This window comes from Larus michahellis, chromosome Z (assembly GCF_964199755.1).
Source record: "Larus michahellis chromosome Z, bLarMic1.1, whole genome shotgun sequence".
Classification (NCBI taxonomy): domain Eukaryota; kingdom Metazoa; phylum Chordata; class Aves; order Charadriiformes; family Laridae; genus Larus; species Larus michahellis.
The window spans coordinates 28,842,715-29,086,507 of NC_133930.1; the positions used below are offsets into that span (position 1 = coordinate 28,842,715).

General features: G+C 40.4%; 4 protein-coding genes across 7 annotated transcripts; 2 read left to right on the forward strand and 2 right to left on the reverse strand.

Annotated features, from left to right (window-relative positions):
• The first annotated feature begins 1,503 nt into the window (after positions 1-1,503).
• TMEM252 (transmembrane protein 252) lies at positions 1,504-3,389 on the forward strand. Its single transcript, XM_074568862.1, has 2 exons — positions 1,504-1,927; positions 3,032-3,389. The coding sequence occupies exons 1-2, from the start codon at positions 1,572-1,574 to the stop codon at positions 3,387-3,389; spliced, it is 714 nt and encodes a 237-aa protein (XP_074424963.1). The 5' UTR covers positions 1,504-1,571.
• A 6,622-nt stretch (positions 3,390-10,011) lies between these two features.
• PGM5 (phosphoglucomutase 5) lies at positions 10,012-89,989 on the reverse strand. Its single transcript, XM_074569610.1, has 11 exons — positions 89,610-89,989; positions 80,649-80,811; positions 77,988-78,134; positions 74,967-75,092; positions 71,872-72,062; positions 70,805-70,959; positions 41,315-41,430; positions 32,078-32,213; positions 30,937-31,120; positions 23,230-23,364; positions 10,012-11,617 (listed from the first exon to the last, which is right to left on the reverse strand). Exons 1-11 carry the CDS (start codon positions 89,868-89,870, stop codon positions 11,528-11,530), a joined length of 1,704 nt encoding a protein of 567 aa, XP_074425711.1. The 5' UTR covers positions 89,871-89,989; the 3' UTR covers positions 10,012-11,527.
• A 19,974-nt stretch (positions 89,990-109,963) lies between these two features.
• On the reverse strand, positions 109,964-138,841 carry LOC141736126 (zinc-regulated GTPase metalloprotein activator 1A-like). 4 transcript variants are annotated; one of them, XM_074569855.1, is made up of 16 exons: positions 138,771-138,841; positions 138,519-138,651; positions 137,357-137,443; positions 136,387-136,483; positions 135,175-135,266; positions 131,965-132,024; positions 131,403-131,440; positions 128,063-128,109; positions 127,229-127,315; positions 126,374-126,418; positions 123,351-123,407; positions 121,459-121,510; positions 116,835-116,903; positions 116,670-116,735; positions 114,455-114,584; positions 109,964-113,665 (listed from the first exon to the last, which is right to left on the reverse strand). In XM_074569855.1, exons 2-16 carry the CDS (start codon positions 138,628-138,630, stop codon positions 113,592-113,594), a joined length of 1,113 nt encoding a protein of 370 aa, XP_074425956.1. In that variant the 5' UTR covers positions 138,631-138,651; positions 138,771-138,841; the 3' UTR covers positions 109,964-113,591. The 4 variants fall into 4 exon arrangements, 3 of the variants coding, with proteins under 3 accessions (XP_074425956.1, XP_074425957.1, XP_074425958.1); XM_074569856.1 differs by having other exon boundaries at positions 114,455-114,551; positions 138,519-138,839; XR_012584901.1 differs by having other exon boundaries at positions 113,614-113,665; positions 114,455-114,565; positions 138,519-138,839.
• Positions 138,842-147,435: 8,594 nt separating this feature from the next.
• Positions 147,436-242,978, forward strand: DOCK8 (dedicator of cytokinesis 8). Its single transcript, XM_074570115.1, has 48 exons — positions 147,436-147,634; positions 165,728-165,830; positions 170,047-170,222; positions 173,272-173,343; positions 177,418-177,541; positions 177,766-177,978; positions 178,522-178,607; positions 179,156-179,222; positions 179,458-179,607; positions 180,544-180,624; positions 181,426-181,585; positions 182,195-182,334; positions 182,567-182,660; positions 183,804-183,966; positions 193,247-193,364; positions 195,293-195,363; positions 196,029-196,167; positions 197,618-197,719; positions 198,464-198,559; positions 200,324-200,558; positions 201,502-201,666; positions 204,749-204,924; positions 206,703-206,798; positions 208,125-208,220; positions 209,013-209,162; positions 211,539-211,652; positions 212,677-212,832; positions 215,579-215,718; positions 216,314-216,483; positions 218,101-218,246; positions 218,950-219,132; positions 219,809-219,944; positions 220,543-220,630; positions 223,271-223,367; positions 224,642-224,776; positions 226,644-226,796; positions 227,854-228,012; positions 228,791-228,891; positions 229,320-229,512; positions 233,805-233,948; positions 234,842-234,973; positions 235,756-235,890; positions 236,430-236,519; positions 236,891-237,127; positions 237,758-237,901; positions 238,960-239,066; positions 239,929-240,096; positions 240,721-242,978. The coding sequence occupies exons 1-48, from the start codon at positions 147,582-147,584 to the stop codon at positions 240,782-240,784; spliced, it is 6,318 nt and encodes a 2,105-aa protein (XP_074426216.1). The 5' UTR covers positions 147,436-147,581; the 3' UTR covers positions 240,785-242,978.
• The last annotated feature ends 815 nt before the right edge of the window (positions 242,979-243,793 follow it).

Below are 243,793 nucleotides of genomic sequence, written 5' to 3' on the forward strand. Positions count from 1 at the left end.
GTTGATCAGACATGAAACATCACATGAGATACCATAAAGCTTCTGTGAGATACAATGCGAGATTCTGTGTTGTGGTGCAGCTCAAACAGATACAGACCAGGACGGGGTGAGAGAGGAGACCTGGTACTTTCAGGACTCCTGGCCAGTCAGAAATCAAAACTCTCTCCTCTAAATGAAAGATATGAGGCTCAAGCGTCCTATGGAAAGTGTCTGTGAAGAGATTCCTCCTCCTGATCCGCAGGGAGGGCCTACAGTAGGAAGAGCTAGAGACGTCCTCATCACATCAGACAAGACTCTCTCAGGATTTGCACAAATGATCTACAGCATCTAGACCCAAGCAATATATTAGAAAGGTTTATTGCATTGACTACGGAAGTCCCACGTTTCTCCCACACCACAACAGTGCCACAGTACACAGGAACAAACCCTGTTATAGGCCATGGCAGAAAACTCTCATAATCATTTGTTGTTACTTGTATGTAATCTACATCATTGAATATCACCCAACAATACCTGCAATAAACTCATTATTGCAATAAAGATTTGAGTCTGAGCCTATTTTTTCAATTTGTTCATTGTGTACAAGGGACGTTATACAACAAACCTAGGCAAGGTCTAGTTAATCACTCAATTGTTGAAAATATTAAGAAACATAATTTATAATGTTCCAAACAAGGTAGAATTAACAGACAAGGCAAGATCTGATTGTGGAGTTTGCTACACCCCATCAAAAACTAGTGGGTATACTCTCCAAGACAAAATCCACAGGCTGATTCTAAAGACTATTATTTTTTGTATTGGAGATAGCAATATTTAGGTCTAAAATCTCTTGGTAGCAAGCATGTCTGAATTTCAGATGTCTAAGTATATTTGGAAAACAGAGTATAGATGTTCCTGCCTAGCTTTGAGCAGTGACCCTTTTGAAGATCAGTCAATAAATATTGCTGGAAGAGAGAAGAGAATAGCAGTAAAGGAGTACAGTTGAACCTGCAGACAAAGAACGAGATTTCTTGTATGCCTGTGTGCTTTTTCAACATTATGCAATTTTGATTTCTTTCATTTTATATACTAAATTCATTTATTATATCACATTGCAAGCTACAAATCTATCCTTTTTCAACGGAACATTAAAAGTATCAAGGCAGTTGAATAATGTCATAAAGACAGAAGGAGATAATAATCTAGCAAAAGATGAAAATGCGTGATTAAGAAACAAGGATATTTTCCCTTCAAACTTTTAACAGGGAATTATGAACAGTATTTTTGTTGTTTATTGTCGGATTTTTTTTAAGACAAACAAATACAGGTCTCATTCATAAACTAACAAAGTGTGTAGATCATTGCAAATTGTAACATGCAACGAATGCAGCAGGTCAGTATGCACTCTGGAGATTACAGTGGTGAAGGAATGGTGCAGGAAGTTTCTGTTTCCTTCCTTAAAGTAGGTTTAAGATTACAAATTAATCTCAAAAGAGATTATGAGTATCTCGAAGAGTTAATGAATATCTTAAAACTGCCTGTTTCTCTTAATTGTCCAAAGGCCAGTTGATCCTGAAGCATATAAAATACCAATGCACGAAGAAGAGAAGCATAGCCGAGACGGTCATCAAACAGCAAACAGGAACCAAGCGCTGTGTCTGCTGGGAAAGATGCCAAAATGTGGGTTTACCTTCATTAGTCTTTTTGTGCTGTTACTCGGTTTCTCCATTATTTGTGTGGGAGTCCTTTGCATTTCCACACGCTCCTCCACATGCAGATGTGGAAATAATGAGGTGGTGTTTTATTGCCTGTTAGCTTTGGGGCTCTTTCTCCTCCTGACTGGCATTTCCTGGAGCACTTGGTATGAAGTCTTGAAATACAGGGGGCCCTTCACCACCTTCATTCGAAATCCCAGCCGTAGAGAGCTACGTGTCCGCACCATAGACAGGTATGTGTTGCAGTACTGCTGCTGATGCTGTTTTGGGAGGGAGGGATGCTGTTTTGGGAGGGAGGGATGCTGTTTTGCAAACATACTGTGAGAAGAGAGAAGCTATACAAGGTGTTTGCAAAATAAAAAAAAAATGTTGCCATTTTATTATATTTCTATGGAGCGAATGGCATTTGGAGATTTGATTTGCTAGAGCAAGCAGCAACGTGCAAACAGCAATTTGCACACACAATACATACGGTAAGGTATACTACGGGAAACACAGCAGGTCGCACAGGGTGGTCTAAAGCCATGCACGGAGGGAGCAGGTGCAGCTATGCCAACTTCATGGAGCTCCTGCCGGAGCACCATTAGTTTCAGCTCAAGAGACAATTCCAGATGTGCTGCTGTGGGATACGTGCTCATATTACTTATTAACAATGAGGTAGGCAGGGAGCTTCAGCTCCCTATATGGCCCCTGCTAGAGTTTTCTTGTATAATTGACCCCACTATTTCTGAGCAAAGTCTGATGCTTTGAGAGAGTTTCTTAAACTGACTGGCGCTGGGCCTGACAAAGGTCTTTAACAGGGTCACTGGATACAAATTACTTTTCTCAGACTGTTGTGGAAACCACACCAGAAACACTGACAATGGGTGCTCCAAAAGCACTATGAAAACACCGTTCAGCAAATTTTGGTGAGATAAGCAGAAACATGCAAAATGTATTTTAAAACTGTGGAAAACAACAATAGCTGTAATAATAAATAACTCACTAATTTAACTTCTTCGGACAGAGACCTCTTTCTTCTTCCAAATCAAACTTCTCTCGGGTTGAAATACTCACATGCATGAGTGTTTGCATGCCATGGGTAGGAACTCTCACGAGGAAGGCTTGTCTTTTTTAAATGTTGTGTTTTAATAAAACATTTTGCAGAAAGACATAGATAATGATGACAGCTGTTTTATATTAATATATTCCATTGATCTAAACATATTTACGTTTCAATTTACGGTTTAAGCCTCATCTAAGCTTTGGAAACATAACAGACAAAGCATCTAACCAAGCTCTCTGAGATAAATCACATTTCACCGTGACATGTTTCTTTTTGGTTTGCTTTTTTTCAGGCCTGACTTCTACCCCCCTTCCTATGAAGACAGCACAGATCCTGAAAAACAGACCTTCCCGCTGCCAGTTGCCTCCACACTAAAACAGCAAGAAGTCATCAATATCCCTCCACCCCCATATAGCGAAAGCAGTGCGCAGTTCATCAGTGAAACTAACGAGCAGGAACAGCCACCACCTTACGAATTATCAGTGTGGCAGCTACTGCAGCAGCAAACAGCTGACCAACACTCAAACCCTGGAAGGGAGTCAAATTCCCATCCATCCACACAAGGAAACAGTTACCAACAGGATACAGATTGCCCGACCATCTCAGAAAAAGCAACGCCTGTCAGAGCAGCTGAAACAGGCAGTGGGTAAAATCCTGTGTCCGTGAAGTGGGGAAAACTGGATGATGCCCTGTGTCAGTGACCCCTAACAGTACGTCACTTAGGGTGAAACCGCCCAGGAGAAGCACTGACCATTTGTGTGTTTGAGTGGAGTTGGAGAGGACACACACAAAGATGCTCAGTATTTCAAAGCAGAATGAATCCCCGTTAAGACAGAAATGATCGGACTGTATCTTGTAGAAGTCAACATCACTGGCAACAGGAGTTTCTTATGCTGCAAGGCAAAGGAAGCTTCATGCTGCCATCAGTCTTAAATGTCTTGTGCCTCATAAGAAGTGTCAGCTGGAAGTCCTCACTTCTGGTTTTGTAACATTAGCTGATGGGAAACCTATGAACTCGGCTTTTGTTTGGAATTTGTAAATTATTTGTTGTAACTGGTTATTTTTGTATCGTATGTCTTTCAAGTTAATTGTTTTATTCTGGGGTACTAATAGCTGGTATTTACTATTGAATTAATGAATAAATTTTGTATTTAAAACAAATGCTATGTATTTGCTTATATGACAGAAGGTGTCCATGATTCAGGGTAAGCACACAATACAATACAGGTAATACACTTCCTAGCTGCTAAACAGAAAACCTTGGTTTTGCCCACAGGTCCTCAAAGGGAACTAGCAATTGGAGGAGGAAAAACTTTCTCTGATTCACTCCTCTGTGCCGTCTCTAAAAGCAGTTGCTTCCACTGCAGCTGACTCAAGACTGTGGGAACTCGAGGTCCTGTACCCTGTTACTGACCCAGGTGGCCTCATGGTTAGGGAACAATTACCAGCATGAGGACAGGCTTAGACGCATCCTCTTTCCGTTACATGTTTCCTTCCTTCCCCAAAATCACTGAAGCAAATTTGCATCCAGGCCACTGTCATGCATAATTCCAGATGACAAGAAAAATTTTGTGGATGTTCACTCAGATTTGGACCTGCAAAACTGACTGTAGGTGGAGTTTTGCTTTTTGTTGCAGAACCAGTGATACAGAAAAGTCATCACACTTTCCAGATGCTGACATACCCTAAGTCAACAACTTAGCACTATGGCTGCATATACATTAGAAATGCAAGCCATGGTGGTGATGGTAACAATGGCTACGGCCAGGGAAGTGACAATTGCCTCAGTTTTTTCTTCCAAAGAATTTCATCCTTTATGGGAAGGATTGATAAACCTTCAGCTGATGTAAGGAGAAAGGAAAGCAGGATAAAATGGGGTGAAGAAACTACAGAGAAAGGAAAACCAATTCAAGACAAGCTGAGGAAGAGAAATGTATTATAACAATCACAGGCTAAAAAAGAGTTCCTGAAAAAGGTAGAAGCTGGTAGAAGATGTCATCAGCATACACACACATTTTCAAAGTGATTGAGAAGTCACGCAACACAGAGAGAACAGTAGAAATCAGAGGAACACTGCACATTATTTCCAAAACAGCTGAAGTGAGGATCTCCTACACCAAGCCACCTTGCTATGGTCTTACCTCCTAGCACTACCTTGAAATGCCTTGCTTCTTTACGCCAGCGACACAGATCCTGAAGGCTGTGTGCACTGCGCAAGTATTAGTGCAGGGATCAATCACAGCAGATAAGGCTGATTAACCAGGAGATCTCCTGTGGAAAAATGCTTGTCCTGTGCCAGTTCAACTTTTTTTTTTTTTTCTTTCCTCTGGAAATCTAACTTTTCCACCAGATAACTTTTAAAGCAAGACCACATGAGTGGGAAATGACTGAGACTACAGGTAGCTCTGAGAGCAAGTACTGCAGGAGTACCGCTGAAAGTTGCTCTTGGACCACCTCACTATAGGAAATGACATTCAGATTCTTTCCACATAGTTTATGGACAATCAGGAAGAGCTAATCCTCTCTTCCTTTCCCCCAATCCCAGGGCAGTCTTGCAGTGCCCCTTTTTAGCTCCAGGTTTCTGCAGCTGTGAGGTCTCAATGGATCCAGGAAATGTGAAACCAAAGATAACTGCGTTTTCAACCTGCATCATGGAAGAAAGTATCTGAGACATGAAGGTTACTGAGATGAGGAGAAAACTAAGGTTAATACCTAATATTTTATTTGATACAATACATTTTTCAGTTCATGTTTTCAGTTAATTAACTATTTGGCTATGAGCTTAATGGAAAATGGTGTAGACAATTAGCTTGAAATTTTCAGCAATCTTAAAGCAGCAAAAGGTTTTAAATGGTTTGCTTTTGATCACACTTACCAGCATGAAGTCATCTTTGCCAAGAATAACACCTGTAAGTTTTACATTAAAAGGCATTTTCTTTGGACTGGAGAATACAAACAGGTCAAACTAGGACTTCAGAACAGAACAGGTTCTTCAGAGCATTGGCAACAATTTCCTGACACAGGTAACTGAGGAGCCAACAAGAAGGTGCATGGCTGTCCTGATACAATACCAAAAGAAATGAATGGGCATGTGAAGTCCTTTGCTGCAGTGATCACAAGATGGTGGAGTTCAGGATCTTTAGAGGAGGGAGAAGGGCAAAAAGGGGGATTGAAGTTATCAGAGCAAAGCTTAATCTCTTTAGAAATATGCTTGGAAGAACCCCATGGGTTATGGCCCTGGAGAGAAGATAAGTCCAGGACAGCTGTTTGATGTTCAAGGATCACCTCCTTCAAGCTCAGGAATGGTTCATCCTGACCCACAGAAATCAAACAAAGGCAGCAGGAGCCCTGCATGGATGACCAGGGAGCTCCTGACTAAACTGAGATATGAACAGGAAGTGTACAATAAGTGGAAGCAGGGGCAGGTGACCCAGGAGGAATATAGAGACACTGTCCAATTATGCAGGGATGAGATTAGGAAAGCCAAAGCCCACCTGGAGTTGAATCTGGTGAGGAACATGAAGGGTAACAAGAAAAATTTCTATAGGTACTTTAGATGAAAGAGGACATGGAAAAGGCTGAGGTATTCCATACTTTCTTTGCCTCTATCTTTTCTGGTAAAACCAGCCTTCAGGGAACTCAGCCCTTGAGACATGAGGAAAAGTCTGGAGCAAGGAAGACTTACCCTGGCTGGAGCAGGATGAGCTTAGGGAGCACTTAAACTGGATATACACAAGTCCATGGGATGATTTGGGATGTATGCACAGTGCTGAAGAAGCTGGACCATGCCATTGCAAGGCCACCCTCCATTATCTTTGAAAGATTGTGGTGACTGGGAGAGGTTCCTTCAGACTGGAAGAGAGCAAATGTCACTCCTGTCTTCAAGAGAAGAAGCAGTATCTGGGGAGGTACAGGCTGGTGAGCCTCATCTCAGTCCCTGGGGAAGTGATGGGGCAACTAATTACGGAAACCCTTGTGAAACCCAGAAAGGACAACAAGGTGACTGGGAGTAGTCAGTATGGATTTATGAAGAGGAAACAATGCTTAGCCAACTTGATAATGTTCTACAATGAGATGACTCACTCAGTGGATGAGGTGAGAGCAGTGGATGTTGTTTGCTTTGACTTTAGCAAGGCTTTCGACACCATCTCCCATAACATCCTCATAGACAAGCTGACAAAATATGCTTTAGATAAGTGGACGGTGAGGTGGATTGAAAAGTGGCTAAACAGCTGGGCCCTCAGGGTTGTGATCACTGTCACAAAGTCCAGCTGGAGGCCAGTTACCAGCAGTGTGCCCCAGGGGTCATATTGGAGCCAATGCTCTTAACATTTTCTTTAAACATCTGGATGATGGGGCAGAGCGCACCCTCAGCAGTTTTGCAGATGATGCAACACTGGAAGGAAGAGCTGACACACCAAAGGATTTTGCTGCTATTCAGAGGGACCTGTATGGGCTGGAGAAACGGGCCAACAGGAACCTTGTGAAGTTCAGCAAAGGGAAATGCAAAGTACTGCTCTTGGGGAGGAATAAACAAAGGCATCAATACACACTGGAGCCAGTGGGCTGGAAAGCAGCTCCACAGAGAAGGACCTGGGGATCACATGCTAGACAAAAAGTTGACCACTCGCCAGCAATTCACCTGCACAGCAAATATGCCCAATGGCATCCTGGGCTGCATTAGGAAAAGCATCACCAGCAGCTGGAGGGAAGTGATCCTTCCCTCTGCACAGCACTAATGAGATGTATCTGAAGTGCTGGGACCAGGTCTGGGCTCTCCAGTACAAGAGAGACATGGACATACTGGAGTCCCTCCAGCTAAAGGCCACAAAGATCAAGGTACTGGAGCATTTGTCATATGACGAGAGGTTGAGAGAGCTGGAAGTTTTTAGCCTAGAGAAGAGAAGGCTTGGGAGGGGTCTTATTGATTTCTATAAATACCTGATGGGAGAGAAAAAGATGGAGATGGGCTCTTCTCAGCCATGCCCAGTGACAGGACAATACACAATAGGCACAAGCTGAAATTTCATCTGAACACTCAAGACACTTGGGTTTTTTTTCACTATGGGGACTAGTCAAGCACTTGAACAGTTTGCCCAGAGAAGTTTTGGAGTCTGCACCCTTGGAGATAATCAAAACCCAGATGGACATGGTCCTGGACTACCTCCTCTACCTGACCCTGCTTTGAGCTGAGGGATGGACTAGGTGATTCTAGTCCTCAGGGACTAGGTGGTCCCTTCCAACCTGAAGGATTCTGTGATTCCATGGTTCAGGTGAGTACTGCTGCCTTCCAAATTGTCTCTGAACACAATGTGCTTCTGATCCTGCCACTAACTCTCTTACAGAAGGGGACTTCTCCCAAGGGAAAAGGTAATAACCATTCAGCTGTGCTGACAGGTGAATTCGCTGGTGTTTTGACTTAGCTCAAACCACTTTATGCTGAAGAGCAGATGCTTGAAGCATGTATGGTAAAAAGCCACAATCGTGTTCCCCAACAAGACTACGCCAAACATCTTGTGGCTTCTTGTCACATTGGCACTACTCTTCTCCCGTTTTCAGTAATTCGGTCTCAGCTGTTGTGTTCTTGTAAACTGTTAAAGGAAGTTATGTCAGAGACACCAATTCATACGGCTCCAAATTTGCCTTTATTTCCCTTCAGTGTAGACTATCTCAGATCATGACAGCAGTTACTAAAGTACACTGCCATTAAACAGATAAGATTATAGACAGTTTTCTTTAATATTGAACACCATTAAATCCTTCTTAGACTACGCTCCCTTCCCACCTTTAATTCCTTTTTCTCTTTCCCTCTCTCAAATCCATTGTTGCCCTATTAGCATTCTTTTAGCACATCTCTCTCTTTCCATCTGAATCCAGCAATTTGTCCTCTCCTAATCCTCTCTCCCACCTGCTGCCTCTTCCTCTGTTCCTGGGACCCACTTAAGCCCTCTGCTAATGTACCTTGAAATTGTTCTCTCTCTGGTCTCTGAATTCTTCTTTCTCCTTTTCCTCTGGTGTGCTTGGGAGTATGTCTTTGTATCGCTGGGTACAGAAAAATCTGAGATTTTTGGGAAACAGAATTACTGTCCAAGTAAATGTTAGTGCAATCATAGCTGAACAACACAAGAATCTTGCAATTTCTAGACTTGATAAAACTGCTAATCCAACAATAGCCAAAAAAGGGTCTGTGTCTCTGTCATAGCGCCTAGACGCCGTGATAAGACAAACAGTATTAGTAATAGTTTTCCCTCTACTAGATATATGGCCTGGTTTTCAAAGCCTTGCATCTTTGCATAAGTTCATATATGTTGCTCTTCTCCAAGCATTCATCTCTCATGTTAATAAGTAAAAGACCTCAGGAAATGCAGCACACTTTATGGGATTATGGCTACAGTCCTTCCCCAAATACATCAGATGTAAAGATATACACTGTATTTCAGCCTTATAAAGTTTTATTCATCTTCTCGTAATTAACTGGTGGGAACTACCAGTTGTTACATTTTATCAATATCACCAGTCATCATAAAAAAGGGATGGTGATGACTGCTGTTTGACAGCTATTCAAAACAACACACAAACAGCCCTTTTCTCCATTTCAGTGCAGAGGCAAAACTATTGTTCCTGAAGTGCAGGATGAAGCCAGTACTCGGATTTTAAAATATATCCTTTGATCACAAAAACTGCCTTCACAAAAGCAGACTGCCATCTACATCAGGTAATGCTCTGGTGACTTTCTGACAAAAGCACAAGTATGTTCCTTCACAGTCCTGATTTGTTTCTCATGAGTCTTCCCACCACATCTTGAAAGACACCTGGCTTCAGTACATCTTACTTTTCAAAGTGCAAGTCCCAGAAGCTAGGCAAATGGGAGTGTGTGTAAGAGATTTTAGAAGTTCTTGGACTGCTGTTCAGAACGTTCTTTCATGGAGCCCAGTAATTTGAACTAAGTAAATGTGATAATCCAGAGTATGTCTATGCTTGACTGTGTGTGATCCACTAGTTAGAAGCTTACTATCCTGCACCTTGAGGAGTCTATTAAGAAAAATGAAAAATTAGATAAACAAGGTTTCTGTAAAGATAAATATTCATACAGTCAAAAGTAGATGTCCAAACTGTGTGAGAATGCCATGGTTGCCACAAAAAAAAAGTCTTTATAAATAGAACTAAAACCTTAAAATCTCTTTTGGTTTATGTGAATACTTAATGCTAAGGTAGAATACTATGTGACAACATTACTACCTCATCTGTTTAGAGTCAATTAAGTAGATAATGTAGTTTTATTAAAGGCAGTTTTATTAGGATGCTTGAAAGTGCAGTGTGTCTTGTCAACAATTACATATTAAGACAGAAATACAGCATTACTCTTTATTGTGTACTAAGTGCCATGGCAGTTTTTTGACAGAAGTGTTGAAAGAAACCAAAACAATCTCCTTTGCTGCGGTATTATATAAATTGCACTAAAATTTGACAACCACAATGAACTGAAACACACTGCAAAGAGGCAAGTTGCACAAAGCCACCTTGACACCATACAAGTGACCACACTGTTCCCAAGGAAGCAAAACTTTCAAACAAGTCACATGCATAAAGTGTTTGTGTTCTTCAGAGCACAGTATTGTAGCTAGAACTGCAGTATCATTTCACAAGCAGAAAATCGCTGATGTCCATATCCCCAATATCCTTCTCAGATCTATGCCGGGACATCCTTTTCTCCCTTTGCACTCCCCAGATTTTTATTCCATGATCCACTGTTACAAAGAATCTAACAGAAACTGCATCCAGCTGGTGAACCAGACAAGTATTTCTATTCAATTCATTAGCATTTGTTTTCATTTCCTCTTCACTACACACTTCACTTACCACTTTGTGCTAAGTGGAGCATGAGTATTCATTTTTTAAGTATAACTTAAAAAACTTCCATATTAACACCTTCATGAAAAATTGCTGAACTTGCAATGATTACCTTTCAAACACAGTAAGCACCAATATCACCTGCTGATATGAGGAATATAGCAAAAGACAGCCAGATTCCACACCCGACATACTGCTGGAAGGACACAATCAGCTTCCATAGCACAAATGCCTCCCTTTGGAGGAAAAATCCACAAAGAGTCAAAAAATCAGGAAAATCTAAAGGCACAAGTCACATTGGTATGCTTTAAAAGCAGGGGTAAAAAAAACTATGGGATAACCCCTTCTTTGGGAGCATGTGCAAGTGTGTATACAACACTGCTGCCAGCGTGCATCTGTGAGTGACAGGAGAGACTGGAGAGGAGGAGTGGTGTCAGGTGAGGAAATACACCTTCTGCAAAGCTTAGTATACAGCCCTTATGCCTCAGACATGCTCTGTATATGTCTTCGTAAACCAACTAGGTGACAAGGATCCCAAACAATATTCACCAAGCATGTCTTTGCTTTGCAACTCCTCCCCCTCTCTCCCTAACTGAAATTTCCCCAACCTTTATCACAGCATTCAAAACCAAGCAGTTTTCCTTTCCTGTCACGTTGCTGACAACACTTGAAGGTTAAGGACTCTTTCTTTGGTTATACTGTTATCTGAAATTAAGATATTGCAGGTAAAACAAAGAATTCAATACACTATTGTATTTGGAGATCAATGCAAATGAATATGCTCGATATTATATTGAATTTTTCTTCCCACCCTACCTCTATCCCCAAGAAAACTTTTAAAATCATACAAGGCACAAATGGCTAACGTGTTTCAGCAAGGTCTTGTCTCTTCCTTGCTGTTTCTCTTTTGGCCCTGATTTAACAGTCTTCCGTGGCTTCAGGTGATGACAGTGGGTCCCTTCCGCCCTGTCCTCTCATGAATCTGAGATATTTTCAGTGCGATTGCTATAAGAGGACTCAGCACAGCCTGAAGAGGAAGAAATACACTGAATTACACAAAGCAGAAATATCAACAGACATCTTATATTTATAAATCCCCCCCTTTAACTGTAGTATAATATAATAGTAAATAATTTAATAATAAACACTGACACAGTTAACAGCGTCTATACTGTCATACCTGACACAATGAAGTGTCATGCTGAGCATATGTTTCGTGTAATCTTACACTGAGTATGCCTAAACTATGCAGAAAAAAGATACCAGTAAATACACTACACTGACAATATCTCTACGTAACAGGAGTTGTGGAGCTCTTGTGAAATCTGCTGTACAAAACAGCCTAGATATCACAAAAGTAGAATTATTTCTATTCCGATGACTGGAAGCCATGTAGATGAGATTTTCTTCCCATGCACACTTAATCTGTGAGGCTTAGGGTCAGAAGTACTGTAACAATAACCTGTTTAACAGAAATCACAAAAGTGTGTTTTTTAGTAATACCACCTGCAAGTGTATTAAATAGGAAAAATTCCAACAGAAGCAGCATGAACTCTCAAGTTTTAGGCTACAGACCTTATTAAATGCCCATATATATGAAACTGCCCAGATGGGTGAGTGCAGATAACAACTATGATAGTACCATACGAAAATCAAGAATTATAATTTTTCAAATGGCAAGTGAATCTTCTCTCAGTTAAATGATATGCAAAGACAAACTGGCAAAAATGAGTTTTGTGTGAAAACCTTCTTTTCAGAGAATATTTGATTACCAAACTAGTAAGGTAATTTTCTGACCCTCAGAGATTTCACCCTACCACCTCTTTCAAATAAACTACATTCTGGCTTTAAACCTATGAGGTTTAAAAATCAAATAATATCAAACAAAACTGCTTTAAAAGTACACATAACTTTTTAATAACCTTAACATAATCAAGACTTCGAATCTGTTTCAGCCACCTAATAGTTTCTGACAGTACGAGGTGTTTGCTTTATTTATAGAAATTATAGACAGTTAAATCAAGAGTGAGGAGACAAACTAATGGAACAAGCAGAGTCACAGAGTAACACCATGAATGCCACTGATGTCAAATGAGTTTATGATCAAATTTAATTACGCACAAGTGTGAGCAGTCTGACATGTTATTGTTCAAAAAGCTCCATATTTGTAGATATCTATCTACTGAATAATCACTGAAGCAGAATACAAGTCCCTTAAAGTCAAACATGCTTAGAGGAGATTAATATGCGGAGCACAAATTCACATCTGTGGGCAAATGCTGCAAAAGTAAATACTGAAATGTGCTAATTTATAAGGTCTGGACCATATCATTCCTTCCTTTCAGCAACATGGATTAAGGAGAACTGAAAGAAGACCAAAGCATCCGAATTCCCTCTGGCACTCCCCCAGAGAAACCTCTTCCTTATTTAATCTAAAAATCTAAAAAGCACAGGAAAATTAGAGTTGCCAAAAGCAACCCTACTGACCAGCTTTACTTGACCCTGCTTTCTTAAGCAACAAATGCACTCTGAAGAAAAAAAAAACAGAAACAAAAAAGCTCTACACAATGCTATGAACAAAACACAAAATCAAATGGGTTTATGTGACATCCATTTACATAAACGATTTAGCTGCTGCTCTTTTGCCAAGTCATTCCAATTACTACTTAATATTCTCCTTGTTAAAATCACGCTTCTCAACAGAGAAAGTCCTATTTGAGTTCTGTCCTTTCTCACTTCAATTTTAGTACACTTTCTTCGTCCTGCAGATGTGAAAAACCCAAAAGTGGATTCTTTTTGGAACAGCAAGAGCAGAGCAGAATAACAAGAAACTAGAGTAAGGAACTAGAGCCCTTTAAAAACTCCTTTATCTCTGCAATGAATGGTTTACATTTCAGTCGCAAAAGATAAATCCTAGCCAGTAATCATTTATAGTTAGTATGACTCTAGAAAAACTTCTATATCTTACAAAGATCTTGATTTAAAAATATTTTTCAAATGGTTCTTTCTACTTAAGAAATTGTAAAACTTTACTATTGACATGTCAACTCAAAATGGCAACTGCAATGACTGTACATGAACAACGAATTTATCTCTTGGAAACTGTTTGGGAGATATGGCATGTTATTTGTTAAATAAAAATTAAGAACTGGAAACTCATAGAACTGACTTAAATCCCAATTTTGCTTTAGTAATAACAGATAGAGGTTATACCTCTAAAAAAATAACTTGTAGCAATGATTATTCATAGCAGGAAATACATCAAACAAGTAGGTATCTAACATAAGGCAAATAAAGATCAAAAGCCCTTTGCTTGGCAGTAATCTGTACCAGAACTGTCAGAGCTGTATGACTCCTGTTTGTCTCATGTAGCATTTTTTCCATCTGTGACCTTGCAGGAAAACTCCATGCAACTCCCTTTCGTCCAGCCAAGTTCTCAGGTAATATTTGCCCCATGATGCATCTGTTTATCAAAGGCTCAGGCAGGGCCAAAATGTACCTGCCTGCAGGTTAAAAGCTCAGCATGTGTCTGGAGTTTGGCTTTAGAAAATATTTTTCTCAGAATAGATGGACAAACGCCATCTGTATGTCAAGAAACACCTTGTGAAAACCTATTACGTGTCGCACTTACACTAAAACTTGCCAACTTTCATGAAAAATTCATGCAGTTCTGATGTAAAATCACCTGTCCAGACTTCACCTGGAAAGCCTGTGAATCTTTTCTCTTCCGCCTCTCCTCTAGCCTGCACTGAATTTTAATCTTGTTAGCAAAACCAAATGTAGGTGAGTTTTACACAGTCTAGGCATGGACATTTTCCATAGGTCTCAAGTTCATTTTCCCCAGTCCAAGCTAAGTGTCAAGACCAAGATGCCCCATCAGTCTCACCAGTGAAAAGAATTCTCCAGAATTTATCTGGGACAAATAAAGCAAAGAAAAACCCTCAGAGAATCCTCAAAGAGAATCCAAAGAAAAACCAAAGAGAATCCTCAAATAGGATCTAAACATTTTAGTGAACACCAAGTAACTAGAACTCTCTTTGACAGTTCTGCATTTTGCATCCAGCATCATGTCCACCAGTGTTATTTTGGGCTCTCTCAGCTTTACATACACCCAAGTGAATGAACAGGGTGGAACACTAGGAACACAGGGTCAATTATTTGCATATATATCAGTATTTGTAAAACATTAGACAGTAAACCGTTTGCACCCGATTCTGGGATCACAGGGAGAGGTAATGTAAGGCCACACAAATTAGCCAGTCATTAGAAGAATGTCCTACTGGGGACAATGATCCAGCATCAATCGGCTAAACCTCGTATGACTGTTAGATAGGCATTTAGGCACCTGAAGTACTAATAATCAAAATGACACTTCAGACAGTAATTATTTCAGAACAAACATTCAGACCTTGCTAGATTTCTAAGCAGAGCTGGCATAGTACATGTTCCAGAAGAATACACTTCCCTAGAACAATTGTTAATTCCTCAAAATTAAAGAGTGATAAACAAGTTGGTTAGTACTGCATGAAGTCGTCAAAGAAGGGCTATAGTTTAATTTTAGGAGCTCTGTAAACATAGAAGATGTGCCAAGTATATTCCAACTCTGCATCTTCCCTCTCTAAAAACTGCTGTCAAACGCCAAATTCTACCTCTTCAGCTGCTTGTCTACCGAATTTAGTATCAGTTAAAGTAGTTTTCCCGTTCATAAAGGTAGCCTTGAGAAAAACATGCTTGCATAATGCTTTAAAGTCACCAAAAGGTGTAACTTCTACGTGGCGTTATTATTATTATTGTACAAATCATAGGTTTCAGGCATGTGCATCTTTTTCCTCTCCTGACACTTAAATTCATTCTCAGTCCTTCTCTTTTTATCATTTAAATATTACACAGAAGGTTGCTCAGAGATGTCAGGGTAACTGAAACAGCTGGAAGTCCTGGAACAAGGACATAGCGGAATTGAGAAATAACTCCTTCCTTTCATACCTCTTCCTGCTCCCATGTCATTTTCCCTCTTTCATAAGGCTGCTTAGAGCTGCTGTTAGCCCTTTGTAACCTGGGCAACAGAATCACTACCACATGAACTAAGGGAAATAAAAAGAAAGGCAGAAGAGAGGGGCAAATTCCCCGGAACATGTTTTGATGGCCTTACCTGTTAGAAGGAGCTTTTCCTTTGGCTGTAAAGTACTTTAAAAGCCAAGCCAATACACTTACAAAGCAATGCTAAAGTGATGGAAGAGACACAAAGAATGGAATGAAACAACCACAAAGTGAGCTCAGCACTGAGATCACACAGTCTGGCACCACAGCTGTATCTCCTGCAGGGCTTCTGCCATAAGGGCTCAACACAGAGCTCAGCTCAGCCTGCCTGCGTGCGTCTTGCATTCCAAACAACAGAAGTCTTTGGAAAGGTTTATGCTACAGCCACCTATCCTAGAAGATCTAAGCAATGTGGATAACCTGGTTCATCATGGAGCAAGCTGGACTGGCGCTGTAACATCCACAGCACTGGTGGTGTTCACTTTATTGCCATGAAGCAGTATGCTTGCTCCAGGAAAAAGGAAACTGACCTCTCTAGTCTTGCGTATGGTCTGCCTGCTAAGTCAAATAAAATTACAATAAAGGTCAGGAGGCCAGCTGTTCTGCCCCTAGCAATAGAGAAGGGCAGGCATGAGGGGTGAAAAAGACAGGAGGAAAATGTAAGCTGAGTGGTGCATGGCAACATCTATGTTTGCAACACATTAGTTCTTTTCTAGTACATCCAAAGAGCTTTGAGGGAAGATTAGGTTTAATGAACTCATTTTCTTGATTCCTGAAATATTTTATAATTACTGGCACATGAAGTATTTTTCCTATGTAACAGGAAAACAGACTTTCCTTTCCAGTTCCAGATGATTTAAAATTTCTTCACTGTATGGCTTTGGGCAGAATCAGAAGCTAAATTACCTGAATAGCACACACATGCTGTTACCTAAGAATGTGATCAAACAGATGGAAATCTCCATATCCCATCTCCCCTCAAAGAAAATGTTATGAATTTTAATAGTAAAGGCAAAACTTTATATGATTTCTCTGGACCATACTGTATGTTTTAATAGCCAACTAGAGTCATGCTAAAAGACGCAATGCTTCAAAAATAAATGAAGAGGCAATAATTCTCTAGCAAATTGCATTTGTGCTCAGGGTTGTGTCTTGGCAGAACAATATAGAAATCTTTCATTTTATCCCTATTAAGTGATATCAGACACAAAGACTTCTTGGTACTGATTTCAGTTCCCTGCTCTTGGACAAACTCACACCATAAAAAAATCACTTAAACATAATCACTATATATATATATTTATACAATAATATATAATCACAATCCTTTCATAAACTGACACAGGTCCACCTGAAAAGGTTTGTTTTTTCCTCTGTTACTTGCCATTCAACATTTCTTTCAGAAATTCAGTCTTTGATGATCCCAATGATTTTAATTTTTTTTAATTGACGTGCCTTTTTGGACAAAACCACAAAGAAACAACTCCTGCCCCAAAATCTTTGCTTGGCTGCTTCTAATTTAATGATTCTGTAGCTATCTAGCATGTAGTTCACTACTCTTTGGCAAAAGTGGTGGTTTGTGATTCACTGCATCCCACTTAAAGAGTACCTGATACAGACTACACAGGTCTATTACAACACCTATTTATTGCTGCTGCAATTCACATAATGAATAATGACATACTGTAAACAGCCTATATTCAGAACGATCCAGATTATTCAATTCTCAGGGCACTTATCCTGCAACAGCAGCACAACCATGTTACTGAAGAACACACTGGATTTACAAATAAAACAATTCAAAACCACTCTGGATAATGAGTCATTTCTTCCTTGGTATACAAAACTTCCTGTTTGAATCTTGTCCAATTTGATAATATATCTAGGTGACTACACAAAGGACAAGAAGATATTAATCATGTGTCGGGATCTGCAATCAACAAGTAACAAGCTGATCTATTAAATGAGGCTACAAATGAGCCTAGAGGTCAATAAACTCTTATTTTAGTACTTCATGACCATTGAACATATCTCTATATTTTCTATCTGTGTTAAAATTAGCACAGCTAATAACTCTATTAACTTTAGGAAAAGATACGTGCCAATGCATAAAGGTCCAAGACTTCAAATAGAAGTCTGTCAATGCTACTTGGATGCCTATTTGACTAGTAGAAACCAAAGAAATTGTCTCTTTAAGGAAATCTTCCAAGTTATCTGGGTAAGTATCTTTCTCGGGAATGCACAGTGATGAGGGTCATCACTAGTGACAAGGAGCACCAACAAAGTGGTCTTCCATTCTAAGGGCAACATTCCAGTTTTAGAAAAGTGTTGGGTATTGTTTTCAAGACTTTGTTTTAGCCTCTTTGGAACTAGATTGCATCACCACTATAAATTACATAATTTTAAAATGCTTACATTGTATTTTTTTAAATATACTTTGCACAGAGCATGATGGTCGTTTTTCTTTATTGCTCCAGATTTTCACTCCTGTTGATACCAGCTTATAGGAAGAACTAAACTACTTACAGAAAAAAAGTAGCCATTCCTTATCTCCCAGGTGATCATTAAGCTGTTTCTGTCAATTTCCTTCAACGAATTGTTCAACAGACAGAAGGCACTGCTATTGACATCCATCCATGACCTCAGACTTCTAATTACTGGCATATTTTACTACTTTCTCTTGGAATACTTATGTTGTTGATCACATAGTTGTCCATGCTTATTTTATTCTAGGTGGAAAGTATTACTAATTAATTGTACAAAAGACACTACTAAAATAAGATTTGGGTGACGCTTACATTCATTAATAGCTACTATTTGCCCTGCATACAAACTGGAATAAAAAGTCATTACAAACCTTAATTCGGTCTGGTTACCGGAATGCTCTTATGGAAGCTCTAATGTCTCTGAAGGAAAATACACACTTAAAAGCAATAAGGCCTGCAAATCAGCTCTTCCCGTAAGACTCATGAAGAGTTACACAGAAGTGAAGCACAACAAGGTATGAGATGGGCTCCACTTGAGCATCACTCACTTGAGTGGCTCCCCGGGGCCAAAATTAGAAGGCACAGCTTTGAGCAGCCCCAATACTGCTTCAAAGTTTGTCAGGCTTTCTGTTGGGTATCAAACCAAAGTAGGGCCTAAGCTATCACTCTCACGGTAGTTGAACCTGGATGATATTGAGCATTGTTACAGACCTGTGTCCAAATTTTATTCTGGACAAGTGTTCATCATAGAACAGCCTAGGTTCAAAGGGACCTTGAAAGATCATCTGGTCCAGTCTTTTGTGGAGAAGTACAGCACCTCTAATGTGAATGATTAATTCTGCCCACCTCAAGTGACCAGTTATTTTAAAAGAAATGTACATTTGTCTTTACAATATGCCTCAGTTAACGCTTACCTCAGAAAGTGCCATAATGTCATACTGGTGTTTCAAGACAATATGCATGTCTCAAAGAGAACACAAGCAAACCTGAAAACTGCTGAAAAGTTGGCTGATTAATTTTGGAAAAGGCTTTGTCTGAAAGGAAAGAGGGGAAAAAAAGGATGCTGATATGAGGCAAACTCAAGCTATTTACCATAATGATTCCACAAAATGGCACTGTAACTTCCAATATAAGTGAGTTCTCTATCAAGACAGCGAGATTTATTTCTCATGAAAAAGAGCCAAAAAGATGTCTCGAGGTACTTTTGCCCTTTGTTTCAGGTATTGACTGGAATTCTCACCAGGCAAAAACATGGAGCAATGCAAAGCATTCATCTTTCATTCGACTATGTAAAAAATGAACATACTGGAAGGAGGTGGTCCAACAATGCAGAAGCAACCAAGTATTTACTTAAGCAACCAATCATCAAATAATATTGTCTTGGTCTATGATATAAAAAGTATGGAAGAGAGTTTTTCCTGATCAGATATTCTAGGCAGAGTGCAATGATACAGAAGCTACATATAGTCACCTACCCAACTACAGAGATCAACTACATTTAAAGAAAAATAAGCATTAATCCCAAATGCTACTATTTCCTTAAATACTATATATTAGGTATATACTTTACACACTTCCTTTACGTCAGTGCTCTTTGAATAACTGTTCACGTATGTTGGCTATGCCCTTATTACTGAAAGTAAATAGGCAACAAAGTACTTAAAACTTCAAGTCTGTCACAGTTTTCCTAGAGGTAAACATGTCAGTATGAATCTCAAAGCAAACTAAACAATAAAGGAAACACAACATCAGGAAAACTCTGCAGCCCCTCCCTAGCAAGGCTATTTTCTGAAAAAGGGATTTACTATTCTCTCTCTTCCACATATTCCACTGAAGATTATCAAATGTTCTCCTGAGAATTTTTTAGTTATTTTTGTACTAAAATGAGGGTCTCCTGAAATCAAATTTATGTCCTCCCTTGAAATCCACCAGCTGCCTGCAGGACACAATCTATGACCTTGCAGTTCCTAATGCCCTCATGTTGCTGGCAACGTATCCAGCCAGGGCAAGGAAAGAGGAGCAGTGGGAACTGTGCAATACCGTCCAATGAGAAACCAGAGAAAGAATTTATTGCGTTAATCAACATGAAACTGCAGTTTGTCCCAGATTTTGTGCACATGGCAAGAGATGAGGAGGTTGTTTACAGTACTATGTAATTCCTGAGACAGTCTGGATGTTAAAATGTCTGTCTGCATTGCACGAACGCAGGAAAGTCCCTGCTACAAGTTTCAAGGCAATAACATTTCTACCCCTGGGATTATCTGTTCACTAGTAAATATCCTTGATAAACAGCCAAGATTGTTACAGTCTGTAACAATTAGACAGGCTTTGGTACGTGTATAGGAAAAAAACTTTCCAGCCTTTTTTCTGTCCCTAAGAATAACAGATCCTTTTGGCGTCTAGAATAAACGACCAGACTCTGAAAGCCCTGAGGGCACAGCCCGGAAGCCTACTGGCCCGGCCCAGTGTCCCCTAAGGACTTCCCCCTGCACCCTGTCCATGGGCTCACATGGCCCATTTCAGCCTGACCCAGGGGTGTTAGTCCCTGCCTGAGCTGTGCTGTAGGAGCGCTTGTCTTCAGACTCATCTCTGGCTCTGCTGCCTGGGTCACCTCAGATCTGTGCTATAGGTAGCTTCGCACCCTGAAGGACCCCTTGGACGTACATTATAGCTTCTCTCCAGTTCTAACACAGCCGCACTGTTGCCTTGTCTCCAGCCCTCTCTCTGGTCCCATCTCCTGCTGCTCCAAATGGTCTCTGAACCTGACCCATCACTTGCCTTAGGTGGGATGGTCAATGGAGCTTGCTACCAGAGCCTTGCTCTGCCTGCTCCACTTTGCACGCTGTGGGAATGTCCCCTGGACAATGAGGGCACTGCCTGTGCTGTAGCTGCTCTGGGTGCCTGGCTCCCATCACCTTCTGCAGCAGCCCCATTCTTGCTGCTCCCTGGACACGGTCTGTGTTGCTGATGAGGTCACCAGATCTTGTAGTGGAGTTGCACCTCTCTCAAGCAAATCCATGCAGAACAGAGATGAAATGTAACAGCTGGTCAGCACATTCCTCATTTTCTGAGGATAACCTCTTCTCTCTCAATCTAGTCTCTTCACAAGTGGAAAATTCACTGAGAATTTGCTATTTGCCACTCATTTAAAAAAACATGTGTTAAATACTGGGCATTGATTACTTTAGGAGACACACAAGCCTAAACTCTGCCAGCACGTCACTTATCTTGTATTGCATACCTTGTAACAAGTAAAGTAGAATAATTCATTGACGCAAAAAGGATTCCATTTTAAAACGGATGCCCTCATTTGTAATAGTCAAAAGTTTACCTAGATGAATGCTGCAAGTATATGCTCTACTGTTTTCTAGTATTTTTGTTGGGATTCGTTTGACGGGAAACATGTTCAGATCATACTTTTTGTGTCACATCCCATAAGGGTACTGTAAGTCCACTGCAAACCTCTAAAATGAACTCTTAGTCTGTCTCCTCCCATGACTTATTTTAATTTCATCTATGCCTTGCCTACATAGCACAAAGAGCCATATTTAAAATTGGTCAGCTTAGTTGCAACTGATAAACAATTTGTGCTGGAACAAAATTTGACATAGCTGTCGTGCATTGACCTTGGCTGGCAGCCAGGTGCCCACCAAGCTGCTCTGTCACTCCCCCTACATTCTTCACTGACCTTGATGTCTCCATAGTTGCTTCTCCCACATATTCTCACTCCTACTTCCCTGCTGCTGTGTTTTTTACCCTTCTGTTATCACAGAGGGGCTACCAACATCGCTGATTGGCTCAGCTTTGGCCAGTGGTGGGTCCACCTAGGAGCCAACTGGAACTGGCTCTGTTCCACATAGGGGCAGCTTCTGGTGTCTTTTCACAGAAGCCATCCCTGCAGCACCCCTTCTACCCAAACCTTGCCACATAAACCCAACACAAGAGCAAGTGCAAATGGGTTTATAGCAATGTTCTTCCTTGTTCAAAATATATTTATGACCCTGCTAGGTGGTTAAACCTGGCTGCACAGAAAAACAATAAAATTTCTAAAAAATGGTCCTTTACTCTGTTGGAAGCTTAACATTATACATATTCCACCCAAGGAGTTACTGAGGATGCAAACTGTTACTTTGAGAAAAATCAAATAAAATTAATAGATCATATCTTCAGGAATGGAATCTGCAACATTTCCGGAAAAACTTATGACTGATAGACAATTGTTTAATAGCACAAGAAGAAACTTGCTAAGTTTATGGTGGGAATCTGTTGAAAAAACAATGTCAAACATTTACCTAGGGTTCAAATGCACTTGACAGCATTTATGTTTCAGGAAATTTGGATTTGCATTCCAGTTATGAATATACAACTCCATGGGACTTCAAACTACAGTGTTTTGATTTACTACAAACCAAATGCTTATCCTCTCTTCCATGAAACATCCTCAGTCCTTTCTTGTTGTATATCACAGCATGAAGGTGTTTTACTGGGAAAAAACCTGAGAGTTCAAAATGTGATTTATATTATGAATTGTTTTAGGCATGTGCTGGACTATACCACAACTTGCTCTCAACCTTCACTCTTCTTAGGGAAGAGTCTGGTTATGATATAATTAATTCTTAGACAGCTGCAAGTTTTTCCCTTACAAGGAATCCCTGCATTATTTAGACTCTGGCATCTGTATTTCCTAACTGTACTCTCATCGCGAGGAATCCCTGGGATGCCATTAACTAAGTGTTCCTCAGATAACCCGCTTTTTTTCAATATTGTTCTATAGCTCAGACCCCTACAGACACCTTACAAACACCTACAGAAAAATGAGTGAAAATAAACTAGCATGGCTTCTCTTAACAAACTAGAAGTCATTGCCCACCATTTATCAACAGGCATCTGAGCCCTTGACATTCCTGTTGTGTTAGACATTGCATAAACATATATTAAACTGCTGGTCCTGCCTCAAAATGTGTACAATCACATGATTAGGAAAATCATCCACAAACACCGTAAAAAGGGGTCAAAGTGCTGAGCGTTCCTTCTGATTAAAAATGAAAACCTGTAGCCATGGTTTTTACAGAGGAAGCAAATCACTTATCGATGTTTTACAACGGTTTTGCATTACCTGTGGTTCTTTATTGTGTTGGCTAGGATCCTTTTCATAACTCTCTGCATAGATTCGGAGAGTAGCTCTTACATGGCTAGAAGCACTCATTCTAAAGATGAGCCTGGATGCATCTGAAAAAATAATCCGCAGCCCCTATGGGAAAAGAAGGAGCAACATGTATGTAAGGTGGTAGTACATTTACAAATCACAGTTCACTGCTTTAAAATAAAAAGTGAAAGTAAGACTCATTTGGATGCAATTCCTTTTTTCCTGTAACTTTGGACAAGTCTTTTATTACTCTTTTTTTCCTCTCTAAAGACTAGAAATTACCATGTGTATTCCCTCCCACTCCTCCTAACAAGGACTCTCTTACTGCTGTTTTTATTTTCTTTAGCGGATTTGTTCTTGTGTGTGGCAGAGCACAAAATCAATGGGCTGAGAAATAGTTATAAGATCAGCAAGGATCAGTGGCCTAAGAAATAGCTACAGGAACAAAAAACAGTTGTCAGTAGTTAATACAAAAGACAGGATCAGTTGCTACTCCTCATAGATCATGCATCAATATCTGATTACAAGGATTTCAACAACAGTCTGTAGTACAACTTAGAATCATAGAATCATAGAATGTTTAGATTTGGAAGGAATTAGATTATCTAGTTCCAACCTTAAAGATTATCTAATTCCAATCCCCCTGCCATGGGCAGGGACACCTCCCACTAGACCAGGCTGCTCAAAGCCCCATCCAGCCTGGCCTTGAACACTTCCAGGGGTGGGACATCTACAACTTCCCTGGAAAACCTGTTCCAGTGTTTCACCACCCTCACAGTAAAGAATTTCTTCTAATATCTAATAAAAATCTACCCTCTTTCAGTTTAAAACCATTACTCCTTCCCCTATCCCTTCAGTCCCTGATAAAAAGTCCCTCACCGTCTTTCCTGTAGGCCCCCTTCAGATACCGGAAGGCCGCTATAAGGTCCCCCTGGAGCCTTCTCTTCTCCAGGCTGAACAACCCCAGCTCTCTCAGCCTGTCTTCATAGGAGAGATGCTCCAGCCCTCTGAGCATCTTCGTGGCCCTCCTCTAGACTTGCTCCAAAAAGTCCATGTCCTTCTTGTGCTGAGAACTCCAGGGCTGGATGCAGTATTCCAGGTGGGGTCTCACCAGAGCCGAGTAGAGGGGCAGAATCACCTCCCTCGACCTGCTGGCCAAGCTGCTTGTGATGCAGCCCAGGATATGGTTGGCCTTCCGGGCTGCAAGCGCACATTGCTGGCTCATGCTAAGCTTCTCATCAACCAAGACCCCCAAGTCCTTCTCCTCAGGGCTGCTCTCAATTCATTCTCCGACCAGCCTGTATTTGTGCTTGGGACTGCCTCAACCCATGTGCTGGACCTTGCACTTGGCCTTGATGAACTTCATGAGGTTCACACAGGCCCACCTCTCAAGCCTGTCCAGGTACCTCTGGTGGCATTCCTTCCCTTCAGCATGTCAACTGTACCACACAGCTTGATCGGCAAACTATCTGAGGGTGCACTCAATCCCACTGTCCATATCACTGACAAAGATGTTAAACAGCACTGGTCCCAGTACTGACCCCTAAGGAACACCACGCGTCACTGGTTGACACTTGGACATCAAGCTGTTGACTGCAACTCTTTCAGTGTGGCCATCCAGCCAATTCCTTATCCATCCATCAAATCCATGTCTCCCCAATTTAGAGACAAGGATATTGTGTGGGACAATATAGACAAGTCCAGATAGATGACATCAGTTAATCTTCCCTTATCCACCAACACTGTAACATCACTGTAAAAGGCCATCAATTTGTAAGGCATGATTTGCCCTTAGAGAAGCCATGCTGGCTGTCACCAACCACCTTCTTATTTTCCATGTGCCTTAACTTTCCATTTCCCTTAACTTGGGAAACTTAACTTAAGGTGTTAACTAATTTCAAGTGAATTTGCTCTTTGCTCCCATCTTCCCCTCTTTTTTCTTTCCTCGTCCCCCCTTTCATAGTGTATATATGAACACATTCTTCTACTGACCACAGACTTGGATCCACATTCGACAGCCTTTCTGTACAGGAAGGACATTAAGGCCAAAGGACTAAATTGCACAGTTAAATAGTTGTAGTGCTTCAATACTTTACCAATTCTGCACTAACACGCAGTCTAGTTCCATTTTTGTAAATGCTACCCTTAGGCTAAGTGCCACCTTTACTATGCCACTGAACTTTATTTCCCCTTTTAGTCCTGCTGTTGGCAAATGCCTAGTGCACAAACTGAGAACCTTGCTACTTTTGTTTAAGGGGCAGTAAACCATTAAAAATGAGAGAATTAAGAGAGAAGCATTTTATTCTTCCAGTTTTATCAGCAGCTTGAGAAGACACTGATGTTAGCAAAACAGCGCTTCCATATTCTAAACTATAATTAGAAGCCTTTGTTAACTTGTGTATATGCCAAAACATCTTTGGCACCATGTAAAGCAGTGTTTGGTTGACAATCACAGAATTGTAGAATGGTTTGGGTTGGACCTTTTAAGGTCTAGTCCAACCCCCCTGCAATAAGCAAGGGCATCTTCCACTAGATGAGGTTGCTCAGAGCCCTGACAAACCTGACCTTGAATGTTTCCAGGGATGGGGCATCTACTACCTCTCTGGGCAACCTGGTCCAGTGTTTCGTCACCCTCATTATAAAATAGTTCTTCCTTATATCTAGTCTGAATCTACCCTCCTTTAGTTTAAAATCTTGTCCTATCACCACAGGCCCTACTAAAAAAAGTCTCTCTCCATCTTTCTTATAAGCCCCCTTTAAGTACTGAAAGGCTGCAATAAGGTCTCCCCGGAGCTTTCTTTTCTCCAGGCTGAACAACTCCAATTCTCAGCTTGTCTTCACAGGAGAGGTGCTCCAGCCCTCTGATCATTTTTGTGGCCTTCCTCTGGACCCGCTCCAACAGGTCCATGTCTCTCCTGTGTAATGTCCATAAATACTAGAAAATACACAACAGGAAAATATCCCACGTGGATAAAGGGTTGGATTAGATGGCCTAAGAAATATTTTCCCATCTCTAACTTTGGTGATACTATGAAACTTTTTTCAGCTGCTAGTATGGTATTATGTATTAGTTATAACATGTATTGGCAACATAAATTTATCAAGTAGTCTCAATATGTATAGCATAAGTGACAAACAGAAATAGTTACACTCAGAAGACTGAGCTTTAGAGCTTGTTTTTCTAATGTTTGCTATTAAGCCAACTTTGTAATGAGATTATTCAGTTGATGCTGATGTGAGTTTTGCCGTTGATTTCAATGGAATCAAGATTTCATCTTGGATGCCTAGAATTACAGACAGTTTGTTACCATCTGATTCTGTAAGCAAGGGGTTGTCTCTTGCTGATTGCTCATTAGACTTAACTTTTATGACAGTGAAAAGAAAGAAGACAAATTGAAGAGTTTTGCAGTTCTCGGTATAGCATGTTTTGAATGGTTGTCAACCAGCAGCTCAAAGTATGGAATATTAATGTCAATCAACTTTAAGAGAAGAGGAAGGGAGTCTAACATATCTGCACAAAATGGAACTGTGAACATCACAGCATGTGATTGTCTTCCTCTCCAAAGACTAAACTGGGATTTTACATGCTCCTGCCAGGCTGAGCAACTCCCACCATGATACGACTAGCAAGACCACTTGAATACTCTTCACATACTACATGTTTATCTGGCAATAGTAACAATAACACTTTGTTACCAGGCTTTAGCACATCTGAAGTCTCACCGTGCATTAAATTATGGTCTTCAGAATAAAAAGGATTTATAAACACTCCCCATAACTCTTCCTGTAATTTCTTGATGCAACAAGACTCCACCAAACTACAGCACCTGTAGCCAGTTTGATGCTTCAGTTAATGGCACTTGGAATGTTTATGCAATGTATATAGACACACGACCGCTATTCAGACAGTTCACAGTACTATTCCTGAGCTTATTATTTTCTTCATTTTGCATTTCTCAGGGACACATGACTGCCAGTATTGATTTTTACAAATGTGATTATAGCTAATGTTTGTACGTAGGACTAGGATTCCTGCTGTACAGCTGAAAATAGTCTGTAAAAGGGAATTACAGAGACACAGTGGCTATACTCCTTCAAAACAATAATCCTAAATGCCAGGGAGAAATCATATGCTATGGCCTTCAGAGCTGGATTGTCAAAGTCAACTTTTAAAGTCACAATATTTGCACCTGAAGATCTAGTTTAATTCATTTTTCAGAGAGCCCAGCAGCAAAAAATCTGACGTTTGACTGTCCCTTAGAAACAGTGATTTAAGCAGTAGCAAAGAATTTAACTCGTGAAGGGCACAGAAATTAATGACAGCTGTTAAATTTTTATATTCCTCACTGTTTTCTGGAAATTACGCCTAAAAGCTGTGAGTTACAAACATTTGTTAAAGACAAAAAACCCAGCCAAAAACACTGTTACCAAAAAATTATGAAAAAGTATTGCCTGGAGAATACCCTGCAACTCTGCATCTTTTGTACAGACAAAACCAAACAGGTTTTCCCCACTTCTTACAAAATACACAGTCTAACATATAAAAGTTTTCCTTTTTGACATTTTTGAGCTTTTGTGGTCATCAAGGTCAAAGCAAGCTGGTGAAATTGCAAGCAGCCTACATACTGTTTGTCGTGATGGCATTTTTTCACCTGACACAAGCTCTGTTAATTTAAGCCACCTATTTGCTATTTATTATATAGAGGGTGTCAGCTCCATGAAACACAAAATCTTATATGCCGTACTTATAGATCGACACAAAAGGTAAAAAAAGAAGAGTAGCACACTGAAAAGCCCACAGAACAGAGTAACTTCCAGTTTTAATAAAACAGGACACAGTATTTGTCACAAGAATAATGTTTTCTTATGGGAACAGATTTCTTTCTTTTTTTTCTTGGAGGAAGCACATGAAAAGTACAGCTCCCACACTGAACATCTGCAGATATTTATTTTAGGCAAATTGGGCCTGCTAATGGACATTAATGAGCTGCGTGGAAACTCTGAAACAAAATTATGTTCCATGGTTAACCCACTGACTTTGAAGCTGATGTGATGGAGATGGAGCTTCACAGGGATTTCCTTCTTGTACATTACAATCCAGTTAAACAGCTTGCTGATGTATTAGTACCTACGCAGCACTCAGAAAACTAAATCTATTACATACTGGTTTCCAGTGGTTTGGGTTTTTTTTTCAGTTACCAATTTCATAATTAAATAAATAATTAATTGTCATAGTAAGTTAGCACAAACAAGACTAAGCAGCAAACTTAGAGCAAAATCTCTTATGTTTTCAAAAAACATTATTAAAGTATAAGAGTAAGGACTAACACCAGTAGAAAATCCAGCCTACCAGCAACATACTGGACACAGCAAAATATACATAAATTAGGAGCACATAAAATGGCTATATTTTTACTTCAAAATACTGAGATTATCAAAATTTTTATTTGCTCCTTTATGGACCTTTGAGTGTCCCCTTGGTATAGCAGGCCACACTCACTACTCTTGACAGGAAATACCTTATTGCTGATACACGATTGAAATATCACTCTGAACAGAGAAGAATTTTTGCCTTATCTCTGGACAGTTATCTGAAATAACTTTTTTCAAGCTTTTCCAATGCCTGTTTCCTGATTCTTGCTCAAACTGAAATGCAAAAAACCCAAAGACCACATGCAGAGCCCTCTGCATCCCACATCTAACAAAGGAGCCAGAAAACATCAATGAACTTTTCATAACAAAGCTCCAGAGTTTTATTCTGTGAACCCCAGAACATAAGAGACCTTAATTAATGAGCTCAAAGTTAACCATTATAATGGGCAACTTGTACTTCTCATTCTTCCAATTCAAATTTCACACAAAAATGCAACTGATCCCATTTCTGGCTTGCAGGATCTTCAGGAGCAGCACTGTAACGTGCTCATGTGTGCAAAGGCTAGCACAACAGGACTTTAAAAATGAAAACAGTCTTCGAAAACAACAGAATGCTTCATTTAATTTCATGTCTTATTATTGCTCTGTGATAAACAATATTCATGGGTTGCAACAGTTAGAACGAATTAGAAGCCACGGTCAGGGCATATTGTTTGCTGCTTGCTTGTTGTTGCTGCGTTTGTTTTCTGAACCTGGTGCTTATTAACATTGATTCATTATCATGCAGCCAGCTTCTCATTTATGAGACATACACTGAATATAAATCTCTCTCCCCTACCTACTGGGGAACAAAACTCTGAACAGGTTCCTGAAAACATAGCTGGAAAATCTGCATGAAGCTCATGACAGTCAGAAAGAGACATCTGCATTTACATGAAGAGCAAGCTACCTGAGGAAAATGGCAGAAGTGAACTGATGTTTCATTTGCATGGATCAATGTCCTCTCTTATTTTATTGTGCATGGAAAAACCCAACAAGGCTGCAGACATGCAGAGCTGGGAATGTGTGTCCTTGCCGAAAGACAAACTGGTTGAACTGAACTCTCAACAAATACATGCTTCTGCCTTTGAAAATACATGCTTTCTGGTTTTACGGCCTCACTTTCATAGCTCATCTGAAAATAGGCCAAGTCATGTTTCTCTGTTTGTGTTACATGGTGATATTATACTCCAATTTAGGATGAGGGCTTTGCATGAAAATTAAGGGAAAGAACAGAACACTGAAAATTCACAAGGTGCTTTTTAGAAGTACAAGGGCCACAAGTCTGCCATGCCTGTAATTTTCCAGTGGACTTGGATACGACAACATCCTCATATCTTGTTTCAGCAGTAATATGCACAAAGAGAGCAGCTCAGTGGCAGGTGGGCTGCTTATATTATCTGGATGCAATGATGAATGGAAACTATAAAGACTCTGAGAAGAATGGCATGACAATAGTTTTAATGGATTGTAATATCATTTGCTAGGGTCTGGTCAGGTCAAGTAATTTACGAACCAGAGAAACTTGGACAGTAAGAATAAACAGCATAAAATCAGAACACATTTTAATATGAGTCATAGGGCATATTCAAGATGTTTGAATATGCATTTACACCTGGCAAAAGTACATGGTTAGTTTTGAGCACATCATGAATTTCAAAACACTGAAGGCCCAGTTTGAACTGCAGTTCTTGATAGCTAAGGAACCTCATTATGGACACAGCCCAGAAGGAACACAGAACAGGTCATTTGGGCTAGAGAAGCCAAATGTGCCCACATATGGTACAATCCACTAAAGTCTTCTGCAGGCTATTGGCTACAACAGATAATGTGCCTTAATTATGCAAACCCTGTGGGTCACCAAGATCAAGAACATTTTCACTTTTTTTGTAATGTACAGCAAGTGGACATTTCAGATGGAGACTAGAAAAAGGAACGTCTGTCTTTCCACATGACACTTTGCATTGCTCAGGAAAGGGAACCCTCCCTATACGTGCATTGCTGTCAACAGGGATTCCATCCCCTCCTACATTCTCTGTGACACTACTGCCTCCGGTTATGCATAGCAAGTGCAAGCTAAACCAGAGGCGGATTATCTTATCCAGTCCGAGCTAATCTTAAGTAGGAAATGCGGTATCTATCAGAGCAAAGAAAACACCATCCTATAAATAAATGGAGAGGCTTGCCAGCTGAATGTTAGAAACAACACTGTTAGAGACAATATGACAGTTGCAAAACTTTGCTACTCCATCACCACAACCATACCTGTCTTTTGGTCACAGTGCCATCCACAGGATCTATGTACTCAAAACTGTCTGTTCTTTCCACACTGTAGATATTGTTACCCACAGCAAACTGCTGATGGCTGAATGATTTGTCAGTGATCAAAGCTTCCAGGTCTCTCATTATGAAATATGCTGTTCTGGGTTCCAGTGCTTCATAATCAAACCTTGCACACATGAAAAAAAAAAAAATAGAACCAAGAAGTAAGTCCCCCACAGCTGAGAAAAGAGTTCTGCTTTCATAGAACTCCATGTACCCACAATTAGCAATTTACTACTTACTTCAAAAATCAGAGGTGGACCTCTGAAGTACTGATTGCAAATTAAACCAGGGCACACATGCAAGACCTGCGGAATTGTGTGTGTGCACCACGGTTGTACACTGGCCACCTCACTCTCAGTCAACAGAAATAATTTAGAAAATTCATGGTTTCTAAAGTAGCATAGAAAACTTCATCAATACAGAGATAGCTTTCCACAGTTGAGGACACAATCAGTACAGTGCCCAACAGCCAAGTGAAACAGAAAACTTTGCTACAAGTTTTGAGGAACAGCTTTGTGCAAAAGATCTTACATGTATGTGAACTCCTCTGGATTAAGTCTATTCTAATAGAAACAGAGACAGAAGGTAAGATGTAAATGACAATTAGAATTCACCCTTTGAGACCTTAATAAAAATGAGCAAATGTTCAGATCTTTGGAGGAGTTCTCCTGAATTAGAAGTAGGCATAGTTCCAGTTCTCACTAAAAGCAGAAGTTCTCTTCTCAACAGGAAGCACATACAGAAACAAATGCAGGAGTAAATCTTGCTGCGATTTTGATTTTGCTATGCCTACAGATTCCACAAGTAAATAGTTCAAATCTTTCTGCCATTCGACATCAATTACTCATATACCATAAGTGACATATACACAACGCTCCTTCAGTAAGTAACTTCCACTGCCACTTACTCATCAGAAAAAAACCTGTCTACAGAACAGTGGAAATCTGTGGCAAATTATCATTCTGTGGACACAGTAAATGCACACCTATATGCAGCTGAGCACAACTAAACAAGCCATGGTTGTAGCAGGATTGTCGTATCAACTGCATAACTTCCTGTGTGGTTTTCTAATTTTTCTCACCTGCAGTAGTAGTGCCGGCCAAATTTTGCCCAGTGATCCCTGACAATCTCCTCCACGCTTTGCTTTCGAGCTGCTAGGATTGAAAGCCAAACTAGCACAGCCCACAGTCCATCTTTCTCTCGAAGGTGATCAGACCCTAGAGAGACAAATGTAAAACACATTATTTGGTATCACCGCAACTCAGAAAACAAGGTAAAGAGGCTGGGAAAATGTCTCATTTAACTTTGTGTGTCACACAGCAGGAATCAACAGTACTAACCTCCACAACTCTGATATCTTCCAGACGGACAACCAGAGCTAATGTTTAAAATGTGATTTATTTATATATGACAAAGTCCGTACTCCTAGGTTAAATAAAAATATGTACAAGTACTTGAATAGAAATGGTAGTAGCAGGAAAACATTTTTAGTCATGTTCCTGCTCACTGACATAGAGGGTGTTTTCACACCTCTGGTACTGTTTCCCAGAACTGGGCTAGATAGGCAAACCCCTGGCCATGAACCAGAATTTTCTGAGTTAACGTTAGTCTAGTTCAACAGCATCACCTTATCTCTGCAGATGTTCATCCGTCAAGCTGCAGAGAAAGAATTTTCCCATTCCATGAAAAAATGAAGATTTCCAGAATGTTAATGACCTCCCATCAGGACAAAAAACAAGAGCCTGAAAATGTTTCTGGAAAAAAAACCCCAAACCCAAGAATAGCACTTTATCCCCTTTCTATATTTTTTCATACCTCTCAGTGGTAAAGACGTTTGGATGTTCAGATCTAAATCCCTTCCGAGGTTTGTATTTATGAAGAGAGAAATTGATCCAACAATGGAGATCAAGAACAATTTTGGAATACCCCACAGGACTTTGCACATACTCTCAGATATGGAAGGCACAAGTTCAAGTCTATTATCTGAATTCAAAAGCGCACAGATTTGATCTTGCAGTTCCCAAGTCCAAAGCCAAAATGCCAACTTGGAGTAACAGACTGCTCTGCAATAGACACCTAATGTATCTTAACCATAATGTATCTTAACCAGAAAAATTTCTATGAAGTTAAGCTCTGCCTGTTAAAACTGGAATGTATCAATCAGCAAAAAGTTTCAATAAAATCAGTATTCTCTAACAGAAGACTGTTTCACGGGAAGGTTCTTGGTCAGCAAGTGCCCTCTCCTTTTGGATAATTTAGAAGAAGCTTTTGTGGCAATATGTATCTAACCCAGATTACCAATAAATCACAAGGAAGCATGCACGAGAATTAACACAATTTAAGTTCCAAGACACCTAACACTCAGTAGATGCTGATGATGACTACGTAAGGTAACAAACTCAAAAAAATTGAAGATAAATCAAATATATCACCATTGCTCTGGCTTAATAGTACTAGATTTGGTTGAAGTTTGTTAGCTGCAACCTTATCATTTTCTGTCTAGTCGCACATTACTGAAACTCCGAGTACAAAACAAGTGCAGTAATTCACAGGTTTTCTTTCCTCCATGAATTACGTACCGATCAGGGAAGCAACCAGTAGAACTGTGTGCTTAGAAGGTACTTAGCAAAATCTTCCAGAGAGGAATCTAACTACAAAGTCTTACGTTGAAAATCTGTTTTTTGAAATACTCTCCTTCATCAAACAAAAATCCTGTGTCAGTGAGACTGCTTCGCAGTGCTGTGGTTTTACATAACAGCCTGCAAGGTCTACACAGCCATCTGTCAAATGGCTGTGGTTTGCTACTGGCAGAAGATATGGTTCCCACAACATAAATTGATGCACTGAAGCTGTTAATCCTGTGAAAAACTGTCAACAGAAAATTAAAGACATATAAGGAAAACGGCAAGATGTGCAGAGAGCCACAGTGATTCCTAGAGTTCAGTCTTGACATCCATCTTCCAGTCACTCCTGCTGCCTTGGACTTGTAGTCCCTCTTCTTGGGAGAGGGTAATGGTCACAGTAGCAGTTGCTCCTCATACGTATCCTCTAAGAGCCCATGGTCCTGGTCCTGCCACAGCTCCACCTGACACTTACACTTCTTGTGTTATGTTCAACCCTGTGGGTGGAGACCTCCAACAACCTGAATCTAACATTAAGCAAGTTAGATACCACAAAGTTAACTAAATGCAAATTACTATTTCAGCACAATATCTAAGTTGTATAGGAATGATGACTGAAGACTTGCGGAGAGGAAGAAGACTTACATGAAGATTAGGTTTGTGTCTTAAGTTAGCTAATGAGGAAAACAAGGACATAAAATACTATAGACAGATTTAAGAGCTGAGAGAAAGTAATGTTCCTTTGCATTTGCAAAGGAGCTGTCATAATAGTAAGAATACCTACTTTCTGACACTTTTTATCTGCCTTGATCTGTGATCTGCAAACTCTCTGCAACAAGGGCAGTCTCCCACTACAGCGCTCAGAGCTATGGGCTGGTCCTCCAGGAGCTGCTGTAGAAGGAGCAGCAGCTCACTCTGCTCCCCTCTCCAGAGTCCCCACTGCTGCCAAAGCATGGAGCACAGACTAATCAGAAAAAGAAAGGCCGGGGTTATTTATGAGATCCCGGACAGAGCTTCAGATAAGAACGGAAAACAAACCACAGGAAGTCAGCCCTTAGGACAACCAGGTCCTCACCTCTTCTACTCCCCTGTCGTGATAACAGGCTAGATCAGCTGAAGGATGTTTTCCACAGAAACACCAGCAATAAGACCTATGAATAATAAAGTTAGCTTTGCTCACAAAAGGCATGGTCACAATCACTGCCATTGTAGCCAAGAGTCTGTTCCCAGATAACAGTGCCGGTGCAGGTTTCTGCCACCACCACCGAATGAGAGACCTAGAACAGAACTGTCACTTCCCACTAGTGTCCATCGTTCGTTCCCCTGGCAGCAGCAGCAAGAGTTGACAGGTCACCCAAGGGGCTGGGGGATCCCTGGGGACCAGGAGCAGTGGGGGATCCCTGGTGTCCGTCAGGGCCGGGCCTGGCAGCCAGGGCCTGTCCCAGCCCCAGCCCCGAGCAGGCGGATGGGGGAGCACCAGGGCGGCCCCAGACCCCGGCCTCGGGCACCTCCCTGGGGACGGGGCCAGGATGTGGGCCTGTGGGCATGGCTGTGGGGAGCTGGAGACCAGCCCTGCTGCGGCATCCCCCGGGGGGTGACATGGGGTCCTGGGCCCATGGGCAGGGTGGTGGAGCCCCAGGGGGTGGGCAGGACCCTGGTAAACAGCAAGCTCACCCCACCATGGCTGTTCCTTCCCTTCTTAACCTGTCTGCCCCTCCTTTCAGCCATAGCACTGAAAAATTCAATTTCACCTGAAAAGCCACCCCTGCTGCTGATATTACCCGCAACTTAAACTGCTTAAGTGTCTCAACAGACACCAGCAAGAAGTGGAGGCATGGTATGGAGCTAAACACCTCAGCAATCTGTTCCAATGCAAACAATCGTTTATTCTCCTGTTGTGTAACACTCTGCAGACTGCAATCCATCAACTCGTACGGTGAAAGGCACAGCATTCATTCAGCAAAATGGCCTATACATCATGACAACTGTGCAATGGTCTGAACTGAACACCAAAGAAGAGATGTGTTTTGATTTAACAAACACTTCAAGTGTGTTTCATTGAACTAAAATGGTCCAGTGAAACATGGACAGAAGAATTTTTGGAAAGGTCTCTGTTGTGCTCTGAGCCCTGTTCTGGCATGACTTAGCTCATAAATCTCTATGAAGAGGGATGAGTGTATACACGTATCATTCTTCTGATCCATTTAGCAGCTTTGGCATGTGTTGTGTCCTTCTGTGTCCTTCAGGATGACAATACAGATTGTTGCTTCTCTGGAAAGAGAAAGCATTGGAAGAAATAACCCAGAGGAAAAACCCTGGATGGAAAAGCTGGAAAAAACCCAGCTGTTCCAGAATTGAAAATCACTGATTAAAAATGCTAGCCTGATGTGAGTACAATAATCCTGTGTGCCCACTAAGTGTCTCAGCTTGCTATTCTTAATAGGAGGAAAACTGACAACTGGGATTTCTCAGAACACATTTGTTCCAGCTCTTTTATTTCACCAGCATATCCACCAACTGGGTTACTATATGCATATATGTTGTTTTCTTTATTGCAAATTAAAACCCATTACCAAAACTCTGTTAGTCAACTCTGTTTTTCACCTACTGTACCTTTGCTGGTGGCTTTGCTCTCTCTCACTTACTGCTACTGCCCAGCTCACTTGCTAGAAACTCTAGGGAGGGAGCTCGTTCTGCTGCCTCTGTTCAGCTAACAGCATTCTTGTTTTCTTTACAGACGCAGTATCTGCTGCTATGAATCTGCAGAGGCAGAACTGCCCTATGCAAAGGGATCCAGTAAAAGGTGCCTCACAACTAATGTATTGTTGCAATTGCAATACTAACAGTCCTACTGGCTTGCTGGGAGCTCTCAGCAATCTTAGGGTACTTCTCAGTAATACTTTTAATTCCAAGGAATTTAATTCCAAGGAAATATCCAAGGCATTAATGAATTCCAGCACCTCTTTAAGGAGCTGAAGCAGAAAGAGGCAACAGAACAGTGGAGTCAACAACTATTTTTCTGATTATCCCATCATATTTAATTTGCCATCGGTAAGGGAAATTATAACAACGGCAACTACTTCGACAGCTTATTTTTAAGTTAATTTGTCAAATATTTCTCCATATAACAGTAGCAAAAGTTATTTTTTACTACTGCAACAGTCAATTGTTGTGGCCTGACTCAGAGTAAACAATCTGGGATAAACTCTCAGAGCATGTTCCCATTCATAAAGAAGTACTCAGCTTATACAGGCTTAAATTGAAGTAAAGTCTTGAGTGCCAGTAGCCTGAGAAACAAAGTAAAATCATGTAAAAATGTTCATATTATGATTTTTCTTATGATAATGTAAATCTGTTGGGCATGCATGCTGCCTTTTACATATCTAATTTATTCTGTATCTGAGAAGATTTCCAGTTCCAAGACAGTGAGCCCTGAGGGTCATATGCATGAACGAAATGTAATTGCTTTTCCCTAAATTAGTTAACTCTATCGACCGTATTGAATCCTGTAAATGTGATTTTAAAACAAAAATCTGACTTCAGAGACTATACAAAATCACAGTACATCATTCTGTTTGCACACACGTTGAGTCTTATAAATTTATCACCCAGCAGTCTGAAACTTGACAATATTTTAGGCAAATGGAGATTTAGGGTCAGTCTGATCTGTTCCTTTATTCAAGTTAATGAGATTATTTTAGATTTGTGTTACTGTAACAGATACCACCAAACAGCTCTTCTAAGGCTTTCATTAATCTCAGCAGCACATCTTTAAAGTCTCCACTAGTTCTTTTTCCACATAATCTTGCAGGAGAAGGTGGTTGGTGTTAATGGCATCTGGAAATGTGGAGATGAACCATGCAAATTTATGAAAGCTGTAGCAATTACTGAAGTGGCTTAAACTGCAGAAAGATAAATCAGCCACACAGCTCTCCTAATCCTGATTAATAGTTTGCTGATGAAATTTAGAAACTAGTTGCTGCTGCTGACGCCCTTCTCTGAACTGTGTCCTGGGCATTAGTCATAGAACTAGAAAGCTACTAACCTCATCTGACAAGCTCCCCACACTGCTACAAAAATGGAAGAAGTTTTTAAAGCATTGGTTGAGCTCCAAGATCAGCTGCCAGAAAACAAGTCTGGGAAACACAGCCCTATGGGATGTTTTCAAAATCTTTTGTCCTTTTATAGCAGAAAATTTGCTTTTATTTACTTGCCAGAGCAAAATCCCTTATGTTATAAAACCAAGGCTCTGTATTATTTGGAAATTAGAGCTGGGCTGGATTACCTGGGTGCACAAGCAATGGGTCTCCAGTGCTGTTCGGTTAGTTTGATGATAGAATGTAGATAGATGTCTTATTCTATTGATGATAGAATGTAGATGATGATAGAATGTACCTTTTTTTTACAGAAAATCCCTTTCTCTTGCACAGAACAGCAAGTTTCCCACTCTTATCAGCTATACGGTAGATTTCTTTAAATATTCCACGCTGAAAGCTAAAGAAGTGCCAAGTTTAAGTGCCCTAAATAGATATGATGGAGGGGAAAGCTGTAAAATTGATTCAAATGCCCAATACTGGCAGAAATTTGTGAGGGTCATGCAGTTTAGAAAATTACTAAAAGATTCGCAATAAGGTAAATATTTATTGCTAAAAACAGCTTGCATCGCTAAAGTATTGGTCACCTACAGACCAGCCTGCGTTTTACAAATAAACCTCCTGGCATATGAGATATTTTCAGACAGCTGCATTGAACTGAAAGATGATAAGGAAACTGAGGTAGGGAGAAAAGCAAACTTTAGGTATCACAGTCGTTGCATAATTGTCCTGCAGGCACTGTCACAATTAATTTACACAGCAGCTACACATGCACTGAGGAATTTAAACCCAGTGCTCAAGTTGTCTAGATGCCCATGTGACTGAATCTTGAGGGTTCAGACTAGTCTTTAGATGGCATTGGCTTAAATGGGAGGTCAGGAGGCTTTCTGCACTGAAGTGCTGCAGGTAGTACAACGCTCATCTGACCAGAACATACAAGGATGCACAGATTAAATACAGCTGTAGAGCAGCTCTCCACGCTGGCCAGCAATATGTCGTTCAAACACCCTCAGAATTCACAAGAGACAGAATTTATCAGGAATCTGCAGAATTAATGGTAGGATAAGAGAACCAGATTCAGACAGGAACACAAAGAATGCTAGGAACACGGAGACTGGTCTGAAGTCAGGAGACGGGAGCTGCAAAATCGGGAGAGAGGCTATAGTACAAAATGCAATTGCTCTAGGGCCCTACAGAAGGATGTAAATGAAGGATAAAAGTCAAGCGCAAAACCAGAAAGAAGTCACAGGAATTATCTTGCCTACCTCGAAGAACAGACAAACTCCAGAGGCCCTTCCTTGACCTCTAAGAGACACCTGTCCCTCTTTTCCAACTTCAACAACCATCTGATACTCAGGGTAATAAAGTTAGGCCAATGCCCTCAGCGTTTCAGTAGATCAAGCCCTGAAATCACTTCTCTTGATTCCTATATAACTGCTCTGCAGGGCCAAAGTCCAGCAATGCTTGGGACAGCCTGCTTAGCAAGACCTGAACGTGCCTTTTCAATGTGCCAGAGAAATCTGATGTTTGGCATTTTTTTATAACTGCAACATAAAATTTTAATGACAAGTCTCCTGACAGGAGACAAGGCTTCTACTAAGCAACCAAAGATTCTTCCCTTCTCCCTGGGAAAGAAAGTATTTGCAGGAGTCATACTCAACATCACCAGATGACGATGGTCTAGGAACCTTACTTCCCAAGCAGAAACAGGCCCTGATGCAGTGCTTTGTCATGGCATATGGCACAGAGAGGCCAACCCTTCTTTCTCTACATACCTCTGCAGATAAAAGTGCATGCAGTAGCAGATGCTGTGCTCCATGGGCTAAGGTACCCAGATGTACCTAAGCCTATGGGAACTCACCATCAAACTCCTACAAACTCCTTCCAGTCAAACCCCGCACTTCCCCTTCTTCAGCCTGATGATGAAGGCAGGAGTTTTTTTCCAAATAATCTGGGTGCTAATGGGGTCATACTGATGTCTAAAGACGCACCCAAGTTTCATGGAAATATCTGGTTTTGGATGAGCAGGAGGAACTTCAATATTTAGATGAGAAGGGTACAGAACTGGCCTGGTGAAAAAGCATCAAAAAGCAGTGAGAGTTGAAAACTGTCCGGTCCAGATTTCTCATGGGCAAATGGAGACGCAGTCTATCAACACACCACAACAAATGGCAGTACATTCTGATAGGTACAAGACTTTCCTTCCCCTATCTCCAAGTTAGAACTCACTCAATAAGCTTGCAAAACAGCCTTTGAAAATATCTATTCAAAAGATGTATCCAAGGCAATACAAATCTGTGCCAGTCACAGCAATTAAGCCAAGACATTCAGGTTGCTAATCATGGGACATTGGTTCCCACTCACAATAGAAAGAAAATGAACATTCATTATTAATTTAAATTCTCTTTTTACAGATAGACACCCAAAGAAATCTAACACATTTTTGGTTCTTCCATCATAGTCCATTCAGATACTTACAGAAAGGTTAATGACAGGCTAACACATAAAGTGGCACGTCTGTGGCTTAAAGGTATCCTCATTTCTAAAAAAACAGCATTCTGCTCTAATTGACCTCAACCAACAAACTTAATACTAGACTTAACTCAAAGCAAAAAGAAATTTGTAACCAGGTTTCACTGCATGATAAATTATTTTCCATGGAAAGCTGTGGCCAATTAATTATATGCCAAAATAAAGAACTCCGCGGAACTCACATCAAAATACAGATAAAATTATTAGCCAGGCAAATGGTTAAGTCATTCTGATATGTGTGTATTCAAAAACACTTGTAACATAACCCTACTAATAAATAGAAAGAAGAAATAATTTCTCAGGCAGAATTCAGGAAAGAAAAAAAAGAAGCACTGTGAAATTTATTCAGTTTTTCTCCTAAACAAAAAACATGTTTGTGCAGATTTACAGACTACATATTTTAATTGTTCGCTGTAATGTTTCCTGTCAGTACTGAATTCATGAGGGCTCAAATTTGTCTTTCATTCTGCATTCTATTGTTTGACTGGTTCTTGGGACAGATAAGGGAGAAATACTTAGGGAAAACACAGATGCTGACATGTAACTGAATTTCGTCTAATGATGATTTTATATGACTTTTGAGCAATTGTGATGTTCTCAAAAGAGATGCGTGCAACAGGTTTGATTAGACACACCATTAGACAAACCAATCCTCATACTTTGCACACTGAACCGCACACATTAGGAAAAAAATGACGTGGTTTCTCCAAACAGGCAAAATCCCCCCAAATGCTGCTGCAGCCTGTGGAAAGACTATTACAGTGGAACCAGTGACACCTTCCTGCAACATGTTCAAATCAGAAGAGAGTGCTGGGCACCTCCAAAAGCTGTCTGGGCAATGATAAGATTGCCTCTGGTTTCTGAATGTCCATCTTTCACAATTTTCATACCTCAAGTAACTAGACTCCAGAGTTGCAAGAAGACCCTCAAGATGTGAACAACTGTCAGTTCTCTGTTCCAGCTCAAGATAGAGATAATTCGCTGATTCTTTTGGATTTGACTTGAGTCATCCAGGAAAATTAAAAGTTGTCATTAAAAGTCTGTGGAAATTCTTGATTAAGTGTTACTTACCAGTGCCAAAGCTTTCCTCTCCACAAAGCGAGCAACGTCCAGAGTCCATGAGATTGGAAAAATATCTCCAACCTGTTGGTGTCTCATACACAGGAACCTTCATTACTTTCGCCACTCTGGAAAAGACACAATAAAACATCATACAATTAAGACAGTGCTTTTTTTACATATGGCCTGAGATCAGTTGAGGAACATTCTAGGTCTTGCTACGTCTCCTGACAGCTGGGCTGTAAGTAAAAAAAGGAAAAAAAAAAACAAACCAGAAAAAAAGAGAACAGATCAACAGCAGCATTCAAAACCAATCCTTGTTTCAGAACCTGACTTCAACCAGAACCCAGGTATACTCATAGAGTAAGTGTAGTATTTTGGAAAACGTAGGACCTCAGGTCAATAGGCTTTACCAGTACCTTTGCTGAGCAAGAAACAGTTATACCTAGAGATACACAGCTTTGTTATGCTAATATTTTAATGCAAGTTAAAGCATCATGTTGAAGTACCTTCCTTTACAAAACACAAGTGGCCAACACTGACATGCTTGAAAGACACTTTTACTTCTGTTCATGTGTTCAAAGCCAAGACAATACAGGAATGTTTCCACGATGCAGCATCTCCTCTAAAAACAGCTTTCCCAGTCTCAACCTGAGTCTGAACTTACTTTCCCTGTGTCCTCTGACACACCTAAATGAAACACTCCCACTAGCTGGCTGAACTGACAGTATTTTCAAGAGCCAACATAAACCACCATATAAGCTGGATGCGCTTTCTCCTCCCCAGGTTGTTAACCGGTAATTATTCCTGTTATAAACTATAATGAAAAAATCCTTTCTTGAACTAAGAAAGGAAAAATAAAAAACAAACCACCAAATCCTCTAAGGAACTCACTACCAAGCTGGGATTTATGTAGAATTAATATTACCATTCTTCTTGTTTCTAATTATATTTGCTCATTTCCATTGTGTGCCTAGGATTTTCAGAGCCAACTGCTTTTTAATACGAAAAATAAAACTTGAGATACAGTCAAGCAATCTGACTGACTAATTAGAAAGGACCTTACGATCTCCCTAGGATTGCTGCAGCAATCACACCTAACAAACATTTCCTTAATTCCACCCCCACAGAAGGATACTCGATGTGAGATGATTTATGTAATTTTAACTGCAGTCAAGCCCAGGCAAAGCAGATCAATCAAGGCGCTTCATACAATCCACGTAGAATTTATGTCAAGGTGAAAGCAGTCACCTCTCTGATCAACAGAGACACCTGTTTTCAGACAGTCCATCACTCTGTCTGAAAGTAGGCATGTAAAGTAGATGAGATGAACTGTCCAAATATGCAAATACTGACCCTTTCAAAAGCTGGTACATACATGTACCTAAATTACAGGTACTGAAATCTTTACATTGTTAATTACCACTGGTATTAAGTCTCCAAATCCACTTTTTTTATCCATTGTTATCTAAGCCTCCCTCTATTGAGCCTAGTTGTTCATTTTTGTACTAATATTCTACACCTAAAAAGACTGATTTTTAAATGAGATAAGGGTAAGAATTGCTGATACTTCTTTGAAAAGAGCTAAAGTGGGACGTGGAGAAAAAAATATGATCAAAATGTTTAATACTAAACTCCATTTTCATGTCTCCAGTTTAGAGGTAAAGGCAAGCGTATACCTCCTTGTGTTTATACAGCACTAGCTAAATTATTGGCCCTTAGAAATGCTGCTGCATAAGGGAGATTATACAGTGCTGAGCTGAACAGGTTTCTGGCTGGCTCTGCAAAAAATCAAGAACATAAAAGGATTTAATCCCTGCGTGACAGTAACTGCAGGCTGGGACCAGGACCGTACTGCCAAAAAGTAGAAAACAATCAACCAGAAAACAATGGCTAACAGGCTGGAAGAGCAAAACCAATTCTCTTGAGGTAGCCTAACAATACAGCAGGAATATCTCTGCTTGCAGAAATGTTCCCATATCCTGGTACTGTTTTTGGAGAAGGAAATCCTTTCCCTTTCACTTTTCTGTATTCCTCTAGCCTGCGGACAAACAGCCTTGATTGGACCTATCTTGACCAGCACCACAGGCTTCCAGGGGCCGTACTGGTTTTCAAAGATTTCTATGCACTAGGCTAGCACTGAAAATACAGATGTTGATTCTGTTGTTTAAGACTTTAAACTAAGCCTTTCAAACAAACAAACATAATATACATATAAACATATACACGCACAAAGTTTATAGTGAAATATGACAAGATTGTTCCTTGCAATATTTTTTTGTTCTTGACTCTTAAGACTTCAACAGAGTAAATAAGTAGAAACACTGAAAATTAAGCATACTCTTGTAATTGCAATTTTACTGAAATAAAGAATCAACACTGGAAGTCTCAACAAATGAAGAATGTGCCCTTACAAAACCTACAGACGCTTAAGGTGAATGATCATCCCAGGAAACATGAGAGGGGTTCCCACAGGAAGTAGCAAATAATTCTAAATGCTGCAGACTCAGAGAAATAATGTGCTGCATCAGATCAGACAAATAACAATGCAAACTACAGGAAAATACCCTTAGAGGAAGGAAACTAATATTCTGTAATTGGGAAATTACTAGGTCTTCAAAGCCAGGGAAAACAGAGATTAAATGCAGGAAGGGGGAGGGATTTTTTATGCTCCCACATCTACATCTTTCTAAACAAGAAATATGACGGGTATGACCTCAGTGCGGAGAAAGTTTTTAAAAAAAAAAAACAACTTTTTTTTTCACTTTACATTCACCCATCTGCTGTCTTGTAGGCCAAATGACAAAATGAGAGCTTTCACTCACTCCTACACCAAGTAGCCACATTTTTAAAAAACGAAGTCCCAGCCGAGACATGAGAGTAGCATCCCTTGTGGACCACAATTTGCAAATTAGTTTCTATGCATCACTGAAGTTTTCCAGCACTACCTAATGCAGCATATGAATTCATGACAAGCTTGAAAGACACTAAGGAAATATTTTATTCTGCTAGGCAAATAAAAGCTTAGGATGAGGGTTTCTAGAACTTGTAATTCTGCAAGAACAATTGCTGGTGAGTCATGGTAAAGGTTTTTGGTTTACCTATTACAAATCACATATCCATTAATTATAATCTATGAGGTTTTAGCAATGTACCTTCACAGGACAGTTCAAACAAGTCTGTATATACACAGCTTTATAAGTTTCTCTTCTTTCTGTACGTTTACACTGAGTCTTTAAATTTGGGAAGTTAGAAATGGAAAGTCAAGTGGTTTTGTTGCCTATATGAGATCTCTTGGTCAAACAGGATACTACTTCTCTCAGAAAGTGAGTTTTGGAACTGGTGCTGCAAAGAGTTTATATCTTGCAGAGGTCTCACTCATCAGAGTAAATTTTATATGTCCTTATACATATGTATAATGCATCATTATCAAGATACTGATGCAGCAGTGCTCTTGTAAGGGCAATACCTCAGTCTCTGAGTTCTCTGGGTGAAGGTGTTAGCTGTCAAAAGGCCCAACTTGATGGATGAAATATACTTCCAGAGCAATTCAAAATAAAAACTGGAAAAAAATACGCCACATGAATAGGTTCATCTTCCTGGTCTATTTGAAGTAAAGGCATTCTATTTATGTCTAACCACACAGTTGATATACCTGTGTTTATATGTTCTATGAGTATAAACTATGTAGAAGGAATACAACAAACCATGGACATTCTGGTTCTTCTCACCTCAGACATCTAATGGGACTGACTTCAAACAGTATTCTTGCTTGCCTTCTTTCAGCGTTAAGTGCTCACTACATCAATGAGATTATACAATAAAGTTTCTTCTGTCTGTGTGTAGCGCTATTTAGCTCTTGCTAGACCAGGAAACAGGGTGTTTACACTTGGACCTAAACTGAAGGGCAGTCGCCTTAGTTATTTTGCCCATATCAGAGCTAAGGGTATTTATGTTCCCAGTATGCTAAAATACTAATTAAGGAGGAAAAAAAATCAGAGTGGACTGTACTTTTTGCAATTACACACATTATTTAAAACTATATTTTGTGAATTTAAAAAAAGCAGGAGCAGCTGTTTTTAAATGGGGAGATAATAAAGTGAGTTAAAATAAGAATATAAAGTACTGGGAGATTATATAGTTAAATTCACCCTTCCACTGTACAACTTCATTCTCATTTTTATTTTGAAGAGCTAGTCTTACACTATCTATACTGACCACCCACTTTTTATTAAAACATAAGGAGAACACATATAATGCAACCATGAGAACCAGTTTGGGTTACTATTTTGCAGTTTGAATTATTGGAAAGTTTAGAATCCAACACAGCACTGTTAAGCCAATTTGTGAGCTCTACAATAAGTCTCAGCAAAGCATGAGCTGTCCAGTTCATAATAAAGGTAATAATGAACTTAATAATAATCTTCATAATGAAGATCAGGATTTTTGAAATTTTCCTGTCAGAAAAAAAAATTAACAGCTAATTCTAAAATTCCTCCTGAAAGCCTTAACAGACTAATGTGGAAAAAATATCTGTTCTGTGCCAGGAAACTGGGCTACGTATTGTACAGCTGCACATCTGAATATCCCAGGTCTTCTTCCTTATACTTCATAGCCATATGCATGTCACCTAACTAGGAGAACAGAGGGTACAGGACTCTTGATAGTCCAAATGATTTTCCTTGAAACTACAGTAAAAATATTATCCTGCTTAAACTATGCAAATAGATAACTTTCCATTGGATAAAAAAAAATATTCTTTTATTTAAAAGGGTTAAAGCAGTATCCTTGTGTTATCCTTCTTTCAGTTTTCCACCCAGTAGAGACAACAGACTATTTCTGACAGATGGGCTAATCAATAAAGCAAAGTGGTCCTTGACGGTATTTCCCAGTCACTGTGGTTTTGCACTAGCAAAACACCACTGACGTCAGCAGAATTACCCTGACTTCCTTTAACCAAAATGAGAGAGAAGTCAGCTCCAACCTATTCTCTACAATGCCGCAAAAAGTCCTGATGAATACACGTCATTCAGATACAACAAATGGCCTGCGTCAAGCTGACTTTCTTGTGCCCAGTGCAACTTCTATAACTTCTGAGAATAGACCAGTCAATCAAACAAAATTATCCTGCCAAAGTTGTGATGCCTGTTCACCACAAAGATAAAGGTCACAACACTGGGGGAAGGGCTTTCTTTGACAGGCCTGAAGAACTGTTGTAAATGACTGTCTAGAGTTTTGCATTGTGGGTGAAATGCTGGCTAGGGTAAACTGCAGCATTGCATTCATTCTGGAGTCTTAACTTGGAGAAAGAAAGAGATATTAATGAAAGAATCACTAAAGAAGCTGCAATTGCATGTCTTTGTCTCTGTTGTCTTCTACCATCTGTAGGTATCAGCTGCAGGTGTAAAAGATGCTCACAGACACTTGGGCGTTTCAAAACACAGGCTGGTGTTTCATGGACGCATTTTTTTTTTCAGTCCTACTCCTCTCTGTGGAGCCAGGGCTGAAGTAGACAAGGTGCTGTAATTTAGAGTGCAACAAGCCTGATTCTGCAGAAGGGTAAGCACTCTTGGGCCCTAACAAACAGGAATTGAAGGCATTTGTGGGACACGTGGGCTACTCTAGGGTAGTCTGTGGTAGCAGCATTTCACAAGAGATCAAACGTCTGTACATGTTTCTTTCAGAGTTACTGGCTATAGAAGAAAAAGGTTTGACACTGGGTCTTCTAAATCTCTACCTAGCCACTGAAGTTAACTGTGTTATCTAATGTCTAGCTGATAAAAGAGTCATTGATTTAAGACCTGAAGCATATTTTATTTTAAAGACAAGACTATGGTTTGACTGAAACTAAGAAAAATGGTTTTTCTTCCCACTTCTGTAGTCTTCCCGCACACAAAGAATTAAAAATATCTCAGGTAAGGATCTGTACCTGATTTATCAAGAAAATAATTTCCCTAGCTCAAAGTAAGTCTTCACACAATCTAACCTTGGCATAAAAATGTGTTTTATTTGATATTTTACTGCCTGAGATGTTTCAAAATTTTTGTAACACTCTGGACACTTCTGTGAACAAAATAACTGACTTATGTTTGCCTACAGCCATTTTGCCATCCCTTTATTAGAAATCCTGCTTTTGCCATTCTCTAACCATATCATACAGTCTTTGCCTTGATGGACTTACTGAAGTGTACTTGCAACCAGACCTGTAATTGCATGGGTTCACTTCTTTGGAGTGTTAAGATGACATCCAGGACTGAACTTCTACCATGCTGCTACAGTTTCTTTTCCCTACAATCACGGGCATTAATTATCTCATTCCCTCTCCGACACTCAAATTTCTTTTGCGAAGAATTTTTTTTAAACTTTATTGAAAATTTAGACACAATATTCACTGCCTTTTTAGTCACCCAGTCCCTGTCCCATTCTCACTGCACGACGTTTCCACTTGTTCTTTCTATGGTCTCTTCTTGTTGGTGCTCTGAAGAGCTCTTTGCTACTTGTTTCTCAACTTCAGAAGTCTAATTCTGCTCACCTTTGGTTGGTTCCCCCTTCATTCTTATTACTTCATAAGATGCAGGAGCCACGAACTAAATGGTTTTAACTTTTTTCTTCAGTCTCATCTGTAAGTCTCTCCTTCTTTTTAACTATGCAGCTCCAACCGCCTGTGAGAAATTCACAGCAGTAGCAATGACAGCACCAGCACTGGCACCGACTATAATGTGAAATGGATGTTCTGCTTCTGGATGTTTTCACTCTGTCTGCACCACCTTCCCTTAAAAGGCTTCAACTGCATATTGTGCAAGGAGCAGAACTAAAACAACAGTCACCCCCCTTATATGGTCAAGTATTACAGTGTTACTCCTTCCCAGTCTTTAATTTATTAAGCAAAAAGCAGTGGAATGCTAAGCCCTTGCACACAACACAGATAACCACGACATTTCGCTAAGATAAGATGTAAACTGCCATGTCTGGCAGAGAGGCTGTCAGGAGCACAAGGCAGAAAGAAAAATGGTTAGTAGACAACAAGTTCCTTTTCTTTTTGCTTTCTAGTATGCTACATCTCACAGAGAAAGATCATAGTAACAGAAATCAATAAACCAAAAACATCTGAAGACACTTTAGCTACAAAGGATCTAAAACCATTTAGCTTTCTTGGTTTTGCTTCCTCTCCACCCCTGCAAAGTTTTAACTCTAAAATGCTTCTGCTGGTGGACTAAAGGTACACTGAGCCAAGGTCTGGTGTTCAGGGGTAGTTTCTATCTTGAAAACTGGTAACTTCAGGTGTATTTTGGGGCTGACAATTATTCTGAGGACGGTTATGGCTTGCTAATAACTGCAGAGGTCATCTCCTTGTTAATTCTATTCAGGACAGTTTGAATTCCCTTTCTGTCAATGGAGCCTCCTGGCACTCATGCAACGTAACTGCAGTGCCAACTAACTGTTCCAGTATTCTCTCCTGCCTCTCAGTCTCACACTGGTGTTTCCCCATGTTTGAAACCTTTCAACAGCAAAAACTTAAAATTATCCCAGCACGAAAGGCAGTGTCCTACAAACACAACCTACCTTGCTCATGCCATGTAACACACAGCAACCATACATACTAGAAACTTATTTGAGCTACACAGAACACAGCACAATCTCTACTATACTCCAAGGGCGTGAACTAATAATGTGTGGAAGGTCAGACCCTTGGCTTTAAATTCCTAAAACAAATAAATTAAAAACTTAGATTCTCCCTTTGGACCCTTCAAGTTCATTGGAGCTTTCCTGTCTCCTGCAGGGGCAGACTTGAAAAGGCTTGCACCATCACAAGGACAGTTAAAACACACAGGACCGGGGAACTCAGGCTCCACAACACACACCCAGTGATGCCCTGAAGGCATTTTCACTCCTTGTTGCCACCCACAGGCTTCGGCGTGAACACACAGCTCAATGCTCCACACCATTCTGTTTTCCTGCACACAGACTCTGTAGTATCTCAGTCAAATGTTACAAGAGCCTTGGGCAACATACCAAAAAGACAGCACTTTTTCAAGTACTTGAGACACTTTAAAAGATAATGGTAAACTAATTTGTGTCCCAATCCCAACAGGCAACTTTCTGATTCAATCCCAGCGGGTAAAAGCAAATTCATGTGCCTAACTTTATAGGCAGCTACAGACCCAGGGGAACAGTGCAGAACTGAAACGCATTTTTAAGTAGGCCAACAGCTGCAGGACAGCTCTGCTTCAAATCTCTGAGAAAGGGCTGCAGAATGCTTCTGCCTCTTCCCTGCTCTTCAGGGAGTAAGTGGTCAAAGTAAAAATAGCCAGCACAGCTCCTTGCTGAGTCTGCCCTTGCCTCCAAACCTAATGTGATAATCCTGTCTACTATTGGCAGGAGGTGTAAGGCTACTTTTTATGGACACCGTACTTTACCCCAGTGTTCCTAATTTGCTGTGGAGTGAACTGCCACTGATGCAGAATTCACTGGTGAACAGGGACAATGAACGCACCTTTAACAAATATACGGAGCAGATGGCACGCAAAGCTGGAATTTTTCACCCCATATTTGCAGGTGGTGCAAGTAGGTTATTTTCGTAGTGATCAAGATATGAAATTACTGCCAATGTTAGAACTATCAATAGCATGCAAGTTAGGTATGTATTATTGCATTGTTGAGATTGTTTCCATCCCCAATTTGTGGGCACTATGAGGCATTGAAGAATCTTTTTCTGAGAAGTTCAATCACATTTAAGAAGTTACGCAGGAGGAGACTTCATTCACAGGTTTAGGTTTTAAGGTCTTGAATACAGCTTTGGCTTATAAATTTCTCTCTGAAGTCTGGAAGATAACACAGAGTCCTAGCAACGAGATTCCATGGGAGAAAAACGTTCTCTGAAGACCTAAGTGCTTAATTCAATTTAAGTGAAGTTTGCACATACGGAAACTAAGAACTTTCCTTCTTTTCAGGGAAATAAAGCACTAAAGAAATCCCGCCATGAAAAACTGTATCAGAAACCTCTCCTTCAGATAGGAACGAGCCTACAACATCTACTTCTGCTCAGCCAGACTATCATGGTATGAACAGTGCTGTCAGCATGAAAGCACTGGAGGTCAGACTACAAAACACGCAATTCTTTGCAGTCTCCAGAAAAAAAAAAAAATTAAATCCTCCCTGCCAGCTTTTAAAAAAGATCTCAGCACTTTGACAGATTTTAGCATAGAGCGGATGTTCAGAAAAGAATCAGAAATGGACACAACCACTAGAACACTTGACTTTACCACAGTAATGAAGCACTGACTCAGTGGTGTTTGCTGTGAGTTGAGCTACTAAGGAGCACTTTCTTGAAATTGCTTTTAACATTGGAATTCTCCTGTAATAAGTACATTAGTAGGCCAAGAGAAATAAAAAAAATTCTTTCTCCCTTTTTTTAAAAGAAAAATTAATTTAATAATAAGACAAACGCTTAATTCCAGAAGCAGTATTTGCACTCTTATTACAGGCAATGGAACCAGGTCCTACATGAATTCACATCTAATTGCTAGAAATTATTCTCACTTACTTTTTACAAGGAATTAGTTGAGTGTAAAATTCTGTTTCCAAACTATTAATAATTTTACCCATTTGAACTCCTCACATGGCCAACACTTCTCTTTTTGTTCTCTCCCATTGAATGATAGGAGTCAGAATGAATCCACTGTGTTTAAAACTAACCCAGACTCTCAACCTGAATGCCTGTAGCTGGACTGAGTTTGCTAAGAGCAAGAGTTTATTCTAAGTACAGTATTTATACTAGTGTCCTTTTCTGCTGTGTGTGAAGGAAAACAGAAACGTGACGGGGTGAGAAGAAACAAGAAAGGAGAACAGGAACAAGTCAGCAGTATTTCTCAGGTGCAGCTCCACAAAATTCATAGTCCAAATTTTTGTGGGAGGAGAGGAGTACAGTGATTTAAGTCCTGCTGGACACTCATAAACTTTAGGCAGCTGTGAAGGTGCAAATGGCAGTAAAACATATGCCATATTGTGCAACTGAGCATGGTCCAGGGATCCCTAACCTCATGGCAAAGAAGCTATCTGTTAAGCAGGTAGCAGTCTGGTCCCATCAGTGTGGCACTGTGCGCCTGTTGGTTGGTCTGCTTCAGAAGACAAGTTTCGTGCTTTGCTAGCACAAACACGCAGGCAGTGGGACTTGAGATAGTATCTCTGCACTGCTCTGTATTGTGCCGTGTAGACATTTCAGCTTATCCAGGCTTCCCTGAAACGTACTGCACTGTGTGAGGTAGGCATGATTCAGGCTTTGCTGGGTTACTGCACTGGATTTTCCTTAGCTGGAACAGTGTCCAGAATGGTCACATGCTTTATACAATTTCAAACTACAGTATTGCCTGTGGACACACAACCCAGTCTTCTGAGTTGTGTTCCTCCAGCCCCTTCCATTCCCATGCCTTCTTACGTCTTTTCAGCCCTGCTCCAGCAGGCCACCCATGCTGAGATTTATGAAGAGAAGCAACCTAGGAGGTTCGTGCTAGGGTATGGTGACTCAGTCACAGCACAACTTCATTTCTCCTTTACAGGACAACAAGTGTTTTATGCAAGGGCTCAGTGCCAAAAAGTAATGAGGGTAATACATAATAAAATGGGGGAAAACATAAAACATTGAAGTCATAGAAAAACTAGTACTTTTGTGCAGAGTTTCTTTTTCTATATTCTACACTCATTTTTTAAATAAACTGTTACAAAAGGCTTTTCCATCCAAATCTCTGGTTCTCATGAGTTCAGAAGTTAACTGTGCTCAAGTATTTTGCTGAACTGGTGCCAAGAGACAAAAGTCAACTAACTTGCTTTATTGTGTATTAAAAGCCCATTATAAAGCAAGACTACGATAAAGTAAGACCTGTTTCCAAGAAATATGCTAACAAATCCAGTACCTTGCAGACAGAAATACTGCTCCTTATGAAGAGAAAAAAAAATTGATGCCAAGGTGGATAGGTCTGTGTAAATAAAGATAAGTTGGACGGTTTATTTTTTTAGAGGGAGGGAAGAAGTAATTTCAATGTGCAAAAATGGATGTGTTCATCCTCTTGCTTCTGATTTCTCCTCATTGTGTACATCTATATGGAAAAACAGGATGCTGCGGACACACCCTGTAAAGAAGCCCAATGATTCTTTCGTATAACTAAAGCTAACTGAGATGTTTTCATTTTCAATTTGTCACAAATTGTAGCTGAGACACCTCCAGAGCTCACGGGAGCAAGGCCAGTCTGTCAGATCCACATGGGGGAAGAAAACCACTTAGAATAAACAGTTAGTGAATGTTAAGAAGTTATTTGTCTTCTCTGAATCTCTGCCCATATGGATCAAGCTCACTCATGGTGACTTTCCTGCAGTCTCCCAAGTCACAGTGTGACGTTTAAAAGATCCTCAAGATAGCTGGTTAAATAAGAAGTGTGTAAAACAGCTCTCCTTAAATTGGGGCATGAGAGCAGGCACAGGAGGAACTCAGCAGACTCCTTGCCCATTTTATCTCAGGTATGGGAATACTCTTAGGTATGCTGAAGTGTTGCCAAGACTCTCACCCATTCATTAGTAAGAAACTTTTAATGTGCTGGATCATCCCTGTGAAGAATTTCCAAAACAACATTGCCAGGCTATCCACAACTCTTCCCAGTGAAACAAAGAATTGACTTGTCTGGTACAAATAACAAAGTGCTCTGAAAACATATGACACATGGAGCTTGATTCATCCTGCATTTGATGGTCGCTGTAAGGACAGAAAAGGAAGGTCGGATGGAATAAAAGAAAGCTGCAGTTAATTATTACGGTAAACTCACCAGGACATTCTACAAACACTTAATTCCAGTGAGTTACAAGAACTTACTGCTGAGCAATACCCACCACAAAGACAATTTTTGCAAAGGACCAAAGTAAGATTTAAACTGGATGAGGAGCATGCAGCTCACAGACTGGTAACAATGTCAGTAAGATCCTAGGATTGGCAAGGGAAGCATGAATCAGGCCTCTTCAGCATCTCTAAATGATGGGAGAAAGAGAAAAACAAACCATGTTTGTACAGAGCTTTGACAAAAAGAAGCTAAGAGAGCTTTAAGTGTACTTTATGGGGAGCTGATTCACTTGAACACGATGAAGTAATCTTGTCAATCTATCAGCTCACAGTAGGCCTCCTGAGAACATACGGACTCATATGATTTTACAACACAATTTCTTGTGTTCCTGAAGAACTATTTAAGCAAGATTCAGGAAACTAGGAGGGGTGTAGAATTAACTCTTGATTCTGGAAGACTCAAGAACCAAGAGCTGGTGTGGACCAGTGCACAAGGGCTGACAACCAATGCTGTCTGGCCCACGAAGGAGCTATCCTTATGATCACATCACGCCCAATCTTCCCTAAGAAATCAATCTTCATACAGGAAGAAAGATACTGAGAAAAACATGACACTGAATGACTGCAGAGGTAAAACAATCCAGCAGACTACCCCAGCAGTGAGTGATCAGCCAGTCAGGAGCAGCTGCTAAAGAACTTAATTCTCCAGTTTACAAATAGATCTATGACTAAGCTAATTTCCTAACACAATGCAGCAGTAAGTGTACGGAGACATTTGCTCTATCTATATTATTCCTCTCCAGAATCACAGAAAGACTCTGCAGGCCAGCCAAACCACCTGTAATGACTGCACATTGACATTAGGTAAGGAGGCTCTCTAGCGTCTTACAGGAGACTCCTAGCATGCTGTGAGCCTACCTGTCAGAGTAACAATAAGAGTTACTGTGGAAAAGAGACAGGGAGTGTCACCTTTATCATGCCACCTGGAAGTCTATCCATAGATAGGGTTCTGTCAGTCTTGGGCAGGGGGGAAGCAAATTTTGCCACAGCATTGTGGTGCTTGGTGGTCGAAAATAGATAAAGTGTGGGGCTGCTCTCTCATTCTTCCTAGATGGAAAGTACACACTAAAAGTTAAAAGGAAATGTGAAAAACTTGAAGAAAATGGAAGCAAGGAGCAAACGACAGTCAGGGCACTGAAAATTCCTTAAACAATATGAATTACAGTGATTATGGATGTCTCTTAACCTAGACTACCTATAATGATTAGTAATGTTTATGACATTTCAATAGAAGGACATAGTGGAGTACCAGGAAGATACTGCTGAACTTTGGTAGTTAGACATGGAAATAAACACCTTCTAGATCACACACAGACAGACCACAGGTTCCCATGATGCTGTAGTCCTACACATACCACACCTGAGATCCACACTACCAAACAAAATAAATAAAACAGAGCAATCCTTAAAGGAAATCTACAGGCTGTGGCTTGGTCCACACTGTAACATTTTGACATGATGTTGTTTTAGTGATAATAAATGCTACTCGGACAGCAAAACCCTAGTGAGTTTCATCAACAACAAAGCCCATACTTCTCAGAAACTCAAATGAGTGATATAACTGATGTAAGTGATGAAAACGTGAAAAATTCTCACTGGTCACCCAGCCAAATCAACTAGGATAAAAAACTATTTATGCATTACAGTCACAAGCTATATATGTAGGAAATTACTCTTCTCTTTAATAAACATACATCCCCCACGTATAATATGCAAGTTCATGAAAATGCCATCACTGCCTTCGATGGCATTTCCAGGAACCCAAACTTATGAGTTTGAAAACTTCTAACAAGAAGTATTAGAGTAACTAATGTTGTTTTCAAGTGTTTCTCTTGGTTACAAATGTATTGGAAAGCTTTGCATGAGATGCAGTCTGTGTAACTCTTTCTTATTATGGGTTTGTTTTCTTCAGTGTGTGGGATGCTAACAGGTGTACTCATCATAATGTTCCACACCAAATGCTGTTCTCATGTTCCTTTAGTCATCAGTTCAAGATTCAAATCCAAAATGCATAACTTCGCACCCTCTTTTGCAAATGTTTCAAGAGTCAACTCCCAAAGGAAGTATAACATTCAGGACAGAGTGCCTGTGACTCCCTGCCTTGTGAAAACTTCATTGTCCCCTTCACACAAGCTCTAATAGAATGACTAGAAACAGCTGTTTACATATACAGTATCTAGATATGCCTGTGCTAAAAGTAAGGCGAAAGGCAAGAGACAAAAGCTGCTTTGCTAAAGACAACTAGCAAACACAAGCGTTTCTATGAGTATACAATGAGGGAGAGATGTGCTTTGGCAGCAACATACCCCAGCAGAATTTTGTCTTTCACATAATAAAACCAGCTGGCACAGTGCTCAGAGTCCCTGTGAGGTGAAATTAGAATCATAGAATCATAGAATATTGCAAGTTGGAAGGAACCCATAGGGATCACTGAGTCCAATTCCCTGCTCCTCGCAGGACTACCTAAACCTAAACCATATGACTCAGAGCGTCGTCCAGACGCCCCTTGAATTCTGTCAGGCTTGGTGCCGTGACCACTTCCCTGGGGAGCCTGTTCCAGTGACAAATTGCACACATATGTACTGTAGATCCACACAGAATCTGTGGTTTGATTGCAGAGTTCGTAGTACTCATGAAGAAAAGTTCAACCATCTGGCAAGCATGTGGCCATGCTCTCCAGATGTACTGCAATAATCCCCAAGGATATTCATGCCCTTCCTGGCTAAGACACAAGAATCAGTTTTCCTTACTATTTCAGCATTCATGTGTCTATAGAGTAAGTTAACTCCTCCTTGACAGTAAATTAAAGGACGAAGGGAATGGATAGCAATCAGGTATGATGATTTCTAGCACTTTCAGTGAACTTTTACATAATAGATATAACTTCTTTCAAGATTACAAGCTTGTTATAGCCTCCGAATTCTGCCATGGCTCAGCAGAAAGATTATGACTTATTCTAGGAAAGATACTGTCCACTTTTTTTATGACTGCAGCTGACTGTATTAGATAGATAGTCTGTGTCTGTCCCATTCCCAACAGCATGGCCTCTGACTCATTAATCTCTACGAGCAAAGGCAAGTTTTTTGGTATATACATCCAGAAAAACAGCTGTCACTAACACACTGCAGTATGCTGTATTAACAGCCTGTCTTGTTACTGCCTTCTTGAGCACGGCAGGTAGGAGGACAATCTTCTTAATGCATGGAAAGAACAGAAACAAACAAAAAGACTCAGGTTGCTTAAAGCAAGACTGTTCCCGGAAAAGCAAATTCACCCACCAATATAAAACACTTAAGCACAAAATGACACAAGTCAATTTCTGTCCCAATTTCTGTCTGGACTTTGTCCCATTAAGGATTTGGCAAAAGCTTAATATTAGTGCAACAATGAAATGTCAGAAGGGTCTGTAATGCGTGCATACTATGGGGAAAAAAAACAAAGCTTGCTTGAAAAAGGAATAATAAACTCTCAAAGCTTCCACACTTCTCCATCCTCAAACAGGGACATTTTCTGTTCTAGCCTCAAGTCCTGCACCGTCACTGCTGCATACAAAACCTGTGCGTTTTCCAGCAATAAAAGTGGTCTATGAAGGCAGGGGGGGAATGTTTTATAAGTTCTCTTACTCTATAGGAAATGTGAGGGAGATTTTATTATACCAGAAAAGAGAATACATGTAATAAATATAGAAAAGGGAGAAGTATTATCCTTGCATCCTTCTGTTGATACTTACTGAGGTGAGCCTCAGTAATGTCATCACCAATGACTGGCAAGACCTGTGGTCTTTTACAGGAAAGGTAATAATCCTATGAACTAAGCACAGGGAAAAGGCTCTCCATTAACTCAGGAGTACACATGGCCCATAATCATTAGCCTTTCTAGGCCTATTACAGTGAGGTCAGATGGTTCAAAAGGCACTATTCCTATGTTCACTGACAAAGACACAAAACAGATGTGAATATAACCACAACATGCGGTACAAAATTCTGTATTGACGGCAATTCAAATTGGGGTTTCCGTACTGTGAATTGTCTGAATAATAGAGAAAAAACAGCTTTAGGTACCTATTAGAAGTTACTGGTAGCTTCCACAGCCTCTTCTTCACCTCGCACGTACTATAACACTACATACATCCTCTCACACAGAATCAGCAGGATAGCTCAGAAAATGATCAGGAAAAAAACACTGCAGGTTTCTCCAGTTGGATAATTCTTTGGTTTAGAAGAAACTAAAAAAGTAACTAGTTTAAGGCAACATCAAGGTTTTCTATACACCACCTTGCTGTTAATCATGGTAACTAAAAGACTACAAGAGTGCAGACAAGCTGAACAGTCTTGGTAGCACGAGGACTTTCCAGCAAAGGTCTCTTCATAGCACCACAGCATTATAAAATAATTCAGATAGGACGTGACCATGGGAGGTCTCTAGTCCAACACCCTGACAAAAGCAGGGTCAGCTATGAGGTAAGACCAGGTTGTTCATGGCTTTATCCAGTTGCACACTGAGCAACTTCCTTGTTTCAAATTATTATCGTTGCCTCTTGTCCTCCCACCATGCATAGCTGTGAGGTGCCTGGCTCTACCTTCTTGACAGCCTCTCTGTAGTTACAGGTGGCTGCTGTTAGGTCCCACCAAAGCCATCCTTCTGCAGGCTAAACAAGCCCAGTCCCCAGCCTCTTCTCATATGGTCTGTGCACCAGCTGCTATCTGTCTTGGTGATCTTATGCTGAACTCACTCCAGTTTATTGATGTCTTTCCTGTACTAGGGATCCCCAAACCAGACACAGTATCTGGAAGTGGTTTCATAAGTGCTGCACAAAGGAGAATAATCACTTCCCTCGCTCTCTGTGCCATGCTCTTACTCATACAGCCCAGGGTGCCGTTGGCCCTCTCTGATTCCAGAGCACACAGCTGGCCCTTGCCCAGCTCACTGCCCACCATGGCCCCGGGTGGTCTCTGCAGAGCTTCTCTTCAGCCCTTCTGTCCCCAGCCTGCATCACTGCAGGGCTCTGCCTTTTTAGGGGCAGGACTTAAAATTTGTCCTTGCTGAATTTCACCAGGTCCCTGTCCATCCATCCCTCCCAGCTATCCAGACTCCCCTGACTGGCAGCTCTGCCTGCCAGCATACCAACAGGTACCCCCCCAATTTGGTGTCACCTGCAAGCTTGGCTAGAGTGCCCTGCATTCCCTCCTCCAGACCACTGATAAAGATGTTAAACAGGACAGATCACAGAACAGACCCTTGCAGTACCAGCTCATTAACCTAACCAGGTCCTTCAGCCTGACCACCAAGCCAGACTTTTGCATATCTACTTGTCCACCCATCCCAATGATAAAGTCCTGAGATGGATACAAGAATATTGTGGGGCACATTGTCAAAAGCCTTACTAAAATAGAAGTAAATTACTTCTGCCGCCTAACCTCATCAACAGATTCAATTGTTTTATCACTCAGGCAATCAGGCTGGTTAGGCATGATTTATTCGAGTAGCTCCCTAATGATGCATTTAGATTCGGATTTCCTTCCTTACACTAGTTCTGCTTTGTCTCTCTTGCAAACTGTTCTGTGGATTTTGGTGAGCGAGAATTCGTAAGCACTCTGTGAGATTGTGATACTTGGCTGGGAAAGAAGAAAACAGTTTCACAACTTTATGATAGCGTTCGTAGAAATAGAGAAAACTTAAAAGGAAGAAGAAACCATAATATGCTATAGAAATAGACTGTTACTACAGAATCACAGAATGGTTGAGGCTGGAAAAATCTTAGGTCTCTTTTGTTTCCCCACAAAAGGGAACAGAAGACAATGTTTCTGCTCCTCCAAAATTAATTTGACAATTCATGTGACTATGACATACAGTAAGATCTGTTCTAACAGGACTCTCAAACTTCTTCAAATAATGCTAAGTACCCTGGCTCTATCACAGTCTTACAGAGATCTTCTTCAAAACACCTAGAATGTAAAGAACAATCTCATGTCTTCTCAATTTGTAAACAAACTAAGTAATTTAGCAGACGATTATACTTTTGTACACATAAGAATTAGAATTTTGTACATTTTGGTTTGAAATTCTGTGCCAGAAAGGTTTTCTTTGAAATCAGCAGGAAGACTTCTCCATGAGGGTCAGCCATGTACAAAAAATCCCTTGATGGGAGAGGTTGCTCCTGGGCTGATACCAGCTGTGCTGTTCAGCACTGCCAAAACATGTTCAGACATGCTAATCCACGTGGGAGCATTTCTAGGTCGAAGCCCAAAATAAGACTGCATAAGCCCTTGAAAGAAAAGGAGCCTTTATTTTAAATGTTCTTTTAGCAGTCACAAAGTCTTCTGTAACCAGCTTGCTGTAAACTTCCTCAGATTGTTTTATGTAAAACACTTTTGGACTTTTTTATCAGGACATTTGTTGGAATTCCTGTTGTTTATTCACAGCTGCATACTTTCTGAGATATAACAGATGCAGCACTAAGAAAACTGTGGACCTTCTGTTACCCAACATCTGTGTATTGCACAGTGCAAGGCCTGCTCAGGACGTTTTGCAAAAAGTTTATTTTTCTCAGGTAGTTTTTCACATGTGGCATATTAAGACTAGAAAAAAGTCTTGTTAGTGAGAACTGCAAATAAACATATTTCTTAATAAGAGTCAATCAAGTTTACAGGATATATTTATGTTCCAAGCACCAAATCTTGCTCTGTCTAATTTTGGTGGACAAACCGACCTCATGTACAGCCAAAGCTTAAGCTGCAAACGGAGCACTGCATAGTTTTCAACTCACCTCTTCCTTTTAAATGAAGAGAGCTTTCAATACACCTTTCTGCCCTCAGTCCTGAAAGCTGCAGATGGCACAAACAATGAACCTGCTCATTTTAGGGTAAGCAGCTCTACCTGTCTACTCCAGGCACTGGCCAGAGTGCAACCAACTATGAAGGAGAGTAAGAGTTGTATGTTGTGTAAGGCTGCTCTGCAGCCTGTCATTCTTAAGATGCATACCTATTCATATCTATTCATTCTCATCTGGAAAGTTCAAAAGTATGCAACGCATTGAGAGAGGTTCATTCTCATCTTTGACTAAGAAAGTATCTGAGAGTCTGGCTGCTGCTGGCCTGTTAAAAGTGTTAAGAATAAACACTTACCCCACATACATACAAAATGTGGCCTGCCATGACCACAGTGGGCAGCACTTTTTCACCAGGGCAGGCTAGGATAATGAAACACTGGATAGCCAAGAATACGATGGGCTTGCAACAGCGAAATACACTACACTGTACTAAAGCATACCAAATCCAGCATCAAAGAAAATACAAAGCAGAGGAAGACATCTCCTTAAAGATATCCTTCAAAATATTTGCAATGACCGGTCACCTCCACTGCTTAAAAAAACATACAGAGATGAAAGCATAACAGCTAGATTACAAGCACATTGTAGAAATAAATCTAAGAGGCACAGCTAATGAAAGGACATCAATGCCTTGTAATGACAGTTGGGTTTTTTCCCTCCAAAAAGCTTTTTAAACATGTCATAACTGTGTAAATAAAACATTTAGCTGCATAACGTATTTGAAAGCTGTTAGAGAAAAACTACTGTTCTTTACTAGACATACAAGTATACAGAGGCCACAAATGCCTATTTTTAATATTGTGATGTAATTTTAAAAATAACAAATCCTGAACAAATTTCCCATCACAGAGCTCAAGAACTTTGTATTATGCTTCAAACACGTTAAATTATATTCATTAAGGTTTTACGCAGTTGTCCTTCTGCAGCATTCCAGAACAGAACTTGTTCTTCTGCTCCACCTAATTTAAAAACTGCTTGTACATGACATGGACTCAGTTTGACAGAGGTGTCCTAAAAAATTCACAGCAAGCCTATTCCAGATAAGAGCAAGTGAGACTGACTTATCCTACTGAAGGAAGATAAAACGAGCGAGGTCACAACTAGCATAACTTGAACAAATCACAGTCAGAGTGAATGCAGTATCAACCCTGTAGAAAGATGTATTTATATCTTGGAGATGTCTTTATGTTGGAAGAATCTCTTACAACTCAACAGTAAAGGACATTCATGTAGAGAAAGAAATACACAGAGCCTATCCCGCTTCTGGCACAAATTTCTTCATTAAAACAGATGATCAACAATACAGAAGAAAGCAGATGGATGAAAAGAAACAATAAGGTACAGATTCACAAGAAAATACAGACGCACACAGAAGAACCCATGCAGTATTTGTAAATTAAGAATACAAGGGAAAAAATCACAAAGGCACAAGTGGAATGTGGTGTGCTGTTCTCCATGGACAGAGTTTCTTTAACCATTACTGCTTGTTAAACACTGACAAAAGGCCCCACCTACTAATTCATGCAAAAACTTTTTTCAGTGTGTTCACAGAGGAAAGACTAAGCTTTACAGGAAGATGCAGCAGAAGCACTTGTATTGGACGATATACCACTCAACAAAAACATACAGCAAGGGTCAAGTGCTTCAAGAGGAATGCAGGTCTTCTTGGGTTTGTATTCCCTTGTTGAGACCTGCGTTTAGACCATTAACTCACAACACCACTGTCCTTGCTGGTAGCAGGCCTTCGGTACCATCTGCAGAGGAACAGTCAGCCCTTCTTTCTTCACCTTCCCATCAGTCTGTATCAATTTTTGTGCATTGCTTGAATTTGACATAGCACAGTATGCACTAGCCCACTATTCAAGCTTCGTTATGCCCTTGTGGTTTCTTTCTATTATAACTGCATTTTATTAAATGGCAAAGAGAAATGATCATTATTTGTTAGCGTAGATAATTTGCTCCTCTAGTGCTTCCAGGTAGGAGTGAGAGACAAAAGCAAATTGACCTAAGCTGAGAATGAAGAGAGGACCTCTTCTTGGGTAATTCCTACCAACCAGCCAATTCCTTGTTTCCTAATTTTCACAATGAGATAGAAACACCTGAAGCGATGTTGCTCCTCTCTAAGCAGTAAGAGAGAGGAACTCATCTGATACTAATGAGTAAGCAGAAATTCAACATTTGCCATAACTGGGCAAACTTCACTAAGTAGCTGGGCAAAATAGTTGCAAGAAGACAGTTAGCTGAATTAATATTTTTCATCCTATCTTTGTGTCATTCATTGCTGCTCATAATGTCTGGGGCTCCTGTCTTAAAGAAACGAGCAAAGCTTCTGGTTGGGCTTCAGACAAAATGGACCCCACTCTAAAACAGCACTGTCAATTTAAGAGTTTCTGGCTGCCATGGTCGGCCTCCCTCCTGCACCCAAGCCAGCCTGTTGACAGCTCCTCACACCTCTACCCTTCACCGCATGAAGACATTTCTTCAAACAAGTCAGAACAGTCACTGTCACTACAGGCCCCCTTAAAACCTTCCTCTAGCTGACCAATGAGTGAATGGACAATCAGCAGACAGAACATCAATGTGTCAAAGCTGCAATAAAAGATGGGCTACCAGCTGTAAAGTAACAGGGTGCTGCCTGGTAAAGTGCTTAGCTTTGCTAAGGGTAAGTACAATCAGAGCACCTACATGTAGAAACAAGGTATTAGATAATGCTAGACACAGCAGAATTCTCTAAACAGCCCTCTTTTCCCGTACCAACTTGACTGCTATCTTCCACACCCATCCAGCTTCATAATTCCTACAGAAACAGTCTTTATTTGGCCTTGTGATTCTCCTATCATAGACCATTAGCTAACATCTCAGTATTTAATTTCCTTTCCTGTTATGCAGGCATCAGATAAATCAGAATACAAGGATATGAAAAATAATAGTTTGTTGAACATTCCTTTGCTTTCCCCACAAGAAAAAGAACACCAACCTAAGGGTACATATTGCCAAAGAATTGAAGTCTGGGGACGTACTGCCACAATCCTGTTGATGTTGGAGCATATTAAAGCAGATGTTTCCTGTCAAGTGTTACACTCTCCCTACAGTGCATACTAGTGTATTCCAGGAGTCACTTCAAGCAAACACATGTAAATGCTAAACATCTTGAGTGAATTCTCTCGTAACCCACCACTCCATTTGTTAATGTTGTATTTCTAAGCAAAATTTAAATCATCTGCATTATTGCTTCCTTCTGTTTAATAATGCACTGTGAAAAACTATTAAACAACACACCATCATAATGCACACAAGTGAACAAAGCATCAGATTTTCTAAATCCTTTCTTTCAAGTACTAAGAATGATTTTTTTTTTATAGCTAAGGAAAAGTTCTAGTACAATGACTTAGGTTAAACTGTGGCCACACAATATGGAGGCACCATAAGAAGAGGTGCCTTTGCTCTCCAGCATAGACTTCAGGAGAGAGGCCCATGACCTCAGAAGACAGTGGCCAAGTGGACAGGAATTGATCCAATTCCCCCACATGACAGTTACTCTTATTACCAAGGTCCAGATGCAGCCCAAAAGAGACAGTTGGGTACACTACAATAAAAAGATTCACTTTGTAGACACAAACCAAATTACACCTTTCAGACAACAGTGGGGCTCTGAGGACCAAAGAAGCGCTGTTCCAGAGACACTGTGATCACAACATCAAATACAATGAAGCAGGAGAGCCAGGAAGATGATCAGAGGGTTAGAGCACCTCTTCTATGAGGACAGGCTGAGAGAGTTGGGGTTGTTCAGCCTGGAGAAGGGAGGACTCCAGGGAGACCTAATAGCGGCCCTTTGGTATCTGAAGGAGGCCTACAAGAAAGCCAGAGAGGGACTTTTTACAAGAGCATGTGGTGATAGGACAAGGGCTAATGGCTTCAAAGGGGAAGAAGGTAGATTTAGATTAGATATTAGGAAGACATTTTTCACTATGAGGGTGGTGAGGCACTGGAACAGGTTGCCCAGAGACGTTGTGGATGCCCCATCCCTGGAGGTGTTCAAGGCAAGGCTGGATGGGGCTTTGAGCAGGTCTAGTGGAAGGTTTCCCTGCCCATGGAACTAGGTTGGAACTAGGTGATCTTTAAGGTCACTTCCAACCCAAACCATTCTGTGATTCTATGCCTAGCAGAATCTATCTTTCTCTCATGAAAAATAATTAAGGCATGCTCATATACAAGATCCTTTTCACCATCATTATCTTTGTTTCCCTACTCTGTTAACCACCATTGGGAAAAGATTCCTAAGCATTTCAATTTTTTATAGAGTAGTGACAGTATTATTAAATCCTAGCTAGATGTGCCTGAAGTTAGTATTTCTTAACTTCTAAAAATATTGAGACCTATCAAGTGGAATACAAGTTTCTTTTCTTTTCCTAGGCACTATTTCTCCTATCACACTCATCTACTATTACAAATGTTGCCATTTCCTTTTCAATCACCTTTTAACACAGTTTCTCAATTTCTAGTGTTAGAAATACAGTAAATAAGGAATATCAGAACTCAACATCACAACATAAATATTTTTAAGTACTCTGTTAAGTGTACTCTCCCTCCCTTGTTAATCAAGTCTTGTTCTCAAGACCACCACAGGGTACAGCTGAGCCCAGCAGCCACGCTGGTGGCCCCTCTGGGAAAACATACTTAAAAACATCAAAAAGCTGCCCAGCAGGGAGGACTGAGGAAGAAATGGCCTTGTAAACACCAAGGTCAGAGAAGAAGGAGGGGGAGGAAGAGCTGCTTCAGGTGCTGGAGCAGAGATTACCCTGCAGCCCATGTACAGGACCCACAGTGGAACAGATGGATACTTCCTGACAGCAACTGCAGCCAGTGGAGAGCCCACACTAAAGCAGATTTTTTCCTGAAGGACTGCAGCCCATGACGACAGCCCACGCTGGAGCAGGGGAACAGTGTGAGGAAGAAGGAGTAGCAAAGAGGAGCTGTTACAGACTAACCCCAACCCCATTCCTCATCCCCCTGCACCACTTAGGGTAGAGGAAGTAGAAGAAGAATTAAGGAGTGAAGTTGAACCTGGGAAAAAAGGGCTGGGGATAAGGTGTTAGTTTCATTTATCCGTTTTCTTTTTCTCACTATCCATATCTATTTTAATCAGCAATAAATTAAATTAATTTTTCTCAAGTCAAGTCTTTTGCCTATGACTGTAATTGGCAAGTGATGTCCCTGCCTTTAGCTCAACCCGTGAGCTCTTTCATCCTATTTTCTCCCCCTATTCTGTTGAGGATGGGGAGTGACAGAGTGGCTCGGTGGGTGTCTGGCAGCCAGACAGACAGCCAACGTCAACGCACCATAAATACTTGGATGCATGTTTTGATGTGCATTTTAGAAGCCTCAAACAAAATCTTTAGCATTGGTATAATCATAGAATCGTAGAATCATAGAATCATTTAGGTTGGAAAAGACCCTTGGGATCATCGAGTCCAACCATCAACCCCACTCTACAAAGTTCTCCCCTACACCATATCCCTTAACACCACATCTAAACGAGTCTTAAACACATCCAGGGATGGTGACTCCACCACCTTCCTGGGCAGCCTATTCCAGTGTCTGACCACTCTTTCTGTGAAGAATTTTTTCCTAATGTCCAGCCTAAACCTCCCCTGCTGCAGCTTGAACCCAGTCCCTCTTGTTCTATCGCTAATTACCTGTGAGAAGAGACCAGCACCAACCTCTCTACAATGTCCTTTCAAGTAGCTGTAGAGAGCGATGAGGTCTCCCCTCAGCCTCCTCTTCCTCAAACTAAACAGTCCCAGCTCCTTCAATCGCCCCTCATAAGATTTATTCTCCAGGCCCTTCACCAGCTTCATTGCCCTCCTCTGCACTCACTCCAGCACCTCGATCTCTCTCTCGTATTGAGGTGCCCAGAACTGGACACAATACTCAAGGTGTGGCCTCACCAGTGCTGAGTACAGGGGGACGATCACCTCCCTCCTTCTGCTGGTCACACTATTTCTAATACAAGCCAGGATGCCATTGGCCCTCTTGGCCACCTGGGCACACTGCTGGCTCATGTTCAGCCGCTTGTCAATTAGAACCCCCAGAATCAGAACTAATCAGAAATAACTAATAACTAATCAGTAACTCTAACTAATAACTAGTCAGAAATAGTTAATAGTAAAAAGCAGCTTTGGAAGGTTATGCAAACTGGATAGATTACAGCTAACATTAGATGACAATCTGTAACATTTCACTCAAAACTTTTTACTCATTTAATTAAAATCACTATTCAGAAGTTATTTAGGATTTTTTTAATGGATTTAATTCCATTTTAACCAATACCCACAAGCTTTCACTGTCACATGTTTCACTCACCTTAACAATTCATACTTTCTACTGTAACTAGCACTATGTAACACAAGAGCCGCCTTCTACAGACAAGAGTGAGGTGAGGGATCAGTGAGAGTCTCAAGCAAGGAAGACTTACCCTAAGTAGAGAAGGAACATATTGGGGAACACTTAAACTAGACAAACAGAAGTCCATGAGATCTCAGGTGCTGAGAGAGCTCGCCAAAGTCTTTGCAAGGCCACTCTTGGTTATCTTCAAAAGGTTCTGGAAATTGAGGGAGCATTCTGCAGGCTGAAAGCAAGCAAATACCATTCCTATCTTCAAGAAGAGCAATAGAAAACATCTAAACAACTACAAACCAGTCAGCCTCACCTTAATCCCTGGTAAGGTGACGAAGCAACTAATCTGGAAATCATTTCCAAAGTCATGGACGACAAGAAGGTCCTCCATGAGTAGAAAGGCATGGAGTTACAAAGAGGAAATCATGCCTGACCAACCGGATTGCCTTCTACAACAAGGTGACTGGCTCACTGAATGAGGGGAGAGCAGTGGGTATTGTCTATATCGACTTTAACAAGGTTTTCAAGTTTCTCTCCCGTAACACCCTCACAGACAAAATGATGAAACATAGAATAGGTAAGTTGACAGTGAGGTGCTTTGAAAACTGGCGGAATTACAAGGCTCGAACGGTTGTGATCAGCAGCACAAAATCCAGCCGGAAGCCAGTCACCAGGATTGACTCCCATAGGTCGATACTATGGCCAATATTGTTTATCATCTTCATTAATGACCTGGACAACAGGGCAGCGCACACCCTCAGCAAGTTTACAGATGATACAACACTGTAAGGAGTGATATACTAGATGGCTGTGCTGCCATTTAGAGGCATTCAGCAGGCTGGAGAAATTGGCAACCAGGAACATCATGGAAGTCAACACAGGGTGATGCCAAGCCCTACACACGAGGAGGAATAATCCCTGTCACCAATACATACTGGGGACCAAACAGCTGGATAGCAGCTCTTCAGAAAAGGATGTGAGGTCCTGGCGGACCATGAGTTGACTGTAAACCAGGAATAAGCTCTTAAGTCAAAGAAGGCCAACAACATCCTGGGTAGCATTAGAAAAGCATAGCTAATGGGTAAAGGGAATTGATCCTTCCTCACTACTCATCATTGATGAGAAAATCTGGCGTCCTGAGTCTAGTTCTGGGCTCCCCAGAAAGATACGGACCTACTGGAGCAGTTCTAGCAAAGGGCCACAAAGATGACTAGGGGATTGGAGCAGTAGGAGAGGCTGAGAGAGATGGGATGCTAAATCTCAAAGAGAGAAGGTTTAGGGGAGGAAATCTTACCAATGTACATAAATACCCATTGGGGGGTGGAGGAAGGAAGGAAGATAGAGACAGACTCTTCTAATGGTGCCCAGTGACAGGACAAGACACAATGGGCATGAACTGAAATTCTGGAGATTTTGTTTCTACTTATGAAAATACTTTTCTCCTCTGAGAGTGAAATACTGGCACAGGTTGCCCAGGAAGACTGTGGAGTCTCCATCCTTGGATATACGCAAAACCCAAGCAGACGTGGCTCTTAGCAACCCACTATAGTTCACCCTGCTTTGAACCAGGGTGAACTAGATGATGTACAAGCATCCTTTCCAGCCTCTGCTGCTCTGTGACTACTTCCTTCTTTTCTGAAAGAATTAATATTTTTAGTACACTTTTTAAATTAACTTTTTAACACTTTCTTTCCAGTGCATGAGCCTGAAGCATGAGATTTATAGGCAGATATACAAAGGGGTTCTGTGACAATTGTCCCTGGGGCAGATAAGACTAGTCCATCAGAAAGGAATAAAAGGGATCAAGAAACAAAAAGGACAATAGATTTAAAGCATACACTTGTAAACAGTAACCTGAAACCTACTGCAGGACTTAAGCAAGCTGTGTTTTCCATTCTTTTCTAAATTTTCTCCTCAGAGCACAAAATATTTTCCTTACTGATTTCACTATACTGCAGGTGAGACATGCTGCAACAAACACTGAGAGGATCCCTAAACAACATGCTGACTAGTATCAGACATCACATTCTGGAAAAGAATGGAATTCCCTTCCTATTGCAGAAGAGCAGATTGAGGTTTTAGAATTTTTATACTAAGCCCTATACTGGTGTGTTAATTTCACACAGTTGTTCTTATTCTTGCTTTTTTCTTTTTCCCTCATTGTACTGGCAATATTCTTGTTCTTCCAAAAGGCTCTTTTTTTTTTTCCTTGCAGGTTGGCTAGTTAGTTCATGGGAATGGAATCATGAATGCCTTACACATATTCTTTTACACCCACTGCCCCACTGTAAGATTTTGCTGACACTAGTGGAACTGTCCCTTACGTTTATAGATACATGAAATTGGAATTCAGTTCAACATGAAACCTATACTGAGAATCAACCTCTCTGTTATCCGCTCCTTCAAGCAATATATTGTATTTCAGGCAATGACATTCTACTATTTTACTGGAAAATTCCTCTTATAGACAACCATCTTTCCTGGAAGTTCAGCAGTTCCTTATAGTGGGCTTCACTGGGAATCCTGGAAGACACGATGGCTGAATAATTTGTGCAGTGAACCTCTAAGGAAGTCATTTATTATACTCCTTTCTATGATCCAATCCATGTAGCTAGCCGTTATACAGGAAAATTGACTTGCTTAAGATGAACTACTGGATGTGATTTCAGGCCTAAGTGGGGCTCCTTAGTGAGTGAGTTCAGCACTGGCACTCAGAAGTTACGCAGGTTACAGAATTTTGGCCACCAAAGCATGAGAATACCTGGGCAAGATTATGGCATTTTTACAGAAAATTAAAATTTGGGTATCTGGGATTGTCATGCATGTAAATGAGTCACAAAACAAAACTGATCAACTTTGAAAACATGTAAAATCTAAAAACATGTAAAATTTACATCTTCCAGAAAACAAAGACAACCACAAAATGAAAGGGAAAAAAAAACAAGTGCAGACAGCATACAGAGAGCAAACTTCGTAATAATAAATATTTGTAAGAATGGCTGGGAAAATATTTACATCCTTGCATCATTATCAATTGCTCAGTTTTATTTAATAATCAGACTTAGCTCCACAGAACTAAATAAGGAAGTAATCACCATCAGACGATCTGTGCCCCAGAAGGTCAAGTAAACATAATTCAAATAGTCCCAGTGTTATTGAAGGGGACTTCAGCACGTTCATACTTTCTGACATATTTACCGAACTTTAAGAAAGAAGACAGACAAACATATTTAAATGTCACTGTTTCTTCAAGTCTTACAGGAATGCAGATATCCAAAACGAACCTCTGTTTTTGTATTTCAATATAATAGCAACTTTCACTTAAACAATGACATTTTTAGATCTCTAAACAGAATAAACAAAATACAGCAAACTCTGATCTAACAGTATTTCCTTAACCTAGACCATCCACCTACAAGTAAGGAGTATTTCCCCAAAGACTCTGTCAATCATTAGAGGAAGCTTCTAGCTCCGAATTTAGTAACTTTTAGAAATTTCATGAATAGAGAAGCACACTAATATCCTTGCTTTTCAAAGAGCAATCAATCTTTTCATACAAGGAACATTTCACTTTAAAATCACTGTTTCCTGATCAGACACATTTAATAGGGGCAGCAGATCATTCCTGTTTTAGCAAAGCTATGCAATCAGATCAACACTGAAACACAGTCGTCTCAGGGAATGCTCTTTCCACACAGAATATATAAGGCAATAACATTTAGCTTAATCCTTTTATGCTGATATTTACAGAACATTTAGTCCTGGCTGAGGCTTGTTCAAAATTCAGCTGCTAACACAGGATGCACATTCAGCAAATCTTTTAAGAGCAGACTGGACTTGTCAGAAATAGCTTAGGTATTCTTTTAACCTGCCTTGGAACTGGGAATGGAGTTCATAACTTCTTGCAGTCCCTTCTGGGACATTTTCTGTCATAATAGATGATATATTTCAGCTGCTTAAAATAAGAGGGGGGTTTTGTTGGGTTTTTTTTAATGCTGGTTTAGTACTGAGTTGATACTTTATCTGTTTTAAACTTCCATGACTTTCCTAAGAAGGGATGCTAGATTAGGCTGTAAACCATGCTAAGAAAAAGAGTGAAGTTATTTTGAAAAGGAATTACCAGACAAGCGTTAGTGCTCTTAAAGAGATTTAACCTATTTATTTCTTTTCCAGGATGACTTAAACTATTTTCATCCAAGTAAAGGTTGGTAAAATTGGTCTAGGTAAGATCCAAATATCATTGACACTAGTTAAAACAATGAAGCACATAAAGATTGTGAAAATTAGAAGCTCTTATCAAACGACTTCACAATTTTGGAACTGCTAAGGAGAACAAAACAAGGAAATAAGTAGTGTAATGGCCAAGGTGATACAAATAAATGTTTAATCTTACTTGTCAAGGGCTGTGCTGGTAGGCATGCTCCTACCAAATCCTCGGACTCCCATCTGACAGAAGTATGGAATGCAAGACAGATTGGCAGCAATTATAGCCAATGAATCTGATGCGTTAACAAAGAAACCATTTTGTCCAAGGATCATGTAGCGGTCCTGGAGAAGACAAGAAATTAAAAAAGGCATTTTAAATCCTATGTTTTGGTAATTTCTTTTATTAGATCCACCACAGATAGGGAAAAAGAAGAACGGGCTTTGGGTTTACTCGCATCCCTCTTCAGGCAAAATAATTTATTGGCATCATCCTGGCAGGCATATAATCTCACTGTCACACCAACCCTCCCTCCAGCCTTGCAAATCAAAGTTCGAGATCAGTCCGTAGTAGCTTCAGTCAGCCTCCTACATGCTACTTCAGCAGGTCTGTTCCTGCCAGGGAATGCTTGTGTAGGAGAATCTTTTTGCCAATGACACACACTATGCAGGGAGTAGGAGGGTGTTTTGTGTTTACTGACATCAGAAAACTGTTCTGTTCTGTTCCTCAGAAGCTTTTAATCTTTCTCCCACCCTGTCAGGGCAGAAAGCTGTTTCTGTAATACTTTGCTGTTTATAATGCTGATAACATGGCATTAAAAACAAATTTTAAACAAACAGAGATTATGATCCAGTGCTTTATTTAGCTAAAAAAATTCCTCAATTTACAATGTTGACCAAAAGGGACTTAACTTAGTTAATACTTACTGTGACAAGTCCATTTCATCTATATATGCTGTCTCTTCCTAACCAGGGAATAAAAGTGTTACACCAGTACAAGATAAAACCAGCCTAATATTTAAAGAATTCTCATTCTGGATCCAAATCCTGCTCAATTTGCAGTCATCTGCAGAGACAAATTACAACATATGTGTCTGATTTATGCGTTGCAAATGCTGTCATCTGTACCTGAAAGTAATATCCTTTATGCTTTGAGGGCTTACTGAAAAGCAAATAAATTATACTTACGTGTCTCATACCTGACCCCAGACAAAATAACAACTATGGTGAAACCTCCAGACAGATCAAAATACTTACTCCGTCAGCATCAAAAGCAGCTCCAAATCCATACTCTCCGCCTCTCATAGCCTCCAGTAAGGCAGTTGCATATGTTAAATTGGGATCAGGAGGCTGTCCGCCAAAATCCTCCAGAGGAATACAGTTTATGGCAGAATTTGCAGGAGCTCCCAATTCATCACACAGGATTCTTCTCACATAAGGTCCCATAACTGCAAAAACAGAAATCTGCCGTGCAATCACAAAAGCGTATGCTTGACATTCAAATTTTTCACAGCACCATGGAGACTTGATACAAAACATATTTTCAGCAATTCTATACATCTGTCCAAGCAAAAAAACCCAAACTATTATTTCACAGAGAAGTATGTGATTGTCCCTCAGTAAACAACCAGTTGGCAATTCAGCATTAAAAAAACAGTTTCTCACTAGTGGAAGTGAAAAGGGTAATCACTGAATGAGGAAAGATACAAGTTTTCTTTACCCACTATTAAGTAAAGAAATTATCACACACATAGGGGGTATTTTTCTCACTAGAATAAAAATAAGATTCTGTTCCATGTGTCCTGGAATGCAAACAACAGTTTAACACATAAGAGCAAGGAAAGTAAACAACAGGGCAATACAAATGGCAAATAAACTTACCTCAACATTCCAATTCATATTAAAATTATAACTGGTTTGTCCACCAAAGAATTTTATCACATTTTGGTTACTACCGTGTAGGTAATAAATAAAAACTTTCTCAAAAACTAACTTCAAAATAACTTCTTTATTTTGTTAAAGGTATGGCCAACTAAGACCCCAGCTCATGCTATTATATATCACAAGGATTATATGCAAAGCTGTTGGGTACCCCAAAACATCACACAGGTTCATTTTGGAGCAGCATCTTATTTCACCTGCGTTCCAGATTAACATCTGGACTTTTTCTTTCTGTCCTGACAGGAACTTCCCATCCTTATTTTAACCACTGAATGAAAGTACGTACTCTTCTATCCTCTAACCAATGAATTTTCATTTTAAACAACTGTAAGGAATATTTTCTAAGTATTAATAGCAAATTTCTATCATTTCAGTCCAGAAATAAAAGGATCCTGAATACATATGCACCTTGAAATGCAGTCAGTATCAAACCGTCCAGAACATTGTTCAACCCCACAATCAAATCTTTTCCTTCCATGGAGAAACTGCAATGCTCGCTGTGTATGAAATCTACACTTGTGCACTGGGGGGCTGAACAGACACTCACAACTGACTGAGCTCTCTGCATCCCCGAGGCAGGTGTGAACACGTCACTCAGAGGTAAAAAATTCATGAGTGATTGCTCGCTCTCTCTTTCTCCTGCCTTACTCCCAAATCTTGCTACCTGTAGCAACTATAACCCAAGATAAAACTATGTGAGAAACTTGCATTCAAGAAAATTTAGATGCTAATTCTGTAAAATATACAGTAAACAATTATTAAAGTTCTTACCAAGAGTAGACTCCTGACAAATTATTCTTTTCTATGCCAATGTTAAACTACCGATGTCTAAAAGCATATTCCACAGTTGCAGAGCTAAAACAATCTTCAGAAGACAGTTTGTCCCCGTACACATGTGGTCCTCTCTAATGTTCTAATATTGTGGCTGGTGACTACTTTTGGCTAATGCATCTCATCAAGAAAGTCTTTTGATCTGATGCCACCAAAAGAAGGACAAATCCCAACTGTCTTTGGTAGATTGCTCCAGTGGTTATTCACCGTTACCCATTTCAATTTTAATTTCTCTGGCCTCAACTTCTCATTGTTGATTCTTTTTGGCATTTTTGGGAATACAAGACTGAGAAATAATTTTTGTCAAAAAAACCATCTTTGTCTGTTGTACAAACAAATATTCTTGTATACACTTACTGTATGTGTACTATGTATTATTGTATGGCTACTTCTCCACCAAGATACAAAGTCATAAAGGCAATTCTCTATCACCTTGTAAACAAAGTAAACAAAATCAGTTCTTTAAACTTTTTGTGACGCATTAGTTTTTCTAACCATGAGCCGGACGACGCATCTTTTTGACCACGTGTAAAATTTTTTCAACGCTTAGTTGTAGATCCGGACTCAACTAGCTCTACACACTAGTTGAGTAACATTCTCCAAGAGGCAGTGCCTCCCTCACTGCTCCCTCCGCATTGTTCAAGGACATCATCTCCTCTTTTGCCACAGCCTGGCAAATCCGGTGTTCACACTTGGCTGTATGCCCACTATGATCTTTTGCCCCAGCCTGTGAACTGGGTGTTCACACTGACTGTATGCCCATTATGATCTTCTGAACAATGACTATTACACTGTACTAGATAAAATGCTTTACAAAAGATTTGTAAGTCTATCCAGCTCCCTATATGAGTCTGGTTTTGTAATCCCGTTGAAGAATGAAACCTGATTTGTTTGATGGAATTTGTTTTCCATAAGATAATGTTGAATGTCATTATCTGTAGAAATCTTTATTTATTTTTTCATGATGTAGTCTAAAATAGATCTCATACTGATCTATGTTTCCCCAAGTAACAGAGCTTAACATTTTTAATATTGGCACAAAACTGGTCCCCTTGCTGTCTTCTGTGTCATTTTCTTTCATCTTTCCCCCAGTACACTGAAATTTTTTAACATTTAAAATTAGTGAGAAAAAGGTCTCCGCCAACTCTTTAAGGACTCTTGGGTGCAATTTATTCAGACTTAACTAATCTTAAACCATTTAGAATTTAGTCTTAGTAGAGACTGCCTTGTAACCTCTTTGGTTACTGCAACATACTTCATCACCCTCTCATGGCAAGATTACCTCATTCTGCATGCTTCCAAATGCAGAAAGAGAACATTTATTGGACACATATGCTTTCACTTCTTTATCAAGAAAGATAGAGCTCTTTGCTTGTTAGCAAGGGACCTAACCCATTGTTAAGATTGCCTTTTTTACTAGTATAATATTCAAATCCTTTCTTATTACCCTTAACCTTACTTAAAAGTCTGACTTTTATATGCTGTACCTTTATTGGGGAACTATTGCAGTGTACCATCTTTACTGGGAAACTATTGCAGTGTACCTGAAATTTATTCCTGATAGCAACTTAAGTTCATACCTCCATTCATGGCATCAATCCTTATTTTAATCTGGTTGGGTCCGGTCAGCAAATTTCTGATCGCATTGAAGTCAAAGATACTTCGAAGGAGATTGAGGTAGATATCCACAGAATCCACAATTTCCACTAGAAAAAATAGGTAGGAAAAAATCACTACAGTTCACACATGGGAAAATAACTCTTTCAGCACACTCCCACCAGCCACACACCTCAACTAAAATCAGAGTGTGCAACCTCTACATAACATGGACTTGTTCTGAAGCCCATAGAGGAAAAGTCAAACACTTCTGCTGATTTCAGCATGGCAAGCTTTAAGCCTTGCAAAGATCAACAGGTTTGCCTGCTAAAGGACTGTAGAGATAACATAAGCTGACAATTCCTATTTCACTGCAAATATTCATGACAGTAAATTATATCGAAGTACTCTTTATTTATCATTCCTGAAATCACTCAACAGCTTTTCAAACTAAGCAGGTTTCTTCTCAAGAGGATGGAAGACATCCATGCCGAGTTGAAGCCACACATTCTATTCTTCTATCTGACAGCAGTATCTAACTGCATCATTCCATCAGGAGAGACATACAGCCTGTTCTTCTTGGTTTGGGCACCTGAAATATCTGTCTCCAGTTTATTGTCAATCTACCACTACACTTTGGCATTTTGTACCTCACTGATTTAGGGAAGTTAGCCTCAGATACATCTGGTTTTTCCTAAGGTCTTGCTAATTTCAATTCTAAATTCATAAACGCAGAGCACTATATTTTTTCTAGTTCTTTTGGATGTAAAACATTAAACTAAAATGAATTAATGAAACTAAGTCTGTCATAATTAAAACGGTTACCAAACAACTGTGAAAAGCCATGCTCCTCAGTCATCGTGGAACATATTACTTTTCCTGATTAAATTAAAAAGCATATGTTACACAAGTGTCTTTTTATCTGGTTAAATGAGTATCTTGAAATATTTTAGTTACAAGTTAAATTATTACTTAGAATATCAGCCAGGTTTCCTCAGACACACTGACCTCACCCTAATGCTCTTCTTTAGGATAACATGAAAATGACACAGACATTTTTTGAGCCTGAGAATAACACTTAGAAAAGATCGTGAAAAGACACTTGAATGAAGAAACCAAAAAAAAAAAAAAAAAGAGATTCTCAAGACTGAAAAACAACTGTAAAACCTATTTGAAAATAAGTTCATTCTATGGTACATGTTGAAAGTCTCATGGATTCCTTAAAATTACATTACTGCCTATCTTCTATGCCCTGCTCCTTAACGATGTTTAAGTAGGCTCTAAGCTTTACACACATGAAACAAATGCCTCAACTTCAGTGGAGCCGCTCGCACATGTTAAGACAATGTGTATGTAGGATTAAAGTCTAAAAATTATTTTAGCTCCTGCCAAACCCAACTGGGTTAACTCTCAGTTCCTCCAACACCTCTGTAGCCTTGATTCACAGCAGTTAGTTGACACAATTGAAAAAGCAGAAGTTTTAAATACATCAGAGAGTATCTTAAAATACTTTTCAAATTATTTTCATTCTTTCTGCACTTTCATTCTGCATTCATACCTGTGTAAACTGTATTTATCATGCACTTGTAAGCGAGTTACATTCATTCAGCAGGGATCCCTGGGAACTCTACTCTCCCAGGATGAAGTGTTCTGGTAAGATGACTGGGAAGTGATTTTTCCTTAGAAAAACATAGAGGCAAATTGCAATTATTTTTAATCTACTTTCATACTACCTGTTGAGGGGAAGGGGTGTCCCATTTTAATTTAGAAAAACAAAATTTGGAGATATTAAAAAGCTGAGAAAGCAAAAAGTAAATCTGTGGCAATCATATGATTCCAGAGTGCCGCTGAAGCTGAATTTTCTTTGCTTTTTTTTTGCCTAAAAAGTGAAACATGTTCTTTGCAATCTCAAAAACTGTCTCAAAAAATAATGTTTTGCTGGAAAATAAACGGGCTTTAATTCTATGACATCAGGAATGAGGAACAGTTCTTGAGGCCATACACAGTTTTACAGTATTTGAAATATTGCCTCGACCCCTTCCACTGCTTTTGACTCCTTCAGGACAAAACGGTTGTATTAGCTTATTTTAAATCAAGTGTAGACATAAAATGTATTCAAGTGCTTAAAATTAAATGCATGTTTAAGCAGTCCCTTTACATTTGGAGTCACTGGATGTGTAGTGTCTTACACATCCCACAACCTTTCAGAAAGTGCAAGCAAAGAATGATTAAACTAAGACTCTCATGAACTCTTTTGTCAATTAGACTTGCACAAGCAAATCATTCCTAGTCCAAAATGTTTGTGTTTGGTGTTTAACTACCTAGGCATATATATTTGTCAAAGATATTTGGCTAAATGATGAGGCCTGGTGCACTTAAAGTCCACAATTCAGCTTCCTTATGTGTAAAACAAACACAACACTTAACCTATATTGCATACTGTTTTGAATCATAGAATCATTTAGGTTGGAAAAGACCCTTAATATCATCAAGTCCAACCGTTAACATAACACTGCCAAGTCCACCACTAAACCATGTCCCTAAGCACCACATCTACACTTCTTTTAAATAAGAACTGGGATGGTGACTCAACCACTTCCCTGAGCAGCCTCTTCCAATGCTTGACAACCCTTTTAGTGAAGATATTTTTCCTAACATTCAATTTAAACCTCCCCTGATGCAACTTGAGGCCCTTTCCTCTTGTCCTGTCGCCTGTTACTTGGGAGAAGAGACCAACCCCCGCCTCGCTACAACCTCCTTTCAGGTAGCTGTAGAGAGCGATAAGGTCTCCCTCCCCTCAGCCTCCTTTTCTCCAGGCTGAACAACCCCAGTTCCCTCAGCCGCTCCTCATAAGCCTTATTCTCCAGACCCTTCACCATCTTCGTTGCCCTTCTTTGGACACAAAAGCTTGTAGTAAGGCATTCTGAAGAATTAAAGTTCTGTTCTGTAGCAATTCTAATATATAGAACCATGGATGTAGCATACTTAAAAGCATACACTGATACCTCGGAAAGGTTTGAATTTGTTCTCCAGATCAAATTCTTGTCTTCCTAGGCGTGACAAATCAACTCTGAGATCGGGACAAATGGCATATTCCTCCAAGGTTTTGCTGATTTGATAGATTTTGTCTGAAACTATATCTGGAGCAGGTCCTAGAAGAAAAAGGAATGTGGTAGGTCATTTCTGTGAAATTAAGGTTCCTCACTTAAAAAGTGAGTGCTACAGCAAACATTTTTCTCAATATACTGGAGTTATTAAGGAACAAACCCAAACAAAGAACTATAGTAAATAAGGTCTTTTCTCTCAGTGTAACACAGGTTTAAAACATTTTTTGAAAAAATGTAACATGGAAATACAGTGCATTACTCACAACATTTTGATTCCCATAGAGTATTTAAATCAATCATTATCCTGGGCAGAGCGGATAAGGCAAACAAAAAACACAACGCCTTCTTCTTTGGGTTTATTGCTCAAAAACTGCCATTTATTACTCTACACAGAATCTCAACATATATATTAAAGGAAAGCCTCCATCAGCAGTTTCTGGTGTTTCATAGGGCTTTCTGCAAACGCACACTTGTGAAGGTGAGAGAGCTTTGTGTTTCACATTATTTCATTAGACACAGTTATCATTTTTAAAAGTCTTACCAGTTTGAGAGTGATGTTCTCTTGCAGTTTTCCTCCAATGACTTAATGAAATGTATCTTTGTTAGAACTCAAAATACCTTAATTTTTTAACAAGTAATTATGACCTGGAACAGCTATGTCATTCAGAAACAGAAATCACATCTCACCTGTGCATTTCTTTTATTGCCAAATCCTGCTCTATTTTTGAACACCAATTAAAAGTTGCAAGCTTGGTGCAAAAATTACCGGATGAGCTATGCCATACGTAGTGCGAGAGTTGAGTCTGAGTTACAACAAAAGTCCTTTCTGGCTATTTGACTCTTCATAGCTTATATTAAAGCCACACTTCCAATCTGAAAAATTACTTCCTCTATTCTCTTTTACGTGCTCTCTCTCCTAATCCAAAGCCTCTGGCTTTTCAGTGTTAACTTCCCATTCCCATAGCAATGCTGCTATATTCGGTGCAGCTTTGCCATGTAAATCAGCGTGCTCCATCTCAGATGCATGGTACCAGATGGTCCAAGGCAATACAATAAGTAACAGCCACTTAACTCTTCATTTGGCTTAGAAAATGACTTCTTACTCATCTAATCCAAACTCATCCAAGGCTTGAGGACAGGTTTCATTAGTTCCAGATCATCCTTGATAGATGGATGTATTGTCTACTGATTATTTGCAGCTAAGGAGATGCCACAGTGTCCCTCTGCGTTCTCTCCCACAGCAACAGAAACAAACCGCTTCTGCCTGATCTGGGTCTGCAAAACAGACTGAGCGAGAATGCAGAGCAACAATAGCCTTCCCTAGCAGCTTGTCGTGGTGCCTAACCATGCTCTTAGTTCAAAAGCCTCGCCTAATACTTAACCCACATTTTCTCAGCTGCAACTTAAACCATCCACTTTTCATTATGTCCCTGCTGATTATCATAAATAATTGAACCTTGTGACCTGTGCTCAAGGACTGTTGCATATTTAAAGCTTTACAGCCTGTTCGAATTTTCTTTAAAAAGGCAAAGCACACCAAAAAGAATGCCCCAACAACTGTTACCCATTTATGAAACAGATTTTAGGTGTACATGGTGTTTTAAAGTTTTATAGAGAGCTAATGCATCTAATGGTTTGGCTTTGGTATGTTTGTGCTGTGACCCTGGCTTTCTCACCGCCTGACCGTACGCAGTCCCTTTAACCTCTCTGGGATTCAAGCCTATTCTGTTTATAAAATCACACTGCTTTAACCATGCACATTTTTCAATTAAACAACGGGCAAGGGGGAAGCATCCCCTTCTGAAGTTCTCCCACCTTCAAAATGAGGGAGGAAACTTTTTAAAAGCACTTTCAGTTTTTTTCAGATGGAAAGCACTCTACATGTGTGACATATGCAAGGTGCCAGCAACTGTCACCATGATGTTTTATGGGTGTACACAGATTTATAACATAAAACATATATAAAATACAACATACCTACACGTGTTAGTTTGTCAGTTTTGGAAAACAAGACATTGCTACACACACAAATTCCACTATTCAACAGTGGAATTGCAGCAGTTAAAATGGTACCACCCTCTCCCTGGATAGGAGCAGTTATTTCCTGGGCAAACATGAGAAGTGCTTTCTTCCATACAAGACAATGAGTTATACTGCTTACAGCACTTCTGAAATTATACGCTTTAAAGTAAATGCCAAGACAAGCGACACAGAAATATGGGCAAAACTGAGCTCCCTCCTAGGCATCTTTATAAAAAGATCAGAACTGTTACAATGATCTGGCAGACTACATAAAATGCTATAAAAATGGGATGGCAAATATCTTGTTTATAGAAATCTTACAGCTACCACAAGGACTTTGGTGAACAGTTAATGCTTATTGTACATAAACATGTAAATAAATGGACTCCTATTACTGAAAAAAAATGCATATGTTCTTCATAGTTTTAACAGAATAAATGAAAAACACAGAGTTGAAGTCTGACAGTTATCCTTGTCAGTATATTTTCATCATACCAAGATGCAATGTTTTAATGTGTTATTAAAAAAAAAACCTACCTCCATTGGAAACCTCAAACTTGACTCCAAACTCTCCTCCAGGTCCCCCAGGACTGTGGCTTGCTGTTAGAATAATTCCACCAGCTGCTTTGATCTTTCGGATGATACATGAAACAGCAGGTGTGGATAAGATACCATTCTGTCCAATAACCAATCTGCCGATCTAAGTGGAAAAGGAAGTTGAAGCACTCTCAGTGGTACTGAACTTTTGAAAATTAATAAATAAACACACACACACATATAGGTATATGGGTATAAGATAGAAATTGTGAGTCCTAGTATGGAACCTATTTTTTTGCAGAGAAATACATGTACACTACTTGGTGGCATGCTAATGTTGTGCAGCAGAGAGCTACCGAGATGATTAGGGGACTGGAGCACCTCTCTTATGAAGAAAGGCTGAAGGATTTGGGTCTCTTCAGTCTGGAAAAAGACAGCTGAGGGGGGATCTTATCAACACTTATAAATACTTCAGGGGTGGGTGTCAGGAGGATGGGGCCAGGCTCTTTTCAGTGGTGCCCAGCGGACAAGAGGTAATGGGCACAAACTTGACCGTAGGAAGTTCCATCTCAACTTGAGGAGGAACTTCTTTACTTTGAGGGTGGCAGAGCACTGGAACAGGCTGCCCAGAGAGGTGGTGGAGTCTCCGTCTCTGGAGACATTCAGAACCCACCTGGATGCGTTCCTGTGCAACCTGCTCTAGGTGACCCTGCTCTGGCAGGGGGTTGGACTAGATGATCTCCAGAGGTCCCTTCCAACTCTATGATTCTATGATTCTAATCTGGAGTGATGACAAAAAAATATTGTAACCTGGCACATTTAACCCCAGTGGCCTGTGTATGGACGGCAAAGCAAGAGCACTGCTGTGGCAGTGATTTACAAAGCTCTCAAGCATAGCACTGGGCTATGATCCTGCTATCAAACTTTCGCAGGTATCCCCATGAACCAGCAAATCCCCTCAAATATCAGTACAGTTTAGGGCTGACTGTGCAGATGCAGTTTGCAAGGCTCGGGCTTTAACTAGCATAAAAGAGAACAGCAAGCAAATTGCCTCCACTGAGCTGCCTTTCAGTGCAATCACAAATACCGCCACATACTAGGACCTGTAATCTCTGCGAGCCACATCTCTTCCACCAAGAGACCCTTGGATGTCCTGCCCTATAGAAAATATTGCTAGTCCTCCAGCCATCAGTGACTCCCTGGCTATTCCTGCTGAAGGGGGTGCGTTTCCCAGGGCACAGCCAAGCAGGCGAAGTTCCCACCATTCTTTAAAGTAAAAAAAGCTTTCAGGTGGTGTTATTAAACACTGACTCAATGTGTTTGGTATTATGCGCAGTTCCACTGCAAGGTTCCAATTTCAAAACCTTGCCTTCATCCCCTACACAGCTACTACAGTTTCAGCTCAACATAAATAATCTAGGAGCCAACCAGAAATGTATTTACAAAGAAATATGAAAGAGTTCCAGTTCCTGGGAAACAGTCAGACACAAAGAAAAGAGGGGAGAAGAGAAGGTTAGTGTCACAGATGAGAACTGAGGCAGCTGCATATAGAGCTTAAAAGGATATTACCAAAGTTTGGGGGTTTTTTTATATACTCACTTTAAAAAAAAAACAAAAACCAACAACAACAAAAAAAACCCAGGACTATCGATTAGTAGTTTGGGAAGGAGAGAGAAGGAGAGAGGTGGCAGGGGGTGGGGGGAGGGAGAGGCAGAACACAGAATCCTTCCTGCTCCCTACCTAAAAAGCAGACAGGGAGTTCAACTTCAGATTTCCTTATCCAGTTTGAGGAAGATTTGGTAGCTCTACTGTCTGTGTGGCAAAGCAACAGCAGAGGAGGTGTCACTACCTGCCTCCTTTCTATAAAAAGCTGTTCCTTCTTATACAGATGACTTTCTTCTGGGTCCAGCGCTTGTGTGAGGCCCTTAACAGTTATTTAGAAGTGAGGTTCCAAATAATTTTAGAAAAGCAAAGGATTAATAGATGATTTATTTAGCCTGTTTGCTACATCCAACATCTGGATTTTTCCTGTTGGTGAACTATTTTAATAAAAAAAGTCAAGATTTCAACACTGAAACTTATCTACTTCTAAAGCACGCACAAGTTACTTAAAAAAGGCTAACCCTCACCCAATGCATTCTATTAACTGAGATTTCTACCTCAAGATCTGATGATAGGATGATTGCTTTTCTACCTGGTTCTCTTTTCACAGTTTTTGCAGGCAATTTTGAAGCCTATGGATTGTTGCTAGAAAACAGGAAAGCTGTAAAAATTATAAGTACAGGTCACGGAAAATCTTCAGTGCTTTGACATGCTCTTGCTTTTATTGGAAAAATGGGGTTTTTTCACTGTCTTTTTTTCTCACAGGTTGAACAATTCTGAAGGAAATGAAAAAAGAAAAAGGTACGAAACAAAAAACTTTGGTTCCTCATTTTCCTACTATAATGAAAATATTTTCCAGGGAAAATAAGTGTCCTTTCCAGGAGAAAAAATAATGCAAATCAGCAGAAGCCACATCTTCTGTTTCAACAGATTATTTTAAAGCAGAGCTTCCACTGACATGGTGAGTTGGTGAAGGTGGAGTGTATACACAGTTAACACATATACCACACAGCTGAAACTCATTTCTGCGCACTCCAGTGGTACGGAACAATTTTATCTCCTACTTAAGACTAGCAATACAGTTTCATTAATTTATGTTTGAATGATTAAGAGCAATACCATCTTCCTGATGCCGATGATAACGTAAATACTTTGATTATTTGTGGAACAAAGCATAACAGTGGACACAGTTTTCCTTTAATAATGGATTAAATGTTATGCTTGTGCACTCTGACAGCATTTACTTGCGAGACTCTGTAACACTTCCCTGACTTTATGTCTCTCCCGCCTTCCCACTCTTGCTTCTCCCTGAAGGTAAAATTAAGCAGTAATTTACCGCACATGTATTTGTAAATCTCTCCATTTATAATAATTTGCAGACCTGAGGAGCAACAGTAAAGGTGTATTTCCTCCACTCCTAGCTCCAAGCCAAGTGAAGCAGCTGATTAAATCTTATTCCACTGATTACAAAATAAAATCAGTCTCTCTCTTACTGATCAGACTTCTTCACATTTATGTAACGTTCTTACCGTCTTTTAAAACTCTTTTAAATCTCCAAATGCAACATTTATATTTTCTGGTTTGAATACTAAACTGGTTCAAAAGTGCTTTCTATACAACCCTACTCGTTACCACAGAAGTGCAATTCCTACATTGTGGAATAAGGGATTATTTTTTTTAAAGCAGAAGCATTTCCAGTTGTTGGGGGTTGACAACTGAAAGACACACATTTACCTCAGAAAATGTGCAGGGTAAAACTGCATCTATCATGAGAGGCACTGAAATCAACAGGAGCTCTATGACAGGCCCTGATACACTTTTAGAACCAAGCTCAAGAAAGAAAATTTTCCATTACCCACATAATTTACTGTTTTATTTAAACCAATGCCATGTAAATAATTTGAAAGAGAAATAGAGGGGTTTTTCAAATTGTTATGAATTTGAGCGTGTCCTTTTATGGCTTCTTTTCAGTCCATGAATCAGCTTCTGGACAACGTGCCATGTCTTGCCAAGACTGTTGTATTAATGCTGTCATTTAATCACTATTGCCAATTGTACCAAAGCATTAGAAAAAACACAGAACATTGGAAATAGACTTCAACAAACTTTTTTCCAGTCTGTACAACAGTCTGCCCATGTATCTTTATTATGGAAAGAAAAGCATGATGAAAATAAATACTGAAAATGTTTGTTTTTAATATTGTCTCTTGCTTTTTTAAACTATGAAGCATGTAGAAAGCTAGGGCAATGACTCAGTCTTCCAAATACAGCTGTCAGAAATGGGTGCCAGCTCTTAAAACAGTATTGTGTGTGGGTAAGCACAAGGAAGACGACAGGAATTACACTTCGCAAAATGCTTGAAAACAACACTGAATCTATCTTGAGGTACTCAAGTATAAATGCATTTGCACTTGCATACAGGCTTATCATGAGCACGTGTTCTCTGTACTTCTAAATCTAAACTAGTGAGGTTTGCCTTCATGCACACTGAAACTGCTTTTTTAAAGTAACTAGAATACTTAGATTATTCAGAATGCACAAATTACCTGGCACTATCTCTTCACCGTACCTTCATTTTTTTTCACATTCAATAGATGTTGCACAAACCAATTTTCCTATTTTTCTGGGTGCCCAGTATTAATATGAACCGGAGTAATCTGCTTTGCCTTCAGCATTTGTGAAAAGGCTACTTATTATTTCTGTACTACTTAGAAATATTATTTATTATACTAATTTCTATACTATAGAAATACACAATATTTCTAAATTAAGTAGTCTAAATTAAGGATATTGAAAGTGAAATTACATTAATGATACACAGATGTTTTATTTGCAGCGACTACTGCAAAGAGCTTCACCTTATGTGAAGGTCTTCAGTGCTTTTACAAAAACTGTGCTGAGGATAGTACACACCTTCTAAGTGTATACACACTACTCATCTTCCTCTGCTTTCTTCATTTCCATGGCAAGAATACACAACCTCATCCTCTCTTGGCCTAGAAGCTGCTCATTTTGTCTCTGAACCAAATACTAAACTGACATTTCATTAATTTTAAGTAATGAACTCTTACATTTACAGACTTCTCAGACTCTGGGCTAAAACAGTAACCAAATAAAGCCCAGGTACCCACTCACAATTAAAGTTCCAGTAATACCCTTCTGAAAATCTTGGACAGTTTTATAGCATGGAAAGATTATCTTTGGAATTCAAAAACTTGCATGGCTACGAGATCACAGGCATGTTATGTCTCTTCTAATACTGCGCCCCTACGCCACGTTCTATTTTGTCACTCTGCTCTTAGCAGCAACAGCAGAAACAAAGACCATGATCCTCAGCAAACTGTTACAGCTGAAAGAGCAGTCACCCTAACAAGTACTTCACGAGAACATTTTTATGCAATATTACCACTTGCAGCTGTGCATTTTCAGACGATTCAGCTGATTACCATGGAGTCAGTTAATGCTTTTTTTTATTATTTTGCCCAGCAATCTCTCACATGCCTCAGTCAATTAAACCTGGAAGAATATGATGCAAGCAGATTACATCCTGGACAGCATGGGGCTGTGCCTTCCTATCTTTTACTACAGTATCTTAAAGATGACCGAGCACCATGTTCAGTGTAGAAGCAAATATATCGATCGTACAGGTCCAGGGAGGGAGGGCAAGATTTGCCTGGAAGACCATGGAAAATAAAAACAAGATGGTATTACAAAGAGGACAACTGGAACACTCCTTGCCATCTCAAACTTCTGCAGCATTACTAGCAATACTCCGGGATCCCTCTAGGATCTTGCTATGACTTTCCATGTTCCGAATATGATCATCAGCTTCTGATCTCCACCAAGACGCACACACAGCAGCTTCTCATTCAAATGTATCCTAAACTTTGCGTGAAAAAATGAGACACCACATCCAGTCGATTGGTCGAGCGGAATATTTGCATTTAATTTGTAGTGGAACTGTGTTATAAACAATAGAGCCTTTTACCTCAGTTCTTCCAGACTTTAAGGTACAAGGACACTACTACTGACGGGACACGGGTGAAAAGGGAAACAAAGCCTCAGATACCCTCCTACCACCCCACTTGGCAAAACTGCTTGTTGCCCCAGCTGCGTGACCCATCAAACGGCCACCCTGGTTCGGAGGAGGCTTTGGAGCCCTCAGCTCTTAACGGAAGGTTCTGGTGGAGCACGTGCTGATGGCGGTTGCCCAGCGTGGAGCAGCCTGTAGGTGTTGCCACCAGTGGAAGCCCAGGCGGGCTGTAGCTGTGGAGTGTGTACCTGCAACCCCCGGCTGGAGGGCAGGAGCCAGAGGGACTGAAGATGAGAAGAAGGCAGGGCAAGCACCGGCAGCTGACCGGGCAGGGGGCCTCATCTCATTCCTTGCACTGGGGCCCATGCCAACTGTGCTAGGCCGTTAACGCAGGGGGAATGCAGGGTGAGTCACCAAATTAGAACAAGGGGAACCTAGCGACTCCAAAGGGCAATACATTTACAGTTGATAATAGAAAATCCCTTTTATTTTTGTACTCGGCAGGCACAATTAACCATAAGACGTGGTATGTGTCTTCCAGGAAGGAGATTCAAGTTCAGTTTATCAGCACTATGTGGCCATCCCTCTCCTGGCACTCAGAGGTGGCTAAAGGTTTTGAATGCAACTTCAAGGCTGCCACACATTTCATCCGATCCTGCCTACACCAGCTCGCTTTTTTCCTTGTGATACGGGCCACATGCCTTCTAATGACATTAACCTCATCCAAAGGCAGAGATCTTTGCCCTCAGGAGTATTCCCTTCCTCTCCCCTTACTTACATAGCGCAGCACTAAACAATGCCTTCACAGAGGTTTGGTATTTTCCCAGCAGATGTATTTTAACAGCCAAAGAATAAAACATACAAACAGTATTCATTGTTTGTGTATGTGTAAATGTGAGGTTTATGCATTTACAGCGTGCTTCAGAGAAACACGGGTGAGGGTGAGCAGGGTGAGGGTGGGCAGAGAGGGGATGGTGAATTAGCACAGGGAAACGGGAAACCTTTTCAGTATACAATCACAGAATAGTTTGGGTCGGAAGGGACGTTTAAAGGTCTAGTCCAACCCCCCCTGCAATAAGCAGGGACATCTTCAACTAGACCAGGTTGCTCAGAGCCCAACCCGGCCTTGAACGTTTCCAGGGATGGGGCATCTAACACCCCTCTGGGCAACCTGCTCCAGTAGTTTCACCACCCTCATCCTAAAAAATTTCTTCCGTATATCTAGTATAAATCTTCCCTCTTTCAGTTTAAAGCCAATACCCCTTGTCCTATTGCAACAGGCCCTGCTAAAAAGTTTGTCCCCATCTTTCCTGTAAGTCCCCTTTAAGTATTAAGGCTGCAATAAGATGACAGTAGCACCCTACCAGCTGGCCTACTGAATTTGTGAGGACTGTATAGTTAGTAAGAGTATCATGCTTGAATTCAGACATTTGTGGGAACTGTAAGCAGAAAAGCTTGGGTTTTGGCTTCAGAAAACACTAGGGAGAAGCTGTGTTTCCAAGAAAACACTAGGGAGAAACTGTGTTTCCAAGAAACTTGCAGTTAACTTAAGAAAGGGGGGGAGGCACTACTACAGCAAGGTGCCAGAAACATGTGAAACCGGAAATCTCCTGAGGTCAAAAAGACCTGATCTTCAGGGGAAAAGGAGCAAAACGAGGAACACGACAGATGCAGCAGGAAGGAGGCAAGCCGACAGGAAAAATTAGTCAGGAAGGAGTCCTGAATACAGCATAACCTGGCTGACAAGACCCTGGTCTTCCAAACCCTAAACTGCTTGCCTTCCTCAGCACCTCGGTCCTTGCGGTCACCTTGTGGCTGTAACCCACTCTGTAGCTCCTAACAGTGTGCAAGGGCAAGCAAGGACCTCAGCCTCGGCGGGGCACCTCTTGCTTTAGCTGTTGCTGTGCTTTATCCCGCCTGAGCAACAGGCGCAATTCCAGCAGTGAGGCTTTCTCCACCGAGCCACGCGGGAGAAGGGGCTATGGAGCAGCACTCCTCCGGGCCCCGTCCTACCTTCCTCGCAGGGCCCACACACCAGCCCGCTCACGATGCTCTGCACCCATCGCTGCAGACGAAACACGACTGCGCTATGCTCGCCAGTGTCCCCACCTTCGCCAGTGTCCCCCACAACAGCCCTCCGTAAGTCCTGGCCCCTACCAAGCCCCTGCATGGACGGCGAGTTTGCAAAAGCGAGCCGGCATGTGACGCAGCCAGTCTCTCTGAAATCTCAGGTTATCACTCAGCATCTGCTTGATAGCATCTGCGCGGTGAGAATATGCAGTAAAAGTAAGTTTTAAATGCTCATTATTTATACCAGGCTGGCCAAACCACACAGCTTGTACACGACAAAAAATCAACAGGGAAAATTTAGACACGTGCAGAGATTTGCTTCAAAGTTGAATGATCTCCCGGGTATAAAACAGGACTGCATTTAAGGAATGGAGCTTTTGAAAACAAAATTAAGAAAAAGTAACTTTACACAAAAAAAAAACCCTATAAAATTATATCACTTATTTTGCTAGATCTGGAGAATCAATTTAGCCATCATAACGAAAGACAGAAGCTTCAACTCTGTCTTGAAGTAGAAACTTCAAGCCTACATTTGCTGGTATTTCTGGCTTTCTGGACATACAGACACACCGACACACGAATGTGCATGCACCTATCAGAAGACAGTTTTTCTTCCCGAGTTCTTTCCTATTTTCCAAACTGCATAAGAAAAGCTGTAACCCCATCTGATCCACAGGTGTTTGCCCCTGTTGTCTACTTGCATTTTGTAATGTGTCTGCAAGCGAACAATGAAGGACTATTTTCTTAAGATGCAGCCAAAATGCTGAGTTCCTCTTGCTTCAATAATACCATTTTCCTTGAATATTTTTACAAGATCCCCAGCAGCGGATGCGCATCTGATACCTTCGTTTCCCACATACTTATTTTTAATTGTGCCACATTTTCTCCCGCAGAGCCAACCGCGTTTCTCAGCTCCCGTTCCCTCCTCGGACTAAAATAAGGTGTGATGCCTCCTGAGCTTATCACGACCACCTCCGCTCCCCACAGACAGATCCAGCCACCCACGCCAAACCCAAGCGCTACAGCCCAAAGGACGTACGACCCGGCACGGGACTCAACCGGCCACCGGCCGTGCAGACCGCCGGGTGCGAAGTTCCCCTCATTTTTATTTGTAGAGCCTTACGGCCCGCCTTATGCCACGAAGAGGTTCTCCCCGGACCCTCCGGGGCGGCTCCGCGCTCCCCGCCCGGGGGTCGCCGCCCGCGGCCGTCGGCGGGAAGGCCGCCCCGAAGGGGAGGGCGAGGGGCCCCGCTTACCCCGTTGGCCGCGGCCATCTGGACGACGATCTCGATGGCCGTCTTGCTGAAGTACCTGCCGTCGCTGCCCACCACCATGGTGCATCCCTGGCGGTCGCGGAGGTCGACGGAGGAGAGGAGGCTCTGCACGAAGTTGGGCAGGTAGTTGCGCTGGCTCTCGAAGAGCGCCGTCGGCCGCCGCAGCCCCCCGCCCCCCGTCGGCCGCTGGTCCTCGTAGGGGGCCGTGGGCACCGTCAGCACCGGGATGGGGGTCCTCTCCATGGCGGCGGCCGCCCGCCCGCCCGCCCGCCTGTGGCTCCGCTGGGGAGCGGCAGCCCCTCACACCGGCTGCCTGGCCCACGGGCGGCGGGGGAGGGGGGGCGGAGGGGCGGGCGCTCCTCTGCCGCGGGGTCGGGCTCCCCGAGGGCCGGCCCCCCGCGGGGCCGGAGGCGGGCTCGCTCGGCCCCCTCGCTGGCCACTCCTCGCCCCGCCCGGCCGGGGCCCGCCGGCGCCTGCCGCCCCGCAAGGGCGCCCCGGGGTTGGGCAGTCCGCTGCCATCAGCATGCGGCGGCCCCGGCCAAAAATAACCCTGGAAAGGGAAGCCGAGGATCGCGGTCTCCTGCCAGGGATGTAACCGGAGGCAGGGGGGAGAGGGCGAGCCGGCGCGGCACACTTGCTCGGGGGGATCACCCTCTGTCAGCGCTGCAGCCCTCCCCACGGACCCCCGCCCGCCGCCTCCCCGCCGGCCAGCTACAGGGGCAGCCCCGGGGCGCCCGGGGGCCGGCGTGGGAAGGGAAGGGGCCGGCGGGCTCGGCCCCTCGGCAGCAGCTCCCGGCTGGAGGCCGGGGCAGCACCCGCAGGGGGCAGCGAGCCGGCCCCGGGCCGGAGGGAGGCCGGGAGGTGGTACCGTCCCGCTTGGCAGGCGAGAAAACCCAAGAACAGGCAACCAAAGAACGAACAAGCCCTACTAAACCTTAAGCGAAGGGCATAGGGGTTTTTTTATTATTGTATTTATTTATTTATTTTACTCTATTGCTCAAAAGCAAGTTTTTTATGTAGTAAGCAAGCTTACAGAGGTGTTTTGGGCTTGTTTGTTTCTTTCACAGCAGGAGATGCATACTACAGGAAGGGTCTGGTCCCTAGGATGATGGATCGTGCTGGTTTCTGTCCAAGCTTGCTCCCTGTGGGGCCAAGCAACCCAACGGAAGGTGTCTTTCCCTTTGAAACCCTGTGAGGTGTTTCATACGGATGTGGTGAGGCTGAGTTCATTGACATACATGTCCATTCTGCTTAAGTTCATTCTGCAGAGGTGGTGGCACTGGCAATTGCGAAGATGTCTGACATTTCCCAGTATAAAGGCTGTGTTTACAGATGCCTATGACTGTCAAACATCAGCTGAACATTTTCCATCCAAATGCTTGTTTCACACTGGGCCCACACGGCAATATTTTGCCGTGCAACTCTGTTGGCTGGAGAGTTGGAAAAAATAGTCATTTAACCTACATGTCATTCTTGTGCTTAAGAAATCCCTGGTGCAGACCTGCGTCTGAGCAGACGAAAATAATTTTGTAATGCATTCTTCAGGTCTCTACGAAGAAGTCTGCTTATAAAGCATCTCCTCAGGAGCATGATGGAGTGTTACGACTCAACAAGACAACGTGGTAGCTGCATGACAGGAGGTGGCCAGGCAAACGGGGGTAAAATGCTATCTCTGCAGACTTTTTAGTTGTTTGTAGCAGATGGAGTATGACGATTTAAGATGCGATTGTCTGCTACTCATCCATCTCTTTGGCAGTGACCGCTGCTTTCACAGTAGAACACTATACATGCTACAGTAGGCAAGGGCCAACAGTTTTGTGTAAATAGACTGGTCCACTGAAGCAGATACAAGAATTCTAGTGCTGTTGAAGGAACGCCTATATACTGGGCCATATACTCTGGCAGAGAGCCAGAACAGGTACAGGGAAGCAGTAATCTCTTCTTCCTCTTTTGTTAGACCTCCTAGTCTGTAGTCCCATTTGTGGCTTCCTGCACTGATTGAGAATTTTAAATAGTGAAAGGAAAAATTCTGCAGTATGGAAATGCCAGTTCTCACATCCCTAATGTAAATGTGCACGGCTATAGATGAGGTCATAATTAAATAATTAACCTTGAATAATTAGGGGCACCGCCAGCAGTGAAGCCATGACATACAGTCTGCATTAGTGAAAGCTGAAATGGAATCAGATAACTGGTATCTACCACACCAAGCATCCATCAAGAAAATAGCCACAAAGGTTGAAAGCATTAGAAACAATGTATGGCAAGTTCCAAATGCAAAATAAAGGAAAGCACATGACCAACATAAGAACCAAGGTAATAGCCTTCAAAATGGAGAACTGGCTGCATTTTTCATATGGATGGGGGAACTGTTTTGCATTTGGAAGAAAAGATCTCATTTCAAATCAGTTTTAAAAACACTGCAAACACTGACATTCTCACAAGAGGGACAATCAGCGACAATTTTCCAGAAGTTTTTGTCTTCACCCATATCATTTACATAAACAGTGCTGAAGAATAAACAAAAAATGTGTTTTGCAGTCTTTTCAAGCCTCACCTTGACAACGGCTCTATCAGGATTGTAATGGGTTGTAAAGAGCACTGTAAATGTTTTAGTTCAAACTCAGGCTCTGCTTGAGATAAGTCCAAGCAAAAGTTTATGTGACCCCTCTTTTACTGTGATTCCTGTACTACTTTGCAAAATCCAGGTTCCCAAAGTCATGCTATTTCATGAGAAGCTCAGGTTTTATTTAAAAAAAAAAATCAGCAGCCTTCACTGTAGCAGTGCAAAGCATGAAAAAGTTATTGTAGAGAGCCTGAACATTCTAGTACAAAAGCTGAAGAAAAGTAGTAATTTTTTACTTTTTAAAATAAATGCTTCCATTTTCAAGCACCTGGGTTAGCATTATGTTGGTACATTTATACCTGGGGATGCACCTCAAATTCTATTTTATACCAACGCAAATCCCACAAGCAGTTCCACTCTCAGCAGATTTCGTTGAAAAGTGGAGGTCTCTGTAAATGGCCAATGTTGCAGTGCATTAAATGATTACTGCTATGTATCTCTAACAAAGGAATAATTAACAATATGGGATGATATTAAAAGCCTGGAATGTCTTTTTGGGAAACAACAGCTAAATATATTCTTAGTATTACCATGGTGTGTTGTGAGTTAGTTTTTACAAGGCTGTTAAGATAAAAAACAACTTAATGGAGTGATGGGATACATGTTTAATTTGTTCCATGTCCAAGTAAAACAACTAGCTTTCTGACTGCCAATTTTGCAAGCTTGGTTTGACATATGCTATCTAGTTCAGGAACATTTTCAACCCTTACTTTGATTCTTAAAGCTTTTTAATACCCAAGCCTTAAGATGTTTACCATAACTCATTTGTTTTGTGCAGTTGACCGAGTCAATGTTAATCACTTTAAGAGCCATAATTTTTGTGTTTGCGCAGCTTTTTTACCAGCATTATACTGGTGCGTTTCTTTGTCCCTTGAGGTCCAATTTTTTCATGCCCTGAGCTGGGCATTGGGCTGTTGTCTGTGCTGACTGGAAAGAAAGAAACCTGTCCTGCCACAACAGAAGCCCTCTGTAGCCACACAATTACTTCTAATTCATCTGACCGGGTGACCAGAAGTGTCACTTCTGCAAGATGGCAGAAACTAATATGGATCTGCTGAAGAGTAGATTATGGAAGCCCAGCCCAGCTCTGATTTGATGCTGATGTACAAGAAATTGCTGTGGACCTGAAGCTTACTTTCTGTTAAGGAAAAATCTTGCAAATGTTGCGGCAGAACTGTACCAGCACCATTAACTAAACAAGCTTTGCTCCTTTGGTTGCACTACTAAATTCGCAACTCAGCGCTAGTATAATGCCCGGGTTTTAGAGGGAAATGTATTTTTACAGTTGTTTTATACAGTATGTGTTTGTGATAGAAATCTGGATACTCAAAATTAGTTCAGCCATTCCCCATGGTGCCCTATGTTGCAGCTCAAATTCTCATTCTAGTACTGAACTGTATTTTCCAATTACTCTTGTAGTGTAGTTATCATATTAATGAAGAATGGCATACAGTAGTGTTATTATAAGATGAAGATTGTTAACCTGAGGTATTGAAAAAAGCATTTTGCAAAAAAGTTCTAAAAATAAAAAGTTGGCTATGAAAACCACTCAAAGAAAATGGCTAATTTCAATTAATATATTGTTTTGCTAATAAAAGCAAAAATAGTTTTAAAGCCCAGTGTTTCCAGTTGAGGTGTGTCCTACTTGTGAATACTTTGTTTTCTTTGACTTGCAATGACTTTGTTTCAAAGTGTAAATTACTTAGTTTAAAAAATTAAAAGAGAAAATAAAATTGAAAATTTTTTTGATATTTTGACTGACTTGGCCTGTCCTGTCTTCCAGTTCACAAATGGAGGCTTTTCTATGTAAGCTTTGCTATACTGTTTAGAAAAGGCAGAGAAAGTATATTTTATACTATTACAGGAAAATTAGTTCCCTTGTAGCAGAGCTTTATTGAGAAGTAGTATTTATGGTCTGGTGGATATCACAGCTCAGTGAGGTTGTTTTCTGGAAATTATACTTAATCACCAGAAAAGGCTATATTTCACTACAGCTGGCAGTCTCTCATTACTGTAAAACAGGGCAATTGTTCTAAGGAACATTTTCACACAAACTAACATGCAAATGGATTTACAAAGCCCAAACAGGACACATTCCCTGAAAACATAATTCTCATAATTGACAACTGATTTACTGCTATATCAGCAACTGTGATGTTGTGTAAATCAGGTCTGACTTACAAAATTGCCTGTTACTATCCATCAAATCAAGAGAAACAAGGAAGGAAGGCAAGGACTAAGGAAGGAAGATCACCGATCATTAACCTAACAGAGAGAGCAACTTTTGTGAAAAGAGCATCCCCCCAAAATGCCCAAAGACTCAGTTGCAGAAAGTTTATTCAGATAGTTTTGTGCACAGCAGAGTAAATCAAGATAAATATCATTTTCAAAATTCTAGCAATATGCCTACTCAATTTAGTGCTTTGGATATCTTAAAATCACTAGCAATTTTTCATTTTCCAGTCTTACCAACAGACCAGTCCCATATCACTCTTTTTTTCAACAGGTAATTCCATAGAAATACCCAGGCAAACGCATGGAATGCTAGGCCACGAGGTGTTACGAAGTGTGTGAACAAAGTGAATGTCACCATGTGATGGTTCTTGACAATGTGGGGACGCAGCAGAACCCGAGCATGAACCCAAGCAACTGTCTTGGTCCCCGCTCTAGTCCTGCCATGGTTAGTTCCGCAGCTCAGTTGTTGGTCTAGCCTCCGCTGCCAGGACTGGAAGGAGCTGGGGAAGCAGCTGACTCTAATTCTTCTATCGACTTAACAGCAGTTCGGAATGCGACTCACCACCATGGGAGAGGAAACAAAATGTAATTCCCGGGAGTTGAAGCCTCTGGTCCTGCAAGGGGTTATGCAATGCTTCTCCTCTGAGTACGTCACCTCAGTAGCGAGAGCACCGTTCTACCTATTTACACAGCTTCCTTAGATCCGTCACCTCTTACACGCTCCTTGTAGACTAAGGGAAATAATAACAGATGTGTTAAAGTCTTACGCCACGTGCTAGGTTTGCTAAATGGCTGTGTAGACCAAAACAGGCACTGCTGTGCAATGGCTTTTGCTCGGTGTCTGAGATTCAGGATATCGTGGATATGCTCCTGCACAAATTACAACTTCTCATTAGGCAGCCTGTCTGGACTGGCATGGGGCAGGGGGGGAGGAGCAAGGGGTGGTATAAATGCTGCATTGATAAAAAGGCTGTAAGTAATATATGATTCAAGTTTTTCCCAGTATTGTTCAGTTACCCTTGTTTAACAGCTGCTAGATTCAATCATTCAAATAAGCTGTAAAATTTGTACAATTCTTTGGACACACGCTAACCACCAATATTAGGAGTTAGGACATCTGCAGAGGGCGTCTTCTGGGAAGAAAGTATGTATTTTTCACTTGAGTTCATGTTGGGGTTTATATACAGATGTGGGATTATTTTTTTTCTGTGGGGGAATTACAATAAATTAATACCAGAAAGTTCAGCATCGAACAATGAACCGTCAAGCACATGCAATGTTTCTTGCTGTCATTTAATTAAGTACAGATTGTGAAGTAACATGACTCAAGGGTGGAAAGAGCTATGATGGGCATGAGGAAGGGAAAAAGGGAAAGGCTGGGGACAGGAAAGAGCTACACCGTCTAACGGTCTCCACTCTCATGGGAGGAGAAGGCAGTTGGAGAGGACACTGCAGTACGATTCCCTTCTGCTACCCTATAAACATACTTCAATGTAGTTAATGCCCAGAACAAATGTAGCAGAGATGCAATCCCAAAAAAACAGACATCTTACATGGATCCCACGTGAGTCCTTCACAAACCCTGGAAATGTATGTAAGCCACCTAAAATACTAAAATTCTTAAATATTAACATTTTTTAATTAACTCATTAAATTGCTGCTCAGGAAGTGACAGATCCTCTGAGTCCAACACAAGCTCAGTGTGGAAATACTGAATATGGAAGGATGCTTCACACCCTTAGTTTCGCTCACTGTCAGGAGACACATACTCTTTTTTTCTAACTGCAAATAAGCAAGGTAATTAATCTTACTTATGTAAAATTAAGTGTGGAGTCACCGCAGTGTTGCTAGACTGTGTGATGGAGATAGATATAGTCTGTTTAAGAAGCTGTTTGCCCTGCCAAGTAAGCACCGTGTCGTCAAGGCCTGATTTAGCAGGAGCTTACTCCATAGGCACCGTGGAAGCCTTGCACTTCCATTTATGGCTGTTTACCAATTATGTCATGAGTTAAGGGTGGAAACTTTTCCCATAGGATCAGCATTCCGGCACATGATACGCAAAGGGCAAAACACGACCTACAAACCATTTGTACTGCCGCAGACCTGCAGACTTCAGGTCTGATTTTCAGAGTTGTGAGAAATAGGTGCTACCGCTGCATCTGGTGAGAGGGACACAAGACCAGCCCCTCCAGGCTGTGATGCTCAGGTGGCACCATGTTCTATAACCATGACCAAATACGCCTCACAAACACTGCCAACTGAATGGCCTCTTCCACACGATCACCTGCTTGTGCACGGCAGGATCCTGGCAGACAAATTAACTGCATGATCTCAAGTCTACTCCTTACAAGCCAGCACGTTCTCTATGCGTGTTTGCCCTTTTCAGTGGTGGAATTACTGAGGAAAATTAAAATCTCAGCTGAGACACAATGGTTTGGTCCTGGGATCTGGGCACTGATAGTACAGAAGTGAAGCATACATTCTCAAATACATCCTGGCAATCTGCCTGCCAGCCCCAGGGATGCCAGGCAGTAAAGGTAATAAGAGAAAATGCAGGGTTTCTTGCCAAACTACCAGATTGGTACATGAAGAAGAGACTGAATTTGTAGTACAGTACAATGCCTATCCATTTTAAAAGCCCGGGATTTTTAACATCAAGTCAAAGCATGTACTAAATTTTAAAATTACAGAGCGGTAAGTGTTCCCCTGACACCCCTTCTGACAACAAACATATCTGAAGGAAGATACACATTTGAAGAAAGAGCTGTTTGGTACAAGCATTCCTTATCTTATATATACTGGCTTCCACAACAATATATCAAGTTAGGAAAAGCAAACCATCGTCGCCCCTGCTCTGAGTCACAGCATCTCTGACAAGGACTCAAGACTGAAACTACTCAGGGATACAACAAAAATGGAAGAAATCAGCATGGAAAAATAGCTCCTTGGAATATGGGGGAAAAAAAAAAAAACTAATGCCAGTTTTCTTTCTGAGTTTTTGGGGAAGTCAACATATATTTGAAGTCCCACAGTTCATCTTTCTGAGTTTTTGGGGAAGTCAACATATATTTGAAGTCCCACAGTTCACCCACCAAGTTCACTTTCCTTTTAGAAAGTACTTTGAGATCTAGGGATTAAAAAGCCCTACTTCAAGGAAAGATCCCAGACAGAATTCCAGCAATTCCTTAATAAGTGTCAATATCATGATTTAGATCACTTTGCATATTTGCTTAAAGGTTTCCTTTGTTTGTTTTTACACCCACTGAAAAAGACATTGTTAACATTACTCTCCACTGTCCGCTGTTTCTGGCCCTGCCGTTTGGGAGAATACTATTAGATAAAGCACTTGGGATTTTTCTCTTTTTTTAAGAGTTCCTCTCTATCACATGTCAAGGATCAAGTAATTTTTCAGCATACATGCTCTAAATTCTAGCTGACAAATTGATTTACCAGGAAACCTATTTTATCTTCTGACTGTAGCTGATGAAAAAAAGAAAAAAATCTTATGGCAATATACTGTGTCTGCTAAACAGCCTCTCCATATTCAAGTGGCTCTGGTTGTTTCTTTGTCCACCAGTGAGGCCAGATAGACATAAAAGCAGTACTTTAAATTGACAAAAATAATCCAGAAAGAACCATTGACTTTAAGATCCAGAAAAAAAAAGTCAGACAAAATGAAAGGTATAGTTTCAAGACACCTCAAGACATCTGCGTCTGAGTCCTGATTTGCGGCTGAGACCTCCGCCCAGCTGCAGGTGCCACCAGCCAAGTGGAAAGTGATCGAGCAGCGCCTCCTTCTGTGGGCACGCCTGGTCTATCTTAGCGCCTGTCCGCAGGAGCAGACTGATTTATTTTTCCCTTTCATAACCTACCATGTCCTCTGTCTCATCTCTGAGAAGTTCGCTCTCGGTTCTCGTGAGCTGCAGGCCAGGAAAGGTTCTTAATTACCAACATCCATTTGGATGTATGTCTTCAGGCACTGGTAATCAGACAAAGTAGCCTTTTGGTTTTGGTGTGTCTTCTGCTCCTGGTCTTGCCTGACCTTTCTCTGGCCTCAGATAAATCCAGGGTAACTTCAGATTTTCCTATTTATGTTCTGTCAAAATGTAAGAAGTGGAACAAAAATTTGATGCACTCTGTAAAATGAGCGTAGCTGTTCTTGGCAGTTGCAATAGAAAGTTAGATAAAATAAAGTATCAACTGCAGGTGTTAAGTAGGGCATTTCCTTAAGATTGCCAGAAACACTGGGTTAATGTATCTATTTATACCCACAGCCTGCATCTGGGTTGAGGTCTTTGGAGTCTGTTGCTGCAGAAAGGAATCTGTCGTGGAACTGGCTTGAACAAGTCTGTCTTCTCTAGACCACAATGCTTTTAGAAAAGTAACATGCCGCTTCATTTCTTTACTCCAGAATTACAAGTTCCTTCTGCCAGGAGGCTCCCCTTGTACAGAAGTGGAGGACTGTTTCTACCTACCACTTTTACCAAGGGTGCTGGTTTGACTTGCTCTTGTTGGCATTTGCCTGTCAGGTTTTACTTGGAATCAGATTGTGTCAATGGTGCTATTGGAGTCTGTCCCTCTGGAGACATTCAAAACCCGCCTGGACACGTTCCTGTGCAACCTGCTCTAGGTGACCCTGCTCTGGCAGGGGGTTGGACTAGATGATCTCCAGAGGTCCCTTCCAACCCCGTCATTCTGTGATTCTGTGATTCCCTTCCAGCCTCTCCCATGGCTACACGACTAACCAGCAAACACCCTACCAAAGTGGCAGTTTCCTGGGGTTTCCAGACCTGTATTTTTAGCTTTTCTCCAGTGTTGCCTTAAAATAAAATAATTCTTCTGGGGGGATCTTGGTCCAAAGTTTACAAGCTTGTCTTTCAGCCTTCCTAAGATCACACTGAAGTGGAAAGGGCTGGAAGCATACTTGAAAACATATGACAATTTACCTTTCTCATTTATAGTACACATGGTTATAACACAGATAGTTAAAAAGACATTCACATAAACTTGGAAGCGGGTCTTTGTGAACCCCACATCACTTAGTGTTATCGCTTAACCAAGTGTGTACTGTGGCGTAGCCTCATTTCTCATCCATCCTACCCTTTCCCAACAGCACTGTGTGCATCCATTCCTGCATGCCAAACCTCGGGCACAACGCAGATTCACATGGTTTTCCTGGTTTTCTGCTGCATTTTTGGACAGTCCTGTCCAGAGTGTGTGCCTTCTGACAGCCATCAGTGTAACTGCCTTTAAGTGATGCAAAGCGGAGGTGCCTTATTTGACAGTGCTTCAAAGAGTACAAATTGATGCAGCTTTACTGATATCTACAGAGCTCAACTGAGCAAGAGGAGCTGTAACTCAGTGCACCGTGCATGGTATATTATAGATGTGAGTGATACCTCCAGATTTCCTGCATCACTGTCCGTCCTGTAGCACCAGGAATACCTGTGGGGGAAAGAAATGAACTATAAAGATAACACTCTCTCCACTGTGTTTGAAGAAGATGATTAAAGTTATCCCGCTTCCTATGGTGGTGGAGGCAGAAAGCTACAGCTTATCTTCTCAGGCACCTTTGACGTCTTCATTAGATCTTGCAATGATGTCAGCGAAGTCCTTCATCAAAAAAATGAGGTCAGAATTCTATTAGTTTTAGAAGAAAGAGAAAAGCATTTGACAGGAAAAAAATCTCCGTATGATTTTAGACCGGACCATCTGTAAAAGGATACAGGCTTTTTATTCTTCATAAATCCTCTCCTTTAGTACCTGGAAAAGAGCATAAAGCCAAAATCAGATATAGAATTTCCTAGGAGAAAAGTAAAACTGAGTTGCTGCAGAACAAACAGTTGCTAAAATAAATGTTACCACTAGATGACAGCAAATACTCGTTTTCTGTGACATTTTCTTTAATGAGATCTGCTCATCTGTTAGAAGGCAAAAATAAGCAAAGAAATCCCGTGTTAAGGGAGGAGCTGGGATAAATCCCCATTTGGAAACAAATTCTACTCTCCCTGGAGATAACAACAGAGTTCTTCATTGAGTAAAATTCACTTACTGGGCTGTAAATTCTTTATTTCAGCTCAAATAGGTTGCTGCTTTATAGTCCTAACTGTGAAGAGATGTCCTGTGAGATATTAGGCTTTTCGATGCTCTTGTTTGCAAAGCAGAACTCCAAAAACTGTCAGTTTTGGTTTTTACTCACCTTTCTTCATTTCCTTCAAGGCAGCTGTTGATCCCACAGGGATGTATGGTTGGACTTGATGATCTCAAAGGTCCTTTCCAACCATGAGGATTCTATGATTCTATGATGTTTTCAGGAACAAGCAGCAGAATTTTTACAAAGAAACAAATAAAAATATTGCAATTAAGAAACTTTGTTTATTCAGGCTGTTATTTGTTAGTTGAAGACATCCCTGCTTCCTGCAGGGGGGTTGGGCTAGATGACCTTTGAAAGTCTCTTCCAACTCAAATAATTCTATAATTCTATGAGTATGTCTGGGTCCTTCTGGAAAATATTATTTTAATGTCATATCAGCACAGCCTTTGATCAGATAACCCCCAATAAATTGATGGCAGCTGTATCAGTGTGAGGAAGGCGTCAGAGTTTCTCAAAAAAAACAAGCGAATGTAAATGGATATTACCTAAGTTCAGATTCTAGAGGAAATGGGACTTTACTTCAGCTAAGAGACCTTTCTTTGTATTAGGGAAGGAACTGCTACTAAAGGTATCCATAGAAGAAAGGCCTTTTAAAGAAAAAAACTGCAGAATAAGGCCTTATTATAAGGTTGGCACAGTTTTGGCAACAGGAAGAGTCATCCACAAAGATGCAACCTTCTCTACTTGCCTTCTGCAAAAAAGAGAGAAGTTGTTCCCAGCAGAGGGAAGCGTAAGGCAATTTATAACCTAGGAAAGTAAAGTTAATTCTTAGGAAAGCAGAGTAAATTAACACAAGCGGATTTGCCTTACACCTGGATTTCTGAAGAATAGTTTTCTAATAAAACTGAAAGTAAAAAATGGGTATTTTTTAAGCTCATATTTACCCTGTCCTCAAAGTCTGACGTCATGTATGAGACTATCCATTCCTCTGCCCTGTAAACTAATCATTTTGACAGCAGCTAAAATAAGGAACTCATGAATTATCGACACTCACATAATTTTAAAAGGTACTGTATAACATATGTGGCTTTTCTGGATAATATTGCAGAGGAAAATACAGAAATGTGTAAGTGAAACAAAGTTTGAAACCTCCAGGACTTCAATCCATAAAACCCAGAAACCCTTCAGAAGCAATGAATGTGGTCAGTTATGGCTTACAAAATTGAGGGCAGACACAGTGGATGTTTCCAGGGATGGAGCAAGGGCAGAAGAAAATGTTGGAGGCAGAAAAGACACCTACCTCTGAGTGCTAGCACAACGCCTACAACGATTTTATGCTGCTCCTGGCTCTAGCTTACTCCCTAAAAAGCAAGAGAGGCAACTGTGCTGCTGAAATTCCTAAACTCTGCTGGCTACTGTCCTTGGCTGGGGCTCGCTGCCCCAGGAAGGGAAGAGCCCTAGGCTGGCAATGGGACAACTGCTCTTTTTACTCAGTGCAAAATCCACACCCTGCACGAGACGTGGATGTTACTGGATGTTAGTAACGCTGGACATTACTGTAACATGTATTGTCCCTCTGGACTGCTGGAGAAAGAGTTTTTGGGGGTATTTAATGATGTAAGTCAAAGACAGTAACTGTGAAAACCATGATTTTACAACTTAGTTTTAGTTCTCTGCTGCTTCTCTTGCACTTGAGCTTCCCAAACTTGTTTACAAAACCATCGTACATGACTAGTAATACAATGACCACAGCAAGCAATTCCTAACTGATGGGTAGCTCACATTAGACTCAGGACTTGAGAAGCATCCTTGGGAAAACTTGTGCACACAGCAGGACAATCTCTTCCCCTGGCAAAGGACTCGGGATGCCAGGAACAGGTCTCGCAAGAAGAGATTCCCTGTCTCAAGCCACACGGCTCCGTTCTGGTCTTCACAGAAAAATATTTGACTGATGCTACTTTGCACAGTAATTGGCACATCTCCCAAATGATAAACACTAATTTGTAATGGACAAGGATTTATCTGACCCCTCACCTAACGGTGAGTGAGGTACAAGGACAGTCTCTTTCCTCCTGTGGAGAAGAAGTAATAACTTGCTTTACTAGAAAAAGCAATGCCACTACCAGATTTAAGGTAGTGAATCTGTCATATGTATGAATCTGTCAGATATTTTTATATTTAGAAAGCCTGAGAGTCCATTTTAAGTAACTACAGAAAATGTGGAAGTACTTTCTTTTCCTTACCCCGTGCCATCCCTTGCATATCCAAGGCTTGCATATGGAAAAGACTCAGACCCTGGGAGACAGCACAAGGTACGGGCAGAACATGCAAACCTGGTGTGGCTTGGATGGAGTGCATGGGCTTTCCACCTGCAGTGGAAAAGTGACAACAGTGGGAGGGACTCTAATCCCATCTCCCAGCGGGGATCCCACCATGGGGAGTCATATGCCAGCTAAACCAGTGGCAAACTCCTGTGAGAAGTCCCATTGAAGTGGATCATGTCAACAGTGGTACAAAATCCTGTTAAAGCTGAGGTAAATCCCACACTACCCCTGAAGGCCTGGACCTGAGGTTGTGGTTAAACAAACAACTTAGGGTTCATCAGGTGACCCTTGTTTCACAACAGAAAAGTCCAGGATGCTGCTGACACCAGAGGCAGTAGGTCAGCCATAACTTGGGTTTGCATTACACCCAAGACCTCCAAGACTTGTGCCCAAGATTTATTATCTTACAGGAGAATGTGGAGATAGCTGGTCACTGTGGGAACATTGGTGATTGGAGCATAGCCCTGAAACCCGTCTCTCCTGTGGGTTCACCTTGCCCGGGGAACAGCTCAGGAACTGAAAATTAACTGCTACCCAACTTCACAGCCACGGTTAGGTTCTGCTCTGCTGCCAGTGCCTGGAAATATGTCTGTGGTAACGAGACATGAGTATATGACAACAGCCTGTGGGCAGAGTACCCACCTTCAATACTGTTTTCTTCAAAGGCAATATAAATTTTGGACCTGGCAGCATTTGCCATTGTAATGTGATGTGGTTTTGACCAAACTACCAAAAGAGCTGTTAGTTAACCTCTCACATGACTGAGAAGGAGGTGTCTTATTTTGCACCATTTAAAGCCTTAGTAGTCGTTGGAGCAATCTTCAATAACACAGAACCATAGAATGAGTTGGGTCGGAAGTGACCGTTAAAGGTCATCTAGTCCAACCCCATAATATGCTATATATATGCTATGTATGCTACGTAAACTCTCTCAAACTAAGTAACAAGGTTACTCAACATCCATCTGAAATTGAAAAATGCTTAGGGAAAAGAGAAATAAAAATGATATACAGTAGTATTACATTCATTCAGTTAGTGATATGGAAACCAGCCTTATTCATTGTCATCAATACGACAAAATGAATACGACAAAAGCTGCCAATGTACTGCAATGGGTGTTATACCTATGTTAATAATCATTGTACTGTTATCCATAGTAAGTTTGTTAACTATTTTTTATCTTAAAACTCCAATAGTACATATGATTGAAATGTTAATTCAAGTTAAAGCACAAACCAAACTCTTGTAAATTGCTGTTTTCCACTACACACATGCTCACTCTCACAGTGCACGGGCAAGATCGACTGGTTATTTACACGACAATTAATGAACGAAGCTCCCAGTGCAAAAATGGTTAACAATGGTTAAATGTTGGTCTGAGCCAAGGGACCAATCAACGGACCAGTGAGCTCCTGCAAAGGCAGAGGCGCCAGGTAAGGACCAGGCAGGGGCTGGGCAGGGGGTCCATCCATGCTCATGAAGCTCAGGGAAGAGTGACCAGCCATGGCTATTGCAGAGGAAGGTGAACTTAGCTCCACATAAAGGACACAGAGTGTGATCTTGCGTCTTGATAAACAACTGGTGAGAGATTACTGGACTTGAACCAACAGTTTGCCTTATTTTTTAAATCTACATCTTCTAAAAAAGTATGTTGTCCAAGTACGTGGAAAGTCTCACCCCCCCAGGAGGTATGTTCCATCTGCAAGCATGCATTAGCTCCGGACTTACCTTAACCTGCCAGGCAATTAGATGAAAGCCAGCTTCCAAGGCTGTACGAGGCACCAATCCTCCAGGGAATGCCACGAGTGTTGTTTGGTGGCTACCCCAGTAAAATCCAAACCAGCCCTGCACTTTGACAAACTCCATAGCGCACATACTCTTTAAAAGATTTACAAGATTTTGAATTTTGCAGTGCTTATCCTGACTTTGCTGCTGTGGATAATGGGGGTTTTAATGATAAAATCAGTCATGGATTTTGTGCCTAAAAAAATTGTCTTGCTGCAACAGAATAGATGACCACAGACACAACACAGAACACTACTGTCAGAGGCTCCATGAATGTACTGACCTTTCTCTTTCAGACTTTTTTTAGTTTATTTATAGTGAAAATATAGGATCAGCACTGTGAATTAATTTTAAAAATTACTGACTTGGTAGGCCAAAAAAACTTGACAGAAAAAAAACAGAAGTCGTAAGTTCTTAGGTCAAAAAACAGAGTTATATGATATTTGATCTGACTTTCCTGCGTGTCAAAGTAAAGCAACTTGTTGCATTTCATCCAGTAGCTCCAGGAATATGAAAACAAGGAATACAAATGATGAAGTATACTCTACAATGATATCCTACTTTGATTTAAGGACCTCAGGTAACTGAGACTCCAGGTTGCTTCAAATAGTTAAATATCTGAAGCTGAAGTTTTCATTTAGTTTTAATTCTGTTCTCAATGTGTGTAGACCCAACTGTAGTCTTCAGCTCTGATTGTGACCTCTGCTGCTAGACTAAGAACACTTTAATCTGTGAAAAGTCTTTCACAGTGGTGATTAAAATAACTGACAAATGGTGCAGACAAAAAAAAAAATAGTAAAAGCATAGCATTAAAAGGGAAAACCAAACTAAATATAGAAAGCACAAGCCTTCAGGTGATTCTGACAGCTAAATGTTATTTCTAGAGCTGTGAGTTCATCTTAGTTCATGGCAGAAAAAACAGAGACCAGCAACCTCCACTTTCTCATGGGGCAAAACGTTCTCATTTCTCCAGTGAATTGAAGAGTTTTCCAAAGCATATTTTAGTACCAACAAACGGAAAGAATTTTAATCGACTTTCACATGTTCCCTTTGATCAGCCAGTTTATTTTTCTGTGCTCTCTTCTGACAAAGAGAGGTTCCAGAAGACAAGCTGGTTTTAAAAAACGGCACCTGCTAACAGTGCCACAGAGAGAATTGTGCAGTTGTAGTGAATTTAGCTATTGTAATGTAGATCACCTCTTCCAGCTAGCATGGCTGAAAATGTTACCTTTCCAGCCATGTATCAGGCCAGTCTGATGTTCAGACGGCCTGACCTCACTGGTCTGACCTGGCAGCGCTGGCTGGATCCCTTCTGCAGGGAAGATGGGCATCTCCAGGAGGGCAGCAGTAACTATTCACACCATGACAGCGTTTTGGGTTTTTTTTTTCCCTAGAAATGACCATGTCAGTGCATCCTAAGAAAACATGCTGAGAGGAAAGGGGGAGGAAGGATCTGCTGGGAGAAAAGGGGGAGTATCATCCGGGAGACCCGCTGGCGCGGGAGTCCAGCCCTTCCACCCGCAGGCTGCGCTGCCCTGCCCTGCTGCCGCTCGCAGGGTTTGGCTGTATGACCAGGCCCCTTCCTTCTCCCTGTTATAGCGTGATAATGGCATTACATTGTTATACATTGAGAGCAGCTAATTGTAGTGTCAGGTTTTTTCAAACTACTTTCTCCATTAGGAAATGTTCAGTGACTGTGATTCTGAGCAATCTATTGTGAACTAAAACGAACCTCTCCACTGGACAAAACATAGAGAACTGTAGTCTTTCCTGTTGCATTCAACTGAAAATGAAATTATAAAAATACCAATATTTTAGTAATTTTAAGAGTGCAAAAATCATTATCAGCTGCTCATTCCTGTTAAAAAGAAGTTTCAAACAAGAACAGTACGGTGAAAGTAATAAAGAAAGCACTTAACAAGATAACTGTGCTTGTAGATGGGATTGAAATCCTGCTAAGAGAGCCATGTGAAACTAGTAGGTATTTCAGACTTCCCGAGGAAAGACAGTAAAATCACTGGGACATTCCACTATGCTTGAAGATTGAAAGCCTTCATCTGTTATTTTAGACTGATATTTATGAGTAAACGTTAAGTGGCAAGTCTTGTACTTATTTCTTAGCAAGCAATACATCTCCTAGTCCGCTTGACGCTTGATCTGTTACAGCTCAGTTCTTTTCCCCGGGTTTCCATGGATGTCCGTGGATGCAGGACTTGGACCGAGCTACACAGGAGCCCTGAGATGCTGCTGGCCCTAACAAGACCTGGACTTCCTCTTCGCTCCATTTGCCCACCACGAGTCCATGGCTGGAAGAACAGAAGGACCATATATGTGTAGGGCACCGGGAAGGGACTGTTCCCGTGTCATCCTGCAGCATGGCACTGCCACTGCCAGTGCCAGGCCATCAGTACTGAGCCTGCAGGGCCTCGGGGCTGCCGTTTGCCTCTCTTGCTCCGGCTGATCTTTTCTTGACCTGCCTGCAGCTTGTTGGTTTTTGGGTTACCTGTGACAGCAGTTTCTCTCGCTGGCCAGGAGTCTGTTGCTAATTTGTTTCACTTTTTCATCCTTCCATGTTACAACTGTATTTTTTTTATAGGCAGCAGTAACAAACCGCCATTCTGTGTAGAACGAGATATTTATGGTTGTAACTTAACGGTGCAGCGCAGAGAAACACATGCCTGATACAATATCAGTGGCCTTGAGAAGTGCAGACAAGGATGTGGTATAGAGGAGTACAGGCGTGGGGTGATAAGAGATGGGGCACAGGCTTAGCGCTGTGACCCCACCGCTGTAAACCACTCACCCGTGGCCAGTTAAAACAATGCAGACGTGGACCTGGATAGAACTTAGTTTAAGGGTAAAAAAAGAGAGTAAGTGAATGGTATCTAGGATTTGTATAAGTATATAGTAAATTGGGATGCAATGTGGAGCTGCAGAGGAAGACGCAGCAGCAATGGATGCTGCTTGGGCCAGCACTGCTGGTAGCAGGGGAGGTGCCCGGGTGGAGGGGCAGATGCCACCGCTCTGCAGGACAGCCAGGCTGATGATGGAGGACCAGGGTGGCTTATGGGGACAGTGGGCAGCTGGGACCCCAACCCAAGCCATACTGTCCCCTTCAGCCACATCTTGCACACGGGGAATGAGACAGGACATTGACAATGACCCACTGCAGTGCGGTGGGAAGGTGGAGAGAGAGGTCGTTGCACCCAAGGATTAGAAAGTAAGATCTAGTGAAAACCTAGCAAATTCAGAACTGCTTGGGTTCTGAATGAGCAATTCCTGAATATTAAATGCGACAGGTGATATAAGCAAACGGCACAATGGTTAGTGCAAGAAGAGAATTTCTGTTGTTTATTTTTGAGTTTAACAAAAACGTGGAAAGTAGAATACAGTGGAGAAAATGCTGTTTTGGGAAGGTGGTTTCTCTACATGTTTGGTGTTCTTGAGGGCACAGAGGTGACCAAGTCATTGCAATTTGCCTCTAAGAAAGAAACTCCTCCGCCTCTGCTAGGGAAGAAAATGTGTGGGTTTTGTTGACGAGATCAATGTCGAGCACGTACCTAGCGCTTAGCATGTTTTGGAGGGGGAAAGTGGAGCGTTGTTATCTCGGGAGTTATTTTGGCTTTGAAGCAGTCCCAGATGTAGATGGCTGCCCCACAGCCATGAGGGCCATCATTTCCTCATGAGAAGGCACAAGCTGCTCCCTGCTGTGCCCCTCTTGGGACCCGTATGGGGAGAAACATTAATGCACATCCTCGACAGACCCCTCCTTGTCCCCCCAGGCATCCCTTGGCCACCCCACCATCCACACCACCGCCGCCCTGGGACAGGGCCGAGCGGTGCCCGCCTGCTCTCTCTGGCCTCCTGCACAACCCTACTTTAACCCAGTTCCCATTCCTTGGGGAAGGCCATCCTTGGTATAACCACCAGTAATACAAACACTGAAAGCATCCAGTGATCAGTTCATTACGGGCAGCTTTTATTGGAGCTCTGTCATTTACCTTTCCTCCTCTTTTCATTTTGGCATGATGCAAAACCAAGCCTTGGCGCCCCAGGTTGGACATATGAGAACAGACCAGAAAAAGTCAGTTAAATAAATATCTGAGAAAAGAAAGCAGCAGTCTTCTTGGAAGAAGAGGATAAAAAGCCAGCCCTTGGTGGTGTTACCAGTGTCATTATGTGCGAACAGAGTAGAGGAGGGCGATGCAGAGGGGGTGTCCTGACAGCCAGCAAGGATGGAGAGATGGATGGATATTCCCACCCTGCCCAGGAGCTGCTTGCTCTCCCTCCCAGGGGCTCCCTGGAAATACGCAGGCAGTTTAGAGAGGCGAGGACAGACAAAGCTGTGCACACTGACTAAAGATCTCCCACACTACCACTGTGTAGCATGAGCATCACAGGGAAAGTCCTACAGAAAAATGAATTAATAGCAAGATGAACTATACAGAAGTTTCCCAGCTGCAGAGGTGCCCCATTAACAGAAAGAAAAAGGAAAAAAAAAAAGCCCCAAAACAAACAAACAAACCAAAACGAAACAAAACCAACAATATATTGTCATTGTGGGAATTTTGGAGCATGTGGTTGGTGAGCAAATATAAAAAAAAAAATCACCCAAAATATGACAGTAAGTGTGTAAGCTGTTCATGGCTTGCTCCCTTATGAGTTGTGGTTGAAACTCTTCTTACTACTCCTCTGCACCTTTTTTCCAAATAAGTAATCAGTTTGTTACCAAAGACAGGCCTCTGCTTCGTTTACCCCCATCTGCTAACTAAAATGTTGTTTGTTTCCTACTGACCTTCTTACTGTGTAAGAAAGTAGTTAGCCACTGAGCTGATGTTAAAAATAGTGATAATGAGGAGACAGCCAGAAGTAGCTCATCACCAAGGACAGGATAAAAAGAAGCAGTTAATCACTTCAAGGTTCTCTGATGCATCAAGTATGTACTCCTATACCAGTTAGGACCGAGCTGTGGGTACTACAAGGAACATCCTTATGTGAGGAAGGGTCTCCTTACCCAAACGACCACTGAGACACTCACGCTTGCACAGAAGTGTTTTGCAGATGCAGCAAAATTTAATACATATGTGCAAAAAGGCTCTCTGGTCATCCTAATGAATATGTAAGCCTCGGTGGAGTTATGTATCAGGTAGGCAGAATTATGAGACTATTTTGTGTATAAATAATGGGTGAATATCCCCGGTAAGGTGTGCTAGATTTGTGGGTTTTTCCCCTAGCACCCGACGTCGAATAAAGCAAGATCTCCTCTCTAAACTACTTTTGGTTTCAAGAGCTTTTATTTCAGGTAACAAGTTGGGCGCTTCAGAGATTAATGTTTCTAAAGATAACAGAGTTCTTCAATTACATGAGGCATTTATAAGATAGAAGGCATTTTGATCACTTTCTCTTGACGAACGGAAGAACAAGCAGCAACAAATACAAATGTATTACCCACAATTTTGCATTTACATGATGTTTGTAACTTAATCTGTAACAGTGATGGCAATCATATGACTAATTTTCATGCAGGACCAAGCATCATTTATGCAACCCAAAACATGTATCAGCGTGAGAATATGTATTAATCTTCAAAGTGAAGAGATGGTATTGCTCGGGGAAGCTGTCACAATGTCACTGGACAATACACCCATCTCCCTGAAATGCCAGGAATGCTCCGCTGGACAGAAAGCAACATTGTAAGTAGATTGTTCTTTCTTTTTACCTTGCTTTAGTTTATGGAAATAGTTAATTTCTGGAAACTTCTTCACGCTATCTAAAACTACTTATGATGTGAGGAATAAAGTTATGTCTGGTAATGTATCCACTAGGAGAGTGAAGAGCACTATCATATTGGACACACGACTTCATATATTAATCAAAGAGACACCAGCTGCTGGCAGTGAAAGATTAACAATGTCTCCTTCCTCAGATCTTTGGAAACAAACTCTAATCTCATTTATTTCAGTAGAAGCAAAAAGAATTTTTTTTAAGACTGCTGATAAAGGAATGGCCTCCCTTTTTTTTTTTCTTTTTTAGTTTGATGCACCTTTTGTCCTAAAGCAAATGTTAGGTATGTGACAAGTGACACACCATAAGTACTGAAAACAAATTTCTACTTATCCAGACACATCAGCAAGCATCCATATAGCACTGCAGCTAAGAGTTCATTCTTCAGAGCATCTGCTGCATGTCCTACAATTATGGTTTGAAACATTTTTAATTCTACCTTATCTTCTTGCATTCACTCATTTTCTTGCATTCACTCATTTCACATTCACCCAGCTGCAGTCAACATACCCCTCTAAAGCTAAAAGCTAAGAACAGTGACTACTGGAGAAGGCACAGGGCAAGAAGTTCAACTCTAAATTGTAAAAGTGATGAGCAGAGAGATAAAAGCTTCCTACCAAGTTTTCAGAACGGCACCCAAACAGTGCCAGAGAACCCCATAACAAATCACCCAGGGCAGTCTAGACAACACAGTGAAAGTGCGCTGCCCCTGGTCCCCCAAATCCTGAACTGACAGGGTCACGGCCTAGGAGATCTGTGAGATCAGGTGCATCTTTCAACACCTTGTCTCTGTGACCGAATGCTGCACTCATAGCTATTATGCTGTAATTCCATGTATATATTCCATGTGGTCTTGAGCCTCTGCTATCTATCTATTTTTAGTTTATACAAGAGGCTTAGCGGTACCTGGGATGGACACATACATTCAAAAATCACAAAACAAGTGGCAAGAGATGGAAGACGGTTTAATAGCAAACACTAAATAGTGACCTGCTTGGTGGATGAGGAAAAGGCTGTGGATGTTGTTTATCTGGACTTTAATAAGGCCTTTGATAGTTTCCCACAGCATCCTCCTGGAGAAACCGGCTGTCCATGGCTTGGAACAGCTGTACTCTTCGCCGGGTTAAAAACTGGCTGGGTGGACAGGCCCAGAGAGTGGTGGTGAATAGAGTTAAACCCAGTTGGCAGCTCATCACAAGTGGACAGGCTGGATCAATGGGCTGAAACCAACAGTGTGAAGTTCAACAAGGCCAAGTGCGGGGTCCTGCACTTGGGTCACAACCCCATGCAGTGCTACAGGCTTGGGGAAGAGTGGCTGGAAAGCTGCCCGGCAGAAAAGCACTTGGGGGTGTTGGTTGACAGGTAGCTGAATATGAGCCAGCAGTGTGCCCAGGTGGCCAAGAAGGCCAATAGTATCCTGGCATGTATCAGAAATAGTGTGGCCAGCAGGACTAGGGAAGTGATGGTCCCTTTGTACTTGGCACTGGTGAGGCCCCACCTCGAGTACTGTGTCCAGTTTTGGGCCCCTCACCACAAAAAAGACATTGAAGTGCCAGAGTGAGTACGGAGAAGGGCAACGAAGCTGGTGAGGGGTCTAGAGCACAAGTCTTATGAGGAGCAACTGAGGGAACTGGGTTTGTTCAGCCTGGAGAAAAGGAGGCTGAGGGGAGACCTTATCGCTCTCTACAACTACCTGAAAGGAGGTTGTAGAGAGATGGGGGCTGGTCTCTTCTCCCAAGTAACAGGTGATAGAACAAGAGGAAACAGCCTCAAGTTGCACCAGGGGAGGTTTAGATTGGATATTAGGAAAAAATTTTACATTGAAAGGGTTACTATGCATTGGAACAGGTTGCCCAGGGAAGTGGTTGAGGCACCATCCCTGAAGGTTATTTAAAAGACGGGTAGATATAGTGTTTAGAGATATGGTTTAGTGATGTTTTTTGTCAGAGTTTGGTTGATGGTTGGACTAGATGGTCTGAAAGGTCCCTTCCAACCTAGGCAATTCTATGATTCTAAATACTTTTTACTGTGATTACATCACTGGCAATAATCACTGTTGCTTCATTTCCAGTAGTAAAAAGAGAGTTGTCTGGAGAAAGCACTAGGCTTCAAACATGTTTACCATATTCCTATTATAATACTTCCTGTGCAGCACAAACAACAGCTTATTCATAGACTCATAGAATGTGTTGGGTTGGAAGGGACCTTTAAAGGTCATCTAGTCCAACCCCCCTGCAGTAAGCAGGGACACCTTCAACTAGATCAGGTTGCTCAGAGCCTCATCAAGCCTGGCCTTGAATGTCTCCAAGCATGGGGCCTCCACCACCTCTCTGGGCAACCTGTTCCAGTGTCTCACCACCCTCACAGTAAAGAATTGCTTCCTAATGTCTAATCTAAACCTACCCTGCTTTAGTTTAAAACCGTTGCCCCTCGTCCTATCGCTACATGCCCTTGCAAACAGCCCCTCCCCAGCTTTCCTGTAGGCCCCCTTCAGGTACTGAAAGGTCGCTATAAGGTCTCCCCAGAGCCTTCTCTTCTCCAGGCTGGACAACCCAAACTCTCTCAGCTTGTCCTCACAGGAAAGGTGTCCCTCCTCTGGACCTCCTCCAACAGGTTCATGTCCTTCTTGTTCTCATGGCTCCAGAGCTGGACACAGTACTCCACGTGGGGTCTCACAAGAGCAGAGTAGAGGGGGAGAATCACCTCTCTGGATCTGCAGGCCACGCTTCTTTTGATGCAGCCCAGGATGCGATTGACCTTCTGGGCTGCAAGTGCACATTGTTGGCTCATCCACCAGTACCCTCAAGTCCTTTTCTGCAGGGCTACTCTCTATCATATCATCTGTCTATCACATCTATTGTCTATCTGCATTTCTGCACAGGTACATGATGTTACTGACTCAACTTAAGCCAAATACAAAATGGTAGAATTCTTTGTATTTTATTCTAGACCGTAAGAGCTAATCTTTAAGCAGTATATCTACTGGGATTCTTAGGAGGACTTCAGGGTTTAACTGTTGTGTAAACTGCTACTATACTGCATGTCATTCAGTCTTTTCTGCCATAAAAAGCTTGCAGCGTTAAGCAGAGACATTTAATCTTTTTTGTAGTTCGATGTCAACTGTCTCCTTGTTTCTCTCTCACAGTGGCTATAAATACTTCTTTGATGATCTCCTTATCCAAGTTCCTGCCTATAAAGAAAAATAAATTAGCTAACTATATTTTACAAAATATTATCTATTACAAAAAATCTATTACAAAAAAAATATATATATATAAAATCTATATTATCTATTACAAAAAATGCATACAAGTAGCAACCTGCCAGTCTTCTCAGCAAATAATATGTTTATTATAGCAATGAGTGAAAACACTAGTATTAAAATTAAGCTGCAGGTAACAAGTTAACTTTATATTTCACAGGCAACAACAGACTTCAATCTGTACGAGTAAGGGAAAGGAGGGAAAATTGGGTTTTTTGGCCATAAAAACACTTTGCAAATCAGAGAGTATCAAGTAGGAAATAGAAATGTACAACTTCAGCATTACAAGCTTATCAGAAACAAAATAGGTTTTACACATTTTAATGGCCATAATCACCTTCCTTACAGTTACTGAATATTTGACCAAACTCTCAAACCATCCCCACCACCACATTTATAATTATGGATTTTTAAAATAACATTAAATATGCCAAAATATTTTTTGACTACTTCGTATTTTACTTTATTTTACTTTACTTTATTTTACTTTAGTTTAGTTTAGTTTTTCACTAAAAGGGATAGTGTAGATTACTCTGGAATGTAAAACCACAGGAGGTCTTGATGGATAAATCTTTGACTGAAGGTTATGCTGAACATAGTCGCTGCTATTATTCTGGCCAGTTTAGGCCGGTTGCTTTTCACTGGACAAGTCACAGGACTGCCTGCTGAAAGATCAGCTTCTTGAAGTCAACGAGAAGATACATAATTTCCTCTTACCTATTAGGACCAGTCTATTTGTTCTCTTTTCATCTTCTTCCCAGGCTACTGCAGTCTCTTCCAGATCATAGAGCTCATGGACACCTTGGACTATGACCTGATGAGATTTGCCTTGAATAGATACCAGTCCCTTATCAGAAAAATAACTGTTAGGATATATAAACAAACCTTTTAAAATTAATATGTAAGAGGGGGGAAAAAAACTTGGAAACTAGGCCAAGCAGGGAAAAATATTTCTGGCAAGTATGCAGTAGTTAGTCAAAATAACCATGTAGTATGATCACTTCTACTCGTAACATACATTTTCACCTCTCCTTATTTTGTTGAAGACTAATCGTTACACTTTATCATACTCTGCCTTCTGTTCCTCATTTTGTCAGTATCTAGCATGTTCGAGCAAAAATAAAATGTCATCAGCTAATATTCCACTCTGAATATATACAGTGTATGACGTGTGAGTCCATGAAAGACTGATTGCCAGCAAAGATGATGTAAAATGAGGAAAAATGTTTGATTTCAGCTTATTCTGATTAAGCTCTCATGCTCAGCATGTTCACTATTCTGAAACAGAATCTTTGAATATTAGAAAACAAACATTTATGAGGTAAAATGACTAGCAACAGAATTAGAAGGGATTACTGTCGGTGTGAGCCCATTAACCCACATACCAAAAGTTGTACTAAAAGAGTTTGCATAATTTAATGTAAAATTTTATAAAATATTTTTAGTGGAACATATTCTGTAGAACATGTCTTATCCTTCTCTAAAGAAAAAAAAAAACTTAAAATATTTCATGAAAAAAGGTCTGCATTCGACACATTAGTTGTAGTTCTATGACTATTACTGCCAAAAGGATTATGACTGCAGGTAAGACATAAATATAAAAGCAATGAAGTTTGGAACCCATTCTATATTTACTTGGGATTCATCTGCTTTGGTGTATTTGTGACTGAGGGTCAGCACACAACTTATCAGAGGCTTCAGACCTCCTAAAGAATTACTTTGATTACAATGCTCAATACTACAAAAATGTACTTGCGCATAGCAGTACTGATTTCAGGCAGCTAGATGGGGAGGGACTCTTTATCAGAGAATGTAATGATAGGATGATATGTAACGGTTTCAAACAGAAAGAGGGTAGATTTAGATTGGGTATTAGGAAGCAATTCTTTACTGTGAGGGTGGTGAGGCACTGGAACAGGTTGCCAAGGGAGACTGTGGATGATCCGTCCCTGGAAGTGTTCAAGGCCAGGCTGGATGGGGCTTTGAGCAGACTGGTCTAGTGGGAGGTGTCCCTGCCCATGGCAGGGGGTTGGAACTAGATAATCTTTAAGGTCCCTTCCAGCCTAAACCATTCTATGATTCTATTTTCTGCTATTTGTGAGGAAGGAGCAGACAAGGACATTCTCATTTTGTTGCTGGAAGAGCAAGAATACAACCTTTCTTCCAAGGAAATTAAAATAGTTATGTCGCTATCCATGATGCACAAGTGTTCTCAGAAAACAAACCAGAGTGTATTTTCTTGTATTTCTTTCAGCCCACCAAATGACAGACTTGATTCTCTTTTTGAGTGATTTACTTGTCTGTTTAGCATAAAGAAAATGAAAATATATACTAAACTGTCACCTATACTCCTCTGAAAACCATGCAACTTAAAAACATACAAAATGCCCAGGAAGATGAATACTTATAGGCTGCATCTTTAAAACTACAGGCTGACAATGCTGTAAGAAGTTGTAAGTTTAGACCACAACTAGTACTGCACCGCTACATTATGCCAAATTAAACTTCTGCGTATTATGCCAACAATTATAATTACAGACAGCAATCTATAGTATGCTATCTGTAGTATCCAATCCCTAGATAAGGAGACATTTATGTGAGATGGATGGTACCTTTCAAAGCAATGGAGGTGAAAAATGAAAATTTGACTATGTCCTGTTTATTAACGCTGACACTGATGTTTGGGACTGTACCTCTTCCCTCTCAATTCAAAACAAGTAGGATCAACGTTTGCTTCTCTGTCAGCTATCTCCTTTTGAGTTGTTCCACCAGTCAGCAAATAAGAAACTGTCTCTACACGGAACAATGACAAATTGCTATTCTCCATTTTGTCTGCTCTGCTACAGTGATAGGTAACTGACAGCACACTGCAGTTTTTTAGACGTAAAAGAGGAAAAGCACAAAGAAAAGAAGTTCGTCATTTATGACTAACCTTCAGTCTTATGACGTCCATGGTGTGCCCAGTGTTATCTTTCACATTCTTCTCCCACAGAAGATTCTGTGAAAAGGAAAAACGTTTTCATAAACAGAATGGCACAGGATGATTGTCTATAAAAAGCCATAATGATTTTTCAGTTGACAGGTATCTACTACTTACCTGAATAAAAAGATTTAAGTTTTCTTCTTTTATATTGCCTGGAACTTCAAACGTTACTGTAATTATACCCTGCAAATGGAAAGACACACTTATTATTACCAAATTGAATAAACATTTCATTACTTTAATTTCAAAGTGTTCTTTATAACTTGGCCTCATAAAAAAGCTATTATATACCCATGTCAAATTTTAAAAAAATATATTCTCCATTTCTATTATCCTGTAATTTGCTATATTATGCTATACTTTTTGGTTCTGTTTGGATGTGCACTTAAGGGTCGTATGCAATGCTTTGAATAGTTTCCCACTGGTCGAATGGCTCCACACTACAAAAACAAGAATAATTTTCTTAATAATACAAACATGCTATAACTATCACAATATTCAGGAAGGCTTCTATTTAACTTCTTTTCTACTTTAGGGATCTATTCAGACTGTTATTACTATAACTGAACATACTGAAGATGAACACAAATTTTAATTGAACAAAAAGCTATGAATTTAAGATTCTGATTGCAATTACAGCTAAGTATGAAACCAATTTTGTATTTAATCTTTAGTTCCAAAAGGAGAATGCAATTGCCTTCTGCTGTTTTCAAGAGTAGCAACTTCAAGATTTCCAGTTCAAAAATAAAAATACAGGCACTGCATGCTTCATGTATTTATCTGAAAATTAGATTTAATCATGGCAACTTTCTGAAGGAAGGTACACTTTTCTAAGTTACTGTGTAAAAATACAAGTTTTTCCTTTTTTGCAGTCCCTGAGGGGACTGCTGCCCATGGATGAACAACACCCAACTGGGGATACCCCAGCGAGGACTGTGACCCAGGACTCATCCACAGAGCTGGATACCTGTATCTCTGGACTGGGGCCCATGGATGACCCATGGAGCAGGGACACTAAGGAACAGAGCAGTGACAAAACCTCTAAGAAGCAACAAGGAGCAGAAAGCTACTACGCAAAACTACAGGCCCTAGTAAAAAAGTCTCTCTGTCCTTCTTATAAACCCCCTTTAAGGATTGAAAGGCTGCAACAAGGTCTCCCTGGAGTCTTCTCTTCTCCGCACCGAACCACCCAAACTCTCTCAGCCTCTCCTGATAAGCAGAGGTGCTTCAGCCCTCTGATCATCTTTGTGGCCCTCCTCTGGACCCGCCTCAATGCACCCATGTCTTTCCTGTACCGGGAGCCCCAGAGCTGGATGCACCACTCCAGGTGGGGTCTCACCAGAGCAGAGTGCATTACTGTAATGACCTGGGGGAATGCAGAGGAGCCTTCGTTCTGGTACTGGGAATCTGTGATTGTATATTCTGGTGTGAGTGGTGCACCCATTACATCTGTGTGGATATGTGCAGACCTGTGAAAGCCCTAGTGGGACAGGAAGATGACTGTGAAGACACAGGATGGTGCCAGCTTCAAGCCCATGCATCCATGGCATGGGGCCTTAAGAGTTCCCTAGGGCTCCATCCAAGAAAATTAGCCCAGGAGTTGCAAAAGGGATACAACTACCACCTGTAAAACACTGGGAGATGTGCTGCTTTGTTGTGGGGGTAAGCCAGAGCTTATGATATGCTTCAAACAGAGTCTCAGAAAGACCACTTAGAATTCACCACCATCAGACTGACAGTCCCTGTTACACTAATGATCTGCTAAAAGATGCACTAGAAAGTGCTCAGAAAGAACAACAAACCCTGAATCAAAACTTAACAGCTGGTACCACTGAACTGGCCAAAGACAAAGCTGTGTGACAAGCCATCCAATCTACTATGGTAACAGCAATCTAGCTTAAAATTAAGGGAGTCGTATCAGGCAGCCCATGTTACAGTACTGCAGAAATGGGAGCAATGCTCCTCCAAGTGAAACCACTCTGCAACCTTTTCCTCGGATTAATTAAAGCAGTGCAGGACACCTACAGCTGCTGCCTCGAGAATTCACTTCTGCAGTGGCTGTGGTGGTGCTGGGAAACTGGAGGAGGGCACTTGCAAAAGTCGGAAACTGGGATTTACTGATGAAGGGATACGCTGGGTTCGATCCTTGTGGTCCCACAAACAAGACCCCTGTGGAGGGACTAGGAAGAAGGGGCAGTCAAGTGTGATCACTTTGACTCCTGCTGTGTTTACAGGCAAGGGGTAAGGGACCCTGAAAAAGCTGAGGCCACAGACCAAACGCTCTGACAGCTGGCACAGCCACTATTGCCCCTTTGGTATCACACAATAACCTGATGGGACATCCTATTGATCAAGGGGTGACCTCGAGTATCATACTGAGGGGAACACACCAGAGGCAGGTGTGAGATCAGCCTCATGGCAAAGCATAACAAAACTGCAGTTTTGAAAGTGTCACAAGGGGATGTAAAATCTCCATGCTCCTACCCTGCTAACTGTGACTTGTAAAGGGGAAAAGAAGTCCTTCAAAGATCTACACCTGGGAACTAAGGAGTAACAAGCTCAGGAGAAAAGTCAGAGTCCAGTTAATAGGATGTCAAGCAAGCTCTTGGAAATCTAAGTCATCTGATGCATCATCTTACTCCCCAACTGGGGCAGTGCCTATGTTATATCAAATGAATATTGGTCACCACATGTTTTAGTTCTGGATGAAACTACAGCTGTCGGACTCAGACACTAATTGGATATCCAATAGTAGTGTTACTCTGTGGTTGTACTGTTTGATTGCTTGAATATTGGCTTGTATACCAAGACATGGTGAGTAAATTAAACAGCCCAGTGTCTTGGCTTGGTGTTCTGAAGGAAGGAACAAGGCCTGAATTTTACAGTAAACAATACTATCCTTACTAATCTATACCAAAGGATGGAGCCTACAATGGAAACATGTAAATTCAAACCCTTATGATACTAACCTCCATCATCTGCTTCTCAGGAGATGGAGGTTAGATACAACAATTTTGAATGTGTATATTCAGTCTAACTCTCAGTGGCAAGGAGTGGAATGTGTACTAGGTGTACATTCACTTTCTGGTGATATAAAGGGTAGATATAACACCTGTATATGTTCATACAGCTCTTTAAGTATGTGTAAGCTTGAAAGGCTTATGTAGCAGGGGTCTGCAGTGCTGAGGGGTATGGGAGGCCATCAACTGCCTTGTGTGTGTCTCACAACCTGTTCCAGCCAGCTCTGAAATCACACAACAGTAAAAAAAAAAAAAAAACATTATCCCATATGTTAGGCAGACAAACACATGGCATCCTGTCAGAGAGACCGATACCTCCAGCCCCTTGGGACTGAAGACTCTTTGGAGGAGGCATGCCATGTCAAAGCAGGTACATACACCCCTGAGAGACTGCAGCTTGTTGTTTACCCACAGGGCAGGGGCACTTCTCAGGTAGAGGGGCCTGCATGAACCACAAGGAAGAAATCCTAAGGAAAAGAGCAGGGATGAGGAACAGAAAAGCATTACACAAACACCCCCCAACTTCCTACGCTATGTGTGGCCTTGCTGGGAGAACATGGACAGACTAAGTATAACCCGTGGAAAAAAACAGGGAAAGTTGGAGGAGAGAGGGAGAGCAAAGGAGAAATGTTCATGCAAGTGTAGTTGTTTTGCATTTATTTTATTCAGTACTCAAATCAGCAATTTTAAGTTTTTATTGCCTGACAATAAATTCAGTAATTCCGACTTAAGACTGTTCTGCTTTTGAGAAGGGTCTAAGCAGAAAAAGATACTGTGATCGTAAGATTTGAAAAACAAAAAACCAAAACACAAACAAACGGAAAAAAAAGAAAAAAGAAAATTAAAAGAGAGCCTTTCTACTAAAACCTGTAGGGATGATGGACCAGTCTCTTTCCTTAAATTCATCTTCAAAATTAGATATGCTGATCACAAAAAAATACTGTATTTGCTCAGATAAAAGCCACACAGGCAGATCTGCTATTTGTAGTTGCATTATGTATTGTATTGCACACAGGGAGAAGATTCTGCCCTGATATAAACACACATTGGACTGAGTACCAGGGAGGGGCCGGGGGTGAGGGCCCCTCATATTTAAAAATAAACATTTTAGAGTTTCTTCTGACATACTAAAAATAACATCAACAGAACTGTTTCTTTTTTTAGCATATGTGTGCTTACAGGATTGATATCTAGTTCATAGGGCAGAATCTACTTCACTGTTAAACTTATTATTTCTTGTGAAAACAATGGAAAGCACTCATAGAATGGAAATCCACACATGCTTAAGTACTCAGTGAAGTTTTACTACAGCTTTAAAGAATGCTAAGTCACGAATATCATCTCCCTGATATCTACATACAGACAACATCTGGACAGAAAACCTACAGGATAAAGACTGGCTACAAATTTAGGACTTGATTCTGCAAATATTAAAGACAGTAGTGCTATTTGTCTGTTTCAGTAACGCTCTCCATGTGAATCAATGGATGTGTCTGTCTGAAGCTGTGGAAGCCTACAAGCTATTTTTCAAAGTAAGATTTACTGTATCTATATGCACATTCCTATATGTATTCAGTGTAACCTTCCAAAGATCTTAAAACAAGTTACTCCCTAAATGAAACCTGGAAAGATAACACGATTAGCATTCAATGCTTGCAATTACCCTGAACAAAACCTTGTTGTTACAAAAAGATTGAAGCAGTAGTTCTGGTAATTACCTTATCTAGATGTGCATGTGTTGTCTTTACATGGTCAAGCTTTTCCTGTAAACTGAAAATTAAGTAAAGTTAAATGTCACATTTGAGTAGGATGGACAAAATGTCGTTACTTCAAAAATTAAATAAACTTCAGTATTGCAGAGCAAAACTAAAATATCAAAGATAAACTATATTCTATATTTGAAAAGCAAGAAGAAAGAAATGTACTAGGAGTATGCAAAAATGTACTTGACAACTTGTTTTGTAACCTAAGATTCAGGGCCTTCCTGTACTACTTTGTACGGCAACATAAAATTTTACTGCAACTTTAGATTACACACCCACATAGAATCATAGAACCATAGGGTTGGAAGGGACCTCTGGAGATCATCTAGGCCAACCCCCCTGCGGGAGCATGGTCACCTTAGAGCAACATCTGTCTTTAATCAAGACACTGCAAGGCTACTTCAAATACTATTTTTGTACCAGAAAACACTCTGTCTTATGCCCAACATTCAGAAAAAAGAATACTGTATCATAAGTCACTATGATGACAGCTCTCTGCTACTTCAGAGAAGACTGGCCATAAAAATCTCTCCTTCTACAGTCTGATGACTGTAAATTTTAAGAAGCCTTTAATGGTGTGGGGAAAAAGTACTGACTGATACTGAAGCAACATTTCACACTCCTACTTTTTTCACTTTCTTTGCTTTGTTGTCTTCTTCTCATACTGCACTCCACAGAAACCAGAACTTTTGATGCGTTTCCTGTCACTTCAGGGCACATATAGGCTACAAGGTTCTACCACTACAGTCACATCGATGGATGTTTTATTCATCTGCTATACCAGCAGAAATCCTTACTGTAGTATACAGCAAAAAACCCCAATTTTATTAGTGTATTCGTGTGCATTTGTGCTCAAATGGTCCAGGATGCAGAAGGGGTTTTCTGCTGCACATTGATAGGACAGAAGCCACTGCTAATATTTTATGTAGGGATTTCTGTATCTATGGACTGGTACCAGGGTAAGCAGTTTCACTGTACACAGCTCAAATAAAATCAAAAGAGAGGGAACTTCATTTAGACAGTCTAAAACCTTCTTGATGCTTTTAGAATTTGTCTTTAAATGCTGGAATTTTAAGGTGTTTCCTCTGTTTTAATACGAAATATTGAAACTTCTAAAAGGAACTATGAGTGAGATAAGAGAGAAGCTTGCATATTCTGCAATTTCTCCCATCTGAAGTGAACAGTATGCATCCAGAAAGAAAAATGAAGCTGATACCGCCCCCAGTTGCATATTCCCTCCTTTTCTTTACAATTGCTCCAGTAGTCCTTGCTCCCTTTGCTTAACAACTTCAGCACACAAAATGAACAGAAAGTCATTCTCCCCTCACCTCCAATTTTACTTTTCCACCCATCTAGCATGCTGAAGCACACATTTGGCATTAAAAAGAAAAAAAAAGGACCACAGTAACCATAATTTGCCGTGGCTTCATTTGACCCCTCATTGTTTCCTGTGAAAATTAAGGAGGGCTCCAGTTCATAATGATGCGAAGGGAGAAAAATTTTTAAATCCTTCAAAAGAACCAGAAAAGAGTGTACAAATCTACTCTACTACTACAATTAAAGCAAAACTTGTATTTTGGGAAAAAAGGCCAACCAACTGTGTACACTCTGTCTCATTTAACTTTACAAAGTCAAAAAGCTTTTGTTGCATACATTTCAAGTGGAAAAAATTCTCAGTCTCAGACTAACACTTATAAAGTAAGAATTTTAAACAAGTCACTAAACTTGAAATTCTAACAGAAAGTCAGATGCAAGTTTGAGCTAGGATTTGAGCGTGCCTATTTTCATGCATGCATTTACAAAATGGACATTATTTCTAATAAAAGATAGTGAAATTATCACCATACCTTATTCCAGATAAACTGTCAAAAGCATGCAGGTCCAAGACATTGGAAAGATCAACTCTAAACAGAGGGAAGAAAGCAAGCTTTGTATTTTTGCTGTATTTAAATATTGTGTATACTTAAATAATTATTTTTAAAGTGATTCACTGAGATTTATGTTTGTTTTCCTGTCTATCATGCTAATGACATTTCAATCTTTAGCCTTATTTTTGGATGTTGGTGGTTGGTCTTTTCTCCTGCAAGGAAACACAGTGTTTATTTACACAGTAATATGGAAGCACAGAAACATAATTTTAAAAATATAGTAAATTACAAGGTATTTGTAAGAAAGATTATAAAATCCCTCATATTGGATGCCAAAGTAATAACTGATTTTCCCTAAATGGGAAAAGAACCGTGAAGTTCTTCCCAGCAATTATTCTGCACCCTTAATATAGACCCTCTCAACACACACACACAAACCCCTGGAATATATATAGCTTACGCTGACACACTGTAAGAAAACAAAACTGAAATAAACTATGAGGCAAGTGCTCCTATGAAGAATTTCAGCTCTAACATCTGAAACAGACAAATGAAAAATGTAATACAGAACAGACAGCACTGATACTTACTTGTAAGAACAACTACCTATAAACTTGCATAAGAAGCTTCTTCAATAAAAGCAGTATAGACTATAGGTTTCACTGCTAATAGCAACTGATAGCTTTCATTAATGGTATGTGGCTAAATACAGGGAATATATGAGAGGCTAAACAACAACAAAAAACCCTCTGGACTGTAGCCAGCATTATTAAACTTTTACATCCAACAGTAGCTTTACAAAGCAGTTTCTAGAGTGAAAGGTTTATAATGTAAAACACAAAAATAATCCTTCTCTAAAGTTCATAACCAGCTCAGTGCCAGTTGTTTGTTCTCAGCAGTGTTCTGAAAAATCACATAGAAACATTCAAGAAAGTGCTATATTGGTCTCTTTTACAGATGGGCTTTTGAGGGACCAAAATCTCCTAATTAAAGATGTGTTCTCAAATAATATGCTAATGAATTAATTTCGTGCTTATTTCACTTTTGGAATGTTTAATCATGGGAGAGACAGTATGTGTCATTCACTAAAGAACATCTACCAGTAACACAAGAGTTGTCATTGAGGACTGAATCTGAGGTCCACTTAATCTAATATCCCAAATTTAATGCTGGCAGTCATAAGACAACAGAGAAGGATACCGATGTGGATACTACACTTCACATATTGAATCTCTTCCTAATGGACATGGACAGATACTGATTTAGGACACAAAGCATGAACATTAATATCCTCTTCAAAATTGTTAGCCATGCTGGATATCATCACAATCTTTACAGAAAACTTTTTTTTTTTCATGTTTCAAAAATCTTGGCACAAATTTCCTAGGGCAGTCAGACCCATGCATATGCAATTTATGAGCAATTTAACTTTATCAATAGTTTGCTTCTTTTCCACCTCCAAAGCATTTCATTGACCATTTCTGTACTCTGCCTTACAACTAAAGAACACGGAGCTCCTGATCTGCTTTCTCGAAACCACTGTTTGTTCTCGGTAAAATTATCATGTTGCCACTTCTTTGATTTCAGCTGGAGCAATCTGTTGCAAATCCTTCTCATATAAGCATTTTCCTAACCCCTGGTCATCCTTCATGATTTTCTTCCCCATTCTCTGGCAAAGGTAAAATTTCCTACTCCTCCTTAGATAAATTCTAGAATTTGAAAAACTAGTATTGTGTTCCCAAAATCTTACTAAACAGGAGGAAAGGGAATTGCAACAATTGTATCTCTGCAACTGCACCCCTTTGCAGTATTTGTTCTTTTGTCTTTCAATTATCCATGTTGCACTCCAAGTACATACATTAGATGAAGAAATATCATACTGCACAGTTGGCATGAAAACTGTAAGTAATACAGAGGTCTCAAAAATATAAGATAGCCAAATTTGGGTATTGTAAAATTAGCTATGAGTAAACATCCAATATTTATCATTAGAATAAAATCCTGACTAAATTTAACCTGGAGTCATTAGAGCATTCTCACTTCCACTTACAGACAGAGAAAAATGCCAGTAACATTATTCTAATACAACTCAATTTGATGAAATACAAGCTTAATATTGAATTACAGAATAGGGCAAATTAACAGCAGGCTAAATTTTGCAGCAGAATCTAGAGTGACTATTTACACATTAAAACCCTTAACATATCAAAAAAGCTGGTGAACATTAAAAGCTTGATTATAAGAATTGCTCACAAAATTATTCACACTTGCTGTTTTGAACACAAGTCCCTAAATGACAATAAATCCATTGAAAAAAGTAAGTTTTTATGTAACAGACACACACACGCTGACTTAAATGCTTTACTGAGGATCACTAGAAGACCAATAAATGAATGATTGTGAAACACCTGTCAGTAACAGAATTTATGATCCCCTCTATAATATTGCTTATTCTTGTTCTAAGCATTCTTCTTCAACAGAATTCGCAAGTTAACAAGAAAGGAATGTGAAGTTGTCAAAGCTACTTAAACATTGCTCCTTGAACTGAGTCAGAATTTCAATGAAAAATAGCAAAAACAACTTCCTTTCACCGCTTTTAAAGCCATTTTGTAATAGCAACTTATTTGCAGCAGCCATCATAAGTGAGAAAAATTTAAGGTGACACAACAAAAACAAAACACTATAGTGCACACGATCAATGTTTAGCTCAGATACAACTTGGCCTCACAAGTTGCTCTTTAGTTACAAGATGTCGTTACCAAGTTATGAGAAAAAAAAAAAATCTGCTACATTTTTGTAATATCCTAAAGGCAGTTAAACTACATCTGTATTAGCATTTTTCAGGAACTTTCCAAATGCTATTGCTCCATAAATGGCAACATGACTGAAATGAAACTTTAATAATTAAAAGCTGTATTCATATTAAACTTAGGAAAAAATGCAGGTAAATCTGTCACAAAAGCAACAGGATCTAGTACCTAGTAACAGTGGCCATTTAATACCTTGATCTTTGTGTCTCTAGAATTTTAACAAGTCCATTTATTGACCTAAAATAAAATAGAAAAATCAGAAGTCAGACAAAAATGCAACTGTAATGTATCACTTGAACAAGTTAACCATGGAAAGCAGCATGAGAATTAGCACCACAACAATAACCCCAACTCTGTTCTGAATTTGTTCAACAAACCAAGAGATATTCCGACAGACTTCGGTTTTGTGACTTTTTGGTATCCTAAGTAAGGGCTGGGTAACTTTACAAGTTCTGACAACAAAATACTACCAGTGAGAATAGCAGCTTTCTATCCAAGACTCTTCATGATACACTCCATTGGGTCTAAGCATTTTTACTTACAGAATTCAAACGACTAATAGAGTTGTAAAGTATTTAAAAACTTTAATGTTTCATTTTGGTTATCATAGTATCGATCAAAAAGGATGGGGCACATCTTTGATCACTAATTTGATTCAGACCATTAGTTCTTTTACACCCATGACAATTAGTTAGGACTTCCTCCATATATCTTTGCATTTGTTAGTGAACTCCTATCTACTAGCACATTTTTTTCTTCCCTAACTCTGAAAAATGGTAACAGCTGCCTACGAACAATTAAGAGAAAGGCCTGTCCTTAGTAGGTATCTATCTTACCTAGAAAGACAAACTGCTAAGATTGTGTAAGCGCCTAAAAGTAGTGAAATGCTTTTAGGAAGGGGTACAGTCTCTTTTCCCTTCTGAGCTAATGATTTGTGTCGATGTAATCGCGATATCTAATTTCTATAACAAGAAGGAAGTAACTATGTTTAATTGAAAATAACCTTTGAGACAGTACAGTGTTACAGTTATGCCAAAAGTTTCACACCTGACAGATGTTCTGACTTCATTCAATTCTTCCCTTGAAACCAAATCTGTTTTATTGATGATTATTAGATCAGCTAATGCAATCTGCCTATGCATTAAGAAAAGAAAAAAAAAGACAACATGAACAAACAAATACTTTTTCTGTGAGGCAGAAACACCACCTCTCCCATAGCATGTTCATCTCTCCCAAAAAAACAGTATGAGCATTGTTAGTACAGAAAGGCAAGCATTAATCAAACCAGAACATCATGGAGTATGACTAAAGTACTACGAGCTTCTCCTTGAGGTGTGCTTTTAGAGAAGTCTACCGAGCTACAAAAGCTTGCTAGTTTTTGTTTTGTTTTAAATGTCATCTAATATGAAGTGCTTGGTGATCTATGAACTTCACAAGCCTCTATTTCTCTTGCATGCAGTCTTCATAAAGTCATACTTGAATTCCCTTTGCTTTATGAAGACTTCAATTGTTACAATAACCCTTAGTCCCTGTGGCTCCACATCTAGCACAAAAATATTGCTCTATCTCCATTTCTACTTTAAGCATCTGATAGATCCTAACGTACAATTCTTTCTTCCCCCAACATAGATGGTTCCCCTTCACTTATGTAAAATCCCATCCCTTTTAAAATATGTATTAGAAGAGTCAGATCTTGGCAAAAAGACGAAGTGGAGCATGAAGTCGCTTTTCTATTTTTTACCTCATTATACCAATCTACCTTGGTTCAAAAGCAAAGGAGGAGATAAAAGCCTTATAAAAGAAAAAGAAGCCATTTCTAATGAACTTCTATACAATGCAGTTCCTAACTGTGATACATAAAATTAATTTATACATCCATACCGACATGCTTCATTGACAAGGCCTTCTGGCTTTTCTTCTGTCAAGTGCTAGACAAAAATTAAAACAACTAGATTAAGCATATTCAAATTAGATTTAAATTCATTTGCAACTAAAGGAAGTCAAAACCAGATCAGGTATGTTCTTCAACACCATATTGCGGAAGATGGCACCTAGAATTTTTCTGTAAAGTGATGGTGAAAAAGTAAATTTATGCATTCAAAATTACAGAAGCTTATAATTTCTGACAACTCTTCTCTTTTAATTAATTTTATAATTAGAATACTAAAGAGTTGTAAAACTGTATTATATTTATTTTAATTTTCAGATTTACGATGAATTAAAAAAAAGTAACCATGACATACAGTAACCATGGAAAAAACATCGGAAAAAATGGAAGTACAGTAGTTTTACAAATGACTGCAATGTCAACTAACCATTAAAGATGTGTTAGGCTTGCCGTACAGGATTTCATGTACATAGCTACATACTCCTTTTCTCTGAAAGATTTGACAAACTGAACTTCTATAGTAAAAATTTGTAACTCTTTCTGGGTTTGTATGAATAAACCACTATTCCTTGGCAAATCAGCCCAACATCAGTGTTTGCAGCCTATTCAAGCTGTAATTGGGCAGAAGAGTCAGTCAGCACCGACAAAGTCAGCAGCTTCTGTTCATGCTGCAGGAGTTTAGTATCATCTGCAGCTTTGCGCTCCACCTGTCTCCCCAAGTGAACGACCTCACAGAAGAATTAGTGAAAGGGAAAAAAACGCCTGCATGCTCAAGAAGCAGTGTGAAGTTTAGCAACATCAAGCCTCACTTAATTTAGGCAGACCAACAGACTATGCTGAAGCAGCAAAAGTTCGGCTACAAATTATTTTCTGCCCACTCTGCCAGAGAGGCAGCAATCTGCAGGATAGAAGCACCACAGACACCTCAAGGCAGTAAAACTTTAAACTGATGTTGTAATATTAGTAAGAGCGCACCACTTACACCTTACATCTCTGGGAAGATGAGAGAGTCCTGTGCATTCCTTCACCAGCTCTAAACAAACCGGGAATATTACTTCTAAATTTGTTTTTAAAGACACAGGAATGACAAATGAAAGTGGAATTCATTGTCATGGGAAATAGATAAATTAAAAAAGCCTACTAAACTATTTTTTCTTCAAGTGGAATTATCAGGCATCTAACATTATTTGACTTGAAAACCAAAAATAGATTATTGCATAATATCAGTCTGTCACCTTAAAAAAAAAATCCTCCTCAAAACTATTTCCTGATTGTGCACAACTTAAGCAGAGCATAACAACAGGATGACTGGGAGGGAACCTCCCCTCTGACCTTTTCTTTGTAATCCTCTGTGTATTGATTCTATTGAATTAAGTGTTGTCAGATTTGTTGCCCTGAAAAGGACAATGTCAGTAGTCCAGATGTCAAGTCCTGAAAGTAGAGAACTGTCACCTGAAGTCGTCCAACTGTTTTCCCTTGATTAAAAAAAAATAAATGAGTATTTCAGATTGCTGGGTGACAAATCCATTAGAGTGATAATCCGTGATATCAATTACCACTTCAGTTTCAATTTGGCTGACTGGTTGCAGGGTACTATTTGTCAGCTTTTCTTGTGACGGGTTGGTTCTCTGAAGCATGACACCCTTAAATTGCTGCCTATTATCTCAATGTCATTACCTGTATTGCTTTCAAAATTCTTTGAATCACAAGCCGCTGGTGAGGTCAAGCTTTGCAACCACAGGAATTGCACAAGTGAGCAAGTCCTTTATAAAAAAGCAAAAGTTGTTTATTTGGCATATAACTGAGAATGTCTGAAGTTTCTAATATTCTGAGTAGGTATCAGTTTTGTACAGGCTTAGTGATTAAATAATGTAAGAGTTCTCAGTGAGCTGTCAGAGATAATAACGCATAGGAAAACTGAATGTTTCAAAATATTTTTGTGTTGTTTCTGACATATTACTGGAAAGTTTAAATATTAAAATTTTTAAACAATAATAATGTGTTGCTGCTGTGTGCAACACAATTATATTTGATTCAAGCCAATAAATCAGCATTGCATGAAGGGAAAGATAAACACAACATTTTTGCAAGTAATACAATGCATCCAAATTAGTATGAGGGCACTCAGATGAAAAGGGGGCTGACTTAAGACATGCTGTGGTTTCTTTGTGATAGTTGAGATGATTTAAAAGTCAGTTTCTGCTTAAAAGGGCAAACCAGCTCTCAGTCCTTTCACCTCCTTCTTCTACCAGCTCCTCTACAAAAGTCCTTGCAAAACACAATGGCTTAACTTGCCAAACTGGCTTGCTATGGGATTAGATTAGTTCCATACTGGTGCAATACCAATTGATGAAAGGACTAGGGTGTCTGTCCCCTTTTGGTAAATCAGTTATCAGATAAGCTCAACTGAAATGAGAACCCCAAATAGTCCAAAAAAATAAAATCTTACAAAGAAGGGATCATTTCCTTGGCTTTTAACCATTATTATTCAGTTCTCTCAGCTTTTTTCAGCCATTATAAAATACAGAGATATTAAAAACACTTCCACAGCACGATGGGATTTTTATACTATGGAGGCATCCTTTCTTATGGTCACTTTTATTTTGAACCCAGAAATCTACACCTAACCAAAGTAGTCACTTCCTAAGTTATTAAGTTGCAAATAATTATTTTTACGACAAGCTCTTACAACAAAAGTTGAACTATTCAACTTAATCACAATTTCTGCTCTTACCCAGCCTAACTGTACTGTATGTCTGTTCTTCCATTACACTTTTTATAGATTACTCTAATACCTGCTCTTTTTGTCTGCTTCCATGTAATGAAGTAATCCTTTAATCTGACCTGGTACCTAGACCTGGTCTCTCATCTCTCCTCGCCACAGTTGCCATTACATTAGGGCTCAAATCAGGAAAGATGCTAACTCGTTACCACGCTGGTATCAGAGGTCTGTTCTTACTCTTCTCAAGTAACATGGATCAATGACACTCTGTAAGACAAACTTCTCCACTGTTTTACAGTAATCAAAATGCTATACATAATACAACCAACATTCCTGAGTGAAGCGACAGAACTAGAAGGAATCAAGTACCCAGCAACCTGACAACTCTCAGTAAACATACTGCTATGTTGGTAAGAATCTGAATTCCTATGAATATCCCTACTTCCTTGTTCCCATTCAAAATATAGTACTAATGTACCACAGCAACTGAAATACATATCCATTTTAAGAATTAAAAAAATTGTAAAAATATAATTCATCCGAATGAACATTATTGCAATGGCTGTTCTAATGTTGCAGTTTTAAACCATGTAACAAATTCAGTAACTTACCTGCAATCCATGCTTTGCATCAACAACAGATACAATACCTAAAAGAGAACATTAAAAAGGAACAGAAATGTGCTGAAAGCAGCTAACAACTTGTAAACTTCCTGTACAATTACTGAAGTAACAGTATCATCACATTTACAACTGCTTATAATACTTTCAGTGCTTCCAGTGTATCTGAACATTAGACTTGTCACCTGATTAGTTTCTTGTTTGTTACTTATATCTGTAGTTTAAAAAAAAAATAATCTACCAAACCAGGTGACAGAAATTCTCAGAAGATGGATGCCTCTCCTTCAAATTGGCAGAAGTATGCTTTTACAGGTTATTGAAACAAATTAGTGGGACTGACTGAGGTATACAGTTATTCTGATTTTAAGTGACCAGGAATTTGCAATTCTCTGGCAGAAACTTCGGAAACTTCCTACTCAACTGAATGTTTCCTTGGCAAGATGGGGTTTTCTTTTTTACAGAAAGTCTTAGTAGTATTTTAAGCCAAAAAAGTAAGTTTTTTTCCTATACTGGAAACATTTCCTACATTGGAAAACAAGCTTACACTTCTTACCATCAAGATAGATGTCACTTCCCAGCTCAGAATCAACCCAGAACATAGAGGCCACAGCTCCTAAGAAACGCGGTACATTTAGTTGCAAAATTGACAGTTTCCAGTAAACCATCAATATTCAAACATTTCTTAGAAAAACTCTTTGTCATGCTGTACTTGAAACTATGCTATTCCACACTCAGAAAGCATCATAGATGTCAAATACCCAACCACACATTTGATCTAACAACAGCTACCAAAGCATTATACTTGTGTGCAAATCAACAGCTATGACTACAAAAAGCTTTAAAAATCTCACAAATCCAGAAACATGTAAGTTGTCTCAATTACCTTTACTCAGTAATAACAACTATCTGTCATTACTATATCCAAGACTCCCTCATTTCTAAAAAAATCTGTACTCCCTCTCTTCACCTTTCAGACACTGTTTCTAGGTCATGGCACACACACAAAAAAAATGGAGAGAAAAAAGGAAAATAGTGAAAGAAAAAAGGAATTGGCACACATGGGAGAAATCAGCTCTATCCTAGGGACCTTCTCTTCTTCCTTGGCTACTATAAACTCCTATGAAGCTTCTTACACCATAAATCAACTGGATGAAGAAAATCAAGAATAACTAGATACAGAAAAGAATGTTTTCCCTGATTATCTCAGGTTGGCACAATAAATCTTCAAGCTTCTGGCTTTACATAATTTTGAGATACATCAAGTTCAGAAAAACCTAACGCAGTTCAATTTGCAAACAGATATTGTACTGGAAAGGAAGTTTACAAGGGCAAGTCATGCCTGATCAATCTGTGAAGGCCATACCTGGCCTTCTGTGAAAAAGTTTTGTATCTGTGAACGAGGGGAGAGCACCACATCTCATTTACATCACCTCCAGCAAATTTTCCAACACTGCCTTTGAAGACATTCTAGTAACCAAACTGGGACATTACCAGTCTGAATGTAAAGACAATTAGGTAAAACTGGTTGGATAGTTAAACTCTAAATTTTGCAGTTAATGGGACACACCCTACCTGAAAGTCAGCAGTAAGAGGGGTACTGCAGGGGTCCATCCTGGGATCTGCCCTGTTTAACATCTCTACCAGGAACCCAGGAGGGGATGCAAGACATACCTGTCAAGTTTGCAGAAAATACCAAATTCGGAAGGAACAGCTGATATACCTAAGGGCAGAGCTATCTTTCAGAGGGACCTGGCCAGGCAGGAAGGAATGGCCAACAAGAACCTGATGAAATTCATCAAGGAAAAAGGCTGAATAATGTGCTTAAGAAAAGAGAGCACCTGGCATTGATACAGGCTAGGGACAGACTGGCTGGGGAGCAGGTCTATGCAGAAGTCCCAGAGGGTCCTGGCAGGACACAAGCCAAGCCAGCAGTGTGCCCTGGGATAAGAGAAAGCCAAAAGCACCCAGGCTGTTGGCACAGAAGCACAGCTGAGGGATGTTATTCTCCTCTATCTAGCACTGTCGAGCCCACACACAGCTAGCACTTCCAGCGTGGGGATTCCTCATAAAGGAAAGATATCAATAAACTGGACTGAGTTTAGGGTAGGGTCACCAAGACAGCTGAAGCTGGAGCACAGATCCTAAAAAAGACGGGCAAGGAAAGTGTTTGGGTTTTTTTTTTCAGCCTGGAAAAAGGAAAGCTTCCAGGAAACCTAATGGCAGCCTCCCTGGTACCTACAGGTGACTGAATACTGGGATGACATTCTATCAAGGGCTTGGAATCTGTGACCTGGTCTCTATGTACTACACCTGGTCTAGGAGTATGCTACTCCTGCTTTCTGCTAAAAAGGCCCTGTAAAACAGATTTGAGCAACTTTAGGATATGCTGTGTATTTATTTTTAAAGAAAAATAATGATAATTATTTATGAAACAAACCGATTTAACATATCAGTGCCACAATATGAAGGACAGGAGGAGCTGACAGCAACATCAGTCCTTGCTTTTTTTCACTTATCAGATCCTTAGTTACTGGCAGGCTGTCTAAGAGTGTGAAGTACATCAGAAAAAAAAATTTATCAGTAACCAAACTCATCCTAACACCTAAAACTCTCCACCTGAAGTGACAAGATGCAGTCCTTCAAACATAACTCTGTATCAACACCAAATACCTGTGTTCACAGTGCTTACTCATGCAAGATATAGCAAGGGCCACAACATCTAATGGTTTTCTGGTATCTATTGATTTTTCTTCCAAAAAGCTTAATAGTTTTCCAATTTGACTTAAATAGAATTTGTGTGTAACAGAGGCCAAATCAATGTCCTTTCTTTTAAAGAAAATTACTTTACCATGACAACTATTTAGCTGTGAGCTGGGAAGTGTCAGTCTCCTAAATGGGAAACAACTGAATTTCTGAAACGAATTTCCTTCACTCCCAATCAACAACACATTTTTAATTTAGATGGTTCTGAGAAAATTGTTTTAGATAGCTATTACTAACACGAGCTCAAGTTTAAACACCTTTTTAAAATAGGTATCACTAAAGAGCATGCAAGGAATTTGAAGATCTATTCTGTATGTAACGGAAGACTGTGTTAGTCTGTTTCACAGCATATTTTATCACTTCACAAAATATAAGACCTATCACAACCAATGTAACAATACATCATATGAGCGGTGGTACTGTAATGGTCTTTGTACAGTCCTCTATCTGTGTTTTTGTTGGTGTTTTCTTGTTCCCTTTGCTGTTCTGTTAAACTGCCTTTGTCTCAACCCAGGAGTTTTGCCTTTTTCTTCCAATCCTTACCCAGGGCAGAGGAAGTTTGAGAGAGTGGCCACATGGTTCTCTGTTGCCATCTGAGGCTAAACCACAACAAGACGCTAGTAATTTATACTTTAGAAGGAGCAACGTAGAACAGCAAAAGCCTACTGAAAACTACTAGTTTCAGTGTGCTTCTCTTCTCCAAGCCTAGTGTATTCTTTTGATAGAAATATATTTTAACTGGATTTCTGTTAAACTTTAGAGTCAATTTAGAGGGAGTTAAAAGAAAAAAACCAAACCAAAAAACACAGCCAAACCCCACTCACAATCCTGTTTCTGGACCTTATCCAATTCAGTTTTAGTCTATATAGCAATCAAAGCATGTGCCCGACAATGCACCACTTCATATTACATTTTGCACAGTGAACTGACTGGTGAGCAAATAAGCACTTCATAAAAACACAATAATTATCATGGTTATGAAAATCATAATGTGAACTACCTGGATCTGCCAAACCAGTTGTTTCTAGCAATATATAGTCAAATTTTCCTCTCCTTTGCATCAGGTTCTCAATAGCCTTCACACCATTGTCCCTGTAAAGAGAAACAATTAAACCTGAGAACAGAGAAAGCAAGCTAAAACAAGTATTAAGTATGTATCTTCTGATGCCAAATGCAGTGTCATCAAAGCAAAGGCCTGAGTCAGGACTTAAAGCCTACAATGAAAATTCAGTCATCAAACTCCTGCTCTAATATTAGGCAAATTGTAGTTTTCTCTTTCATTTTAGTCTGAAAATAGTATTTGCCTACTCCCCATAGGCATAATAAAGATGATTTAAATGAAGATTTGTTTTCAAACACTGAAAACCCTGTAAATTACAGTACGGCTGTGTAAATATGTAACTATTTAGTTGGGCAGCTGAGATTACAAAAAAGAAAAGAGGGGTGTGGAGGAGGTGTTCCACCTCACCTACAGCAAAATTAAAGTGTGTCACTTACTTAAATCTCAGCTGATGAAGTCAGCCTGAAGCAGAAATGTATGGCATTTTATATAAGAAAACAATGTATATAAACCACAGCAGCAATGGCAGTATTCCTCACATCCCAGTAGAACACAACGCAATAGAGTCTTCTGTTTTCCACTTACTATCCCAATTTAAAGCATAGCACCAGTTCTTCCAAATTTTCAGGACAAATAGGCTATTACAAACTTAGCACAAAATATCCAGCGTTCAAATAAACAGGGTAAAAACACGTCAAAGAAACAAACACACTCCTACTTTTAATGGGACCATCAGCTTACAGTTTGGAAGACTGTGTTTCATTATGTCACCAAAAGTATTACCCAACAGACAGAGAAAAACACAAAGTATTTAACGTGGAAATTAGGAAACTTGAGTCCTAGTTCCAGCCTCTCTGAATCTTTAGCTCTCTATAGAAAAGCATGTAATACTAACAGAAGATGGAGAGCCCCCCACCCTACAATATCCCAATGGTGTATAAGTTGATATTTAGATTATTTTTCTGAAAGACACCAAGTCCAGCAAAAGGAAATAAATTTTTTATCTCGCAAATTCCAATTCTTGTTTTATCTGAAAAAATAAGTCCCAATCAATACCACCATCAGTTTTAGGAATCAAATTCAGGATGTCTTCTCCTTTCTTCAATTCCCCCAAAACCCACTGTAAGAAGTTGTACAATAGTCCTTCCTTACTTTACCGAACAGCACAGGCAGCCATTTCTGAGCTCCAGCCATTCTTCATAGAGTTCTCCCCCTTGACTGATTGCCAGAGATTTCTCTAAGGCACTTCCTGGAAATAAAAGTAGTACCACAATTTAAATCTGCAAATTTGCACGACAATGCCTGCAAAAGAGACATGAAAGATAAAAAATGGTATACATTTTTACCCTTGGATTTTATTTTTTTCTTCTGAGACCATGTTTCTGACATGTTCTTTAGAAATTAGTATTCTCCATTTTATGAGAAACTTAACAGTCAAAGTCAAGTTGGTTCTACAAAGATCAAAACACAGAGGATGAAAGTACCGCATAAGCGCCACAAACTTTGCTAAAAGACAGGGAAGTCAGCCTCCACCTCCATATCAAATAAAGGTTCTGTTCCGTACATTTTAATTTAGGCCACACGATCAGAAAAGTAGCATGCATCTTTGTTGATGAAAACAAACAAACTGTAACAAGCTGTAAGCAGCCCTGACTATGGTACGGATATGAAACTATAGCCACAACAGTTAAAAATCCAGAGAAGGACAGCAAAGAGTTCAAAGAATCACAGACACCAAGGACACATCTTCCCATCTTCTTGATCTAGGATAATTTGTGATCTATAAGTGACTGAGGGGAAAGGAAAGAAAATACTATCTACCAACACATTACTGTAATTTCCATTTGCTTGAAACTAAGTAGGACAAACAGGGGTGCAGCACTTCCAACAGGGTGATATATTCATTTACTTGACTCCAAGGGACTGAATTTATGTACAAAACAGATTAATGCATGGCATTATTTGATGAATACCAGCCAAAACACTTTTTGGCCTTCTGAAGACTATGGGGTATGTCAATAATTTCAGTAATGAATTTAAAGCAACAGTGTTCTTGATTTCCATAAATTTCATATACTTGCCACTTTATGGATTAAAAAAATGTTTCTGCAGGTTTACATACCTTCTCCAAACTCATTCAGAATAACTGCTATTCTTTTCTTATGCTGTTCTGTCAGGATGTAATTTAGAAGAGTTGTTTTCCCAGCTCCTAGAACACGGACCATATTTCTTTTAAAATGTTTTTTAAAAAACTTTTCAAATAAAAAGAAAATACTGCACCAAACATATGCACACTTCAGACAAATCTGATCTGTCCTGAGGTATGAGTTTTCATTCTTGTATCCTGCATTCTATTATACCACTGTAAAAATTGATTTGTAGAAATATTTGACACCATGGAATTAGTTTTAAAAGATCTATAGTTTCCCATTCACTAAGTGTCAGTGCTTGGTAAACTCAGAAGTCCCCTACCAGCTGGGCAGTCTTTTCCTAGAAAACTCATTTTTATGTTTCTTTTAACAAAAGGCACACTTATTCTTCTCCCTCCTAATGCTTTTTGTGACCAGCTCTTTTGTCATCAGCAATCACTGCTCTGATATTAACCGCCATTAGAAGAGGCACTGTTAAGCAAGGTGTTCCCGACTTCCGTGATATCACTTTACTAACAGTTTCATTGCATGCACAAGATCACAGCTAGGGGAATTTGGAAAAGCAACCTTCCTTCCCTGCCCTCAGAGGTTTTTGAGAGAGTATGATACAGTACAAAACTACGACTTTTAGAACAGTGTTGACGATCCTGAAGCTCGATCTTTACCGTGCATAACTATACTTGAAGCTCCCAAGAACTGTGCTGGTTTAAGAGAGGGAAACCAGACCTGTCATTGGTAAGATCGCAATTCAGCCTGCATTGAACTGAGGCAAATACGTTACACTATTTTGACATTAAGTGGCCAAAAAAGCGGTTTGTCAAACATGACCAGCACGAACCAGACCCTGAAAACTGGCCGGTAAAATCAGGAACAGGAGCTTGCACAGCTGTCGAAAATCGTTCTGCCACTCGAACTGGACCCGCGCTCAGCGGGAGCCGGAGCAGGACGTGGGGCTGGGAGCAGCGCTGAGGGCTCCGCTCTGCTGCCCGCCCAGCCCCCGGGGGCGGAAGCTGCTGCCAGACCTGCCGGGCCGCTTCCCCGGAGCCCCCGCCGCAGCCTAGCCTCTCACTCGGCGGTCTCCGGACGCCACCAGCCCGCAGGCCTTGCCGGGGAGCGCGGCAGGCCGCTCCTCACCTAGGTAGCCCGTGATGATGGTCACGGGGATCTTCCTGCTGGGGCTGGACTCGCTGTCCTCCGCGCCGCCCGCGTCTATCGGGACGAGGTCGGGGCAGTCCTCGTCCTCCATGAGGGCCGCGGGCCCCTGCGCCTAGGGGGGACGAGGGGAGAGGCGCAGGGCGCTCGATGCGGGGCTGCCGGCCGGGGAGGGCGCGGCGCGCCGCTCTCCCCTCAGCTGCCACCCGCTTCCCCCCTCCCCGCGGCCGCCACCTGCGCTCGCCCCGCACCAGGCGGCCCACGCCGGGGTCCCGCCAGGCGGCTGCGCCTGAGAAGCACAGCAGGCATGCGCCACGGCAGGGCCCGCCCGCCGCCGCCGCGCTCTGTCGCGCAGGCGCAGCAGGAGGGAAGGCGAGGCGCGGCGGGCGTTACGCGTCCGTTAATGGCCGTTGGGTGGGCGGTGTGAGGTGGGTCATGGCGGCGGGGCGCCTCCCGTTGGGCGCGGTTGTGGCGGGCAGGGTCGTCCCGCCCGTTGCTCCTCCTCGGGCCAGTCTCAGGAAGCGAAATGTCGGGTCTGACCGGCAGGGAGCGCTCAAGGCGCCGCGGTCTGCCCGGCAGACCTTCGTGGGCGGTGGATGTGCTGTGTTTTGCTCGTAATCAAATAAAATTAAGCTGCAAATTGAATGTTAGCTTTCTCCATTTCCCATTAGATACCCTGAGGGTGCATATACGTGTGTAAGGTATATTTATGGTTAATTTAACAGTGTTGCAAACTCGTTAGCATGTTGTGGGCCATAGGTTTAGCAAATCGGTAATACATTTTCCGTTATTTCATGACAAAAGGTGTAAATGTAATAGTATTGGGGGAGGCATGGAGAAGAGATTTGGCTGATGCATACCAGTAGACGCATACACCTCAAAACCCAGGTGTGGTTCTCTGCTCTAAACATAACGTCCAGGACACAGGTTTGAGTAGGTTGATACAGTATGTTGGGCTTCATCTTGTATGTTTGTTGGCTTGTGTGGGAGTAAATGTACTTAGTATTTATCTTTGAATCTTCTTACACTTGTGTAGGTTAAAATATCCCTTAACTATCCGGGGTGGTACGATTATAACAAGAATGTAAGAGTCTGGTCTAAAAAAATGATCAAATAGCTTATATAATCCATTCATTCAGCTTGTCCTTGGAGATACAACCATGTTTATTCCAACAGAAATACCTATAGCTACATGATTATCCAGATAATAAGTTCAAAAGCAAATTATTAAAATATTGATTTGTGAGAGAAATGCGGGTGTTTTTTTTTTTCTTTAGTTGCAGTTAAAATCATTAATGGTGTCCTGCACCATAAATCTGCCAGCTCTGTGGAATGTCAGCAGCGGCACAAGCGTGAAACTTTTGAGTTTAACAAGGTGACAGGCTTAGTTATCTTTAGTAAATGAGGGTAGCTGACAAGAATCAGTTGTGGAGTTTGTGTTTCCTTAACTGGGGAAAATCTCACCCTTTCATTACAGGGTATAATTATATAGGTTGTTGATTTGTAGAGTTTTTGGACCAATACATGGTAAATGAATCTTCTCATGTTCTTGTTTCAACCACTTGAGTTAACCCCTTGTATGATGCATCCTATTTTAAATGAAAAACTTGATCAGTTTTTCAAAGCCGTATCTGTTAGAACCCTGACTGATGGTTTACGGTTTTGCTGTCCTGAGACTGCTCAACTTTACATAGTTCTGTTATTAAGGGATTGATTAAGAAAAATTTCAAGATTTTCACTGTGAGAAAGCTGTAGGGTAAAGGAAGGAAAAATAAGAAAGCTATCAACTTAGCATCACAGAGCGTATAAAAGGCTGTAAGTTGTCTTTCAGAAGTTAGACTATTTGTAATACTGAAAATTCATTTACATGTCAGTGAGACATCTGGTATTGGGGAAGAAAAAGGTGATAAAACCAGTGTCCTGGTTCTTTAAGCTGTTCTGCTTTTCACCAGTTCACATGACACTGCTCTTTATTTTTCTCTTGAATAAAATTACCTAAAATAAATACTGTGGTTTCAGGGTTTCCTTTTAGTTCCTTTAAAGTTAATGTTTAAACATTATAATTTTGCTGTAAGTATTAACCGTCTTTGCGTTTCTGCTGAATTATGTAATAAAGCCTACTTTGTAAAGATAGATGCAAAACCTGCATATTTTATTGTGGTGGCAGGTAAAATGAGCATAGCAAACCTAAATCTGGGTGGCGCAGTTGGAGTGTTTTATTCTAAGCTATTTGTAGAACAGACGCACAACATCAGAAAGCAGTAAAGTGTCGATGGGTACCAGGAAGTCGTATTTAATTATTACTTTAGGTGGCTGCAACTGAAATAAGCTAGTCCCTTCCCAAATGTTGAAGAACTCGGTGCAAGCAGAGCCTTTTGCTTCAGGCTGATTTGGATGATGGACAAAAGTGTTTAAGGGTGTTATTCTTAGAGGAGAATTGGGGAAGAAGACTGTAAGAGCCATGAAAATAAGGAAGAGGGTGCACTGAAGAGCATTGCAACTTGCTGATTCCTGACACAGTAGCAAGGGGAGCATGACCTGATTGAAACAGCAGGAAAAGGGAACCACTGGCATTTCCATATTAAGTGGAATGAACAGTCTCAAAGTGCCGTGGCTGCTAGAGAAAGGAGGTTTCTTTAAGGTCCTACTTGTCTGTATAGTACAATGTAGTTCAGCGTCACAGAGGAAGGAGATGCTGCAAAATCATACAATGATGCCCAATTTTTTTGAATTACAGTTAACCCGCAAAACAATGCGGAAACAGAAATTAAGTTCAGTTTTCTGATCAGCTCAGTAGCTGCTGAGCAGGCACATGTATGTCTCAAAATATAAGCTGGTAAACAGAAGCATAACTTTAGTATGATTTGCATACTCCCCTGGGTACATTTACTTCTTTCTTGTCAGTTATCTAACTATTTCTATATTAAACCATCTCTATTCTCTTACCTGTACTTGGATTGACAGCTTCTCCTGACAACTGGACTTTATTTTTCTTTGAAGCATACAGATTATTCACATGTTGCAGAAGAGAAGGAAGATCTTTTAAAAACACCAGCGTTACTTCAGTCAGTGCACCTGCTTTTTAACACTGCTGCTTTTTATGACTTATGTGCTCAATACGCAGTTATGATGTGAAACTTAGTGAAACTGAGAACATTAGAATAAAGGTATGGCTTATAGTCAGCATTTAAATACGGACATACATCATCTAGCAAGTTGCCTAATTGTGTGTAAGAAGATGATGACAGTAAGGAAAAATTTCACCAGTGTTGTCTCTGCTTAAGTTCTGTTTTGCTGTGAAGGTAAGCAAGGAAACGTTTTTCTTCAAGAAACTCTCTGTTGAGGATCCGGACAGTAATATTTGTATTTATGCAGACGAATTTGAACAGACAAATGGAAAAAGAAGATATGCTTTCACGTAGTCTTTTTTTTTTTTTTTACGTCAAGTGTTTTATGAAAAAACAGAAGGCTGCAAAGTGACTAAGTTCCCTTTCTCCTGTTTCACCAACACAGAAATGAAACTTAAGCCTAGGAGTGATTTTTTTTCTTTTTTTTTAAGGAAGGTTCAATATTTCATTGTGTCGTGGTTTGGCCTCAGATGGCAACAAAGAACCACGTGCCGCTCGCTCGGGCCTTCCCAATACAGGAAGAATCGGAAGAAAAAGGCAAAACTCTTTGGTTGAGACAAAGGCAGTTTAACAGAACAGCAAAGGGAACAAGAAAAAACAGCAATAACACGGATAGAGGAATATACGAACACAGTTACGGAACAACCACTCACTGATCAGACCGGGATGCCCCTGCCCACTCCAAGCATTGAATTCCTGCCCCCTCCCCAGCTCAGGGTGGGCAGGGCTCACATGGCATGGAATACCTGTGTCCTGGGGATCCTGCGGAAATTTAACCCTATCCCCACCGGAACCAGGACAATTGCCAATCTAGTTAATACAACAGCAGGAGTAATGGAAAATTCCACTTATTTTCCCGAGATTTAGCCTACTAAATTTCATATAGCATTTTTTGTTTAAAGCAATCTTGAATAAATCGCTTCAATTTTATTGGATACAGCTGAGATCTATGCCAGTGACAGCACTGAACTTGACAGCATGTCAGCTTCCTTTAAGGAGAGAGTGTCTGGTAGCACTGGCTACATTACACTCCTGTAGCCAGTGATGGTGCGGGATGGTGGGATATGAGCAAACATTAACAGGCATTGTGTGTTGCTGGCAGGTACTGCGATCATCACAGTTTTCATGTTGGTGTGACCCTCCAGATGTTCTTATGAAGTAATCAGATAACAGTTATTCATTACTGCAGTTATATACTGCTGGTGTATTTTGCCAAGGATGCAAACTTACGACTGTAAAAGATACTGAGAAAACTCACATGGACTTAACTCAGTTGCTGGTTGAGCATCGAAGGTATATCCTCTACAAATAAGCAGGTGACACTCAAAGCTTCAGCGGGGCTTTGTCATCCGTGACTATCCTGGGCCACAAAGTTGTGTTTAATGATGGGCGTGGTGCTGTAATACTCTATCACACAATAGCGTTCTTCACTGCCAGTGAAGTGACTGATAATTTACTCTTTTAAGAAAAAAGATGTTCGGAAATGTGTGTCTTAACAGAAAAAAAAAATCCCCTGGTAGGTGGCAGATAGACGTGCAGATTATTGTGTCTTCCAGCGTTTCCGCAACCTCAGCTTGCAAACTCCTTCAAAACAATAGGCAGCAGTAGCCATTCTCCCAGAAGCATGTGCCCAAGCTGTGCTGTCCTTACCACCACTCAGCTGCTCTTTGTGGCTGGGCCAGCAGCTCCTCAGCCTGCCCAGGAACAGCAACTGACTGGCCCTGGACCCACCACCTCCAGGTCAGGTTGCAGGAGGAAGACAAAAGCATGGTGAGAACATTTGAAGCCCAAGTGGAATGAGAGGGAAGTGTGGCTTTATGGCTGATTCTAGGGCTGAAGTGATGCAGCAACAATTAGAACCACCATTTGGGATGCATGATGTGGAAGATGGGGATGAGGACATGGGGGATGTAAGCATGCTTTCTACTGTATCATATGCAAGACCCACCAACAGCTGCTGCCATCCAAGCAAGCTAGGTTTGGAAAAACATGGTCTGTTCTGAGTTGCATTGCTTTCTTCAGTTTTGATTTTGTGCTGCCTTCACTGGCACCTGGCTTGATATCATTTTTCTAATCTGCTGACTGGAAAGATCTTGTTCTACTTCTTGTTCTAAAGGCATGATTAGACTTCATGACCTTGAATATAGTAGATCTGTTTGTTGCAAGAATTCAAACCATGGTGTTTAACAATAAGCTGGAGCAGCACTGTTAGGAATACTTAATTAGGTATGATAGTTTAAAAAAGTTGGTTTACCAACATCTCATTTGGTAGTACTCCAATGAGTTAATACCATGTAAACTTTCTTGATACAACTTCTATTTTTTTTCTTATTTTTCTTCCCAAAAAAGGCAATGGGTTGTTGGCATAATAGATGAAAAGGAATATTTGATGAGTTTTGCTCTCGTATGCTGAAGTAGGCTGCTGATAATTCAGTTCATCCAAAAAGATGAAAACTTACAATGATCTAAGTGTTTTGGATGTAACTGATGAACATACGAGCAGTTTTGTAAACCTTACTTTTGTCTGCCTCCTCAGACACTTTTTCCTGCATGTGACAAAATATTTTTGATTAATACTTTTGTCCATGCTTACCAAGAATGTATGTAACTGCAAAATAAATAGTTGTATCATTCATAAATGGGTATATTTCTGCAGATTGTGATGTTACCTGCATTGCTGCTAGCTCAATCTGTGTGGCCAAATTTGGCAATCAAGGAAGGTCCTACTTCATGCCACATGAGCCGTTAAGATGAAGCCTGGACTCTTTTTTTTAATAACTTCAATAAAAAATGAGGTAGTGGCTTCTTATTGAGTAGTTAGCAGTTCTGGAGAGACAGCTAGAAGAAGAAACATCTTCCTCTCTTAAGCAAACAAAACACAACACCCCAAACTCAATTAACCACAGACTTCAGTAAAGGAAGAACATCCAATTACTTCCATGGGACCTCCTTTTCTGTGAACAGAAAAACAGGTGTGAAACCTATCTAATACCACAACTGTTGCCTTACTGTCTCTACAACCAGACAATGTACAGAATGCTTTTTTTTCATTGCTTACTTTTCTCCTCCTTAGCTTAAGTTGCTGGCAACAGAGGCATAGGACTTCCTGGCAACTTTTGAAATTAAACAATGAAAAGGATAGTTATGGTCTTCAAAAGCAATATTTTGAGAAACAGAGAAGACCTGACTTCCTACTGTGGATGAGCAGCTCTTCTAGTGACAGATTATCTATAATGCATGGTTAAGCTACCAGAACGCAATTTCATGTCATAGCAAGGACCTACTGTACTAGTGGAGCATAACATTTTTTCCTCCGATTTCCCTTCAATTATACAGGAGATAGAATGAGTATCTTTGCATAACTGAGTATGCAAAGAGTACTTAAGAAGTATTTCTTGCCCGTCCTAGGTCCTTGCAGTGACCTAACATAGAAAATTGACAAACTGGTGTTTATTTCATGGCATTTTAAGGAGAACATGATTTATGTTAATCTATAATCTGAAATTCTGAAAAGCAAATATGAGAGAAGCTCCTCTGTCCACCAATTTCCTGTGAAAGCAAAGAGAGTAAGTACATCAGAAAGGGTAAGATGTTAAAATAAATATTTCAGCTTGATTTTGTGTGCGTAGCTTTCAAAGGTGCTGAGGCCCTCGACTCCAAGTAGAATAGGTAAGGGATGCATACCATTGGTCTAGAAAAAAAATCAAACACTGGGCGTGTCAGATTAGTCTCTCAAAAATGGATGTGACCATTTAAATTACGTGTGTCTACTAAAATTAAAAAAGGGTTACATTTTTCCTGTTTCTTTCCACAGTTGACACAATGTGATCGCAGCTGCCTGTCAGAAGGCAGGCAGCACACTTTGAGTTTCTTGTAGAGCATTAAAGCATCTATTAAAACCACGGCCAGTTTGTGCAGTGAAGAGGGTTGTGAAGGCGGTGACCATCTTCAAGAGACACCTGCCAGTGCGGACAAGAAGAAAGGTGGTGGGAAGTTGTGCCTTGCCACGTCCAGAATCTCTAGCACTCCAGAGTTTTCTTGTCACCAACACACATGCCGGATCATAGCTACCTATCGGTGATTTGTAACTAAGTGATATTTAAGTCAAAATCACATGTACGTAAATGGCCTTAGCTTTATCATGGTGACGTAAAGAAAGGATGGGTGTGGTGGGTAAGTTCTGTGCAATTACCTGTCTAATTTATTCTTCCCAAAGCAAATGTTTGTTAGTTAATGCCATTATATTAATAATATATTTAAATATTTTCTTTCTGAGGTTTTCAGATTCATCTCTGAGATCTTATTCGGCTGTAGGTCCTTGTAGGTTTGTTCCCCCAAAATATACCCATATGTGTTTCCATTTTCAACACTTTTTATTTACTTCTGTGTTTTGTTAAATCTTTCACCTCTTCAGCCTTCTGCACTTCCCTAACAGCAAATAGACAGTGCTCTTCAAGGACCGTAGGGGTTAACATTCATATTTGAGACCACTCATACTTAGCAGTGCTCTGGAGAATGGTGAATCCTGCAGGTTAAGAGGTAATTGTTAGTAGCACAATTTTAGACCTTCACTGTTTGATAATTTTCCACTCCTTGCCTCAAATCGCACTGTTTTCCTTTAGATACCCTCCAGAATGGAGAGATTTTTGACTGCTGTTCAATGGGTGAATCCTGATGCTGTTGCCACCTAGGCGTGGGTGTAATAACAATAGGACAACCTAAAACTAAATTGCCTCTGCTACCCCAGAATTCACCTGTCGAAACCATGTTTGGCTTCTGTTCCCCCTTTGAAATGAAGTCTGAGTTCTGCTTATCTGCAGAAGCAGTGAAATCTGCACCAAGGCTGAGAGAAAAATATCAGTCAGGAAACACCGCTTTGTAAGACAACCAACCACAAGACGCTTACTAAAAATGGCCTTTTAAAACAGCTGAGCTGTAAGTGCAGGTGAAGAGAACAGCAGCAGGGCCCGCTCTGTGCCAAGCCAAGCTGGTATCTTGTGTTACTGCGTGTGAGTTTAGGGGTAAGAGAAACATATATCCTGGGGGCAAGTGTCCATTGGCAAAATATCACCCCAGGTAAAGAGCTGGCTTCTATTTCTTACACATCACGGTCTCCCCCTGCCCGAAGAGCTCCATCCCTGTGCCAGCGGGCCGAAGGAAGGATCCCAGCTGTCTCCCCTGCCCAGAGGGCGGTGGGCGCCGGTCTGCCCTACCCTCAGCAGCGCTGCCATGCCCTGCTTTGCCCTGTCCTGCCCTGTCCTGCCCTGTCCTGCCCGGCCGTGCCCGGCGGCCGCGCCTGTTCCGCCGGCGGAGGACGGGCTGGACCGGGGGCGGCGCGGGGCCCGTCTGGCGCCCAGCGGTGCCCAGCGGTGCCCGCTGCCTCCTCGCTCACCCCCCCGGGGGTGTCTGACACCCGCACCGCAGTTTCCAAAATAAAAGGGATTTGGGGGGCGGGGGGGATGCGCAAGGATTTCCGCAGCTGTATGCCTTCACGGGGACAAGGTGTCTTCCCTCCTTATTGCGCTTGCCTAAATGCCTGCCTTCCCCGCTGCTTCCCTCCTGATCCCTCCAAAATACTCGCGGGCCGTTCGGGTGTCGCCTGTGTGAAGCGGGGAGGTGTAATTTCTGCCGCCCCCCGAAGTCGCCCGGGTGCGGTGCCACCGCGGCGGGCAGCCCCCCGCAGCCCCCGGGGGGTGCGAAGCCAGCTGTGCACAGGGGCAGATCCCTCCCACTCCGGCCGATTTCGGTTAGGAAGGTGAAATGCGGAAGTTGCCACCCAGAACTGTCAGAGGACCGTCGGGTTTTTAGCCCGCAGCATGCAATTAAGAAAAATAAATAAATGAAATAAAGCCGCCCTTCGTGCGCACAGCCGGCGTCGGTCCTCCTCGGCAGCCGGCACCCGCGGCTGCTCTCCCGCATGGCGACTTTACCCGCCGCAGACAGGAGGGCGTTCGCCCTGAAAATCAACAGGTAAGGGGTTTTCCTCGTACCTCGCAACTATTCCTGACCAGCCTTAGCCTGAGACCCGGCCAAGGCAGGCGACCGGGCTGTGGGAGCGGGGGCGGGACGGCTCCTCCCCGAGAGACCCTCGGGGCGGGGAGCCATCTGCCAGCTCCAGATAGCCCGGCTGGCCCTGCCGCCGCCGCCCGCCGCTGGCTAGCCTTCGGGCCGGCAACCCTCTCCCCTCGCTGGCCAGCCTTCGGGCGGGCACCCCCCCTCCGCTGCCGGGCTGCTCCCGCCGGCGGCAAGCGGTGTCCCTGGGCGCGCCCCGCCGGTCCGCTCCCGACGCCGCGGAGCTGCATCTCCAGGGTGGGCTTCTGCAGCACAGTTTGCTGTGACAAAGTGTAGGCAGACGAAGCCGGCTACGGGTGTGTGTCCTCCGGCTGGGAGGAAACGTCCAGTCTCCCCCCCAGGAGTTTGTTCCCTTTCTGTTCTGTCCCAGCAAGCCCCGAGTCCTTGGAGGGACCGCTCGCTGGCGGCGGGGGCGCAGGGTTCGGGATCCTCCTCCCCACCGCAGCAGCAAAACAACCTGGTGCCTAAATTATCGCCCCTGGGAAATAAAGTTTTTATGTAGGGCACCAATTCTGCAATGACGTACATCTCCGGGATATTTTTTTTTCCTTCTCGCCCTTTCATCTATGAAAAGAAAAAAAAATCCTCCTGATTTAAAATAAGTCTATCTCCCCGCTTCCCTCCCTAAACCAAATAAATTAGACTTCAGCTGTTGGAACACGGAACTCTTCTGACTGAGCTTGCTGCCTGCTAGACTTTGGTGTCTTTTCCCAGGGAAGTGCTGACTCTCAGCTGGTCTGTGCTGTGGTGGCAGTATGAGCCCAAGACACTTATTTTCATATTGTTGGGTAAAAGGAAAACACAGGCCTCCTTTTCAAGACTCTTGTCATCTTAGGCAAAAACTGTGTTTCCAGGGTGTTGATGTAAGTACAAGGTAACTGAGTTTGCTGACACATGAAAGAACAAATAACATAATGGTAATATAAACTGAGGATAGGTCTCTGTGCCAGAGAGAAAAGTATGCAGAGAAACTCCACCTCCTCAGCAATTTGTTGGAAGGCATGGGGCTTGCAGTCGCAGAGGATAAAATTAGCTCCACTGCGATGTGCCTTTCCCATGGCAGAATACGCATCCGTGTACCTTTCCATATCCTTTGGGAATTCATTTTAAATTTATGGTGGAATATTCACAAGAGTGAGACATCATATTGAGAAGCCATCAGAAGAGGAGTTCACTACAGGATCCTGCCTCAATTCCCGATCATGTGGAGACTCGCTTGAATAAAGACTGTAACTGGCTGATATTTAGAGGGTTAGGATTATTTTCTTTCTTCCTATTTTTAGGGTCAGCTTTCAGGCAGCTTTTCCCAGCAGTGGTGATGGTCACTGTTCATCTGTATGACTAAACCCTGGCAAAGTAGTGGAATCATAACAATATATCTGTCTTCATTTCACAAACACTCACAAAAGTTTTGCTAGTCAGAGCTGTTGTGAAATTAAACCATTATAATATTTTTTATTTCTTTTTCTTTTGATTCAATAGTGAAACACTCAGTATTTTTTGTAGCAAATGTTCAAATACGTTATTCGTCATGTTCTGAATATGATTCCATTTTAACAATCTGAATGTTTATTTTGTAAGTAAGAATATTTGCTTTTACACAGTATGGTAGATTACATACATTTGCTAACATCATGTTTCCTGTTCATCAAAAGGTTCAGGTCATTTTTACATGACTCAGTTTGTTCTACTGAAATAGAGTGATATATCTTCACAGAAGTGCTTTCAATGTAGTGTTCTGTGTTTTTTGAAAGGAATTGTCAAAGTAAGAGGAATAATAGGTCAGTCTGTTAGCTTTCTTGCCTGTACACAAAAGGTTAATTTACAGCTATAAAATTTTGTTCCTTTTTCTTCAGAGTTCCTGAGTTTACTTCTTCAAAATGCAACTCAGTGAAAGCTGGACATTGCTGGCAAGGCATCATTTACAGGAGTTACTACATTGCCTGCATAATTATCTCCATTCACTACAAATTTGCATGCAAGCTCGTCTCTTTCTCACTGTCTCCTGCCAGTGACTTGTCTAAGCTATATAGTGGTTTTATGAATACCAGCAGAATTTTAGGCTCTGTACTGATTCCTCTTAATGACAAATCCACCACCTCCCTGGTAGCTATGTAAGGTGTACCCCGGTGTGTTCGGTGAAGCATGATAGATATCTGACCACCTTATGAACTATGCTAAACACCATTCTGTAAAAAATTAGCAATGACGTGATCTAAAATGTTGTGTTGGTGGTCTTGTCATGATTTAAATTTAGTGTCAGTTATCGATCATGAGCACTGGAGCTGCAGATGCTTCATGAGCAGCTGTTACACAACAATCACATTTGTTTAAAACAAGGTTGAACTTTAAAATCAGACCTTCAAATGCCTTCAAACTCGAAAGTGGCGTATGCAACCTGCCCACATAAGCATGTCTTCCTATCATTTTGTTTTTCCTTCCACCCATCTGGTGTCTGTTGCCCCAACCTGTTGCTTCCTGCCTTTTTTAATCCTGCAAAGACTTGCACATATGTTTTTAATGCAAGTATGTGAGTTGTTCTTTCTGTTTTGATGGGATAACTTTTATGTATAATGATGTTCATCTCATACGTAGAGGTGAAGGAGCAAGGCTTTACTGTCCCTCATCTCAGGCAGCATTCCTACTACTTACCTGCATATTACCCAGAGCTAAGTTGCTGAAAACTGAGCAGGACCTCAGAAAACATTCTCCTCAAATAACACTTTATTTTTGTTATGTGAGAAATTAAATTCCTGTCCAACTTCATACGTTCTTTGAAATGAAGCCTAAACTATCACTTAAAAGTAAGTTGTAACTGGCTTTTCAAATGGCCTCCTGTATTGGACAAAGGAATGGGAAGAAACCTCTCATTAATGTGCAAAACTAAGAGACGTTTATGTCACTCTCCTAGAGTGTTAAGTGTCTGTGGTGGTTGGAAGCCAGCATGGGACATGAAAAATCAGATCATTCTTGTTGAGTCGAGCCCTGGATAGTAATTAGAAGGTATCTGGATCACGTGTCGTAAATGTATCTACTTTCCAATCACAGTATTTATACCCAGAAACCAAGAAAGTTGAAAAATAATTTTGTAAACTGATGAGAAAAAACAGCTTATCATTGCTGAAAGTGTGGGCTCTAACATGTACCAGCTGAGCAGTGCACATTCGAGAGACCATAAAAGCTGAATTTTAATCAGTTTGCCTCAGCAGCGTGTTAGGATAAACACAGCATTCATAGAAGAGATTTTCTATTTTTATTACTTTCATTTAGCCAGTGTAGTTTACTATTTTATCTTCCAGGTAGATCTTTCAGTAGTAGTTATTTGGTTTGACTTCAAGTGAAGAAAATGGTGTTTTGGCACCAACGTAGGGCCCTGGCCACCAGTGCTATCCATTCAAAACATTTCAACACATAAATTACAAAACAGAGAACTATCAAGAGCAGCAATACAGCTCTCTAACACATCACTTAACTTCCAGTTATGTGATTCATGCAGTTAAAAACCCTCCCAATAGACATACTCCTCAGCTGCCTCTACAGATAATCAATGTCTGCATTTTACAAGTGTTATAAAACAAAATTTTAGCATTTACTTGTATCATTTCATTTCCTTGTCCCTGAAATTGTCCAGTTGCCAAATAAAATTTTCTTTTCCTGTTCTGGTTTTAAGATATGTACTTAAGGATGAGTTTACACACATAGATTTATATGAAAAAAAAACAACAAACCAAACAGCCCACACTACCAATATTAAAGCAAACTTTTAGCTAAAGATTTGAAATTTTAAAAAGCCTGTGATAAAAGTCAAACTCCTACCTAATTATCAAATTGTACTGTGGATTCTACTTTACGTTAATGATGCCAATACATTTAAATTATTTCTACCTGAAAAGAAAAGGTCGACTTAAATCTTATATGGTACAAAGTCTCAGTTCTGAAGACTCACAAGAGGTTACCCTAAATAGCACAGGCTGTTGCAGAGGGGTCAGGTACAGTGCAAAATGGTTTTCTGCCTGGTGCAGACCAGGCCATTTCCTATGTACTCTGATAGCAGGTTTCTGTTCAGTGCTACCCCTTTATGGGGCTGAGGCCAGCATTTTTTGATTGAATTTCAATAAAACCCGTGTTATTTGGATATGATAAAATGCTAATTACTTAAAAGGATTGTCCACACTCCATTGTATAGGCCAAGCTATTTCTTTCAATTAATTTTTCTTTTTAAACTTCAATAAGCTGCAGGGAGAACCTCAGACCTTTGTACATACAATAGATTTATGCAGTAAGTATAAAGTTCTAGTGCATTTTTAAAAAGATGTGGCAAATTCTCAGTTTTTTACATAAAGTAATACATTATAAACCTTAATAAAGTTACCAGTCTGCTAATAGCAAAGGCATTTTCCATGTGTTTGCTGCATACCTAAAACGTATATTCATACTTTATCAACTTTTAAAAGCTGCTTGTAGATATGTCCTTCTTATCAAGTATGACCGTTGAGCCATAGCCTTATGATATGTAATGTCAGGACAGTGGCATTATCAAAAATTCTGTTTTCGTTTTTACTGAGTCAACATAACTCAAGAAAGGGAGTCACAAAGGGGAGCACACTTGACGAAAGGGTTGAATGCTGCTTTACTCTAATGAATTGCATCCTGGGAATCTTTCTAAGTGAGGGTAACTCAAGCTAATAACCCTTTGCAGACTTATATTCAAGACAGTTTTTTCAAATGATCAAATAATAACCCATTTGAATTAATCTAAAATCTATACCATAAATATATGTGTGCACTGTGACTTTTAAGAGGGGTTAATAAAGTCCAATTTGTAATTGCTATGGCAAAAGACTACCTCTTACATACTACATGTGTGAAATAGTAGTGATTTTATATTTGGTACAGAGAATATTAAACACTAATAATAGATTAAAGATGAAAAAGTAGGATGTATTTAGGTTTCATATGTTATGTGTAACAATATGTTAGTCACAATTTATAGTAAATGGCCAGTTTTCTTAGATTTACATAAAAAAATAAATGAGAAGCTGTTTTTTTAATCCTTCAGAGAAAATTACTTGGAGTTGCAGGCACAGGGAGTATAAAGACCAGGTTTGTATCTTGGAACCATAGAAAGGCTTGGATTGTAAGGGACCTTCAAAAATCACATAGTCCAATCCCCCTCCCATAGGCAGGGACGTCCTTAACTAGACCAGGCTGCTCAAAGCCTCATCCAACCCGACCTTGAACATTTCCAGGGATGGGGCATCCACAACTTCTCTGGGCAAATTGTGCCTGTGTTTTACCACCCTCACAGTACAGAATTTCTTCCTAATATCTAATATAAATCTACCTTCTTTCAGTTTAAAACCATTAGCCTTTGTCCTACTGCTACAGGCCCTACTAAAAAGTCTCTCTCCATCTTTGTTATAATCCCCCATTAAGTATTGAAAGGCCACAGTAAGGTCTCTGTGGAGCCTTCTCTTCTCCAGGCTGAACAGCTCCCACTCTCTCAGCCTTTCCTCGTAGGAAAGGTGCTCCAGCCCTCTGATTATTTTTGTGGCCCTCTTCCAGACCTGCTCTAACAGCTCCATGTCTTTCTTGTACTGGGGGACACAGAGCTGGATACAGTACTCCAGGTGGGGTCTCACCAGAGCGAAGTAGAGGGTCAGAATCACCTCTCTCAGCCTGCTGGCCACGCTTCTTTTGATGCAGCCCCAGAGACGGTTGGCTTTCTGGGCTGCAAGCGCACATTGTCTACTCATGTCCAATTTTTCATCCACCAGTACCCCCAAGTCCTTCTCATCAGGACTGCTCTTAATCCATTCATCCCCCATCTGTACTGATCTTGGGGGTTGCCCTAATCCAGGTGCAAGACTTTGCACTTGGCCTTGTTCAACTTCATGAGGTTCACACAAGTCCATCTCTTAAGCCTGTCAGGGTCCCTCTGGATGGCGTCCCTTCCCTCAAGCGAATCAGCCGTACCACTCAGCTTGATGTTGTCTGCAAACTAGCTGAGGGTTCACTCAATCCTACTACCTGTCATTAATGAAGATATTAAATAGTATTGGTCCCTGTACTTACCCTTGAGGAACACCACTCATTACTCATTTTCATTTAGATATTGGGCTGTTCACTGTAACTCTTCAGATGTGGCCATCCAGACAGTTCCTTATCCAACTATACAGTCCATCCATTAAATCCATGTCTCTCTAATTTAGAGGTAAGAAAGTTGTGGGGGGCCGTACAGAAGTCAAGGTAGATGACATCAGTTGCTTTTCCTTTGTCCACTGATGTAGTCACTTCATTGTAGAAGGCCACTAGATTAGTCAGGTACGATTTGCCCTAGATGAAGCCATGTTGGCTGTCTTTAATCACCTCCCTGTATCCTTATGCTTCAGCATATAACATATAAAGATAAAAGACATGGACACAGAACCCAGGCATGTCTCACCAGCACTGAGCAGAAGGGAAGGATCACCTCCTTCAACCTGCTGCCTACTGCACACCAGGATAACACTAGCCTTCTTTGCCACCAGGGCACATTGCAGGCTCATGTTCCACTTGGTTGAAACCATGGTCTCCTAGAATCTGCATGGTCATGGTCTTCTAGGACCTCCGGGTACTTTTCTGCAAAGCTGCTTTCCAACAAGGGCCCAGCATGTATTGGTGAGTGGGGATGTTCCAGGTGCAGGACTTTGCGCTTCTCCCTGTTGAACTTCATGAGGTTCCTGTCAGCCCATTTTCTCCAGCCTGTCAAGGTCCCTCTGAAGGGCAGCACAGCCTCTTGTGCATCAGCCACTCCTCCCAGTTCTGTGTCATTAGTAATCTTGCTGAGGTCACACTCTGCTCCAAAATCCAGACAATTAAGATGTTAAACAGGATTAGACCCATTATTGGCCCCTGGGGTATACTGCTAGTTAATGGCCTCCAATTACTTCATGCCACTGATCACCACGCTCTGGGCCTGCCTGTTCAGTCTGTTTTCGGTCCACCTCATTGTCTGCTCATCCAGACTGCTGGCTTGTACTTCACCAGTTTAAGACGCAAGTTTCCTTTAAACATAGGAAGAACCTAATCTCTTTCTTCTCAGGAAGAGTCATTCCATCTTCCTGACTCACTGCAAGCTGACTTCTCTTTGCTTTTTATGGCGTCATTGCCTTAGTGTCTTTCTGGATTTGTATTCAGCACAAGGAATAGATTGTACATGGCTCTAAAACAGGTGCAGAGAGGGGAGAGGAGACAGGAAGCTCTACTTGATATGCTACTCATAAAGTCCAGTCCCCACTGCAGCCTCTGCACATAGATGCTTTACCTCCCTCCCACCACTGTTTGGATTCAAGGCAATCTGAGTGAGTAGAAAAGATAAGGAGTTGAGACCAGGGTTTTATTCACGTTGTTACCAGTCATGATTGCTCACTGCATGTGAAGGACTAAAGAGCCATCAAATGCCCCAGATGGCTGTTTCTTTAGGTATAATAACCTCTCTCTCTTTTTTGGGGACATTTTTACAGGTACTCCTCCACAGCAAGGGAGAGATGTAACCTGCAGGAATAACAACCTTCTAGGTCTACCACAGCCAAGAATATTAAAGCAGGCTAGGGATGGATCCTATCTATTGTAAATAGTTCTAAAGATAATAAAGGGAACTTCCTAGTGCCTGTGAGGTTATCTTTTCATCAGCCCTAAAGATAACTCATTTGCCTTTGCTAGGGTGTTTCCAGTGAGCAATCAAATTAGATTAAATCTATACCAGTGCAGTGCTTCTAAACATGTTTTACAACTATGCTTGAGTAAATGACAAATTTGAGTGGTATGCGGTTTGACTGGTCACAATGTACAATTCAAACCAATATCAGCTGGTTTGCACCTCACATTCTGGCGTTGATAATTGTTGCATTTAAGCCCAACTATATCAAAGCCTGTCTGCATCCACACAGCCTGTTGAATTGTACCTGGGAGTAAGCATATGAGCTAGAACATAGCTGGAGGCCATAAGAGAGACAACTGCATGAAAGGAGTAATATTTGCAGTAATATTTGTTATGGACTAGGCTTAGATTGCAAACGGTCATGTTTTATACAAGCACAAAATTAATAGAAAGAAAAGCAAAAAATGCACAAAGTCATGTTTGTGCAAAACTGTGTGTCCGTCCTTAAGATGTTCCTAATTCTGATGGGGAACTGTGGGAACATTGCTTCCTCCTCTAACAGAGGTGGATTGTAAATCATTTACAGGAATAAGTTGAGGAAGAAAGTAGTATTATGTATCAAGATTGTGCCATAGGTTATTAATTCATAGTGCTAATATAAATCCCTGTAAGTATCTGGTCGTTTTTCAAAGATGAGATTATTCAGGATGTTCTTACTAGATTTGACATCCTATTGTCCATCACAAAGACTAAATGCACAGACCTTTCCTCTGGTATGCTGTGCAAAAGATTACAACATTTCCTGCCTGAAATACATCTAACTTTTAGGAAGTAGAAAAGAAAGAGTAAGAAAGTGCCCTCTCACTACTTTTAAGAGGATACAAACGCCTTTGATTAATCACAGTGATTTACTTTTGGTTTGTATTATTTACCCTGAATTTTATTATTACCTTTTCTGGAGTTGTCTGTCTGCTATACCATCAAGGTGGTTGATAGCAAACGCATCCAGTCAAACCTCTCTCTGAAAAATTACAAGTGCAGGAAAGACAGGCTCCAAGTGTACACGACAAGTGTACTCTTTATCACCAAGCAGGCTGCTTTAGAAACGAAGCCTTTAGAGAACAGTTGGACACGTAAGGAGAATACTGTTGTTGTCATTGAGACAGATGTTATTGACAGCTGTTGTTAGCAGGAAGATAATCTTTTCATCTGACTGCTTACTCAAATTGTGTTAAAAATATTTATATATTTTCTATTACAGTTGACTGGTATTATACTGTACTTATATATCTGTGCCATCACTGGAATCAGACATAATAATCCCTGATCAATGAATAGAATACTGAGTTTTTTGCCTTGTCTCTGGAAGATGGCTGGTGAGCCAGAAATGGACTTTAGGGTCTGAGCAGAGAAGTTGCTTTTTAAAATGATTTTTTAAGATCTCGTGTCCCTCTTAGGCTCCAGACATCTACATGCATTGTGAAGTCTAGGCTGTAATTTATGGTGAAGTTCTTTTTTTTATACTACAGGAAATCCTAAGCTTACCCAAGATAAATGAACTTGCAAATGAGAAACATCTTTATGTCCACCATGTCCCGCATATGAACATTCCTTATTTATCTTTCCAAACAGTTTTCATTTTCGGACATGAAGTGAAAACCAGAAAAGAGGACATATTTAATGTTCTGTTTTATATTCTCTACTGCTTTTACCTTTTATAGTCATTAAAAACTACAGTTCATAAGCATAGTTCAGTACATTTGTCCTTTTTTCTGTTCTGACTTGATTTTTTTTTTAAATGTGATTTGAAAAACACACACCAGACTACACTGTAGTTTTTAGCATAAGGAAAAAGGATAGCTTGTGAAAAGTGCTTACCTGATAACATACACTGAATACATGCCATCATGAATGCAGCTACAGAAAAATAGGTCCAAGCCTGGATCAGCTTTTGGACCAAGTTCATATAAAAAGTCCACAATATTTTTCCTTGCGACCTGTGTAGAATAATACTTGCACATGGTGAATCACACGGTTTCCTGAGCTTCAGTAATAATGACCTGGAGACTTTTATGAGGGAGTCAGCACACCTGGACTCGGTATTAGTATTTTTCCCTAAAGTCAAGCAAACTGGATTAGGTAAGAGTATATTTTATTTCAGTTGTCATACGAGTTGAGCTTTACAATCATTATAATAACAAAACCTCATGTTTAGAATGTTGTTAGACCAAAACATGACCTTTTCCCAAGCTTGAAATTTCCAGATGAATTGTGAAGTGAAATTCTGTTTGTAACTTATGATGTCAAACGTGTTGCATCATCCAAATGATTTTGCGAGGGTACGTAATATTATTTCTATGGAATTTGTAACTGTAGTGATAGCCAGCAGATACAAAAATACATTCTTTTTAACAACATAGTTGTCAGCATATGCCAAATTCTGTGGACATTCTTATTTTTAAGTGTGAGTGGGAGATCCAGCTTTCAAGTGTATCTTAGTTACTGCTCTGGCTCCAACTGAAGTTGAATCAAAAATCCCTGTTCTAAAAATGGCAGTACCTCTTCATGTACTTGAAATTGGGCCATTTTTTTTTCAGGTATGCTACCCTAATAGAAGATCCTATTTTTTCTCGTTAAACTTACATCTCTAAAGAAAAAAATGTTGTTCTAAGAAGTAACTGGAAAAAAACAGCTCATGGCTTTTCTGCCACAGAAAGGTCACACCAAAGCTCCACAAATCTGTGTTCTTAGGAAACGAGGGGCCAAAATATTAACACATTATTTTTCCAGTTCTGTGGCATTTGCATTATGTCCTCCTCCAGCTTTTGAAGTAGTGACAGTATTAAAGACTCATCTGTGAATATATTGTGAATTTCTTTGAAGTTGTCAGTCATGAAAGGGACAAAATAGACATTTTTTTCCTTCTTGATAAAAATGCCAGCTGTGACCTTGATAAAAATAAAAACAACCCTGTAGGAGCAAAAGGAAAAAACGCCCTAGAATAATGTTTACATGGTCTTTATTATTATTATTAATGTCTGACTTTTTTCACTTATTATTAATAAGTGTTTATTAGGAAGAAAGTAAAAATAAAGCACATAAACTGTTAAACTTCTTACAAGTTTTACAAAATTATCAGCATTATGGTAGCATTTTCTCAGTGAAGTCCTTGAGAAGCTCAGGTAATATGTGTGAGCTGGAAAAGAAACCCTTGTGTTTATTTCATATTCACCCTATTTTGAATTGGTAAGATAGTGCAAACAAAACAAAAATCTAAATGCAAAAACTGATATCCTTCAGTTGCATTTCAAGTCACAGTGTAAAAGGAAGATGGCATGTATGATCACTAGTGCTTTTAAAATTGCCCTTATCATTGTTGTAGATGATCTAAAGTTTTGGAAGTCATTTAAATGGTTTAGCAAGGAACAAGCCAAAAAAAAAAAAAAAAAAGGAGAGGTAGGCCCTAAGTACAAAGTTTTGCCCTGAATATAGACCCCTAGAGCCTTCTGGAGAGACCAGGGGCATGTTTGGTAAAAATCTTTTCTTTTGCCATCTCAGCTGAAATGAACATTTAATGAGGCACCAATGTGAGCTTTAGTACTACAAGCAGAGAGTGCGTTGGGCCAACCACAGACAATTATCCTTAGAGAAATTGCGATTAAACCCTTCAGAGTGGAAGATTTGTGTATATAAATAATAATTTGTGCGTGCTGATAGATTTTAAGCTAATGGGGACAACAAAAGAATTCTGTTGTTTTCACACAAGTTTATGTTCTGTTAACAACATCAATTAGCACTGTGTGAAATATTCTTTAAGAACTTTGTATTGCATATATAAACTATCACGATCAGTTTAAGTCTATAATAGGATGACAGATAAGATTGATTTACACTCTTTGCTTTCCAGGAGGTACCACTAAACTATCATATGAAACATTACACCTGAAACTACTTTTCATTGCAAGAGGCAGACAGTCAACAATGCATGCACAATGTTTTCTCAAATGCTATATCATAGCTTTTGCATATTATGCATAGAGCACAGTGATTAAAAATCACATAAAAGCATGGTTCACCAGGATGAAATCCTAGGTCTTCAGGTTTTTTTATGTGGCAAGAAAGTATGGTTGTCCTTTTCCTCCACTGTCAGGGTCAGAAAATTAATTTTTTTGTGTGCTTATATCTCTTCCTGAGGGAGAAACAGCAAAAGTGAGTGGCAGTGAAGAATCTTCACTGAATGAATGGTGTACATGACCTGGGACAAAAATAAAAAAAGACCTCTTGCCTGTTTTACCATGTAACAAGCTGCCAGCATAATGAAGTCGATGATTACCCCTCCCAGACTTCGTTTGTTTCTGCATCATCTCCTTTGAGAAGATTGCGGTTGAATTTCAACTGTCTCAAATAGCATCTTTATTGCCTTAGCTGATATAGACTCTTAATGTGGTAGACCCCAAAGCAGGAGTGTGCCAGAAGGTGTATAGCCTACCTGAGCCATCAAGGAAACAGCAGCTAGTTCAGATCGACCACTGCTGTAAACAGTGACTAACAAAGCAGAGCTCTGGTGCCTTAAGGACTAATTAGAAACTTAGAGGAAAAACAGGCAGTTCCACTGGCAGTAAGAAAAGGACTTCTAAGCAAGATTCCCATATTTGCTAGTTAAAGATCTGGATTGTTGCCCAAAACTTTGTGTATGTTTGTGTGTGGGAGTGGAGGAGAAGGGTAGGTAATTGTTACATTTCTCTCTTCCCGAGGTTTTTGTTGCTTTAGTTGTAACTAGAAAAGTTTCATGTTAGGCTCAGAAAAAGAACAAAAGCTAGTTGAGAATTTTCTATGTCAGTGTGAGATGAAAGGAATACTCCTCAGGGCAGCCAAGACTGAATATTTTGAGTTAAGCAAAAGTTTCCACAATTTTACTTATTATTATTCCATCTCTGTACATTTAAATGTGAATGTTTCTCTGTCTTTGGGGATACTTCTTATAGTCTCTTTTTCTTTCATTTTTTCATCTTTCCTTGCTGTCTAATTGTGTATGCAGCTCTCGCAGAAGACAACTCACTGTTCCTCAGAGTCAGCTGGAAGGGATAGGAAGGGTGGTAAGGATTACTCTTCCTGCCTCCCTCTAGTAGGTAACTTCTAATATCAGGTAATTTTGGATAAGTTGATCAAGTAGGTGCGTGAAGTATACTTTTAAAATCAGTTTTTTTGTTATGAAGTTTCAGAGTTCCAGTTAATAGATGATCTTTAAAGCTGTTCTCTTTCTGTTTTCTTTTATTTCTAAATTACTGTTCTGTGTTTAAGTTTTCACATTGTCTACACACTAGCAGAATAGTCATTGTGCCTGCTTTTAAACTATATATTTCAAAGAACTATATTGTTGAGCAGAATTTACAGTGAAACTACAGGACCAGCCTTATTGTTATGAGGCTAAATGAATAAAATTATTCATATAATTTTAATTATTGAACCCAGCAGTATTCAGCCACCGATCAAGCATATGTTACAGAGAGAAAATAAATGTCTACCTTTCCTGGTACCACGTCTAGGCCCAACTAATAACGCAAATCTCCAAGTTCCTGCAATAAGCTCTTCCCTGCAATAAGCTCTTCCCTGAGAAACATCTCAGAATTTTACCTACAAGTTAAATTTAATTTTAAGAACCTCCAGGTGTAGTCTGTCTCTTCGACTACACTGTTGTTTTAATATATTATGCAAACTGTACACTTTGCATTGGAGAGTATTTGTGAAACACAGACTATGTCTCAACTTCTGCTAGCTATTTAGGAGAATTGCTGGAGGATTGAATCTACCAGTGGGACAGACACTGGTGAAATTCTGACTGAGCAGCACCAGGTTTTTGGTTGGTTGTTTTTTTGGGATTTTTTTGCTACTCTCCATTCACATCTGCCTGACTCAGGAAGTCTGGTGAGTTCCAGTTTTTTCAAGATTTGCACCAGAGGAGTACAGTGTTGTCATTCAGGTAGGGCCAAGGCAACACAGAGTGAGCAATGAATTGCAATTGACATTATTTTGCTCCAGCACCATGGAGCAGCCACGGATCTAAAAAATTCAGAAAAACTTTAGGCTGACATCATCTCCCATCTCTCCCCAGGTTTACACTATCTTACAACATGCCATGTGAACACTGACTGACTGTGAATTAGCAGTGACTTTTGTGGACCCCCCCCCCCCCCCCCCCCCAAATCTACACCTTTTTCTTTTCAGACAGTGTTTCCTTTCTATCTTAAACAAAGGGACAGCTGCCAACATGAGAGGTCTGATGGGTCCCATTTCTGGTCTCTGAAAGGCTTGCAGTTGCCCAGACACTGTTCTCTAGGTAGTTCAGAGACATGATCTACATTGACAGTGTGCTTTTGTCACTGTGGCATCACCAGATGGCCAGTTCCAGTGCCCTGCTGCTGTTGCAGTGGGAACATTTTTCCTAATAGCTTGTTAAATATTTCTTGCTTTTATTTAAGTAGATTACTTCTTCTTCCCTTTATGGACATGAATTGCTCACTGTTTTCTTTACAGATTGCTTGCTACCTTTTACATAGTCAAGGACAACTGCTGTCCCCTCTCTGTCATCTCTTTTGTAACACATCCATTTTTTTCAATCTTTCCTCATGGGTCATCCTTCCCAAAATTTTTAGCATTCTGACTGCTCTCTTTTGAAGCCCTTTAAATTTGATTGCATCTCACTCTGTGGTGTTCTAAGTGTGTACATCAGCCTAAGCAGAGTCTCATTGGCTTAAATAGAAATAACTTCTCTTTTTTCTCACTTATGATACTTTATTAGTAAGTGTCACAGTATACTCTCTCAGAGCCTCTTCTCTGGTATGGCTATTTCTTTACACAGTTCATTTCCCTTTTTTTATTTCTGCCTTTGATTTATTTTTTTTTCTTCCTAAGCTTAGTGGTTTACATTTATTTTTACTGAATCTAACTGTGCTGATTTCAGACTGTTTCTAGAATACAAGATCATTGAGTGCTAGCTCTGCCTTTCAGAGCATTCCCAACTCCTTCCAGTCTGATGTGATCCACATGTTTTATTACTATGTTACCTGTACCATCATCAGTGTAAGATAAAATATGGACTGGAACTGGACTGAGGAAAAATTAACCTGCTTCTCACAGTGGTACATTGTTCAAAATCTCTTCGCAATCTTCTTTTGTACTATTAGTGACTACACCTTGAATAAGTTTTTTTAACCAGTTTTGGAACCAGCTGCGATGATTCCATCTAGCCATTCTCTCTTTACTTTCAAGAGCCTTACTAAAACAAGTTAAACTACCACAGAAAAGTATTAGATTGGTTTTACATGACTGCCCTTTGATAAATCTATATTGGCTCTTCATCACTACCTAATAATTGCCAATGATTTATCAGTAATTGCCAAACTTTTTGGACCATAGCTTACTACACTCCACAGTTTCTAGTTGCCCACCATACACTTCATCATCAGACCATTAATAAACAGGCATTACAAAGGTGACGTACATTTTAATGTTAAGTATGATTTCACGGGCCTCTTATTTCAACTGGAGACCACAGTTTGGGACCTGATGTTCCTGCTACATATAACTTGATTATCCGGTAAGTTGCTCTACTACGTTTTTGAGTGTCAGAGAGAAAATGACTGTTCCATGATTATTTCGAGTCCTCCTTTCTAGGGATATAGTTGCCTTTTTCGCTCATACTTTTCAGCGACTGCTTTGCATTCATCCGTTATCACTTGCCTTCTTTTTAGCACACAAGGGTGCTAAGGGTGCTTGCTGCTAAAGGTGACTGTAAAGCTTTCCTCGGAATCAGACAGGGCTGCTGTACAGGCAGGGAGGCTAAAAGTATGGCCATGGTATAGACGGGCTGCAGTGTCCAATAAAAGCTGGGACACCAAATGCATTAATTTAACATGGACCACCATTTTCCTGCAGGTACGCAGGCAGTGTGTGAGGTAGCTGTTTGATTAGAAAACAGGCATCTCAGAGACCACAGCTGTTCTGGCATTATCAAAGACCAGTCTAGAAGGACCTCTGTTTCCACCTTGGTTCCCAGGTTGTCAAAACTTTCCATGCTGATCTCTGACTGTAACACCCACCTTTTCTCCGTGTTGGGGTAGATAGCTTGTGCTTTTAGTTTAGCATTTTTTAGCAGCTGTGTCTTTCCTTTACCTATTCCTAATAGATCCTAACAATCATTTCTGAGTTAGTTCAAACCAACTTTGCTGTCTTCTGTTATTCTTACTGTATTTCGTCTCCCTTTCTTCCTTTAGTGATAAGAAAACATGAAAACAATCAATTGAACTACTCAAACTATTTTGAATTCACCTTTAGAGATTACAGGATTCTTCTTCCATTAGACTGATTTATTTTGCATGTTCTTTCTTAGACCGTTGGGGAAACTCTGGAACTAATGTCGGCACTCTTGAGAAACGTATTTCCTCTCAGTTAGCTGGGCTTGCAGAGGCTTTTACCAGACAGCAAATGTATCCCTTCATCCACATGCATGCTTCCTCTTTTGTAGATGAAAATTTGTACCATTTCCTCTTCAAAGAGTCTGATGACCCCATATCTGGTGTAATTCAGAGACGTGTTTATATCATTGTTTACAGCACCAAATTTTGCAATACACTGTAACACATTTTTTTTACATACATTAAGCCAACATCCGCTGCTACATCTATTATTTACTTTAGGAACAAATACTTCTGCACAGGGTAGAAATGTAACTCAGTTTGAAGGAAACTAATAATTCTGAATAATTTTAATTTTGTGTTATACTTGCTACATACATTCATGATCAGAGATTATTTGCAGTGGGAAGACAAATAACAATAACCTTGATATATAGGCAGCTTTTATTTTTAAAATAGGTCAAAAATAATCTAAGGAATGCACAGACTACCTCACTCCCCTTATGTGGCTTCTTGCTTATATAATTATTGAATAACCTTTAAAAAAATCCCATTTCATCTTGTCTGATTTTTAGAATACTGTTGATAAATAGGAATTTCTCTTCCAAATGGATTCTTTTCCTCCTCTATAACTCTGGCTTTGCTTTGCAATTGCTGCCTCTTTCAGATTGGGGCAATGTCCCACTCACACCTGGCATGGCCTTTTAACCTACAATTACTCTTATTTATGCGTCTTTTATATTAGAAATCAGGCCAAATACCTCTAACAACTTTAATACCTTCTGTGAGATGCCTGTTTCTTAATATGAGCAGAACTCCATTGAGTGGATTTTAGGTTTTGTCATGCTTGTTAAGAAAAGCAGTATTAAGAGATTGTGTCACAGAATAGGTATAGTAGTCATAGAAATTAAGACGCCACAGAGGAGAGCAGGTGCAGACTGAACAGGCGAACTGTCCTGTGGCATCTGGTAATGCTAAGATGCCTATTAAAGCTTACTGGAGTTGGAAGAGAATCTCATATGGAAGGGAAAGTCTTCTTACCTCCGTATTTTCCTGCCTCCCGGTTGGCTGTCCTAGTGGGCTGCAGGATTGTTTTTTTTTAACTTGGAATTTGCTTAAGAGCATCTTGTTCTTTTAAAAGTCTTGTCCTGAACATTTGTGGTGAAATATATTGTAGATGTTTTGTTACCATTTCATGGTTGACTATTTCTAAATCATATTAATTGGTTTGTCTCCATGAAAAACGACCAAGCAACTCTGATTAGTGAATTTTCAGATTGGGACATACAACTGTACTATCACTCTGGGATTTCTGAAGAATTCAGTACTGTCCTCTTTCTTCTAGCATTGAAATTGGTTAATTAGCACTTAAGAAGTCTTTTTCTCAAGCGTTCAGCTGATACAATATATGCTGATTTTTAAATTCGTGCTTTGGTTTGTCTTCTGCTTTTCACAGCAGACTGCATTATTAATGTAAGTCTGGGTTTACATTGTTCGGTGCTTGGTCCTGTCTTGTTTTTATCCGTTGGTCAATTACTAGTTCATTAAAATATTTACCTCTGTGATATTCATTTTTCTTTTTCTGCTGTATTATCCTGTATCTTTGCTTCGCAGAAATGAATCTGCAAGTACTGCTGTACAAGTTCCAGTCACACTTCATTTAAGGGCAAGGTTATTCCATCTTGCATAGCCGTTCCCAGTTACGAGGGCTGCAATATAATGATAGAAATCTGTTGGAAGAGTGTCAGAATCTTAATTATATAGGACTGCTAATGTTTTTTGAGGTTTGCATCAAACAAGACAAGAAGAGCCTAGAACATAATCAAAATACATTTCTAAACACTGGGACAAGAGACTAAATTGGCTAAAGCCTGGCATTTGCGATTTTTATGGGGATAATTGTAATTATAAGGGTTTTTCTCTGCTTAATTAAAGGCACTCCTCTGCAGAAATAAGAAAGCAATTTACTCTCCAACCAGGCTTTGCACAGTTCTGTCAACGAAGCTTAAGTACCCCTGGCTTTTCTTCTCTTCACCTGGTAAGTTCTGGGTTTATCTTCTTTACACAGGTTTGGCATCTGCATTGCTTAAAGTTTTTAGGGTAAATTAAGTGATCTTCCTAAGTTGTCTTGCTTTCCACTGGCTTCTGCCTGAAGCTGTTAAAAAATACTCCCTGGTGAGCTGAGGAAATTATGCATTTGAAAAAAATTAGAATGGTCCTTGGAGCCTGAGATAGACAGTCTTTCTGCATACTACTGTAAATCAAAGTTAATTAGTAAGTGTTGGAGTATATTAAATCCTTTCCTGGCTGGAAACTTTCAATTCCATCAAGTAAATGCATTGTGTGGTGATCACAAATGATTTGCAAAAGGAGGTCAGTGAATAAAGAGAAATAAAGAAAGGTAGAGGCTCAGCTGGTTGGCTTAATACACCATTTCCAAAGCTAGCAGCAGAGGCAGCACACTGACCTGTTTACCAGTGCTGTAGAGTAAGCAAGTTAAGTGAGAAATGCCAAAGTATGCCCTGATTGACACAGATATAATTGAGTCAACTGTTATGTGCCTCCGAATCATCTTCAGCCTTCCACATGTAATCCCCCTCTAAAGAAGTCAGACCATATGACACTGCCCTTATGACAAAGGGAAAAACTGCACGATCTTTTTAATGGCCTTTCAGGAGGATGGGTCTTCTGCAAACATACTACGAGATAAATAAAAATGACTGAGATTTTGATGGTCTCCATCTTCCTACCCTTTCAATTTTTTCTTCTTTTTGTGAGACACAGTAAGTAGAAGCAGGAAAAGTCTTTGTGCACCAGCAATTGTGAAAAATGTAAAACACTAGATGTAAGCAGTGACTTCCTGTGTGTTGGGGCCTCCCGCCACTACTCACTTCCTTAATCTGAAATGCTGTGGTGTTTTAACTTGTTCCTTGCGGTTATTCAGCCTGGGGAGGCTACGTCCCTTCTTCTACGTGCAGACAACTGCTTTTGCTCTTGAGAAACTTGATAACATTTGATTTACTGAGTATTACGCCGTAGCTGCCATTTTGTGTGCTGTCACAATCTACATGCCTCTTATCCATCATCCTTAAAAAGGTACGTTTGCAGTAATGATTTGTGGCATTTTCTGTAGAGTAATTAGTTTTGCACACTTGTATAATGTGTGAAAAGGAGCATTGGCTTCACAGTTGAAACAGAATTTCTGTTTCCTTTGATGATTTGCACCAGTTGTTAGGGAGACCATTAGCCTCCATCTGCATTTACGTTTTCCACCATCTTTTTTACATTAGTATCTAATTTACAATAGCCAAAAGCACACATTCCTAGTGACTAAAGATAGTCATTAACACTTCAACTAGAAAAAATTAGAAGACATAATGAAATGTGATGGATTTGACTTGTCAGAATGGAAAAGTGAGATTTCTGAAAGGAAATGCTATGCTTAATCAAAAATTAGATTGTATTAATCAAAAATGTTTTGCATGCAAAACATTATGTCTTCAGCAACTGAAAAGATGTGATATGCTTTTGTATACTTTAAGCTGTGTTTTACTTTAATATTTAGGGGTTTTTTTTAGTAGATCTTCATATATATATATATATATATGTATATCTCCACTAACGTAATGTTTTACCCACTGTCAGTACAGTAAGTGAACATCAAGGATATTATGTTAACAATTAATAAAAAATCCATAGCTAATAAAGATCACTATTTACTCATAATGGTTAATCCAGGATGCTCAGCGTTACACCAGGTACAAAACAGAGACAGTGCTTAACCCAAAAATTTACTAACAGCACAGTGTATTTCTTCAGCTGGCTGCCTCATGTTTTGCTGGACTTACTGTTGGGTTTAGGTTTTCCCTTTGGATAAAAGAGCAAAGAGAGAGATTTTCTCAAAGGTGTTTTCAGAAAATCCAATCGATCCCTTAAATATAGAGGCAGATGGGTGAGCTCGGAGACTTTAGTTTTGCAGAGACCAATACAGTTTCCCTATAAAAGGGGAACCTGGGGCAGGCAGTGGTGGTTGGGTGTGTTCAAGGTCACTACTACATCATTTGCAGGAGTATTTACCACATCTGTTTTTTTCAAAAGTTTAAATTGGTTTGCTTCTCCTAGACGTTTTTAACAGATTTCCTCTAAAGATGTGTCACTATCTGCAAGATGTTTCTGGATTTTTATTAGCTGAATAACTTCCTCACTTATATTTCCAGAACACTAAAAAGGCTCCAAAACTCATATTTACCACTAGCAAGTTTTAATTCGTCTTCCTATCTACAGTGACTGACGTGGCATATTATGTGTGAGCCATTTTAGTTCAGAGTTACCCAGAGCTTTGCCACCGTTGAGCACCTTTGCGTGTTTCATAAATTGTGGAAATCGTCATTTTCCTATTGAACTAAAATTCCTGATGTTGTGGGTATAACACTGTTGTGTGCAGAGGTCACTTCATGCTCAGGCAAAAATCCCGTCAACTTCCATGAGAGACTTGCACGAGTAGGACTCCCTAATAATGAGTGAAGACTTCGTGATTTTAGCCCACAGATTTTACCTGTACAGAAGAACACTGGAGTATAAGGAGCATAGCTCCAGAGCACATGTTGATGAGACAGTAGCCACAGTAACATTGAATATAAAGTCAGTATCGACATCATTTATTTTTCCCACACCCCATCAACAGCACCATAGAGATGGACCTTCTGATCTATATTCAGACTATTTATCACTGGAAGCTTCAAAAGGCACTCTTGTGAAAGGTATTTGCACTAATCAGTGCGATGCAATCCTTGCTCTTTACATAGAAGGATGATTTGATAGCTATTTTTTGCTAAAATTCTTCCTACTAGTAAATAAGTTATTCCAGTTCTATTATTGTAATGCTCTGTTTTTCTGTGCTCTTACTGCACTGAGGTGTCCTCGGCCTTTTGTGGAACTCACAGAACACAAACTATAGATTTTCTAAAACTGTAGATTTTTTTACTTGTCAAGAAAATTAACAATATGAAATGCTGTGTACTCAACTGGAGAGATCTTTTATTTTCTAAACATATACAGCCTATTTTTGTTGGCTATATAGCAAGTAAAATAATTTTCTGTTTTATCTATACATAGAATAACATATACTTTTAACATATGAAGTCACATTTATGTGTATGTGGAACATTTCTAGGTACCATATCGAACAAGATTTTCTGCCTCTGTTTTTGAGACTAAGCAGATAAAAAGGGCCAGACAGCTTCATAGCATGTATGAGCGACAGAGCTTGCACTTGTTAAACTGTTCTCATCAGACATTCTGTGTAAGAATGGCTGATAAAATGTAGTCATGCACAACTGTTCTCTATCAAGGTGTGATGCCATGTGCTGTAGAAATGGTGGATATCTAAGGTTTGCGATAATAACTTTAGTAGTTCATAAAAGCAGGTCATAACTGCACCTTTTGTGCAGTTACTGTATTAAACCTTGAAAAATCCAATAAAGTTAGAACTCCAATAAAATGCAAACAAATAACATTCAGAGATGGAAAACAATAATTTCTTCTGATTTGGGGTGTATCTTGTCCTCAACTTTGTTTGGAGTCAAAAGTACACAGCATTTCTAATACTCAATATCTTTCAGGCACAGCACCTCAAATAAGTCCCATCTTCATGGTGGCAGCCATGGTGCATATAGTTGGTCCTTATCTCAGTATAACTTCTGAGATTTACTGCTTTGGCCTCATTATTTCTAGTGCCTTTCATCACTTGTCCTATAGGGTCCATTGGCAGCTCCCTGCCAGCTGGTGCTGCCTGTCACTATCATTTTGGTCCCCTGCCCTTGTCCTCTGTTGTTCCTACTCATGTCTGCCTTTTTCATAACCCTGATTAATACCATGGATTGGACAAGGGGGACGGAGTGTACTTCATGGGAATCCAGCAGAGCACATCTGAGGGCATCCAGGACGTACCTCAGTCAGTGCTCCTTCTACCAGCATATAGGAAAGCTCAACAGAAAAAATAGGTGCAAATTTGGATTTAGGTGTAGTATCTTCCACTTCTTCTTTGTGCTTTAAAACTTTGCTTTCTCTGTTCTTTATTCAGCTGAATGTTTCATTAGCAAATTTTCCCTGCATTAAATGCACTGTATATAGCCTGTTTCCGATGTTTAATAAATAATGGGACAATAACAAGAATTAAATAAATAACCCTAAATTACACTATTAAGAAAAATCTTCTGTTGTTAAAATAAACACCTCTCTATTTCTTCCATTAGCCTTCCTTTTATGACGCAGTAGACCCAGTAGATTTTGAAGGCTTCCTAATGACGCGGCTGAACAACTCAGACTCAGAACTAGCACAAGAACTTGGTGACTTTCCTGAAGATGACTTGGACATTGTCTTTACACCCAAAGAATGCAGGACTTTGCAACCTTCTATGCCAGAAGATGGGTAAGGAGACTTTCTCCCTCTCTGAAATGTTGCAGGTTTAAAAATAGTTTTGAAGATGTTGATCCAAACACCTCAGTCTGACATCCATCCATACGTTATGCACTGACTGAACTTAAAACATTTGAACTTCGACATTGATTCTGTTAGGCCTCTTTGCACACTTAAAATTATGCAAGTGCTTACGTGACTTCCTGAGCTAGCTGGTAGCGGCACAAGTGAGGTAGGCATAGACCAGGTAGAAGAATAAAGAAAGGCAGGAGGGTAGTACGAAAAATAATTTTGTAGCTGTGACTCCAGAGGTGGAAGCTGATTCTGATCATGTACTAAGCATAGGATTGAGAGGGTTTTCTTTTTTCTTTTTTCTTTTCTCTTTTCTTTTCTTTTTTTTTTTTTTTTTGCCAGCTATGTGTTGCATGGCATTGATCAGATCATGAAGCATCTCTTTCTCAGTACCTTTCTTGCTTAAATGGGGGGAAATACTTCATACTTCACTAGGTTTGGGGGAAAATAAAAGTGTTAATTTCTAGTGTAGGAGTCACTTTTGGTCTCAGGCTGACATTAATGAAATAATTAGGAAGCTTTCCACTATTTTCAACAGCTTTTAAATTAAAATAGGTAGCATGCGTTGATACCAGTGCTCGGCCATCCCGGAAATATTTAAGCTGGTTTGATAAACAAACTATGGGCAATTGAATTTTTCAGCATGAGAAAAAGAGATGCATTGGAGAGTTTTCTGATGGAGTTTAGTAGTCATATGCATTGTATACAAAATACTCTTCCAGGATTTTTTCACTGTAAATGGTACCTTCAGGTAGAACCACAAAGACCTACTGAGTTTTGCAAGCAGTATCAGTCAGGTAAACATGAAGTCAGCACCAGTTTAGCCTCAAACTGCTATGTCTGCAAAGACAGCTAACTGTGCAACATGTTTGGGATGGGGGGCTGGCTCCTTCCAGCATATTCAGGAAATGAAGGGCATAGTCTATATTCTCTGCTGTGCTGAACCTGGACACTGAAGGGACAAAAGAGGCTTAGCTTATGATGTCCTGGCTCACGGGGTAGGTCTACATCCCCCTATTCTCCTGCAAAAGTTGTTATAGCCTGCTCTAATTTATAGCAGCCAGCTGTGTAAACTAGAATCCTACAGAACAGCGGTGTTCGTCAGTGTTTTCTGCCCAGCATACCAAATGCAATGAGGCTAAGCAGGAACCACAGTTTATATGACTTTTGCTGACTGTGGACTAGCTGAGAACCCCTGTTTCTAAGCAAGGTCTGAGCCTGCAAGTTCCTTCTTGGCCCAATACACCCCTCAGGAAGTTCAGGAGAGCAAAGGCGGTAAGAGACAAGGTGCCATGCTGGGTCATGTGAGAATTCTTTAAACCATACACCACCCAGGGGACTTCGTAACGTTTGCACAAAAGGTGATTTTCACTTATAATTACTAATGGAAAATTTTCCAGTCTTTATCATTAATTTTTGTTTGGCTGTGGACGGGGGAGAGGGAATGGATGTGGGAGACAGTGAGTATTTTGGTGCTTGAAGTTTGTATTTATTAAAATTATAGGAAAAAATAGTAAAAAATTACACAACTTTGAAAAGAGATTTAAAAGATAAGATGACCATTTCTCCCCTGTTTCCAAGGTTACTTCCCAGCATGAGTGCTGGTTTAAACAACAGTTTTCTATTTGTTCTCCAGTAGGAGAACATGTAGACTCGTGTTGTACAGTCAGTTTTAAGCTTGATTTGCACAACAGTGATGTTCAGGATTTTGTAAGGAGTCTGTGGCAAAGCCCAAATAGTCAACACCAACAAATATGCTTTCAGCAGATTTTTTTTACACAACAGCTTCCCATTTAGTGTTCCCACTGCTGTTATGGATACTAGTGCTTTCAGAGAAAATCCTGGTCAAGGATGCCAGGGTGTGTTAGGGAAGCTGAGAGCTCGGGAGGTGCATGCACCAAAGACTCGCCTGCAGGTGATGCAGTCTGTGATGTCTTCCTGCACGAGAGCAGGAAGCAGGTACCACCAACCAAACTGGGTTAATGTGTTGCCTGCTTGCAAACATACGTCCCATCTGAACCAGATGCAGGAGGTGACCATGTGCTGTGTCAGTCCACCAGTGGCAGGGGCACACAGCAGTCCATACCGGCCAAGGCTCTGTCCTGCGGTGCACACATGAACCTGTCTTGGTAATCAGTTGATTACTTGGTAGTCAGTTGCAAATCTGTTAAGAGTTCTGGGTGGAAAGTGCTAATAAGTATCATACCTCTCACCCATGCCTGCATTGCATGTGTATCCTACTCTTTTACTCACTTGGAATTGGAGTACTAACAATTGATTTTGGCACAGGTCACTAAAATTTTTAGAATAGGGGTAGGGGAATTATGCTACAACATCGAGACAGCAAATTCAGAGTCATCAACTTTATCTTATAATATTTCAGTTCCAATCAGTATCCAGTCTATCAGACAGCGCTGACAACCCCCTACATTAAATGAGACTTACTTGAAAATCATAAAATTAAATTATAATATATTCTTAGATCTTGAAGTTTTATTATGCTATCTGATTAAAAGTGTAAGGTCCATTTTTAGAATTTACTTCATTTCTATGAGAAAGAGAAAATTACACCAAAAACATACAGGAGACTATGTATTTGCAAAAGTCCAGAAGCTGAAGCCTCTGGAAAAATATCTCTGTATGTTGAGACTTGTTATCAGTTTTTGAAAATCACAAAGATGGATACCTACCTGGTTTTATAGCAACATCGGTCTTATATTAATGAAATGCATAGTATGGCAAATAGTTACAACTGTTAAATGTACATTTGTTAATTTATAAACACAGTAACAAAAACCTGCATTGGGGAATTCATGCAGTACACAGGATTCTTGAAATCTCAAACAATAGTTTACCAGTAAAATAAATATACAGGAGAGGACTAATAGAGAGGCCTTTTTCTGAACACTGTGTTTAGATAAATTTTCTTTGTCCTTAAGATGTGACTTAGGTATTAAATATTTACAATATTTTGTTGCTTTTTCCCCAGGGTTGAACTGGACTCACATGTCAGAGACTGTGTTCAGACGTATATCCGGGAATGGCTGATTGTGAATAGAAAGTAAGCTACATACAAGTAAATAAAATAGAAAATAACTTATTTGCCAGAGAGGAGATGCTCCTAAAGAATAATGATTTGAGTCGGTGAATGAAGACAAGAAATGACTTTTCAGTAGTATATATAACTATACAGTTTTGTTTGACTTGGTGGGCTATAGCTAAATATTGTCACATCTGCTTCTCAACTATCAGGCACTCTGGAAATTAACTGGGAAAAAATTCACATTTACTGTCTGTAATGATGATTTAACTAAATCACGAATTTCATCACACTAAAAGGAAAGATAACAGGGATAAAGACTATATTTGTATGCTCTTCATTTTCCCCTCCAAGCCCTGAAAACTCGACATGATCTGATTTTTAATGGTGTCTTAAAACGAAATGGAATGCAAGTAGCAAAAGAATGAGGATTATGGGATTTCCCAGCAGTGATTGATTGTATTCATGGGATTATTAGTGTAACATCCAACTTTACTATTTTACATCAGTAAATGATATTTGCATTTGGGGTCAGTGTAACTTAACACACAGAACTGGACCTGTAGTCCTTACAAGTGACTTAATTTATTTTCCTTTCCTTTCCTTTCCTTTATTTTGTTTTGTTTTGTCTTATTTTATTTTATTATTTCATTCCATTCCATTCCATTCCATTCCATTCCATTCCATTCCATTCCATTCCATTCCATTCCATTCCATTCCATGTATTAAATGTGAAAGGAATTCTGTTAGTGTTTTCTGTGTGGGAGTGTCTGTTCCCAGACTCTCAGGGATGCCCTGTGCCAGTGGAGCTCACCTCCTTCCCCACCAGCTTCTCCCCGTTCTTCAGAGAGAGGTCTTTGGAGCTCTGTTTTTCTGTGCCACTTCCTGTTCACCCCCTCCTGTGCTCATGCCCCGGTCTTGAGAAGCCGTAGTAGCACATTTGCTGCCATTTCATTGTGCTCCGTCACCCACCCTTGCTACTCTCTGTTTTTCTGACATGATGTACATCAGTAGTCAGTGCATTACAGTTGACTTCTGGTGACTGTAAAGGAATTGCATTGTTTAATTGTGCAACTTGTGCAGGGACGGAGCAGCCGCTGAGGGTTATTAAGAGACTTCCTCCGGGGGTGCTGATGAAATTGATTGAGTTCTCAGAACTGTTCCACAGTGAGTCACTAAAAATAAGCTAGCGGGTTTTGCAGGCTCTCCACCTGCATTGCTCAGAACATGGGTGCTAGCTCTTTCACGCAGTGTTGTTCTGAGTGTGCTGTAAAGAGACAGCTTTGTCTGTGCACACGATTAGGGTGCAACCAGTAAAGCAAGTGAGGTGAAAAGTAGAACATAGCTATTTTTGCACTTGTGTGTGCTTGTAAAAATGTGAATGGAGCCGTAGAAATACACATGCGTGAAAAGATTTGTCATGTGTTTTACCATTTCATTCATTCAGGTAAGGCAAATTAGCATTCAAAAACTTTGTCAAGCAGTTGAGTCTGCGGTAAACATGATGAAGGGCCCTGTCAGAGACCTGAGCTTTGGTGGCTGTGGCTAACAAAGAAAACAAATTATTAAAAATTGCAAAGAACAAGATAGTGTAAAAGATGCTGCGGTGTCACATAAACCAGTGATAGATTGTTATTGGGAGGCTCATGTTGTGCTTGGACACTATTTCAAAACCAGATATGAGACAAAGAAAAGACATTACGAGAGAAGTGAGAAAAACTAGTTGTAGAAAGCTTTGCATTGTTTTGAGAAATGCTGGAAAAACTGTAGTTGCCCACCTGGGAGACAAAGATTCATAGGACGGGTTGCTGAACATGTGGTCTGCTTTTCCTGGTTTGAGGTAAAACAGAACCAACTTTTTGTTCAGTAATTTTACTTCTTAGCTAGGCCTCTTCTAACTCTCTGAAATTAACAGCACGTTGTGTCTAAAATGGTTCATTCAGAGTGATAAGAGTTTGTGCCAAGGAATGGTATGCACAGGGGCTCTTGATTGTACTTATTGCTATAACAACCAAGGTCAGCTAATTTCGTTATTTGCCCCGTTGGAGGGTCAGAAACAGAAAAGCATAGAAGGGTCCCACCTGCGGGGAGGAGTGGACAGGACAGGTGACCCAAAATTGACCAACAGGGGTATTCCATCCCATCTGCCCCATGCTCAGTATGAACAGCTGAGGGATCAAAGGGTCAACTCTCTTCCTTCAATGGCCGATGTCCGGGGAGGACCCTCCCTGTTCATCTGCCTTTGATCCCGATCAGTGTGTTCCTGACTCCAACTCTGGAACCCGGTTCCCACCCATCGCTGAGCCCAGCCTGGGACTTCCCCAGTGCCTGCCGGTGACATCATCCTGGGAGTTTAATATGGTTTTGTATATACTGTATCTATCTCATTATTTTCCTTTTTATTTTACTATTAATATTTCATTAAAGTAGTTTAGTTTCTTCTAAACTCAAAAATCTCTCTTTACCTCTCCCCCTCCTCCCCATGCACGAGAGGCTGAGGGGGAGCATCTGTCGCCGGCCATTGGCCAATTTGGCCAAAACCACAACACTGGTGAGCCATGGATGAGAGGATTGTGTAAGTGACTTTCATCCATTCATGGATGTGAAGGTTCAGAACAGGATATTGAAGAGTCTTCAGCGGGTGACATGAGCAGAGGTGGTCCTCGTGCCCCAGACATGTTTTTATCAGAGGCTGAATGGGACACTTGTTCTTTGTCAGTTTCTCCTTTCAGTTGTCCTTTGTTCCTTTTCCTTGTTGTGTTTTCTTAATTCACTGTGTGGCCATTAAATTGATGTGTGCACCAAAAGCAGGGTTTGCCTCTTGGTGAGTTTTAATTTCTACTGTGCTTTTCAAAATAAATAAACAATATAAAAAAATTTTCCAGGAATACTTCAGGGGAAAGGCATCCCTAGTGTGGCTTGTACACCACAGGGAAAATGTGATCTCAGGTACATAAATCTCTCTATTAATCATTTGTTTGTCACCAGAGGTAGTCAAAAAATAATCAGCAAAACCTCTTTTGGATGCCAAAATGTCTTAAACTCGTGCAGAATTTCTGTCTTTCATTCTGGATTATTAAGGCAGTTCCAAAACAAGGTCATATCCAAGGAGAGCTGGGATTGTGTCTTTTATGACTTCAGTTTTCATTTGCAGTGAACTGGTAAACGATTAAAATGCAAACAATTAAAATTAAAACACATCAGAGCATATAATTCCGTTACTCCCAAAATGTAATAAAAAGGTGTCTCCCTGATCAATAATTGCTTATCATGGTGTCTTTATGAAAGTACTCAGATGTTTAGACACTGCTTTGGGAGTGTTATGGAAAGGAAAATGAAAGAAGCAGGATACTGTAACTAAGAATGCTAATTGCAAGAAGGCCATCACAGGATTTAGTTGATTGCAAGGAGGCCATCACAGGATTTAGCTGATTGCACACTAAAGTGGAAGTAATAGAGCTCTGGATGCATCTGGTATCTTTTTTCAGGGTACCTGCTCTTTTTTCCATCTACCACAAAAATGTAATTTGAAATTGGTGCCTTGATGCAAAATTTTGGGAGGTTGCCAGCAGAGAAGGTTACGTTGTGCCATAGCAATAGCCCTCTTCAAAAGCAGGCTCCGTGTGAGAGGTGTAGATGGTTGTGTATGATTAACTTGGGACACCAGCTAGGTCCAGGAGAAGAGCAGTAAGCTCCTTGATGTATGATTGCAGGAGCAAAGAGCCAGCCACGAGATAAGTGATCCTGATCCGTGTTCTTAAGGTCACTGAAATAATCACCATGTCTGATGGGGAGCTTGGAGCTGAATTTGTACCTAGGTCAGGTTGTGCTGCAGTCTCAGGCTCACAGTCTAAGCAAAAGTGTTCTGGATGAATTTTCTTCCTTTTAAAACCATTCCTAATATACATGATAGAGTTGCAGGGGTGTGATAAAACAATTAAGCATTGTGAAATGTCACATTGTTGTGTAAAAGCTGTGCTGCATTGCTCTTTTGCACAATAATGTTTCCAGTTGCTTATTATTTTTATAAATTTTTCTTTTCTGTTTTATTTTCCCTTAACTCCTCCTCGTGGTGTCCTGACTTGCCCGTGAAAGGAACCAGGGGAATCCAGATACTTGTAGCCTGAAAAACAAGGGATCCCGAAAAGATTTTCACAAGACGCTTCAAAAACAAACGTTTGAATCGGAAACATTGGATTCAGGTGATGCAAACTTTCAGGTACGTTTTCTTTACTTTGGGAAAAATGATCCAATACGGCAACTTTCCTCAAAGAGGAAGGGATCCTCAGGTCTCCATAATGGCGTCAAGGGAAGAGCCGTGCTTGCCATTTGGCCTCATGGCAGAGGTGGCGTTAAGGCCTCTCTCTGCCAGACAAGCAGGAGATGTTTCATGAGCCACCCAGTGTCCACGCCACAGCTCGCCATTTTGTTGCTTCCCGGCAGGCAGGACCCAGACAGGTCCCCGGGCTCCCCGAGGAGGCCTCAAGGACGACCCTCGCCTCCTCCGACTTCGACCTGCGCAGCCTGCAGCCGGACCCCCGCCTGGAGAACCTGCTGCGGCACCTCAGCGCCGAGGAGTTCGAGAGGCAGAACGAGGAGGCACGGCGCACCAACCGGCACGCCGAGCTCCTCGCCCTCTACCCCTCCGTGGACGAGGTGAGATGGGAGGCCAATGGGACCACAAGCCTCCCTGAGCTGCCTGCCGCAGGCGTCTTTATGGTTAAAGCTGTGCCACGGTTGAAAAACAGGGTTTGTGGCCCGGGGTACGTGTGTCCCTTGGATAATAACATGGCGAAGGCATGTCACCATGGGCTCCTGTCAGCTCTCTGGAAGGTGTGTTCAGGGGGTTGTACTTGGACTTGTGGTGTTGCCTGGGGCTTCCTCTCACCTCCCTCGCTGGGGGTCAGGCCCCACGCTGGTGATACGGTTGTGTGGGTGTGTTACTCCTTGCTGTAACTCTTGCTTAGGGCCCAGAAGTGTAAATATTCTGTGTAAATGCCAGATGGGGGTCAGAAGTGTAAATGTACAGAAACTGGAATACATTTCCTTTCATCTCTGAGGAGATAAAGGGCCTGCTGAGTGGGGGGAGGTGCTAGTCTGTACCAGTGGCCCAGTTAATGTCACATAAAGGTTTTATGTAAGTTTGTAAATTTACACTTGTTTTAATTAAGTATGAGTAGAATAACTGTTTAATGATAGGAAGATGCAGTGGAGATACGGCCGGTGCCAGACCGCCCAAAGGAACATCTGGGCAACAGGATTTTGGTGAAGCTGCAGACTCTGAAGTAAGTATCCTTCACAAGCCTTGCTCACCATTTCTCAGTTCCTGCCAGTGTACTGCTGCCAACACTGCTACGCCACGGCAGGTGTCCTGTTCAGCATTTACATGCCTGCTTGTAGTGGACGACTATATCTATCCATCATTACGGAAGTCTTTAATTTGTCAGGGTAAAAAGGAGTTGTGAATGAGCCCAAATTCTGTATTTCCAACAAACTAGATTGGTCTCCCTAGATGCTACTGGACTTGATAAGCAGAAAAAAAATTCAAAAACAGTATGATTGTTTTTACCTGATATCTGAGACCACCTTTCTGACAAATTTAGAAAATACATTGTATGCAGTTTACTTCCCTTCTTTTTCTCTTGAAATCATCTAATAAAATGCACTTTAAAAAAAATCCTCCAGGCTTTGGGAGAGCTTAGGTCTGGAACAAAATATGTCTCCTTGTTTTCTAATGGAAGCACCAGTCAAAATATAGCCCTTTCATTTTTTTATTATACAGAGCCATAAGAGTGCAGTATTAATCAGTGTCCTGTGTGTCTTTCCTTAACAGGTTTGATATAGAGATTGAGCCTTTGTTTGCATGCATAGCTCTCTATGATATAAAAGAAAGGAAAAAGGTAAGCGTGCATACAGTATTTTTGTTCAGTTGGCTTGGGTTTTTATTTCTGGAAAAATTGCAAAATCCATGAAACTTTTTCACGCATGCAGTCTGAGCCAGGATTTTTTTTATTCAGTCAGTCACATGCTTGCATTTGTTTATTTTGTAGTTCTAGTTACTACTTTTGACTCATTTCAAAATATATTTGATGCATTTTTGCTTTGCAATACATTTTAATTCTTTTTCTTTCCAAGATCTCAGAAAATTTTCATTGTGACCTCAACCCTGATTCACTAAGAGGATTCTTGCGTTCCCATACACCCTCCATTGACTTGTCTACTCAGGCAAGATCAGCAGTATTTTCTGTCACTTATCCCTCATCGGATATATACCTAGTAATAAAGGTACGTTACAGTGCTACTTCAAGACCATTCTTCCTGTTCCCAATTGTGCTTGTTGAGCTGACAAACATGAGTTTCCTGTAGCTGAGATTAATTTTGATAGATTTTAATAGTATATGTGCAGGTGTCCACTGCTATGTCTCACTCCAATGCTAAGAAGGTATATTGATAACCCTGTGTTGAAGTTCTACTAAGTATTTAGAATTTCCTACCTCTGCCTAAGGGAAATTTAAAGTAAAGTGAAATAAGCCATTTAAAAAAAAAATAATTACATTTTATGGAGTTTTTTTGGCTTTGGTTTAATGTACTTTGGATCATTTTGTTTATTTAATTCTGAAACTGAGTTTCCTTGAGAGCATAGTATCCTGGGGTGCATTAAAAAGAGCATGGCCAGCAGGTGGAGGGAGGACATCCTCCCCGTCTACTCTGCCCTTGTGAGGATGCACCTGGATTACTGTGTCCAGTTCTGGGCTCCCCAGTTCAAGAAAGACAAGGAACTACTGGGGATAGTCCAGTGGAGGGCTACAAAGATGATCAAGGGACTGGAGCGCCTCTCTGCGTTGCTGTCCAACCTGCTCTAGGTGAACCTGCTTTGGCAGGGGGCTGGACCAGATGATCTCCACCATCCCTTCCAACCCCTAGCATTCTGTGATTCTGGATTCTATGAAGCACTTCACTTGGAATGTGTTAATTTTCCTGATTTCAATAAAAATGCAGTAGTACCTGATTGACAGTGTTGTCACATACGTATTTTCTGCTTTCTAACAAACCAGATGGAAAACCAGGAGAAGGTTTAGTATCGATTACTCCATAAAGACAGTTTTAAGAATTCTATATCGCGCCTTTAGGTGTGCTTCTTTGTATTGCTAGAGAACGAACATGTTACTATTTGGGTGATGTTTTTTCTTTGTGAGTGTCTTATTTTACTGCTTTTTGTAGATAGAAAAAGTGCTTCAGCAAGGAGAAATTGGAGACTGTGCAGAACCCTACATGGTTCTTAAAGAAAGTGAGGCTGGTAAGGTAAGTAAATAATTACAAAGAGTGTTTAGAGCAAAAAATGGATGCACAAGAAAAAAAAAAAAAACAACAGAGAAAGAGCAGACCCTTTGGAATAGGACAGAATCCCAAGAACATTGGGGAGGAAGCCAGTCGATGCATCCATGGCGCAAGGAGTCTGGTGTCTGTGGCCAACAGGAAGACAGCACAAGAAGGCAAGGTGCACTTCCATTACTGACGCCTTTGGAAATCAATACTGACCAAGTCTTGAGTCATGAAGCAGACAGGGGTGAGCAAAGGACATGAAAATGCAATGTGGAGTTAGCAGAAATATTTGTACCTCAGAGACAACCTGTTGTAGTGTGTATGTGGCCTGTTCAGTGCTGTCATCCATAGATAACCTGAGCTCTGTTCAAGGAATTCATGGACATTTGCTTCTCTGGAGCAGACTGACAATGTTTGCTGGACTTCCACATGTCTCTCACCTTTAAAATATTGCTTTCAGTAGAATATTGTTTCTGTATCTGACGAAGGAAGTAGAACCTGCTAACGTTTCATGGTGATTGTTCATGCCTGGCTTGAGGGTCACTGCAAAAAGATCAGTGTTCTCCATTTCCGTAATGAAAATGAACTCATTGAAAATAAATGAGAAGTGAATGTACAAATCAAACCAGCTATGATCCTGACAGTGATGTAGCAAGAAAACATGAGAGATAAGAATGCAAATTATTTACTGAACTGTAAATATGTAATTTCCATTTTGATCTATAGTAGCATTAAAATAACTGATTGCTTTTTAAACAATCTTCATTTTCTTTGTCTTAGACAAAAGAAAAGATTGAAAAACTGAAAGCTCAAGCTGAATCCTTTTGTCAGCGGTTGGGGAAATACAGAATGCCATTCGTCTGGATTCCCATAAGCCTAACTAATTTCTTCAACCTTTCAACACTTGAACGAGAAATACCTGAGGCTGAAGGTTTAAATGGTAGTTGTTTAACTTTTCTAACTAATGCCAAGTGACTCTTTGGTAGGACTGTGCATAGGAAACAATGTCATTTACTCTGGCATCAAGAGTGAAGAGCAGATTCAAATTCACATTTTCTCAGCCTTCCTTTTCAGTGCTACAAACAACTTAATATGCTCACTGTTTCATCTCTGCATATTTATTTTTATGTATGATAAATATTTTTCCATGTTTTAAGTCCAATTCTGGTTGAAGACTGGCTTTGTAGAAGTAAAACTGCCTTTGCCATAAGGAGTTCATTTGCAATACAGGGCGATCGAAACACATATTATCTTAGTTTCAAGAGTATACAGGACCATTGGTCAACAACATTGACCAATGTGCTTTATAACCCACAAACTAAAAATTCAAATAAGCTTGTTCTGTGCAGTAGAAGTAATGTCACCTCACTAGGTGTACCCTGGCATTATGCTATTTCACATAGTCTGAAATAAAAGTAGTGAAATGTTTTAGGTACTCTCTCTGTCCTCTGATGTTTCTGGGAAGTTGTGCATTTCTAGTGTATTCTGGTAGTCTTTGTACTGAAGCAACACAAAGCAAGTTGATGTTTCATTTAATTTTCCTTTGAAGGGAAAGGATCCACCGGTGACAAGAGGGCAACACTGCTACAGGCAAGAAGACTTTCTGAAAGAAGTCTCAGCTCAGAGGACAGCTATCCAGTATCAAACTTTAAAACAATTTCTCTGACCCTCAACACCTTCTTTAAACAGGTACTGAATAGTCTTTATTTCTGATTGCCTACGACATTTTTCATCTATGTAATGTGAACTGTGTTGGGACAAGTTACCAGTGATGTTCATGTGGCGACAGAGAATAACTGCTGTCAAGTAGGCAGTAATCCACTTGCTTTGCATGCCTGAAGGACATGGGTCACTCAGAAGCTTTTCTCAGTGTTATGGAGTATTGTTGTAAAGGCACTGATTTTTGTCTTTCTCCTGGTAGGAAGGAGACAGGCTCAGTGATGAAGATCTGTTCAAATTTTTAGCTGATTTCAAAAGATCGTCTTCCTTGCAGAGAAGAATTAAGACTTTACCAGGTATATAACTCATTTTTGTATGGAAATGAATTTTCTCCCCTAAATTGTTCTGTAAATTCCAACCCCAAAATATAATTAACTTGGGTTTTAAGTCTATAGTATGTGCTATTGTGGAACCGCCTGAGTTCCCAGTGTCTGCCTGAGCGCACATGCTTTTGAGGTTTCTTTTCTGTAGGAGTGAGTATGGAAATTTATGTTTAGCTTGATATTCTAAAATTATTTCCTTTCCTTCGTAATTTACAGTGTATCTATCTGCTCAATGTCTTTTGTTATTCAAACTGTTCGAAGACAGCGCTTTAAAGCAGACTTCTAAGATCCTTGCTATTCCTGCAATATTTTTAAATGGTCATATTTTACAGAAGGAGATTAAAATCTGTACACATTTCATCTTATTTGGGTATTTGGGTCAGTGTTAGCTAACAAAGTAGAGATAGTGTTTGGCTACTGTCAAAAACCGGACCAGCTTATTTTTTCTTTTTGCATAAATTACAGCTCAAGCTCTTCTGGGTTGTAGAGGAACCTTAGAACAAAAATTAACTAAGTGCAAAGCTGTTTTGCCTTTTTAGCTGATTGCCAGAAATGACAAGTCTGAGTTCCCCACATAGTTTTCACTTATCACAACAGAGAATTTACATTGAAAGTCTAGTCATACTTGGGTAAACGGTATTATTATCAGTATTAACTGTTTAACTGCTCACCACAGCAAGCCTGGCTTCCCTGGTGGGCGGTGTCTACTTTGGCAGAGATTAACTAGAGCAGAATCTGAGTGGAGGAGTGAGAGAGAACTGTATTAGACAGCTGCCCTTTTATCTTTTATTTGTCTCCCAGACAAGTTTTATATTATTTGTGTGTGAAAGATACTAGAACATCAACCCAGTATATGATATTCCTTCTTTCTTTCCTGTTTCTTTGAAATTGTACAGGGTAGACATAAAAAGCTATATATTGGCCTGATGTGGAGGTTACTTCTTGTGCATCTTTCTACACCTATGCTTTCATTCTCATGCAGCCTTTAAGCCAAAGATTCAGTTCTTATTTCTGCACTGTTGCTATGTAACCTCATACATTGTTTTCATTTTTGTTTTATAATGCATTTGTTATGTTTTATATTTTTTGCTGACATTTAGTGATTTTTTTTTTAAGGAACACTTAAACTGGAGATTTCCCCAGCTCCAGAAAACCTTGGGTTTTGTCTGACACCAGAATTACTACCAGTGAAGCCATTTCCAGAAAACCGTAATCGTCCTCACAAAGAGATTTTGGAATTCCCAATTAGAGAAGTGTATGTTCCTCATACAATTTACAGGTAAGAAATAACATATATTTTTTAAATTCTTAAGATCCATTTTCAAAAATAATTGTGATTTAGATATATTTTTTTCAGAAACAGAAACTAAAAATATTTTTTTTAATGTTAAAGTTTATGCATTAGGATGATTATTTAATCTTACTAGCCATTACAAGATGAAACACCTGCAGGATGTTCTATAATGTATTTACTATTCTAATTATGTTGTCCTTTGAAAATTTTTCTAAAATGTCAAAAGAACCCTAACAGCTCTTATTGACCTGGCATATATATATCTTTCCTCTTATGTATTTTTTTCACAGTAGATCTTAGTATCATTTTTAATAGTTTTGGTAAATATTTCTGCTGTGTGGTTTCTACTGTTAATTTGAGTCATCTGAGCATCTGAGCAAGTAACGTGTTGCTCTGTGTACTTTTTCACCATGACAAGGACTCTAGGCTATGTTGTTTCTTTTCTTAAATCTGTTCTATCCTGATTGTTTCAAGAAGACCATGGTGTTCATTAGCATGCAACTGAGCAATTCCCGTAATTTCTTTGTGGTCTGGCACATCTGAGCCTCCAAGAAGAAAAGCCTATCAAAAGAATGTGCTTCAACATGTTTGTGCAGCATAGTAGTGCTAGTGAACAGTGATATTGATAACAGCTAACTACCAAGAATTCAAAACGGGTGTATTGCAGTATTATAGATACAGAAATACTAACTTTCACGTAACCATTGTGTTAGTGAAGGCATGGAAGTAAAGCAGAATGCTTCTTACAACAGTAGTTGATGCTATTCTAAGGGAGTTTTCTGATCCCTAAAACATCAGGTAGGTACTAAATTAGTGTCAAATATGTGACCATCAGTAAGGAATCACAGAATGAAGGAGCTGAATAAAGGGATGTAAATCTTACTCACTTCTTGCAGCAGAGATTAGCAAAGAGCCAGATCTCCCACACATTCACCTGACCCCACCCAGGACAGGAGAAGGGAAGGCTAAGACTTGTGGTTCAGTACAACTCAGAACTGCAATACTGCAGACTAATTTATCCTGGGGAGATGCTCCACAACTTCACAGGAAACTGGAGAGCCAGTGAGGCTGTTCGTGACACCTGGATTAGGGTCTCAGCTTTGAAGGAAAGCAAAAACAGGAAGTGGCATCTTATCTCACGATAACAACTTGCCACGTGGTGTCAGCAGGGGAATAAGTAAGTAAGCCGGTTTGGATAGGCCCTTATTAGAAGTTTTGGAGGAGTTACTCCTGGGCTGTGCTGTGAATCTGTGATATTAAAACTCCTGAGGGCAGTTTCTTTGCGCTCTCGGCACCAGAATGCTAAAATGCAGAAGGTTGTGGTACTTCTGTCTTCTCTGTGTATCAAAGACGGAAATGAATGTCTCCCACCACCACCACCCCCTTCCCCCCCATTTTTAGGGGGTTTATGCAGACATTTTTATAGGGGAAGTAGTTTTTATACAATTAATAATGCAAATGTAAATGAACTTGAGTAATGACACCTTTTAAAAAAAATACAAAAATAAGATGGAATTTTAACTTTCCTATTCATTGTCTGGCCCCAGTAAGGAGTAGCATGTGTCAACTCTAGTGTGCAGCCTGGTAGTGTCTAAGGGTGTGCTTTTGAAAATGGAAAGCATTAGCAATGCCTGTATTGCTGAGCTAGAAAGAGAGTTGAGCACAGAATATTCTCTCTTTAGTTCTCACCAAGGTAAACTCCTGCAGACAGACTTCATGAATAACAAAGCCACCATGCTGAAAATTAATTTGTGCATCTCCTGAAGCAAGTTTGGGTGTCTCCACACAGTATTCTTCAGTTGCTAGGGTGTCTGTGTTGAATACATTCACCTACATTAGAAGAAATGCTTGCTAGCTATAGCTCAACTGTTGCACTCTTTGTGCAAGAGTTCACAGCCAGCGTGCTTAGTCTCTGCAGGCTTTTTGGGCTCTGTTTTGATTTTCATGCTAAGTAAAAGTCGTGGTAACAAAACAGAGTAGGATCTGTCCGGCCTAACCTGTAACAATGAAGAGAATAACTATAAAGAATATTTGCCTTCATAAATCTTTACCTTAATTAGTGAATCAATGTGTGATGACACAACTGACATACCATAAGTAAACTGCTGTAAACTGTAACTCAATCAGTTAATAACCAAATTAAACCCTAAAGACAATTAGTTAGATACACTGGGGAAATGGTGAAAAAAAAATGCAGAAATGCTAGGTCATGGTTCAATTGCCTTGTGACAACAAACACATTTGGAGTGAGAAGGGAATTCGCCAACTGAAACTGTTAATGAACTTCAGCATAGTTCCCCAGAATGTCAGACGAGGCAGCTTTGCAAACATTATGAAACAGCAGGGTCTAGAACTTGGAGGGGTCCAGGAAGTAACACTTGTGTTTGCACAGTGCTGTTGGAAGCACCTTCTTTTCCCACAAGCTGGAATCACCTGGCCGCATCTGAGATGCTTTTGCCACATAATTGTGCCAGTGCTCTGTTTGGCAAGCAAAAGCATCGTTAGGGAACGTAGGCCAACGTATTTGCTTAATTTAACTGGCATGCAATTTTCCTTGCTTACTTCTCCGCATGGTGAATACTGTTTTGAGCCTGAGATTAGACTAACCTATGCAAAGTAACTCTGAATTTGAATAGAGACAGATATTAAGGGTTTCACATTATTTTATTCCCTTGCTCTAATCTAAAAAGTAGAACCATCCTGTTTTAATTAAGCGATGTGCTAGGCCTTAGTCATAACTGAATGTCATGGTCTGCTAGTGTGTTACAGGTGATTTAATGTTTCCTAATTTTTGATTTTAAGTCTGCAAATAATTTTTTTTTACCAGTGCTATAGATTTAGATAACAAGAGAATGAAAAATGGATAAAATAATTACCTGTTTTCTATTAATGTTACCATGAATGTAAGAGAAGGTTACACATAGAAATGGACTTAAAAAACATAGAAATGAAAACTTAGAAAAATAGAGTCTGGTAAGGTCTTACTGGCATAATAATACCTCTACACATGTCCAGACAGATGCTAATAAAGCATCTAGTTTCATTTTTTCTCCTGAATGTTTAAAAGAAATGCAAAGATTTTGTGTACTTGGGTTGGTGGGGTTTTTTGACAATGTAAGATATTTCAAAGGAAAAACATCTTTTTTTTTTTTTTTAAATAATAACTTCTTCCTTTGTCATAGGAGAAGCAGAGTCTTCTGTTATAGTCTTTGAACTTAGCTCTTGCTAGTTTTTATACTGGTGTAATGCCATTATTTTAAATGATGTTGTTTCTGATTTATGACAGAGAGATCAGCCAGCCCCTTTCTGTGTGCACTGTGAAATTGAGCACTTCTTTTTGTTGTGTACCTACATTTCTTTAATAAAAATAGTTCCCTGAAAATGTCAAAACATTCCAAGATTTATTTCTTTCAATACCCTTCTATTCTTAATAGGAAAAATCATATAATTTAAAGATTGTTTATCATTTTATTTTCTCATGAAATATAAATGAAAATGATGCTGCTTACTGCCACTATGAATTGTTGGTGCTGAGAAAGAGGGATTTGTCCCATCGCTTCATCAGTAACTCAGCTTAACCAGGCACAGAAGTCCTGTCTTTGCTAGGGGAAGAGCCTAATGCTTAGGGGATTTTTGAAGGGAGCGGGGGAAAAACCCCTTTCCTTTGCTGCTTTGTTTCATTTAATTGCAAACCACCTGTCACTGTACTAAGGCTCGCTGTAGTATGCAGTGTCAGCTGGAGGCCTGCTTTGGTGGTATTCATTCTACCCCATCCTTGACTAGTTTTGTGCAAGGGAAGACTATTGATGTATAATGGTCTGTTATTCCCATTACTGCCATCACAGTATTATCTACTCCTTTCCGCCTCTCTCCCTGTGGGATCTGGAGAGACCACAGTAGTCCTGTGCATCTTCTACAAGGCCATTGCTCTAGTTTTGTGCTGGTTGGAGACGCTGGCACTTCTAACTTCTTTTTCAGAGTAAACAAAGTGGAGATTAGTATTGCTCTGTTGTGCACAGGTGAAGGAAATAGCTTAACCTAGCAGTGAGTGCAACACTGAATGCTCACCTTCCTCACAAGAAAGAAGCTACAACTGAAAACACAACAGACATAAGAAGTGTGAGGGGCCTACCTTTCCAGATGTTTTTGAATGAAAGCATCTTCTTCACTCATTTGGTTTTGCTGCAGCTCCACTTTAGCAGGTTGTGGCTTGTGCTTTGGTCTTGCATGAATGTCTTAAGAAAAAATGAAGCTACTCTGACCACTGACACTGCCTCTGGTTAGGTAGTAGAGTGCTGAATGTTGTCCTTTTGTAAAGAGCTCCCAGTCAGGACAGTTAGAATCACATTCCTTTCCATGCCTGCAGATTTTTTTGTTAACCTCAGGACACTGCGCTTTCTCCTTCAAACAATTTGTCTGCTTTTCACTGGAATGAAAATGCTCCAGTAACTTCATAGAAGCATTGTTAATAGTGCTGGATTACTGGTAGTAGTAGGTGGCTTCCCTTGTGGTAAGAATAGATGGCTTCTTTAGCTTAGGTCTGCAGGGCACTGAGAGAGAGAGGACATCAATTTTCCCACTGGACTTTTTTTTTCCCTCTTGCTTGATAAATTGTTACTTTGAGGTGTACAATTTAGAGAAGAGGCATCACTCAAGAGCAGTGCAGTTTGTCAGTATAGCTTCCACCTTCCCAGGTCAGGATGGGGGAGTGTGTAAATACATCAGTGAGACAATTAAAACAATTCCAGGTTCCACCTCTTGACTTCTAGCTGCATAGATCTTGCATGCTGCTGAAACCTATGTCATTCACTAAGGTTTTTAAGCATTTTCAGCTGAAGTTTTAGAAGTGCATGGTGTCTGCGGAAACAAGATGATCCTGGTAAGTATGAAATATTGCCTCACATTAGCTAACACATGTAACTTCAGGGGGACACATTAACAGTATTTTGGGAAGATATGGTATGCTATTAGCACTCCTTCACTGTGTCATTTATTAATTAAATACATTAAGACGAAATTATCTCACCACAGTTCTCAGCTGTATTGTCAGATTTCATATAGGTTCACTATTATATGCATAAATGTGGTATGTCAGAAATTTCACTCTTTGATTATAGGGGTTCAGTGAGAATTTTGGGATAGAGCTTTACCTCTGTTTACACAGCTGGAGGAATCACAGCTCCTGGGATGGCGAATGGATGTATAAAATACAGCCCTATGGTATAGTTACTATCTTCCTTTTTCAGCTTTTCATACTTCATTCAGGCAAGTGGGCACTGCTTTATGTGTGACCTACCATCTTGTTATTACAGCATCTTGATATTGCAATAGTTGATTCCTGGTGGATATCCACTCATTTTATCCGCTTCAATAACACTGCCACTCACGATTTAATAATACTGTAACCAGCAGAGGAAGTGAGGGTATTGTCAATGGAACAGTGGGTTTAGTTTGGTAGAACACTGCAAAACATGGAGGACAGAGACATCAGAAGGTGGTATAATTCCTTTGATTTTCGTATTTGAAAACTTTAAAATTGTTTTACGTGTAACTTCTGAAAAAGATGATATAAAGTAGGCAATTGTGGGTCAGAAAGTTACCTATGTTTGCATATTAGAAAATCAATATCATATGTAAGAAATTTTTTTGTTGGTGATTTTTATGATTCACAAAATCTCCATTTTTGCCTTTGGTCTTGGTTTTCAAACACATGATGTCATTGATTACTCGTTGGCAAAATTTGATATTTCAAGTAATGGTAGGTCAGTTCAATGATGTATAATGAATAACAATGAGTCCTGGAGTGAAAGCTATTAAAATTTTAGTCTGACTTGACTCTAAGCCTTATGTCACATTTAAATTTAGAAATATCTATTTTCTTATCATAAATTTGTGATTTGAATCTGCAGAAATCTGATGTTTTGAGTCATCCTTCCACTCAGTTCTTGTGGTGACATTTTTTTTGTGTTGACTAACCTTTAATAAAAAATTTATTAAGGTTTTCACAGCAATGCTAATGGACAGAATAAAGTGAAAATCACCCTCAGCCTAAATTTAATGAGGATCTGATCACTGACTCTTTAGATGATTCTTAATTTTAGCAACATGAGAAAAATCATTCAAACTATTATCCAAATTATCCATACAAAGATACAGGATATATGACACATATACATCCTCTTGAAGGTGACATGGTGAAGTTACATCATTGTGTTATTTGTTCTAGACAGTGGCTGACTAGGACAGGTTTCCACCTGTGGTAAAGTGTTTGGGATTTGCATTATAATTTTCAAGCTCACCCAACAAAAGTGTACAGGAATCACCAAAGATTGAAAATTTTAACTAATGGGTGTATCAGGTTTTGTTTCTGGTACTGTAAGTATTAAATGGCAATGTTAACCTATCCATCAGAGTTCACCTATAGAACATTTGTGGTTTTTAACTGTAGTGACTATTTGCACATATATTGGCTTTTGCTATGTATGGCCTTCTTGTCACCGTCACCAATGAACATGCCTAATATTCATTAGAAGTTTAAGCTGCACTTGTTGACGCCTCACATGTTGTGTAACTTAGCAAGGAGAAGGATTTTACTACATCATACATATACACAACTAATAATTACAAACAGGGAATATTCAATGAGAAGGGTCATGGACTTGAAAGTTGAAAGATTTCATTTTGGCAGAAGATAGGTCTGCACTGCTTGGCCGTGGGAAGTGATCAAATCACCAATGCTAATTCCCATGGAAGTGTAAGAAGGTCAGCAAATTCAAATGAGAAATGCTGCGTGGTGTCCTGTGTCAGGCTAAGTGGACCCTTGGCTTTCCCAGCAAGTAACTGATTCTGAAGTAGCTTCTTATCTTATCATCCCTCTGCTGGGTCAGTCTCCAACCCAGAGAAGCTGTCTGGATCCATGCCTTACCCAGGACTCTGCTGTCCTGTGGAGCTCTGGTCTCAGTGAAGTTGCGTGCTCTGCCGTGGCCATACTGACTCCTGAGTAGCTCTTTTGCTTTTTGTAAGCACATCTGACTGTATTCACTTTGTGTAGGGAGAGTGAGGGGAGAAGTTTAATCACACTGAGCAACAGTAATTGCTGTGGCATGTTGCTTGAATATTTCTGCTCAGCAGAGAGCCTCAAGGGAGACACAATGCCTCCTGGAGCTCACCGTGTCCTTATGGGCATGCTAGCTGTGCCATTATTTAAAATACAGCAGTATATGCTGCCCCGACACTTCCACTAACTGCAGTGTGGAAGTGCTTCTTGTCACTGCTTCCTCTCAGGCTTTTGGAGGGTACAGATCTGGCAGGCAGTAGCACTTACGCGGTGATCAGCAATGGGTCTACAGTTTGTGCCTGTGTGAAGGAACCTCTTTTGATCATCTTCCCACCTTCCTGCTTTAAAAAATCAGTCATCACTTTCATCTCTGCAGGGTATCCAGAGTCAGTATTTGCCTCTGTTCTTCCTCAGTGCTGATGGGTTTAATACATATGTAAGCAAGATCCCTAAAACTGCTTCAGCATAAATGGCACAAGCTTTAGCTCTTCGGTACAGTACTTGCTGGAATAATGCTTCCTTGGTTGCGTAGTCAGCAGAGAGCTCTCTGTTCGTGATTTTACATATCTTTCATCTCAAGTCATATCTAAATGTAAAATCCAGTGCTCAGGGACATTATATGGATTTGTGACATCTTCTGCTGGGCTGCAGATTAATGAAGCAATGACTGGATTATGCAGCCTGCCCTACATGTATTTCTTCACCTCTGGCAGATGTAATATTTATAATATCCTTCATTTAATATGTCATTCCCCCAAGCATAATTCAGTGGAGGTTACCAATATATTTCTCTCTTTCACTTAGCTTTTCCTAATATCATCTTGGAGAGAATTTGGCAGAACAGAAATTGCATTTAAGAAGGCAAGAAAGAAAATGCATTGGTGTGGCCAGGAGTACTATTCTGAACAAAGGGAAAGGCAAGCTAGATGCTAGTTTGCTTGCTAAGGCATGCCGTGGCCCACGTAGCATGTGTTGGTTAGCAGAGTAGCTTGGACTGTGTAGCTGAAGAGTATTGTCACCTCATGACACATGGCAATAAGGAGAATCAACCACAGTTTTCTATGTCTTGGGATACAACAAATGGAAGATGGACTTGTCTGACTTAATGACAACATTCTCCAAAGCTGCTCCACATTTTCAGCTGACAACGGTGCTGAGGAAATATCTGTGATAAGTACAGAGCGGTTTGTGTGTAGCTTCTGACCGTCACAGACAAAAAGAAAGCATGAAAGCCCATGAGTAGTTCTCACTGTTTCTCACTGGAAGCCACTATGCTTCCATCAACATTAGTCTTATTCCTTACACTCAGAGGACAAACAGTGAGAATCCTATCCAGACTGGGAAAATGAGACATTAAATAGACATAATCGTAATACCAGAATGTGTGTAAACCAGGTGAAGCTGAAATCTCAGACTTGCCATAGACTTCACTGGAGAAAAATATTTCTACAAACATTTTGACTCCTCTAGCAGAATTGTTAGGTTTTGAAGTTGGAAGACCGCCTATGCTGCCAAATTCCCAAGGGAAATTAAAGGTACTTCTTAAGTCTAGTGATCTAGCCTTGTACAGAATCTAGTAAACAGCAAAGTATGCTGTATTTTAAGGCATTATTTATATTCATTACTAAACAACATCTGTTTCTAGAATTATAGTTCAAAATTTCTTGTTTTCATTTGCTCTGGTTCATTGATACTGCTTTTTGAATCTAGAAATATATGTCACTTTATTGCTATAAGCTAGGAATGTATGAACTTCAGTTGTTGGTTTTATTTGCTGGTTTACTTGTTTTTTTCACCTCTGAGTGATTCCTTACCCCTTCCAAAATCTGATTCTTCACAGCTGAGAAAGGAGCTGCTTTCTTGAGAGATTCCCGTTCTTCATTCCATCAAGCATTACATTCATTCATTTGTAACTGGGAATTATGTATTTCAAGAAAATAAGAGAGATAGGAAGACTGCCTTCTCAAACGCCTAGCTTACTGTATGACAAACCTTAAACATAGGATGTTCTATGTGTCACAGCAAGAATTTACCTTTTCCTTGTGAACTTCTGAAATGGAGTTCTGGCAAAGCCTTTGCTGTCTAGGTGGAACTGAAGGACAGGGAGATGAATCAGCAAAATGCTAGTTTGTGCACTTCATTTTCAAACACATTTCAAACAAAATGCTTGCCATTTGCCCATTTTATTCTTCCTTTTCTTTCTTCCAGAAATCTCCTCTATGTTTACCCTCAGAGGCTGAATTTTGCTAACCGACCGGTTTCTGCAAGAAACATAACCATCAAGATCCAGTTTATGTGTGGCGAAGACCCATCCTGTGCAATGCCGGTAATAAATGCTGAGATTTCTTAGCAAACTTTCGCTTACGTGCATTCCTGACAAACCTTGGAAGAGATAACTCATTGTTTACTTTGATCACCACGGTTTCTAGTGGGGCCTTAGGAAGCCTAACATCAGAGAGCTAGTTAAGCTTGTCATTCTCATCAGAAAGCAGGGCTGTAGTCCTTACCCACAACAGGAAAGATTGTCACTGGAGTGGAACAGAGGCATATTGCTCCCTCTTATCTAAGTCTTCCTACCTTATTTTCAGAAGAGTGATATTGTATTAAATCAATGCTGTGTTGGAAACTAATGGTAAAATTCACAGAGCTTCAGAGATCTTTTAAGAAAGATGTAGTCTGTCTTCCAGTTTAACTCCTCTGTATGCACTATATGTACACAAATACTCAGGTGTAAAACTGGAAGGTAGAAGTTGGGATCTTCCTTGGCTGAATCTGACTGGGTGCACAGTCATGCAGCTTACGTAGAGTTTTCTGTGTTTGAAACACACTGTGGATATGTGTGCACTACTAGCAGAGCAGGCAGCACTGTTCGTGTTCAGGTTATTCAACATTTCTCATTATAAGATACTCTCTTCAGCTTTATCAAGCTTCAGATGTTCAGTTTGAAGTGTTCTAACCCAGACGTCTGCTTCAGCCTGAATTTTTTGGGAAATTTTCAGATATGGTATTTGGCTATTTAAGAATAACATTGGGATAAAATCTTTTGTGATTTTATGTGCTAGAGGGGGGAAAAATGAGCAGAAAGATTACTTTAAAGAACTTTAATCCAACAATATTTTGGAACAAGGACAGACATCTAACCAGCCTTTATCACCATGCTGACACTGCACAGTGCATACTTTGCAGCCTTACTCCACAAGAGCTCTGGAATTGAAATCAGAGCATCACCACTGTGTTTTCCTAAGCCATGTTTCTTCCAGAGCTGGCGCTGTGCCATGTGAATGTAACACTGTCTTTTACACAATACTGCATTGTTGGTTTCCTTAAACTCTGCCAGTATTACAATTAGGTTTTGACAAATGCGTAGGACAGACACAGTTCATCTGGCATCCCTCTCCACTGTGAGAGCATTGCATCTCAATATATATGGACTTGTGCTGTACAGATACCCTTGTCTAAGCTCACCTCCCAGGGCTCCCTTTAAAGTTAATGGATTCCAGGTCCTTACCATGAGACTGTGTCTGAAATGAGGGAAGCAAATCAAGCACTAAAAATGCCTGTTTCTCTTAATTGATTGTAAAGGAACTTTGGACCTCCAAAGTAGGGTGAGATCCATCATAGAATCACAGAATGGTTGAGGTTGGAAGGGACCTTAAAGATCATCTAGTTCCAACCCCCCTGCCATGGGCAGGGACACCGCCCGCTAGACCAGGCTGCTCAAAGCCCCATCCAGCCTGGCCTTGAACACTTCCAGGGACGGATCATCCACAGTCTCCCTTGGCAACCTGTTCCAGTGCCTCACCACCCTCACAATATAGAATTTCTTCCTAATATCTAATCTAAATCTCCCCTCTTTTAGTTTAAAACTGTTAAATGAGCAGGCTACAACTGAAAAACAAACTTCTGAAAATAATGTTAATTTAACTTTTTAGCATTTTGTTGAAGCTAATACGACAATGTGAGAGGCTTACCATAACTTTATTCCTGCAATTTCTAACTTTTTAGTGCATTACTAGAGAATGTGGTGTGGGGTAGTCAGTGGCTCCGGAAATGACCTCTGCTCCATTTTCCTGCTATTTTACCCTTATTAGTGTGTGATGAAGGTATTCAGTAATAAGACATCTGTGTTAATGTGCTACGATAAAATTGAAGAGTCATTTTCAACTGCAGATACTGTCTTAAAATTTATACAAGATGATGACAATTAAATGCTTTAAACCTGACTGCTGTTACTTTCTTTTCTTCTTAATGTAGGTAATTTTTGGGAAATCTTCAGGTCCAGAATTTGTGCAAGAAATATACACAGCTATCACATATCATAATAAGTAAGTATTGTTACTATTTGTATGACTTGAGAAGTATTAATCATGACCTCTTTACATAATTCTTAACCTACATAGTTCATCAAGGAATGCTGGTACTAATTCATTTTAAACATTTACGTTTTACATGGATTTGTCATATCTACTTTGGATTGCTACATGCATTTGCATAACTGACCATTGAGTAAGCAACTATTGCTTTTCTTGTGTGGAGCTTTTCAGAGACTAGTTGAGAATATTTCTAATCTGAAGATTGAGGAGCAGGAGCAGGAAGTAGCAGCACAACTTTGCAACAGCATTCACTTCAATGAATTCACAGAACCAAAAGAGCTAAAGGGACATTCTCATTCTCATGAATGTGGACTTGGGATTTAGAATTTACACAATAAATATACTGGAACCTAAAATTAAGGTTGAATGTTTTTGAAATTATAGAGATTGGTGAAATCTGAAACATTTCAGCCACTACCATCTCTGCTTTTCCTCATGCAAAGCTGTATATAGTTCATAAATATAGTTGTATATATGTACTTTGTTTAACTCTGCTCTGGGGCTATTTTCAGGATTTATACAGTTTTTATAACCATAGCATCTAGAAGCCTACTACTAGAGCCTTCTGCTCTGTCTTATACTAACATTGGAAGTGTGCTTGGCATTTTTTTAAACAGGTCCCCTGACTTTTATGAAGAAGTGAAAATTAAGCTGCCAGCAAAACTCACAGAGAAACACCATCTATTGTTCACGTTCTATCACATCAGCTGCCAGCCAAAGCAAGGAGCATCTGTGGAAACCCTCATCGGGTATTCAGTAAGTTCCATGTAATATATAAGAGTGTGCGTGTGTGTGCATGTATATCTACATCCCATGCAAACAGATTCTTTGCTTGTCAAAAATTTTGTCATATATTCCTTTTCTGGTTATGGTAATACACCAAAACCAGTAGAAGTTCTTAATGTTAATTCACAGAAATCAGGTGCAACTTGTGCTGTTACATCCTCGCCTTATAATTTTACATTGTTAAATGTCTTTGAAGTTGATGAATTCACCTGACACAACTGAAGTTAAGTATGCACCTAAATATTTGCAACAGCAATGCTTTATAGCACATCACCTAATTCTGTTAGATTCTATTTATCAAAAAAAAACCCCTAAATCATATGCAAATACAATTATTTACTGTTATCTAACAACTTAATACATGAGGTAACTAATATAGCATTTTCAAATAGGTTTTATATGACATATTGTTTATGATCTGAAGTGTGTTTTACCCACATCAAAATTAAAAAACCAGAAAGAATCTAGAAGATACAATTTAATTTTCTTGCATTCATTATCTTCGTGTTGAGACTAGTGTGTTTTAGCTTGAGAAATACACATTGTAGCATAGTCTCTTTGACCTTTTTCTTTATCCATCGATATTTTTAACTGGAGAGATTTTAAAATAAGAGGAAAGCACAGATGATGATAATACTTCAGATGTGAAAACGTCCTGGTGCTATGGTCAGCGATTGAGATGTGGGGCCAGACAAGTGCTTTCCATGTGTTCCTGCTGTGAAGTTTGCATTTGTTTTTGATCCCAGTGCTGAGAATCCTTTCAAATGGGTTTTCTTTTATGGACAGATATAGTCCCACCAATGTAAATGGGATTGGTAAGAAGTAAATTAGTTTGTCGTTCCAGAGCAAGATTTGACATAGGTGAGGACTTAATTTTCAAGGTTCTGTTCACCTAAATGTTCTTCCTCTGTGACACTCAAATGCACAGCCTCTTTCAGACTTGAATAGAAGAAAAATAAGGTGTGTCCAAATACCAATACAGAGTTATGATGAGTCATTCTGGCCTTAATCCTCATGGTGACCATGGCTAAGGTGTTTGATTTATCCTTAGCAAAACTTTAATTCTGTCGATTTGCTTCAAAGCCAAGGATCAGTCTATTCAAGATACGTGATTTTTTAAATAAAAACATGGACTCTATTAATTCGTTCTGGTAGGATTTACTAGAAAAATATGTGTCTCACATGAAAAGCACTGTGTTTGTTTTCTTCAAAAGAGATGGTTTGTAAAGCAGTCCTGTACATTTTTCCACAGTAGCTATCAGTGAATTTAAAATGCAAAGAAATTAGTGTTGAATGGGTTAGAATAGAGAAGCTTGGGTCAATATCTCATTTGTCATTTTGTTGACTGTACATAACAAATTAGATAAATAACCCTAATCATATATAGTCATGAATATTGCTGTGTTTTCATTTGTTTCAGTGGCTGCCAATTCTATTAAACGATCGTCTTCAAACTGGATGTTATTGTCTTCCTGTTGCACTGGATAAGCTGCCTTTCCATTATTCAATTCACTCTCCTGAGGTAACGAAGAAAATCATAAAAAGATAATATTTTCCTAATGTAGAAGAACAGCATAAGTGTTTTACTAACTAACATTGCTGTCTGCTTGTAGGCAATGCCTCCCTTTTGTATTTTAAAAGGGTAAATCTCTGAAGAAAAATGTTGTTTTTATTGTCAGTGATGTTATTATTTTATATTGTTATATTGTGGTTTTTAACTTTAGTTACCCAAGCAAATCCTTGTAAATTGTCTAATCAGGACTACATTTGCTTAGACGGTGTCAAGTCAATAATTTGCTTTCTTCTGTAGGATGATTTGCTCATTTTTTTGTGGCTGTAAAGGAGAGGGAGGAGAAAGGGAGTCAGGTGCTGCAGCTGGAGCAGGAAATTGTGCCCACTGAGTAAATATGGCAAGTAGGAAACTGTCCAAAGGGTTAAAACTCCACAACATTACCATGGAGTGTTTTTGGCAGTGCTTCAACTGGGAAATTATTTCCTTAAAAATATCCCATCAGACATCCCAGCTGGACGCCATCCCAGGCATCCAGATGAGGTGCTCCAAATTTCTGTGTTCAATGCATCAACTTCTCTCCATCTAGTCTATGAGAACAAGCAGGTGCCTAGCTGTAGTCTTGTATACGGCACTGAATTTGGATATCTAGAATGAAGTGAATAGCTTGAATAACCTATAGTTCCCATGTAAACAGAATTTCTGTTTGATTGTTAAAAGGAAGATGATGATTTCCATATTTTTTTTCCATCACAGAAAGTTCCATCTCAGACACCACCTATTAAGTGGGTTGAAGGACACAAGGGTGTTTTTGGTATTGAAGTGCAAGCTGTTTCATCTGTTCACACTCAGGTAATGCATCAGAAGAAACACACAGCTTCAGTTTTGTTTTGAAAAGAATTCAGATGTCCAGGCTAACTTAGGATGTTTATGAAATGGAGATGTTTACCATAGAATCATAGACTCATAGAATGTGTTGGGTTGGAAGGAATCTTTAAAGGTCATCTAGTCCAAGCCCCCTGCAGTAAGCAGGGACATCTCCAACTAGATCAGGTTGCTCAGAGCCTCATCAAGCCTGGCCTTGAATCTCTCCAAGGATGAGGTCTCCACCACCTCTCTGGGCAACCTGTTCCAGTGTCTCACCACCCTCACAGTAAAGAACTTCTTCCTAATGTCTAATCTAAACCTACCCTGCTTTAGTTTAAGACCATTGCGCCTCGTCCTATCGCTACAAGCCCTTGCAAACAGCCCCTCCCTGGCTTTCTTACAGGCCCCCTTCAGGCACTGGAAGGCCTCTATAAGGTCTCCCCGGAGCCTTCTCTTCTCCAGGCTGAACAACCCCAGCTCTCTCAGCCTGTCCTCATAGGAGAGGTGCTCCAGCCCTTTGATCATCTTCATGGCCCTTCCCTGCACCTGCTCCAACAGGTCCATGTCCTTCTTGTGCTGAGGGCTTCAGAGCTGGACACAGTACTCCAGGTGGGGTCTCACGAGAGCAGAGTAGAGGAGGAGAATCACCTCTCTGGATCTGCTGGCCACGCTTCTTTTGATGCAGCCCAGGATGCGATTGGCCTTCTGGGCTGCAAGTGCACATTGTTGGCTCGTGCCCAGCTTTTCCAGCCCAGACAGTCCAGTCCAGTTTAAGCCCACACAGGTTTAACACCAACTAACGGTTATGGAAATAACCTGATATCCTCAGTGAATGAAATCCTTTGGTGACATGAGATGTATTGGTATAAGTGAACTTGCCCTCTCAACAGCAAGTCACATCAAGCAATAGATGTCCCCTCAGCTCAGTGAGGGTCTGCTTAGGCTGTGTTTAAAGACTCTGGCAGGGCGCAGTGCCAGTTTCTGCAGTCCCCATCTTCTATTCTGCAAGGCTAGTTCAGACAATGTGTCTACATCTGCAGAGACATAGCACCTCCCCACCTGTAGGGACTGGTTATACTGCCAGAATGCTTTAGGCGGCTCAGCTGTCAATGCCCTGTGGTGTGAGGACACAAGCTTAGTGCTGAATGAGAACTCTATGATTCTGGTCACTTAAATGTGATAGGAAATTGGAGCTTTGCCCATCTTATTGGAATACTGGTTTGAGGCAGAGTAGCTTTATTTTGTTTCTGCTACTTTGCGCTGTCTCCTCCCCATCATCCCATTCTAGTTAACCCTGATAGCTATGTCCTAACAACTGAAGGCCCTGTGTCTGTGTCTGAAGCAGGTCCATCACCCTTTGCAGTATGCTTTTTAAATACTGGTAGGGCATACTCATAAGGCACATAATATGTATATAGCTGGAACTTAGGTGTGGGTGGCAGAGGAACTATAGACCTATGAAGTGACAGAGCTTTACTAGAAAAAGGGAATAGTATTTTCATTAAATGAAGCAATCACTTCAGTAAGGGCTTTAACTTTTCTGCTTTTAAGCTGATCTGAATTTGACACAGATGAAAAGGAACAAACAAAGCTGCTTTACAAATCGATCTCTAGGGCTAGCCACCACTGCAAGCCAGAAGGGTGAAACATTTTCTCTCATCCCATCAGGTGGGACAATCAGGCTTTGTTCAGCTAGCGGCAGCCTGAACTATATCAACTTTGTTAACTGTGAGTGCACTGTATTTGCAGGACAATCACCTGGAGAAGTTCTTCACCCTGTGCCATTCTCTGGAAAGTCAAGTGACATTCCCCATTCGACTGATGGACCAGAAGATTACAGAGGCTGCACTGGAACATGAACTGAAACTCAGCATTATCTGTTTGAATTCTTCACGCCTTGAACCTCTTGTCTTGTTTTTACATTTGGTACTAGATAAACTCTTCCAGCTGGCAGTACAGCCCATGGTCATAGCTGGCCAGACAGGTATTTACTGGTGCATGGACTTGGAGTGGTACTGCAAGCAAACAAGAGATGTGGTGGAAGTGATTGCTAAATATCCAGGCTCAGATTTAGTCTTTGGGGTACTCTACTTCTGAAAAAGTTGTGTTTCTCAAGACACAGTTTCACTGCACAATTTGATCAGGTTTAACTGATTTCCTGCCTTCTCTCCTTTTCTTCCTACATATAAGACTCTCAGACTCTGGTTGGGAGGTACCTCAAATCCTAGAAGTTTACTTATCTGGAAATATAGGTCAGAAAGTGGGTTGTGATTTAACTTTGTTCGGAATTCAGTTGTTTTCCAAGGAAAACACCAGCAAAATCACTTATCCTACAGCTGACATATCCTCTGCCCAAATATCTTCAGACAGAATTGGGTGAGCACAAAATCAGAGAGGATATAGTAATGCACAGAGATATTTCTGTTACTGGGGCTGCCAGTTGCCCATCACATATCTTAAGTCTGGAAGGAAGGCATACTTGGAGACAGCGGTGTAGTTTATTTCCTATCTCATTTTGGTAATTAACACTTGTCATCCACTGTAATACTTGTGGAAAAGCCTGCTAGCTTGTATTCATCTGTCAGCTGGAGAATAATGAGTCTTAGTGTTCTTCAAGTAGGTATTTTATAGAAAATGAATGAAGACTGCTAGAAATGGTCATTAACAGTTATGGTCTGCGTTTATGTAGCAGAAAGTGATGGAGTATCAGTGTTTGGGTTGAAAGTCAGTGGGTCTACTGAAGAATGATTATTGGCCTATGTAGGCCTTGGGTCTGGTCAGGTATAGCAGTTGCTGTCTAGATCTCTGAATTTGTTAAGGACTGAATTAAAGTGTGTAGAATTAGCTGTTGTTAGTACAAAGAATGCCCTCACCCAATTATATTATACCCTTCAGCACTGAGACTAATGCTTGCCTCTGTTTCACAGCCAACTTCTCACAGTTTGCCTTTGAATCTGTGGTTGCAATAGTGAACAGTCTCCACAACAGCAAAGACCTAAGCAAAGACCAGCATGGGAGGAACTGCCTCCTGGCATCTTATGTCTACTATGTATTTCGTCTGCCGGACCCTCAAAGAGAAGTAGTCAAACCAGGTAATACTGGTGCAAGGGTTGCAAAAGTATTCTTTTTTCTTTATACATGCTATCGGTGCCTGGGAAGGTCATGGAACAGATCCTCCTCAGTGCCATTACACGGCACATGCAGGAGAACAGGGTGATCAGGCCCAGTCAGCATGGGTTTGTGAAGGGCAGGTCATGCCTATCAAACCTAATATCCTTCTATGATAAGGTGACCCACTTAGTGGATGTTATCTACTTGGATTTTTGCAAAAGCTTTTGACACTGTTTCCCACAGCATTCTCCTGGAGAAACTGGCTGCTCATGGCCTGGACAGGTGTACTCTTCGCTGGGTAAAAAACTGGCTGGATGGCCGTGCCCAGAGAGTGGTGGTAAAGGGAGTTAAATCCAGTTGGTGTCCGGTCACAAGTGGTGTCCCCCAGGGTTCGGTGCTGGGGCCGGTTCTCTTTAATATCTTTATCAATGATCTGGATGAAGGGATTGAATGCACCCTCAGTAAGTTCGCAGATGACACTAAACTGGGCGGGTGTGTTGATCTGCTTGAGGGTAGGTTGGCTCTGCAGAGGGATCTGGACAGGCTGGACCGATGGGCTGAGACCAATGGTATGAGGTTCAACAAGGCCAAATGCCGGGTCCTGCACTTGGGACACAACAACCCCATGCAGCGCTACAGGATTGGGGCAGAGCGGCTTGAAAGCAGCCCGGCAGAAAAGGACCTGGGGGTGTTGGTTGACGGCCGGCTGAATATGAGCCAGCAGCGTGCCCAGGTGGCCAAGAAGGCCAACAGCATCCTAGCCTGTATCAGGAATAGTGTGGTGAGCCGGACTAGGGAAGTGATCATCCCCCTGTACTTGGCACTGGTGAGGCCCCACCTCGAGTACTGCGTTCAGTTTTGGGCCCCTCGCTACAAGAGGGACATTGAGGTGTTGGAGCGTGTCCAGAGAAGGGCTACAAAGCTGGTGAGGGGCCTGGAGGACAAACCTTATGAAGAACGACTGAGGGAGCTGGGGTTGTTTAGCCTGGAGAAGAGGAGGCTGAGGGGAGACCTTATCACCCTCTACAACTACCTGAAAGGAGGTTGTAGAGAGATGGGGGCTGACCTCTTCTCCCTGGTGACAAGTGATAGGACGAGGGGAAACGGGTTCAAGTTACGTCAGGGGAGGTTTAGATTAGATATTAGGAGACATTTTTTCACTGAAAGGGTTATTAAACATTGGAATAGGTTGCCCAGGGAGGTGGTGGATTCACCATCTCTGGAGGTGTTTAAAAAAAGAGTAGATGGGGCACTGAGGGACATGGTTTAGAAGTGGCTCTTGTCAGGGTAGGCTAAAGGTTGGACTCGATGATCTTAAAGGTCCCTTCCAACCTCAACAATTCTATGATTCTATGATTCTATTCAGCATGGTGCATTTAGCAAACGCAACTTCTCAGACCAAGACAGCATACCGTTTAAGCACTGTTCAGATATATCATTTTTCTCAGAGGAAAGTCAGGGAGCTCAGCACTGCAAAGAGCAACATGGACTTGCCCCCCATAATCTCTGTTTCTCAGTCATTCATTTAAGATGCAGGGTTGGGGTGAGAGGACTCCGCAGCTATATGGAATGCTGTAGCTTCATGAAAATGAAAGTAAGAGACATCTCCTAAACTGAGGCTTTCTTTAGAGGAATTTAATTTCTGCCAGAAATTAAAATGGCCTTATGATGCCAATTTCTTACTGACCCATACATCAGTAAACGACTTCCCATGAAAACTAACTTACTGTCAAGTGGCATAGGGCCAAGCTTTGACAATTTCTACATCGCATTAGGGATGTCATCAGAGGATGAAATCCTGTATGTTGCCAGCAGGTTGAGGAAGGTAATCTTTTTCCTCTATTCAGCACTGGTGAGGTCACACCTGGAATACTGTGTCCAGTTCTGGGCTCCAGTACAAGAGAGACATGGACATACTGGAGAGAGACCAGCTAAGATCAAGGTGATGAAGGGAGTGGAGCATCTGTCCAATGAGGAAAGGCTGAGAGAGCTGGGACTGTTCAGCCTCGAGAAAAGAAGGATCAGGGACGACAAATGTATACAAAGACCTGCAGGGAGGTTACAAAGAAGACAGAGCAAGGGTCTTTCCAGTGGTGCCCAGTGACAGGACAAGAAACAATGGGCACAAACTGAAACAGAGGAGGTTCCCTCTGAACATCAGGAAACACTTTTTTCCTGTGAGAGTGACCGAACACTGGCACAGGTTGCCCAGAGAGGCAGTGGAGTCTCTCACCTTGGAGGTATTAGAAAGCTGTCTGGACACGATCCTTGGCAACTGGCTCTAGGTGGCCCTGCTTGAGTGGGGAAGTTGGACCAGATGTGGGAACCCCCACAGGTTCCTTCCAACCTCAACTATTCTATTATTCTGCTGCAGTCCATTGTCCTAAAGCCTATAGGATTCATTTGATCAATTGCTATGTATTTACTGACTTAGCAGCAAGCAGCTGTGTGACAGGAGCTAAAGATACGTAGGCCCTTTTTTCTTTGAAATATTCATTTAAATCCCCCTTGAGGGACATTTAGACGATGTGCTAAATTTTAGCTGTGCTAAGATCTCTGAGCTTGCCTATACTTGGAAATTCTTTATCCTGGAAAAATAAGGTCCATGAGGAAGCTGAAAACTAGTTAATCATTTGGTGAAATTCCTGCTGGCAGTGCTCCCTGCTTCCTTGGATACTTTGAACATGCTGTTAAATGTTATGTGTTGAAGGTAGTATTTTGTGTTTAGGCCTGTGAATTTTGTCTTGATCTACAGCAAATTAAAAAGAAATGATGGGAAGAAGAAAGAGCTATTGTAATAGTGCTGCTGCTCAGGTAGCCCTGTTAATCTTTTGTTACTGCTTGTGCAATCATCCTGTGAATTGTTGACTCGGAAAACATCTGCACCTTATCATTTAGTGACTATGTAATTTGTTAAGGCAGCAGTTGGTGGTGAGATTTTCAGGCACTTTATGCTTTTCAAAATGATGATGCTATAACAGCAGTAAGAAAAGCTGGCTTGAATTTCATGTTGTCTCATACATATGTTCTTTAGTCTTAGTTCAAACATCTTCCTATGGGCAGGTGCAGGCAGCAGTGCCATTTTGACAGAGTCTCGGTATTACACATTTGGACGCACTTCTGCAGTGTCTGTTGGGAGTAAGCTCCTGCAGAGCCGAGTGATAAGCTGCAGCAATCCTGACATCACTGTTACACAAACTGCTGCTGATGAGGAGGTCAAAAACATCATGTCATCCAAGGTAAGAGAACAAAGTCAAATATCTGGAGAATTCTATGGGCCAGAACCCAATAATCTAGATTTGTCCTTTTGAGGATTGGATTTTCTTCTTGTAAATGCACTGTATGTATCACCAGAATCATTTGCTGTTTATCTGATTTGGCGTAGGCACACATTAAATCCCATTGCTAGATTCTGATGTCTCTTATCAGGAAAGAAAGCAAGAAGTAAGAGCTCTGTCTGTTGTTTGGGGCTTAGACACTCATAGGGGGATTTGCTTTTTGGATGTCATCCCACACTCTCCTGTGCTTCCTGACATTTAAGTTGTGTTCACGTTTGCTGATGGGGGCTGGTCCAGGTTCCACACAGTCAGTGTGAGAAGAGACTACTATTGATTACACTGGGAACAGATTCACTTTCTGAAAGGGTGAAAGGGTTCTCAGAAGGGAAATAGTTTTCCTAAAATGCACTGATAATTTATTCTTGCTCCTCTTTTTTTTTTTTTTTTTTTAAACACAGAGCCTGTTTGGTGCTTAATAGTTTCCCATTAAAAAAAAAGCAGACAATTTATATGACAGCAACCCCATGATTTTATATTGTCTACAGTACAGATGCCATGTGCATTTTTTGTAACTGGGTGTTTCCAAATACTTAATTCAACCAGAGTGGAATGCAAGCTTCCTCTGTCTTTCTCATCTACAACTACATATGCCACCAACAGCTTGCAGGATAGAAAGGATGATGACAGCTGAGAAGCAGGATTTTGCTTCCCTGACTGGCACCTGGTGCTTGCTGGTCTACAGTATCCCAGGCTCATGTCAGGGCTTTATGAGGGTGGCTGTGCTCAGCTCTCTGGGGAACCCAAAATCTAGAGCTCCCCATTCATCAGGAGCTGGGAAGCTGTGCCTCTGACAAAAGCAGGATTTTTTGCCTCTGTAAGGAGCCTGCTCCTAGCCGCAGCCCTGGCAGAGCCCTGCAGCAGCATGTCTGCTGAGCTCTGAACCATATCCCCCCTCCACTTTCTTTGATTGTTATGTATGTAAAATACTGCTTCTCAAGCAGGTTATTTTCAGAAACATTTTGAAGTCTTCGTTGAATGATCATGTGCCTCTCCAGTTAAACTGATTGGGTGCTTCTCTTCAGCAAATTAAACCAGAATTAGTAAGATACACAGGCTTTGCTGATCTATTTGATTTGTTTATATAGGCATATGTATTCATCCATAGCAATTATTAATAATGTAGATTTGAACTTAATAGCATTGTGAATTTTAGTCTCTTGTATTGTGTTCTAAAAAAACAGAGCTCAATCCTTCTTTTCCCCTCCCCAAATTAATACAGAATTGAAAAGTTTGATATTACAGCTTCATCACATTGATAAATGTAGCAATTCACAATTGGCGACTGCCATTTAAATTGTCCTTTTAAATTGGCATTACTTTTAATGGAACGAAGACTCCCAGATGCTAGCTGATTTCCGATGTAGAGCCACCGGAGAAACTTACAAGTACAGTTACCCTTGAAAGGGTGAATTGTAGCGCTTCCAAAATGCAGCTGCAGTGCTGAAATTGTGCACGTGATGGCAGTGTTGGCATTGGCATTCGCACTCTCCTGTCGCGGATGCATCCAGGGGGTCTTTGGCCTCCACTGGGAAGGGGGATGAGGAGAAAGGAAGAGCTTAGCTGTTCAGGTGAACATCTGTGCATACCTTCCAAAAACACCACCGCTGCGGATTTCTTCTCTGTTAAATAACTTATGTATTAACTTACTATTATGTATTTCTTCTGGCTATGCCCTCCAGCCTATGGATCACAGCTCCAGTCGGATGTCTTTCTGCGTTGAAGGAACAAATGACATGCCAAGCGTTTGTGCAAGCCCAAGACCATCCAATAAAAAGGTACCCTGCCACTAAGCGTAAGGGGGCACATTAACAGAGCCTGGAGCCTCCTGAGGCAGTGCTAGTAATTAGCACTTCTAAATGGGGAGAGAGTAGAGATAGAGAGCAAAATTAACAACCAGTTTTATCAAGCGAGGAGTTTGTAATGGAATATTGAATCACTGGGTAAATATTACCCAAACTTTTCTGCTTCTCCTCCAGAGCATTTAGCTTCTTTTTCCAGGACAGATTTAGACAAGTAGTAACCTGCCTGGATCCTCTCTTTGCTCTCATTATCAAGGTGTTAGGGCCTCTGTCTTTTTCCACTGCTGTTTACCCTTGGATACCTGCCTTTACATGTTACAGTAAACTGCATTCAGAAATATTTGCCATCTCTTTCTTCTGTAAAGAATGTTTTTCTTTTTCCCTCTTTGTAGCTTTTAGAACCAAGAAATTCTTTCCTATCTTGAGTATATATTCCCAAATAGTTTTTTAAGAACACAGAAGATACCACATCACATAGATCATTTTTCCAGAGCTGTATCTTGTGTTTGGCATTGCTCAGCAGCAGCGTCTTTGGATGAAGAAGTAGGGGGAAAACCCTGCAATGAGCAGTTCAGAATCTTAGTTACAGTTAAGAACCTCTTTTCTTACTCCTGTTTAATGGTTTGTTTTCTGACAAAAAGCATAGAGGTTTATACCCAATCTGAATATTGGATGGATTAATATGTTCTATTCAATATAAATATGCTTACGAATCTCATTAGCTTTATTTTTTGTGTCAGGAATAGAAAATAGACATTGCAATAAATTTTTAGTCCAGATTTTAGTTTCGTAAAGTTTAGATCATTACGATTGGGTGTCTTATGGTCAGATCTGACTGCAAAGAGTATTGTCTCCAACTGCAAACCTCTGTAGAAGCTTTGCTGTGATTATTGCTATGTCCTTCTCGCCCAACACAGAGACAATCTTACCTTATCTACCTTCTCTTAAAAAACATGGACCTGCTAAATGGAAATGCTTAGGGGGCAGTGGGGAACATGACTGTTCCCTGTCATGCACATAGCCAATGGTCTAAGGATAGACCAAGGGCATTTCCCAACTTAGTTATCCAGGCTTCTGGATCCACAGAAAAATGGATCCCAAAGTCTGTTTGCCATCAGCATTCCTTGTATGTCACGTTGGTCAAATCTGTTTTCTCGTCTTACAGGGATGTCCACGCATCCCCATCCAGCTGCTGACTCTCCAGTATGGGGGAGTTTCCCACAGGGAAGAGGGGGGGATGTTGAGACTGGAAGATGAGTTGATTGAAAAGCCATTTCCCAATACTCTGTGTTTATTATCTAGCATTTCCATGAGGAGCTGGCACTGCAGATGGTCGTCAGCACGGGTATGGTGAGAGAATCTGTCTTCAAGTATGCCTGGTTCTTCTTTGAGCTCCTGGTAAGAGTTGAGAGTGGTATTATATAGTAAGTTAATGGTGAAAAGTAGCAGGTACTCCAGACACAGATTTAGTTGGGTGCTGATCTCAGCCCTGGTGTGAAAAGGAGAGGTCCCAAATAATGGAAGTACAACTAAAGAATTCCCCATATTCACCACCATCCCCCACTGACAGTCTGTTATGGCAAAGGCCTGCATGAACTGTGTGCACAGTGGTCCACAGCTTGCAGAAGGCTGAAAGACAGACATCAAACTGAGCCCTTCCTGTTCTGTGAATACCTGTTCCTGTCTTTTTCACTTTGTTAACAACATGGGAGCAGTGACAAGACTCCTTAAACTCACTGTTTCACAGAGCCCTGAAGTGATGGATCTCAGTGGAAAAAACATACTGATTTCTACTGGCAGCATATAAGCAAACCAAGAGCAGGTCAACAAATAAGAGTTAATTCCAGAAATGTCACTCCCTGTCTATCGTTATGAAGGGCAAAATTTGGAAACAGCAGCATTTCAGAGCTGCAGATGCAAGGGACTAGCAAGGGTGATTCTGATTTCAGGTGCTGAGAGTAGTCAACTGCATGACCATGAACAGGAATTCGTGTCTGTCTGTGTTTGAATCTTAGGCTCTCTGTTGTCATTGCCAGTACATATAAGATTTATCACAGCAGCTCTGAGAAGATGAGAATTATTACATTCAGGGAAAAACAATTAGGGAATCTTACTCCCATAGACTAACTTAAAGCAGTAGTTTTACCTCCAGTTGGACTTTTTTTTAAGTATTTTTTTTCTGCTTTTCAGATAAAGAGTATGGCTCAGTATGTTCACAACATAGAGAAGCAAGACAACCCACGAAGAAGCCGATTCTCCGATCGCTTCAAAGATGATATTACCACTATAGTTAGTGTGGTTACTTCAGAGATTGCTGCACTTTTAGTCAAACCACAGAAGGTAAATGCATGAAATAAGCAGCATGAATCCTTGCTACTCACTCTGTGTTGCGCTGAGCTGTATTTAATCCCTTTTCAGCTTCAGCAGTGTGACTAAAATTTGGCCAAAACTGAGGCAGTATTCTCACATGGACCTTAAGCGAGAGTTGTGGCTGTGCAAGGCAGGCTGCTTCCCTGGCAGAAGGTTTGTTTTTATGCAGCTCAGCTCCCCAGCCTGCTTCTCGGTGTGGCTGCAGGGTCCAGGGAGGGAGTTCTCCTTCCCATTGACAGGAAAGGTTGGACACCCATTTTCAGTGGCAGTGCTACTTTATGCCAGGTTAGCCAGGACATCAAACTGCAACCCAAGCAGGGCTTATTCCTTTTATCTCCCTTTCCTGCTACCTTCATTTCTACTGCATAGTGTTTTATTCCACGTTTGACTTCTCTGACAGCAGTGGGCTATGCAATATGAAGGCAGCATTCCTCTTGAGGTTTGCAAAATCCAGCTACTCATGGATCTAACCCCAGATCTCTTTTAAAAAGCACTGGCCACATGAAAATTGTCAAGAAATAAACCCTAAATCCCGTGAAATTCTTTCTCCTTATATATTTTAACAAATTGCACTGATGCAGCGGATTATAAAGTTGAAAGGATGACAAAATGTAATTTATATTTTAACACTAATACTGTCAACTTACATCACTGATGTCACTCTGCACTGGCCGATAGACAAAGTTAAGGCCACATATAGGCACTCGGTGACTATTGTTCATTCAGCTGTTGCAACTGACTTGTTTTCATGACCTAGAGCTGCCAAATGCACTGTGCCTGCCCGGCAGTGTGCTCTGCTACGGGGCAGACTAGACTGGAGACACCAGACAACTGGGGGCAGAGAATGGCAGAAGTGTTGTCACTGTCCACCAAGAAGTCATTCCTGAAGCTTCTTACTTTTTGCTCGATACTTTGGTGTGCTTCCATGATAGCCACATGCAGAGAAATCGTTTCCACAGAAATGTTTACTTAAGGCATCAGTGATTTATTTTTTTTTAATACGCTGTGTAATAAAAATTTGTTACATTAAAAATGTTTTAATGGAACTCTGGGTTTTGCCAAGAGATTAGTATTTTATGGCTTCCTCACAAGAAATACACAGGTTTTTATGGGCTGTTAATTCAATTCCATTTTGATAGAGTGAGCATATAGAACCTGATTATGTGTGAAAATCTCACTGCAATGTTTGCAGACTTAGGGCCATTGGTTAGTTGTGCAGAGCAGCAGTAGGTAATGTGTGTCTGATTTTTAAATCCAAGCAGTAATAATCTATGTTTCAATACATGGTTGAGCATGTCAGATTGCCCTGGGATTCTGTAGTGATATGTCTGGCATATTTTAGCCTCTCCAGTAAGGTAATGGAAAACTAATTTTTTCTTCACAGTAGAAAAATGTTTTGCTGTGTAAATTCCAGATCATAGGGAAAAAAATATATATCTATTCCTGAACAGCAACTAAAAGGTTGAAAAATGAAAAATTAAATCATAACCACCCTGAGGTGCTGCACACCTGTTCTCATTAGCCAGAGACACGAGTAGGGGCAACATTTTTCTCAGTCATCTCTTCAGTCAGTCTTGAATGAACACACCTGAGGGCTCTGAGCATTAAATGTGTGCAGATCCCTCAGACACCTCCACAAATGTCTCTTGGTGAGTTACATATGCTATTGTGATTTTATGATTTAAATTGGTATATTTGAAGTAACTGTAGTCTTATTTTAGAGAGCATGTGAAGTTTTTTGTGATTTTTACTTGGGGCTGCGTATCTCTGGTAATCAGGCCAATTCTAAGCATGTAAGAGCTTAGCTGCTAAACGGTAAAACCCACAGATTTATCTTACCAGTATTTTTTATTATCAGTTTTACACTTAAAATTTCTAAACAAAATACTTGGCATTCCATCAGTAGAGCCAGTGCAGATTTTTATTAATATTATAAAACAATATTTTATGTTTTAAGTACCTAAACCAGCATTCCCTAATGTTAATGGTTCTTTTTTTAAAAAAAATAAGTGGCATATGCAGGATTGCAGCCCATAGGGAATTCAGAACAGATCTCAAATTCCATTTAATTGCTGTCAGCCCAAAGGCTTGCATAGATAAACTTGTTCATTCATCCTGCGATAGTCCTCTGTGAAAACTACAACAGTTGAAAGAATTTACAGAAGTGATTCTGTATAATTTTAACAAGATGACGTAAACTGAACTGAAATAATCTTGTCCAGTATGTTCCATGAGATGGTTCTGGGGGCTGTTCCCTACACTATTTTTTAATGATTCTGAAATGTCTTCCACCTTTATGTATGTTTTATACATCATATATGTCATTTTTCCCCCTTTTTTTTAAAGGAAAGTGAGCAAGCAGAAAAAATTAATATCAGCCTGGCGTTTTTCTTGTATGATCTTCTTTCTTTAATGGACCGAGGATTTGTGTTTAATCTCATCAAACATTACTGTAATCAGGTAGGCACAATGCATGATTGGGATTGCATTTGGCTTACTGCCAGTCTAGTGTTCTGTTCCGCTTGATCCATTTATCCATCAGATCCTTTGAGTTGTGTTAAAGGGCCAGGTAAATTTCCTATTTCCTATTGCATATGCAGAGACTTTAAACCTCTTTTGATTTGTGGTCTGCAGAAAAAAAATTGAGTGGAGCTTAAGACTCTTTTAGAAATGTCATACCTTGCACTGCTGCAGAGCATCCATGGAGCCACTTTTCTTCCCTTACCTTTTTACATCCGTTAGCAGCAGGGTCTGCAGACCATACCGAGCAGCTTTTGGTCTTTGACTCTTCCAGTGCGCTGCTGTGACGGACAGTATGTAGATTTGGGGGACTTCAATCGAAATGATTCATCTCTGTCTTCTTGCTCTACAAGCCTCCCAAAATTAAAGATGATGCAGGATGTTGTTATGAAATTATTTGTGGCATTTGAAGGGGAAAACTTTTCCTTCTGTTTTGTGACCTCTTATACCTTTCTGCCAAAGGAAAGCCCTCTGTCAGCTGATCGTATGTAGGGGAACGCAAGCCGGGCTACCATCCTGGTTTCCTATAGTCTGTGCAATGCTCCACTGATGTCATTGTTGATTTGAAGGGAAATGACAGGACCACTGATGCTTTGTGTTGCCTAACAGGAATTTTTAATAGTTTGCCACAGATCAGCAGAGTTTTGTTTGGTTTTGATCTGCATGTTATGCAAAAGGGAAAAAATACTCTATGTTTTTCTTTTGGGTGGGAAAGCAAAAAACACAATTGATTGTCTCTTGGGAAGTTGATAAGTCAGCGGGGAAATGGGGAGAGAGACACTACCACTGCCAAACAAAGAGCACCTAATGGTTGGAAACTGGTAGGTACAGGGAAGCAGTGAGCATTTTATATACATGCTGGGTTATTTGTGTACTTGTGTTTCAGGAAACAGGATATTTCACTGCACGGTAATTTAAATAGTGCATGCCCATCACATGACACTTTTTTGGTTTGCTTTTCTAGCTCTCAAACAAGCTGAATTCACTCTCCACCCTGATTTCCATGAGATTGGAGTTCCTGAGAATTCTCTGCAGCCATGAGAATTACCTCAATCTGAACCTCTTCTTCATGACCTCCGCATCTGCTCCAGCATCCCCCTCCCCCTCCTTATCCTCTCAGGTAGGCATCCATTAGACAGTATTGCATGAATGCTCTAGGTTAGAATTAGCCACTGTTGGATCAGGGACAATAACTCTCCTCTTGAAAGAGAATGGGCAGAAGAAGGCTGAGGGAGTACTACTGCATAAGAATAAAGACTGAGGGAGTACTACTGCAAAACTGCATCTACACAAGTTAAAATTTAACATGACACAGATATGTGCCCTTCTAGAAACATGTGAACTGAAAATCACTGTTAAGGTAGATTTACAATGTCTAAAAGGAACGTGGCTCTCAAGGCTAATTTACAGGCACACCTATATCCCATGCATACACAACCACAAATATGGATTTCAGTATCTTTTGGGAGAATTATGGCATGCATCAGGGCACAGCAAACTTTCTGTGTATTTGCCTTCTAGCTAAACTTCTTGTTCTCCAAGTGGATGTAGATGCTGACACTATGTAAGTTAGTGACTAAAACACTGCAATTTTCAATATCCTGAAATCATGAATTTCTGTTGAGCCTTAGCATTGTTCAGAACAGGATTATCATGCTTTCCTTTTCAAACAGCAGCATTCTTTGCTCTGGATTGTTCCCCAGCCCAGTGGTATAGATGATGCTATGACTTTGCCAATGATTGTGTTTCCTGGACAGTGTTTTCCCTTTTATTTGAACTTTGTGATTTTTCTGTGAGGAAACACTCAAGTATCCTGAGCTGACCTCTCCACACATTTTTTGTGAATGGCCCTCCTCATCACTTCTCATTTCTCCTAGGATGTCATTCCCAGTACATGCACATTTTTCCAAACTTGACCAGATACTGACACAAAAACAGTTCAAAACTTTCTGAATGTCAGGACCTCCCATCCATCATCCTGGCCACGATGTTCACAAACAATAAAGAAATTGTTGTCTGGCACGCTACACGCTATTTTGCGAGTCTTGTGCTCTTCTCTACATTCTATTTAGATGGTATCTTGATTTTGCCATAGGCCAGACCCCCTAACAAAGGGTGCTAGCCTGCCTGTTTTTCACCTCAGTGGTCTTGCAGAGGTCAGGACTGAGATGAAGCATTTCAGTGCAATGCCCCATAATGCACCACAGCCCTTGGGTACAGGGGAATGGAACTGAAGCTGAGAACGGTGAAAGGTACAAAACCACTGAGTAACAGAGAAGTTCAATTTCACAGCTCTTTTTCAAGTGTCATTGCCAAAGAATTGGTTGGATGCTAAGATGTGCTACATCTCATACCTTAAGGGTTCTGACAGGTTAATAGTAGTAAATGATATTTTCATTAAGTTTTTCCTGGAATTAAAAGCAAAGCATGAAGATCCTAGAGTCCCAATAGTTTTCCTTAATGCTAATCCTGGATGCCAAAGAACTAGAAATGGGACTCTTCTGCTTATGGGGAAAAAAAGAAGTCAGCGTAGCTCTTGCAACTAGTTCTAGCAAGTCAGAGCTGGGCAGACACCAGTTTAACCATTCTTTCCTTCAAGCAACATCATCAACTCTTTTTCTCCTTTAAGAGTAACCTATGAAATGCAACCTGCACAAATCAATAATGCTTTTGTGGCCCTTGGATGATTTAATACATTAGCTGACCGCCCTTGCAGTAATTTTGATCTGTCTGCAGGAGTACTGCCAAGCTAGAGTTAGATTTTCAGTAAGAAATGTGGCCTTGTGAATAAATCTTTTGGAATTTTTGGAGAGAAGCCAAATTCACTTACCTGGGTGCTCTACACTTTAACGTTATTCCACACAGCCATAGTATGGCCAATGCCTGTCTGCATGAGGTTGAAATGGCAGCGGACTTAAATACATGGATCCAAAATATGGGCCAGCTTAGATACATGAGTTTCATTTGACCCAATATGCTGGAAGACAGCTGCCACAGTGTGGTATACTGCTACTTCATGTGTTTGTTTTCTGGGACTATTCCCAGGTGACTGACAGAAATATTGGGAAGGAATATTGAAGAATATAAATTAAAGGCAAAATTTGGACTCATAAACCCCAATAGCTGCAGTGGGGAGTAGAGTCTAAGACTTATGCTCACTCAATCAGGGGACAAAAACATTCCAGGTGACCTGTGGCACAGACCTAAGAGTGGAGAAGCTAAGAAGTTCACAACACATATATAGCAGCAACTTTCCATTCCTGGGCTGGCTGTATATCAGTCATAGCCTTAAGTTACAGCAGTTTGAAGGCTGCTCTGAATTATGCCAGCTGCCAGCAAGCTCAGCCAAGGATTTCCAGGGTGAAAGGAAACACTGTTCACACATCTTTCCTGACCTTATTTCCCTGCTAGCATCATGGATGCTGAAGAAAGCACAGTGCAAAACTGCTGACACCAAGGTCCCTCTTAATGTAGGGGCAGGCTCTTGCTGTATGATTCCCAATGGCTAATCTGCAACAGTAAGAACAATGTAAAGAGTTGTAAACATGAAGAAAATTCTGACTTTGTGTCCCGTCCAAACTAATGAATACAGGGTAGGAATTTTACATCTCAAAAAATGTCAAATGAGTTGCCCACACAGAATGAAAAAGATGATATTGCATCCTAGCAAGCAACTCACTAGAAACTAGATGTTTTTTATTTCACACTCAGATGTTTTCCTCCAAAATGTCCAACCTTCTTTCAAAGTCTGTGCTTTTCTTCTGGTAGAGATTTTTTCCATTAGCTATTCGGACTGTGACTGCAACCTCGTTAAGAAGCTTTGATTTCAGTGATCATTCTTTAACACTACTAATATACTTCTGCAGAACTCTAGCTCCTGCTCTAGTTTCCAGGACCAGAAAATCGCTGGTATGTTTGACCTCTCAGCCGAATATCGTCAGCAGCACTTTCTGACCGGCTTACTTTTCACTGAATTGGCAGCAGCGCTGGATGCAGACTGCGAGGGGTGGGTATCCTAATTTGCAGATTTTAGAATGGGATCTTGATTCGCATATTACTCTTTGCAAGGTCATAGTTTGATTTCAGGGCAGTCCTGTTTCCCCCACTCTCTTCAGTTAGTCACTCTGTAACATAGCAATGACCCAGTCATTGTTTTATCTACAGTATGTTGCTCCTAGTGAATAAAAATATATGATTTGTTGCAGTAGTGTTGGCTAAATATACCACAATTGAGAACACAACTTAAAATTTCAGTTCCTCTTCTCTCTAAAACACCTCTGCCCTTGTCTGAGCTTAAGAGTTTAGCTAAACTTTGGCCAGAGTCTGATGCTTTTCTTTAAGAACCTTTCTTCACCGTACTGAATTTTTAAGGAAGTTTGAAAGACTTGGGTGGTCTGATTCTGGTGAAGTGGCTTGGAGATGTAAAATAGCTATCTTTTGCAGGGAACATGAGTTTTTGTCAGAATGGAAGAGATTATATAATGAATATTGGTGTATTAATTTATTTCTTTCACCTCCACTCTGCTTCTTAAATCTTTGATTTATAAATAATTTGTGCATGACTCATTAATGGAGCTTGTGGATGGGTTTTGTGTTAACAGGATTAGCAAGGTGCAAAGAAAAGCTGTCAATGCTATCCTTAGCCTGCTGAGTTCCCATGACCTAGACCCACGTTGCTCTAAAAAAGAGGTGAAGATTAAAATTGCAGCTCTCTACCTCCCTTTGGTTGGTATAATTTTGGATTCACTGCCGCAACTCCATGATTTTACAAGTAAGACCTTTTTCCCTTTATATTTTTCAGCTTCTTAGAGTCATTTGTCTAAACAAACATAAAAGAGATGGTGCTAAGTGCAGAAATTCCACACAATTTAGTAAGGTTGAATATTTCTTTACTTAGAATTAAACTGGGTTTTTAAAGACAGGAAAAACTTCAGTGTCCTCACTTCATGAGCAAATGATAGACCAGAGATGAATCAGTAAGTACTCCTGCCTATATCTTAGTGTAAGTATTATGATTCTGCAAATAAAGCCTGCAAGATCTGTGAGAAATACTGAGACAGATAGGTTTAGCAGATTGTAGGGAAGAAAACAAGAGCGACACTGACATTGGGTTACACTACAATTAAAGATTGTATCCTTTCTATCTTTTTTTATTGCTCTTTAGTGCTATTAACATTATACCAAAATTTATCTCGGGCAAATGTAATGATCACACAGAAAACATATTTTTACCATGTGTTACAACAATAAACTTTGATCTACGTTATCAAGCCTTTTAAAACAACATTATCTGAGCTGTTTCCTTGCATTTTGCTACATGTGTGTGCAGATAATGCTGCTGAAAGTAGCTATTTCACATATTTTTGTAAGATAGTAGTTCTCTGCTACTTGGAAAACTATATTTCACTTCCATAAATAAAATAAAGGCTATAAAGAAAAAAGGTACAATATTTGAAGAATATATTTTTGTCACTGGTTCTGAAAATATTATCCATTTAGAAGCCTGGACAAAAAACTTAATACATTGAAAGTATTCTTTAGCACAGTCTAATAAGATGAAACCATCTATTATGCATTGGCTAATCAGATCTCACCCTATTCTTCTGATCTAAGTATTATATATTATTATTATATGAAAAGGAGACATGAAGAAGACCAGGTGTACCAGTATGGCTAGGTTTTGGACTGTTTTTCTTTTTGAGTATCTGTCACAAGAGGCTGTTGACCTCGTTCTGAACACACTGGGACTGGCTGGTCACTCAGCTTCTCTGAAAAACAGAACTTCCAAAACACAAAATGGACACTCAGAATCAGAGGAGATTTTTATAAAACTTAGGTATAAATAACTTTATTTGCTGAAAGTTATGTCAAGAACTATCACGGAATAGAAGCATCTAAATGCCTAAAATTAAACTTGTTCTTTAGCCAGCAGGCAATACTGGCTCTGTCACCTGTTAGCAGACTTACATACTTTGTTGAATATCACCAGACCCATGTACGTATTTTGCACTGACGCTCTTGCCTGAAATGGACTGGAACTATATGGTTCCAAGTCTGATGAAGCACTGGCTTACCTTTGAACTTCAGAGATAACCCCACATTTGCTACTGCGTTGCTTTTAATTTAGCTTCTCTGAATACCTGGATCTTCTTGGACATATCTTTTTTTCCTGTGTTTATTTGAACAGTCTGACAGCCTTTGCAGATGGCTGCAATCTGTCTTGCTAATGCTGCACCTCTTTCCCTGTTTGATACATCAGCCAGACCAACAGTCTCAGGAATGGAGGTGCCAATTTTTCTGTTAGGTTACAGCCCGAGGGGAAACTGTGACATGTAAGTGGCAACAACTAGATTGCTCCTGACATTCCAATGGGATATTTCAAACCTAGTTTCAGATGCCCGCAGCGGAAAGGGACGCACAGGAAACCCAGAAGAAGAACAAGACTCTGCAGGTGCAATCAATCAAAACGTGGCCCTTGCCATTGCAGGGAATCAGTTCAACCTCAGGAGCTCTGGAATATCTCTGGTGTCCCTGGTATGTCCAGTGCTCTGCCAATCTCCTTTCTTGTATCCGTTTTCCTCTTTCTTTGTTTTCTCCTTTTATCCTTTCTTGCAACTAATTACTACAGTCATGAGGAACTTGTTTCCTCCAGCCCCAAAGAATGCCTCATATACCTACTGTCATCTCCCCCTCTTCTCTTCTAGTCATTTACCATAAGTAGTTCCACTTTTCTCCCACATGCCTGTTTCCGTTTCCATGCCTAACCTAGACTCATTTCCAGATCAGTAAATACCACTGTGACTCCCCCACTTCCTACCAGTCCCAGTTTCACCTGAATCCATGGATCTAGGCTCAAGATCCTTCTTTTTCTTTCTCTGTCTCTTTCTTCATGTTGCTTTTATTTTCTACACATTTTGGCTGACACAACTGTGTGCCAAGAGGGGACCAAACAGTTACAGAATCTTTTCCTACATTATTCTAAGGAAATTAAAATACAAACATCTAGCAAACAATGCTCTTGTGCTTCTTTTTGACTTTCCCATGCATACAACTGGTCCTGTCACTAGTTACACACACATACATTCAAAAAATACAATCAGTATAACCTGGAAGAGATTAAACTTACTGGACTTCAGTCCTGAGATTTTGTTTCACTGAAATTCAAGTAATATTACTTCATCTGAATGACCTCCCTCTTCTTTTTCTTCTTTCTGACATTTACTTTATCTGCTCCTAGCCCTACAGACAGAGTGCCACATTAGGTCCTGATACGACTCGCAACCTTTTGATCTGTTTCCTCTGGATCATGAAAAATGCTGATCAGAATCTAATACAGAAATGGATTGCAGACCTTCCATCCATGCAGTTGAACAGGATTTTAGACCTCCTCTTCATTTGTGTCTCATGCTTTGAGTACAAAGTAAGTGAAACACGGCCTGATTTTATTGTCCTGTTTTGATTTCTTTTTTTTACCTTACCTTCTGGCTGTCTAGGGGAAATCTGTTATTGACAATTGTTAAATTAGCTCTTGTCTAATCTATGCTACAAATGAACAAATTCATTCAGATGAAATAACTGACACTAGCCTTCAAACAAAATGAGGACTAAACCTTTGAGGAAGTCCTATAAAGCTGGCTCAAATTGTTTTATTATTTTCTTTTTCCTGGGGATTTGAGGGCTGTTTTTGGTGGGGAATATATTGGTAGGTCCCATAAATACTGCAGTCATTCTCCTTATACTCTATCCGTTTCAAAGCAAGGTTCTGGTAGATGATCCTTTATTTAAGAGCTGGGAGTGGACATCAAGACTCCCTTCTCCAACAGGGTCTGTCTGAAATGGATCAAATAACCTTCTCTCTGAGTTTTAATTTCTCTCTCTGTAGCACTGAGATACATATTTCTGTTTATTAGCAGTACATATACTACCTCTTTCCTCATCTGCAAAATTTAATTAGCCTTTATATGTTAGTCAATCACATTCATTGCTTTTTGCCCTGTCTACAGGTCCCTTCTGTTGTGTCTGGTTCTGGAAATGTAATTTGGACTCATGTCCAAAGATGGAGGCATTGATGTTGATTGCTTTGACTTTACTTTCAGGGCAAACAAAGCTCAGATAAAGTTAGCACCCAAGCACTCCAGAAGTCACGAGACGTTAAGGCCCGATTAGAAGAGGCTTTACTGAGAGGTGAAGGAGCCAGAGGAGAAATGATGAAGCGCTGCAGAATACCAGCTGGTACCTCATACCCCTATTCCCCCATGTCTTTTGAGAGGATCTCAAGAGGTTCTAGACATAAATGAGTTTGTTGGGTTTTATGCACACGCCCCATTTTAATTCTTATATTTTTCACCCACAGTCCTTTCCCTTGCAGGCCTATCTTAGTTTTACTATGGACAAAAATACCATTAGCTTTCAATTATCCAAGGTGTAGCTAGGACTGAGCGCTTCTCAGGTGAAGAATATGAGGCCAACTAAGAAGTTTTAAGACATTCAGAGAAATTGTATTAGTGTCTAATCAAGAGCCAAGAAATGGTGTCAAAACTATCAGTAAGAACAAATTGTTCATAGCAAAAAAGGTTGTTTTGTTTAATAAATGGAATAATTTGTGTTTAGGTCTTTGAAGACATCTGTAAGCAAGCTAATTTTCTAAAAATCCTAGGTTAAAAAAAACCTGATGGAGTCCTGTCCTTTTACTAGAGCCCTGAGGCTGTGAAGTTGAATGGTTCTAGTTCTGACAAACTGCTACACACACGTACCTCCTTCTTTCAGTGAGCTATCAGACTTCAGGTGTCCCCTTTTGCTTTAATCTCACTGATATATGTTGCACTTTCAGGGAATGACAGATCAGCAGGGCTAAACGAAAACCTGCGCTGGAGAAAGGAGCAGACTCACTGGCGGCAGGCAAATGAGAGACAAGATAAGTAAGTAATTTAATAAACATTATTTCTTAGAACCAAGCTGTTTGGGTTTTTTTATGTTTTGTTCTTTCTCCTAGGATGTTTTATTACAAAATCAGAAGTTGCAATCCTTTCACTCTTCCATCAAAGAGAAAGAAATAGAAAATGTTTAGGTTGCAGAAGTATTCAACTGTTGCTATGACACAGCAAAAAGATTACAAATACTTGAATGAGAAGTTTAAATAGTTATCTACACATTTTTTCCTGCTGATTAGCAGCATGGTAAACACCGGTTATTGATACAGGTTATATCAGCTACTCCACAGAGGCTTGCTGTGACATTTATTTTGGTGTTGCTATGGTTCCTCACTGTATACAGTACTGTCGTTTAAGTTTTGCCACATTAAATCAGTTGGGCTGTGTTTGACATGCTATGTTAAAATTGACAAGAGTTATTGGCAGGAGTAGGGAAAGATGATTCTGTGGTTAATATTTCTCTTGTTGCAGGTTTTAAGTTACAAAGTCTCAGTACATTTCACCTTATTAGCAGTATATGGTAGTAGACAAGTCAGTGTCTAGGTTTATGGAAAACTGTACTTTCACGAATGATTTGTGTTACTAACAGCATTTTCACACAGTACACGCTAAGTTTCTGTGAGTATGGACCTGGTTGTTTTTCCCTAAAGGGAGCGTGTCGCTTGTCTGTAGATACTTGCTTGAATTTTTACTACCTAAACGGGCCACTGTGCATCAGATAGAGATTTTGGCCTATCACCAGTCCAGCTGCTGTGAGCTCCCTTGTGAATTTATGAATTTGAACTGAGAACACTGGCTTGTGCTATGTGGCAGCAACGTTGTTGTAGCCTAGCACTCATCCATGATTATCACATATATTTTTTAACACAAGATTGTTAATTTGGAATTTATCTGAACTTAAAAAAAAAGAATCCTTCCACCTTCTGTGCTAGATTGGAAGAGGTGCAGAGATGGTGTGAATATTCTTATTTTGACCTGAAAGTAGCTTGCTTTCTCCCAGCCGGTTTCATTGAAATCAAAACAAAACAGTCCTTCAGCAGCAGCTCTATAATATCCTATAGTATCTTTTTACACGAGTTCAGTTAAACCACTTAAAATAAAATTTCTGGTTACATAAGTAAAACTCTGCATATTGTTCAGGCCTTTCTGGTTTACCCAGCGTTCATCACTGTGGTATGCAAGATCTTTGCTCTCATTCTTTGTGGATCCCTTTAGTGTATATGTCCCATAAATAAGGTGTTTGCAGATAGTACCTGGCACAGCAGGTTTGCACAGGTTGCCACTCAGCTTCACTCAGCCTGCTTCTTCATGAGTCCAGCATACTTTAGGACTGTAGTTGTAGTTATAAGGTAAGCGTGGTGTCAGAGAGGATCCAGTCAGCATGGCTAATATGCAAGGCTGAGTGATTCCTGGAAATGTTTCAAACAGCTATGCTGTTTGCTTAATTTGTTCAGTTCTTACTCACATTTAGCGATCCCTGGCTTGTTTATAGCACCCGCCTTTTGGCAGATCCTTCTGTTCTTCATTGCTTTAAGTGATTGTAATTCATAACCATGCAACTGCCCTGACTTCCTTTCTTAGTCCTCCCCAGAGTTATCTGGTTGTGCCCAAAAGGATGGCTCTTTACTTTTCTGGCTTTCTTTTTGGGTAAGGCTCCACTGGGCAGAAAAGGTAAGTGAACATACCAGAAAAGCCACAGATTTTGAAGTCACTCAGCAGTGTGACTGCAAGGGTGTTGCTCCAGCCACAGATGTGCACCTTACAAACTTTGGCCAAAGTCAGAGCAGCTCTAATCTCAAGCTCTAGGGAGCAGCTTCTGGCCATGAAACAGCCCTTTTCTGAGCAGTTTAGGAAAAAGAAAAAAGCCTCCTCTTTGTGTTTTTGGCATAGAAGGGATCTCTGAAAATACACTTTTGTTAGGAGCTGCACCTATGTTTAGAGCATTCAACTTGTAGAGGGGCTGTGTTCCAGACCTTGGCCCTAAGTCTCAACTAACAGAGTATCATACATTGCCTTACCACCACCTTCTGTCTTTTATACATGCTTTGGACTTCTCTTAAATGACCTTGGGCACTGCTGTATTGACCCTGCAGCTGTTGGACCTCCTGTCTTATGTTGTCATCAGTGTCAAGAATCAACATTTTAATTTACCTACATTAAACACTGCTGCTATGGCATTGCAGCAATTTCCCCTGTGCCCAAGCCTTCTGGTTTTACTTTTTTTCTGAAAGTGTTAAATCAGTTGCCTTTTATTCCTTTTTGGGTTCTCGTGTCCTGCTACAGGTAATGCCTTCAGAAATTACTGCATAGCTTACTGAACAATTGAACGTGATATTGAGGGCAGAGTGGCCGTTACACAGATTGCTATTAAGGAAGTAGAAGAAACTACTTGAACTATCCAGATGCCTACTTTTCAGGTGTTCCCTTTGAAACTTCTGTTCTATGATTAACAGCTGTCCTCATTTGACTCAGTAGTTCTTAAGAACCACCTCTGAACACTATTTTCATTGTTTGCTCTTATGGGATAGTTCAGAATGGTATTGTTTGTATTTTGGCTTTGTTTAAACAGTAGACCATCTAACTCTGGGGGGACTTTCTGCATGCCTTAATTGGAAATCCTTTTTGCAGGACAAAAGCTGAGCTAGATCAAGAAGCTCTGATCAGTGGAAACCTGGCAACTGAAGCTAACCTGATCGTTCTCGATATGCAAGAAAACATCATCCAGGTGGGAAATGGCAGAGCTGGCTTGGTACCAATCCCTGCTCCCTCAGAAGCCAATAGAAGCAAGATTCATTTGTCCTTTTGTTTCTTAGGCAGTGCAAAATGTTTTAATTAAAGATCTTCTGTAAATTTGTATAATCTTGAAGGGGAAAAAAAAAGATGAAGAGGAAGGAATCCAAAGATGAAATTGCTGCCTGCCTTAGCTGTTGACACAAGCCCCTTCTACTATAGGGCATTGCACTACTGTGAAAGGGAAATTTACCACCTTGTTTTCAGTAGATGTTGTTGAAAGCCATTTCCACTGTCTTACTATGATCTGGGAGTTTGGAGAGGATGAGGGAGGAAAGATTTTCATTTATGCTAGAAATGTATCTGAAGATATTAGTAATTTGGAACTGGACTGTTGGGTCGCCTTTGGTCATACTTGCATATACGATCCTGTGAGACAAAAGGGTTTAACCTTGACTCCCACAGAGTGCTCAGTGCAGGAAAGTATCTCCTACCTGCATGGAGTCCTTCTGAAAAGAGATATGCCTCCCTAGAGCAATGCAATGTGCAGAACTTACTTCTAGGAGTCAGATGCAGTAAAATTTCACAGGTTCTTTGACAACAGTGGAACCATGATAGTTATAGTTGACTCTGCTCAAACATGGTCTCCTAGTTTAGGAGAGGCGCTCCAAATTCGTGGGCATGGGAATACTACTGTTGGAGCAACATGCCTATTCATAGATAGTGAGGAGAAAACTTTGTTCTTGAAAACCTGTTAGCAGAAAAGCATTTAGGTACTAGACTCTTGTAGTACTGGGCATGATTTTTGCATGACACCACTCATAGCACCTAGTCTCCCCACTATTTAGTTTTTGGGTTTAACCAGAGCATACCAGTATGTCTGTTTAGACTATATGTCCGGGAAATCGGAGCATGAGGGGGCAAGGGGAAGGATGGTGCTTGCCACCTTGATTCACTTCCTGATCCAAGGTACATGAAAGGTTGGACAGAAGGTGGACAGAGCTTCAAGAGTCACTGCAGAAGCTGGCTGAGCTTAAAAATGCATTGGAGGTTCTACAGACATTGACAAAGGTTTGGGACATTTTCCCCTCTGTCTTCCTGATCACTACAAAAATGTTTTGAAATTATGCAGAGGTTAACAAATCAAAAAACTGCAATCTCTAAACTCCTGGATATGTCTCCTGGACAGGAGAGCAGAACTTCAGTTCCTATGTGCTAGTTCATTACTGAATTACCTCAGTTATTGTTGGTTTTCTCCTCCATGTGTAGGCAAGCTTTGCAGCAGAGTGCAGAGACAATCTTTTGGGAGGAGTTTTGAAGGTCCTGGTAAATTCTCTTGGCTGTGATCAGAGCACCACTTACCTGACTCATTGCTTTGCTACACTCAGAGCACTCATTGCTAAGGTATGCTATTGACATACTGATGTTTTCATGCTTCCAATCAAGTTATTAGAGCAGCATTTTTAGAGCAGAGCTGTGTGTATTCACTTAACACTTTTCCTTTGGCATTTGTTAAATATATTTTGCATATGTAAATACAAATGTATACCTATAGCAATGTTAAGGGACTTCTACAGCTGTTGTAAAGTTGTTTCATTGAAGATGTAAAATGGAATAACTGAATGTGAACAATCCTGTGGTTTTAGCAGTCTACTCGTAAATATAGATGATTTACTAATACAAAGGTAAAACACTCCACCTATTATATTTCAAATACATTCTGATTTTAATTATGAATCTGAATGACGAGGATTGCAGATTCCATAAATTCGAACTTAAATTGTTATATCATCAGGACTAGTTTCCAGTCAGTTGGGCAGCAGAGAAATCAAAACTAACTCATCAGAGATCAGGGGGATCATTCTAGGTTTCTACTTCTAAGATAGATTCCAAAACTCTAAGTAGATTTTAAGATGTTGACAGATTTCATCTTCATTCTGCCTGAAAACTAAGACAAATCCCAATCTCTCTTTCATTTCTGTATCACCAATTTAAAAAAAAAATCAAAATATATACTAGGACGGAATTTGACCCAACATTTTTATAATAGGAGTCGTATTGGGTTAGGTGCTTCATGAGGACTCTCTAAAATCTGTTTAAGATTTATTATCCTACAAAGAAAAGCGGTTTTCACAAAAAGTTTCCACAATGGAAAAATCCAGTAAATCTTTTTTTTCCCCTAACCCATTCTAAAATGCAAATAACAAACAGGATACTCCTGTCCAATTAATGCCTGTCTGCTGGCAAATGCAGATTGGCTGACAAAGCCTAATTACAGGGTAGGTATCTGAGTAGTTATGAAGCTCACAATTATGTTTTCATTGTACGTTATCTTTGAAAGCTAACTTCCAATTGCAATAATTAATTTTGTGAAGCAATCGTTATTCTCATTGGCATAGATCTTCTAGTTAAGCTGACTCAGTTCTGTATTTTATGAAGCAATCATTCCAATTATATCTATTACACTGTGGGTATATAGATGTTATTTTACAAATAAAAATAATAGAACCCTGGACCAGCAGGCTTGTAATATAAATTAGACATAAACCAGTGAGATAATGGGCTGAAGAAACGTTGAGAATTGGGAAATGGGCCTGCAAATGAAAAATAATGTCCTGTTCTGCTCACACACCTTTATCAGTCCTACGTATGTACATACAGTACTGGTGCCTCTGTACTGTGTACAGTGAGAGTTTCTTAGGGCAGATATCCTGCCACCTGGGTTTATTATCTGCTAGGTGCATTGTGGAAAAGCTGTAAAGGAGGATCTGGCATGAAAGATGGGCAGTGGAAGTTTTGTGGCTTACCGTAGGAAGAAGAACCCACTGGAAGGCTGGGGAAGGGTAGGGCATTGGTGCAAAAAGCTAGTAATTGCTCCTTATGCTTAAGAAATTATTCGAATGTTTCATCAACAATTATATATTCTGAAAACAGAACTCTCCATGCTTCTAAGAATTTTGCAATACCTGATGTTTTCAAAAGCTCCTAAAGCCATGGGACTCTGAGAAATTTTTTTATTCTTTCTCTTTCTGCTATTCTTTTTCTAAAAACACAGCCTACTTTCAAACCCTTCTTCTCTGTAGAAAAGCTTGAAAGTGGAACCTATAGTACCACAGGAATCAGGAATCCAAATTAAAAAAAAAAAGTATAAAATGTATCTTTTGCTAACTTTAGTCTTTGTCTGAATCCTGTGATTTTTATGCACTAAACTAATGATGTTTTAATGGCCAGAAACTAGAGTAATGAATGTTTTCTTCTCTATCTCCCTTAGTTTGGAGATTTCCTGTTTGAAGAGGAGGTCGAACAATGTGCTGACCTCTGTCAAAGAGTTCTCCATCATTGCAGCAGCAGCATAGATGTTACACGGACTCAAGCCTGTGCCACTCTTTATCTCCTCATGAGATACAGCTTCAGCTCTACCAGTGTAAGATTTTGAGAACAGCACTGTGTTTTGTGCCACCTTTTTTTGTGATCAATTGAAACTTAAACTGAAGTTGTAATAGCAAATAGAATGCATCTACAGATAAATAGTCATATGTTACGCTGTTTCACTCATTTGAGCCAGAAGAAGTGCTAGAAGTGTAGGGGGTAAAGTAGTTTTAATTATTGTTTATTACTTTGTTTAGGAAAATGTGACTTTTTCTGCAACATCTGTAAATGCATCTTCAAATGCAACAGCATTAGGCGTCTGATAGAAAGGACTATACAATGCATAAGCAATACTCTTCATTTTGTCACGTTTTTTTTTCACTCCTGTGTCAGAACTACTTAGACTAGTTCTATTCTAATGCATAGACAACCTCAATAGAATTACTGTATGCTTGTATTAATGGGAATTCTTTGCTGGCCCTTTGGTCTCAGGACTAGACTCTGATTCTTACAACACGTATGGAGCAAAATACGTATGTTGTGCATGTAGGTTCACAATGTCCTAGCATGAAAGGCTAGACGTTAGCATTTTAGGTAGCATCTGATCTTGCACAGCATTTTCTTCCCTAGTTGTTACTTTAAAAGCCTTGAATGTACAAAAACTGTTGGCTTTGCAGGAGGAAAACGTGCCTCTGAGACACCATGATCAGCAAGGCATAGTGCCTCACTACATGAAGCCCCCAGAGGCCTTTTGCTTCCCAGACCTGTTTCCAGAATGTTTTCCAAGTCCTGCTTCCTCTTCTTCTCCTCTGTGGGTGGCCTGATCTACACACCCACAGGTCTGTGCAGAGCAGGGAAAGAGGTGCTTCCCCTATATATTACAAGATATATCTTTATCCCAAAGTACAGACATGTCAGAATTAGTCTTAACCAGGTAAAACAGGACTGGCTTTGATGCACCAGAGGCTACTCATGTGAGCAGTGAATTTAACACACTCAGTGTAAGCAGGAGAAATTGAGTTTGGTTTATACATTAGGCAGAGCTGTAAGAACTGGTATGCATGGTGCAGGGCCGCCATCATTCTCTCATGCCTTTTTTTTTTTTCTGAAAGAATTTTGCAAGAGTGAAGATGCAGGTGACCATGTCACTAGCCTCTCTGGTTGGCAAATCACCTGAGTTTAATGAGGAATTCCTTCGACGATCCTTACGAACCATCCTAGCCTATGCAGAGGAAGATGCGGATATGCAAGCAACTCCATTTCCCATTCAGGTCAAATCTTTTATGACATCTGTGCTTTTATTAGGAACTTTCACATAGAAATGCACTTGGAGCAAGTCCTAGATCTTGGTCTTCCAAAGCAATGAAAATAAGGATGCAAAGGTTATTGCATGATTTTATTTCTAACACAACAATAAGCGGGGAAGAAATGGAGGACATAATTCCATAGAATAAACTCTTAAGAAGTTCCATGGAAAGGAGAGTCATCTCTTAGCTTTGTGTACAACTTTCTTCTAGATCCCAGCAGGAACTGTACCCTGTAAGTTTCCCAAGATGGAATTTGATTCATTATGTTTTCAGACAAGTGGCAACGTGGAAACCTCTCTCCCTTTTTCAGTTCATAAGGTGGCAGCAGCAATAATTGAAAACATTTCAGACAACTGTCAGATGTTTTGCTAAAATTCTTACAGTAACTCAGCTTTTGCCAAAGACTTACAAAAACATCTGCTTTGTTATCAGATCACAGATCAACTAAAGCTGAACATTAGCACATAGGTTTGGGTTTTTTTCATTCAGAAATAAAAAAATCAAAGGACTCCAGTTCATTTTTATTCATTAAAATGTGTGTATAAAATTTACTATGCTAAGAGTCTTTGCTGCATTGAATAGAGTTGGAAAAACATATCTTGTAGCAATTCAGCATCCTGACATTTCCTTGGGTAAGAGGGACTAAAGTAGAGTAACTTCATCTGGTGTAGATGCTGTTATTTTTCTAGAAGGGAAAAAATAAACACCTGAGAAATGCATTTTGATCTTTGTATTACTCCAGGTAGAGGAGCTGCTGTGTAATCTGAACAGTATCCTGTCAGATACAGTGAAAATGAGGGAATTTCAGGAAGACCCGGAGATGCTCATGGATCTCATGTACAGGTGAATCCATTTAGATTTGCTACTGAGGAAATTCTGCAGTGAGGTGAGCAAAAGAACTGTGCATTTTAGGGAGAGCCTCTATCTGTTGTGCTTGTGTACATTCCCGCTTTAGCACAGCTGATCTGTCACAGGGGGCCCAGGTTGCAGTGGAGCCCCTGGGAGTTGGGCATAGACTTGAGCAAGGACAGGAGTCAGGGACTGATGAACACTGAAGAGTCTTGGGTTCCACAGTTTTACTCTCCTCATTGTGCCTGTGTATCCTGGCTACCCCCGCCTAACCGTTTCTTTTGCCCCGTGCTATGTGAATTATACACAATAAAGAGAGAGATGCCTCCTTCCATTCAGCCCAGGTGAAGAATTATAAAGGTTCTTTCTGTTATTTGCGAAGAAGTGATTGTTCACACCTCCTTTCTGCCATGTGTTGTTAGAATTGCCAAAGGATACCAGACATCACCTGACTTGAGGCTGACTTGGCTGCAAAACATGGCAGAGAAGCACACCAAGAGGAAGTGCTACACAGAAGCAGCCATGTGTCTGGTCCACGCTGCAGCACTGGTGGCAGAGTACCTCAGCATGCTTGAAGATCGAAACTATCTCCCAGTAGGCAGTGTCAGCTTTCAGGTAAGAAAAGGCTCCCAAGCTCTGACAGCATAAGGCTGGGATGGCCTGTTCTGGTGTGTGTACTCCTTGTGTTAAGCAGAATAGAAGTGCATGTACGGGGAGGAAAAGTTACAATGGCAGAGTATCCATCACCACTTGTGGTAGATTGTTCCGATGATTTATCCTTACTGATGAAAACTGGTACTTTAGTATCTGACTGTGTCTAGCTTCTATTTCCAGCAGTTGGATACTGTAATCTCTTGTTTGCTAAGTAGAACCCCTCTATTACCGCATGCCTTTTCCTAGGGCTGTTACTTATCAACAGTGACAGATACATCTTTCAAACATCTTTCTCATGATTTAGGTAATCCAAGCTACTCAGTTCTTTTAGGCGTGTTCTCCAATCCTTCGACTGTCCTCCAGTTACTAACCAACGCCCTTTTGATTGATGAATGACACAATCACCATAGTCCACACACAGCCACATCGAAGTCAAATAAAAATGTCCCAGAAGTTCTTTAAGCCTGGGCAGTATCTCTCAGTTTATCTCTCCAAAGACCCCACTGATTCTTTTGGCATTGTTGTGCTCTTTACTCAGTAATACATTGATCTTTTCCAGGGAGTTTTCTTGGGTTTTGTTTTTCACTCCTTTTCTATATCACATAGATGAAAGCATAACTCTTTGTTGTTAGATTTAGACATTTTGAAATGTAGATTTTTATATGCAGTTTATTGGATTATGCAGTTTTTGTTAACCTTGCCTGAACTGACTTCATGTGCAAATTCTGTGATTTTACTGCTTTTTAAAAATAGAAATGGCTGAACCCTTAAAATATTCCCATGTGTTGATGTTTCGTCCTTTATCATTATTCTCTAAGACTAGTGAAGACCACTGTTCATTTACAGAGCGTTTACTGCAATGTTATGAATCATTCCAACTAATTAGTGGAAATGTTTTGCAGAATCAACTCAGATGTTTGCATAGACATCTACTGTTGGGCATTATTGCCTTTATGAGATTGCAATCTCTTTAAAAGTATCAGGTTTATGCAGTCTGGTATTGATTCAGATTATTTACAATACCTTTAGTTTTTTCTCAAGTAAAATTTTGCATCAGTATTTCCACCACTTTGTCCTGGATGCAGTCTGATAAACCAGCCACTCTCTGCTTATCTTGTTTACTTTTTAAAAAACGTGGTCTCCAAAGCATATTACCTCCTCTGGAACTTCCCCAGTTTTCTAAAACATATGGCAACTCAGTATTTGCTGCCTGAATACCCTTTTACTTATCTCTTTTGGACTGTTGAGGAACACATTTTACGGTCCAGCTGATTTTTAAATGGCTAACACTACTAGTTGGTACATTCATCATCTGTTGATATAACCATACCACCTGTTGTTTTTCTTTCAGAATAGTAAATAACCACACCACCTGGGGACTTTTTCCCCTTCAGAATAGTAAATGTGAACATGATTGAATCATTTGGCATTTTGCGTTGAGTTTAGTATGTTGGGCATATTTGCAATTCCACTTTAGCAACAAGGTGATGGACCAGTGTTACTCTTAAATTAGTGTTACTCTTAAATTCCTTTACTTTTAAGATAGCTGTATATACTCTTTTCACTGGCTAAACTTCTGGGCATTGATATGTACTTCTGCCATTTTGCATCCCTTATCAGTTTTGCATACTCCCTAACTTCTAACTTCCATTCACTGCTTCTATTTTCTACTTTCTCCCTACTTGTAGCATACTATCATCATTTAGATACAGCTGAAATCTGCATTCCCTTTCCAATGTCATCGCGCTCCTAGGCTGCCTTGAATGCTTATAATCTCACACATTTGACCCTAATGCAATTCCTCCTTCCATTGCCCCCAGATTATGCAGATTGTCATGAATGGGTATGTTTCCAGTCATTTTAGAGAACTGAAGTCTATGCTACAAGGAACTAGGCAAGCAAAAACCTAGAAGTTTAAAAGAAACAAATCAATCTCTGTCATCAAAATGCTTGTGTATATACATATATGCCAAAGGAACAGTTGCTTCATAGAAGAGAGGTAATAAAATGCCTTAATGACCAGAAACACAATTGCACAACTCTTTATCTGACAGCATAATTTTGAATTTCAGTTTGCTCAATAACAATAATTAACTATAATAACACTTTGCATTTTTACAAAGCCTTTCAAGAGAAGAGCCCTCATTCTTTACAAACAGATTGGTGTTTTGTAGCACCTGTGAAGATCTTCTTCAGATGACCTTGATAAAAGAGAGAAACACTACTCACACTGTCTTGGCTTTACCTGGAGTTCCAGATCTCACTCATTGACTCTTTCTGTGTCCATTTCTTCATTTAGCTCAGATATGAAATTAACTAATATTGGTGATATACATTTAGTTGTGTAATTTAGGGTGAGGATAATATAGTGTGTTAAAAAAAATTGTTCTGGATGAGCAGAAGTGTTATCTCCTTTTTACAGATGAGTAAAATGAGGCAGCAAAGGATTAAATCAGTTGACCTAGGTCTTCTGCAGTGACTTTGTTAGTGTCCAGAAAACTGATTGTCAGTAGAGTAACACTTTTCCTTTTACTGTGCCAGACAAAACTGTACATGCTTCCCTCTGTGCAATCAAAACTATCCCTCAAAATCAGAATGGGATCACTTTCAGTGAAATTCCCTTTAAGCTTAATTTGTGTTTATGCTAAATCCCCTTTGCAAGTGTTAAGGCGGACTTAGAGTATGAATTGCATAAGGATGACTTTAAAGCCACTTTATATTATCACAGACAAGGGCTTAGTTTGTGTGTCTACCTGCTGAGGCACACAGCTCATTAGCCTGGGCTTAGCAGTAGCCTAATTCAACTGTGCACTTTTAGGGATCTAGGTTGCAGGTTACCCTAGCCATATCTAACATGGTGGTAAGGGCTGGGGAACACAGTAAGGAAAAACCAGAAATTGAGCTGCAGCATGGGTTGTATGAGTTGGCCTAGGTATGTGTCAAGGAGGTTAACTCTCATTGAAATCATTATCTTCAATGAGTCCGGTAGATAAAAAGTGGCACTGGTGTGCTAAAACATGCTGCAGTTTTCCCTCTGGCTGAAATTCAGACATATTCTTAACTCCTGCTAATGCTGTCCTGAGCTTTGTGCTCACCCTTCCAGTGGAGCTGACATGATGTGCAGACTAGACACTGCAATGGCAGCACGGCTGGAGTAAATTTCACCCATGGAGAAATAAATACATCCACAAAACCCAAAGGGGAAAGTCCCATGTTGCTAGTGATGTGTGGTGCCAATTCTTTATCTGAAATCTGATCAATAGTAACAGCCCTCAGTGTCTCTGCCATTTTATAAAGATGTCTTTAAGGACTTAGCTAGCTAGCCAGCTGGCATCTATCCTGCACACAGACAGATTGTCATTGCCAGTTTCTGCTGAAGTGAGACACTATGACACTAATTTAACTCCTTTCAATTACTAGCAAATCGAAGCTTAGCATTTTTGCTGCTGTTGAAAGTTACATATGCTAGTTCCATACTGTATGTACACATATTTTAATGTTTATTTACACGTATTTCTATGTACTGTAAAATTTTTAATGTTGACTCTACTCAGCGTCATTTATTCAAAGGGATCATAAAGAATTGCAGACATGTTATTTCATGGTCTAGAATCTCAAAGAGTGACTGACACTGTGTACTTTATCTAGTTTTATTTAAACACACAATAAGATCAATAACTTTAACAAGAAATCAAGTAAATTCTGCAGAATCAAGGTGTAATATGTCAGGAGCTGAAACAAGAAGCTGCGTTCAATTATTGCAGTTTTCAGAGGAATATTGTCTGTGTCCTACTTCTCCTCTGCTTGCAAAAGTCAAATCAACAACTTGAAAGTCCAACTTCTTCAAGCAGGTGGCAGGAGGTGCAGCTTGGAATTTCCCATCCCTAGGCGCCAGCAACGGGAAGGGCACATTGGTTGTGACCCTGTGGCTGGGAGATGGAGCTCATTGCAGCTTCATGGAAATCCAGCCACCGGAGGGAGGCCAGTTTGCAACGTACAGGTGTCTGCCTTTTAAACCTGAGGCAAGAAAGTAAGTTTAGGATTCTTGTAGTGAAACTCCTGATCTGCCATCTGCAGAGATTTATGATGTTACATTCGCTTCTAAACGAAATTTAACTGTGTATCCCCTGGCTGCATTTGTATAATCTCAGTCTTCTTCCTGTCATATAAATATGTTGAAACTGTTTCTGTCTCAATCTCTATGATAGACTGTTGATCTAGGTTTCTGATTTCTCTGCTCTGATGTATTTTAGAACATTTCGTCCAACGCACTGGAGGAATCTGCTGTTTCAGATGACGTTTTGTCTCCAGATGAAGATGGTATATGTTCCGGGAGGTATTTCTCAGAAAGTGGCCTGGTAGGGCTGCTGGAACAAGCAGCAGAGCTCTTCAGCACGGTGAGTGAAGGCCAAAACCACAGTGGTGGTCTCTGGGCCAGATCCATATCTTATTTTCCTGCGTATGAGGAAACAAAGCCTTACTGCTAAACCAGGCCCCACTGCAAACAACAAGAGGCAGAGACACATCTTATGGCTGACATAAGACACATCTTATGGATGACACAACCTCACCTCAGCCAGGCTGCCTAAGCTAGGCTTCTCAGGTAGCCTAGCTGAGCCATATATCCACCTCTACTGTGCAGACTACAGGCAGCATCAGCAGAAAGTGAGTGTCCCAGGCATGAACCAAGCCTTTTAGTTGGTATTTTCATGGGATAGTACATTTAAAAAGAAAATCTTGCTTAAACTATAGATTTTAGAAAGCACGTGAGATTTACTCCTGTGCTTTTATGCAGCATACCACCACCACCAGCACTTACCATGTAAAGAGTCATGATGTTAACACTTAAATAGGTCATCATATTGTTGTAGTGCTAAAGAGGATATATAATTTAGCATCTCTGAAGATATCATTTGTGTTCTTTTTGTCCATATGCAGTGCAGGTTGCCCTGAACTACGCATGCTAAACAAATCCATTTCCTTCTGCTTACCTGCAGTGTAGACTTTTCTAGCCCCTAAGTAGAAACCATGTGCTTTACACAGGAATGTAGGCTTGAGAGCCCAACAGATAGAGATCCAAATTAGATCCAGTTGGTGTTTGCAGCTCAGAACTACCCATTTACTATTACTAGTTTTTAGAAAGCTAAAACATCCAACATAGCAGATTAAAAAATGAATCCCATAAATCCTCTTTTCAGCCAGGCATTAATGGAGATGTACTTTCTTTTCAGAGTCCATGAGGACTAATTTATTTTCTTCTATTATTTTCCTTTTTTTTTTTTCTCCCAAGGGGGGATTGTATGAAACTGTGAACGAGGTGTACAAAATTGTCATCCCCATACTGGAAGCACATCGAGACTTCAGGAAGCTTACCTTGACACACAGCAAGCTACAGAAGGCCTTTGACAGCATTATTAATAAGGTACTCATGAAGCAAGGCACTGCTGGCAAGACACATTGATGGGTTGCACTCTTTGTTTAAGACTGGTGATAATAAAACTGTTCATGTGAAATAGATCCATTTCCTTTTTCTAACAAAAGCTTCCATCAGCTTTGGGTTACCTACAAAGGGTAGTCTACAGTGAAAAGAGGTTCTGTCTTCTCCGTAGGAAAAAGCAGAGATGAATACAAAACTGATTTAAAGTTACAGAAAAATAGCTGAACAGGTCAAACTTAGAATGAGAACATGCATGATTCCACCTGGCCATATCTATTTAAGAAAATAAACTTAATTTTCAATTAACTAGTGTTTTCAGTTATAAAACAGAAGAAATACAAAAACTTGTCTAAATTCTCAGCACTCATACTGCCTCTTTTCTTCTCTTTCTCCAGAAGAATCTTATTGCCTTCTAGTCAGTTTCAAATTCTTACCAATTTTCATTGTGAAATTTTAGTTTTGTTAATGTGTATCCAATGGAATTAAAAAAGAAGTTATTTTGTTTTGCAAAAATCACTTCATGATTAACCTAAATTTTAAATTAGATTTCAGTCAAATATCCCCTTAATTTGTATGCTGTCCTTCAGGAATATGTGCTTCTAATCCATCAGCACTGATGATACATAGAACTGTCTCTGAAATAGGGAAAATGTAGGATTAGTAGATTTTCTTATATATCAGTTGGGAAAAAAAGGCATCCAAATACTTCAATGTTTACATAAAAAAAATAGGTCATAGTAAATTTCCTCCTTGTTTTTACCAATTAGGGTCAAAAGAGAATGTTTGGAACTTACTTCCGTGTTGGTTTCTATGGATCCAAATTTGGGGACTTGGACGAACAGGAATTTGTTTATAAGGAGCCTGCAATTACCAAACTTCCTGAGATTTCTCACAGATTAGAGGTAAAGAAAAAAACACTGTGTTAACATGATCTCCAACGTTATGTCATACCTACTAATGAACCCACACAGTTCTAATAGTATTATTGCTATATAGAAATCAGAAACAAACTGATTTGTACCATACATTATTTCCTTTGTGTATATCCTTTCCATTGTAGCCCTTTTTACTGTAGAATGATGAAAGTGATCAATCCTCTTGAGGCTATGTCTCTTATGGGCAGGCCTGTAACATATTCAGTTATTTGATTTGAGCATGCCAGATATTTGCTTTGGTATCTTTTCAGATTTTTCATGGAATTTCTTTCATGGTTCCCTTCTGATCACTTTACCTTGAGTTCTGCTTTTTTGTAAGCAACTCACACTGATCTTTCTTCATCAGAAGATGCCTTATCCTGGCCAACTGTAATTCATGAATCAGTATACTGACTGCACAGAGACCAGAAATTGTCATGGTTTCTCCTTTCTCCTAGAGGCATACAGATCATTAGCACTATATTAAGGACAAAAAACACTCTGGGATAATTCTGTTTCCTTTCCAGGGATTTTATGGCCAGTGTTTTGGGGAGGATGCTGTGGAAGTGATTAAGGACTCTGCTCCTGTAGACAAAAGAAAACTGGATCCCAATAAGGTATCCCCTTGAAACTTTTATGTTCAAACATTAAGGCACAAAAAAAATCCCAACTTGGCTGTATCTTTGTGCCCAGGGATGTCCTTAAAGCCTCTGTGGAAGGCTTAGTTTGGTAGCTTGTCACAGAGTCTAGAAATTAGAAGTTCTGATGTGTGGTCCCTCCTGTGGCTCTGATCCCAAGGGTTAAGCTGTGCCTTCCCTGGAGGCAAGTTTTGTCAGCTCTGAAGAGAATAAGCCCTGAAGGATTTCCAGCTCAGTGCACTTCCAGACCGTGCTTAGCCAATGTGAACTATAGGCTATTTCATATATGCCATTCCTTTTACTTTTCTTGGGTTGTAAAGTACTGCAATGGTTCTTCCCTCTTTTCTCAGGCATATATACAAATTACTTTTGTGGAGCCGTATTTTGATGAGTATGAGATGAAAGACAGGGTAACTTATTTTGAGAAGAACTTCAACCTCTGTCGGTTCATGTACACTACACCTTTCACCATGGATGGGCGCCCCAGAGGAGAACTTAGCGAGCAATACAAGAGGAACACCATCCTAACCACAATGCATGCTTTCCCCTACATCAAAACTAGAATCAATGTCATCCAAAAAGAAGAGGTAATTGGGTTTTGAGGACAGATCTAATTTCTCAAGGGCTGAAGGAGTTTCTGGGTGAGATTTTCAAATTCTATGCTTGGCAGAAAAAAAAGAAGGCTGAATTTCCCACATGTTATTCTCATAAATGGGAATGGCATACAATGGGTAGACAAATGCAAGATGGGTATTTACTATGGAGGAGAGAGGTTAGTGAGCGTATGTTCTTTTGAGTTCTCGGTTGTAATGCTGTGGAGGAGGATACGTGGAGCTCTATTTATGGCTGTACTTCTAGCTGATAAAGTACAGTCAAAGAACTAAATTGGGCTCAGAGCTGGTTTAGAGGCAGGGAAGCTTTATAAAGATAGGAAGTGCAAAATCATTTCAGACATGAAGTCAGTAACTTATAATAATAATGGATTTATGCAAGCAGGAAGTCAGATACAAATCCTATTCTTGCAAATGATAAGATGCCAATGAGTTTTGGATCAGATGCAGCATCTACCAAGATGACATTTAGATTAAACAGTCTTCCTGGGTTTCACAACTGCTGCTTTTGGCACAGGAGAATGATAGTTGTACTGCCAGATTTAAAACAGGTCAATTGCATGCATAATTCAGGTAATGAAGCATCTTTTCTTCCATTTCCATTAGTTTATTTTAACCCCAATTGAAGTTGCTATTGAAGACATGCGGAAAAAAACACAGGAACTAACTGCAGCCACCAACCAAGAACCACCAGATGCCAAAATGCTCCAGATGGTTTTGCAGGGCTCAGTTGGAGCCACTGTAAATCAGGTAAAGGATACAAATAAACCAGATTAAAAGTTTCTGCATACTTTTCTCATTGTGCTTTCTTTTTTGCTCTCATCTCTTGCACTGGAAGAAGTACATCTAGTCAGACACATTTAGTCACAATGTGCATTTAAATTTCATCCCTTGATATTTAGTCATTGTATGCTGTTCATTAGATATGCTTTTGGTGAAGGTGCTTATGGAAGTGCTGTCTTTGATTGTAGGTGCCTTGTGGCATCTGAGCGCCTTGTGGCATCTGAGCACCTTGTGGCCCTGGAGGCCTTTTGAATGCATCCAAGGATTTTCCATTTCTAGCACGCTAGCCGTCTCAGCCATTTCGTTCACTCCAGGTGTATCCCTGGGGAATGGGAATAATAATAACAATTCTGCTGTGGGACAACCACAGACTTACAATTTCACAGAAAATACATGAAGTCAAGACCTGAGTGCCCCAAAATAAAGTTGAGGTACAATAATTATAGCCTAAATATGTCTGCTAACAAAAAAGGCAGTTAAAAAAAAAACGTAAATGAAAGAATGAAGACATAACTGAGAGAAAACTTGACATTATCCACAATATCACAGAGCTTGCTTTCTTTGCTGAAAGCCTAAATACTCTCAGTTTCTTCAGATTCTTCATCAACCAAAGCCTCTAGTCTGAAGTAACACGTTGCTGTAAGCTTTGGAAAGAGGGGTCCTTTTCTGCACTGGGCTTATTTAACTCCCTTGGGTCTTGTAATGCCACAAATAGGATCTGTTTTTCTCTCATGTAACCAGATTTGGCAGTAGACCTGCCCCATCTCTTCTCCGCTGAGTAGAATTTGTCTGTTACCTTTTTTGTGGGGCTGGAGGAGAAATAAAAATAGGAGAGGATAAAATATGATGGGCAAAAACTCTGCTTAACAAGGGAAAAATCAGGCGGAAAAAGGAGCAAACCCGCATCCTGTTATGGTGACTTTTCTTTCATAATTCTGCTCATGAAATAACAGTTTAACCAAACGTGTGGTCCGTTTTCCGTCTAAGCAGGTGTGTTTGACATTTTCCTGTGTTTTTCCTATAAGGGACCGCTAGAGGTAGCACAAGTGTTCCTGGCTGAAATTCCAGCAGACCCCAAACTTTATCGACATCACAACAAGCTGAGGTTGTGCTTCAAGGAGTTTATAATGAGGTCAGTAAAACAAACTGAAATGCTGAATTGCATCAATAAAGAAAATAATTGCAATAATGCAACGATAATATGACTGTGTAATTAATTATTCAAGTTACCATCATAAATCCTGGCATCTCCACGCTTTAGACACTTGGTCCAGACTTGTCTCTGCTCATGATCGATGCTTTGGTAGGCTTTGCATCCCGAATGGGAATAAATTTTAACACTTCAAACTAATTATGTAGAAATTAAGATCTTTTTTTTTCTTTGTTTTATCTTTTGATATTTTACAGAAATCAAGCATTTCAGATTATTGCCTTGATTTTCTTTTTAATAAAATGACATTTTTATGTAGGAAGCTGTTCATAAGAAAACATTTGACCCTACCTTACAAGCAGATACATTGGTAGTGGTAGCCAGATATGGCTTTTGCTTTAGATATGTTTCTAAATCTTAACAAGCATACTCATATAGCAAGATATTCATCTCCTTAGTCCAAAAAAAGCGTAATTGCTGAAGGATAACTTTAACTTAAATAAAAATGAGCCTTATGCAGAAGATACAGACTGTACTCTCTGCTATTGTCATTGCATCTGTTTACAGTAACTTGGAAGGTAGCTCAGTTTTCTGCAGTCGATTTTTTTTTATTAGCTCCCTCATCCATTTCTAATGTCTTAAAATATCACCTCAATTTGTGTACTTGGAAAAGACAGAGTGTTCTTATTAGTTCATTATCATTTTGGACTTGACAAGTTATCACAGGAATACCTAGCCGAGAGGAGATGTATCCTTGGCCACTCAGATTACCTAACACGAAGTCCATGAGTTTAACAGAACTAGGTGATACATGTTATGCCTTTTTTTCTTTTCTTTTGCCTAGGTGTGGTGAAGCAGTGGAGAAAAACAAGCGCCTTATTACTGCTGACCAGCGGGAATATCAGCTAGAGCTCAGAAAGAACTACGGGAAGCTGAAGGAGAACCTTAGGCCCATGATTGAGAGGAAGATCCCAGAGCTGTACAAACCTGTAGTGAAAGTCCACAGCACAAGGTACAGTTAGGGCAGGGTTATCTGTTGTAGCTATACAAATACAATGCCTTTTTCTGCAAGGAAGAAAAGCAGTTGTACTAGCAGCTAAAAACAGGCCATAATATACACTGCCAGAAGTCTGCTGGCTCTCACTGGAGCTGAATGTAGTATTAACTGTGCTGCTTGCTCCTGGGATAAGGGATTTATGTCATTTTAACACATCATTAGAGAAGATTTCCCCCCACCCTAATGAAAGATATTGGAAACATCTTGCCATTTCTTCAACATATGAAGCCAAGAAGGAGATAGAACAGGTATGTGTTTGTTTTGAACACATGGCACCATGTGATGTTAGCCATCATGAAGTAAGAGTGATCCTTTCACTCTCAGATAACATAATCCAGTTTAGTTCCATGACTGAGACAGAAGAGTCTTAACTTACATTCTTTGCTTATGAATATACACTTCTTCACAAAGCCACTGTGTCCAGTGTGGGGTGGGAGCAGAAGAAGGAATATGCCTCTGACCTGCCAACACATAACATGTTTCAGCTGATGATTTGTCAGCTGCTCCTCTTCACAAGGCAGGTATTTCTTGGATTCTTTTTCATTTGACAACTTTATTTATGGATCCATTTCATTTCAGGGAATCTTTTCGAAACCACAGTTTTAGGAAATATGATGCCCAAACTTCTTCACAAAGCACTTAAGAACTAGCTGCTTTGGCCAAGGAAGAGCATCATGCTGCAAGCCAGAAGTGATGGGATATTCAGCATCTATGAAACCAGAAATCTTTCACAAGTCAGCATGTGTGCTTTCTGGACAGTGTGCATTTACACAAGATCACTGAATGAAAACTGGGGGATGACTCCTAATCAACTACATCCTATGAGGACTTGGAAAGAAAGGGGATGCTTTTTAGTTACTTTTGCATAAATGGTAAAATAAACACATAATGCGGAGGAGTGGACCATTAGAGTGGTCAGTGGCATGAGGTCAGTCATCACTAGCTAACAGATACAACTCTGTGTGGTTTGGTTGAGGTGTTCTGTGAATCCAAATAATGTATTAAAGAGATGATGACAAATTATGTCTATTTATGGTCCTTTTCCAAGACAGCATTTACCCATGTGCTTTTGGCAATAGAGTACATTCTGCAAGTCAATCACATGTTTAAATGCTGTCTTAATGAGGAAGGACATGGTCCCCTGCTCAGTGTTTGCTAAGCTGGAGCTGCAGGAAAGAATAATTTCCTCAATCAGTTTCTGTCACCAGTTTCTATCACGGTCCTTAACTGCAAGGAGAGTTCCGCACAAGTTTTCTCAACCAAAGCTTGGAAAGCAAGAAGTAGCAACAAATAATTCTTACAGGTCTTCTAATTTTTTTCTAAGTATAGGGAGTACTACTTGACTTGCAGTTGGATTTCTTAATAATCAGTGTCATGTTTAGCACAGCTAACAGGTAATAGTTTAAAAAGAAGACGCTAAGCTATGAGTGATTCTTTTACTATAAAATGCTCTTATGTAAATAACCTTATCCACCATTAACTACAGAAGCACACAGTGAGGATTTCCTGCAAAGCACTTCACTAGGGCTTTACTGCAGCTTAAGAGAAATTAGCAACATTTTACTAAATAATCTTTACAGCACTTCTTTGAAGTAAGGAAAAAATTTTATAATTTTGCAGATTAGGATGTTGAGAGAGAGAGACTCAGGACTTTGGTACTCATTTAGTGAGGCAGTGGCAGAGCCGCAATTTGTATTGTGACCACACTTACCACATAATGTTTGTATTTTGAAACAAAGATCCATGAAAGCGCCCATTGACGTGACTTCCTTCCCTCCACCTTTTCAGGGGTTTGGAAATTATGGGTTCATGCTGATTAAAGTAAGCAATGCCATTTTCCCAAATACAGAATTTAATGTTAAAATTTTCCTTTGTACTTAATTTTAAAAAATGACAGTGAACTTTCTCAGAGCTGATGCCATGTGTTTCTAAATGCAACAACTCTGCTCCGGAAGTATAAAGGACATTGAGGCTGCTGCTGTTAGTGGAAACATTTTGACTTTTTATGGTCATCTGCAGCCTTGCATCTGATAATATGAATTTTCCCAGCACTTCATTGACATCTGAGTGAGTCAGATTTTGCATGTGCTATGTAGAAGATTCACAGGGATGATCAAACAAGATGAGATGTGGAAATAGGTGAAATAAACACTGTACTTACATAGCACTTGGAGTGTAAGAAAACATTTCCCTCCTCATTCATACTATTGTTAGATGCAATAGTCAGGAGTAACTATTCTGTCAAAGCACATAAGGAAATGATACAAAAAGCTCAAAGCAAAAGATGCCTCCATGGAGTGGCTTCCCTGTATTCAGGTTACTTTGAAACAGTCCTTAGTTGAAAAGATGATTAATTTCCCAAAGCTTTGAAGGGATGAGATCTCTACCTATGGGAACCTAGCCCTTTATCTACTGTTTTTAACAGCCTGTTCAGGAGGAAGGTCAGAATACTGTCATCTGTCAACCCCATAATCCAACCTCATTGTTTACAAGATGCTTATCCTTTACAGCCTAAATGACAGCAACCTCAGGTAAACAAAAAACTGCTACAGGTATACAATATACTAGGTAAAAGCAATGAAGTGTTTCCTGTTGCGTGGTCCTTGAACTAAAACAATGCTCAGGATAATATGAATGCTGAAGGACTCCTCACTCGAGTTTTACAAGCTGAGCACCCCTCAACCAGTTGGCCAGTCTTGCCCTCAGTTTGTAGCTCATGTTGTCCCTTCTACAAATGAAACGTGGTTCGTACATTTCTTTCAAGAGTTAAACTATGTGTATTTTCTACTTTATTATATTCATTTTGCAATAAAGCAGCTGTCTCACAGGGTGTTCAGAAATGTCTTTGTGTTACACCTTATACCTCAATAGAATCCAGCTGGAAATAAAATTCCAGTAGGAACAACCTTCCCTCGTAGAAGCATCATTCAGCAGAAAATACAAAGATTTCGGCAAGGGAGGTGTCAGTCTGTCTCTAGGATAAATAGTGTCTGTTGCAGAGGTAATAGGCAACAACTTGCTTCATAACTTATTTTTTCATTTGTGTCCATGAAAAATGGCAGCGGGAAGCTGAGTGACAGAAGTGCCCTCCTTTCTTCTTCCAATGTGTAGGTGTAGAGCAGAAACATGCCTGATTCTTGAACGACACGCCATCTGAGTGATTCAAGACTAGGGAGAGTTGCATGTGTCCACACTAGTTAGCTCCAGGGCTAAACTACTGAGGCTGTCACAGGGGAACCAGCAAGCGAGGCACAGAACCACACCCGTCCAGGTCCAGAGATTCCCACAGGAGCTGGGAGCTCACCATAGCTCACTTAACCCTTTTGGGGCTGGAATCCTCCAGCTCAGCGCGAACATCTCTCTCTCTCTGTTCACCGCCCTGGCCATGCCCCATCCCGCTGCACAGCACAGCGGTGGGCTGTGACCAGCAGTGCCAAGCCTGTACACAGCCCCATCGCCCAGCAGAGCACAGCCGATCCAAATCAGGGGTGTGCACACACTCGCACACCTGACAGCATGCAAACATCACACATATATAAGGAGCCCATGCCAGCTGTGAGAAGACCAACAATAATGCCCAGAAGTATGAATAATCCTGCCAGCATGTTTTGAACACATTTGAACCATCAAGGCGGGTGCTTTTGGTCAGCAC

What these genes read in the sequence shown, in the direction of transcription:
- LOC141736126 (XM_074569855.1), bottom strand. Translation starts at nt 138,630, where the DNA reads ATGGAGGACGAGGACTGCCCCGACCTCGTCCCGATAGACGCGGGCGGC. An exon ending in ATGCAAAGCATGGATTGCAG is followed by an intron (nt 128,110 to 131,402) that starts GTAAGTTACTGA and finishes ATTTTTGTCTAG; the next exon opens with CACTTGACAGAAGAAAAGCC. An exon ending in TGGACGTCATAAGACTGAAG is followed by an intron (nt 114,585 to 116,669) that starts GTTAGTCATAAA and finishes TTTTCTGATAAG; the next exon opens with GGACTGGTATCTATTCAAGG.
- DOCK8 (XM_074570115.1), top strand. Translation starts at nt 147,582, where the DNA reads ATGGCGACTTTACCCGCCGCAGACAGGAGGGCGTTCGCCCTGAAAATC. An exon ending in TGGCTGATTGTGAATAGAAA is followed by an intron (nt 173,344 to 177,417) that starts GTAAGCTACATA and finishes TGCCCGTGAAAG; the next exon opens with GAACCAGGGGAATCCAGATA. An exon ending in ACCCATCCTGTGCAATGCCG is followed by an intron (nt 193,365 to 195,292) that starts GTAATAAATGCT and finishes TTCTTAATGTAG; the next exon opens with GTAATTTTTGGGAAATCTTC.
- PGM5 (XM_074569610.1), bottom strand. Translation starts at nt 89,870, where the DNA reads ATGGAGAGGACCCCCATCCCGGTGCTGACGGTGCCCACGGCCCCCTAC. An exon ending in GTTTGAGGTTTCCAATGGAG is followed by an intron (nt 78,135 to 80,648) that starts GTAGGTTTTTTT and finishes TTTTTCTTCTAG; the next exon opens with GACCTGCTCCAGATATAGTT. An exon ending in GCACTGTGACCAAAAGACAG is followed by an intron (nt 23,365 to 30,936) that starts GTATGGTTGTGG and finishes CTTTTCCCATAG; the next exon opens with GGGCTGCGGATTATTTTTTC.
- TMEM252 (XM_074568862.1), top strand. Translation starts at nt 1,572, where the DNA reads ATGCACGAAGAAGAGAAGCATAGCCGAGACGGTCATCAAACAGCAAAC. An exon ending in CGTGTCCGCACCATAGACAG is followed by an intron (nt 1,928 to 3,031) that starts GTATGTGTTGCA and finishes GCTTTTTTTCAG; the next exon opens with GCCTGACTTCTACCCCCCTT.